The 285,509-nt window shown below is 46.1% G+C and overlaps 5 protein-coding genes and 1 long non-coding RNA gene across 20 annotated transcripts; 2 read left to right on the plus strand and 4 right to left on the minus strand.

Annotated features, from left to right (window-relative positions):
- The first annotated feature begins 1,461 nt into the window (after window positions 1-1,461).
- INSL3 (insulin like 3) lies at window positions 1,462-4,012 on the plus strand. Of its 2 annotated transcripts, XM_078154167.1 has the most exons (3): window positions 1,462-1,728; window positions 1,890-1,913; window positions 3,439-4,012. In XM_078154167.1, the coding sequence occupies exons 1-3, from the start codon at window positions 1,560-1,562 to the stop codon at window positions 3,660-3,662; spliced, it is 417 nt and encodes a 138-aa protein (XP_078010293.1). In that variant the 5' UTR covers window positions 1,462-1,559; the 3' UTR covers window positions 3,663-4,012. The 2 variants fall into 2 exon arrangements, with proteins under 2 accessions (XP_078010293.1, XP_020864755.1); XM_021009096.2 differs by lacking the exon at window positions 1,890-1,913 and having other exon boundaries at window positions 1,499-1,728.
- Window positions 2,730-38,896, minus strand: B3GNT3 (UDP-GlcNAc:betaGal beta-1,3-N-acetylglucosaminyltransferase 3). 4 transcript variants are annotated; one of them, XM_021009066.2, is made up of 6 exons: window positions 38,805-38,896; window positions 37,867-37,966; window positions 34,581-34,652; window positions 20,836-20,996; window positions 10,804-11,567; window positions 2,730-8,993 (listed from the first exon to the last, which is right to left on the minus strand). In XM_021009066.2, the coding sequence occupies exons 5-6, from the start codon at window positions 11,434-11,436 to the stop codon at window positions 8,433-8,435; spliced, it is 1,194 nt and encodes a 397-aa protein (XP_020864725.1). In that variant the 5' UTR covers window positions 11,437-11,567; window positions 20,836-20,996; window positions 34,581-34,652; window positions 37,867-37,966; window positions 38,805-38,896; the 3' UTR covers window positions 2,730-8,432. The 4 variants fall into 4 exon arrangements, with proteins under 4 accessions (XP_020864725.1, XP_078010291.1, XP_078010290.1 ...); XM_078154165.1 differs by lacking the exon at window positions 34,581-34,652 and having other exon boundaries at window positions 10,804-11,442; XM_078154164.1 differs by lacking the exon at window positions 34,581-34,652.
- A 3,129-nt stretch (window positions 38,897-42,025) lies between these two features.
- On the minus strand, window positions 42,026-97,293 carry FCHO1 (FCH and mu domain containing endocytic adaptor 1). Of its 11 annotated transcripts, none has more exons than XM_078154173.1 (29): window positions 90,079-90,167; window positions 89,578-89,680; window positions 88,924-89,075; window positions 87,947-88,370; window positions 81,479-81,570; window positions 81,210-81,284; window positions 80,636-80,777; window positions 79,769-79,921; window positions 67,148-67,252; window positions 65,934-66,032; window positions 65,591-65,687; window positions 54,465-54,509; window positions 54,092-54,176; window positions 53,677-53,701; window positions 52,783-52,840; window positions 51,104-51,288; window positions 50,951-50,975; window positions 50,633-50,684; window positions 50,337-50,428; window positions 49,965-50,177; window positions 49,000-49,112; window positions 48,628-48,715; window positions 47,670-47,781; window positions 46,118-46,273; window positions 45,762-45,894; window positions 45,087-45,286; window positions 43,981-44,036; window positions 42,721-42,885; window positions 42,026-42,391 (listed from the first exon to the last, which is right to left on the minus strand). In XM_078154173.1, the coding sequence occupies exons 4-29, from the start codon at window positions 87,971-87,973 to the stop codon at window positions 42,369-42,371; spliced, it is 2,616 nt and encodes an 871-aa protein (XP_078010299.1). In that variant the 5' UTR covers window positions 87,974-88,370; window positions 88,924-89,075; window positions 89,578-89,680; window positions 90,079-90,167; the 3' UTR covers window positions 42,026-42,368. The 11 variants fall into 11 exon arrangements, with proteins under 11 accessions (XP_078010299.1, XP_078010298.1, XP_078010294.1 ...); XM_078154172.1 differs by having other exon boundaries at window positions 49,000-49,091; window positions 49,965-50,234; XM_078154168.1 differs by having other exon boundaries at window positions 49,965-50,234.
- A 6,639-nt stretch (window positions 97,294-103,932) lies between these two features.
- Window positions 103,933-118,297, minus strand: MAP1S (microtubule associated protein 1S). Its single transcript, XM_021008924.1, is given in 8 exon segments — window positions 103,933-104,636; window positions 105,695-105,930; window positions 106,579-109,285; window positions 110,183-110,323; window positions 110,901-110,983; window positions 114,136-114,237; window positions 118,110-118,248; window positions 118,250-118,297. Coding segments are annotated over 8 exon segments (3,597 nt in total). The 5' UTR covers window positions 118,283-118,297; the 3' UTR covers window positions 103,933-104,480.
- A 15,129-nt stretch (window positions 118,298-133,426) lies between these two features.
- LOC110223489 (uncharacterized) lies at window positions 133,427-166,454 on the plus strand. The gene is made up of 3 exons (XR_002328715.2): window positions 133,427-133,595; window positions 156,945-157,117; window positions 166,032-166,454. It is a non-coding gene; the product is annotated as an uncharacterized LOC110223489 (long non-coding RNA).
- Window positions 159,182-238,632, minus strand: CELF5 (CUGBP Elav-like family member 5). Its single transcript, XM_021009050.2, has 13 exons — window positions 238,271-238,632; window positions 221,022-221,104; window positions 181,890-181,938; window positions 176,253-176,381; window positions 175,777-175,856; window positions 172,886-173,032; window positions 171,643-171,787; window positions 171,125-171,271; window positions 170,576-170,638; window positions 170,410-170,496; window positions 168,442-168,585; window positions 160,426-160,570; window positions 159,182-159,269 (listed from the first exon to the last, which is right to left on the minus strand). The coding sequence occupies exons 1-12, from the start codon at window positions 238,524-238,526 to the stop codon at window positions 160,443-160,445; spliced, it is 1,458 nt and encodes a 485-aa protein (XP_020864709.1). The 5' UTR covers window positions 238,527-238,632; the 3' UTR covers window positions 159,182-159,269; window positions 160,426-160,442.
- Between the last annotated feature and the right edge of the window lie 46,877 nt (window positions 238,633-285,509).

Below are 285,509 nucleotides of genomic sequence, written 5' to 3' on the forward strand. Positions count from 1 at the left end.
ATGGTGGCGACTGTGGTAGTGTTGGCCCGTATACCCTTCCTCAATTTTCCTTCCACTATAGTTATTTGTGGACATGATGTCTCCAGGGAGACAACCTAGGTATTTTCTTTGACTTTTCACCCCCTCTTATACTCCCCTCCACCAAATCAAAAGCCAAGTCATGTTGTTTCAACCTTTCTTTATCATCATTATATACATTCCTTTCTCTTCTCTGACCCCACCACCACCCAGAGCCCTCATCACCTCACACCTGGACTATAGCCATAGCCTGCTGGTCAGCCTCCCTGCCTGAAGTCTCTTTGCACTCCAATCCATCATCATTAACCTCATCTTCATCCTCATCCTCTTCATTATCATCACCATCATCATCATCATCATAGATAGCATTTATATCACACTTTCAGATTTGCAAAGTGGTTTACAAACATTTCATTTGATTCTTTTTTATGGATGTGAGGAAATTTTCTTTATTTTGTTTTTTCCCACTTATTAGTATTTTATTTTTTCCAATTACATGTAAAGATAGTTTTCAATATTCACTTTTATAAGATTTTGAGTTCCAAATTTTTTTCTCCCTCCCCCCTCCCCAAGATGGCATGCAATCTGATAGAGGCTATACATGTATAATCATATTAAACGTATTTCCACATTAGCCATGTTGTGAAAAGAGAATCAGAACAAAAGGGGAAAACCATGAGAAAGAAAAAACAAAAAAAATGAGAACACAGAGGTTGTTGTTCGTCCTTCATTGTCAAAGAGGACCAAGGACATCAGGAGGGCAGTGGATGTCTCGACTTGTGAGTGAATTGGATTTAAGTGAGGCAGAGCCGGGCAAAGTCACCAGCCTCACTCTCTCCTCCAGGGTCATCTGGGCTAGCGCTAAGACATAGATCAGGATGCCTGTCAATGGCCCTGGATGCAGTGGGAGACAGCTAGTAAATGTCTGAAGTCAGATTTGAACCCAGTTCTTCCAGACTCAGGCCCAGTGTTCTTATCCACTGTGTCAGCCAGCTGCCTCTAAAACATGTCTCCTGTGGGCAGGGATTGTCCTTCTTTTTGCTCATATTTGTATCCCCAAGGTATACTACAGGGCCCGGCAAACAGTAAGTGCTTAATAAATGCTTGTTGCAGGACAGATGGCAGTGCAGTCTGACTTGTTCTGCTTGATACCAGAGCTGGGGGGTGAGAATTACAAAGGTAGATTTAGGCTCGTCCTCAGCAAAAACACACCAGGGGATGTGTGTTTTTGTGTTCGATTCCCTTTGCTCCAGCCTAGCCCTCCCCGTGGGAATCTGGTCTCTCCTCCAGAATCTACCTGCCTTCTTCCCTAGCTCCCTTCTCTTGGGGCTCTCTAGCCCTACAGCCACACTGGCCTTGGCCCCTAAGGTGCCCTGTTCCTCCTTCCCAGGCATTGAGCCCAATCAGATCTCCCAGAACTGCCCCAGGGACTCTGCAGCTGGGGGATGAGGAGGGGGAAGCCTGGGGGAGGACTATAAGAGCAGGAGCTCTGGTTTGAGGAGGGATCCACCATCACCCTCTGCTGACCCTGCGCCCAGGCCATGTCCCACCTGCTGTCCCTGTTCCTGCTCGTGCTCCTGCCGGCCCGGGGATGCTCCAGGGAGGAACCCCAGAAACTCTGTGCCCACAACTTCATCCGGGCCCTTGTCTGGGTCTGTGGCGGCCCCCGCTGGGCCTCCCCTGAGGGAAGGCAGAGCACCAGTGGTGACCGTAAGTCCTCGGGACAGGGGGGAGGGTGGGAAACAGGACCCTAGTTTCCCTTAGCTTGTGTGTCTGGGTGTGTGCATCGCTAAGTCCATTGACGAGTGTACCTCCATTCTGTTTCCATTTGTGTCTGTTTCTCCATATGTCAATCTGCAATTCTTTACTAGGTCACCTGAACCGGAGGACAGGAGGTGAGTACTGTGGGATAAGGGAAAGAGGGTCTGATTTGGACTCCCACAATCGGGGTTCACTTCCCAACATCTAGTTCAGGGCTTCTTAACCACTTTCTGTGCCCCAGGCTCGTCTGACAGTCTGTCAAAGCCTAGGGACCTCTTCTCAGAATTGTGGTTAAATGTCAATTGGGGGGGAATGTCAAGTTTCAGTTACAGGTTAGTGAAAATAAAATTGCAATTTTTTCCCCCATCCAAGTTCATTAACTCTCCTGGAATCCAGCCAGGTCTGTGAACCCCAAATTAAGAATGCCTGATCTAGTCCAACGCCTTCATTTTAATGAGGAGTAATCTGAGCCCGGCCCCCCCTCCCCCACCGTCAAAGTGAATCAATTTGCCCAATATTACACAGGTTTTGGCAGGTCTGACATTGAAACCCAGGTCTTTGGATCGCAAATCCAGTACTCTTTCCAGGAGTCCCAGTGTTGTGCCTTCAAATCCCAACACTGTCCCTTACAATTGCTCCTGTTAACGCCTCCCTCCCACCCCTGAGAAAATGGAAAAGGGTAGTGTGTGCATGTGTGTGTGTATATGTGTGTGTCTGTGTGTGTGTGTGTGTGTGTGTGTGTGTGTGTGTGTGTGTGTGTGCGCGCGCGCACGCGCTGGGAAGAAGGGAGGAAGCCTTGCCATCCCAGTGCTACTAACAGTGATACTGAGTGGGGAGAGGCAGGACACCAGCAGGAGGGGGAGGTAAGGAGGGGAAGTCTGACGGTAACTGCTGGTTTAGGATTTTGAAGGGCTGCTTATCTGATCTGAAGCTCAGAGAAGCTCAGTAAATGAGATAGTAAACATTTTATTAGCCACTTAGGAGTCAGGAAGATCAGAGTTCAAAGGTGACCTCAGACACTTAATAGCTGTGTGACCCAAGGCAAGTCACTTAGCCTCTTTCTGTCTCAGCTTCCGCATCTGTAAAAATGGGGGATAATAGCAGTACCTACCTCCCAGGTTGTTGTGAGGACCAAATGAGATATTTATAATGTGCTTTATAAACCTTAAAGGGTTAAGTAAATGCTGACTATTGTCATTGGTAATAATTATCTGTATTGGTAACAATCTTATTTGCAAATAATTGATACTAAAATTTTACTGATAATAATTGATAATATAGTGTTTAGAAGGACCTTAGAGGTCATCCAGGCCAACTTCTTCATTTTATGGAAGAAACTGAGGCCCCAAAAGGTGACTGGCTTGCTCAAGCTCACACAGGTAGTGTCAAGGGCAGGATTTGAATCCAGAACCAATGTTCTTTCCTACTGTATTACGCGGTACTGTGTTTCATGCTGAATTTCAGAGAGGTTAAGCATTTTGCCTATGGTCGCAGTAGGTATCCAAAGTGTTCACGTGCTTCTGTGTCCAGAGTGATGAGCCTGAGATGGGGTGGGGAAGGATGCTGAATGGGGGGACTGGAGGAATGTGCAGCTGACACATTTTGCAGACTTCCCTGGGGTTGATCTTGTCTAGTGCCCTCTTCCCACCCCTCCCTCAGGAGAAATACTTCAGTTGCTGCAAAAGAGACCCTTCCGTGGAATGGCACCAGACACCAACACAGAAGAGAACCTGGACGTGGGACTGGTGTGGAGGCCTGGCCTGCTTGCAGATGCAGGGAGACTGGACAGAGCCCATCGCTGGAGAAGAGCCCCCAGCCCAGCCAAACACTGTTGTAACAATGGCTGCACCAAACAAGATCTGCTAACTTTCTGCCCCCATTAGTTTCCCCAGAAAGGGAAGCTGAGGCAGAGGTTCACTGACTTCTCCAAGTACTCCCAAGAAGATCAAAGGAACAGAGTCTGGGGTCTAGCCTGGGCTGTGTGGTGCCTTAGCTCTGAACTCAGTCTCCTAGGGTTTGGGTTCAAGCCTGTGGCCTTCAGTGGTTCCCAGATCTCTCTGGAGCAATTGGAGGCCTGACTAGAAAGTCTGTAGTTTTCTGGGGGAGCGAAAGAGAACGAGGCAAGGCTATTACCTCTGCTGACCCTGAGCTCCAACATTGTGACTTCAAATGTCCTCACTGTATTTGTCCCCAGGGGGGCAGGGAAAGAAACCCTAAGAAACTGGCAAAGGGTAATGTTTGTCTGTGGTGCATTGGGGGATGGGCTGGAGACCTTGGTTTAAGTCACTCCCAATGGGGAGCAGTGGGTGGTTGTTACCTTTGGGAGTCCAAGGAGAAGAAGAATTTTCAAAGTGGTTTTCTTCTAATCACCCTGGGATGGAGATTGTGGAAAAGACATTTCCCCCAACTTGCAGATAAGGCTACTGGAAAGAAGTGAAAAAAATCCAGATCACAAATGGTAGTCAGTAGAGACCATCTGGTGTTTTACAGATAAGGAAAGTGTGTCTCAGGAAGAAATCATAAACTAGTCTCGGCAGTCTGCTGACTCCAAACTGGCTTCTTTTTCCTATGTTCAGTCGTCTTTGTGGACTTTGGGCCTCTGTGCACGGCTAAGGCCTCCATGACCCAGAAATCTATTGCCTACCAGCTCTTAGGTGGCACACCGGGTACAGCTGTAGGGCTAGTCAGGAAGACCCAAGTCCAAATCCATATGTGACCCTGAGCAAGTCATGTTTTAATGGCTCTGTCTGCCTCAGTTTCTTCAACTGTAAAGTGGGGATAACAAAGGAGATATTTGGAAAGTGCATAGTAGGTGCTTAATAAATGTCGGCTTCCTTCTCATCTGTCTGCCTTCTCCACATCGCTGCACTCACTCCCCTTCCAGCATCGACTCCCAGTTCAGCTTAGATCAACGAAGGCGCAGAAAGGTGGGAAGGGAAACCCAGAAACCCAGAGGGGCAGGGAAGGTGGGAGTCCAGCTGGTAATCCATCTCAGCGCATCTCCAACAGCTTCCCTCGGAGGCTTCTTGGAAACGGGGCCAAGGTCACACTCAGAGACTGTGGATGGGGAGAGGTGCAGGTGCAGGGATTCAATAATTTTTTATTGGGGAAGGCGTGGAGTAAACCAGGCCTTGACATTGGTCCACCCAAGTCCCAAGAAGTTAGTGGGATTCAGTGGAAAGTGCCCCGGGCTTGAAGTCCCGGGGCTTTATTGTTGTTTGAGTCATTTCAGTCGAGTTGGACTCCCTGCAACTCCACTTGGGTTTTTCCTGGCAAAAATATTGGCGTGGTTTGCCATTTCCTTCTCCAGATCATTTTACAGATAAGGAAACTGAAGTAAGTAGGTTAAGTGACTTGCCCAGGGTCACACAGCTAGTTAAGTGTCTGAGGCCAGATCTGAACTCCTGACCCCCGGGGCCAGTGCTCTGTCTACCGGGCCACTTAGGGCCCCTGCTCCTTCCATAAAGCCCTGTTTTATCATCTCTAAAATGAGGAGGTGGTATTAAATTAGAATGTAAATTATTTGACAAGAGCAGGGGCTGTCTTTGGACTCTTTCTGCAGCCCCCGGGCTCAGCACAATACCTGGTGATTGGCAGGAGCTTAATAAATGTCTTTTGCCAGATTAGATAGGCATCTCAGATTACTACTGCCTCTGACAGCTGGAAACACCAAATCCCTCTGGGAAGTTACTGACACCTCCCCATTCCCTCGGGCTCGGCTCCAATCGCAGATGCATCCTGCCAGGACAATAAGGAAGTCGGTGCTAGGGCTTTACAGTGAAGAGATCGCTGATTTAGAGCCGGCAGGGAGGGACCACATAGGCCATCTGCTCAGACCCCCCTCATTTCACAAATGAGAATTTCCAGGCTGGGAAAGTTAAGTAATTTGCCCAAGGTCACACTGTAATAAGCCTCAGCGGTAGGATTTTAACCCGGCTCCTCCAGCTCTGGAGGTGTGCTTTCCCCACCGTCCTATGCTGCCTCCTACTTATTGGGCCATGCTGTGTGGATACAGAGCTTCCCTTGACCTCAGGCGGGTAGCTTGCCATCAGAGACTGTGTGCTTCCTTGGAAATGAGGACTCTTGGTTAGAAAGGGGCTCCTCCTCCCTTCTCGGGGGCAGGTTAGGGTTCTGCCTAATGCCTCGAGGAAGAGCTAGGGCACATGATGGACCCAGAGGGAAACCCAGAGGATCACAAGGTTTAGACCTAAAACTCTGAGAAGGGAGAGACTGCCTCGTGGTGGGATAGCAGAAGAACACTGGATTAAGAGTGAGAGGACCTGGGTTTGCTCCAGGCCCTGCTAATTTACTACCTGTATGATGAGTTCAGCCTGATTATTTGCTAGTTAGGCACTACAGTGGGTAGAGAGCTGGATCTGGAGTCAGGAAGACCTGAGTTTAAAGCTGGCCTCTAGACCCTTACTAGCTGTGTGACCCTGGGCAAGTCACTCAGTGTGACTCAGTTTCCCCATCTGTAAAATGGGGATAATAGTAGCACCAACTACTACCATGAGATAACATTTTAAAGAATTTTAAAAATTTTAAGTGGGGTTTAAAGGAACCTGACATATCTGAGACACTTAAAAAATTTTGATCTTTCCTTCATCTGACCTCCCACAATCCACATTCTCCAGGAAGGGGCTGGATTCAATGACTTCTGAGCTTTTTTCCACCTTTAGACCTACGATCCCTGTGACCTTGGGTAGATGATGCTCTCAGCCTTCCCACAAAACGAAGGCACTGAAACAGATAACGTCAAAGTCCCTGTTTTTAGATGAGTCATCGTACAACTGGTCCGAAGTCAGACCAAACAGTCACTGACCAAAACAGGCCTCGCAGTCGGGTCTTCTCACTCCAAATTTGCTATTCCAGTCTACCCCACATTCAGGGCCAGCAGCTAATCCATCTTGGCTTGAACACTCCAGGCCTAAATCAGAAGGTCTCCTCCCAACCCGGCCCTTTCCTAACACTTTACCCCTCTCCACTTATTCTACAGTCTTTTTCTTGAAAAAAACGACCCGCCATTTCCTATCTCCATGCATTTGCTGTGGCTGTGCCCCATGCCTGGAATGCCCTCCCCTCCTCACTTCTTAGTTCCCCTGGCTTATTTTAAGACTTAGCTCAAAACCTACCTTATGCAAGAGGCCTTTCTTAGTGTCCCCTGCCCGCCCCCAGCTGCTAGTGCTTTCCCTTCCAATCAGTCTGTATCTCTTGTGTACCTAGTGATTTATGTCTTATCCCCTATTAGACTGTGAGCTCCTTGAGAGCAGGGATGAGTTTTTTCTTTTTTCTTTTCTTTTCTTTTTAAGGCAATTGGGGTTAAGTGACTTGCCCAGGGTCACACAGCTAGTAAGTGTCAAGTGTTTGGTCTGAGGTCAGATTTGAACTCAGGTCCTCCTGACTCCAGGGCCTGTGCTCTAACCACTGAGCCACCTAGCTGCCCCAAGAGTTTTTTCTTTCTTTGTATCCCCAACACTTAGCACCATGTGTAGCACTAAGTGCTTAATGAAGGTTAGGTGACTGACCTGAAAGAGGACTGGGGGGAGTGGCGCTTGCAAGTCAGGGTTGGGGGCAGGGAATTGCAGCATTCTAAGGATGGAGTCAAAATTCCCTAGGGATTTAGGTCAGGGAAGAGAGAAGAAAGGTACCTCATATCTATCTCCCCTGCGGACCCCTCAGCAGACCCCACAGGAAAACACCCCCACCCCAAATTATGGGATTATGGTGGAAGATGATATAGGCCCTGCAGAGCTTGCCCTGTGTGCTCCCACTCCTTCCCCAGCCCCTCAGCCTTCAGAGGTACTGCAGGGGACTGGCCACAGAGACCACTCCTGATCCCACCCCTAGAGAAAGTCAGGCAGAAGCTACATGCAGCCTTTTGCAGAGAGTGAGGGGACACAGTGGTTAGAGAGCTGGACCTAGAGTCAGGAAGACCTGAGTTCAAATCTGGCCTCAGATACTCACTAGCTGTGTGATCCTGCCTCAGTTTCCTCAACTGTAAAATGGGGATAATAATAGCATTCACTTCCCAGGGTTGTTGTGAGGATCAAATGATATAATATTTGTAACTGGCTACTAGGTACTATGATGCCTGGCACAGAGCAGATAAATGTCCCTCCTTCCTTCCTCCCTTCCTTCCTTCATTTTAGGGGGCAGAGTATGGAGAAAACCCACTTCCCTTCTTCAAGCTAATAATCTTAGCCTCTGATGCTCTCCCTCAAACTGTGACTCTGTGCCCTGGTCCTAGCTGTCATCTGCTCTCATCCTCACCAGGCAGGGCAGGGACTCTTTTTCCCATTTTGCCAATTGAGGAAACTGAGGTGGGGTATAGGGGACTCAGCCAAGGTCATTCTAGTTGGGGGTACCACAGAGACTCGATGTTCCCTCTCTCCCCCAGTGAAAACCCACCTTTCTATAGCTTATAAAACATGTTCTTTGTAACAACCCTGTGAGGTAGGTAGTGTTGGGTGCCCTCCCCAGTTTTACAAAGGAAAAAGCTGAAGTTCTGATTAGGGGAAGTGACCTGGCTAAGGTCACACGGCTGGCTTTGAAGTTTCTTATCCTGGCTTCTGCTCTTCTGAGTGTCACGTGCTGGGTCAGTCTCTTCAGGGGCCTCTCACCCAGTCTGACCATCTGGTCCTCTGGAACAACCCTCAGTTACTTGGGGTGTATAATATTGACTTGCTACATTCCAGATCTGGATTCTTGATGGCGTCCCACATTAGTAGCATCTCATAGGGCAAGAAACGATGGACCAGCAGCAGGTCTTGGTAGAAGCATGGGTTAAAGGACCCTATGCGTGGTGACGGTGATTGGATACCTGTCACCCTCACTCCCATGTGCCTGGCTGGAGCCAGCCCTTCACGCTCCAGGCACATGCCCAGATAAACATCGTCGATCGGGAAGAGAGGTATCACATGGGAGGCGTGCCGGATGGCTCCTGTCGTGAATTTAGACATCAGGATCCCACCGCCTCCACAATAGGGGGGGTACTTATTTTCCTTCATCACCAGCTCTGGCACAAAGTACTTGCTCTGTGGCACACGGATGGGTCCCACGTTGCTGATGACATAGCCTACAAACAGGTGCTTGTCTGCTCTGTTACCCTGCAGATACACCACCATGTTGTCTGTGTGGGCGAAAATATCATCGTCGCCGTTGAAGATGAAGGAAACATCAGGGCACTGCACAGCCTGCCACTCCAGAAACAGTACCTGCCATAGGAAAGAGAGCGAGAGGTAGAATGGGGAGGCCTCCTGTGCCTGGCACTCACCTGCTCACAGTCTCTGAGGAGGCATCTTCCCATTCCTAACCTCACCGGTTCCTAATAGCAGTCCTCTGAGTGAGGGGAAGGAATTCCTTTCCATTTTACCAGCAGGGAAACTGGGGTCTGGAGAGGACTAACAGAAGACCGTCTGGGAATCTGAGGGTTTCGAAGCTCAGAGGGACTTTTGAGATCATCTAGCCTAGAATTTTCCAAACTCATTTGGTATTACCCTGATGGAACCACCCATGCTAAGCTAGAGAGCGAGAAGCTGGGAGCATGATACCTCTAATAAGGTGGTTGACGAATGCTGGAGAAATGCAGAAATTCAACTGAGCTTGATACTGAAAACTATAATAAGTATTTTTGAATCATTCCCCCTCTGGGTATTTCATTTTCTCATCAATAGTATAGTAGGATTGGGGGCAGCTAGGTGGCGCAGTGGATAGAGCACTAGGCCTGCAGTCAGGAAAACCTGAGTTCAAATCTGGCCTCAGACACTTACTATCTGTGTGACCTTGGGCAAGTCACCTAACCCCTATTGCCTCCAAAAAAAAATTTTTTTGTATAATTGACATTGGATCTGGAAATAGAAAACCTGGGCTCAGATCCCTCCCCAGATGCTGACCAGCTAGGGTAAGTCACTTAACTTCTCAGGGCCTCAGTTTTCTAGCCTATAAAAGGGGAATAAAAATCCTCACCCAGGTTTAAAGTATTATAGAATTATGAGTTTTTATGTTAAATAGTCTCTAATTGAACACAGAATGTCAGAGATGGATGGACAGTAGATCAAAAAATATTTTTCAAGCCCCTATTACTTGCCAGGTGCTATGGTTGGCACTGGAGACAAAAGTCAAAAGTGAGAGTCCCTGGGGCAGCTGGGTGGTGCAGTGGATAGAGCACTGGCCCTGAAGTCAGGAGGACCTGAGTTCAAATCTGGCCTCAGACACATAACACTTACTGGCTGTGTGACCCTGGGCAAGTCACTTAACCCCAATTGCCTAAAAACAAACAAACAAAAATAAAAGTGAGAGTCCCTACCCTCAAGGACCTTACATTCCACTGGGGAGGGGGATAAGGATGTTCACAGAGAAGTAAATATAGGATAAATGCAAAATAAATACAAAGTGATGGGGGGTGGGGATAAGGGAGCTCTTGAAGAAGGTGGCACTTGAAATGGAATTGTGATGTCCTGAGGTCCCTCCCAACTGATGTCCTGCACCCCCACCTCTGACATCTTACATGCTAAGGTTCCTCAAGCTCTTACACCCTGGGCTCAGGGGTCCCTATTGACTCTGATATCCTATGACTTCATGATTCTGGGAATTTGCTGTTCGACGTTTTAGAAAGGTCCCAAGACTAACCCAGCCCCTAGTCACTGGGGTTCGGTGACAGCTAATGTGAGAAGCACTGCCCCAATCCCACACTCTCATTTCAGAGGGGATATCAAAGACCAGAGGGACCGTGACTTGCCCAAGGTCACCCGGCAAGTTGGAGACAAGTGGATTCAAGACTGCAGCCCGGGGTTCTCCCCTGCCTTCACCACACTGCCAAGAAGAAGAGATTGCTATTATCCATAGAGAAGACCCATGCTAACTGGGGATGTCAGGGAGGAGTTGGAGAGAGAGACTGCAGGCCATGGGTTGGTCCAGGTTTCAGGGCTGCTTCCAACTAAAAGTAGAGCAAATCCAGGTGGTGGAGTCTGAGACTGGAGAGAAGCGAGGTACCTGTCATCTCCCACCTCTGGGTCTGCCACTCACCTGCTTCAGGGTCAGATTGAAGAAAGTGTCATGGAAATCCCACTGCAGAATATCACCGTGGGCCTGGGCCTCCATGGCCAGGAGCCAGTTTACTTTTTGAGCTTCCAGGAAACGAGGCTCAGTGCCTACCAAGAAAAGCCGGCGGATGGTGGCCCCGTTGACCTCTCGCTCCTGCCCCCATGTCCGACGAATGAGATCCCGCCTCTCGTAGTTCTTAGGTGAGGACTTGATGGCCAGCAAGAGGAAGACAGGGCCCACGCCCCCAGGGAACCCTGTACACTTATTTGCAGGGGCACTCTGAAGGATCGGGAAGTGTCGGCAATGTTTGTAAAGGAGGAAGTCCTGGATGTGCCTGGGCTGGGCTGAGAAGCCAGACACGTTGGCCACAGAGGCATTGGCAAAGCAGGGGACCAGAAGACGTTGAGGGAGGGCTGAGGTCTGGGGCTCTGGGACCCTTTGCTGTTGCTGGGGCTCCAGAACTATTTGGTGTTTGGGCTCAGACATCCCCAAGTCTTGCCAACGAGTCTTATAGGAGAGCTCCGAGAAATGGTCTTGGATGAGGAAAATTAGGACCCCAGCAGCTAAGGCCAGCAAGATCAATGCCTGGGTGCGTCTTTTCTTCAGCCGTAGCATTATTTCCTGGGATACAAGAGAGGAGGGCAGGCCCAGTAAGAGAAAACCTTAGGCTTGGGGGAAGAATGTGTGCCCTGAACTTATGTGTGGTCTTGGGCAAGTCACTTCTTTCTGGGCCTCAGTTTCCGCATCTGTAAAATGAGGAGGCTGGATAAATGATCTGTTAATTTCAAATCCAACATCCTGCATCCCAGTTCTGACATCCTGTGTTCTAAGGGCCCTCCCAGCTCTGACATCCTGTGTTCTAAGGGCCTTCCCAACTCTGACATTCTGCACTCTAAGGGTCCTCCCAGCTCTGAGATTCTAAAGGCACTCCTGAACCTGGCGTTCTGTGCCCTGAGGTGCTTCCCAGATCTCATATTCTATGGTCTAAGGTCTAAGGGTCCTCTCAAGCTCTATTAACTTGAAATTAGGGAGAAATTAATGTAAAAAGGTAGCAATAAAAATTTATTTAAAATAAAGCTAGAACTTGAAATTAGCTTCCCCATAACTTTCCCCCATTGCCTCTAGTTCTGTTCCTCTTGGGTCAAAAAGCACAAGTCAGCTGCCTCTGTCCTTTGATGGTCCTTTAGATATGTGGGATTTTTTTTTCCATTCATTTCATTTTCCAATCCAAATTCTGCCCCCCGCCACACATACCTTTCATACTCATTGAGAAGGCAAGAAAAACAAAACCCATCACAAAAATTTAGTCATGTAAGACAAATTCCCACATTAACCATTTCTAAAACGAAAGAAAGAGAAAGGAGAGGCGAGAGAGAGAGAAAGAAGGAAGAAAGGAAGAGAGAAAGAAAGAAAGGAGAGGGAGAAAGGGAGAAAGAGAGGGAGGAAAGAAAGAAAAAAGATTTCAGTCTGCTCTCCTGGGTCCATGTCAGCTCTCTATTTGGAGATGGGCTGCAGGCTTCAGCCTGAGTCCTTTGGAATCGTAGTGGGTCATTGTGTTGATTAGAGTTCCTAAGTCTTTCAAAGTTGATTATCTTCCTCTATAATTTTATAAATAATAATAATTGTTAATACTAATAATGCTATTACTTATGACATTGCTGTTATTCTTTAAACTGTTCTTCCCATTCCCTTCAGATATCTGAAAACACCTGGGTTCAGAGTCAGATGATCTCAGATGGAAGCTCAGTCACTTACTGTGTGACCCACCATGGGTAAGTCTCTACCTCTGTGGGCCTCAGCTTCTTCATCCATAAGAGTAAGAGTGCTGTGATCCTATGCACCGCCCCCAGCCCTCTCTTCTCCCAGGGTAAACATTCTCAGTTCCTTCCATGGAGCCTATTGCCACAAACCTGGTCTTCAGCCTTCTCATCATCTTGGCTGTCCTCTGACCCTTCTCACCTCTGTTGATGTCCCTCTGGAAATACAGCCCCTAAATCAGACGCTATTTTTCAGGTGTTTCTGCCTAGGGCAGAAACCAGCAGGATAGCTTTCTTTCCTCATTCCGGAAGCTCTATTTCTCCTAACTCAGCCTGAAGTTAACATTATCTTTATGGGAACAGGAGTGAGGTCCACCTATCAGCTCATGTAACATTGTGGCCAATACCCCACATGCTCTTTTATTATACAAATTTCTGGTTTCCTTAGGTAGCCCCCAGCTTGTACTTGTGTGCCTGGATTTCAGAACACAAGTACTCACTCTCAAAGGAAAAGCCGGTTCCCCCAGAGTCTCCTGGGGACACTTGTGTCCCATGCCACTGGAAGACCATGAGGGGAGGTTCAGGGAAGATCGCCATAGGGTGGATAATAAAAACACACCCTCTGGGGAGGAAGCAAGCACCCCCCTCCAATCAGATGTCAGCCCTATGCAGCAAAGGTCCATTCCTCCCCTGCTGGTTATAGCTCTGGTCACCCAGAACCCCCCCAAGGATTCCACTTCCCTGGCCCCCATGCACTTCCAATCTTTTGCACAACATTATCTCATTGCATTATAACACTGCTCACTGCTTCATGTACCTTCTTGGGGACACAAAGCAGATCTTTTCCCTATTCCATCTGCCCTACTTCTACCACACCCATCCAGTGCACAAAGAATGCTTAACTTGATTAAATGGTTCCAAGCCATTTCAAGTACGTGAGAACTCACTCCACCCACTGCATGAGGAGGGAAACCTTTCTATGGTCTTAAAGATTTGCAGGTATGCTGCCTGTGGTTCAGTCATTTTCACTGGGGTCACACAATGGGTGACCCAGTTTGGAGTCTTCTTGGTAAAGATACTAGAGTGGTTTATCATTTCCTTCTCCAGCTGATTTGACAGATGAATGTGGATCTTCCTAACTCCAGGCCCTGAACTCTATCGACCGGTACCACCTAGATGTCCAAGTTGATTTGATCAGCTAGTCAGTGCCAGAGGCAGGATCTGAATCTAGGTTTTGACTCCAAGTTGGACAGCTATCTCCATTCTGTTATGCTGCCTGTCTAGTATAGAAGAGAATGCCAGAGCCAGTAGAGCTCTGAGAGCTCACTAAACCCAATCTCAACCCCGAGGCATACCATGCAGCGTAGGTATCATGACTAAATGAACTTTGAGGTGCCTACCAGCTCTGATAGGGAAGGGCTGAAGTCCACCTTTGTTATTGTTCAGTTGTTTCAGCCCTGTCAACACTCGCATGACCCCATTTGGGGTTTTCTTCATAAAGATGCTGGAGTGATTTGCCATGTCCTACTCCAGCTCATTTTTTTTCTTCACAGATGAGGAAACTGAGGCAAACAGGGTTGAATGACTTGCCCAGGTCATACCACTAGCAAGTGCCTGAGGCTAGATTTGAACTCGGGTCTTCAGGACCTCAGGAACTTGGGTCTTCTGGACTTCTGGCCTGGTGCTCAATCCACTGCCCACCTAGCTGCCCTTGCTCAAGTGGACAGCAAGCTTTTACTTTTCTTTGATGTTTTCTACAACAAAGTTAAAGACCAATTCAATAAGCATTGATGATGCTCCTCCTCCTGCAGGCTCAGCTAAACCCTGGGACTACAAAGAGAGACAAAAGACAGTCCCTGCCCTCAAGAAGCACCTAGTCTAATGGAGGAAATAACTACAAACAAGCCAGAGACCTGATAAATTGGAGATAATCAGCCTTGGCTGGTGCGAAAGAATAAAAGTAGTAAAAGAAGCTAGATTACCTTCATTCCAGGACAATGACCTGTTGCCTCAAAAAACCAAACCCCTAATAGACGGAAGGAAGGAAGAATCTAAAAGGTACAAAAATGATCTGAAGGAAGTGACTGTAGAGAGGGGGAGTGGGAGAAGTTGTCCTCCAAGGCATAAAACATACTGACAAGTCTTGTTAGATGAGATTATCCAGTAAAGGTCAGAGGAAGAGTCAGGTAGGCTGGTGGCACCCTTTGATGAGTGACAGCACAAAAGAACAATCTGTCAACCCCCTGACAATAGCAGAGAGCTCTGTTTTCTTCCTGGAATGGGCACCCAAGCTGTGACAGAACCTCCCAAGGCTTGTGAAAATAACTACCACAAAAGGGAGTCCTCTGGACATAATTCCCCAGGATTAAAATCTTCCAGGGCAGGGGTGGGGAACCTCAAGCCTTGAGACCACATGTGGCCTTCTAGATCCTTAAATGCGGGCCTTTTGATGAGTCCGGTCAAAAGGCCCGCACATAAGGATCTAGAAGGCCACATGGGCGTCAACCCAAGAGAAGTAGGACACTGTCAGAATGGAAAACAGAAGACTCAAAAGGGGAAAAATTCCAGTAAAGAGGAAGAGCAGGAATTAGCTGGAGAGATTAATGTGGATGCAGGAGAAGCTCACTACCTGACTTTGATTTTTTTTTTTTTGGCTAGGCAATGGGGTTAAGTGACTTGCCCAGGGTCACATAGCTAGTTAAGTGTCAAGTGTCTGAAGCGGGTTTGAACTCAGGTCCTCCTGACTCCAGGGCTAGTGTTTTCTCCACTGTGCCACCTAGTTGCCCCTTGACTTGATTTTTAAAAGATATATAGAACATGGAAACAAGGTCAGCTTCTGCTTCCTCTCCTCTCACCCCTCCATCCTTTACAAACCAACTGTTGACTCATCTTCCTGAGTTCAAATCTGCCCTCAGACACTTAATAGCTGTGTGACCCTGGGCAAGTCACTTAACCCTGTTTGCCTCAGTTTCCTCAACTGTCAAATGAGCTGGAGAAGGAATGGCAAACCCCTCCATTACCTCTGCTAAGAAAACCCCAAATGGGGTTTGATGTTGTTGACCCCAAATATACCTAGACTGCTTCACAAACTTTTGATCACTATATAAATGCTAGCTATTACTATTATTGTTATTATGGTCTTATATACTCTTTCTAGGTTTTCATGACAATGCTCTGTTTTGGTTATCTACATATCCAAAGATTCTTTGCTGGAATACTATCCAAATCTTACTTCTCAATTGTGGGTGTGGTCTAAAACTGGTCTCCATTTTGCTGTAGGCTTTCTACTCTTTCCCTAGGTGATCTCCCTAGCACCAGTTTAATTATCTCTATGCAGATGGCTCCCAGATATTCCTATCCAGCCCCAGTCTCTCTTTTGCACTCCAATTCCCCACTTCATCTTGTTAAATAATTCCAACCAACTGTCCATAGACGACTTTACTCGAAGTATCCAAACATGGACTCATTATCTTTCTCCCTGTGGTAGGAGTGGCATCTTCTGTAGGTAGGCTGGACTGGTCCTGTAAGAGGGTACGGAGGTCATTTGGCTTCCTTGCCACTGGCCACATTGGAGTTGATGTGGAAGGTTTTACCAGCGTTCCTTCCAGACTGAGTGTGGTTAGTTGCCATGGAGAATGCAAAGACAGAAGGGAATAGCCCTCTTTATTTGAATTAATATCTTTTTAACCTTGGGAATTTTATCCTTTTACCTGTCACCAGTAAAGTTGTTTTTATTGCATTTTATGGTCCAGATGTGCTTTGTTATATTTTAAAACTAGTCCAGAATATTTGGCACAGTTGACAGGGCTGTTTGCAATGGCTTCATGTTAAATTCATATTTTTTTAATGGGATGGGGGGGGTGGAAAGGAGGAAGATGTGGAACAAATAGTCTCAGATAATTTGCTGACCAGATACAGCAGCGTGGCATCCTGTGACCACAGTGCTTTCTGAGGCATGTTGGGAACCTTCTCAGTGGGATAACGATAAGCTCCCATTCTTCTTGAAGGGTGTTTAAAGAATTTGAGAGGGAAAATGAAAACAGAAAAGTCAAGTATTCCATGATAGCTTTCAAAAAGCTGGATCACCAACCAAAGGAAAATGAAAATAAATTGTACTTCTATATCACGCAATTAGCGTCCAAGGCAAAACACCTTGCAATCTTTGCAAACTGTGCCTTGAAGGTGGGGATGGGTAGGGGTGGGGCTATTGGTACAGCTAATAGATCTGGGAATAATACCACTGGAAAGAGCAATGATAATTGGGATTACTGGACTAGAGGTGGAAGTATGAGCTCTGACCCAGAAGTTTTTCTGGAGGAGGTGTTAGAAAATCTGCAAGGTTAGGGCTAGGGGGAAAAAGAATAGGGTTGGAAGTGATCGATTTAGAGGTGTGAGCTAGGGATCACCTTTGGTCCCTTTTCAGGTGGAAAAATGATGAAATCTGCACACGGGGTCTCACAAAGATGAATTCTCTGAATAGCCAGTTCCCTGATGGAGGATTAGCAAGTTAGAAGGTGATATTTTTAAAAGAGAGGGATTTGGTGAATGCGCGCGCGTGCGCACACACGCACACACACACACACACACACACACACACACACACACACACACACACACTCCTACTTCAAGTACAATGCAATCCTGTCTTTCAGGGAGTTCCATCTAAATTATGTGGCCCATTCCCAATTGACCATGATCAGTTAGTGAAGTTTAAGCCAGAGAAGGCATAATGCCTACCACCATGTTAGTCCTCAGCTGAGGCTAGGGATACTCTTTCCCATTAGGAGATTTAGGTATACCTTTTGAATCTGATAATCATTTAAAATCAGTTGAGCCCCAATAAGGGCCAAAAACCTGAATTAATCTTTTCTGAGCGAACTAAAAACACCTCTTCCTGTGTCAACAACTACCGGACCAGATGGAACTGACCAGCATTCTTCCTGTTATCACTAAGGACAGGATACCTGGGACCAGACACTCTGGAACAGTGGGACTTTTCTTATTTTGGTATCCTGTGGACATAAGTTATGTAGGGGAAACACAGATATCCTGGATCTATAATTTCAAATGACACTTTGACATTCTCCTATTTTATTGTATTTACAATCTATTCAACTAAGAAACTTCCTTTCCCATGCTATATGTTAAAAAAAACACATGGAGGTTGTATTCTTTTTTTTAGTAACACACACATCCTGAGTCAGGGTTTAAATGTCCTCCTAAAATTTCTTGAGTCAATCAGAGTTAAAACTCTGATTCCATGTACATGCACTGCTAACTTGAAGGAATCAAACAATATGAATTCACTTATCACCTAGCTTGTTGTCTCTTTAACCAACTTTCAGGTCGACAAATCATGGGGTCGACAAGATGACTGATGCTAGTAACATCCTATCTGGATATCTGGGACAGATACAGTAAGGATTCTTCTACTCCAACAAAATATAGGAAAAGCTTCTGCTTTCCCATCTGGTCATTTCTCCACTCTCCTTAGTCATTCACCCTCACCCAAGTCTTTGCATCTAGATTTGAGAATCTATCAGAATGAGTCTCCCTAGGGTAAGGACCAAGATTTCCTCCAAGGCTCAGTTTATTCTGAAGTGAAGGACCATAGGGGACCATGTCTGAGTGGCTTGGGAAGGTGAAATGGGGAAATCACTAAATATAAAAGGGGCTGTTAGATCTCAGCAGCTGTGTTACTATTATACAAGGGGACTTTCAACATGTCCATAAGTTTATCCCAGTTTCCACTGGGGTTTGAGGGTCAAGGCCACAGAGGGAAAGAACATGCTTGTTCACATGGAGTTGGGTGGAAGACCTGTTGTTTGTGTCTCAGTTGGGATGGGTATGGCTAATCGGGGCAAGTATATTGTGAATATGGGTATTAAGACTTGTGCCTACATGGTCTACACCCTTCCCCAAACCATTTTTTTTAAATTTTTTGTTTTTTGGGGGTTTCTTTTTTGGCTAGCTAATGGGGTTTAGTGACTTGCCCAGGGTCACACAGGTAGTAAGTGTTATATGTCTGAGGCCAGATTTGAACTCAGGTCCTCTTGACTCCAGGGCTGGTGCTCTATCCACTGTGCCACCTAGCTGTCCCTCCCCCAAACCATTTTGAACCCCAACACTTGAGAAAAGCCTAAAACCTGGATTTGTGAGACATTTCGGCCCACTCTGGACTTAATCTACCATAATGCTTTGCATCCTCTGCTCTCTGAGCGATCTAAAAATGCTCCTTCTTGCATCAGCAACTACAGAACCAGATGAAGCTGACCAATATTCTTCTGTTTATGGCCACCAAGGACAGGATGCCTGGGAACAGACACTGTCTTGAACAGTGGTACTTTTCTTATCTTAGTGTTTTATGTATATATACTATGTTATGTCATGTTAATGGTAAAAGAAACACGGATATCCTGGATCTATAATTTCAATGGACACTTCGACATTCTCCCATCTTATTGTCTTTACAACCTATTCAACTTAAGAAATTCCTTTCTCATATCATGGTTAAACATTTGTAGAACATAATTTTGGCTAACATAGACATCCTGAACCAGGAAGGGAGGGAGGGGTGAGAGGGAGTTGCTCCAAATATATAAAAATCCTCTTTGTCTGTCCATCTGTGGGTTCGTTTACATGATGAGCTCCCATGCGTATTTCTGTATGCATGTTCTGCAAGCTTTGAGAGAAATAAACACTCATATTCATACTAATTTTGTTTGTCTTTCTAAGAAGGAAATCAGTAATGGTTGACAATGAGCATTTACAATAGTTTCTATGTCTGTTCTTACAGGTTGGGCTAAATGATGCCCGACTGTTGCCTAAACCAGACTGCATAGTTAAATATTAAATAATATTAAGCGAGGTGTGTATAAGTATGAAAGATAATTCCTCACCAGTAATGAAAATGAAGAAGGTTAGAGTACTCTGCTATCTACCTTCTCCATATAATAACCTCGTGTGGCCAATGAAGAAGGTAGACTGGAGATTGTTGAGAGTTAAATAAAGTTCTTTTGCCAAGTGTTTCAGCTCTTGTTGACCTTGTCAGGTTGATGGAGCAATAAGTCCTGGGCTTGGGTCAGTAGTAAAGGGTTAGTGATTTTTCCATTGCCTTTTCCATCCTCATGGCCAAATAAGAAAAATTTGCTTTTACCTGGTAATGAGCTCAGTATCCCATCACTACTCTTTCTTAAGGTTCTTTGAATTCACCTTCATACTTCCAGTTTGATTGGCAGAGACCTAAAGGAAGGCACCCTCTCTGAGGGTACTGGTGCCCACTTTTATACTGAAGATGTAATGTTAAAAAAAAAAACCAAATAAATAAAGACGTAATGTTCACTGGGCTAGCTGAGGCCACAGAGGCTGTCAAACACATTGCGGCTCTTACAAGGGACAAAGGTGGGAGATCAACCCAAAGAAAAATTCAGGGGGATAAACTAAATAAGGAGAATTCAGATGATTATAGATATAAACCCCTAAAAGCTTGTTAACACTCACAAACTTAGAAGGAAACTAAGAGCTTTATTGGACTCTTTGGGTGGTTTCTTGGATCCAATCTTCAGGAAGATTTATGTGACCAGGATGGACCTTAGGACATAATCCCAGCTAACCCTCTCTGGTCCTCTCTTATTCCACTCTCTGGGGAGTTTCCCGGGCTTTGGTTCCATACAATCTGGAGAAGCAATCCAGGCCCTTCTTCCTTCCCCTTGGGATGGTCTGAACTTCTTCTTAACAAAAGTCTGAGGTGGATGAAGGCATGGAATAATTAGGAAGTCCTTTGCTTTTTAATGCTATGGGGAAGGTAAAACTATATATCTATATCTATATATCTATATCTATATCTATCTCTATATATTTTATACCATGACAAATTAGAATCCACTTGAAAAAAAAGGGAATCCTTTAGCTGACTAGGTAATAATCTTGAGTTCCTAGATAGAGAGGTGAGAGGGAGTTTGTATCCAACACCCACAGAGAAGGGGTACCCTAGCAGCAAAGCCCTCTAAAAGGCCACACTAGCTAATAATAGCTAGTATTTATATAATGCTTTAAGATTTTCAAATGGCTTTACAAATGTTAATTCATTTGATCCTTAAAACAACCCTGTGAGGTTAAGTACTATTATTATCCCCATTTTACGAAGGAGGAAACAACACAGAAGAGTAAAATGATTTACCCAGGGTCACAGCTAGGAAGCATCTGTGGCAAGATTTAAATTCAGGTCTTCTTGACTTCTATCCACTGTATCACCTACCTGTTTGGTGGTGTCATCTGATCCCTGCTCGGCCTCCTAGGGAGGTGGAGCTTTTGTCTGGTGGGCCAGGGAGCAATGAGTAGGTGGCCGTCTCTGGGATAGGTTCTGTTCAAGAGATTAATGACCTCCTAGGTATATACTTTCATACAGATGAGCCAGATCTGTAATGGGGATGAGTGAAAGTTATGAATTATTTTATTTCTTTTTGAAATTTATTCCCTAGCCTAGGAAAAGTTTTGGTTATAAGCATATGGAAAGTAGAAACATTTCAAAAGAGACTGAGTTTCTAATACATTACTGCAAAGTGCATGGTGTCCGCCTACAGTACATCTAGCAAGCAAAAGAATAGACAGAGGAGGAAGAAGAAGAGGAATATAGTGAAAATTAAATTATCCCTTCTGCATCACGGGGGTTAAGGGTGTGACTGCAATCTGGAAAATATGCATAAAAATTTTTGGCCTTCCCTTCGTATGAGAGAAGAAGTCTGAATTTTTTTTCCTTTTTTTTTTAATGGGATATTTACAGTACCTTATTTTAAAATTTGGGTTAAGTATTTGGTCATAGGCTATATCATATAATACTATACATATATTTTATGCATATCTGAGTTGCTAAACTTGTTCCGTGTCATCTGCTGGCCTTCTCATGTCATCTATAGCTTCCATAAGTTCCCAAAAAATTCCATTTAATTTCTTATGCCGACCCATGATATAGAAAAATTGTGATGGGGAGAATCACGATATGGAAAATCATGATGTGGAAGGGATGACAGTACATCAGTACTGTACAGAAGCTGACATAATAATAACAGCTAATGATGTTTTATTTAGTGCTTTCGGCTTTGCAAAGTACCTTACATATATTATCTGATTTCATCCTTTTAAAAACCCGAGAAGGTAGTTGCTATGATTATCTCCACTTTACAGATGAAGAAACTGACGCTGAGAGGTAAGTGACTTACTTGCCCAGGGCACGTGTGGAATCAGGGAACAACAGGGGTTCTTAATTTGGGGCGGGGGCCCTGAAACCCTTTGGCAGTCTAATGAAGCCTATAAACCCCTTCTCAGAATCATTCATAAAATACATAGGATTACGAAGGAAACCAATTATATTGAAACAGTTAGCAAAATAATAACGATAAAACCAAAACCAAGTTCATGGACCCCAGATTAAGAACTAAAGCTGGGGCAGCTGGGTGGTTCAGTGGATAGTGCTGGGTCTGAAGTCAGGAAGACGCGTCTTCCCAAATTCAAGTCTAGCCTCAGACACGTAACCCTGTTTGCCTCAGTTTCCTCATATGTCAAATGAGTATGGCAAACCACTCCAGCATCTCTGCCAGAAAACCCTGCATTTTGGGGGGGGGAGTCACAAAGCATTGGACACAACTGAAAAACTCAACAACAGGAGAAGATATTATCTCAACAACAAAAACTTGGAAATCTAAAAAAAATCTATATATAGGGTGCCTATTAAAAATAACTGGGTCCTCACTTAGGTCATTTATTCTATCAAATTTACAAAATTCTGTCTTAAAGTTAGCATTGCATCATGATACAAAGTAAACAAATCACTCCTCTCTTTCTTCGTCTTCACTGTCTGCACTGATTAAGCAAAATATGTTGAATTTGCCCTCAGAATTTTGAATCACCTCAGAAATGGGATTTTTGTCAGTGTGGTGAACATAAGTGGGCTGAAACCACATGAGGCAGGTTTTTCTTGAACTTATTTTGGAACTAAAGATTGTTATCTGTGTCATCCATGCTGTGGACTTATTATTATTCACGCTACTCCAGGCGATCTTGGTTGTCTATACATCAGCTCCCTCTCTTGTACTTGTACTTTTAATGACGCTGTATCATTCTAAGGATAGTTCTTCCTCCAGTGCTATTCTAGGATTCCAGTGTCGATTCCAACGTCTTTCTAGGACTGTTTGTTTTGTTTTCTGAATGAACCATATTAGGATTGTTTTCAGATTATTTTAGTGGCAGAAAGTAACCTAGAAAATTTTGGGGACCTTGCCACCAATGGGTGGGATGAGGTAGGAATGGTACCTGTTTTATGTCGGTTGGGTTGGGCCTATAAAGAGGGTAGAGAGGCTGTTTGGGGAGTTGGCATAGAAAGTTTTACTAGAGTCTTCTAACAGCCTAAGAAGCATTGGCATGGGGTTTTAACACCACCTCTCCTGCCCTCCAGGGAATATCTTCCTAATCTAGCATGACTAGTTGCCACAGTAAATACAGAGGGTTAGGGGAGTAGCTGTTGTTATATGAATTAGTATCTTTAAAATGGAGTTATATCCTTTTAATCCTTTATCACTAGTAAAGATTTTAAAACTGTATTTTATGGTCCGTAAGTACCCTATTTCATTCTAACCATGAGCCTGAATCACTAGACTGGTTTGAATGAGGCCTAGCCCAGAATACCCTACCCACTCCTCTTCTGACCTGCCCTCTTTCTGTTGAGGGCACCATCCTCCTTCTAACTGGTCAAGTTCACAACCTCAGCATAATCTTTGACTCCATGCTCTTCCTCTCCACACATGTGCAGTCGCCAAATCTTGTAATTTTTCTCCCTATGGCTTCTCTCATATATATCCCCTTCTTTCCACTTCCTTGGCCACTACCCTGGTCCAGGCCCTTGGCATTTATTAACTGGACACCTGCAAGAGCCGACTCATCGTTGTCCCTGACACAAGTCTCTCACCACTCCAGTCCATCCCCTGCACACCTGCCATAATGATTTTCCTAAAGCACCTAGTATATGCTCGGCATGGTGCTAAGCTCTGGGGATACAAAGAAAGGCGAAAAAATAGTCCCTGCCCTCAAGGAACTTCCAGTCTAATGGGGGGAGATAATATACAATCAACCATGAACAAACACGATATATACACATATATGAAACATATTATATATAATATGTATATAGACACATACACATAAAGTATATATATGTATGTATAAACTGTATATGAGGCAAATATATGCTTCATACAGGATAAATACATACATGCTATATATGGCATATATACTATACTGACAAATATGTGCTATACATGACATACAAATATGTAAGCTATATATAACAAATATGTATGCACTGAAAAAAATCAAAGTTAATATTACCCCTCATTTCTCCTATATTGCTTCTATGTTGTAACTGATTTTATGCTGTGTTAATTTCATAATTGGGTCTGCATCCACCTGGTTACATCACTCAGTTGAGCCCAGGAATCCACATTCCCTCTGAGTTAGTTTAAAGTTATAATTAACAGGAAAAATGGTTAATACCTTCAGCTTCTGGGAAAATACCAAGACATCTGGTGTTATCTTTAAGTCTTGAAGCTAGTGCTAAGAAATAAACTGCCCCTGAACTGTCCTTGCAGCATTAAAGAAAGCCTTATCTCTCTAAGAAACCTTTCTAGGAACCAGGGAGTGCTTAACTCAGATCTGTTAACAGGGTCTGCAATATGCAGATAGGTCTCATAAATCAACCAAGCATTCCTCCATGACAGAAAGGGGTGGTTACTAGCCCCATTTCCTTGATGTAACCAATCTTATTGTCCCCACTTTCATGGTGCTCTCTACCCCATAACCAATTGCATTGTCTTCACCATCTACCCAATTCTTTACTCCCCAAAACTATGTGAAGGCTAGTGATCCCTATCTTGGGGTCTTTGGTCATTAAGAGAGGCCATTGACCTAATTTATTGGTTTCTGCTAGCCTAATTAATAAATTGATCATGATCAGACCATCGTCCCTCAGTTTACCTCAATTTTCAAATGTAGCACACTATATATGACACATAAACACACACACACATATATGTACACTATATATAACATACACATATATGTCTATATCATAGCTATAGGTATATATGACAAATTGGAGATAAAAACCAAATATCTAGCCATGTTATTTACTCCCCTTCTCAATAAACTCCAGTGGCTCCCTATTGCCTCTAGGATTTAATAGATCTCATAACCTGGCTGTGACCTACCTTTCCAATCTTATTATACATTATCTTGCTTATTCTAGAATTCTGTCAAACTGCCTTCCTTGCTTTTCCTCCTCTTTCATCTGTGTCTTTGCCCTGACCTAGAATGAATGTACTTTTCTCCCTCAATTTTGCCTCTTAAAAATTCCTTGTTTCTTTAAAAATTCAACTCAAGAGTGACCCTAGCTATAGCGCCCTCCCCATCTGAATTACCTTGTATGTATATAGTTCTAGCTGTATGTACTGTATCTGGTAATAGAATATATACTTCTTGAGGGAAAGGATTTCCATTTTTGTTTTTATATTCCCAGTTTCTCTCTCTCTCTCTCTCTCTCTCTCTCTCTCTCTCTCTCTCTCTCTCTCTCTCTCTCTCTCTCTCTCCTTTCTCTGTCCTCTCTCTCCCTCCCTCTCTCTTCTCTCTCTGTCTCCTCTTTCTCTGTCTCTCTTCTCTCCCTCTCTTCTCTCTTCTCCCCCTCCTCTCTTTCTTCTCTCTCTCCTCTCTTCTCTTTGTCTTCTCTCCCTCTCTCTTCTCTCTCTCCCTCTCTCTTCTCTTTCTCCTCTCTTCTCTTTGTCCTCTCTCCCTCTCTTCTCTCTCTCCCTCTCTCTTCTCTCCCTCTCTCCCTCTTCTCTCTCTCTCTCTGTCTCCTCTCTCTTCTCTCCCTCTCTTCTCTCTCTCTTTCTCTCCCTCTCTTCTCTCTCTCCCTCTCTCCTCTCTCTCTTTCTTTCCCTCTCTTCTCTCCTTCTCTCTCTTCTCTCCCTCTGTCTGTCTCCTCTCTCTCTCTCTCTCTCTCTCTCTCTCTCTCTCTCTCTCTCTCTCTCTCTCTCTCTCTCATAGAGTCACAGACTTAGAGCAGGAAGACACCTGAAATATCCCTCATTTTATGGATCAGGCCACACAGAGGGAAAACAGCAGTCAAACTTTCTCTTTCCATAACCCTTATCTCCTTGGCCTTTCTTGCCTAAAAGGAACTTTAGACACCCTGAAATTGTCCTGCTTCCTCCCTCTTTCCCACTCTCCCATCGTTACTCAGGCCATCGGCCTGAGATCCCCAGACTAGGGAGGGCCTGCAGTTAAGACTTCAGGTCCTGGGCTTCTCCTTCCCCCCTTGCCCCCAAACAAAGCTTCCCTCCTTGCCTCACACAGAACACTTTCTCCCAAAGAGGGCCCAGCCTGCACTGTCTCTACAATACAGGTAGAGCCTAACTACAGTACCGGCAGGCCCAATCCCCTGATTTTTGCTTACAGCTTGCATTTTCCGGTCTCTTGCGTCCAACCTAGGCCCTCTTTCCAGTTCAACCCCCTCTCAACCTCCCCACTGAGTCTTTTGTTGCCAGTCTCAGAAAGAATGAGCAAACAGTGTGAGCAAAGGTCTCAACCTTGTTCCCTGAGGGCTGAAACCCAGGCTTCTTGCTCAGTCTCCCCTCCCCCTCCCCTTTCTTCCCTGCAGCCTCAGATCTAGGCAGACTCTCCCACTTGCTGTCCTGCCCACGCACAGAATTCCTGCTGACCCCATCCCTGGACGACATTATCCGTATCTTTCAAGGCCCGATGTAGACATAATTTGCTCCAGCAAGCCTTTGGCATGGGATAGAGCTGGATTTGGAGTCAGGTTCAAATCCTTCCAGACACTTAATGGCTGTGTGTGCTAGTTACTTCCCTTCTCTGGGCCTCAGTTTCCTCATCTGTAAAACGAGGGGGCTGGACTCAGTGACCTCTAAGGTCCTTCCTAGCTGTAAATCTATGATCTTATGGTCTTTTCCTGAGCCTCTCCACTGGGTCCTCTGCACTCCCACATTCCTGTGTCCTGGGGGAGGGGGCATCCCCTTTTCTCTCAGATTATCCCTCTCCCATCTGTGTGCTAGACTGTGAACCCTATCAGGATCTGGGTTTTACCTATCCTTCCTCTTGCTCAACCTCACTCAGCCCAGGACTCTATTAACAGCAAAGGGTAGTTAAGGTTTTGAATTGAAGTGAATTTGCCTTAAATGGAAGATCTTTAAATCTCATAAACTGTTGAATACATAAATGGGGAGGATGGGAAGGGAAAATAGTTTCTTGTCTTAGGCGGTACAGTAGTTAGAGTGCTAGACTTGGAATAAGGAAAACCTGAGTTCAAATCCTGTCTCACATACTAGTTATGGGACTCTGGGTAATTCACTTTTACCTCTCAAGGCCTCAGTTTCCTATTCTGTAAAATGAGGAAGTTGAATCCATTGGCCTCTACCTTAGAGGACCTTCCCTTTCAGCTCTAAATCTGTGAGCCTCAGGTATAGCCCAAGGTTCTTATGCCGGTCTTGCTACTATCTCTATGTACCCTTGGGCAAACCTCCTCCCTCCTCTGAGACCCTCTGTTTCTTCCTTTACAACACAAAAGGACCAGAATGAGTAATATCCAAGATCCTTTTCAGTTCTGATCATTTTAAATGCCTCGTGGTAGAAAGAAATCAACCAGTATCCCAGGCATGGTACAGGGAGCCACGGACCCACCTGACTTGGGGGACATCACTCAACCCTCAGAACCACTGCGGACAATGCCATGGGACGTCCCTAGGTGTTGATTCCACAATCACTTTTTGAGGATTACTTGGGTCCAAAGACATAGCCAACACCACCACTCCCCTCAAGGACCTTGCATTCTATTGGAGGAAAACAAGATGTGCAGAGATAACTATTTACAGAATCTCTATAGAGTCATATGCATACCCACCACCACAACCCCTTGTCTGGCGGAGTAGAGCCACACCCTCCAGCAATAGGTCCCCAGAATCCAACAACATTCTCCCCACCCCTACCCCCAACAGTGGGGGGATGGAAAATCAATTGGAGAATGGCTGAACAAACTGTGGTATATTAATATAATGGAATACTACTATACTATAAGAAGTGACAAAGGGACAGTTTCAGAGAAACCTGGAAAGACCTGTATGAACTAATGCAGAGCAGAGTAGAACCAGGAGCACGATTAATACAATATCAGCAGCGCCAAAAAGACAAACAACTTGGAAAGACTTGAGAACTCTGATCCATGCAATGAGCAGAGGACCAATTATGAAGCATACTGCCTACCTTGGGACAGAGAGATGGGGGGCTTGGGGATTCTACATTTTTGGACATGGCCGATGTCAGAATTTGTTTTGCTTGACTATGCTTGTTTGTGATAAGAGTTTTTCTTTTCTTTTATTATTTTTTTTTAGTGGTGGGGGAAAGGTAGGAGGGAGAAAAAAGTTTTGTTAATTTATTTTAAAAAAAGCCAGGGGTGAATGTAGGGGAAGGGGAAGGTCAAGATCTCTATGGCTTTCTGGACTTAGGGGTCTGGTTCTCCAGATTGGCTCCTTCCCAGGGCCCCTTCTCCAGGAGGAAAGAAGACCAGGGGAGCCAAAGAGAGGGCAGAAAAGACAGACTGGCTATTTATTCTTTCTCTTCCCCCACACTGCCAATTCCTAAAGTGAAGAAAAAAAGAGAGAGGAGAACCACACCCCACCACGGGAGGTTGCCGGGAGATCTTCAACAACCAGGAGAAGACGGGTCAGTGAGAGATGAGGAAGAAGGGCTGGGAAGAGTAATAGGATCCTAGAAAAACCTGAGGGTTGGAGAGACCACTCTGCAGGAGGCAGATTCGAGCCACCTGAAGTCGGATGCCTACAAGACTGAATGAATCTGAAGACCTCCCAACCATCCCCCAATCTAGCCCCAAATAAGAATTTTGGCCAAATCATTGCTTGAAGACTTCCAGGGGAAACCACAGCCTTTGAGGCAGTCCCTTCCACTGTGGGACAGCCCTGGCTGGTAGGAAATTTCTTCCTGACCTCAAGCTTCAATTTGCCCCATTCCAATTTTTCATCCAACATTTTCTTTCTGTGAAAGGCACCTCCATCCTTCCAGATGTGCAGGTCTCCACCGTCTCTCACCCATCACATCCAAACAGTTGCTAAGTCTGGTTGACTCCCTCCTATACCTTGTATATATGTCACATCCATCCTCTTCTTTTTGTACACAATCACTGCCTTCATTCCCTTTCTCCTGGACTACAGCTTCCCAGTTAGCCTCCACGCCCTGATCCATCCAGCTGTTGAACTTAGAGTAGGAACAACAAAGCCCTATTTTTCCCCCAGAGCAATGAGACCCTATCCTTTCCCCAATATTCTTTTTTTTTTTAAAGCAATTGGGGTTAAGTGACTTGCCCAGGGTCACACAGCTAGTGAGTGTCAAGTATTTGGTCTGAGGCCAGATTTGAACTCAGGGCCTCCTGACTTCAGGGCCGTGTTCTATCCACTGCACCACCTAGCTGCCCCATTTTCCCTATATTCTTAGCCCTTTCCCCCATATGCTGAATAGGCAACCTCACCATTCTGTGGCCCACCCTATCACCAGTGACTTTGTGGTCAAGGGACTTTCCCAAGACCTTGTAAGCTCAATGAGACTCCTCACTGCCCCACAGTAATTTATGTGATGTCAAAGCCCCCATTGACATCTCATGAATGTGATAATGAAGGGACTCTGGAGAGTGAAAGCATAGCTATTTCAGGATAGCACTGGTAAGAACCAGTAAAGTTCAGGCAGCACAAGTCTTTTTTTGCCAGCATAGCACAAAGATTACGCCATAGCAAATTCCCACAAGTCACTCCCCCTTCAGCTCTGACACAAGCATGTTTCCATTCCCCTTCCACCCAACCAGTATCCCAAGTTGCTTGGTTCCATTTGCTTTTATGACAATGAAGCCCTGCTTGGAAGGACTCTGGCCTTGGTATTCCTACCTACTCCCAACCAGCTCTCCCTCTGAAAACTAATATTCCTTTTTTTTTTAATCTCCCTTTTGTTTTTATTACATTAATACATATTTATGTAATAAAACAAGCATTTTCGTAACACCGTACAATAAAAAAGATGATTGTATACAAAACTACAAATCTACTATGCACAATTTGCATATTACCATTCCTTTCAAACATACAACAAAATTATCATGTAAATTTCCTTTTTTTCCTCCTTTTTCTACCTTCCCCCTACCCCATCCCTAGAGATGACTACCATTAGACACAAATAGGGGTGTGTATATGTATTTTTATATATATATATATATGTGTGTGTGTGTGTATATATATCTATATACATATATATGTATATGTATATATGTGTATGTGTATATATATAAATACATAACATACACACACATACACAAGTACACACATATGTAAAATTATTCTATACATACTTCTGTTTGTCAGTTCTTTCTCTGGATGCAGATAGCATCTTTGTTCATATGTCCTTTATATTTACCTTTATAGTTTGTACCTTTATATATAGTACCCTTATAGCTAATTTGTGTATTTGTAATAGTCAAAATAATTTATTCATTCAAAGTCATTCTTAAAACACTTTTGCTGTGACTGTATCCAATGTTGTCTTGATTCTGTGAATTTATATTCCCAAATTACAGATGAAACAAACTATGTCACCCATCTGTTTAGTAAACTCCAGGTGACTCTCACTTGCCCCCAGGATAAAATACAAATCCCTTTCTTTGACTTTTAAATCCCATCACAATCTGGCTCTAAGTCCAGCTCTCAAGTCTTATTTTAATTAATTTTTTTTCCAAGTAACAAGTATTTTAAACAATTAATCTGTCCCTTCCATTGAGTAAATTTAAAAAAAAAAGTCCTCCGGATGCATTGTAACAAAACAAATTCCGAGGTTGGCCTTGTCTGAAAACATGTGTTTCTTTCTACCTTTTAAGTTCACCCCCTCCCTGGCCAGGTGTGAGTGGCCATGTTTCATTTTCATTCTTTTGGACCTCTGGTTGATCATTGCATTGATCAGAATTCTCAAGTCTTTGAAAGTTGTTTTTCTCTAATGTTACCATTGTGGAAGTTGTTGTTAAGTATTAACCAGCTAGTTTGGGGGGTGGGGGTGGGGACATACAGCAGACACAGTTTTAAGCCTAATCTGCATTCACATTTTCTCCATTACTTTCTTAAATCTAGATAATCAATAACATGCTAACCTGAGCCCTGATGGGTTTCTGAGGTATGAATACTTACACTGAAAACATCCCATATACTTACACAGATATATGTTGTCTCCAATAGAATGGTAGCTCCCTAAGACAAGGGTTATTTCACTCTTGTTTTTGTATCTCCAGAGCTCAATACAGTGCTTGGGCTTATGTAGGTGCTTAATAAATGCTCTTAGAATTGAAGTAAAATTACAGTTATCCCTTCCACATTGAGGGGGTTAGGGGTGCAGAGCCCCCACGATCTGGAAAATATTTGTATAATTTTTTGGCCTTCCCTTTGTACCAGAGAAGAAATCTGAATTATTATAGTGCTAAAAGATAAAATATGTTGATATTATATACTATACATATATTTTATGCATTTCTGAGTTTCTAAACTTTTTCTATGTTGTCAGCTGGCCTCTGTGTGTTGTCTACAGCTTCTGTAAAACTCCCCCAAAATTCCCATTTGATTTCTCATGCCGACCTGCAATATATTGAAACCAAGATGGGGAAAGTTGCAATCTGGAAGGGATTACTTCTGGCTCCGGGGTGGGGGTGGGGCGTCAGTCTGAACCAGTATAATCCCTTGTCTACTTGACAGTTTTTTAAATACTTGGAAAACAGTTATCTTGGTCCACCCTCCCCCTCCAACCCCAGTCTTCCCTTTTCCAGTCGAAGTTCCTTCAACCAATTCTCTGGACACCTTTCAGCTTATCAGGGTCCTTCTTGGCACCCCAAACTGAACATAGGACTACAGATGTGACCTGGCCAAAGCACAGTCCAGAGGGATCATCACCTTTCCTCCTTCTGGACACTCTGCCTCTTTAAGTGAAATCTAACAGTATTTTTTTTTTGGCTGCCAAATTACATTGTTGATTTATTTGCAGTCTACAAAATATAAAAACAAAACCAAAAAACCAACCCAGATCTTTTTCAGATAAATTGTTGCCTAGTCAAGCCTCTCCCATCTTATAATAAGGGCTCCCCCAAAATCGCCTATTAAATTTAATCTGATTGGATTCTGTTCAACACTCTAGACAGTTGATGTCTTTTCAAATCCTGACGCCGGTGTTCACTGTATAACCTAAACTCTGAGCTATGTGTCATCTGCCAGTTTAATCATCATGCCCAGTGCTTGTCACCCCAACATTTCACAAATGCTCGTTGAATGATTCATCTCTGCATTTACTCAAGGCTAATAAAGATGTCAAACAGCACGGAGCCAAGCGCAGATCCCTCGGTCACTCTCCTGAAGACCGCCTTCCATGCTGATCACAAAAACCATAGATTTGAAGCTGAAAGAGACCTAAGAGGTCACTTAGTCCAACCACCTCATTTTACAGAGAAGAAACTAAAAGTCCAGAGAAGATAAGTGACTTAGCCAAGACTGTCAACATGGAAAAACCAGAATTTTTTGAACTCAGATCCTAAGGTTAAATCCAGGTTTCTTTTCATTACATCATGCTACCTCCTTATCGAAAAAGGGACTTCCCTTTGGATCCATTGTTCCGCCACTTTCAAATTCACTATACTGTCCTCTGTAGGCATCTAGGTTAGCCAGTGGATGATCAAGTTCTGGGCTTGGAGTCAGGAAGACCTGAGTTCAAGTCCAGCCTCAGATACTTCCTAACTGTGTGACTTTGGGCAAGTCACTTAAACCTCTGTTTGCCTCAGTTTCCCCAATTGTAAAATGGGGATAATAATAACACTTACCTCCTAGGGTTGTTGTGAGGATCAAAAGAGATAATATTTGAAAAGTGCTTGGTACAGTGTCTGGCATGGAGTAGGCACTATATACATCTTAACTACCGTCATCATCGTCATCATCATCATCATTGCTGTTGTCCAGCCCACATCTCTCCATTTTCACCACTTTCAAACACTTTGCTGAAATTTTCATAAACTCTACCTGCAATATTTCCTGTATTTCTGTTTATTAAGCCAGTCCAAAAGGAAAATAAGGTAAGTCAGATGACTTGTTCTCGATGATTTCATTCATTTCATTTCCACGCTGTTTTGCTTTCCTCTCCGGAGGCTCACCAACCACCTCTTTAATGAATCTTTAGAATTTCCACAGGAATCCGAATTTAAGTCAACCCTGCTCGCTAATAGCATGCAAACTCCATTCTCTTCTCTTTGAAAATTGGGACAGTATGTGCTCTTTTGCCCTTTGGGCAGCAGGTTTTCTGCTCGTTATCATCTATTGACAATTGTTTAGCAAGTTGAGTCAAACCAACAAGCTCTTCCCATGGACTAGGCAGCATGCTAAGCACAAGGGATACAAAGAAAGCCAAAAACAGTGCCTGCCCTCAAGCAGCTTACAATCGCATGGGAGACCATGCAGTACTATCTACCAGTCCTTTCAGAACTCCAGGATGTAGTCTACCTGGGCATGTGCATTTTTGTCTCCCCATTAACTCTCTTCCTGAAACCTCATTTTAAGAAGGGAGCCCAAGTCAACCATCTCTTTATTTCCCATTTGGCTGTATTCTTTGGAACTCCTCCATTATGTTCCCCTACCATTAGAGCTCTAGCTTTCTATGTGCTCATTCTTTTCCCATAACTAAAATTTAAGTTTCTTAAGGTCAGGAGCTAAACCATCATTAATAGCAGCGTACTTAGCCCTTAGCACATGCCCTTGCACACAGCAGGCAATTAATGTGTTCATTGAATTAAGCCACCTTAGAAATCATCTATCCAGGAGGGTGAATCAAAGCTAGCTGTCTGAGCGACCTTGGGCAAAGCCCTTCCCCACTTGGGGCTGACTCAGTTCTATGCCCATAAAAACTGGCCTACGAGTCCCCTGTTTTGCCCTACTTCCATCTTCGGGCAGTAGAGAGAATCTGAGGAGAGGATGGGACTACAGCCTTTAAAGACTCTGAGGAACATAAGCTACCCATTTATTCTTCACCTCCAAAAGGACATTTTCCAATTCCAAGCCTCTCACTCCATCCTAGACCTGAGTGACCTGAGAAAATGTTGCCCTCCCAACTCTGACTTCTCATAGGGCACCTGGATGCATGTGACTAGATTCCCCCAGTGTTAGGGGAGGAAGAGGCTAGATGCCAACTGTACCAACAAGCCCAAAAGATTAACAACTCACTCTTATCCTGGAATACGTGGGTCATGGGCCCACCTTAGGCAAAGCCCACCAAAAACCCCAGATTCCAAACTTGGTTACACCCTAACCCACTTAAATATTGGTCACTCCACCCTATGTTTCAAAGGGCTTTTAAAACCTGGCACCCTGAGTAACCCCTTCCTGGTTCTGGGCTGGGTTTATAGCAAAGGAAATATTCAACTCTGAATACATGTGCAGGGAGACCTTGGCCCTGGGACAGGTTGGGTGTGGTCTTGGCCCCTGGCCAACCCTGGGTACACCCCCACCCAGGTGATGAATAGCTGTCAGTCCCTGTCCACATCTTCCTATGGCTCCTGACACCAGGCTGGCTACGTGCCCAGATCTCTGGAACCCAACTTCTTCCAACTTGTCAGTCCTGGTAAGTATGAGTGATGGTTCTTGAAAAGCGATGGCACCCAAAGCCCCAGGGCACAGCCTCAGTCCACAGGGTTGGCAGCCACTCTCTTCCCTTCTAAGTACAATTCAAAGGAAGAGTCCTGTGCTAACAGTCAAGACATCTCCTGGGGCTCTACTCCCACTGATGCCCTGGGCAGAAGGGTCTGGGGCCAAAACCTCAAAGTGTCCCAATATCTCAGGGGCCCTCCCAACTCTGACATCCCTTTGGTAGCACCTTTTTCCCTGCTTCCAGTACAAGATGCTTGTAGGAAAGCTCTTTTCCCTCTCTGGATCTCAATTTCGTCATCTGTAAAACAAGAGGATTGGAGTAGATTGGCAGTTCTTAATTTAGAATCTGTGGACTTATTTTTTTAAGTTAATCACTATTTCAATACAATTGGTTTCCTGTATAATCATTTATAATAAAAATGATAAGGTCCAGGACACAAAACAGGTTAACCCCTGGCCTAGATGATCCGTGAAATCTCTTCCAGCTCTGGAATGACATAGTTTATTATTAACCGTGGTAGTTTCCAACTTGTGGGCCATGGCCAAGCTATTACAAAGGGTCCAACTCATTATATGACCAAGCACCAAGCAACGTAAATAAACGCAGGTTCATAGACGCATAGATTTAAACCCAAGAGGGACCTCAGTGGCCACAGAATCCAACCTCCTCATTTAACAGTTGGGGAAACTGAGGCCCAGAGAATGAAGTGACTTGCCCAAAGTCATCATCAGAGGCAGGATTCGAACCCAGGTTTGCTGACTCAGTGCTTTCTGCTGTACTCCACACTGCCTCCTGTATAAACCCTCTGTATACTTAATACTGTCTCACACGCAGAACTATTTTTTAATAGATGTGAACTCTGCTGTAGCTCATTTAAATCATTTTAAAGTGTTGATAAATTCATAGTAGCATTTTCTCGATTAATGGACAATAGCACACGGCACATCAAGATTCGCAAAGCACTTTACAAATGTTTATCTCATTAGAACACCCTGTGAGGAAGGTGCTTTTATTATCCTCCCTTTACAGATGAGGGAACTGAGGCAGACAGGGTTTAAGTGACTTGCCCAGGGTCACATAGCTAATAAGTGCCTGGGGCTGCCTTTGAACTCAGGAAGAAGAGTCTTCCTGACACCAGGCCCCACACTCTATCCCAGGGGTGGGGAACCTGCAGCCTTGAGGCCATATGTGGCCTTCTAGGTCCTTGGGGGTGGCCTTTTGACTGAGTCCAAGTTTTGCAGAACAAATCCTTTTATTATTAGTTTATTAATTGGTGGATAGAGCCCATCCACTGCATCACCTAGCTACACCTGGTAATAAGATCATGCTAATACAGAGACAACTTTGTGAGGTCCAATGTCCAATGTGGGAGACAATATGCAAATGACTATGGACAAACAAGATAGAGACAGAGGAAATTGGAGATAATGAAGACAGGGAAGACACTAGCATTAGGGAGAATCAGGCAAGGATTCCTGTAGAAGGTGAGATTTTAGCAGCAACTTGAAGCAAGCCAGGAAGGGGAGATGAGGAGGGAGAGCGTTCTAGGCTTGGGGGAGTGCTAGAGTCTCTGGACTGCAGAGAAGATGGTGGGGAGTAAGGTGTGAAAAGACTGGAAAGGTAGGGGGGAGAGGGGCTAGGTTATAAAAGGAGGGCTTCACATTTGATCATAGAGGTGATAAGGAACCACCTGAATTTGTTGAATGGTCAAGGAGAGAGGGAAAAATAGGACAAGGTTAGATCTGCGTTTTAGGATGATTAATTTGACAGCTAAGGAGAAAATGGAGTGAAGTGGGGAGAAGCCAGAGACAGGGATACCAGTCAGCAGGTTAAAATAATCCAGGGGTGGGGAACTTACAGCCTCAAGGCCACATGTGGCCCTCTAGGTCCTCAAGTGCAGCCCTTTGACTGACTCAGCCCACACTTGAGGACCTAGAGGGCCACATGTGGCTGCAGGTTCCCCACCCCTGTACAATAGTTAGGCACATGGTGATGAGGGTCTGCCCCAGGGTAGTGGCATTGTTAGAGAAGAGAAGGGGGCATATATGAGAGATGTTATGAAGGGCAAACTGACAGTCCTTGGGGTCTGGGTGGGGGGTGAGGAGTCAAGGATAAAACCCAAATTTCAAGCCTGGCTAACGGAGAATGATGGTGCCCTCAACAGCAATGAGGAAGTTAGGAAGTACAAAGGATTTGAGGGGTTCCCACCTGTCAAAAGACTGGAAACCACTGACTTCCGCTCGCTTTTGAGTTTTACATTTTTCTCCCCCTCCCTCCCCTCCTCCCTTCTCAAGATGGCTCGCAATCTGATATAGGCTCTACATATACATTCTTATTAAACATCTTTTCATATACCACAACTTGTTCAGCCATTCCCCAATTGATGGGCATCCCCTCAATTTCCAATCCTTCAGCTCTAACATCTTGATTGTATCTTTTCAACTGCTTGTAGTCAACAATTCTTGGAAGATTAGTTGCAGGGGCCAGCTTATGCCCAAAGTACCTCTGTCCAGTGCCTTCTGGGTGACCTTCCCACAATCTCCCTTCCAGTCAAACCAGCCTACCATAAGCCCACTGAGGACCTGCCGTCTTCTAGTCTTCCAGTACCTGGAATGTACTCCGACCTCATCTCTTCTGAGAAAGAATCTCTAATTTTCTTCAAAACACTCCTGAGGTACCAGGTCTTCCAGGATGCCTCCTTTGTTATTGGCTCTGTCTCTGTCTCTGGACTTTATTTTATACTTTGTATAAACTTGGAATTTCCCATGTTTGTATCCTCATAATATCTCCCCAGCCAGTCAACAAACATGTATTAAGAGCCTACAATGTGGGATGCCCATCAATTGGGGAATGGCTGAACAAGTTGTGGTATATGAATGTAATGGAATACTGTTGTGCTATAAGGAATGAACAGGCTGACTTCAGCAAACCCTGGAAAGACTTGTATGGACTGATGCTGAGTGAAGTGAGCAGAACCAGGAGAACACTGTACACACTAACAGCCATGTTGTGTGATGACTAACGTTGATAGACTTAGCTCTTCTCAGCAATGCAAGGATCTAAGAAAATTCCAAAAGACTCATGATGGAAAATGCTATCCACATTCAGAGAAAGAACTATGGAGTCTGAATGCAGATCAAAGCATACTATTTTCACTTTTCCCCCCCTTTCTCGTGGGTTTTCCCTTTTGTTCTGATTCTTCTTTCACAATATGACTAATGTGAAAATATGTTTAATATGATTATACACGTATAACCTATATCAGATTATTTGCCATCTTGGGGGAGAAATCTAGAACTCAAAATCTTATAAAAGTGAATGTTGAAAACTATCTTTACATGTAATTAGAAAAAATAAAATACTATTAAATGGGGTGTGTGTGTGGAAGAGCCTACAGGGTGCTGGAGCTAGGGAGTCCTGGCTACCAAAAAGAGATTACATTCTATTGGGGGAAACAAAATGCAAACAAATCTATACATTGTAAATGGGAAGTAATTTCAGGTTCTGGTACCTGGGGAAACCAGGAAAGGCCTCTTCTTGCAGAAGGTGGGATCTGAGCTGAGCCTTGATAGGAAGTCACATTCAGAAGCAGAAGTGAGGAGGGAGTCCTCCTGAGAAGAGATTGTTTCATTGTTGTGTTCCCAACACCTACATGGTTTTTGCTACACACCTGATGAACACTTAGGGGGTTGATGTTAATCAACAATCCCAATATTCTCAGATCCCTTCCCATTCTCAGTGGTGTCTCGTTTCCAGAGCCCTCCTCACTCTGACATTCTGCTCTACTCACACATTCTATGCCCTCCAAAGCTGAAGCGTTTGGGGGGTGGGGGTGGGGGACTGGGCAGAAGTTTGTGTACTTTAAGAGAAAGCCCTTGGCACTCTCAAGTGAGGATTTTGAACCAAAACTGAATGCCCAGTTTTATCCCAGTCCCAGGCTCTCAGACCCAGGCCCCCTCCTGGATACGAAGTGATGGGGTTCAGGGTTCCTAGGCTGAGATGCAATGACTGAAGTCCTGGGACTGTCTCAGCTCTTAGTTCTCCCAGATTCTTGATTCCTAAGACTCTATTTCCCACCTTCAACATAAAGAAAGAAGAGAGGAGGGATTTTCTTTTAGAGAATTTGAAACAGATGACAAACCCAGAATCTGGGATTAGCCCTTCTGGTCCCTGCCCCAAGGATTGGGGGAAACTATAGCTAGCACAGAGAGAGCTCACATCCCCACAGAGCAAGCTCTTTGTCCCTCAAGCCACATTCAGCACCTCCTAGGACGCCAAATGAGACGGGGGAGGAGTGGGGCGGGGAGGAGGGCTAGAGCTTCTCCCAAGAGTCTCCTCCTCCCTTGGAAGTCCAGAAAATCAGTGCCCCCCGCCCTCACTGACCCTGGTGAGCCCCCTCCCCTGATAAGGGGGCTAGGTGATCTCAAGCCCCCTCTTCAAAGCACTCACCACTGGCCAACCCTGCCCCTGAAGCAGGCAGCTCTTTCCCTGGAAATTGGCTCCGACCTTCCAGCCACAGGTCCGACCAGCCAGTGTTTCTCTAGGCTGAGGAAGCTAGGTTTCACCTGATCTGATATTTGGCCGCCTCCTTCCCCCCCCACCCCGCCCAGCTCAGGCTCCTCCCCGCCAGCCAAGCCCAGGTTTGCTTGGCTAAGGCAGTGCTGAGGTCCAGGTCCTTCCTCTTTCCCCCACCTGTCTCATCTCTTTGTCTTTACAACTCAAAGTTTCTTCCCTTGTTTCCCAGTGTTCCAGCTGCAAAGAGCCCTGGGCTAGGAGGCAGAAGGTTGAGGTTCTAGTCCCTGCTATATCACAGGCTTTTCTTCAGCAAGTCGCTGCCTCTCTCTAAGCCTCAGTTTCCCCATCTGTCAAATGAAGGCTTCCCATCTCCACCCCCATTTTGATATTCCTCGCTCTGAGATCCCTCCTAGCTCTAACAGTCTGTATTCTAGGGGCCCTCCTGGCTCTGACATTCTATATTTCTAATATCTCTCCCATAGCTAGTAAGTGTCTACCTAGCCTTAATCACTGCATGGCTGTTGCCTCAGTCAAACTGAGACCTGGGAAAGACCTGGGCTTAAAAAGGCCAAGGTCTCCCACTGTCCCCAGGGCCATCTCCAGTCATCCTGATCCATATCTCACCACTGGACCCAGATGACTCCTGAGTAGAAAGTGAGGCTGGTCACTTTGCACAACCCTCCCTCACTGTAATCCAATTCACTTGCATGGCACAGCATGGCATTACCTCCCTGATGTCACGGTCCTCTTCAAGAAGGAAGGACAAATAACAATAAAACAACATCTCTCCCAGAGCTGACATTCTATGCTCTAACGTCCCTTCCTAACCGACAGCTCTGCCTTGTAGGCGTCTGCTTCCTCCCTCTCAGTAATCCTCCTAATATTACTCCTCCTCCAACACTTGGGGCCTCTCCTAGCTTTGGGAGGGAAAAAAAGGGAAGAGGCCCCTTCCCTTTGAGGTGCAGATTGGTCTTTGCTCTAAAAGACAATTAACACCTCAAGGCGACTTTTTCCCTTCACCTCTAGAGACTTACCAAAACTTCTTAATTATCCTCTCCCAGATTCCTCTAACTGCTGTGGGAAGGAAGGTGTTCCTTCCCACTAGAAAAATGAAAATCAAGAAACTGGACCTTAGAGAGGGAAAGGAATGACCACATAGAATCAATCAGCAACAAAGCCTAGATGAGGCTCCTACCTCCCAGCCCAGTTCTGTCCTGAAACGTCCCACTGGTCCCACTGTTTTTTGTACCCTGGACCCTTCTGGCAGTCTAGTGAAGCCTACACGCTCCTTAAGTAATTGACGGACATGCTCAACTTCAGTTAGAGGTCAGTGAAAATGAAGCTGTAAGGGGCAGCTAGGTGGTGCAGTGGATAGAGCTCTGGCCTTGGAGTCAGGAGGACCTAAATTCAAATCCAGCCTCAGGTACTTGACCCTGGGCAAGTCATTTAACCCCGACTGCCTCACCAAAAAATAAATAAAGCTGTAGTTTTTGGTTTTGGTTTTTTCCCATCCAGGTTCATGGACCTTCTCACATCTTTCTGTGGGTTCTGCGCACCCCCAGATCCAGAACGCCCAACCAAGAACATCCTGGGAAGCAATGCAGGTGCCCAAGAATCAAGAAAATGTAACTTGAGTCCAGGACCAGACACAGCACCCCAGGAACAGGAAAAGGTCGGTTAAATGACTCAGTGTAGATGGCTGAGGACGTTTCCAAGTGTGAGCAGAGCCTTCACCCCCAAGAGTGAAGACAAGGGATACCACCTCATAAATAAACATTATCTTACCTTGCACTTCCAGAAAATGACTTCTGTTGCTCACCATTAGGGTGTGCAAATGTTTTGAAATATGTATATAAAACCTCCCATGCTCTAGAATGATATGTGTACCTTGCAAACATAGACATATTTAACTTTATTAGATTATGTTCAAATATAGGATGGCGTAAATTAGAAACTAATGTAAAGAGGCTGGCTGTCCCAGCTGTGACTTCATGTCCCCATCCTTCCTGGTGCCCATTGACAGGAACCTTTGTGGTGAAGGAGTCTGCCGTTGGGAATTAATGACACAATTCACAGCCAGCCTCTTCCTGTATCAGGGAGATTAGGTGAGTAGGCTTGCCTTCCTCAATTAATTTTTTGCTACTGAAGGCCCTGCTCTTATCCACAGTGTATATTTTAGACTGGAGTCCAATAGAGCCTAGCATGCCTCTACCCTCCTCCGTCCTCTATGCCAGATCCATCTCTCCCTCTACAAGGGCAGTCCCAGGGCTTTTGGACCCTTAGTGGAGCCCTGTAAGGGAGGCCAGAAAAGACAGAGTTATATCTGAGGAGACAGAGAGAGATAGGAGCTTTAAGTAGGCCAGACACCAGGAACAGAGGCTATATTTCCAAGAATAACCCTTGTAAGGGTGTGGGTAGGACCAGGAACTCAAGAAAAGTCATGATTCTCACATACACCAAAGGTAATGTAAAAAACAAAACAAAACAAAACAAAACAAAAAACAAACAAAAAAACCACAAGGGAATTAGGGGAAAGGGCCCCACTAGAGGAGCCAGAAGAGCAGGGGACCCAAAGGACAGAACCTCAGGCCTGTGCCCAAGGACACGCTACCTATCTTCTAAACTCTCCAATTCATGCTTTCTATGTCATAGCATCATACGCTTAGACTTTGAGGGAGTTCCTAGAGGCAGCGTGGAGATAGGCCTAGACTTGGGGACACAAAGACTTGAGCAGGAGAGAAGCCCATCTCTGCCACCCACTGGCAAAGTAAGTGACCATCAGCCTTCTCTTCTGCAAAATGGGATAACTGTACCTCCCTGGCAAGGTATGTGGGAATCTGAAGAGATAATCTGTGTGGGAAACCAGGCAAACGTTAAAGCACCACATAAAGGCTGGCAGCTATCATGAGCCTCCGGCCAGCCTTGACATTTTCATGTTCTGCATTTTAAGGCCTCTCCCAGCTCTGACATTCCATGTTCTAAGGGCTCTCCCAGCCCTGACATTCTGGATTCTAACATTGCTGTTTGTTGGTCTTGTGAGCTTTTCCTTGCTGGTCTGACCTCCACATTGAAAGACTCACAGAGTAGCCAAGCTGATTTCCCGTCCTCTTATCTGGTCTCCCTTTCCCCAACTAAAAAGAGGCCCAGAGCCAGAATAGTTTTATTAGAAAATAGTGTGTTTATTCAAATGACATAAAAGCCCAGGGGCTGGCTGACCTTGGGCTGAGAAGGAGCAGTGTGGAAGGGAAGGGGAAGCCCAGGGGAAGGAAACCTGTGAGGATCAGCCCAGGATGGGGAACTTTGGGCCCCCACCCTCCAATTCCCAACCCTCCCAGTTCACGCTGCACCCTCCCAGCAGAGGGCTGGGGCCGCTCAGTGTCTGTTTAAAATCAACCTGGTCCAAAGCTGGGGGTGGGAGGGAGGAGGTGTGGGCCCCACCATGGAGTCAAAGTGCAAATCCAAGCCAGAGAGGGAGCAGCACAGGCTAGCAGGACCGACTCAGCAGCCAGCCAGATAGGTCCCTGGGGAACAAGAGGGGCTGCTTAGGCACAGGGAGATGGCTTGGACTTCTTTTCTTGATTCTGTGCTCTTGGTGGGTTTCTGGCTCCTCCCTTCCCCATTCTGTCCCCTGGCAGTCTCTGAGACCCTCCTGTATCTCTGAGCCCTGAGGTTCCCTCTCTTTCTCCTCCAGTCCCAGGCTTGAATCTATTCCCCACCCCACTCCCTACCCCTCCAGGTAGCAGCATTTCAGACCCTTTCTTGGGGACCCCAGGGGCTAGGGCCAGATAGGTGCTTTGATGATGAAGGAAGCCCTGGGGAAGGGGGAGAATGGCCCTCCCAGCTCTAGTACCTGTGGCAAACCTCCTCTTCACCAGAGACATGCGATACCCACTGCCCACAAGCTCGACATCCACCCCAGACAGGGTGCTGCCCTCACTGGTGAAGTGGGCAGCCACCGGGCCAGGTATGCTGGGCCCTGACAGAGGTTCCCAGCTGGCAGAGAGATGGCCTTGGCCTGGAGGGGGCAAAGGCAGCTAGATGCTGGTCTGGCCTAACCCCGGGAATCAGGCCATTCCCTATAATGCCCTTCTAGGCCTGAGGAGAGAGCCATACAGGGCCATCAGGCCCACAGACTCCCATCCCCCCATCTCCTTATCAGCCACGAACACGTGGCTGACTCCCCACCTCCCCACCCCCATCACCCTGGCATCCCAGAGTGGAGGCATCTGGCCGGCGGAGCACAGCCAATGTTTTGCTGTGTATTATGGGACAAAGTCTCCTTACCCTGATCCCTGGGATGGAGGTGAGGAGGGATTCTCTATATTCGCTCTGTCTACATCTCTGCCATATTGGAATCACTGTCCACTCTGCGTGTACCTTATATGTACCTACTTACTTAATGTCTCCCCCACTAGAATGTGAGCTCTCTGAGGGCAGAATACTGTGGCTCCCAAGCGCATAGCAGAGTGCCTGGCACACAGCAGGTGTTCAGCGAATGCTTGTTGACTGTATTCTAATTACACACGGACAAGCTGACCCAAGCTCACTTTCTATACCTGGGGGCAGGCATTGAGCCCTTCTTTTATCCAGGGTACTAAGAGTACTTAGCCCAGTGCCTTAAAGACAGTATGCATTTAATAAATGTGCTCTGGGTTCTAAGGCTCTGGCATTCTGGGTTCCAAGGGCCCTCCCAGCTCTGGCATTCTGGGTTCCAAGGGCCCTCCCTGCCCTGGCATACTGGCTTCCAAGGGCCCTCCCAGACCTGGCATTCTGGGTTCCAAGGGCCCTCCCAGGCCTGGCATTCTGGGTTCCAAGGGCCCCTCCAGGCCTGGCATTCTGGGTTCCAAGGGCCCCCCCAGGCCTGGCATTCTGGGTTCTAAGGGCCCTCCCAGCTCTGGCATTCTGGGTTCTAAGGGCCCTCCCAGCTCTGGCATTCTGGGTTCTAAGGGCCCTCCCAGCTCTGGCATTCGGAGTTCCAAGGGCCCTCCCAGCTCTCAGATTTATGTTTTAAGGTTCTGTAGGGGAGGATTTAGGACTGGGGGACAGAAGATGCCCAGGATGCTTAGAGGAAGCTCACCCCTCCTGCCCCCCTCCAAGGCTACAGGCTCACCCCCTTCCTCAGACACATCTGGAAGTCTCCACAAGAGCCTCTTCTCCTCCAGGTTCCTATGGGTAGAAAAGGGTAAAGGCCTCAGCTGAGCCTCCTTACCTGGGCCTGGCCCCTTCCTCATCGCATTCCTACCAGACCCCAGACTGGCCCTGTGTCCCTAGACCTTGACAGGGGCGCTTGGGCCTTGTCTTGCAAGCTTCAGAATGCTTCCCAGGCATTCCCAAACAATCCATGCTCACCATCTCCACCCCCCACCACCCTCACTCCAGCTCTTCTTTATGGGGGGGGGGGGTCTTCCTTTATTAGAGTGTAAGCTCCCTGAAGAAAGGGTCTGTCTTGCTTGCTTACATTTCTGTCCCCAGAACCTAGCACATAGTAAATGCTTAATAAAATGCTTTTGTATTCAAACATTTGGGCAGCTAAGTGGATAGAATGCTGGGTCTGGAGTCAGGAGGACCTGAGTACAAATCCAGCTTTAGACATTTACTAGCTGTGTGACCCTGGGCCAGTCACTTTACCCTGTTTGCCTCAGTTTCTTCATCTGTAAAATGAGCTGGAGAAGGAAATAGCAAACCACTCCCGTATCTTTGCCCAGAAAACCCCAACTAGGATCACAAAGAATCAGACGTGATTTATCAACAAAACAACATTCATTCATTCATTCATTTATTCATTCATTCATTCATTCATTCTTTCTTTCTTTCTTTCTTTCTTTCTTTCTTTCTTTCTTTCAACAGGCCCTCCTCTGGTCCCAGTTCTGGGATGGGGATTCCCTAGTTTCCCTCAAAACTTATATGCCCCCTATTGAGGTCTTTCCTGGTCTCCCCAGCTGCTATCATCCTCAATTACCTTATATTTGTTTTGAATATATCCGATACATGGCAGATTGTATATCTACTCACGTATGTATGTGTGGCTTCCCTGGATAGCAAGTAAGCTCCTCAAGGGCCAGGACTGTCTCGCCAGCACCTGGCACAGTGCCAGGGACATTGTAGGTACTTTAAACAGGCTTGTGGACTGATGGCCCCAGGGTCCCAAGAATGGAATAATGTGGCCTGTACTTACTACCTCAATGGAAAACCCAGGGAACACAGGGAGGGGCTCACCAGCTGGCAGCAGGCTGCAGACGGACATTCGTGACTGGCTCCTCAACAGGCAGCAGGATCTGGACGTTGCTGAGTCGGGTGGGCAGGGCCATGGCTCTTGGGCAGTAACTATACTCCACTGAGACCTGGGTTAGGGTACGGCCGCACTGCCAGTGGGCACTGAGCTGCAGAGGAGCTGAGTGGGCCCCAGGCCTGGAGAACTGGGCAGGGAAGAGGACGGCAGCTTTAGGACAGAGGAGTCACTGGTTTTATCTTCCAAGCTCCCCTCCCTCCCCCCATCATTTGTCCTGTGTGTTGGCTGAGAGCCTCCTATCCATGAGGGCCCCTTCCAGCTCTAAACCTGATCAACAGTGGCTTTGTATATGAGCAAAGAAGGCTCCCAATCCTGTCCCCTCGGGTGTCCATGGAGAGCCACCATGCTGATCAACACTGGCTCTGTATGTGAGCAACGAAGGCTCCCTATCCTGTCCCCTCGGGTGTCCATGGAGAGCCACCATGCCATCTCCCTGGATATCTGCTTAGAGCCTCCCTCCCCACTTCCATCCTCGGGTCCAGGACTTCTGAGACCACCCTCTTGAGAACTTTCTCTCTCTTGTCTATTCCAATCATGGCTGAGATCCCCTCTGGCGTACTCCCTGGCCCTCCCTCCTCCCGTATGCCCCTGTCAGGCCTCACCTTATACCTAAGCAGCACCACGTTGTAGTATGAAGCTGCTGGGCTCTGTTCCGCCTGGCGTTGTAGATGCCCCGTCAGAGCAGACATATTCAGCCAAAAGTCCTTGGTGGCTGGATCACTTTGGGAAGGATCACTGTGGAGCAGGGTTAGGGCTGGTTGGCCCTGGTTTCCCATAGCTATCCTGAAGCTCAAGGTCAAAGCCTGGCTCTTCTCTCCCCCTCCCTCACCTCCCAGGAGCCGCCTAGCTCTGGTCTTCCAGCCTGTATCTCATGAGCCAACCAGACCCTGCCCATGCACCCAGGGTACCCCCGGCATTCTGACTGCACCAGCTGCCCCAGCCCTAGCCTCCTCCGCACCTGAACAGCAGGTCAGCATTGGGCTGGAAGTGTTCAATGACAGCCGTTCGGACCAGACGGAAGCTGAGCACAGGCAGGGGCATCATCCCACTGAACACCCTCACGATCCCCGCAGGGAATGACATGGTCAGCTCCCCAGTCACCTTCACCATGCAGCTGTGGGGTACAGAGTTCAGAGGGGGCACCTGGGCCCTTCCCATATCCCCGCCACTAACTTCAGAAAAAAGAGCTTTCCTGGCTATGGTACAATGGATGGAATGCTGGACTTGGAGTCAGGAAGACCTGAGTTCAAATCCTGCCTCAGACACTCACTAGCTTTGTGACCCCGGGTATAGCCTCTCTTAGCCTCAGTTTCCCTGTTTATAAAATGGGGTTGTTGTGAAGACCAAAGCAGATAATATACAGAATACTTTGTACACTTTAAAAGGCATACAAGGTTATTAGCATCATTATTGTGTTTTATATGTTTTATTATCCTATTTCTTATTTATCTTATATTTGTTATATATAAATTCTATAATATAAATATATAATGTTCAAGGTTGTTATTGTTATTATTGCATTTTATATATTTTATTATTCTATTTATTATTTGTCTTATATTTATTACATAAATTCTATAATACAAATATATAAAATAGATTTGCACATATTTTACACATAAATAAATTTTAATAAATAATTATATGTTTAACATAAGTATCTCAGCATATAAATCTAAAAAATAAATCTAAATTATGATATATAACACAATATATGATATAACATATTACATATGATATGTTTTATATATTATAGTTATATATTATTTTATATTATGTAGACTATATAGAACATGTTAATATGTAGATATCTCTATATTTATTGTAATTTTATTACTTTAAACATATTTTATTATTATGTACTATACTAATATACAGTATATGTTTTAAATATTATATATTTTATATAACTTTCTTATGCTAAGACCTGTGATTTTATCACTGTGTGATAGGACCCTCCTCCCCAGACACAGCCCCATGCCTTATCTGGCGTTTCTATTCTCAGATATTTGCCAGGGCCACTGAGAGGTCACCCCACAACACGTCTTTGAGGCCAAATGTGAAATCAGACCTTCCCCCTTCCACCCACTTTGTCACGCTAGCTCTCTTAGTAATATCCTGGGCCTACTAATGCATTTGATATCACTCTATTGTCTACAAGGTACTTTCCCATCTATGGTCTCATTTGAGCCTGAGAACTCTGAGGAGAGGAAGGTTAGGAGGCCAGAAGCGAGGACTATAACTCTATGTTACAAAGAGGGAAACGGACTTGGATAGGTGAAGAGCCTCACCCACGGTAGCACACGGAGTTAGTTAGAGGACCTCCTTCTGGTTCTATCCCTAATCTCAAGCCCTGGCCTCTGTCCACCTGACCATCCAGTGGCCTGGGGGAATTTTTAAGGAGCAGGACTACTATGGCCTGAGGGGCAAGTAGAATGAGTGATGGAACTTTGGTCAGACTTGACCCCTCTTTTTCCCCTCAACCCCATCTACTCCAGTTTGTGGCCTACCTTGGGGCATCCTGGCCCCGGAAATAGGCATGGATATACTCTGTGAAGGCTGCGGCTACAGGTAGGGCATCCTGGGAGCCTAGCACCACGGGGCTCGGGCCCCTGGAGATCCCTGCAAGGGGGAAAAAGACAAGACAGGATCAGTTTTCAGCCCCAGGGGCTATCCCTGCCCCTCAAAGAGTTGTACCAGAGGATAAAATAACAGAGCCTGGGAGAATCCTTAGAGATAATTAAATCCAGTCTCATTTTACAGATGGGGAAACTGAGGCCCAGAGAGGGGAAAAACTCATGAAAGGCAAGTCTAGGGCAAAGCTGGGATTCAGAATTACAGGATGTCCTAGTTAGAAGGGAGGGACTGCAGACAGGAGTGCCCTTAGCAACAGGTGATCCAGGCTCTCCTTAGAGTCCTCCAGTGATGGGGAGCTCATTATCCACTTAAGGTAACCCATTCCACTTTTGAACAGCTTTCATCCCAAGTTTTTCCTGACTTGGAGCCAAAATCTGCCCCCTTGGGGCCTCTTCCCGTCCACCTCTCCAGTTCTGCCCTCAGGGGCCGCAACAAAGGAGGCTAATCCCTTTTCCACTCCAAGGCCTTTTAGGTACTTAGAGGATCATAGGATTTAGAGCTGGCAGGCCTCCCAGAGATCTCCTCCTCCCTTAATTTTCACAAATTAAGGCCAGGAGAGGTTAACTGCCCAAGGACACACAGCTAACGAGGCAGAGCTGGGGATCCTAACCCTAGTCATCTGATTTTAAATGTAACCAGTGTGGGGATACAAAGGCAAGCCCTGTGCTCAAGGAGGTTACGATCTAATCTGTGTGCTCTGTCTCAGGACCTGAAGGCCACTGTGTCTCCTGTTTCCCAGCCTAGAAGCCTCTCCTCTGTGCGACTTACACAGGTCAGCTCAGAGCCTCCCCTCCCCTACCCCACCCATTCTACAGGGACCCCAAGACATACCGAGGCCTGCCTGGGAAAAGCCGCTGCTCCTCTCCGGGAGGCTGCTAGGGACGGAGGAACTCAGTGGGGAGGGGCTCAAGGACCGAGACTGGAAATAAAGTTAAGTGGAGATCACTGGAATGGGTCAGAGGTCTAGTCTGACCCTATTCATTGGGAAAATAGAGGCCCAGCAATGAGGGAGCTGAGGTGTGGACTCAGCACTTCTGACTCTCTACCCCAGATTATGCAGGCAGAGGTAAGAGCGCCCCGTGGGCAGTGTCCACCTCCCCCCTTTGCTGTCCCCCTGATTCTAGCCACCCAGGGTCCCCACTTCCTGTGCAGCTGGCACAGCCCAGACCTATGAGCAGCCAGATGGGACCGTGCCACCCTTACCAGGTCTCCATTGCTACGGGTAAGGGTACCAGGTGTCCTCCTGGTATGGCCTCTTCTGGGCAGCACTGCCTGCCCCTCCCGGGACCCTACATCTGGCAGAGTGGACACCAGGTCTGGGCATCATGGGATGAGAGATGGGTAAGAATAATAACAATAATAGTAATAATAACATACAATATATATCATATGGCTTGCAAAGCACTACATATGCACATACATACATATGTGTGTATATATGTATATCATTATTTGATATGATTTGATGAGAAATACCATTATTTGATGCTTTCAGCAACCCTGCATGGTAGGTGCTACTGTCATCCTCATGAGGAAAACAGAATTGACAGGGGTTGAGTGACTTGCCCAGGGTCACACAACCTGAAGTATGTGGGGCAGGATTTGAATTCAGGTCTAACTGTACATACGCGTTAACAATGATTAGAATTTCTAATAACACTTCAAAGTCTACAAAGTGTTTTCCTCACAATAGTTCCCTGCAGGGTGTATAAAGATTATGCTTTCAATTTTTCAGATCAGGAAACTGAGGCTGAGCTGGGAAGGGACAGGCCCTAGGTTGTATACCAAGAGTCCCTGGCCAAGCAAGGACAGAGCCTTGTCCCTTAGTGTCCCAGGCTAGGCCCCTTTCCACTACATCCCATTGCCTCCCACATCTAACCCACCCCCATGCCCCCCCCCCCGAAGCTTGGAAAGGAAGGGGAAGGGAGAAGTCTCAGTCTCCCTGAGCAGTGGGTGGCAGTGAGAGGAGGGCAGATTTGCCTTCAGAGGCTTTATCAATGGAGTATCTGAGCAGAGGCTAGACCTCCTGGGAAGACTGAAGAAAGAGTCTAGACCCATCAGGGCTTCCTGGGGGCCCTCCCATCTCTGGGATTCTAAGATCCTCTGCACCTGGGAGACCTGGAAATCCTGGGAATGGGCGAGGGGAAGATGAGGGGGCTCAGACTCACCATCACTTGCCCAGGGGTCAGGGTTGGCCTCGGACCCTGGAGGCCCCCCTGGCACAGTCCAGGCAGGGCAGGTGTGGGGCCGGGCTGGCGGGGAGCTAGGCCTTCTGGCCCCGGGGGGACTCTGGGGGGTGGCCGGTCGGGGAACCCAGGAGTCTGGAGAGGGGCCAGGGGCTGGGTGCGATGGGGAGTCCAGACCTGAGTCCTCCACATTCTCTGGGGATGAGGAGGAGAAGGGAGAGGGGCTGGAGGTAAGGCCATAGCTGCCAGAGCCTGGAGAAGGGGAGGGGGAGAGGAAGAGAAGGGGATCAGAGAGGTGGGGGAGCCCAGGTCCACAGCCTGGCCTCCTCTAAGTGGCCTTCCCCCCACCATCACCTGGAAAGTCTTCTGGCTCCAAGGCTGACTCCAGGGGAGGGCCAAAGAGGGCCTTGGACAGCTGCACGTCTGATTGGGGCTTTTCTGCACATCTGGAGATGGGGGAGGGGTAGAGTTTACAGCTAGATCCCTGGCTCCAAAGGGTAGGGAGGGAAGGGATTAAACACAGGGGGAAGGGCACCATCCAGGGCGAGGGGAGAAGATACTGGAGCATGGGGCGGGGGTCCTGGGTGTGGGAGCACATAGATGGACCCTGACTTGTGGCAACCCCTCCCCTCCCCTGCACGCATACACACCGGATGGCTCTGGAGGCCGAGTGAGGCCTCAGTGGTTTCCCTGACATCTCCCCTGTAAAAGACCCCACATCTCAGTTTAAGCTTGCCACACTCCCCCACCCATTACCCACAGGTTCCGCCCACCTGGGGTCCCCAGAGGCCCTCCTTCCCACTCAGTCCAGCCGCTCAATCCTATGGAGTCCCCAGGGCAAGGACCCAGAGGGCTGGGAGTCCCTGGAAGAAGCTAGGGACTCCAGTAGGAGGCTGGGGCCGGGACCTGGTCTGAGCCCAGCTGCTCCCGCCGCCCCCAGCCTGGCAATGGTAAGAGGTGGCACTTACGAGAGGAATGGCGTTTCATGGTGCCCTGTGAACAGAACAGGGGTGTCAGGGGGCCCCCCCAATAGACATCCACCCAACTGTCCCACTGGGGCCTCTGCTCTCCTTGGGCCACAACAACCATGGCCTCTGACCTCCCACTGCCCAGCTCCTTACCCCAGGGCCTGGTGGCAGGATCAGGCTGCCCGCTGTGGCTTTGAGCTGGGCTGCGGCAGCCTCGGAGTCCCGGGACTGGCTGGGCGGTGGGGCCGGTTTGATCTGTACAAAGAACTTTCGGGGTTCCTCATCATCGTCATAGTCAGAGTCACTAGACGAGCAGAAGCGTGGGTTCTCCCGCTCTGGTGCTTAGTGGGTCAAGGAGGCAAGTAAAAGACTGAAACATTCCCTATCATGCCCAAGCCATGAGTGGATAGAGCCTCTAGTCCCACAGAAGGCCTCGTAATAATTTCTGTTTGGCAGTGGACCATGGAGAGAGAATCAGAGGACTGGGTTCTAATCTCGACTCTTGGGCCTCAGTTTCCTCATCTGTGAAATGAGGGATTTGGACCAATGACCTTTAAGGTCCCTGCTTGCTCCAAATCTATGATACCATCTATGTTTCTGAGGGACCCCTGACATCAAACGCCCCAAAGAAGCAGCTGGGTGGTATCATGGATAGAGCCAAGAAGACTTGAGTTCAAATATGGCTCCAGAAACTTACTAGCTGTGTGACCCTGGACAAGTCACTTCACTTGTCTGCCTCAGTTTCCTCACCCCCAAAATGGGGATAATGATAGCACCTGCCTTCCAGGGCTGTTGGGACTATCAAATGAGATAATTTTTTGTAAAGTGCTAAGCGCAGTTCTTGGCACATGGTAGGAATGTGATGAATACTTGTTTCTTTCCTTCCATGGACCAAGCACAGCGTGGGGAGCCTGTGGCCCTCGAGGTCCTCAAGTGTGGCCCTTTGCCTGAATCCAAACTGCCCAGAACAAATCCCCTTAAGAACAGGATGCGTTCTGTAAAACGTGGACTTGGTCAAAAGGCCGCCCCCAAGGACCTAGAAGGCCATGCTGGCCTCGAGGCCGCAGGCTCCCTACCCCTGGACCAGGGGTTCCCTTAAGAACGTGTCTCTCCCTACACGCCAGAGGCTTCCTCCAGGAAGCCCCACGTTTTTTTCTCCCCCGTGGGCCTCCCTGAAGGCAGACCTCATGTCATCGTCATCATGAATTATTACAAGGAATAGGGACTGTACCTGCGACCGCACTAATAGAAGTTCCCTCCCTCCACCGATTCAAGTTGGTCCCTGCCACTTACCTAGAGCCCCGAGAAATGAAGCGACTTGCCTAGGATCATATAGCAAGTCTGTGTCAGAAACAGCACTCAAACCCAGGTCTTCTTGATTCTATATCCACTATGCCACACTGCCTATTACTGTGGTTATTATGATTATCATCATTCCTGTTTTCTTTCAAAGCCAACTCTAGAATAAACTCCAAGTCTAGCAGTAGCAGAAAAGGTGCTACCTGTATCGGCGGAAGGAGTATCCTTACCCGGGAGTTATTTAGGCCAATTAAATCAAAGCCCAATCCTCTTCTTCTTCATTATTATTGTTATTTCATCCTCGCCTTGGGCCTGCTCCAGAGTCCAGCGCCGGCCAGAGCCTTGACTGCCATTCCTCACGCCGACCACAAGGTGGTGACCGTTCACCACTTTCCAGGCCTGAATTCTGAGCTCAGCCAGGCCCAGGGCCGAGGGCTCTGGGCAGGCTGGGAAGGGGGTGAGGGGGGCTGCGAGTCTCTGACTTGGGCCTGTTCCCCAGGCCCCACTTCCCTGGATTAGGGGTGGAAGGATATTGTTCTGATTGACATCTGGCCGGACGGTGAAGCCTTCCTCATCCACTGCAGGGCAGGTCTAGGGGAACAAGCATATCGGGGGCACTGGCAAAGGGGTAGCACCCCTCCACTCCATGTCCCCTCAGACAGAGCCCCCAACCCTCCCGGAAGAGCCCAGGCTCTCCCTTCCCCCTCCACACTGAGCTCTCTCCTCAATCTCCCCCCCCCCCATGTCCCACCTATGTGTTCGCACTGGCTGCTCCCCATACCTGGGAGGCTCTGCCTCCTCACCTCTGCTCCCCGGTGCCCTGCTTCCTTCAAGACCCAGCTCAAATCCAACCTTCTGCCAGAGGCCTTTTGGGCACCCCAACAGCTGAGAATGCCTTCATCTTCACGTAGCCTTCTCATACTCCACAGTATGGATCCTGCCTGGCCCTAGACATCTACACATCTTCCCCATTAGAATGTGTGCTTCTTGAGAGCAGAGTTGGAATTTGTTTGCTTGTTTGCCTTTCTTTCTATCCCTAGCTCTTGGCACAGTGCCTGACTCAGCTTAATAAATAAAAGCTTGCTGACCACCTGTCACGTACTGGCTCCAGGCTTTGCCACTGGCCCACTGTGTGATTTTGGGGAAGTCCCTTCCCCTCTCTGGGTCTCAGTTACCTGCACCTTCCAGCGCTAAGTCTATGAACTAAGGATAAGCAGATCTGGTTCTCCCTTCCTCCGCTCCCTGAGAAGAACGAGGATCTTTAAGATCAGTTACTTCACGCTGTGACACGCTGTGCTCTCTGCCTAGACTGGGAGTCCCTCTGCCTTCAGCCTCACTCAGTCCCCAGCCTGGGGCCCCATTCAGTAGGAGGACTGACAGATCTCAGGCTTGCTGAGGGGGGCAGAACTCTCATGGCCCCTACTCACCACTGATTCAGCCTCTGGGGAGTCCCTGGAGGAAGAAGATCCCAAACCATCAGAGGCCAGCTCCCCATCTCCCATCCCTCAGACCTTCAGCCCCCCCTGTGCTCAGTATCCTCCTCCCAACTCCCAATGAGGGCCAGTGCCTTCTTCTCTCAGGGCCTTGTCTCTCACCTCCTAATCCTCTACCCCAACCTAACTCTCCCCATCCCAAGGGTATCTCAGTCCCATCCCACTCCCTTTCCTCTACTCCCCACTCCTAGGACCAGAAACCCCAACTCCCTCAATCCTGACCCTTGGGCCCCTCATCATTCACTGTCCTCAGCCCACTCCAAGTCAGGATCACCCAGAGGAGGGAGGAAGGCCCAGTGCCCATCCCGGGGTGAGGCCAAGGCTTTCTGCAGGGCTAGGTAAGTCTTACGATGGTCGGTGTTCACGCTCCCTCCGGCTCAGCCCAGGGATTCGGAAGGGCCGGCTCCCACCACTGCCTCGGAGGCGTCTCCCACCTGCGTATTGGGAAGGGGGGGGAACAGGAAGGAAGGAGGGGATGGACAAGGCAATTGAGCCCCGAGGGAAGGGACAATGGAATCTGGCAGCTCCCTGAATTTGGATGCCAATGGGGGATAGCCAAGGAGAATGGAAGGACCCCCACCCATACCACCATGCCACATCCTCCTTCCCCTCTCTGTCCAACTCCAGGGGTTCTGGGGTCTGACCAGCCCCTAGGACAGGGGTAAGGGGATAGGGGGTGGGGGGCCCAGGCAGGGCCTCCAGGGACCCCCACACGTACTTGCCTTCCGGAAGGGCCATAGAGCTGTACTCCTCAAAGTCTACGACACCTGAAAAAGAAGAAATTTGGGAGACCCTGTAAGGTACTCTTTCTTCCGCTAGGTCCTACTGCCCTCTACTGCCATCTCTATCTGTTGAAATCCTACCTTTAAGGACCATCTCAAATGCCTTCTGCATCTCTCAGAATCAGATTTTCAGAGCTCATCAGGTTCAGAAATCATCGAATACAATGTCCCCCTTTTTCACAGATGAGGAAACTGAGGCCCAGAGAAAGGAAGTGACTTGGCCAAGGCCATACAATGGCAGAGGCAGGGAGAGAAACTAGATCTGCTAATTCTTAGTTCATAGATTCAGAGCTGGAAGGGACCTCTCCTTCATTTTACAGATAAAGAAACTGAGGCTCAGGAGGTTAAGTGACTGACCCAAAGTCACACCGATAGTAAATGAAAGAGCCAGGATTTGAACCCAGGTCCTCTGACTTCAAATCCAGCACTCTTTCCACTTGCCCTGCTATAGTACCTCACCATATCCTGTGACCTTCTAATTTCAGAGTAGATGGCTTCAACATGAGCTCTGAAAGAAAGCGAATACCGAGACGCAACTTTGCCTTCACATAACTCCCTTCTCGGCAAGCCTCCTTTGGCCTCTCATGGCGTAAAAGTGACCCATAAGGTCTGGCAGGGTCTACCAAGTTGGCAACACCCGGCCCTGATTCTGCCTGTCGTCTGAAGACCAGATTATCTGAGTAGTGGCCTACTTCCATCCCCAGGAGGTAGGCCATTAGATCAATCTTTGGTCATGGCATCCCATGAAATGAAGAAAAACACAAACGAGGCCTCTGTCTTGTGAAGGTCCCTTTCACTCCTTCGGAAACAGCCACAGAGTAAAGGGTGGAGTGGAGCAGAGGATGCAAAGAATCATAGCTTTGAGACCACTTACGAACCTTGATTTAGTGCCTGGCTCCCCAAACACGAAATCCTTGTCCGGTGACAGATAGGCTGGCCCACTATAGGCTAGAGGAAATGAACCCCAAGAACGCTGATATTCCCTATATAAATGGGCCCAGCATTGAAAAGAAGTTTCAGCTAAAGGAGAAGACAGCTTCTGGGTTCTGCTCAGAGGGGCTGGTACAAAGAAATTGGCAAAGATGCTTCAATGGGTGTCCACAGGCAACAAAAGAAACCTCATTTCATGGGACACTCAGTCATCTTCCTCGAAAAGAACTGTCACGTGAGTACACGCCAACATTTACTACAAAGGACGCAGGGAGAAATTCCACAAACAGCCTGAAATCCTCCAAGCCAAGTCAATGACCAGACCACCAAACATTAACCTTAACACGTGGTGACTTCGACATGACGGCGGGTATGAGAGATGGTGGTGAAAATGCTGGAAGAGATGGCCTAAGGATTAAGATGTGAAAGTGGGTATTGACTACTCAAAAGCCTCCCATCTGAATCACAGAATCAGAGTGTTGGAAGAAACCACAGCAGCCACGTGGACCAACCCATACACAAAGGAATCCCCACTATAACATATCTGACCTTTGGAGAGCTCTAATCTCCAAGAAGCTTTCCCAAGTCTTAACTGGCATCTTTCAACACCTACCCACTTCTCCTGGTTGTATCCTCTCCCACCAAATGGAACAAGTCAAATGTCAGCCCTTCAAATACTAGAACACAGCCGTCATGCCCCGCCTTCCAATGCCCCTGCCTCTTCTCCAGGCTAAACTTCCCTATGCCCTTCAACGGATCGTCATGTGCTTTGGGTCTCGAGGCCCTTCACCATCTTGGTTACTCTCTGGTCATTCTCCAGCTTGCCAAAGTTCCTCTTAAACAGTAGTCCCCAACCTAGGAAGGTGACTGTGACATTCCCACTATTCCAGCGCAGGCCTGGACTACTGCACTATCCTGCTGGTGGGTCTCCCTGCCCCAGCTCTCTCTACTCTATTCTAATCTATCCTTCACTCAGCTGCCAAAGTAATCTTCCCAAAATACACATCTGACCATGCCACCTATGACTCTCAAGAAACTTCAGTGGCTCCCTATCCCCTCCAGGATAAAATATAAAATCCTCTGGCATTCAAAGCCCTTCGTAACCTGTCCCTTCCCACTTTTCCGGTCTTATTAGACCTTAGACCCCTCCCCCATGTACTCTGGGGTCTGGTGTCAATGGCCTCCTGCTGTTCCTCACGTAAGATACTCCATGTCCTCCTCCAAGTGTTTGCACTGGCTGTCCCCCATGCCTGGAATATTCCTCCTCCTCCTGCCCTCTGGCTTCCCTGGCTTCCTTCAAGTAACACCTAAAATCCCACCTTCTACCAGACAGAGGCCTTTTATGATCCCTTTTAAAGTTGGTGCCTTCTCTTTATGTCTATATTTCTATATTATATATACATGTATATATAGTTCTATATTATTTCTAATTTATCTTGGCTCTATTTTGTTTGCACATAGTTACTTACACACTGGGCAGCTAGGTGGTGCAGTGAATAGAGTTCTGGGCCTGGAGTCAGGAAGACTCATCTCCTTAAGTTCAAATCTGGCCTCAGACACTTACCAGCTGTGTGACCCTGGGCAAGTCACTTAACCTCATTTGTCTCAGTTTCCTCCACTGTAAAATGAGCCAGAGAAGGAAATGGCAAATCACCCCAGTATCTCTGTTAAGAAAACTCCAAATAAGGTCATGGAGAGTCAGACACAACTGAACAAGGGGTAGGATATGTTTTCTGCCTTTCTTTATATTGTCATAACTTAGCACAGTACCTGGGACATAATAAGGGCTTAATAAATATCATTATTGACTGGCTGGGAAACTAGATAGCACTTTCACTGATTCCCAAAGAGCTCCTCAACACAAAAACCCCACTGAGAGTCCTCCGTGATGCTCGAAGGCTATGAGTCACGGTACATCACCATCTCTGCAGAATTACAACAGTAGGTAATTCAAAGCAATGGAAATATCCTAAGGACCTAGGATTATGGGTACAGAGTTGGAAGAGGCTCAGAGATGAGAAAACTGAGGTGCAGAAAACGAAAATGAGTTTCTCATCTTCTCATAGGTTGTATGTGGCAGGCCTGTAGATTCAAACCCAGATTCAAACACAGGTGGGCATGAAATGATCACAGTCTATCAACAGTAATGATTTGCACATGAGGGGTGGTGGAACTGATACCAGGGACACATAGGATCAGAAAAGGATGTGGGTCAGCCACATGGCAAGGGCAAAGGATAATAGACAGAGAGCTTTAATGTCCCATGGGTATTTGAGAAATATCAAAATAACCCAAAGATGTCTCCTATGCATTGAGTCATCCTCTCTGGAGGATTATTGGGGGGTGGGGAAATGAATAACAACATTAATAACAATTAATATAATAATAATAATAATAATCCCAAATGTGAGGCCATTGAAGGGTAAAGATTAGTATCAGTGGAAGGGGTGCAAAACTGACAGTATCATGCATCCACGGGAATAGTAGGGTGTGAAAATCAGAGCGATGAAATGGAAAACACCATCCTGCTCTGCCACTTTATAACTTTATGACTTTATGACTTCTCTGGGCCTCAGTTTCCTCATCTATAAAATAAAGGAGTTGGATTACATGTTCTCTGAGGTTCCTTCCAGCTTTACATCTCCGATCTTATGACTTCTCCGGGCCTCAGTTTCCTCATCTGTAAAATACAGGGCTCGGCTTGGAATGCCTCTGAGGTCCCTCCCAATTCTCAAGTTATGACCCCATGATCTCAGTAAAGAACTCTTAACGACTCATTCCCATCCTGAATCTTATTCACACACCTTAATTAGACTATTCCCTTGTAACTCGTCCCACTTCTCTTAATTGATAGTCAATGAAGCCTCCCTCTCTTACAGTCGGAAATCATCTTTCCCCTCCTTGACGCTCCCCCCGTGCTTCTCCATGCCCCTGTCATTTAGCATGCTAGTAATTTGGGTCCATGCTCTCGCCCCCACTAGGCAAGGAACTATGTGGGGGTGGGGGATGGGTGTCTTATTTATTCTTGGATCTCCCACGGGGCTCTGCCCTGAGTAGGCGCTTGATAAATGTTGGTTGTTTTTTGGGTCTTGTATCCCCAGTGTCTTGTAAATAACAGGCATTTAATAACTGTTTATAGAACCAAATGGTGGAATGGATAAATGAATTAATGGCAGTGGCAGCTCCCATTTTTAAAGGACTGGAAGAGCTGCAAAAGCATTTTCCTTACAGAAGACCTCAGGAGGAGTTAGGAAAAGTATTAATATTCCCAGAGAGGAGAATGATTATCCATAGCCCTGAAGAGGTGATGACACCATTGTCTTCTGCCTTGGTCAAAAGCCATATCTGAAGCAAGACGAACTTGAGATTCTAGGAGACCAAACTGACTTCATGGATATCACCAAGACTCAGTGGTATGAGAGGGATGGCTCTGGATGGATAAGGACTGGATGCATGATTTATTTGGTATGAGGGACTTCCTAAGTGAGAAAACACCTAACAATCCAAGCTGTTAGCCTTCTCAGAAACTTATCATCTGAGAGGTGTCTGGAGCTCTAAGAGGTTAAATGCAGTGTCCAAGGTCATGCAATCTATATGTGCCAAAGGTTAGACTTGAAACCGGGTCTTCCTGGCTCCAAGGCCAGCTCTGTATCCACTACGCCAAGCTGACTCGCTGGAGGGATATGCCTTATTCCAAAGAAAAAGGCTACAGAGAAAGGGAAATGGGATGACATGGCATATTAAGAAGACAGACTTATGGAAAGAAATATAGGAATCAGAAGGGAGAAAGAAACACGGAGAACAGGGCTTGGGCGAACGTCAATGGAGGGAAAAAAGGAAGACATTCTCAACAGAGTACACTACAGGCTATATGAACAGAGAGGGGAAATCTATGAGATCATAAGCTTGGCACAGTGGTAATCACAGAGACTTCAATTATCAAGAAAAGAATTAGCACTTGCTTTCTTTCTCTCTCTCTCTCTCTCTCTACCACAAGGGGAAGCTCTAATAAAATCTTGACTCGAGGCATCTAGGTTATCCAGTGGATACCTGAAGTCAAGAAGACCAGAGTTCAAATCTCGACTCAGATACTTACTAGTTGTGTGACTCTGGGCAAGTCACTTAACCTCTGCCTGCCTCAGTTTCCTCCACTGTAAGATGGAGATCATAACAGCACCTACCTCACAGTGTTGTGAGAATCAAATGAAATAACAGTTGTAAAGCTCTCACCATAGTGCTTGGCACACAGCAGGCACGTAATAAATGTTTGTTCCCTTACCTTGGTAATGCTAATTTCATACTTCAAAACTACAGGAAAAAAACAGGCAGATATCATATTTTGGATTTCATCCTTGCCAATAGAGAGAAAACAGTTCCTGGAGGCAAAATGATAAGAATTTCTGTATGTGTGTGTTGGGGAGCGGGGAGGTAGAGATCACTCTACTTTAGAATTTATGATAGAAAAGGAGAATTCAAACAGAATTTGAAAACGATTCTAGATGTTACCATTATATTATAAACTCCTTGAGGGCAAGGATTGGCTTTTGTCTCTTTCTGTATCCCCAAGTATGTAGCACAATGTCTGGTATACAGAAGGTGATTAATAAATGTTTATTAATTGATTGATTTTATTGATTTAAGGAGAACAGAATTCAAAAGTGTCCATGAAAAGCACAGGTAGGATCCCAGGAACTAAGATTTCATCAGGGAAGCCAGCATAAGAGAGAGGGGAAACGCTCAAGAATTATGAGAACAGGGAGAAAGTTTTAATGAAGAGGAAAAAAGAGTTTTTTAAAGAGACAGGTATGAATGCACAGAGATCCCTCTAACAAACGTGATTTTTAAAGAGACACAAAAGCTAGAAGAGAAGGCCAAAGAAGATTAATATAGTCCTGCAAAAATACTGTCTGGAATGTAAAGGTGCAGAATGGAGCTGAGGTGGGCAAGGAAGGCTAAGGACAACAAAAAAGGGATTTCTTAAAGATACATTGCAGGATAAGAAGGGAATCAGAGAAGGGACGGGATTACAGTTCAAGGATAATCAACGAGAGAGAGAAGGTAGAGCTTTTTGACTTCTATTTTGCTTCTGTTTTCTCTGCCAAGGAAATCTTTGGATGGGAGAGAACAGAAAAAATGGCTAACAGCAAGTTGGTATTGTCAAAGAAAAAAAAAACTACTAAACATATAGCATCCAAATTCTTAAAGAAAAAGTTAAATGTGTTAATGGGAGGAAACAGACAATAAAACTATACTAGTGGGGGACCTCAACATTCCCTTTTCAGAACTAGATAAATCTAACCAAAAAATAAACAAGAAAGACCTCAAGGAGATGAACAGAATTTTGGAAAAGTTAGATATGATAGACTTCTGGAGAAAACTGAATGGGAATAGAAAGGAATATACTTTTTTTCAGTAGTAACATGGCACCTAAAACTGACCGTGTATCAGGGCATAAAAATCTTACAACCAAAGGCAGAAAAGCAGAAATATTAAATGCATCCTTTTCAGATCACAATGCAATAATAAAAACATTTAATAAAAGGCCACGGAAACATAGATTGAAAGTTAATCGGAAACTAAATAATCTAATCCTAAAGAATGAGTGGGTCAAAGAACAAATCATAGAAACAATAAATAATTTCATTAAAGAGAATGACAACAATTAGACAACAGAACGACATTTATGGGATGCAACCAAAGCAGTACTTATTTTATATCTCTAAATAAATAGAGAAACAATAAATAATTTCATTAAAGAGAATGACAACAATTAGACAACATAACATTTATGGGATGCAACCAAAGCAGTACTTATTTTATATCTCTAAATAAATAGAGAAAGAACAGTATGGGCATGCAATGAAAAAAATCAGAAAGAGAACAAAATAAAAATCCCCAATTAAACACCAAGTTAGAAATCCTGAAAATCAAAAGAGAGATTAGTAAAATTGAAAGTAAGAAAACCAGTGAACTAATAAATAAAACTAGATGCTGGTTGGGTTTTTTTTGGGGGGGAACCCAAGAGGATAGATAAATCATTGGTTAATTTGATTTTTAAAAAAAAAGAAAGAAGAAAACCAAATTACCAGTATCAAAAATGAAAGAAGTAAACTCAACACCAAATGAAGAGGAAATTAAAGCAATTATTGGGAGCGATTTTGCCCAACTATATGCCAATAAATCTAACAATCTAAGTGAAATAGATAAATATTTACAAAAATATAAGTTACCCAGATTAACAGAAGAGGAGACTGAATACTTAAGTAACCCTTTCTTAGAAAAAGAAATCGAACAAGCCATCAATGAGCTCCCTAAGAAAAAAATCCCCAGTACCAGGTGGATTCACAAGTGATTTCTACCACACATTTAAAGAACAATTAATCCCAATATATATAAGCTATTTGGGATAATAGGCAAAGGAGGAGGGTTTTTTTGTGCCTTTTATGGCACAGATATGGTGCTGATACCTAAACCAGGAAGAGCAAAAGCAAGAAAGAAAACTACAAACCAATTTCCCTAGTGAACACTGATGCTAAAATTTTAAATAAAATGCTAGCAGGGAGATTACAGCAACATATCACCAGGATCATACACTATGACCAGGTGGGATTTACACCAGGAATACAGGGCTGGCTCAATATCAGGAAAACTATCAGCAGAATTGACCATCTCAATAACAAAACCAACTAAAAATCACGATTATTTCGATAAATGCAGAAAAAGCTGTTGACAAAATACAACACTCATTCCTATTAAAAACTCTACAAAGTATAGGAATAAATGGAGCTTTTCCTAAAATGACAAGTAGTATTTATCTAAAGCCAGAATCAAGTATTATTTGTATGGGGAAAAGCTAGAAGCCTTCATAATAAGATCGGGGTGAAGTAAGGATACCTATTATCACCCCTATTATTCAATACTGTACTAGAAATGCTAGCCATATCAATCAGAGGAAAAAAAGAAATTGAAGAAAGTAGAATAGGCACTGAGGAAACAAAACTATTACTCTTTGCAGAGAAATCAACTAAAAAACTACTTGAAACAATTAACAACTTTAGCAAAGTCTCAAGATATAAAATAAACCCACATAAATCATCAGCATTTCTATATATTACCAACAAAGTTCAGCAGCAAGAGATAGAAAGAGAAATTCCATTTAAATTAATTGTAGACAATATCAAATATTTGGAAGTCTATCTGCCAAGACAAACCCAAGAACCACACAAACACAATTACAAAAACACTTTTCATACAAATAAAGTCAGATTTATACAACTGGAAAACTATTAATTGTTAATGAGTAGGTCAGGATAATATAATAAAATTGAAAATTCTACCTAAATTAATTTACTTATTCAGTGCCATATCAATCAAACTACTAAAAATTATTTTATAGAGGTAGAAAAAGTAATAAGATTCATTTGGGAGAACAAAAGGTCAAGAATATTAAGGGAATCAATGAAAAAAAATGTGAGGGAAGGTGTTCTGGACGTACCAAATCTCAAATAGTATTACAAAGCAATCATCCATCAAAACAATCTGGTACTGGCTAAGAAATAGAATGGTGGATCAGTGGAATAGGTTAGGTATACAACACACATGACATACAGAAAAGACCATAATAATCTTTTGTTTGATAAATGCAAAGATCCAGACTTTTGAGATAAAAACTCACTATTTGGCAAAAACTGCTAGGAAAAGTGGAAAGCAGTTTGGCAGAAACTAAGTATAGATCAATACCTCATACCATATACCAAGATAAAGTCAAAACCAGTACATAATGTAGACATAAAGAGTGTTACCATGAGCAAATTAGGGGAGCATGGAATAGCTTACCTGTCAGATCTATGGAGAAGGGAAGAATTTATTACCAAACGAGAGACAGAGGGAATTACAGGAAGTAAAATGGATAATTTTGGTTATATTAAATTAAAAAGGGTTGTGCAAACAAAACCAATGCAGCCAACATTAGAAGGAAGGCAGAAAGCAAGTTTCACTAATAAAAATATCATCTCTCAAATATATAGAACCAAGCCAAATTTATAATACGTCATTCCCCAATTGATAAATGGTCAAAGGATATGAACAAGTGGTTTCCAGATGAAGAAATCACATAAAAATAGCTCTAAATCACTATTGATTAGAGAAATGAAAATCAAAACTACTCTGAAGTACCACCTCACACCTATCAGACTGGCTAATAATATGACAAAAAAGGAAAATGACAAAATGTTGGAGGGGATGTGGGAAAACTGGGACACTAATGCATTGTTGGTGGAGTTGTGAACTGATCCAACCATTCTGAAGAGCAATTTGGAACTATATCCAAAGGAAAGGAACATAAAACTGTGCATACCCAGCAATACCACTACTAGGTCTGTATCCCAAGAAGATTTTTTTTTAAAAAAGGAAAAGGATCTTTACATACAAAAATATTTATAGCAGCTTTTTGTGGTGGCAAAGAATTGGAAATTGAGGGGATGCCCATCAATTGGGAATAGCTGACCAAGGTGTGGTATATGGTTGTGATGGAATACTACTGTGCTATAAGAAATGATGAGCAGGATGGTTTCAGAAAAACCTAGGAAGACTTACATGAACTGATACAAAGTGAAGTGAGAGGAATCAAAAGAATATTATACACAGTAACAGCAATATTATACAATGATCAACTGTGAGTGACTTAGCTAGTCTTAGCAATACAAAGATCCAAGATAATTCCCTAGGACTTATGATGAAAAATGCTATCCACCTCCAGAAAAAGAACTGATGGAATCTGAATGCAGATCAAAGCATACTGTTATTTTACTTTCTTTATTTTTCTTTTTTACTTTGTTTTCTTTCACAACATGACTGATATAGAAATATATTTTGAATATAACTTTTATCAAATTGCTTGCCTTCTCAATGGGGAGGGGAGGAAGGGTGGGAGAGAATCTAGAACTCAAAACTGTAAAAAAAAAAAGTTAAATATTGTTTATATATGTAATTGGGAAAAATAAAATATTAAAATTAAAATCTTTTCAAAAATACTAACAAAACTAAGACTGTATTTTTTGGGTTTGGGTTCAGGTCTGCCAGAAACAATTTTTATTTAATTTAACATTAATCTATATCCAAGCTACTTCTACCTTGAAGAGAGAGTTATGCAAACTGGCATAGTCCCCCATGTCCTCTGACATGACTCTCTGCCCAAGATAATTTCAAGATGAATCCCAAACAAGGGAAAGACATCTTACAACATAATCTGGGTTAACATTCCAGAAATGAGAAACCAGATCTCTATCCCCTTCTTCCTGGACCACTTTCTTCAAAGAGATATAAATCAAGAATCTAAACTGATAGGAAGTGGTATGAGTTCCTCCCTTTGAATAGAAGCGGGATATTTGGAAATGTCTTTCATGCGATTATTGTAGAAAAGATGGAGAGATGTAAGATGATACAATTCAGTGGAGTGCACTGGGTGAGTGGCTGGAATCATTAATGTCTCAACATCAGCTTAGAAGGAAGGCTCTAGAGGAGCAGCCCAGGGATCTGTGGGGGACCATAATCTCACTAGTATTAGCAACCAAGAGTGATAAATGCTTATCAAATTTTCAGATGACACAAAGATGAGAAGAATATCTCACAACATGCTAGATGGCAAAAATCAGGGGCCAAAAAGATTCTGTCAGAGTAGACAATTAGGCTAAATTTATTAAGATGAATTTTATAGGGATTAATATAAAGTCACTTGAGTTTGTTTTTGTTTTTTTAAAGCATGTATGATATGGGGGAGGCATGGCTTGTTATCAACTCATCTGTAAAAGATGTGAGGATCTTAGTAGATTGGAAGCTCTGCTTTGTGGACCTCCCACTCTGACATCCTGGGTTCTAAGGGCCTTCCTAGCTCATTCTGGGTTCTAAGGGCCCTCCCAGCTCTGACATCCTATGTTGTTCTAAGGCCCTTTTCTGCTCTGATGTTCTAAGTGTCCTTCCAGCTTGATCTGAAGTCCTTTCTCCTCCAAGAAACTGTTCCAGGTCATTTAGCAAGCCCTCATCTTTTCACATTGTCTAATGGGTCCACTGCCACAACAGAACTGCAAATTTCAGGCTTGAACTAAACAGAGAACCACAAGCAGCAGGAAACCACTCACCTGGCTTTTCCCGGCCCGTTCCCTTATTCTCAGCAAACTTCCTCACCAGGGTTTCCACACTGACATTCTCCACATTCTGCTTGAACTCCTCATGAACCTGGGTATACCGCAGAGGATGGGAACAGAAGTGGTGGATTGTACCCCGGGTAGCCCAGATGTGGCAGCCCTTCCAGATGGGGTACCATCCAGCCTAGACCCCTTTCCCCAGGCTAAGACCACATTCTCTCCTCCTAACTGAGCCCCTCCTCATTTACTTCCTCTTTTGAGGACTGTCTGTACCCTAAGAGAGGTGGGATATTGGGGCTGGGTGCCACCTCCTCCTTCTTCCATGCCTTGGCCTCACCTGCCCAATCTGTACGTGTGTGTCTTCCACAGAGTGAGCATATGCTCCCAGGATGCCCTTCATGTGTCGAAGGTGGGTCTCCTCAATGGCCTGGAAACGCTGCCCAAACACAGGAAAAAGGTCACCTGCTTGGCCAAGACCAATCTACCCCTTTCCTCTTAGGAAACTTACCCCAGGCCCTGAGTCAGAGCCAAAAATAGTCCCCTGTGGACCACAGGGATCACACTCCTAACGGCCAGCTCTCACCGTGTCTCTGGCCTGCCCCAAATGCCTTCTGCGGCTCCCCAAAGCCCACAAGAAGAAGGCTTAGCATTCAAAGCCCTTCACAGGCTGGTCCCATCTCCAGCTCTGTCTCCCCACACTCCAGCTCCAGGTATTCTATACTCTAGCCAGGCTAGATGATTCAACATCCCCCTCCCCCATCACACACTTTCTAGGCAACACGATTTTGTTCAAACCATTCCCTAGGCCTAGAAATGCCTTTGCTCTCCATCTCTGCTCACTGAATCCTAACGGTCCTTCCAGACCCAGCTCAGTTTCCCTATCCTTTACGAAGCCTCCTTGATCTCTCCTCATCCCCACATCCCACAACGAATTCTCCCAATGGGATCACAGGCTGCCAGGCTGAGTCTGTTTGTAGTCACACTGTAAAAGGGAATGGATTTGGAGTCAGAAGCCCTGGGTTTGAATCCTGGCCCTGGTCCTTATTAGCTGTGTGACGTTGGACAAGTCTCTTCATTTCTCTGGGCCTATTTCCTCATCTATAAAGTAGATGGAGGAAACCATCCCTGCCAGTTCCAAATCCTAGGATCCCAAGGAAATGAAGTTGCCCTGAGGTCCCAGAGTATTCTGTTTACCCTTTTAGGATGGTCCCCTCTACTTGGGTCTTGGAGTCTGTCTACTTCCCCTCCTGTGAGGGCAGGATCAGAACCTTATCCATCCCTGGGGGTCCTCCTCAGCCCAACACAGCCAAGCCTGGACCCTGCCACTGAATATTTGCTGAATGGGTGGGGATAAAAGGGACCTGTGCCAGGTCACGTTGGAGCTAACTGGCAACCGTCACAAAGAAGTAACCCAGAGGATAGACATCTGAGGGAAATGCTGATGGGCCTTGAAGGGAACCCCACAGTCCCCAGCTATTTGTTGCCAGAGGTCACTCACTAGAGGGCACCTCCCCCACACCTGCCCAGCCTCCTTTCCCTGTGTTCTCATACCAGGGCTGACTCCAACATCTTCCGCTCAAAATCAGCCCGGGCTGCGTTGTACTTCTCCACACAGCGACGCAGGGTCTCAGCTGCCTTCTTTGTCTTTCCCTCTACCTAGGAGGAGTACAAGGGGGCTTTTTTCTAATAACAATAACCCTTTTTTTTTTAAAAAAAAATCCTTTTGCTTTTCAGTTATTTTTTTAAATGTAAATTTTTTGTTTGACTCTTGCCATTGTTAAATATTGCTACTGAGGATCTGCTACCCAAGATACATATAAGGAATTAACATAAATATATAAATCTCAGAGCCAAGAGGAAGCTAGGTGGTGCAGTGGATAGAGTGTTGAGAATCAGTGTCAAATGGAAACCTGAGTTCAAATCCAGCATCAGACACTCACGGGTCATGTGAGCCTGGGCAAATCACTTAACCTCTGGGGGTCTCAGTTTTTTCACCTGCAAAATAGGGATAATAATAGAACCTACCTCCCAGAGCTGTTGTGAGGATCAAATGAGATAATATTTGTAAAAGTGCTTAGCACAGTGCCCAGCACATAGTAAGTGCCATAGAATGCTCATTTCCTCCCCCGCTTCTCATACCCAGTTGATAAGTCGTCAAAAGGCATGCGCAAACAATCCCCTAATGAAGAAGTGCAAACAATTAACAGCAATATGAAAGCCTGCTCCAAATCACTAATAAGAAAAAAAACCCCATAAATCAGTATCACTCTGAGGTCCCACCTCACTCCCAACAAACTGGCAAAGATGATAAAAGACAACAAAGATGATTGACAACAGTCAATGCTAGAAGGACTATGGCATGATGGGTGCACTAATACTGCTGATGGAGCTGTGAGCCGGTTCATGCATTCTGTAAAACAATTTGGAATTATGTGCCGAACGTGACTAAAATGTCCAGACTCTTTGACCTAGAAGTCGTACTGCTAGGCATAAGCAAGGAGGTCAAAGACAGAACAAAAAGGCCTATCTACATCAACCCACCCATCAAGGCGTTTTTGTTTGGTGACGGAGACCTGGAAGTAAAGTCGATGCCTTTCTGTGGGGAAATGGCTAAACCAGTCGTGAATTACAGAGCTGAAGGGCTGGAAAGGACCTCAGTGGTCATCCCATCAAACCCACACACAAAAGAAACTCCCATTACGACATAATTGGCATGCGATCATGAAACCTCTGCTTGAAGAACTCTAAGGAAAGGAAACTAACTTAGCACCTTTTAAGGCAGCCCATTCTGCTCTTGGACAGCTTTAATTTTTAGGAAGTTTTTTTCTGCCACTAAGCCTAAATTTACCTCTTAAAGTTACCATCCACTGCTCCTATTTCTGTTCTCTGAGATCACATCCCTCCTTTCCATGACAGCCATTAAAAATACTTGAAGGGGGCAGCCAGGTGGCGCAGCGGATAGAGCACCGGCCCTGAAGTCAGGAGGACCTGAGTTCAAATCTAGCCTCAGACCAAACACTTGACACTTACTAGCTGTGTGACCCTGGGCAACTCACTTAACCCCAATTCCTAAAAACAACAACAAAAAAATTTTTTTTTTAAAATACGTGAAGATCACTACTACTTTCCCCTCAAGTATTCTCTTCTCCAGGCTGAACACACTCATATCACTACTAAAAATGAATCCCTGATCTATCAGATTAGCCTGGTTAGCCTGTAGAAGAGAATTCATTATCCTGATAACCCTTCTCTGGACACTCTCCAGTTCATCAACATCCTTCTTAAACTATGGCGCCTAAAACTAAACACAATATTCCACATGAGGTCTGATGAGGGTGGAGGAAAGTGGGTTTATCACCTCTTTTTATAGGAAGGTAGGCCCCTATTCACTTAGCCTAAGCCTGCTTTATCTTCTTTGAATGCCATATCACACTGCTGACTCATATTGGCTTACAGTCCACTAAAACCCCAAGATCTCTTTCAGAACAACTGCTGTCTAACCACGCCTCCCCCATCTTATACCTGTGGAGGTAATTTTTAGTTCCCGAGTGCAAAACTTCACATTCGTCTCTATGGAATTTCACGTTATTAAATTCAGTCTGATGTTCTAGCCTGTCAAGATGAATCCTGACTCTTTTATCTGTTGTGTTAACTATCCTTCTTAGTTTGAAGTCATCTGAAAATGTGATGAGATTTTATCCAAATAATTGGTAAAACAGCAGAAATCCAAGCATAACCCCCCGGGGTGATCCACTGGAGATTTCTTGCCGTGTTTGTACTAAATTATCAACTACTCTTTGAGTCCGGCCATCCAGCTCGGCCTGACTCTATCTGATTGTATCACCATCTCATCTGTGTCTCTCCATCTCCTCCACGAAAATTGTATGTAATGCTTGAATCGAAAGCTTTGCTAAAGTCTAGGTAAGCTATATCCCTAACTTTGTCCTCATCTGATAGTGTAGAAGTCCTGTCAGAAAAGGAAATAAGATTAGTCTGGCATAATCCGTTCTTGATGAAGCCAAACACATTAGCTCTTTGTAATCACTACTTCCCTTTCTAAACATTCGCCATCCATCTCTCTAAAAATCTTCTCTAGAATTTTCCGAAGAATTGAAGTTGGTAGACTCTGTTCTCTTTCCTTTTTTGAAAACTGGGATAACACTTGCCCTTCCCAAGTCTTGTCATGCCTCTCCTTTTGTCTATGATCTTTCAAATATCATTGCAGATGCCTCTGCCTTCATATCTGCTCATTTTTTCAGGACCCAAGAACGTAATTCATCCTTACAGTTGTGGTACATGGGTGTAACAGAATATCGCTTTGTTAGAAGAAACAGTGAATACCAGGAATTCAAAGATGCACTGGGATGGATACAAACTGATACAGGGTGAAGAAAGCAACACCAAGAAACAATTGACACAATGACAACAGCAGGGGTAACAAACCACAAAGAATCCAAAGTGAACACTGTAATTATGAGAAAATGTTCCTCACGCCCTTCTTTGCAGAGGGAGGGGACCGGGGGTGTGGATTATCACAGAGCCTGTCAGACCCAGATGATGGGTTAGTTGGCTTGGCTGAACTTTTTTTCCCTCTTTTTATAATTTTTTTTAATGATTAGTGACTCATTGGGGAGGTATGTATTCAGAAATGAAGGTGATGGGAAAATAAAAGAGTCTAATACATTTTTTAAAACACCATTAAACTTCAATACAACTGACATAAAGTACATGAAAGGAGGTAAAATGTAATAAGCCTAGAAAGAAAGAGTAGATGGGGGAGCAGGGATTTAACCAAAGGAGAAAGAGGAGGAAGAGGAGGAGAAATGAGCACGCACGAAAAACATAAAGAGCAGAAGGGCATACAGACATAAAGGACAGTGTTGGTATTATCATGTTAAAGGTGATGTATATTTAAAAAACTACATGGCAGACTCATGGTGATACCTAGCAAGTTCATCTTTTTTTTTTAAAAGGTTTTTGGGTTGTTGGGGTTTTTTTTTAAACTAGAACCAGACTATAGAAGGCCTTAAATGCCAGGCTAGAGACTCTGTGTTTTCTCTCAGGCAATCAATCAGTATTTATTAAGCTACGTGCCAGGAATTGTACAGTAGGGTGCCACTGAAGATTTTTGAGCAGAGGAATAACAAAATCAGACCTGTGCATTAGGAAAGTTAGTTCTGGAGCTGAATGAAGGAGAGATGTACACGAGAGGAAAGAATGGAGTCAGGGAAACCACTTAGGAGGCCATTACAATTGTCCAAGCAAAAAGTGATATGGAAGGAAGCTAAGGTTGTGGTGACCAGAGCGGGATAAGGGAGAGTAGAACTGGAGAAATGCTGTGGAGATAAATTTAATAGGACTCAGATGAGGGACACTAGGGAGAGGAAAGCCTCAAAGGTGACCAAGGTTTCCAGCCTCAGTAGCAAGGAAGATGATAGTGCCATCAAAAGGAATGAGGATATTTAGAGAAAGGGCAGCTAAAAAAGGAAAGAGGGTCCTGTTTTAGACCTGCTGAGTTTAGTTAAAGAGTCAAGAAATTGACTAGGAAAATGAGCAAACAACAGGGGAAAAAACCTCTGACAACTGAAAGTTAGTATGATGACAAGGAAGATCAAAACACACTCAGAAGAAGACAACAAAGTCAAAGCTCCTATATTCAAAGCTTCCAAGAAAAATATGAATTGGCCCAGGCCATGGAAGAGCTCAAAAAGGATTTTGAAAATCAAGTAAAAGAGGTAGAAGAAAAACTGAAAAGAGAAATGAGAGTGATGCAAGAAAGTCATGAAAAATGAGTCAGCAGCTTGGTAAAGGAGACACAAAAATACTGAAGAAAATAACACCTTAAAAAACAGACTAGGCCAAACAGTAAAAGAGGTCTAAAAAGCCAATGAATAGAAGAATGCCTTAAAAAGCAGACTGGCCAAACGGAAAACGAGGTCCAAAAGCTCAGTGAAGAAAATAATTCCTTAAAAATTAGAATGGAGCAAATGGAAGCTAATGACTTTTTGAGAAATCAAAAAACAGTAAGACAAAACCAAAATAATGAAAAAATAGAAGCCAATGTGAAATAGGTCATTGGAAAAACACCTGACCTGGAAAATAGATCCAGGAAAGATAATTTTAAAATTATTGGACTTCCTGAAAGCCATAATTTTAAAAAAGAGCCTAAATATCATCTTTCAAGAAATTATCAAGGAAAACTATCCAGATATTCTAGAACCAGAGGGTAAAATAGAAATTGAAAGAATACGCCAGTCACCTCCTGAAAGAGATCCCAAAAGGAAAACTACCAGGAACGTTATAGACAAATTCCTGAGTTCCCAGGTGAAGGAGAAAATATTGCAAGCACCCAGAAAGAAACAATTCAAGTATTGTGGAACCACAACCAGGATAACCCAAGATTTAGCAGCTTCTACATTAAAGGATCAGAGGGTTTGGAATATGATACTCTGGTAGGCAAAGGAGATAGGATTACAACCCAGAATCATCTACCTAGCAAAACTGAGTATAATCCTTCAGGGGGAAAAATGGATATTCAATGAGATAGAGGAAAGCATTCTTGATGAAAAGACCAGAGCTAAATAGAGAATTTACTTTCAAATACAAGACTCAGAAGAAGCATTAAAAAGGTACTGCGGAGGAATTTCATTAGGACCAGAAGAAAGATCCTGTCTGGGAGAAATCTTGCATTCTAGCCTTTTTGCTCAGGAAATAGTTTAAGAAGAAATGCTTGAACGTCCTCATTGAACAAGGCCTCCGTGGTCCTGAAACAATTATGCCATTGAGATGGCATGGTAGTTTTAGGGGCATAAACATGTTTCTTCAAGCTGATAAATCTTCCTGCTTTATTAAAATTCATTGATCTGAGTGAAAGAAAAAAAAACTAACCAAGATAATGACTATTGGTTGGTTCCTGTCCTTTGTTCTTGAAGACCAAAATGACATCACTGTATTGGAGTCAATGTACACTGCATCTGACTGTGTCTGATCAAACCAATATGGGCTCACAAGGCCCTACCACAGGCCGGGCACAAACAGTCCACATGAACGTCAGGAGTCTCTAAATTTGAGCATCTTACATTTCTTTTGAGCCATGGCAATTCTACTTCACTCATAGAACACAGTGCCTTCTTTGATGAGGGTGTACCATGCTGGGCAGTCATTTGCCAGCATTTCCCATGTCACGCAATTGATTCCAAAGTTCTTCAGGGAGACCTTGAGAGTGTCCTCATCTCACTTCTTCTGACCACCATGTGAATGCCTTCCTTGCATGAGTTCTCTGTAAAATGGTCTTTTGGGCAAATGTACATTTGGCATTCAAACAACATGGTCAGCCTACTCTAGTGCCATGCCAGGAAACTGAATCAATTCCATTTGCATTATCTTAAGAAGATTCTGAAGATCACCTGGCAAGATAAACCAGACTGAGGTCCTTTCTGGAGCTAAACTGCCAAGCATTCAAACTCTATTGCAGAGAATTTGAAAGCCACCAAAGGAAAGAGGGCTCAGGAGGAGAGGGAGGTGGTTAACAGTGTCAAAACCTGCAGATGGGTCAAGGAGAATGAAGACTAAGAAAAGTCCAATGACCAAAGCAATTAATTAGTCATTGGTGACCTCTGAAAAAAACAGCTTCAATAGAGTGAAGGGGGTGGGAAGCCATAATGCCCAGGGTGGAGGAGTAAATGAGTGGTGATGAAGTAGAGGCAGAAAGTATAAAATGTTCTTTCCAGAAGCCTAGCAATCAAAGGAAGAGACACAGGATGATAACTAGAAGGAACAGTAAGGCCAAGATAAGAATTTAAAGATAAGAGAAATGCTATGCCTAAGGGCAGGAGAGAGAGAGAGAGAGAGAGAGAGAGAGAGAGAAGAGAGAGAGAGAGAGAGAGAGAGAGAGAGAGAGAGAGAAATTGAAGACAAGAAAGCCAGGGAATGATCCTCGAATGACTGGAGATAGAATCACGGGCACAAATGGCAAGGTTAGCCTTGAAAAGGAGAAGGGTCACATAATCTTCTAAGAAAGGGAGATATTTCAGGTATGGAAGATGGGAGCTCAGGAAGCTTATTGTGGATAGCGTCAACTTCAGCAAGAGAAACAACAAAATCTCCTGGGAAATGAAAGTTGGGGGCTTCAAGTGGATCATAGAATCATAACAGGTGGAAGATGCCTCAGATACCACACAAGGACAAGAATGTTCTCTACAATGTACCCAACAAGTTATCATCTAGCCATTTTTTGAAGACCTCTATTGAAGATGACCCATCCCTACCCCAACCATGGCACCCCATTCCACTTTTGATCAGCTCTAATTGGGTCCTGACTGCAAGCCTAAACTCGCCTCTCTTTGGGGCCAAATAATAAGTCTAATCTCTCTTCCATATGACATCACTTCAAATACTCAAAGGTGGCTACCATGTCAATCCTCCCTAAGTCTTCTCTTTTTCTAGAATAAACTTTTCTTTTTTGTACTAAATATGGTAACTTTATGGATGGTATATGATAAAGGACTCTATGCTTCTCCCCGCTACTACAGGGGTGCTTTGGGGCAAGGATGTGGAGTCCGCAGTGATGGAAATCCTTTCTTGCCTTCAACTAATGCTAATAAGGCATGAATTCATCAGCCTTCACCACTGTGGCCACTCTTCTTTGGACACTCGTCGGCCCATCAATTCCAAAGTATTTCACATCACCTGACCAGCTCAGACGCTAGTAGGACTATCACATCTCTTAGCCTGTAGTCTCTGCCTCTCTGCCTGACAACACTGATTTTGGGGGTGGCTATATTGCACTGCAGACTCATATTGAATTGTTGTTGTTATTATTCAGTCATTTCAGTCACGTCTGACTCTTCATAACCCCAGTTGGAGTTTTCTTGGCAGAGATACTGGAGTGGTTTGCTATTTCCTTCTCCAGCTTGTTTTGCAGATGAGGAAACTAAGGCAAACAGGGTGAAGTGATTTGTCCAGGGTGACACAGCTAGTAAGTGTCTGAGACCAGATTTGAACTCATGAAAACGAGTCTTCCTGACTTCAGGCTCTTATCCACTGCACCACCTAACTGCCCCATATTGAACTCAGAGTCCACTAAAACCCCCAGCTCTTTTGTAAGTGACCTGCTGTCTAGTCAGGCCTTCTTAGTTTTGTGCTTGTAAATTTGATTTTGTTTAAACTTAGACATAAAACTTTACATTTATCTCTATTAAATTTCATCTTACGTTGCAATCCTTTCAGATCACTTATCTGATGTTTTAGTACTGCATCATTTGTAAACTTGCTTTTATCCCAGACTGTGGTGAAGGACAAATCCCTGGGGCCCTCCACTAAAGACTATTTTCCAAGTTGACATCAAACTACTAATGACAACTATTTATGCCAGGCCACTCAACTAGTTCTGAACCCTCCCATACTATGGTGGTATTTTGTTCACAAGAACAGACTGTGAGATTCAAATGCTTGGCTAAAACTGAGATAAACTGCATCATTGGCATTCCATTTAATAACCTAGTCAAAACAGAAAATGAGATAAGTCTGACAAGGCCTGCTCTTGATAAAACCACGCTCCTACTTGGGGACATAGCTTCATTTACTAGATGTTCACTAAACTCCTCATTTATGATGCATTCTAGAATTTTGCCCCAAATCAAAGAGAAGCTCACTGGCAGACAGTCTGCAAATGTTGCTCTTTTCTCTTTTTTGAAAATGGAAACATCTGTCTTTCTCTAGTCCAGCAGCACCTTTTTCATTCTCCAGGCTCAGCAATCACATCAGTCAGTTTTTTCAGTTCTGAGGGAGAGAGTGCCTCTGGGCCTGGTGACCTCATAAGGTAGTAGAAAGAGTTCTGAGTTAGAAGGCCCAAGACTGGACACCAGCTTAACTGCTTACTTCCAGTGTGACCTTGGGCAAGTTCCTGCAACTCCATTTTCTCACTTTTAAGATGAGGGGGTTGGGCTAGATGGTTTCTTGGGTCATAGATGTCTTCTCAGGTCACATCTCAATCCCTTGACTCCCTGGCCGGAAGGATCCCTGGATCCCTAAATCTCTTGATCCTATAAATCTCTATCTCAGAATCTTCCTGACTCTAAGGGTCCCCAGATCCTATGATCCCTTATCCTCAATCTCCTGATCCTATAAATCCCTACCCCTGCATCTTCCTGACCCTTAAACCAAGAGTTTAAGAGCTAGATGATCTTTTACAATCTTTCCATTTATCTTGAGCACCCACCCCCTCATTAGCCATCATTGGTGTATCCTTTTGAATCCAAAAGATCATTCTCCCTGGCTGAGAAAACAGAGGTAAATCGAAGTTGATCAGCTCTAGTTTTTCTCCACTCTCTGTTATTAGCATCCTATACATTTCAAGAAGCAGCCCTAACTCTCCTCTGAACCTTCTCCTCTACCCCCCCCACATACAGCCTTGAAAAACTTGTTTGACTTTTTTTCCCTAGCTTTCCTATTCTCCCACTATTCTTATCAGACCACGCCTCGCTGTTGTATTCATCCCTCAGTCATCTGACCTTGCTCTCATCTTCTGTATGTGTCTTTTATAAAAATCTAAATCGGTTGGCAAGTCTCCCTTGTGTCTCCCTTGGTCTCTTTAAACAAATGCTTTTTTTCTTCGTTAGAATTGTTTCTCTTTTTGTTTCTAGAATTTCGCTCGTGAGAACTTCCTATTCTTCCTGCACTATCTTATGGGCTTTCAGTCTTATCCTTTCAATGAAAAGGATTTTTTGTGCATCTCATGGACTCCTTGGGCAATCTGGTGACACATGCGGAACATAAGAGCAAGGTCATACTACCATGGTTTGTGGCTTACATTGATAATTGACGGAAATGCTCAATTTCAGAGAGATGTTAACAAAAAGTAAAGATGTAATTTTTTCCCCATCCAAATTCAAGGAGCCCCTGAAATACATCCACAGACCCCAGTTTAAGATGTCTGTTCTAAATCCTTGGAAATCAAAGTGTTTAAAGAGATTCCATTCTCTCTCTCAACCCTTTGAAATCTGTTCTCCCCAAATCTGGGGTACAAGTCAGATTATACTTAACTCCCCTTCTTATTATAGATCCTAAACCGGAACACTCACTTTTCCCCAGGGTTCCAATTATAATTATATTAAATTATTATTAAAAATTATTAGCTGTTCTGCTTTGGAATGAGAAAGCTACAGCTCAGGGTTGGGGAGCCTGTGGCCTTGAGACCACATGTAGCCTTCTAGGTCCTCAAGTGTGGCCCTTTGACTGAATCCAAACTTCACAGAACAAATCCCCTTAATAAAAGAACTTGTTCTATAAAACTTGGAGTTGGTCAAAAGGCTGCACCCCAGGACTTAGAAGGCCACATGTGACCTCGAGGCCACAGGCTCCCCAACCCTGTGAGTCCAGGTAATGTTCAGATAACTGAAGTCTCCAACTCTGCTATAACATATCTCTGTATCCTAGCTTATCAATGGTTTACTTAATCTTTTGTCTATTTCCTCTTTCTCCCTAGTTGGCTTGTGGTCTACTTTGATTGCAATATCCTTTCCATTTCTACCTCTGTTGATCTTCACCCAAATGCTCTCCACCATACTTTATCTCATTCTGGTCCCTGGATTCTCTTATGGAAGTACATTTTCTTAATATATTAGGCTACTCTGCTTCCACAGGCTTTTTACTGATCCTGTTGTTTTGTTGTTTGTTTGTTTTTTTGGCGGGGGAGGGGGGAGCTAAGCAATGGGGTTAAGTGACTTGCCCAAGGTCACACAGCTAGTAAGTATCAAGCGTCTGAGGCCAGATTTGAACTCAGGTCCTCCTGTCCCCAGAGCTGGTGCTCTATCCACTGCGCCACCTAGCTGCCCCTAAATCCTGTCTCTTTTGAAAAGAAACTTTTCAAGTCATCTTCCAGACAAGGGTCTCAGTCTTTCTTCTAAGCTTCAGTTAATACCCGAGGAAGCCAAATCTGCCTCTTAGTGTCTGGATCTCGTGAATTTGTCTTTAGAGATCTGGGATCACAGATCTTACTTCATGCTTCTTCCTGGAATTTTTTCTCCTGTGAATTTCTGTGTGTCTCGACCACTATTCTCACTCCTCTACTCTCACCACTCTTTATAGGATGGAGCTTGGCAAGCAGAACTAGATAGTCTTCTCCCTTCTCCTTAGTTACCTGGATTAGATTTGTTAGACTCCAGGAAAATACATGCTTGCCACCACTGGCATTCAATCCCTGGCTTGGAGGCCATCATTCCTATATTTTAAGCTGTGGTCCAGAAACCCAAATCCTACTTTTCCACACTATCTTCTTAAGCTTTTGTGTGTCCGGGTGTATGTCAGGGGTGGGAAACTTGCCACATGTGGCTTTGAGGCTGCAGGTTCCCCACCCCTGTTGTATGTCATGGCCCCCATTCATGGTCTGGTGAAGCCTAGGAACCCTTTTTCAGAAAAAAGTTTTCAAAGGCATTAAATAGCATTACAAAGGAAACCAAAGATTTTATCAACATATTTTTTCAAAACAAGTGTACGGGCTCCAGGCTAGGAACCCTTGTTTTCAGCAATTCATTTACTTTCCAAATCTGCCTTTCTCTCCTAAAGTCCTTGCCTTCCATTGGCAGCAGCAAAGAAAACCCCACCCGTGCCCCTAAGTGTCTTCAGTTACTCCCGTGAGACTTCAGAACCTTTGGCAAAGCTTTCTAGATTCCTTCTGGAGTTATCATCTGTGCCTACATGAATCACCAGAAAAGTCATTATCACCAGTTGGTGAAGTCTTGGAAGATTCTCCTTCATATCCTGGGCTTACACCCCAGAAGCTGACTGTGATAGGTAGTAAATCTGACATAGAAGACAGATTGTCTAGCAAGGGTGCACAATTAGTCAGCTGACTTTGAGTGAGCCTGGGCCACGTGAATTTGGGACTTCCTAGAGCATCTCAGGAGCAGTCAGAGAAGAGGGTGGGCATGACCAGCCTCAAGCTGCAGGGATTCCAAGGGAGAAGACAAAGCCTTTTTAAAATGATTAACTTTCAGGCCAAAAGAATGAAAGGAAGAAAATAAGGTCAAGAAGGATGGATGGGGAGGGGGATGTTGTTCAATTGTTTTCAGTTTCCCTGACCCCATTTTGGGTTTTCTTGGCAAAGATATTGGAGTGGTTTGCCATTTCCTTCTCCAGCTCATTTTACTGATGAGGAGACTGAGGCAAATGGGGTTAGGTGACTTATCCAGGGTCACACAGCTAGTAAGTGTCTGAGGCTGGATTTGAACACATGAAGAGGAATCTTCTTCATTCCAAGCTCGGGGCTCTACCCCCTACACTACCTAGCTGTCCTAGAAGTGAGAACAGGGAGGGTCTAAGGAATTGGAGATTGCAATGAAGACAAAGACTGCACTTAATGGTGAAGCAGGACCACAGGTGATCAGAGAGTCTCGTGAACTCACCAAGCATTTAAGTACTCACTATATACTAGGCACTGTTGCTGCTAAGCTCTGCAATAAGAGAGGACCATGAGGATTTCGATGGGAAGGAACCTTGTACAAAACAAGACGCCCAGTCCAAACCCTTCTTTTTTTTTTTGGCTAGGCAATGGGGTAAGCGACTTGCCCAGGGTCACACAGCTAGTAAGTGCTATGTGTCTGAGGCCGGATTTGAACTTAGGTCCTCCTCAATCCAGGGCTGGTGCTCTATCCACTGTGCCACCTAGCTGCCCCTCAAACCCTCCTTTTTTACAAATGAGGAAAATGAGACCCAGAGAGTGGAAAGGACTTGCCCAAGGTCACAAAGACAGTAAGTAATGGAGTTAGGACTTGAATCCAGGTCCTCTGACTTCAAGTCAGGACATAAGCACTCTGAAGGGCTATCTGGGTAGAGAGATTAGGCTTGTTTTGTTCAGCTCCAGAAGATATCAACCCCTTTCAAGACATCTCATGGTTCATAGAGCCCTTTTCAGTTTAAAAAGCACTTTCACATCCATCCTCTCATTTGACCTTCATAATCACCCAAGTGATGGAGGAGTACTGTCACCCATTTCGCAGGTGAGAAAACTGAGGTGAAACCAATTACCCAAGGTCACACAGCAAATTAGTAGACTCTCCTGACTTACTTTTCTGACCCTTCCTTTAGATGTCACTGGACATGGCAAGGTGCCTTAGGTCAGGCAGAGCCTCCAGTGCCAATCAGGTTCTGCCCAGGCACTCATGCCTACCTTACCTTATCAATCTCCTTCTGATTGGTGCCTTCCTTCCTCAGCCGCTCAAGTTCCAGGCATCTGCTAACGTAGCTCTCCCTGGACTTGGGCAAGAGCTGGGAGACCCCATGTAGTGCCTGCACAGCTTCCAGGGTCCCCACAGCTTCCTCCTTGCACTGTGGGAAGAGTGTGTAGGGAAGAGAATTAGGGAGGACCCTCTCCTTCCCAAGAAATTCTTTTCAATAGCTCCTGGGTATCCTCCTCCCAGGCCCCTCCCCTGGGCTACATCTACTCTGGGGACAAGGCAGAGAGAGGCCAGAGAAGAGTGAAGGGCACCAGGGACATCATGCTCTTGGAAAAAGATGGGGGGCAGGGGATGATCACTTGGAAGGGCTACCAGAAGACACAGATGAGGCTCGTTCTGCTTGGTGCTGAGGCTTTCAGCTTAATACAGGAATCTTTCATTTCATCGTAGATTTAAAATTGAAAGGGAACTTAGAGGTTATTACCCAAAGCCCTCATTGGACAGATGAGGGAACTAAGGCCCAGAAAAGTTAAGGAACTTGCCCAGAACCACCCAGCAAATAAACATCTTAGACAGGATTAGAACCCAGGGAAAAGACCCTAATCATCAGAAGCATCCCAGTATGGAGCAGGCTTCCTCAGGAGCAGGTCACTAGAGGTCCAGTGACAGAGGCCAGATGACCACTTGTAACCTTGGCCCTCAGTACACACCAGACTGGATAAGCCGGCCTTAGAGGATTCCCACCAGTCTGGGGCACCTAGGAGTCTGGCTGAGAATGTGCCAGTTCATCTCAGACAACTGTCTGGGGCCTGGGGGAGCTGGGAGCAGGAATGCCCAGGAAGGACATGGATGCCCTCGCGGGCACCTTCTTGTGGGCTTTGCTCTGTTCCTCCCCGTAGCGGACCACGTCCTTGATGAGGTCATTCAGCTTCTTGGTCAGCTCCATGTGGCACAGCGCCAGCTTGTCCGAGGACACCCGGAACACCTCCCAAAGTGGGGCAAACGTCCTGTGGGCACCAACCAGTAGTCACATGGCCTTGGGCACACTCACAGGGGGTTCCTCTCCTCGTCTCTCTCTCTCTCTCTCTCTCTCTCTCTCTCTCTCTCTCTCTCTCTCTCTCTCTCTCTCACACACACACCCCCCCATATCAGTCCCCTTCTAGATAAAGAGGATATGCCCATGAGCTCTGAGTCTCACATGACAAGCAAGGCCAATTAGAAACATCTGCTCAAACTGGTAGGTTTTATTACCAACTGGGCAGATGTTATCATGTGATGAGACTGTTTTCAGGGATAAAGGATGCTTCTGGTGCAAATGCCTTCATTCCCTTTTCCCCAAGGGGCCTGTGCCAAACCACCCATGGAGTAGTCAGTTTTCCTCACTTCTTTCCCAGCTCCCCGACGAGGCCCCCCTCACCCTTCCCCTGAGCCCAGCTCACCCCATCGGGGTCCCATTGCCAGCCATTTTAGCAAGCTTCGCCATGGCCTTGGAATAGGTCTCTTCCACAGTGGCCCTAGAGCGACAGAAAAGGTCAAGGATTTGGTGGCTGGAAAGGCCAGTGGGGGCAACAAGGTTAGAGGGTTAGGGGCAACAGTGACCCTTTTTCTCTTTCTCTGCTTAGGGGTTGGGGTGGGCAACAGTGTGGGAAATGGAAAGGATGGCTCTGGAAGTGGAGTGGGGGGGGGCTGAGGGTGGGAAGAGAGTTACCTTTCTCGGATGAAATCAGCCAGTTCCTTGGTAGAGACCTGCCCCTGCTTCATGCTGTGGTAGAGGACATCAAAACCATGATTCTTCTCCCCCTGGAGAATGGGAGTGAATGGTCTGTCTGTGAATCAGCCCAGGCGCCTGCCATCTTGGATACCTCTGTTGTCTGCTCTGAGAGCCCTCCAACGTCAGGCATTCCATGTTCTAAGAGACCTTCTAGTTTGAACATTCTGTGTTCTAGGGGTCTTCCCAGCTTGGACATTCTCTGTTCTGTGTTCTAAGGTCCAAATCTGCCCTTCTGGGAGTTGATGTTTCCGTAAGAGCTCTCAGAAGGAGAAACTGAGGCCCAGTACTAGGCTAGGCATTCAGTGACTTTCACTGACAGAGTGGTGAATTAGAACATTAGAGCTGGGAGGGCCTTCAGAACATGGAATGTCAGAGCTGGGAGGGCCCTTAGAACAGTATCAGAGCTAGGAGGGCCCTTAGAACACAGGTTGTCAGAGCTGGGAGGACCCTTAGAACCCAGGGTATCAGAGCTGGGTGGGGCTTTAGAACATGGAATGTCAGAGCTGGGAGGGCCCTTAGAACCCAGGGTATCAGAGCTGGGAGGGGCTTTAGAACACAGGACACCAGAACTAAAAGGTCCCTAGAACACAGCTTGTCAGAGCTGGGAAGGTCCTTAAAAATCGACTAAAACACTTCATTTTATAGACAGACCCAAAACAGGAAATGGATTTGCCCAAAGTCACAGAGAGTTAGGAACAGAGTAGAAATCCGAACCTAGGCACTAAGTTCACCTTCCCCTAGATAACACAGTCTTAGCTGTCAGCAAGGAAACTCACACCTTCCCCGGCCTATGCTGTGATGATAATAACATCTATCGTTACTATGATGACAGTTGGTATTTCTACAGTACTTCAAGGTTTGCAAAGTGTTTTCCCCATATGCTCTCATTTGATCCTGACAATAACCTGTTGAAACAGGTGTAGTTATTATCGCCATTCGCAGATGAGGAAATCAAGGCACAAGCAGGGTTACATAGCTAGTAAAGCCCGAGGCAGGATCTGGGTTAAGATGGACTATGAGACGATCTCTCGGGTCCTTTTCCAGGCCTTGCTCCCATGACTTCATGAACTTTGTCAGATTAGGATTGGGGTCCCTGGCAGAGGAGGCAGAACGAGGAGGGCCTTCGCAGGCCTGGGAGCAGGGGATGGAAGCAGCTCCCAGGGCTGGGGTGTGGTGGGGCTGGGGGTGGGGGTGGACAGATGGCCCAGAGTCTAGAGGGGGAAACAGGGAGCGCCCGGGATGGAAGCAGACTGGGGTGGGGTGGGGGTGGCGGGCTGCCTGTCAGGCACCTGCTAGAACAGAGCCCGTTCACATCAATCCCTGTGACTCCAGCTCTCAGCGTTCTGCCTGGCATGTCACACAAAACAGCTTTTCTTTCTGCTGCTTAGCTTCAGCCAAGTCCCCCAGGCTTGGCCTGTGCCAGGCAGGCATGCAAAGGCCCTAGGGGGTCTGCCCAGTGGTCTTTCTGAGTCCCCCCAAATTCAGAAGCCCAGAATCCCAGGACGTCAGAGTCAGAAGAGACCGGCACAGCCATCCGGTCCAAACCATGCCCTGACAGGTGACCAGTCAGCTTCTGCTTGGAGACCTCTGAGGAGATACCACTAGGTCCAGTAGGAAGATTCTCTGCAGGTCCAGCCTACACTGGCTTCTTTGCTTCTGGCCGGGCCCTTTGAGGCCATGGCACGCCTAACACATCGACAACACAGAAGATGGCCACCACGCCAGCCCTGAGCCTTCTCCTTCTCCGGGCCAAATGGCTCCAGCTCCTTTAACTGCTCTGCTTATGACCTGAGCTGAAAGCCCTTCCCCACCCCTGCTGATCAATCAACACGCATCCCTTAATCGCCAGCTACGGACTGGGCTCCTTTCTGGCTTCTCCATGGCCCCCCTAAAGCGGGGCACCCAGAAGTGACAGGAGACCCCAGCTGCGGTCTGACTGGGGTCGAGGACAGAGAGACCACAACCTTCCCGTCTGTGCGGGTCGTGATTCTCTGAGATGCCATCGCCTCTCCTGGAGACCTTTGTCACGCTGCTGACACCTTCTGACATCGCAGCTCAATTCATTCATTCACTAAGCTCTTATTAACCAATTGAGCAATCTATAAGCATTTATTAGACACCCACTAGACACAGGCATCGTGCCAGGCACGATCCATCAGAATTTTCCACCATTTTTTTTGGGAAAAATTGCTGTATGAGTCCAAGGCTGGCTCGGGCCTGGGGAAGACACAAAGAAATGCTAACTGCCATATCCACTCTCTTGGGTTCCATGGGAATGGACACAACTGGTGAAACCCTCTGCTGCTGCAGACTTATCATGTTCCCCCACAATCCGTCCCTCCTACTGGCATCCCCCCTGCCAGGGCCCCCCCCCCCATCTACCCCATCACCAAGGCTAAAAACCACCTCTTCACTCAATTAAGCCCCCAATCCTGATCTTTCTCCAGAATATTTCTCCTTTTCATCTTCTCTCCATCCCACAGTCTCATCCCCTCACATCTGGACAATTGCAGCAACCTCTTTTCTTATGTCCAGTCTCTGTCCCTCCACAGGCCTCTAGATTCATCTCCCTAAAGTCCACATCTGATCAAATCTCTCCCAAGTCCAAACATTTTCCATGGCTCACCACAGCCCACAGAAGAAAGTTCAACCCCTTAAGCCTCACATTCAGTGCCCTTCATGAGTTACCCCCAATCCCCATCTCCCGAGTCTCATTCCCCCTTCACACACTCTAAGCTCCAATCGGTCTTTCCTCACTCCGTAAGCATGCTTATCTAAGCTTCTCAGTGATGGGAGGTCCTCTGTGACAAGGCTTTCCTAGTCCTTCTCACCCCAGAAGACCCCCCTTTGCCCTGTCAGCCCGGGTCCTCTGATCGGACAGTTCCTCCCTGAACGTCTGTTTCCAAGGAAGTCAACAAGCCAGCCACCTTCACTTTTTTCCTTTTCTCTGGCTCTGATCTGAACTTCTCCACCAGGCCCTGGAAAGAGGGTCCTCCAGCCCCCTCCTCCCCTTCTTTCAGATCCTTTTTCTGAGCTGTCTTCCCCCACTAGAATGTGAACTCCTGAAAGGCAGGGACTGCGGTTGGTTTTTACATTTTTTTCCCCTTTTATTTGTATTTTCCGTAATTAGCAAGGTACCTGGCACAAAGTAAATGATGAACAAATAATGAGTTCAAAGCCCAGCTCAGGGCACTTCTCTGGGAAGCTTCCTCTGCCCTCTCCAGTCAACAGTAACCTCTCCTTTCTCTGAGCCCCCACAGAATTCATTGTTTATTCAGTCCATGGGGTACTTAGCACATCATGTCTCATACTATTAGTCATCTTTCCATATGTGAGAGTCCATCTTTCTTGTGAGTCTGTAAAGAGGGGAGGAGAGTAGAGGGGAGGAGAAGGGAGGGAAGGGGCAGGGATGGGAGGGAAGGGGAAGGGAGCAGAGAGGAAGAAAGAGGAAAAAGGGAGGGAAGGAGAGCAGAAAAGGGGAAGGGAGGCTGCAATAGGTAACAGAATGATTTCTTGGCTAGGAGTCAGAAGACTTAGGACCTAGTACTGCCTTAGACACTAACTGGCTGTGAGACTTTGGGTAAGTCCCTTTCTCTGGGCTTAAAACTAGGGCAGTAGAAGGAGTGGTTTCCAAGGACCCTCCCAGCTCTGACATTCTGTGTTGTAAGGGCCCTTCCAGCTCTGACACTGCATGTTTTAAGGGCCCTCCCAACTGTAACATGCCATGTTCCCAGGGCCCTCCCAAATGTGACATGCCATGTTCTAAGGGCCCTCCCAGCTCTGACATGCCATGTTCTATGGGCCCTCCCAACTGTGACATGCCATGTTCTAAGAGCCCTGCCAGCTGTGACATGCCATGTTTTAAGGGCCCTCCTAGCTCTGACATGCCATGTTCTCAGGGCCCTCCCAGCTCTGACATGCCATGTTCTCAGAGACCTCCCAGCTCTGACATGCCATGTTCTCAGAGACCTCCCAGCTCTGACATGCCATGTTCTAAGAGCCCTCTCAGCTGTGACATGCCATGTTTTAAGGGCCCTCCCAGCTCTGACATGCCATGTTCTCAGGGCCCTCCCAACTGTGACATGCCATGTTTTAAGGGCCCTCCCAGCTCTGACATGCCATGTTCTCAGGACCCTCCCCACTCTGACATTCTCTAGCTCTACTCAGGTCTTTCTTTCCCATGGAACCTTGTAAAGCACTCTGGCCACAACAGGACTTAGTAAGCTGTGTCTTGGAAGCACGTTGCCTGCTAGACTTTCTTCTTAGTCAGGCATTCCTTTCTTACCTTGCCTAGAAGGCCCCCACTACAAAATGCTAACCAGGTAGTGGGCACCCTGAGCAACAGGGCTGCAGGAGCCAGGCAGTGATAGGCACCTGCTGTCAGTGGCCAGACCGGGACCCAGAAAGGTCCCCTGACATGAGCTCTGCCTGTCATCTGTCCCTTGCTCTGAAGCCCAGCCTCGGTGGGCAGCAATGGTAACAGCCACAAACTGGGCACTGGACTCCTTCTAGGCTTGGGGTTCCAAAGGGTACTGGGACTGAGAACAGGCCTCAGGGACAGGAGAGAAGACCCTTTGTTTGAAGTGACCTATGGAACATCACAGGAGGAAGGCAAGCCTAAAAGACTAAAAAGTCCTACCCTCTCATTATAGATGAGGGAGAGAGGGAGGGACTTAGTCAAGGTCACACAGTCAGTGGCCGACCCTGGACCAGAACCCAAGTCTCCCGACTCCTGATCCTGCCTTCTACCAGCCTGACTCTTAAGATTCTCTCAAAGCCTTGTCTCTTCCAGGAGGCCCCGGGCTGCTGAGGAGTGGTACCCCAAGTTAAAGTTAGAGAAAGCATTACGGTTTGTCAAGAGCCCTGGGGAGCTAGCAGAGCTGAATTTCTCTATGACCTTCGGGACAACCTTTCCTCTCAATGAGCCTCAGCTGTGCTCACTGATGGCAGGATCTCAAAGCCTCCTCTCATTTCTTTTTCTTTTCTTTCTTTCTTTTTTTTTTTCTGGTGAAGCAACTGGGGTTAAGTGACTTGCCCAGAGTCACACTGCTAGGGAATGTTATGTGATTTGAACTCAGATCCTCCTGACTCCAGGGCTGGTGCTGTATATCCACTGCACCACCTAGCAGCCCCACTCCATCTCATGTCTAAGGAAGAAAGAGAAGAGACCTACTTCCTCTGGGCAAGGGGGCCCATGGATGATTTCTCCTCCATCTCCAGTGAGGCTGCTTTCCAAACCCTGTGGCGGGGCAGGGCACGGGGGAGAGGGAGTATGGCCCCTTTAAGGAAGGGGACCCTGGCCCCATGCTGCAAGTAGAGGTTGAGAAGCTGAGCCGCCTTTTCCTAGCTCTGTTGCCAGGGGCAACCAGTTACTCAGCAACCTGGGTCTCCCTCTGGCAGAGCTAGTGAGCTTGCAGAAAAGACTAAGAGAGGAGGGCTGAAGCCCACCCCCCAATCTACATTTTCCTGTTTCTTCTCATCTCCCCCAAGGGATAGCCCCCATCTTCCCTATGGGAAATCAGCTTTAAGGAATCCTGTGGCCTCAAAGGTTCATGGGAAGAGGGGGAGTCAGTTGGAGGAAGGTGGAGAGAGATGGGAAGAGAAGGAAAAATCCCCAATCATTTCTGGGTCAGGGATGGTCTGGAAATTCCCTCAGCCCAGAACAATTCCTGACATGGCAGAAGAGCAGCCAAGGTGTGGGGGCAACCAGGGGGCAGAGACCTCATCTAGATCTAGCCCTGGGAACTTCAGGGCCCTGGGACCGGCTCAGAGAGTCCTCTGCCTTGCTGGCATTCCAGTGTAGGAGATTCAGTAGGAAGATGTGGAGGGATCTGTTGCCAGGGGCCCTCCTATAAGGAACCCTCCTCCAGGAAGTCTTCCTTGATTAAACCTGCCCACCATTTTGGATTTCATCTTCCACCCAACCTTATCTTTGTCACCCCAAGTCCAGGGCTATTCCTGCTCTTCCAACTGGGTTAAGGGTAAGGGCCTTATGTCTTCCTCATCCTCTCTCCCTGGGGATTGAGAACTAGAAGGAACCTTGTAGATCATTTAGTACAAACTCTCCACTTTACAGAAATTCAGAGAAGGCTGCCCAAAGATTGGTGGGCAGGAAATATCAGACCTGGGATTTGAACCCAGCTCTAAAATCTCTTTCCAGGGAAGCCCCCTATTCCCTCAGACTGGGGCTTTCCAAGCACAGCATCTGAGGGTGCTCTTCTCTTTTGCTAATTCAGAGTTTTCTCCCCCTGGTGGGGAGTGCTGACTCAGGAAACAGTAGACAGACTAGCCCTGGGCAGCACTTTCCATCCCACTGATACCCATTTGCACCAACCCCCAACCAGAATCAAAGCTCAGCCTCAGTGAGTACACCTCTCCCCTAGCAACACAAGAGGCTTTACTTACCCAAAAGTACTCCCCAAAATAAGACATTGTGGCTGCTGGCCGGTCTCCCGAAGACCCTTCCTGTGGTCACTCACTCTAGAGGAAACCGACTCAAGTCAATCCCTGCCACAGCCCTGGCTTCAGCCCCTGGAGGAGGGGGGAGAATTCCAGTCTGTGTTTCTTTCCTCATCCCTAAGGGCAGAAGAGAAGAGGGGGACCCAATGAGGAATTGAAAGTTGGGAGGAGAAAGGGCTTAGTGAATGCAGTTCCTTCCCACACCCCCTCCCCAGTTCCTGGAAGCTGGCTGGAGGAGAGAAGTGGTGCCTGGCCAGGTTGGGAGGTAGAGAGAGAAGAGGAAGGCCTTTGGGGACAGGGCCTGGCTCAGATATCTGGGTTATCTTGGTCTGAGGTCCCATCAGTCTCAGCCAGAGTAGTGATTGGTGTCCTGAAAAGAAGACAGCAAGGTTATGGTCAGCAGAGCGTCCCAAGGCTTAGAACGTTCCCTGTACCCCAGGGAAGGTAACATACTGCTGCCTCTTCTAGGGAAAGATCTCTCCCCTCCTTGACTGTTCAGTCGAGCAAGCCACAATTATTTATTAAGCATGACATGACATTTCTTACACGGCAGGCAAAGGGCCAAGTGCGAGGTTGAGAAGGGTACTTCCCAACTCTATCACTAACTCACAGTTTGACACTGGGGAAGCTCCATTGCCTTTCTGGGCCTCAGTTTCTCCATTTGTAAAATAGCAAAGGGGTATTGGATTGCCTAGTCTCTAGGGGCCCTTCTGGGCCTAATAATCAGTGTTCTACACGCTAAGGGCCCTTCTGGGGTGGGGGTGGGGGCAGTATTGGTGTTCTTGGCAAACCTGCCCCCAGCCAGGCCCTGGTGGCTGTCATAGGAGCTGGGGAGTGATTCATAATGCATGAGGTGGCGGAGGCTGGGTGCCTGCAGCAGCTGGGGAACGCCGGGTCGTTTTCTGGAGAGACACTCTAATTACCAAAATACAGACAAGGACCCTGAAAGCTGGCAGGATGGCTGGATGGCAGAGGGCAGGGTAGAAGCTGGAAGTCGGGGGAGATGGAGGACCAGAACAGGTCCTGGCTGTATGACTTCAAGCAGGTCACTGCCCCATCTGGGCCTCAGTCTCATCTGTAAAATGCAGGATTTAAACTGGGGTATGGAGGGGGAAAGGAAGGGAAAAAGCATTTTTATAACTTCTACTATGTGTCAGGCACTCCATTAGGCACTTGACAAATATAATCTAATTTTATACTCACAACTCAGAGAGGTAGGTGCTGTTACCTCCATTTTACAGATAAAGAAACTGAGACAGACGGCGGTGAAGTGATTTGCCCAGGGTCACACAGCTAGTATCTAAGGCCAAATTTGAACTCAGGTCCTTCTGACTGCAGGCACAGTGCTTTATCCACTGTGATACTAGTTGCCTCTAAGCAGATGATTTGTAAGGGCCCTTCCAGGTCTGACAGTCCTGGTTCAAGTTCTAAGGATCATAATAGCTCTAACAGTCTGTATTCTATGTCCTAAGGACCCTCCCAGCTCTGACATTCTGTGTCCTAAGGGCCCTCCCAGCTCCAACATTCTGGGCTCTAAGGTCCCTCCCAGTTCTGACAACCTATGTTCTAGCTCTGACCTTCTTTGTTGCGTGAATTTTCAAGTCTGGACTGGGCAGTGTGCAAACAGTAGAGAGGGGGTCCCAATCAAATCACTGGCAATATTCAGACATAGTGTGGAAACTAGGAGAAGGGAGTCGGGGGGAGAGGTGAAAGGCATGTTGCTTTAGAGTCAGGCAGAAACACCAGCTCCTCTTGGCCAGCGGAGAGAGGATACAGAGTCTGAGACGTCAGAGAAAGTCAACCAGAGCCCCTATGATGTGGGGGCTATCAACAGCCGCACTCCCACCCCTCGGTTAGGTGTCTGCTCGTGGCCTCCTTTTGCTTTCCTCAACCTCTAAGGTTAGCTTGCTTGCCCTTGGTACCTACCCACCCCCCAAACCAGGAAGAGATGCCATTTCCCTTTTCAGACTCCAGGATCAGGGAGTGCCCAGGGGACACCCTCATTCCATGTGGCTGCCCAAGACACTGACAGAAGGAGGGAGGCCCAAGGGGGCAACGCTGTGGCTGCCAGGACTCACCCGGGGCTGCTGGATCAGGTGCCCTTTAGCCTTCTCCGTCCTCAGACTCCCGGAGCAGGGGACACCAAGGAGAAGGGGCAGGAGCTTGGTGGATGCTCCCACAGGAGATGTAGAAACTGAGAGAGGCGCAGTGAGGCCTCAGCCCAGCTCACTTCCGCCCGCACAAGAGATTGTTGTGTGGGGCCTGACACCTGGGTGCTGGGCTGGGGCCCTGGCAGGAAGGAGGCCAGACTGGGGAGAGAAGGTTCCTGCCCCACCTCCCTCTCTGCACACCCACAGCTGCTCCTGGGTATGTGTGTGTGGGGGGATTATACCAACCACTGCAAAGAGGAACAGCTGGGGCAGGTTAGGAAGAGTCCTGGGTTCTAAGTCTAGCTTTTGCCACTAACTACCTGGGTGATCTTGGCTAAGTCCTTCCCCTCTCTGGACTCGGTTTCCTCATCTGTAAAATTAGGAGATTGCACTATCCTATGAACCAGTAAAGCACCCAATGGTCCAGATCCCCAAGTATCCAAGATTGGAGTGAGGGGGGTTAAAGGACCGCCCTGGGGATGTGCGCAGATAAAACACTTTCAGAGGGAGAAAACATTGTCCAAGGCAATTTTATTTTGTTTATGACGATAATTCCTATTTCTATAGGACATCAAGGTTCACAAAGTTCTGTCCCCATAACATCTATGGTAAGCGGAACAGTGCAACTATTATTGCGCCCATTGTAGAGATGAAGAAACTAAGTCTTGGGGAAGTGAAGGAACTTATCCAGGATTGGCCAATCACTAAACACTGGAATCAGGATTTGAACCCGTCTCCCTGGTTCCACGCCCGGTGCTCTTCCCCTGACACTTCTAAAAAAACCAGGGTCTCTCTTCCCACCCCAACGCTAGGGGTGCCCCCTTAGATGCCACCAGCATCTCTCTAGCTAGTGGGATGACCCTAAGGTAACAGTGAGTCTTGTAACTGGGCAGGCTTACCCTTCAACTACAGAGAAGTCCACCAGCCTGGAGTGGTGGGACACAGGGATCCAGGCTCTAGTAACAAGATCCCACATCTCAAGCTGTGAGGGAACACTTACTAAGCTCCCACAACACACTGGGTAATATGCTTAGCACACAACTGTTATCTCCTTTGATCTACACAACGACCCTGCGAGGTCATTTTACAGATGAGGAAACTGAGGCAGATAGAGATGAAGTGACTTGTTTAAGTTCCCACAGTTAGTGTTCAAGGCCGGATTTGAACTCAGGTCTTCCTGTCTCCAGGCCCAGTGCTCTATCCACTGGGCCACTTCCCTGCCTCAGAGGCCATCTAGGCCTCACTTTCCAGAGGAGGACACTGTGGCCTCGAGGTGAAGCGACCTACCCACAGTCACACAGAGCCTGAGACTCCAAGGTCAGGCCTCTCTCCATTGGCCCAGTGGTGGAGTCTCTATCCTGGCTCTGTCTCTGACTGTGTCACCTTGGATGACCTCCCCACCTTCCTTCATCTGTAAAATGGGGTAATGACCCCTGCCTGGCCTCTCTCCCAGGGCAGCTTTGAGTTTCAAATGACAGGCTGGATGACAGAAAGTGCTTTGTAATCCTAGGACACAACATCAGTGGGGACTGTTATTATTAAGTTCTTCTTATGCCTCTAAGACTCTGGAGAAGTCAGACTCCAAAGCCAGCTTCCAGACTCAAGTCCATAATCCATAATGTTCCTTGTAGGATCATGGGCTTCAGAGAAGAGTGGAAAGAGAATGCAGTCCAGCATGTGTCTGACCTGAATCCCTCACACCTCAGATGCAGCCTGGGTCTTCTCTCCAGGGACATAACTTCCCCGGGGTCCCCAGAAAGGGAAGGCCCATATTCCACATCCTCTCTTTCCCAAGCCTGGGGTGGAGGGAAGCAAAGGCCTCTGAGAAAGTCCCAGAGAGGGTGCTGCCATGGAGGGGACCCAGCTCAGCAGAACTGAGCAGAACTCAGCAAGTGGGGATGCTCTGGCTTGGACTCTGGGCCAGGGAGTTCATGAAAGTACAGGAGGCCATGGGCAGAGGTCGGGGGCCTGGCAGGGCCTGGGAAAGGTGGCTGGAGGGCCTACTCTGCCCTTCCCTCCTGGGGACAACACTTCAGGATGAGGGAGGATTTACACTGAACCTGTCTGCCACAGACACAGCTATTTCCACAGTGTCCCTCCCATTAGAGTGTGAGTTCCCTGAAGGCAGGGCCCATGTTTTTGTCCTTTGTATCCCTAGGGCTTAGCACATAGTAAGTCCTTAATAAGTGCTTGTTAACAGGTACAGGAAAGAGCTGGGCAGTGTTCACAGAATCACAGAATGCAGAGTATCAGAACTGAGTGAGCCTTGGGAACACAGAACATAAAATGTCAGGGCTGGAAAGGACTCTAGAATATAGAACACAGAAGGTCAGAACCAGGACCTTGAGACATAGAACATCCAAGCTGCAGGGTTGCCAAAAACAGACTCCAAGGATAACTCACAGGGGCAAAAAGGGGCTCACAGGCCACAGGTCATGCACAGGCCTATCACTTTTAAACTGTGTCACTTCACCTGCTCAGTTTCCTTATCCGTAAAATGGGAATAATCATATTTGTGTAGTGAAAGTGAAGTAAGACAATAAGACAAACATGGAAATATGCTCATTCCTTAACAACATACATAACCTATATCAAGTTGCTTACTGTCGTAGGCAGGGGGTGGTAAGGGAGGAAGGAGACAATCTGGGACTCAAACTTTTAAAAAAACTAATGTTAAAAATTGTCTTTACATGTAACCAGAAAAAAATAAAGTACTATTAAAAAAAAAAAAGAAAGTAAAGTAAGAAGAAACTGTAGACAGTCAAGTTTCTACATGCACTAAGACTTTTGGGATGCCCTGTACATAATGTTCACAACAAGGACTGCAGTGATGCAAGATCAGAGGTTTAGGGTTGTAAGGGACCTCTGAAGCCTTCTAGGCCAAGCCTGAATGGTACAGGTGAAGCTGAGCCCTAGGGAAGTTAAGTGACTTGCCCAGGGTCACACAGTTATTAGCAAACGTCCAAGGAGGGATTTGAACCCAGGTCCTCCGATTCCTGAGCCGGTGCCCCTTCCACTGTTAAAGGACAATAATGACAATCAGAACAGACCCTTGTGTAATGATAATGAGCAAGCTTGAACCCAAAGAAGAACTAGAAGAATATGCCTCTCTTTCTCCATTGTAGAACTGGGGGATTATGAGTGTAGAAAGCTGCATATCCTGTTGGACTCAGCCAGTGCCCTGGTTAGTTTTGCTGACTTTTGGTTTGGGGGCAGGTTTTTTTTTTGGGGGGGGAGTATAGTAGATAGAGAGCCAGCTTCAAAGCCAGGAAGATCCAGGTTCAAATCCTGCATCTGACCTATACTGGCTAAGTATTTAACTGCTCAGTGCTATAGGCAACTCTCTAGGACCGATTTGTAGGAAAAAACCTTTTTTTTAATGTGCTGACCTGCAATGATAGAGGGAGTCTTCTCCTACGGGAGTTCCCTATACCAATCAAATCACTAGTTCAGAGCCTATCTCTCTGCTTTTGTTATAAGGGATGGCTCACTGGGTGGGGAAGGGAGGAGGGACATATTGGGAAATGAAATTATGTAAAAACAAGAGATAGAGATTCAAATTTTAAAAGAAAAACAATTGTTGCCCTGCCTCTTGGACTGTGTGGTGATAAGGAAACTCCTTTGTAAAGCTTCAAAGCTACACAAGGCCAGGTAAGGGTTATTGTATTCCCCAGGATCTCTCCAGCTCCCCCCACCCCACCTGGGGTCAGGAACTTCAGGAGAGGGTAAAGCTAGGGAGGGGAGGGGCCAGCAGAGGAGCTTCAGGCAGGGGACCCCCAAGGGCAGAAGCCTCTGCCTGCCAAGCGGAGGGCGATTGTGACCAGCACTAAGGAATGTTTAATGTCTGTCCTTCCTGCACCTGCCCCGAGTTCTGAGCCGGGCTCTGCAGGAGTTCACTCCAATGGGGTATTATCAAGAAAAAGGGGAAAAGTTCATGTTATCAGCTGTTTTGGGTTCCAACGGACAGCAGACTATTGTACCTCCCTTCCCCTAGAAGAGGCTATGCCCCTTCCTGAGGCAGTCACAGGGGGAGATGGGTCCGAAAAGACCTCCAAGATTCTGGAAAAGTCACAACTGCCCAGTATTTCCCTCGCTAGCCACTCCCACTTAGAGAGTCTATGTTTGCAAGGCTGAGGTCTCCACAACCGAACCAGAAATGAGACAAACTTCCACTGCCCTAAGCAACGACCCAGAGCCAGCTAGTCTGGGACTTGTCTGGCCGTACCATTCCCAGAGAGAGCGATGCTCGCTGTCAGGTGGGAGGGAGGCAGGAGCTATCCAGCAAGCTGGATCGGGAAAACAGCCACATGAGGGGGGAGGTGCATGCCAACCACACCCAGAGGCCAAACCTGCTCCCAGGCGTGGGTGCATGGGCTCCTCAAGGCACAGGCCTGGTATGTGGGTCAGGAAACACCCTATGGGGGTGAGGATGCAGGCCAGCAAGTTCCTCCTCCCACAGCCCAGGTGGGGTTAGGTGAGGGTTGGAATCTCTCTTGCCTCATCTGCCAGACATAGAACATGAGGGCCCTTAGAATGTCACAATTGGACTAGGATCTTAGAACATGGAATATCAGAGTTGGAACCGGAATGTCAGAGTTGGGAGGGCCCATAGAACACAGAATGTCAGAGCTGGGAGGGCCCTTAGAATACAGAATGTCACATGTGGGAGGCTCCTTAAAACCCAGGATGTCAGAGCTGGAAGGGCCCTCTTCTACCCAACCCCCCTTCATTTTACAAAGACTGACATCACATTTTTTGTGTGTTTTAAGGTTTATAAAATATTGTTCTCAAAACAACTCTAAAGTGTCAGTAGCTGAAATACACACACACACACACACACACACACACACACACACACGCTTATTAGAGTCAGAAAGGATCTCAGAGGGGCAGCTATGTGGTGCAGTGGATAGAGCACTGGCCCTGAAGTCAGGAGGACCTGAGTTCAAACCCGGCCTCAGACCAAACACTTGACACTTACTAGCTGTGTGACCCTGGGCAAGTCTCTTAATCCCAATTGCCTAAAAAAAAAAAGAAAAGAAAAGACAAAAAAGAAAGGATCTCAGAGATCATTTGTCCAACACACTCATTTTAGAAAAGGAAACAGACCCAAAGAGATAACTTGTCTCTGGCAGTGAATGAGATGATCACCTCCATTTGACAGATGGATGGTCAAGCTCAGGCCCATCTTCCTGAGTTCAAATCTAGCCTCAGACAGTTACTAGCTGTATGACCCTCTATGGCTGTATGGCAAGTCACGTTACCCTGCTTGCCTCAGTTTCCCCATCTGTACAATGAACTGGAGAAGGAAATGGCCAACCACTCCAGCATCTCTGCCAAGAAAACCCCATAATGGTGTCACAGAGAGTCGGACACGACTGAACATGCTCAGGCCCAGAGAGGGGAAGCATTTGCTCAAGGTCACACAGCTATTAGTACATGTCAATGCCAGGCTTCAAGTCTAGCAAGTCTTTAATAGACAATGCTTTTTAAAAATATTGACCTCATAGCAATTTATTATTAGTGCATGTATTATGAGCCCCATTTTACAGATGAATAAACTAAGGCTCAGACAGGCAAAGTTACACATCTAGGCAGGAGAGGACTTGGGACTAGAAAATCCATGTCTCCGGAGCTCGTGGCCCAGAGCTTAGAGGTGAAGGAGGCCATGGAGGAGAAGAAATACTATGGCTGTTGAAACCGGGGCTGGGACCCCAGGTGCCCTCCATCACCTCCCAACTCAGAAAAAGACTGGGTGATTCTCAAAAGGCAGAGGTCTATCCCAAGGGTGCTAAATGGGGGTGTTGTATAGCACACTACAAATCTGAAACCCTAATCAGCCATGCTATTCCCCCCGCTTCCCCCCCCACTCCCCCACCCCACCTTGGGCTCAAGCCAGATGCTCACTGCCAGGTCCACCCTGGGAGAAAGGCAGGTTCTTGGGAGAAGGATTTGCTGCACACAACACACACATCAGGGCACCCTCCTCCTCCTCCTCCTCCTCTCCCCTAGAGCTGCTGGGTAGAGCTGCCAAGTCAGTGAACAGAATAAGATCTGATTTTTATTTTAATCCCTGGAGCAGATGTTCTGCTGAAGCTGCCACACAGCGGACATGGACCCCGTGCCAGCCTGCCAACCCCTCAGCCCCAGCAAGGATGCCCCCAGCCCCAAGGGCAGGGAGCGGCCCAGCCAATAACACCACAGCTCAGGTGGACAGCAGTCCCCAGGCCTGGAAAGGTGGATCCTCACACACATAGTCCGAAGACAGGGGTGCACCAAAGCCAGCCAACCTTGGGCCTCCGCACTGTCCCAGGTTCGGTTCCATAATACACTCCACCCCCATGCCCGCCCTGGGGGTCTACAAGGTGCCCAGGCCCCATTGTCTCCTTGAGCAGAAGGGCAGATTGGTGATCAACCCATCGGTTGATGCCCATCGGTCTGGCATCTTCACGAGCGGGGACCTGGGGTGGGAGTGAAGAGGATGGATACAGGAGGGGTGGGGTTGGCCCTCTTTTATAGAGAAGGGTTGGTGATGGCTGCTTCCAGGAAGGGAATGAGAAGCTATTGTTGGGGGGGGGTGGAAGGAGAAGGGGCTTCAGGAAGAGAGGAATGGAGAAATGGGGCGATGTTCCTGGTAGCGGGGATGGGGACACGACTGGTGGGAGGGGGTGCGAGCACAACGGCGGGGACGGGAATGGAGAGGTCACGGCTGGGGAGGAAGGGGCTTGCTCAGGGGAGAAAGCGCTTCCGAAGGGGGCTGCCGTGGAGAGGAGGGAAGAGAGGAAGGGGGTGCTGCGCCAGGAGGGGAGGGGGGCACTGCTGCAGGAGGAAGAGCCTCTTCTCCCAAGGATGAGGACGCGGAGGGGTCCGGAACCGTCTCCCAGTTTCTGGGGGAACAGAGGGCACCAGAGGCAGCGGGGATACGAGGACCAGAGGGACGCAGGATGGATAGTCCTCCGCACCAGTAGTCCTGGGAGCTGAGGTCGCAGCGACAGAAGGCGCCCGAACGCCCTCCAGACCCGTGGGGTCAGCGCGGCCACTCACCTCCCTGCGGCCCTCGCAGCGTCCTTCTCCAGCCGGCGCAGCCACCTGCGGCTCCGGGCCCGCCGACGCCGACACTGACACCCGAGCGCGCTGGGCACCGGAGCCCCGCCCCTCCCTGGCTCCGCCCACTAGCGGGCGGGGCCCACGCAGCCTCTCCCCCCACACACACACCCCGCCCTACCCCTCCACATTGACGTGCGGAGCAAACGACCCAGCTCCAGAGGGGGCGGAGCTGCCCGACACTCTCTCGCGATTGGTACGTTTTGAGCTGAGGCTCTCACAGCCTCGTCTTCTGATTGGCTAAGCTCAGGAAGGCGGTCTGTCTCCCTCAGAGACACTGGAAACGATTTGCATACCTTAAAGACATCGCTCCAAAATGTCCTCCTGCCAGCCCCTTCCCACAAATTTGAGATTGTGAGAATTACGTCTAAGGCTAGGAGAGGGAATGACCATCTCTCCCGCTCCACACAGGTCCAGAGAGATTCTCCATCTCCCCAACCATTTCCCCCAAAAGAAAAACCTTTTCCCTCCCTACCTCCACAAGAAAAAGAATCGGAATTTCCCAACAAGCAGCTCTTCCACAATGGAACAGCTGCCTCCTACGGCAGTGAGCAGCCCCTCCCCGATGGTATAAAAATGCAGGCTGGATGACCTCATCAAGGACGCTGAGAGTTGAGGGAACTTGGGGGTGGGAAGGGGATAGGGTGGTCTGAGCTAGATGCCTCTGAGAGTCTAGGAACCATCATCTATCCCCAGGGAAGACATCGTGACCCAGTAGAAAGGCCCTTGGAGTCTGCTTTGGACTTGCTGTATGCCCTTGTGCAAGTCCCATACCTTCTCTGGGCCTCAGTTTCCCCATTTTCAAAAAGTCTGGTCTCTAACCCTTCAAAATCTGTCATGTCAGGTTAGGTTTTGTTTTAAGGGCCTATTTTCAAAGGCAGTGAGTTTACATGCAAGTTCCCAAACTTGTTATGGGTAAGATCACCTTTTCAACCTCAAAGGATGCCAGCTAGGTGGCACAATGCTAGACCGGGAGTCAAGAAGATCTGAGTTCAAATCCAGCCTCCGACCCATACTAGGTGGGGGACCCTGGGCAAATCACTAACCTGTTTGTTTAAATGTCCTCATCTCTGTAAAATGGGAATGCTACATAATCTCAGCATTGTGAGGAGAGAACATCAGAAAGCACTTTGCAAACCTTAAAGGGTTATGAGTTGAAATTGTTTCTTGTTATGGTCCCCCTCCCCCGACCACCCACCTAGTTAGCACAGCGAGTGTAAGGTAACAATAGCAACATTGCAAAGGGGAAACTAGAAGTCACTTAACAAATTGTCCCATAAATTAAGGGAGCTTAAACTGCTTGCAAACTGTCTCATAAATTAGGGATGCATGGGAGCCGCTGGTAACTGCCTCATAAATTAACTAAGGCGACATCCTGAGAATGTGCGTTAACTTGGGGGAAGCCAGCCATGCCTGAATGTAGTGCCCCCTCCGGCCTGCTAACTGCTCCTATCTGTAAGCTTCAGATAAGCTTCAGACAAGCACCAGCAAAACACTTTGCTAACGAATTAAACTGAAGGTGCTGCTGATTACTTTGAGACAATGTGGATGTTAATGAACTAAGCCTAAATTGCATAGACATAAGTTAATCCACCACCACCCCCAACCCTAGAAAATGGGACCCCAAACTCCTGCCCCCTAGCACTCCTACCTGTTAAAGGTCCATCCTGAGTACCTGAAAGCTGTCTACTCCCATCCAAGGCTACATAAGCAACTCTGTGCCCCTCTCCCTCCCCATGGCTCTTTCCCACCAGTCTACCCACCTCCACCACCCCATTCTTTATCCCTACATCATTTGCCTCCCTACTCACCATGCCTTGCAGTATTATTCCCCATGTGGTCCCATCATGGCCCTTCCTGGCCAGTATCCAAAAAACTGGTCCCCCCACCTTTCCAAACGGACCCCCCCCGGCAATCCCCATTCCTTTAGTCATATATTGGAGGTACCAAGACTAAGCCTATACACTACTTAGAGGCACACCTAGCATCTACCATGAACCAGCATGGCGAGGTGAATGCATTGGTAGAAAGCAAGGGTGGGCCCCTGACTCTTGTGCCCCTCTTAGGTTCTCCCCCTTATCTGGGTCATAAGAAGCCAATTAATAATCCCATAAATTAATGAGCAATTTACACTATATAAACACTAACATTATTTTTCAAACATCTAGATATAATTAAACTATTAGCAACTGTTGATTGAGAAAACGCATGACTAGACACAGACCTGACTTGGAATGCTTGCCAAGGTCCAAATACTGGGAAACACTTCTGAGCTCTCTCTCAGCTCTGATTCTGTGTTCTAAGCACCCTCCCAGGTCTGACATTCTGGGTTCTAAGGACCTTCCCAGATCTGATGCTTTTTAATGTGTGTGTGTGTGTGTGTGACTTTGACCCTGACTCTTGTGGCCAAAGGTTTGAGAAGGCAGGGAGAGCCTGGCAGGGGGATTCGTGAACCATCTCTTCCAGTCCATACCTGAACCAGATCACTTGCTCCAGCGTTCTTGAGAAGTCGTCCTGCAGCCTTTGCAGAAGGCCAGTCTTAGTTTGCCTCATCTATAGCTTCCCATCCCTAGGTCCTGGTTTGGCCCCTGGAGTCAAGCTACCCATCATGGCAGCCTTTCCACCACTAAAAAGTAATTAACTCCCTCCCTAACGTCTTTTCTGGACTAAACCTTCCCGCTCCCTCGGGCTGACCCTGGCATGGTGCCATCTCAAGCTCCTTCACCCTCCTGGGCACCCTTCTCGACTCTTTCCAGTTTATTAATGCCTGCTCTAAAATATGGTGGCTACATCTTGCTGCAGATGTGGCTGGACCAGGGCAGGATTTCCAACTCTGAGATTCTATGATTCAATTTTTCTATGAGCTTATCGTTTCTTTCATTTTGCAGACAAGCACACTGAGGCCCAGAGAGCTGAACAGATTTACTCACATGACAGACCTAGGATTTGACACAGGGCCTCTTACTCCCACCAAATTCAGCACGCCCTCTTTTCTCTGTACCTTTCCTTCCTCGCCTCTGGGCCTCTGCCTGAAGGCCTGCCTCCAGGACTGCCGAGGGCATCAGAACAGATAAAACTTCAAACTCCAGTCCCTTCTCCATGTCCTGCCGTACCTCCCGGGCTCCTGGGCCCAGCCCATCCTAGTTTATTTTTAGCTCTGAGCTCTAGATATGATGGTGACCAGGCAGCTGTCAGGATTCCGAGCAGTCCAGAACATCCTCTCCCCCTGCTTTCCCCAGGGCCTGGAAGAGGCCAACCTAGGGTCCCAGAGCTACTGAAACAAAGCAACATAGACAGAGGCACAGAAATACAGAGAAAGGAGGCCGAGGGACGGGGGAGAGGGACCAAGTCATCAGGGCCAACCAATACCTTCAAGGGAGCAGGCATTTTTGGTGAGGTCCCAGATGGCAGAATTAGAGCCAATGGAGAGGAGTTATAGGGAGTCAATTAGGTTAGAGCTTTTTAGAGATGGGGAAACTGAGGGGCAAAACATGCCAAACGTCACGATCAGCTGGCAGCCCAGCCAGCCTGGAACATGCATCTCCTGGCTCCCAGTCTTTGCACTACACCAAGATGGAGCCAAGCGACCAGGTCCTATGCCCGGCCTGGCCCTTCTCCCTTCTAGTGACTTTGGCCAAGTGTCTTCTCTCTATGCCTCGGTTTTCTCATCTGTGAAATGGGGACACTACTCTACTCCAAAGACCCATTCTCTGCTCTGGGAACATACAGATGGTGGCAGCATGCTTAGTTTTTTGCCGGGTTGTCATAGCAACCTCTCCAATCCTCCTCCATCACCAACCTGGCATTTGGGGGTCCCCTGTGGGTTCCCACCCCCCTCCTCCATCCCCCATACAACCTGAGGCAGAGAGTGCCCTGGAAGGAAGCTCCCAGACTTAGCCCAAGACCCTAACCAGGGTGCTAGATTCTAGCCTAGCACACAGTTGGCCCCTTCCTCAAAGAAACCGCCTTCCGATGAGGGAAGACGGGAAGTCTGGTGGACAGAAGCCTGGCCTTGGGTCAGAGGAGCTGGGTTCCTCCTTCTCTGGGCCTCAGGTTCTCATAAATGAGGATAGCACCACCACTTCTCACACAGGGCTGCTAGGGGGCTCTAAGGACATGAAGTTGATAAAGCATTTTGTAAACCTTGGGAAAAAAAGCCTTACATAAATGTAGCTATTAGTAGTAGTAGTAATAATGATGATCTTATCAATGATAGTAATAATAATCACCACCACCTCTCTGGGTCTCAGTTCCCTCATCCAGAAAGGGGGAGGGGGGGCTGGCCGAGATGGCATCTGAGGCGACTTCCTCCTGGAAGCCTAGAAGCCTGTGATTAAATAGCAGCTCTGCCATGCCTATCTGTGTGACCTTGGGTAAGTCACAACCTCTGCAGAGTGAAGTAACTTAACTTCTGTCTTCTCTTCTTGAAAACAAGGAGGCTGGGCTGCCCCACTTCAATGTCCCTCCCAGCTCTAAATCCTATGATCTTGAGGCCAGGGGGGAAGGAGAGGGTGTGTGGGTTTGCTGAGGGGTGAGAGGGAGAGGAAGGCAGAGGAGAACGGAGGATGGCGAAGGTAGGGGAGGGGAGGAACTCACATGAAAAAAGCCACCTGGAAGTGGATCTGGGGAAGAGCTAGACCTGCCCTTGCCTGCTCCATTCCACCCACAGGCAGACACCCACCTCCTTACCCACTGGGCCCAAGGGCAAAACCTGCCACTCACTCCCCTGGTTTCTATGGCACCCCGCCCCCCATGAAAAGGACCCCTGCACAAAGACTTAGCTTCAGCCCTGACCTTTACTCCTGGGCTCTAGGTCTGCATCTTCATGGCCCCTTCCAACTCTAAGGCAGCTAGGGGGCACAAAAATAAAGCAACAGGCCTGGAGCCAGGAAAACCTGAGTTCAAATCCAACCTCGGACACTTCCCTAGTTGTGTGACCCTGAGCAAGTCACTTTACTTCTGTTTGCCTCCATTTCCTCATCTGTAAAATGGGAAGAGTAAGAGCCCTACCTTGCAGTGTTGTTGTGAGGCTCAAATGGGATAATAATTGGGAAGTGTTTTTTCAAACCTAAAAGTACCAGATAAATGCCTAGTAGCCGCCATCAGCATCATTATCAATGTTGTTATTACCTGAAATCAAAGAACCCAGAATGGGCTTTCAAAACCAGTCTCACTAGTTCTGGTTCTGGAGGTCAGATGAAGAAGCCGAGGGCCCAAGCAGCCCAGGGACTTGTCCTCACACAGGTGCTAGCCTCCAAAGCCAGCCCCCTCCCTCCAGGTCTGTTGTCTTTTTCACTATGTCCCTCGCAGCTCCTTTGTCCCTACTCTGCTGCTGCTTCTGCCTGCACTGTGGCCCTTCCCCAAATTCCCCGGGGCCTGCCAGCCCTCTCACTGTCCCCTCTCTGCCCCTTCCATACAATTCCCAGGCCCTCATCACTTTCCCTCACGCACATCTGTAAGACCTGTCCCCCTCCCCTCTTCTCCCACGGCCCCAACTCTGGTGCAGACACACCAGGCACCCTGAGCCCTCCTGGCTCCAAACAACCCTCCTGCTTCCCTTCTCTCCGTGCCCCCGGGAATCCACCTCCCCAGCAGCTGGCTGGTTGAGCTACCCCACCCCCCCACAACATTCATCGGCTTCCTGATACAGCACTCTATGCTTTACCCAAACCAGACTACCAGCAGTCAATCAACAAACATTTACTAAAGAGCCAGCTACGTGGCAGCTACATGTCCACCTCGATGGACCCTGAACTCCCCTGCCTTTGCGCCTCTGCTTACAATGGCGATTCCTACACCTGGAATGTCCTCCCTTACCCCCTTCACTGATTTAATTTCCCCCTCTCTTTTATAGGCCAATTTCAATGCCACTTCCACCAGGAAGGCTCCTCTGATTTCCTGGTCACAGAAACCCCAAACATGAGAGTCAGAAGGGTCCTCAGGGGACACCTAAGCTAACTCAGCTCCACAAGGTGCGTTCACTACAAGACCCCCAAGCAGGTGAGTGAAGAGCTCCAGGGAGGGAAGGAGGCCTCATGGGTGCCGCTCACGTAGGGTCCTCCCTCCCTCCCTGGAGGCCTTCCCGAAGCAGGTGGCTAGGATTGTTAGGGGGCTCGTCCTCATCTCAAACCCACATGAGCCTCCTTGCAGTGGCCAGCTCCTGGTTCCCTCAGTCCTGGCTCTGTCCTACAGGGCCGAGGCCATTCCATTCCAGAATCTCCCCCTTTAGACCTCACATACCGCCCCAGCCTTGTGCAGCCATCTCCTGAATTATTTTACACACTGATGACTGACGTCTGTGTGGGAGACCCCTGGAATCTGGGACCTTGGTCTATTTCTGTCTTGTATTTCTCTAGTGCCTAGCACAGCATAGACTGCTGCATTATATCGAACGGTTTTTCCCAGCTCAGAGTCTATGTTCTACATTGCAAGGTCTCTTCTAGGTATTCTATCTTACGTTCTAAGGGCCCTCCTAGCCCTGACATCCTGTGTTCTAAGGGCCCTCCCAGCCCTGACATCCTGTGATCTAAGGGCCTCCCAGCTCTGACATTCCACATTTTCATGTTCCTCCTGGCTCTGACCTAGGTCTCTCCTTCCCCCAGCACCTATTCCCCAGACTGGCCTTTACCCCTCATGGCCCCACCTCTCTACAATCCCCAGAAAGGAGCCAGGCCAGGCTGAGGGTGGACCAGGAAGTGACGCTCCTTTTAATGCTGTATCAGTGAAGTTGGGCAGACAGACAATCTGGATATGTGAGGGAGCAGGGTTGGAGGAGGGAGGAGTGGGTGAGGGCTGGGGGCCTCTCTAGAGCCCCTCCTAACCCTGGGACCTAGGCTCCACTTCCATTTGCCCACCACCAGGGAGGTGAAGTTGGGCTATGCCTCTGGCTGGAGGCTCAGTGGTGCCCTGATGTGTGTGTGTGTGTGTGTGTGTGTGTGTGTGTGCATGCGTGTGTGCCTGTGGTGTGGGCACACTCAGGTGTGTTTGTGTGTGTGCCCATGTGTGTGTGTACACACGTGTGTGCTGGTATGTGTACCCAAATGGGCATTTCCATGTGTATATGCACGCACTTGTGCCTGTGGTATGTGTGCACTCAGGTGTGTATGCGTGTGTGCCCCTGTGTGTATGCACACGCCCCTATGCCTGTGGGTAGCTGTGTGTGTGTGCACCCACATGCATGCTTGCACGCACAAGGCCGGGGAGGGTCACAGGAGGCCAGCGAAGCGCTAGAACTCCACCTTGCAAGCAGGGAAGGTCTCATCCTGCATAGCGACGGTGCTGTTGCTGCCAAGCACGGTGATGCCAAGGTCCTGCTGTCTCCCGTGGGTCTCCTGGTACCACTCGTGCATGGCCAGGGAGTCAAACGTAGGAATGAGGGTCACCTGGAGACAGAGAGAGGGACTGAGGGGCACACCCTGGGCCGGGCTGCCCTTTACAGGATGCAACTGAGTGCTGGGGAGCTCCCCAACACAGGCCCTGGGACCCAAAGAAGAGCCAGAGGAAAGAGTATGGACACTCCTCATGGCCAGAAAGCAGTACAGACACACCCCACTGCTAGGTCAGGGAAGGGAAGTCACAACATCCTCATGCTGCATCACATATTACTGGGTCAGGCCTAAGTGCAGGCTGGGCCCAGGCTTTCTTCTTGGCTTGGTCATTTCTTTCCCTACCCAATTCTCTCCCGTCTACTTTTCCTGGCATTCAAGGCTTCCAAATAAATCCCAAACTTCTCTCACCACTTTTCCATCTAGGCTTGGGCTCAAACCCTAGGGCAGATGGTCTCACAGGCCCCAAGCTTCTTCCGGCCTCCATGTGTCCTTGTTGGTTCTGTCCTGCCAAGAGGGCTGTCAACCTGAACCCAAACTTCATTCACCCTTCAAAGCCCTCCTCCTGGAGCCTCCTCACCTGCCCCTCGCCTCTAACTACCCAATGCAGTCAGTGTGTTCGGCAGAACTGCCCACACCCAATCTCTCTCTAGTTATTTTTGCCAACACAGATCTCATGGGCACAGGAAAAGAGAGCCCAGGCCTGGAATTCTCCGCTGTAGATTTTGAGCTGGAAGAGACTGGAGAATCATCAAGGCCCAAAGTTTCGGGCCTTTTGTGCACCCGTCCTTGTATCTGCCACAAGCAACTATGGCATAAAGTAAAATACATAAAACTTCAAAGGAAACAGATATAGACATATACGTGCATACCCAGACATGCAGACACACAACACACATGTATGTGTGTACACACAGGCATGCATATTGCATGTACATATGCACACGTGTGTATGTAGGCATACACACACAGTTCGTGGTTCCCAGGTAAAGAACTCCTACCGTGGGTTTTGAAATAAATGTGAGTTATCACTGTCATCGCCACCACCGGCCCAGCAGCACCCTGAAGACAGTGCCTAGGCCGAGGCTAGGCCCAAAAAGCCGCCCCATGCTCACCTGCAGGTCTGCTTCCCAGCACTCTTTCCCAGCCAGCAGAGCATCCAAGATGCCCCTCATGGCCTCCTCCTTGCCCTGGTCATGGCCGCTGATGACGTAGCAGAGGGCTCGAACTCTCCGGAAAAACTCCTCATCTACAAAGCGGGCGCTGGCCCCACCCGGCAGGTAAGCTAAGTCCAGGTAGATGGGGGGCCCCGGAGGAATGGTACAGCTGCCTGCTCGGCCCAGAGTGGATCCTACAGCGAGAGAACTGTCCATCATGAGCCCGACTCATTTGTCGCTCCCTGCTCCCTCCCATCCAGGGGCACCAACCTTCCCCGGGGGAGAAGGTAGAGACCGAGCAGGGGTGGGAGCCTTGTGGGCAGTGGGGGCCTCACTATCACCAGAAGAGCCCAGGTTCCAGGGTCCCCCAGCCCATCTCAACCCCAAGCTGACTGAACCCAGGCCCCGGATCAGAGCGCAGGGTCAGGGGGCCAGGTCTCTGCTGTTGGAAGGTCCCTCATTTCTTCCCCCCTGGCTCTCTTTGGGCAATCCTGAGGCTCCTGCCACAAGCTTGAGCCCCTCTGCCCTCTCAGAATAGTAGAGGTCGCTGGCAGGACCACCTCCGGGAACTTTTCCTCTCACAGCTTTAGGGTCTAGCTGCCCCTTGACAGCCAACACTCTCCCTGCCACTCACAGCTCCCAGGCTAAACCCAGCCATGACACATGGCTCCTAGTGTGACTCAGTTAGCGACCTAGGCCCATCCACAGCTTGTCGCAGCCCTGATCCCCCAGGAGCTCCAGAAACAAGTGCCCCCTGTTCTCTAAGGGGGATTCTTATCTGGGGGAAGCGGGCCCTCTTTCTCATGCTAGCCTCTTCCCCAGCTCAAAGAGAAGGTACTCACCTGATGCACCTCGGGGACCCGGCTTGGCCCCACTGCTGCCTACACCACGCCCAGCCGAGCTCCCCTTGGCATCAGCACCCAGTCGGGGACCCCTGTCTGTGGGTTCACTTCTGGTACTGCTAAGGGTGTGGCTAAGAGGCCCCCTGGCCTTGGGGCCCGACCCAGGGACAGCCTTGGCAGACCCAGGGCTAGGACCCGTCCGGGAGGGAGCCTTGCGAGAGGAGGCGCGGCTGGCGGTTTCACGTCGTTTGAGGTGGTCAGGGGGGAGTGTCTCAGGATCTACCATGCAGATGCCTGGCTGGGCAGGCAGGGGGGGTGGGTCTTTCATTGGGGCAGGCAGGGGATCTTGGGCAGGGCCATAGTTCTCTGTGTCCTCCTCATCTGAGTCGGGTGCCAGTGAGGGACCATCTTCCGCCATGGGTGGGGGGTCTGAGTCCGAGAGGGTGGGCAGTGACTCACTCACTGAGGTGGGTGGGGTCTCCTCAGGGTGCCCTCCACTCCCCCGGTGCCCACGGGTCAGCTCTTGGGAGCGAGCGCTGCTGTCATTGGAGACATCCCGGGGACTGGGTAGGCCACCCGGGGACAGGGCTGACTTGGGGTGCTCAAACTCACAGGGAGACACCAGGCACAGATCCACATCGTGGGGCGAGGCTGAGCGTGGTGCCCGCATGGCCGGCGCCCTCAGTGGGAGACTCAGCCCCACCTTGCCTGGCTCTACCTCACCAGCTGCCACTGGGGGGGGCACCACCTGCTCGAAGGAGACAGACAAGGACTCGTCCACCTCCGTGGAGTGTGGAGAGCCCACCTCTGCTGGCAGCGAGGGCGTAGTGACCGTGGGCGAGATGTCCGGGCCTGCCTCACGGAAGGGGCTCAGCGCCAGCCTCTCCGCACCCTCAGGGGGCCTCCAGGAGCTGGCAGGGGAGGGAGTGGGGGCCACCGAGCTGGCAGGAGACATCAGCTCCAGGGTCTTCTCCTCCGAGCTGCCGCCGCCTCCTCCATCCTCACCGGCTTCCCCAATGTGGTTCATCAGACCCTCCAAAGGTGGGGTCGACCCTAGGGCCAGCTCCAGGCTCTGTTCCCCAGGGGGTGTCTTGGCCAGGGGCGATGGGGAGCCTGGGGCTGATGAGGGACAGCTCTCATGACAGCGGAAGACAGATGGGCTCTCCCCTTCCCCGGCACAGTCACCTCCTGGGCCGGGGGTCCTGGATGTTTCCCTGCTTTTGGAGCTGCCCAACTTGGAGGCTCCAGGATCCTTCAGGGTTGCCCGGGCATGGCTCTTGTCAGGACCCTTGGGGGTGGGCTGGACATTACTCCTCCGTATGCTCCCAGGTCGGGAGGGCAAAGGCTGCTCGGCCGCTGTGGAAGTCGTCCGGCGGCTGGGAATCCTGGCGGCCCCCACCTTCTTGTCTTCTGCTCTGGGGTCCTTCTTGAGGGAGTCAGCCTTGACTTTCCCTTCTGCCCTGGGCTCTCTCTTGGGGGCCCCGTCCTCTTTCCGGCCAATCTTCTTCTCTTCCTTGCGTGCTGGGACCTCCCCCCGAACCCCCTCCTTCTTAGCTGGGAAGCTCCGCTCCTTGCCCAGCTTAGGAAGTTCATCCGCAGGGCCCCGGGGCCATTCTCTGGCAGTCGCTGGCTTGGCCTCCTTCCTGTCTGCCCTTGCTGGTCGGGCTCCGTCAGCCAGGCTGCTCCTGGAGGCCGAGCGCAGGCTCTCCTTGCTTTCTGCCCGCCCCGGCCCCGCTCCTGGGGCCTCCAGGTCCTGGGGGGTCACCACAGGCTGTTGGAGAAAAGCCAGGTGCTGCAACTTGGCCAGCCCCTCCAAGAGCCGGCTCTGCGGGGTACAGCCGGGGAAAAGAACACGCACGATCTTCTCTGTGGGGCTGGCGGGGTGCCAGACGAGCAGGGCGCAGGCTGACACAGCCAGGCTTGGCAGGGCTGACTCCCGGCCAGCACCAGTCCGTGGCGGATGGAGCACATACATGTCTAGCCGGCCCACTCCCATCTTCAGGAACAACACCATGGGCTCGGAGGGCACCACGCCGCGGCACAGGGGCATGGGCATGATGCCCAGCCGCTCCAGGTAGCCCAGGGCCAAGCCAGCCTCATCATCCCCCCACACAGGGCGCCGCTCCCCGGTGTTGAGGAAGACCACGCCCAGGTCAGGGGAAATGAGGTGGCGGAGCCAGTCTTCACTCCCTCGCCCACCCCCCGCAGCCACCCCTGCAGCCTCCTCGTCCCGCTCCGCCAGCTTCCTCCGTAGCAGGCTGTTGATGCCTGGCAGGCTGTCGGCCCGGGTCGCCAGCACCGCATCCACACGGTCCAGGTGCCTCACCAGCTTCCAAAAGCTAGACCGGGCACTCGAGCCGCCATTCACCAGCACGGTAAAGCCATTGACGGCAAAGAAGGCGGCGTCACCCAGGCCGCCAGGGAAGACGTAGCAGCAGGGCCGAGAGATCTTCAGGAATCCTGCCGTCGCCGGGGGCTCCAGGAGGTCGAAGGGGGAGGGCGGCTCCAGGGACTCGGCCACATACTCCAGGAACTCACGAAGCCCTTCCGACTCTGGCCGGCGCCCAGGGGGGTTCAGCTGCAGCTGAACAAAGTCCTGAAGGCCAGAGCCATCCAGCCCAGGGTATGCCCACTCCCCAAAGTCAGGGCAGGTGATGGTGAGTCTTGGGAGGGCCGAAGAGGGTGCAGAGCTCCGAAGGTCCTCAATCTGGGGGAAGAGGCAAGTATGAGGCTGAGCTCAGGCATTCAGCATCTAGAGGAGGAGCTGAGACCCTCTGCCAGGGCCTTGCTGCATCTGGAGCAAGGTGGGAACCCTGGATTCGAATCCTGACTCTGCCTCTCTTTCACTGAAGGACCTCAGGCAGGTCACCCCAAAACCACAGCCCTCATCGCCAGACCACTTTGGGGCTAACCAAACCCTGATGGGACAAGGGTCACTGCCCACGTTTTAGGGAGGTCACTGAGGTGAGAGAGGGAAGTGAGTAGCCCAAGACCACCCAGCAGTAAGTGGCCAACAGGACCCAGCTGACCTTACTCCAAGCCTCGTACTCTCTATCTATCTACTATTCACCCATATGCTGGGGGATAAGCCCTCAAGCTCCCTACCTAACCGAGGGCCAGAAGAGGCCAGGGCATATTCTGACTAAGGAATTCAGGTACACAGGAACTGGACATTAAGGAAGGGCCCTGCTGGCCTGTGGTCCCCACTCCCATGAGATCCTGCCTCTTTTCCCTCGCTCCTTGTTCCTGAACCTGCCATCCACCAATCCTCAACTAGGAGGTTCTGTCTGACTGTCTAATTATCTCATCCCTCAGCCCCAGCCCTTCTATCCAAGGCCTTATTCCTCCCTTTTCCCCAGGCAGTGAGACCAAGGGCCCCCCTGGCTCTCAGGAGGATCCAGGAACCTAGAGCTGTGGAAAGGTATCAATACCACCGGGGGGAGAAACATGGCCCCCTCTGGTCTTTCTCGCACAGCAGTCCCTTGGCAGTGACCCTCTGGTCAGAACTAAAGGGGAGGATGGGAAGGAGAAGAGAAGGAAGAGCAGAGAGCTGGGAAGCCTCCTCCTCCCTCCCCAACCCCACTCAGGGTCAAGGCTAGCTCACCTCTTTATCAGTCAGGATCTGGAAGAAGTGCCGGGGGGAGAAGCCACCAGTCTGCAGCAGGAGTTCCCCTGTCTCTTCCACATACGGGCCAGCCAGCACCAGCAGCTTATGGTATGAAGGCTCCAGAAGCAGGTTCCGTAGCTGGGGCAGGGCCGGGAGGGAAATCGAGTCAGCACATGCACAGTAGCCCCCCGCCCCATCTCTCTATCCCTAGCCCATGATCCCTCCACATTCTGAGGGCTCTCCCACCTCCGAAACTCCCCGACTCTGCCCTCTCTGCCATTCAGTGCTTTACAGATGGAGGTGATCAGACCTACGATCCAGGGAAGGGAACGGTGTCAAAGGGCCTGAGCTGGGAGGGAACCTGGCACACGGGAGGTTCCTCCCCTCCGCGATTCCTGTCCATTTACGCCATCTAGATCTGGCATGTACAATTTGTTTTTCTTGCACACTGTCTCTCCTATTAGATTGGGAGCCTGCGGAGGGCAGGGTCTCCTCTTTCTTTGTATCCCTAGTGCTTAGCATGGAGTCAGGCACAAAGAGAATACTTGCAAATCCTTCCCTGACTGCTGACTGATGGAAGGACCAGGAGGCTTAGGAATGGGGGTGGGGAGAGAAGGCTGGAGGGACAAACAGGCACAGACATCTCCTTCCACTCCTTCCACATCCTCCCAGGGCCAGCCCCCCTCACACTGACAGTAACTCATAGAGGACCCACCTCATCAACTAGGGACTTGTCCGAGGGGTTCAGCAGCACCAGAGTTTCTAGCTCCTCTCCCCGGTGGTGGAGGCTCCTTTGACCTGGAATCACAGAACAGAGAATGTCAGAGCTGGAAGGGCCCTTAGAACCTAGATAGCCAGAGCTCGGAGGGCCCTTAAAACACAGAATATCAGGAGTGGGAGGGCCCTTAGAACACAGAATATCAGAGCTTGGAGGGCTCCTAGAACACAGTGTCAAAGACGAGGAGGGACCTCAGGACACAGAATGTCTGTGACTTATGTCTAGCTCGTTGGAGGGTGAGACTCAAACCCTTGGAGGGAGAGGGAGGGGTGGAAGACAGGTCCATTATTTCTGTCCCCTCCCCCAACATCACCTCAAACTGAAGCTGGCTTCATCCCCCAGCCAGCTGGCCGGCAGATTCAGGACAGGAAGCTGGACTCCAACAAGACAATGCTAGCAACACCACTTCCTTCCCAGTGGCTAGGAAGGGCAGAGCATGCCTGTTTCTCTAGGCTTCTACCTGGCCATAGGATCGAGGCCTGGGGGCCGTCCTCATTGGGCACGGGCAGTGGTATGGGCTGGGGGGAATGTCTACATTAATGACTCATGTGGTCGATCTCAAGGTCCAGCCTGCTGTCTGGTCACTGGGGCAAACAGCCAGCTTCCCCTGCCCCTCCCATGGCCAGGTCCATGCCAGACACCCACTCAGCAAACACTCTCAGGGCTCTCAGCAACTACTCTGCCCCCTCCTTTACCACCCACTCCAGATAGGGAGGGAAGGGAGCTAAGAGCCAGCCCACAGAGCACACAAGTCCCAGGGATCTGGCACTCTACCTTCTCTGCAATCAGAGCAGGGACTGATACCTGGGGCCTGGAAAGCTCAATTACATCACCATCATTCACGCCAGCTCAATGCCCCTCAGGGCCAGGTCCCAGGGTACCCACCCCACCTCAGGGCCCTCTGAGGGGCACCAATTCTGATGAGACAGGCTGTCCTGAGGGAAAATTGAAGGCACAGGTGTCCCAGCCCCCGGGGTGCTAGTGGGGAAGTCAGAAGAGAGAGAGGAAAAGAGATGTGACATCAGCTCCATCTCTGGTCCCTTGAGACCTTGCCTCTCAGGCTCCCTCCCTTCTTCCTCCCTCTCTGTGCATCTCTCTGGTGGCTCCCAGCAGGGGCCCAGAGACAGGATCATAGCTGAAAGGGACCTCTGGGTCCTCTAATCCAATCCCCGTCATGTTACCCACAAGGAAAAGGAGGCGTGGAGAAGCCCACTGACTGCCCCAAGGTCACACAGGGATAAATCAATGAGTCACCAACCAGTGATTCGGTGCCTAGGATGTACCAGGCTCTGAGAAGGCAAAAAACACAGAAATCCTCCTCTCCTCAAGTAGTTTACATTCTAACCAGGGCACAATCATGCACACGTGGGTATATTAAAAAAAGAAAACAACAAACAGGGAGAACGTAACCTTGGGGGAAAAGGCACTGGCATCTGGGGCGAGGCGTCCTGTAGAAGGAGGTGACTGAACAGAGTCTGCCAGGAAGCCAGGGATTTGGAGAGGCAGACGGGAGGAGGGAGAGCACTGCAATCCAACGATAAATATTTATGAAGCACCTACTACGTACCAGGTTCTGTGCTAAGCACTAGGGATACAAAAAGAGGTACAAGACCGCCCCTGCCCTCAAGGAGCTGACAATCTAATGGGGGAGGCAACAAGCAAATAAATGTGAACAAGGCAAGCTATGCACAGGAGAAATAGGAGATGCTAAGCAGAGGGAAGGCCTGGAATGAAGAGGGGTTGGGAAAGGCTTCCTATAGTTGGGGCTTACAGGAAGCCAGGGAGGTCAGTGGTCAGAGCAGAGGATGGAGAGGGTTCCAGGCGTGGGGGATGGCCAGAGAGCAGAACTGTGGCCTCACTGCACACCCAGCTGCTCTTTGCATTGTCCCACCTCAGGTGTTGCTGCCACGGGCGGTGAGGGGCTCAGTTAGGCCACGGGCCCTCAGAGGTTTCAGGCTCCATTAACTCTCCCTTTTCAATTCTATGACCTACCACAACATTGTCAACACTTACATTTTTAATATTTAAATATCCACATTATTATATTTGTAACCACCCCACTTCTTCCCTCTAGTCACTCCCCCTCATACATTTTTCTAAACGTGGAGGTTTGCCCGTGTTCATAGCTATATGTGAAGTCAGGAGCCCTGGGCTTGGAGTTCAAATCCTGCTTCTGACACTTCCTAGCTCTATGACCCTCGGCTTCTTGGAGTCTCACCCAGAAAACAGGAAAGTAATAAACCCCAGAGCACCTAAGTCATAGCAGGATCACTGCCCTCTAAGGAGAAGCTGTGTGCAAAGCACTTCGTAAATGTTAAAATACCATGCAAAGGTCAGTCAGTATTCCCAATTTACAGATGAGAAAACTGAGGCCCAAGGAAGGTGACTTGCTCAAAGTGGCACAATGAGCAAGTAGAACTGGGTTCAAACTCTGGTCCTCTGATTGCGGTGGCGGTGGTAGTGGTGGTGATTCCATGGCCCCCCCACGGAAGACTCCTGTCCAAATGTTTTTCATTCCCAGAAAAATTGTCATGTGGGTCCCCACCTGCCTGGCCCCAGGCACACTCCTCTGACGTCGTCCTGACCCAAGAGGTCCCTCTCATGGCCTAAAATGATTTGCAGGGACTTTGTTCTCCCAGCTCAGGGACTTCCTGCCTGAGTGACCTTGCCAAATGCCTTACCCTCTCTGGTCCTGTTTCTTCCTACATCAGCTCCTCCTAAACAGATCATCTAATTCTTCCTTCGAAAGACAGACTTTGAAACACCGTAAGACAGCCATCACATACCACAGAGCCTGCCCTTCGGCCCCCTGGGCTAAACACTCCCAGTTCATTTAGCCAATTCTCAGATAGCCTGTGAGACTGAAAGCCCTCAACCAGCCTGGCTGTCCTCTCCAGCATCTCCTCCAAATTATTCATCTCCTTCCTAAAACGTGGTGTTCAGAACTGACTGTGTTAGATGGATTCCCCTCTCCATCAAAGCCCAGAGTCAACACTAAAGTATTCACAGCCCAGCATGGAAGAGGACAGGGCAAGAAACATGAACAGAAGGGAAGTTGGGGCTTGTGGCCCCCAACTCACACACAGACAGACAGACAGACTCACACACACACACACACACACACACACACACACACACACACAGAGACGGAATCATCCCAGAGCCCCTTTACCTTTTACGATGCTGGAGAATGTAGCTGAGTGACGGGAGACAAATATTTTTAGCTGCTCATCGAGGTTACAAATGCCTGGGTCAACATCCCAAGATCGGATCCCTATTGTAGAAGGGAGACAGAATGTTACTACGGCCCCTCTTCATAGAATGTCCTATTTAGCATCTCTAAGAGGCCAGTTTGGAGGAGTCTCAGGAATAAGTCTCACAGAAAGATAAATTCCCAGTTGCCTCCTATCCTAATACATCTTTTTCCTTTTTCCTCATAAGAAAACCTCAAATCCTCTTCTTGGCCAGGTAGCTGAGGAAGTCCTTAAAGCTGGAACATCAGAGCTGGAGATGGGGAAGTAGATGCCTTTGGACAAAGACTATCAGAGCTGGAAGAGCCCGTTAAATAACAGAATGGCAGAGCCAGTGATGCAAAGACCAGCATATTCACGACTGCTGGTGGAGACATGAATTGGCCAGACCATTGTGGAAACAATCTGTAATTATTCAAAGAAAGCCAAGGTAAGAAAGTGGCCCTACCCTTTGACCCAGACATTCCACTATTAGGCATGTACTCCGAGGACGTCAATGTATTCAAAGAAAGGTCCCAGACACAACAAAGTATTTACAGGAGCCCTTTTTTTTTTCCTGTAGGAGCAGAGAAATAAAGCAGACGCTCATCACTTGGGGAGCAGTTATATAAATTCCTGTATATGAAAGCGATGGAATATTACTGTGCTGTAAGAAACGATGCAGGTGAATACAGAGCACGGAAGCAACCAGAGCCAGGAAAATGGAATATGCAACAACTACAACGGAAATGGAAAGAACAAAACTTCTGAAAATGAATGCTGAGAGATGATAATGCCCAAGCTTGGCCCCAAAGGAAAGATAATCAGACAAGGCACCTCCCTTTTTTGCAGAGGTGGACTTGGGGCATGGAATACTGCAGATAATGCCTGACTTTCTCTATCAGTTTAGTTGGTTAGTTTTGCTAAACTGTGGTTAACCCCTCCATCCCCCAGGCCCCTTTACAAAGACATGACTGGGTGGGGAATAAGGGGGGAGGGGGAGTAAGGAATACACTGGGAAAGTTAAGAGATAGAAAACCAAATGATAGCAATAAAAACCTAATTTAATGACAGAGCTGGGAGTAATCCAGCTGATTCAATCTCATTTTACAGGAAGAGAAACTGAGGCCCAGAAAGGAGGGCCTTGCTCAGAGTTACATTATCACACCATCAGGTGCAGAGACAAAAATCGATAGCTACCCTGCGTTGATAATTCTGTAGAAGGGGTAGCACAAGGGCATCTGAGACCTTCCTCCCCACAATCCTTGGAACATCCCTACTCTGATCTCTGATGAAGGCCTATCTTAATAGCCTACATCCCCACGCTTCTGGCTTTGTATACATCCATGTTCTGTCTTCTCCTGATACAGCAGGAAGAAGCCCTGCTGATCCTGAGCGGGGAACACACGTGATTGCTGCATTTCCTTCCCTACCAAACATGTGGAGATAGGGTGGTTGATGCTGGGTTCTCTTACCCAGAAAAGTATAGACTGAAGACTGCTGATCTGGGATCCCACCCACTGGACACAGAGAGGATGGCAAAGGGCTCAGTTCCTAATCAAAATGGAGACACTCCATATGCTAATGCCCTTCCCAAAACTGACAATCTGGGTTCTAAGGGCCATCCCAGATCTGACATTCTAGGTTCTAAGGGCCATCCCAACTCTGATATTCTGGGTTCTAAGGGCCCTCCCAGCACTGACATTCTGGGTTCTAAGACTTCCTACTCTGACATTCTTTCAGAAGCATACGAACACCTTCAGCTACTCTGTCTATAGCTTTTATGAAAATATACTTGTGTTACTTATTAGAGCGTATGCTCCTTGAGAGCAGGGACTTTCTCTGCACATCCAGTACCAAGCTCAGCAGGGTGCCCAGCATATGGTAAGCACAAAGTAAATGCTTACAGATCTAGGACTCATCCAGCCCAGACAATTTAATTCACTGAACATTTCTAAAGACCCTACTACGTCCAAGGAACTGGGCAGGCCACTGGATATATACAAAAATGAAAAAGTGTTGCCCAGGCCCTCAAAGATCAGGGCATAATGAGGTAGATTCGGGCAGTGGCAAACATATGGCCAAGGCCCTCTTAGCACAAACTATGTTTGTTCTAAGGCCCCTTCCAGGTCTGCTGTTCTGCATCCCGCAAGCGGCATCTACAGCTGCCTTCCACCTTGCAGCTGTGACTCACTGAGGGAGTCAGTGCCAACCCCCCCATAGGGCAAGGCAGGGCCAGGCCTCCTCCAGCTCCACCCCAGCAATTAGTGCTGTGGGGAGCCTCAGGGAATGGATTCTCAGGTGTGGTTTCCCCAGTGCCAGCCGAAGCTTCCCTCCCACCCTACAGAAGCACTGACCCCAGGTCTCCCTGAGGTTGACAGGGTTTTTGTTTTTTTCTTTCTCTACAATTGGTTAGTTAGTTTTGTCATCAGAAGGGGGAAAAGCATTTACTAAGCATCTTCTGTGTGCCAGACACTGTGCTGAAAACTTTCCAGATATTATCTCATTTGTGGAGGGTCAGGGCCAGAGGACTCTTCCCCCACCAATCAGGGGAGGGCATAAATATCTCCTTCCATAAAACAATATTCCTATGGTGCTCTCCAGCTGATGAAGCACCTTCTCATTCACTCTTTCATCTGCTACTCATATGGGCTCCAGGAGCGAGTCCAAGCTGGGACTATTCTCCCCATCTGATAGCTGACACAGGTCCAGAGACCAAAGCTGCTAGTCTGGGGCAGATCCATGCCCATTTTACGGATGGGGAAGCTCTGACTCAGAGTTGTTGAGTGATTTGCCCTCAGTCACAAGGCTATTAAGTGCCCAATGATGGGGGTCCACCTCTGCAAAATGAGGGAGGTTCACTCAATGCCCTTTAAGCTCTGTCCCAGCTCCAAACCTAGGATCCGAATCCCAAAAATTGAATCCCTGCCTAACTACGAAGCCTCCATGAGAACAAAGACTGGTGTTTTTTTGTTCTGTTTGGTTTTTTAAACACAGTGCCTGGCACATAGGAGTCGCTAGGTGCAGCATTCTATCCACGAACAACAAACTTTTAAGCACCTACAACGTGCCATGCATTGTGCTAAGCACTGAGAACACAGTGACAAGAAACTGCCTCTGCTCTCAAGGAATGCCATGTTGCTTCCCTATAGAGAACGTCAGACGTAAGAAGGGGAAACTGAGGCCCACCGAGGGGAAGTTAAGTTTTGAGACCCAGCTTTCCCAATTCCTCCATCCCAAGGCAAGTCCCTCCCACTCTCCTCCCAAATAACGGAACTACGGGCTCCTTCCTCCCCCCAGCTGCCTAGGCGGGCTGCTGGAGTCGGGAAAAGCCCGGCCAGGCCCAGCCCAGCCCAGCCGACTCCTCCTTCGCTCCTTAGGGGCCCCGGGGGGCCAGGAAGGGGAGGTGGGTGGAGTGCCCCCGGGTGATCTCCAAGAGCACGGGGCACCCCGCCCCCATCCCCGGATCTCCAAGCGTGCCCACGAGGATCTCCAAGCGAGACCTCCAGGAGGAGGATTTCCAAACGCATTTCTCGAGGAGGGTCTCAGCAAACCTCCAGGAGGATTTCCAAGTGTGCCTAAGAAGACCTCCAAGTGCACCCCACCCCCAAGAGGAGGATCTCCAAGCGCAACCCCACAAGAGGAGAATCTCCAGGCGCACCCCGCCCAGGAAGGGGGTCTCCAAGCGCAACCCCCCAGGAGGAGGGGGTCTCCAAGCGCATCCCCCTCCTAGGAGGAGGATCTTCAAGGGCATCCCCCTCCCAAGAAGATCTCCCAGCGCATCCTCGCCCCAGGAGAAGGATCTCCAAGCGCACCCCCCTAAGAGGAAGGTCTCCAAGCGCACTCCCCCCTCCCCCAGGAGGAGGATCTCCAAGCACCCAACAGACGCAGCCTGGCCGAGCTGGGCCGGGCTCACCTCTCTCCAGCTGGGCCAGCACCGGGCGGAGCAGGCCAGGCCGGGCGCATTCGCCGCCCACGATGACCAGCAGCGAGCAGCGGCTTCCGCCCGCCGGGGCTGGGGGCTGGGGCTCGGGCTGGGGCTGCAGCCGCCCCGGGGATAGCCGGCCCCGCCACCGCCGCCGCCGCCATCTTCAGCCCCGGGGCCGTGACGTCCGGAGCAGACTATCTCTCCGTCCGCCCTCCCCCTCCCGCCGGTCCGAGCCCGCCCTAAGCGCTCCCCCGGCCTCCTCGCCGCCCCGCCCAGTGATGTCATCGGTAGCCAACCAGCGGAGCATCGGGGTGGGGAAAGATTTAGGCCCCGCCCCTTCCTTAAAGGGGCCTCTAGATGGGTGATGGAGGGGCTTGGGTGGATTTAGCTAGATGGATTGGCGGGGTCCAGAGGGGACCTGGGAAAGGGAGGAGCAAGGCCCTTCCTCTTGGCAAGTTAGGCTGGGCCTTGTCTGCCGGTCACCCCTCCTTGCATCCCCTCCCCCCAGTGCCTTTGTCTCATAATAATTATAGCTGTACTGCTGTTATGTATATGTAGATATGTACAAATATATTACATCACATTATGTTGCAGTATATTATATTGTTATATCATATATTAAATGAGATAATACTTGTAAGGTGCTTTGCAAACGTGAAAGAACTAAATAAATGCTAGCTATTATTGGCAGATCTATTACATTACGTTGTTATTTATAATATATTATAACATTATTAGATAATAATATATAACATATTATTATATGTTATATTACATTATATTGCATCTTATAGTATATTTTATATTATGTATGTTAAATATTATATTTATTATGTTTTATATTATATTATATGCCTTTCTTTGTATCCCCAGTACCTGGCTCAGAGTGGGTGCTTAATAAATGCGTATTGTTAGTGGAGAGAATGCTGGACCTGGGGTCATGATTAAATCAAGACTTATGTTATATTATGTTATATTTAACCAGACCTATGATATCGCTGGTAAGGAAACTCTCTCTTGCAATTCCAGTAGGCTACTGCTCTACAAGTTATAGTCTCAGTTACCTGGGTTCCCTGAGAGGTTCAATGACTTACCCAAGGTCGCACAGCCAATATGTATCAAAGACAAACCTTGACTCTAGCTTTTCCTAACTCTGAAACTGGCTCTCTAGCTCCTAACCCATGCTGCCTCCCTATTTATGCTCTATGTATAATATGTGTGTATATGATAAATATTATATTTATACTTACCCCCATTCTGACAATGCCTTAATCTATGAGATCGTAAGGCCTTTGAGGGCAGAGACTGGAATCCTTTGCTTCTTTTTGCATCTCCAGCGTTTGGCACGGTGCTTGACACACAACACAGTAGGTGCTAAATAAATGTTTATTGATTGATTATTGATTATGAAACACCTCCCCCACAACATTTTTTTTAGGGAAACTGAGGACTGGAGAGGTAAAATAACCTAGGATTTAGAACCAGAAAGGAGTTTGGGAATAGTAGAATATTAGAAAGTAAGTTGAATTTGAAGTCACAAAAGTTCTGGGTTCAAATCCTTTGCATGATCCTGATCCTGGGTAAGCCTCAATTTTCCTGAGGTAACCAGGTGACAACAGTAGATAAAATGCCAGGTCTGGAGCCAAGAAGACCTGAGTTCAAATTCAGCCTCAGACACTTACTAGTTGTATGTCCCTAGATATCACTTTAACTTCTGTTTTCCTCAGTTTCCTCATCTGTAAAATGGGCATAATAATAACACCTACCACCCTGGGTATTTGAGAGAATACTTGTGAAGTGCCATCTTTAATAAATGCTTCTTTCTGTCTCTGATAAGGGCCTCTTTTCTAAACTATATAGAGAATTAAGTCAAATGTATAAGAATACAAGTCATTCCCCAATTGATAAATGGTCAAAGGATATGAACAGGCAGTTCTCAGATGAAAAAATTAAAGCCATCTCTAATCATATGAAAAAATGCTCTAAATCACTATTGATTAGAGAAATGCAAATCAAAATGACTCTGAGGTACCACATCACACGTATCAGATTGGCCAACATGACAAAACAGGGAAATGATAAATGTTGGAGAAGATGTGGGAAAATTGGAACACTACTGCATTGTTGGTGGAGTTGTGAAATGATCCAACCATTTTGGAGAGCAATTTGGAACTATGCCCAAAGGGCTATAAAAATGTGCATACCCTTTGACCCAGCAATAGCACTTCTAGGGCTGTATCCCAAAGAGGTCATACAAGTGGGAAAAATACCCACATGTACAAAAATACTTACAGCAGTTCTTTCTGTGGTGGCAAAGAATTGGAAATTGAGAGGATCCCCATCAATTGGGGAATGGCTGAGCAAGTTGGGATATATGAATGTAATGGAATACTGTCGTGCTACAAGAAATGATGAGCAGGAAGACTTCAGAAAAACCTGGAAAGACTTGTATGGTCTGATGCTGAGTGAAGTGAGCAGAACCAGGAGAATGTTGTACACAGTAACAGCCATGTTGTGCGATGACTAATGTTGATAGACTTAACCCTTCTCGGCCATGCAAGGATCTAAGACATCTCCAAAGGCCTCATGATAGAAAATGCTATCCACATCCAAAGAAAGAACTATGGAGTCTGAATGCAGATCGAAGCACACTATTTGCTATTTTTTTCTTCTGTTGTGTTTTGTTTCCTCTTTCTACTGCTTCCTCCTATTGATTCTAATTCTTCTACACAACATCACTAATGTGAAAATATGCTTAATAGCAATGTATATGTAGAGCCTATATCAGATTGTGCGCCATCTTGGGGAGGGAGGTGGGGAGGAAGGGGGAGAAAAATTTAAAACTCAAAAGCATATGGAAGTGATTGTTGATAAATCAAAATAAATTAATAAAAAGAAAAGAAATGCTTCTTTCCTTCCTTCCTCTGAGGTGGGGGTGGTGAGGTGGGGGCAGGGGAGAGGGAGGATACAAAATGAAGCTTCAATCCTAATAGAGGGATACAACACATTTAGGGAATTGGTGGCCAAAGAAGGAATCACAGAACAAGAGCTGAAATCATGAGAGGCAAACAGTGAGGCAGGGCAAGATGCCAGCTCTGGGGAGGCCCTGATTTCCTGGTGGATGACTGGATGGGATGAGGTAATGTGTGTCAAGCCCTTTGCAAACTTTACGAGCCTATATAAATGTCAGTTGTTAGAGCCATAGAGTGAAAGAACCTATAGACTTGGAATCAGAAGAATGCCATTGGAATGAGGCCCCAACAATTACCAGCCACGCAAGGCATACCTCAGGCAACGGGGAACTCGATTTGAAGAGGGATCTGGGTTCAGATCCCAGTCCTCTTGTTACCAGCATCAGGATCTTGGGCAGAGCTAACCACTCACTGGGGAAAGTTTCCTTGTCTCTAAAAGGGAAGGATTGTTAATTACTACCATTGCTGCCCTAAGTAATCCCTCACCATTTTTCTGTAAGCTCCCACATATTCCCTTCCTGTGTAAAATCTCACAACATCCTTGTTTTATTTTGGGGAATGTTAACTATCGTTACTGGTGTTTGCTTTGAAGTACATTATGAATAGGTCATATGTAATAGGAATGAAAGGGTGTGCTGTTGTTTACCCTGGGGGTGAACTGGATTGAAGTGAGACAGAGCTGTACACGACCATCAGCCTCACTCTCTCTTCCTGACTCATCAAAGTCCAGTGGCAGGACAAAAGTCGAGAGGACTGGTGATGGCCCAGGATGCAGTGAATGACCTTAGCGGCTTCAGTGTAAGCATCTGCTTCAGCCCCTTCATGGCCATTGGAACAAATTGTTCTCATCTGCCCATCCCTCCAGGAGAAGTCTTCACATGCTTGGGTAGACATTCCCCTAACTCACTGACAGGTTTGAGGCCTGTGGGCTCCCCTCAACGTTGTTTAGCCTGTCTGCCAAGACAGTTTTACTGAGGTGCAGCCACTGTGCATGCTACAGCTTCTCGGAGCCATAGGTGAGAGTTGGGTGATAGGTGGACCCCCAAATGGGCTTGGCAAGCCCTCACACCAAAGGTGCTGATCCTCCCTGAACACCCTATATACCCCAAGGTTGTGCTAGTGGCAACACAGAGAAAGGAGATAAAAATTTTTTTAAACCTGTGAACCAAGTGAATACAAAAGATGTGTCCAATGTTATACCACTATAACTTCTTTTATAGCAATAAAATCATTCCAAAATCTTGTATTATTGATAGTAAAAGGCAGCAACAACTATACCCCACTCTAAACTCTAAGCAGTGAAATTTATTGTGTGAGTAGCAACCCTGTGGACCATAATTTTAATTTGATCTCCAACTGAATCCAAGTGAAAGCATTTATATTGCTGAATCAATAATCTAAAATCCCAACATCTGCCAACAAGAAATTATGCTATCGTTAATCCCAGGTGGATATAGATTTTGGTAAAGGTGGAAGGGATGACCTCATGAAGGTAATGACAGCATCCTCTTGACTCAGTTTTCCCATTATGCTTTATTTTCCTATTTGTGGAGCATTCACACAGTCTTCAAGGCTTCCCCCCCAAAAAAAAAATCAGTTACTGATTGTTGTGGACATTTTACTGTGTAGGTAAGCCCGACACTAGACCTTGGGCCCCTAATTGCCTCTTCCTGTATGTCTTTCCTTGAGCACAGGTGTCTAGACAGCAATTAGGAGAGATGGATTTGGGGGAGTGGCTTCCTCAGGACTTTGGGAGTGCCTGGGTTTCTCAGTTGAAGCTGACTGGCAGCAGGCAGAGTCTTTCACTAATATACCCTTCTTGGACAAGATGAACATGAACAGAAGGAGTGCAAGGTATTCCCTAGCTTGCAAAGAGATAGGGTCCTTGAGGAAGTTGTTGGGACAGAGCAGAGCAGAAAGAGAAAATGGCTATTCAGCAGTCCCGCTAAGTATTTTAACCTGTTTTAAAACAGTAAGTGTTTTAATTTTCCAGGGATAATAGGAGTTAAGGGCTATTGTGTCACGTGTAAAGTCTGTAAGTTTATGCCTATACATCTTTTGTGTTTTCAACAAATCTTTTGTGGTGAAGGAAATAAATAGCTGTCCTATACCCAATTTACACAGAAATCTTTTGTTCTCTTTTGTGGAAACCCTAAACGTAAGTGTTAAGCAATTTTCTCCAGGCCTTTAGTGTGGGGACATAAAGAGCCTGAAATAAGAAGAAAGACCCTGACCCCTCTCTTTAGAAGTCAGGCTCTTAATCCAGTATATGTGAGCCTAGAGCATTCCCCAGACCTCCTGAGCTCAGTAATCATGTTACTTATAGGAAGTAACACAATAATATTAGGAGACTTCAATGTCCCTCTGTCGTGTGCCAGGACATTAGTGGAACTGGGATGGTTTGAGATAACCTCCCTATTTCCACACCAAGACACCTGGGGCAGTTCGAGTTAACCTAGTCGCTGGGTAGATTGATTTGGGATTTAACTGTGGTCTCTTCCTGAAAGAATTAATATAACAAAAAAAATTTTTAACTTTGAGAACTCCTGAGACCCCCAAGAACTTCTTTAAGGGTGACTTTTAATCCCTGCCGGTAGATTTTATCTCTCTCACTGTCTCACTCTCTCTCTCTCTCTCTCTCTCTCTCTCTCTCTCTCTCTCTCTCTCTCTCTCTCTCTCTTTTAACCTTCCTGTGAGCTGTTTTTTTACTGCCTCGGGATCTAATTTTACAAGAGGATTTCTGAATATGTTTTTAATTAAAGGAATTATTCTCAGGCCCCCAAAGTAGAACCACAAGTGGGACACTCTTTCTCAGAGATGGACCCTCACGAAGAATGCTTTTGATTCACGGATAGATACTGATCATAAAGACTCTGTGCAGATGGGGTAGTGGGTATATAGGTCATTGGCTGTGGTTTTAGTCACCTTTTTTTGGTATTGATAGGGCCTGAGATTTTTCCTTTGCCCATGATCTTTCCTCTTTCTTTAGATACCATGTTTATTGGTCCCTTAACATCCTCCAAAATTGTCACCCCAGCTCCCATGAATCTGCCCTATGTATATTTGATGTCATCTAGCTGCATTCCTCTGTATTGCCAAATCTATCTCCTCCAGGAGCATATTGAGGGAACTGAGATTTTAGTGGCCAAGAGCAGGGGTTCCACCATTCTTGATGGAAAAAAAACCAATTTGTTATAATGAGTTTTGCAAATCTTCTGCATTATTCTTCTGGTTGTAACTCTCCTTCAATTTTCATTCTTGAATACCTTTGGGATGACACATAGTAGGTGCTTGGTATATAGTAGATAATTAATGAATGTTTTTCTGTATCTTTAAAAGGAGGGAAGGAGATTGATTATTTAATCTTTAATAATTTAAGCTCCTGTTTCTATGGTGACTTATAAATTTCTTCACAACAATCACCACAGATAGGTCATTCAAGCCCCATCATTCCCATTTTACAGATGAGATCAGAGGGAATATGGCTTGCCTGAAGTCACACAGCTAGTACCCAGGTCTTCCTGACTCCAAGTCTCTACTGTACCACAGCAGGAAGGCACCTTAGGAGAGAAAACATCACAGCTGGAAGGGACACTAAGAGGCTACCTCATGTAACCCCATCTCCTTTCATTCCTAGCCACTACAGGGGTGGGAAACCTGTGGCCTCAAGTTCATATGTGGCCCTCTAGGCCGCACTTGAGGACCTAAAGGGTCACATGTGACCTTGAGGCCACAGGTACCCATCCTTGCAACCCAAACCAATGCTTAACACAGTAAGAGGCACTTAATAATTGCTTGGTGGGTGGATTTTACAGAGGAGAAAAGTAAGTCCTAACGAAGGGAAGGGACTGGTCCAATGTCACACAGCAAGTCATTTGCAGAGCTAGCCAGTAAAAAACAAAAAATCAAACAAACAAAAAACAAACAAACAAACAAACCAACCAGGGGAAAGGGCAGCTAGGTGGCGCAGTGGCTAGAGTACCGGCCCTGAAGTCAGGAGGACCTGAGTTCAAATGCAGCCTCAGACCAAACACTTGACACTTACTAGCTGTGTGACCCTGGGCAAGTTACTTAACCCCAATTGCCTAAAAAAACAAACAAACAAAAAAACCAGGGGAGTTAGAAGCTTCTTGCCTGTTCTTGAAGAAGTAGTCTATAGTTTTCCCATCTTCCAAGTCCCACATCAAATACTATTTCCTCCAGGAAGCCCTCCTTGATTGCTGCTCCCTCATTACCACTCTTTTTTTTCTCTGCACCTCCATTCCCGAGACCGTTATTATTGTTCTAGCCTCCGTTTCACCATCTCTCCTCAAAAGAGTAGGAAGTGGGGAACGGAAGGGGGTGGGCAGTCAAACCTTCAAGGATGATCACGGCAGCCGGGTGCATTCCCAGCATATAAGGAACTGAATAAACAGAGGGAACAAATTAAGAAAGCTCCTAGTTTTTTTGGGGATGCCGAGTATCTCCAGTGCCAGGGGAGCTCTCAGGACCCTGGTATTTGTGGGACAAGGACTTTCAGCACCCATAGAGGAGGGATTGGTCAGGGGAGAAACTGGGAGCCCAGCGGTCGTTAACGGCTGGAAGAAAGCCAGACCAGAGCCCTTCCAGCCCGGCCCCCACTTCCCTCTGGCCAGTAACAGTCACAAGTCTCTCGCCTTGCCCTTCTGGCCACTTCTGCATTTTGCAAACAAATGGAAACAACTCAGGGCCTCAGAGTGCAGGAGACATGAGTGTGGCACCATCAAGGTCCTGGTACAGTTGAATCCTACCTCTTTAGGGACTCTGTTACGACCTGCCCCCACAATTCATCAGTCTAGGCTTGGAACTTTGGCCCTGCCCTCAGGAGCCTTCTGGTCTTAAGGCTAGAGAGACAGCCCTTATCTTTGGGAGATCTGGGAAGACTTTCCTCTGACCCTAACTCCCGCCCCTAGTCTACTGTCCATCACAGCTATGCCAATATGGCTCAGACTTGGGGATGTCTACTTGCCTGTATCTGAAGGTCTAAGGATTGATCTAGCCTGATTTGGAGAGAAATGCTGGCACAGCAGCCTCCATAGGGGTGAAAGTGTATATCTGGCCATTGATATTATCCTAGAATAGATCCTACTCAGTCCCTACAGCCTCAGTCCCACACCAAACTCTGGGACAATCCTGACCTTTGCAAGAGAAGATATAAGAAAGACTCAGTCCCTTGCTAGCTAAGCATCAAAGCAGGAAGGGATGACCCTTAGAACATAGATCACAGAATGCCAGAGCTGGGGGCAGGGAGGGAGTCTTGGGACCCCAAACACAGACGGATCTGGAAGGGACCTTTAAACATAAACAGTAATGACTTGAAAGGCTCTTGAAGAACAGAGAACATGGTAATCAGAGCTGGAAAGCAACCTGAGATTACAAAACATATCTCTGAGCATCAGTCTCATTGTCCATGCGGGCTCGGTCTCTGTTTCTGTCTCTGTCTCTCTCTCCCCGCCCCTCCCCCTGCCCCTTTCTCTCTCTGACAATCCAGTCTCTGGGTTTTAAGTGTCCTTCTCGTAAAAATTATCACTGTGAGACTCTGGGCAAGTCACTTAACCCAAATTGTCTCACAATACATACTTACATACATACATATATATGTGTGTGTGTGTGTGTGTGTGTGTGTGTGTGTGTGTGTGTGTGTGTGTGTGTGTGTGTGTATATATATATGTATATGTATACATATTTCTGGTACATTAATGGTTCCAGGTAATTCCTCCCAACCTTCCCCTGTTCCTGGTCCCCATCTAGCACCATCTGGGTTGGAAACTACTGGGGCATTCCAAGAAGGAGACAAATCTGCCTAAGCAGGTGTTGCACAGAAACTGGTGTAGGGAAATAGTGCTGGATTTGAAGTTAGAGTATTTGGGTTCAAAACGTGACTGTGCTACTTTCTCCCTGAGTGATCCTGGGAAAGTCACTTTACCTCTTGGGCCTCAGTTTCCTCATCTGTAAAATGAGGGACTTGGATCAGATGACCTCTGAGGTCCCTTCTAATGCTAAATCTATAATCCTGTGACATCTCTGGGCCTCAGTTTCCTCATCTGCGAAATGAAGGAATGTGAATCCTTCAATTTCATGTCATACCCCTTAAAATAGTAAAAAATAATAATTTTTAAAAAACAGCAACAGTGCTTAAGGGGCTATGGGAGTTAGGGCATATTGATAAACTGTTGGCAGAGCTGTGAATCAGTCCAATCATTGTGGAAAACAATTTGGAATTATGTGAGAAAAGTGAACAATCTGTTCATACCCTTTTACCTAAAATTCCCACGACTACACATGTGTCCCACAGAAATCAAAGATAGAAAAGTCTAATGCACAAAGTATCCCAGTAGTCCTAGCGAAGTGTTAGGCTATTAGAGCTGAGAAGCTATTCAAGCCAGAGCTTATGTTATTAAGGCTTAAAACTGCATTGAGACTTTTGGGACACCTCATACACCAACATATTCAGAGCGACACTTTTTGCGGTGGCCAAAACCTGAAAACAAAGGTGGGGGGGCCCGTTGATTAGGGGGTGGCTGAACAAATTGTGGTATGTGAAGAGAATAGAATATTATTATGTACTATAATAAACTTGGAATCGATATGTGGAGTGAATATTAAAGGTCATACCCTAAAAAATTAGAAGAGGATCAGATCAGATACTTTTCACAACAATGGTCCGATAAGAGGTAAAGGCTAGCAGAAAAAAATCTTTTACATGAACAAAATTAATGAAGCTAGAGTAAGAAGAAAAGTAGTTGATTGGGAAAACAAAATCTTTGTATCACATATTATAGCTGATATGCAAGATATATAGGCAACTAATAGCAATCAGTAAGACCAAATGACATTCTATTCTAACAGAGGAAATAACAAATACATAAATAAAGGTGTTGCAGTCATTAGAATATAAGCTCCTTGGATTTGGGATTGTTTCTTTCTTCTTTATATTTGTATTGCTGGTGCCTGGCACAGGTCTAGGAAATCACGGAGGTGGTGAGTGGAACCATGGGAGGAAGGGCAGAAAATGACAAAATGGCAAAAAAAAAAATCCAGGAAATACAAAGCTGAGTGGCTTAGCCTCTGCAGGAAATGGTCTCTGGCTGTCTCTCTGGCTTCAGAAGGAAAAAGACTGGGGCAGGTGGTTCTTAACCTGGGTTCCATGGATCTGTGGATTTCAATGGGATAATGTTCCAGAATTTTTTAAAAAAATATTTTGATAACACATGTAATTGGGGAAAAATAAAATATTATTTAAAAAAGAGAAGTATTAGAAAAAATATTATGATAACTGTTTTTCAATAACACTGGTTTCCATTATGATCCTGTGTGTTTTATTTTGTGCATTGAAAATATGATTCTGAGGAGTCCATAGACCTCCCCAGAGAGCCAAAGGAGACCATAGGCTTCACCAGAATGCCAAAAGTTTCCAGAACATAAAAAATTGTTAAGAATTCTCCTGGTCTGTGGCAAATTATTAATTAATTAGTCATAGTAAAAATTCTCTTCAGCTCCACTAACAAGCCAGCCTGAGCTGGGAAAATAATCTTCTCTCTTTGTTGGGTTGGACTTCCTCCTTCTTTCAATTCTACTCAGTACTTTCATAGTCTGACAAATATATTAAATAATATGTAGGTTTTCCTTTAAAAAAATAGCTTCAAATAACCTAGAAAGAGAATTAAAAGCTAAAGGAGGAGCAGCTAGGTGGCACAGTGGATACAGCACTGTCCCTGGAGTCAGGAGGACCTGAGTTCAAATCTGGCCTCAGACACATAACACTCACTAGCTGTGTGACTCTGGGCAGGTCACTTAACCCCAAGTGCCTCACAAAAAATAAATAAATAAAGGACTAACACTTATAAATGCTACTTATTTTGGCTGTAGTTAAAAGAGGACAATAGCTACTTCCCTTCCACACCTCAGCTTGCCCCAGGTTGGTGGAGAACTGGGATGTGAGTAGAGGCCTGTTAAAGTGGAAAGCGACTTCCCTTTTCTAGCGACAAGGGAGGTCTTGTGGACTGGAGTTGTGAAGTCTGCTGACCCCATCCTCTCTCCTATCTCCCCTCGGTCCCTTCCTCTGGTCCAGTCTATCTTCATTTCACCATCGTCTGGATAACTCCTCTGCTGTAGAGTTGTTCTCCTCTTGTCTTCCAGGGGCACCTTTGTGAAGTCTGCTGACCCCATCCTCTCTCCTATCTCCCCTCAGTCCCTTCCTCTGGTCCAGTCTATCTTCATTTCACCATCGTCTGGATAACTCCTCTGCTGTAGAGTTGTTCTCCTCTTGTCTTCCAGGGGCACCTTTGTGAAGTCTGCTGACCCCATCCTCTCTCCTATCTCCCCTCAGTCCCTTCCTCTGGTCCAGTCTATCTTCATTTCACCATCGTCTGGATAACTCCTCTGCTGTAGAGTTGTTCTCCTCTTGTCTTCCAGGGGCACCTAAGTGGTACTAGCTCTGGAGTCTGGAAGATCAGATTTCAAATCCAGCCTCAGATACATACCAGCTGTGTGATCTTGGGCAAATCATTTTACATCCACCTGCCTCGGTTTCCCCATCTGTAAAATGGAGATAATGATAGCACCTACCTCCCAGGGTCGTTGTGAGGATCAAATGAGATAATACTTGTAAAGTACTTAGCATAGTACAGAGCACATAGTAGGCACTATATAAATGTTAGCTAATATTATTATTATTCCAATCTCATGGCCTTGAGCCATTCTTCAGCTCCATGCTTAAACAGTCCAGAGGGCAGTCCCAAAAGACACTCCATCCAGACTCTGTCAGTCAGCCCCCATTGCTTCTCCCTGGGGTCACCACTTCTCTGTGGAAGTTTCTTCAGCCAAAAAGCCACATGACCTTTGGGGATTCTGGGTAATGTTTACTCACTTGCTGATGGTCACTAAGTCTCCGAGGCAATAATCGGGGCAAAGGGGGGAGCTGTAGAACCTCTGCCAAAACAAGGCCTGCGGCAGTTAGAACCTATCGACCTGAGGAATTCAGAGAAGCTTGGGAAGATTTGTATGAAGTGATGTAAAGTGAAAAAAGCCAGAACAATCATCACAATGACCGCAATCACACACATGAAAAGAGCAGTGAAAGGAAGCCCTAGTAATTATAACGTAAAATGTTGGTCCCAGAACATAGATAATAGAATAGACTAATAATAATAGCACTTTACACACACACACACACAAAACACACACACACACACACACACACACACACACACACTCTCTCTCTCTCTCTCTCTCTCTCTCTCTCTCTCTCTCTCTCATTGGATCCTCTTATCCACCCTGGAAGGTAGGTACTATTACTATCCCCATTTTACAGATGAGGAAATTGAGGCTGAGGTAAGTTCAGTGACTTGCCCTAGCTACTGAAGCAGATTTTGACTTCAGGTCTCCTTAACTCTTAAGTCCATTTACCCACTCTCCCAGCTAATTGCTTCCTACCTCTTGAAAAAAGAGGCAGAAGACAGGGATAGGAGGTAGTCTACACCATCTTGATCACAAGGGAGGGTTTGATTTGGGAGTGAGCTGCATATTCCAAGAAATGACTGCTTTGCAAACAAAAAGCATCAATAAAACTTGCTTGTTAAAAAAAAAAGTTTGTTTATTTTCTGGTTTGGAGGGAGAGAACAGGAAGGGTGGAGAGACCACATACTCCCTTCTGACAGGGCTCTTCTCCCCCCTCCGCTTGCTGGGTACCTGACTTCTAGAGCCAGACGATGCAGCTTTGGGGTCGTTTGCTCCTGAGAACCTGGACAAAAATGGAGGGTTTGTAAATGTGAATCTGACCTTAGGCACCTGCTTCTTCCTTCTTCCCCAAGTCTGGGGGCAGCGAGGCACTTGCTGGTTTCTGCATCTGTGTTCTCCAAATATCAGCTCTTTGGCAAAGTTTTATTTGCCAGAAAAACCCACACTATCAAATAAACCTTGAGATGCTATCCTCCCTCCTTGCAGCCCGCATCCTCCCAGAACAACATAGAAAGAATAATTAGTTAAAACAAGAAGTTCCAGCCCGCTGCTGTACCCCCTGTCTTCTGTAATGGTGGGCTTTACAAGGCCTCTGTCCCTGCACATGGAGGGCATTCCTCTGGCTCCTCGCCCCAGGCTCAGTTGGTGGTACTTGTCTGAGGCACACCAATCCTTCCTTCGAGGTGCTGATTCCAGCTCTCCCTTTGACTTTGTAAATTAGGGACAGTCTAAAATGCAAAGGCAGAAGAGGCCTTAGAGGTCATTTGGACCACCATAGAAATTCAGTCCACTAAACCATACATAAAGATCCCTGCAGGCCGTATATAGACGTAGAAAACCATTTTTTTTTGTTTTTTTGTTTTTGTTTTTTAGGCAATTGGGGTTAACTGACTTGCCCAGGGTCACACAGCTAGTAAGTGTCAAGTGTTTGGTCTGAGGCTGCATTTGAACTCAGGTACTCCTGACTTCAGGGCTGGTGCTCTGTCCTCTGCACCACCTAGCTGGCCCTAGAAAACCATTTTTCAAACAATACATCAGTGATATACCAACACATTAAAATAAGATAGGAACTACATTTCAATCTGGTTCAGGCTGTACTCAGGACTTTGGAGTGCTCCATGAGCCCCGGGGGTGTTTGTCACCTCTGACTCAGACCACCCACAATTCACACTTGAGGAAACTGGGGCTCAGAGAGATTTTTAAGTGAATTCCCCGAGGTCGAAGAGGTTACATGTAGCAGATCCAGGCTCTGGTCTCTTGTTCTGTGTTCATTCTCTTTCCTTACTAGAAGCTTCTAGAGGTTAGGAAACTGAGGCCCTCAGAGGTGGTGTCTTGCCTAGAGTCATACGGCTAGTAAGTGACAGAACTGAGCTTGTTCTGTAGTTTAAAAGGAAAACTTCTTTAACAAAATGAACTGCTCTGTTTGGGAAATAGTTGTTTGTCTATAAATAACAGTTAGATGTATTCACTTGGGTTTCATCATCACATCTGATTTTCATATTTAGAGCCACGTGGAAGAAATAAAACTGTTATCTAGAGACCATTTTTATATACCAGTGTGTGCTGGAATTGGAGTCAGAGCATGGGGGAGAGTTAGTGTGACCTTGGGTAAGTCATTTCTTCTCGACTGACCTCAGTTTTCTCAGCCTTTATACTCTAGACCGGGAGTGGGGTTTTGAACTCCGGTTTTGACTCCAGGGCTGATGCTCTATACACTGCACCACCTACCTGCCCCAGTCCTAGATATTTTAAATGCTTCATTGGGAGAAGGAAATTGGGTCCCAAGAAGAGGATTTGAACAAGGTTCTGAAGTTCCTGGGGTGTGTGTGTGTGTGTGTTGGTGCTAGTGGTGGTGGGGAAAAGAATGTGGGAGTCTGTCCCATGGGATCCCAAGATGATTTTAAGGAGAGCTTGAAGCTACATAATGATAATAATAATAATACGAATCCACCCTCATTTATTAGATGCTTCTCCATTCTTTCCATGGACGCTCTCAATACAATTGCAGTGGGAAAGAGTCCAGGATGGGTCATCCCCATTTTCTAGAGGGTCCCCAAAAAGAGGCAGGGCAGGGCAGGGATTTGCCCACTGTCACCCAGGCTCAGCCTGGGCTAGGACCCAGGACTAGTGCCCTACACGATCCACCACGAGGCTTCTTTTTCCCCAAGGGGTAGATACGTCCACGGTACCTACTCAGGTCCCAATTCATATACTTCGAGGAGTTGGGCCTCCATCGCATTACCTTGTCAGTAGGAGAAGGCAGAGTCTGAGCCGCAAGAAGTTACCCAGCCCAATGCCCTAATTTTACAAATGAGTAAACTGAGGCTCAATGATTGGCCCAAGGTCACACGGAAGTACTTGGCAGAACCAGGATTTGAGCACAAGTCCTCGGATTACAAGTTCAGTGTTCTCTTCACTTTGGGGGTGTTCCCAGTCCACCCGCAGTCCACCCTACAGTGGAGCCACCATCCATCTACAGGGGCAGTCCTGACTAGCCCTGCAGAGTCAGGAGATGGGCGGAGGAATATGCAGCCCCAATGCTGGGGATACATCGATCAGGGCACAAGTAGCTCACAAGTGTCAGGAATGAGTCACAGATGAAACTTCTCTGACTTCTGCCTGTCACTTGGGGACTTTTTGCTGGAACAGCTTGCTCCACTAGGACCTGGCGGTGCTGATGCTGGGGCTGGGGTTGAAAACTAAAGATGCTCAGCTTAGGGAGCAGAGGCGGCGGGCCACAAAATCTCAGGCTCCTGATTGGCTGGGATTTATGAATATGCAAATTTGAACAACCCCAGCCATCCACCTTCTTTCTTCCAATCCATTCCTCCGGGGGTTGGAAGGAGGAAAGATCCCAGGTCACTGATTGGTGGGACTCTCATGAATATGAAAACATATGTCCCCTCTTCCCCTCTCTCCACCTTCGTTCCTCCAGACGCACCCCAATCAGCCCATCTTGGATTGTCTCTGGGAGAATTGTGGAGCGCAAGAAACCCGGCAGGTTTCCGACTCACTGACGGGCTGAGTTGAGTGCTCATTAATTTTACCTTCTATCTCCTCCACCTTCCGTGTATTGGTTTTCGGGTCGCAGAGCGAATGCAAGCGTTGTAAGCGGTGGTCCAATGTTGTAACATCTCTATTGCATTAGAGACCACTCAGGGTACCCCTAGACACTGAGGGGAACATGTGGCCTAGCCTTGTCTGTGAGTGGCAGTGGGGGGGGGTTGTCTCAATTTATAAAAGCTACACCATTAACCCATTAACGGTAGGCACCTGTTGTGGGGATTGGCTAGGAACTCAATAACCTGCATATTTGCAGCAAGGCAAGATGAATACGCAAAAGACTTAGATAGGGTGGGAACTCATGAATATGCAAATATTTCCCCCCCTTCCTCCTCTCTCCACCCTCCAGGCTAGTGGGAAAGGGGGGGCGGGGAAGAAGGGGAACTGGTGAGAGGGAGGAGCAAATGCGCCCGCGCTGAGAGTGGTCCTTGATTGGGTAGCTCATGAATATGCAATGACAGAACGGCGCGGGAGGGTGATTGGTGTTGGGAGTGGGTGCGGGCGTGGCTGTTACGGGATGGGGGAAGGGAGGCGAGGCTGCTCGCGATTTCTTTTACAGAGGGCTTCCTGCTCTCTGTCCACAGCAGCCCCCCCCCCGGATTCTCTTAGAGGGACGAGGGAAGGGAGTAGCCACGATCCCCTGGGCGCTCTATCCTTTTTAGCAATGCAAATCTTCTCTTCACTCCCCGTGTCTTAGTTTACCGCCTTTGTCAAATGAGGGGTTCAGATGGGATGCGCTCCTAAGGACCCCTCCCAGCCCTTAGGTTCCAAGAGGAAGGGGGAGGTTGTGTCGCGACTAAAGCTGCCAAATCTCTTCCTGCCCTGGAGGTTTAAACTGGGGTGAAGGGTCCTCTTACCCGGCAGCTTCGGCCGGCTGGGAAAAACGGAGGTGCCGCTGAGGGTTCGAGCACCACAAAGCCGGGGCGGTCAAATCACCCCTGTGCTCTTTGGGTGGTGAGACCCCTCATGCCTCCCTTTTCCTAGCAGTCCCTGAAATTGTAGCCAAAGCCCCTCCCCCAATACACATGTGCACAAGCTGTGTTGGAAGGCCACAAAAATTTATTAATTTGTTGATTTATTAACGCCTACTGTGTGGCAGGCATTGCCCTAAGCGCTAGGGATACAAAGGCAAAAGACAGTCCCTGCCCTCAGGGAGCTCACAGTCCAACGTGGGAGACCACGTTTAGGCAGAATGTAGACAGGCTAAATTGGAGGCGATCCGGGGAACCCGAGGACACTGCAGGTGCCTCTCCAGCATCTACCGTGCACCCAGCACCCAATGTGTGCACAAGCCGAGCTCAAGACCAAGTGTAGTAAAGGATAATATCGGTAAAGTGCTCAGCACCATGGCTGGCACACAGTAGGCACTTAATAAATGCTCGTTCCCATCCCTTTTCTTCTTGTGGACTGTAGCAGCAGCAGCAGCAGCAGAAGAAGAAGAAATAGTGGTGGGGATGATAGCAGTAGTAGTGGTGGAGGTGGTGGTGGTGGTAGTATTAGTAATAGTAGCTAGTATTTATTTAGAACATAATATGTGCCAGGTGGGGTAGCTAGACGGCTTGCGGATAGAATGCTGGACCTGTAGTCCGGAAGACTCATCTTCCTAAATTCAAATCTAGCCTCAGAGACCTACTAGCTGTGTGGTCCTAGGCAAGTCACTTAACCCTGTTTGCCTAAGTTTCCTCAACAGTAAAATGAACCGGAGAAAGAAATGGCAAATCACTCATTTCTTTGCCAAGAAAATCCCAAATGGGGTCACAGATAGTGAAAAAGGACTGAAACTACTGAACAACAACAAAAATGTTCCAGGTACTATGTTAAGCGTTTTACGATTATATCATTTGATCCTCAAAACAACCCTTTGAGGTAGATGCTATTATCATCCACATTTTACAGATAAGAAAACTGAGGCAAACAAGAGTTAAGTGGCTTGCCCAGGGTCACATAGCTAGCCAGTGTCTGAATTCCGTTTTGAAAGCCAGGTCTCTCCTGACTAAATCTAGCATGCCCCAACAGACTGTTTCTTCTTAAAGAGGTTTCCTGGTCTGTCTTACCTTCCTGATCTCAGCTGACTGCTAGGTGACTCTCCAAGGGGGCTGCCTTAGGGAGAAAGGAGCTTGCCTTTCCTCTCTAGGAACTGAAATTCTCCTTTCAGTCATGGATTATAGGAAGCTGTGGGGTATGGTGGAAAGAGCGTTGAATATGAAGATGGAAGCTCCCTGTTTCCAATCATTTTGCTACTTGTGTGATCTTGAATAATCTTTCTGGTTTTTTTCTTTTTCTTTTTTTAAAATTTATTTTATTAATTTATTTTGATTTATCAACAATCACTTCCATATGCTTTTGAGTTTAAAATTTTTCTCCCCCTTCCTCCCTACCACCCTCCCCAAGATGGCGCACAATCTCATATAGGCTATACATTTGCATTCCTATTAAACATATTTTCACATTAGTGAAGTTGTAAGTAAAAATTAAAACCAATAAGAGGAACCATCAGAAAGAGGAAACAAAACTCAACAGAAGAGAAAAAAAATGATAGCAATTCAACTTCCATAGTTCTTTCTTTGCATGTGGATAGCATTTTTCATCACGAGGCTTCTGGAGATGTCTTAGATCCTTGTATTGCTGAGAAGGGTTAAGTTTATCAATAGGATTATGGTTTTTAATTCATTCTGCTATCCGCTTCCATTTTATGGGAGAGTTCATCCCATTCACATTCACAGTTATGATTACTATCTGTGTCTTTTTCTCCATCCTTTTCCCCCCCGTTTATGCTTTTCTTTCTCCTTTCTCCTTCCCCCACTAGTGTTTTGCTTTTGACCACTGCCTCCTTCAGTTTCTCCTCCCTTCTATTATCCCTTTCCCTTTTCTTCCCCTTTACCCTTACTGCTTCTTCCTTCCCTTCCACCCTCCCTCCCTTTTCTTTCCCCTTTTCCCTTCTACTGCCTATAGGGCAAGTTAAATTTCTATACCTAACTGATTATGTTATTCCCTTCTTGAGCCAAATCTGATGAGAGTAAGGTTCAAACAATGCTCACCCCCCTCCCTTCTTTCCCTCTGCTGTAATGGGATTTTCTGTCTTTTCCTGTAATGTAATTTACCCTTGTCTGCCTCCTCCTTTTTCAGTACATTTTCTAAGATCAAACTAATCCACTTACTTGGATCCATTTAACCCACTTGATTAGATTTTTTTTATCATTACATCAAAGTCAACTAATATCCACCCTCTTTATGTATACTCCTTTAACATGGTGTAATAACAATACAGTTCTCAAGAGTTGCAAGTGTCATCTTCCCTTGTAAGGGATGTAAACAGCCTGCCCTTATTAACAACATTTTGTATCTTTCTGTCCCATTTACCTTTTTATGTCTTTCTTGCATCTTGTACTTACTTGAAGATCAAATTTTTTGTTGAGCTCTGGTTTTTTTATCAGGAAGGTTTGGAAGTCCCCTATTTCATTGAATGTCCATCTCCTCCCTTGAAAAATCATGCTCATTTTTGCAGGGTAGTTGATCCTTGGCTGCAATCCAAGCTCCTTTGCCTTATGGAATATCATGTTCCACGCCCTATGGTCTTTTTTTTTTTGGCTAGGCAATGGGGTTAAATGACTTGCCCAGGGTCACACAGCTAGTAAGTGTTATGTGTCTGAGGCCAGATTTGAACTCAGGTCCTCCTGAATCCAGGGCCAGTGCTCTATCCACTGCACCACCTAGCTACCACTCTGCGGTCTTTTAATGTAGAAGCTGCAAGGTCCTGTGTAATCCTAACTGTGGTTCCATGATATTTAAATTGTTTCTTTCTGACTGCTTGCAGCACCTTCTCTTTCATCTGGTAATTTTGCTATTATATTCCTTGGTGTTGTCAATTTGGGATCTCTTTCAGGTGGTGAGCAGTGTATTCTTTCTATGGTTATTTTACCTTCTGGTTCTAGGACTTCTGGGCAGTTTTCCTTTATGATTTCCTGAAAGATACTGTCCAGGCTCTTTTTTCATCATGATTTTCAGGTAGTCCAATAATTTTTAAATTGTCTCTCCTGGATCGATTTTCCAGGGCAGTTGTTTTACCCATGAGGTATTTTATGTTTTCATCTATTTTTCATTTTTTGTTTCTGTTTGACTGATTCTTGCTCTCTCATAGAGTCATTAGTTTCCATTTGTCCAATTCTAGTTTTTAACAGATTGTTTTCTTCTGTTAGTTTTTGTACTTCCTTCTCCAATTGGCCAATTGTATTTTTAAGGGATTTGTTTTCTTCAGTGTACTTTTTTTTCCAGTTTGCCAATTGTGTTTTTTAGGGACTTGTTTTCTTCAGTGTACTTTTTTTCCAATTGGCCAATTGTATTTTTAAGGACTCTTCTACCTCTCTCATTAGACTTTTAAAATCCTTCTTGAGCTCTTCTAAGAAGGCTTTTTGGGCTTCAGACCAGTTCATATTCCCTTTTGATGTTGCAGATGTGGGTTTGTTGACAATGTTGTCCTCTTCAGAATTTCTGTCTTGATCTTCACTCTTCTCATGATATGAATCTATGGAACGTTTCTTTTTACTCATGGTGTTTCTTTATTCCCTGGCCTTTAAAGAGATTGAGCTCTCCTGCTGGGGAACAGAGGGCACTGACCCAAGCTTCTTGTGTTGGGAGCCTAGGTCTTGGTCACTGGCTTTGTGTGCTGGGGCCTCTTATGTTGGCAATTGGAGGCTGTAGGGTTTTGGCAGCTTACCTGTGTTGGGCTGGAATCAGCAAGGCTGGAACTTTCAGGCAATTCTAGGTTGCCTGCTTTTCCTTTCCTTTAGCTTTCTTCAGCTCCTTTTAGATGGGTGCTGCAGGGTGTTTATCTGCCTGGGGCCCCTTGCAGTGCTGCCTCCCTCCTTTCTGCTAATGCACTGGGAGATTCCTTTGTGGTAGAGTGCCGAGGCACCGGGTGGTTTTCTGAGCTGGTTTCCACGGTTCCCCGCACTGAGGCACTTGGAGATCCAGGTGTTGGTGTTTGCCTGCTCTACCACCTGGGCTTCAGGATCTCCTCCTGGTTGACAGTTGGGGGCTGTAGGGTTCTGACAACTTAGCTGGTGTTGGGTTGGAATCAGCAAGGCTGGGACTTTAGGAAGACTTTAGGTTGCTTTCTTCAGCTCCTTTCAGATGAATGCTGCAGGGTGCTTATCCATCTGGGGCCCTTTGTAGTGCTGCTTCCCTTATTTTTGTTGAGGCACTGGGAGACCCGTTTGCTGGGCTGCTGCACTGCTGCTCCCTGTCTTTCTTCTAGTTCAGCTGTTCTAGGGTTTGGTTTGTTTTTTTTTTCTGGGGTGATATTTTCTGGGTGTTCAGAGGTTGATAGGGGAGGGTGAGAGCAACTACCTTTCCACTCTGCCATCTTGGATCCTGGAAGCAGAACTCCCTAGAATAATCTTTCTGAGTCTTAGTTTCGTCATGTGTCAGATTCAGGGCCAGGAGCCTCATAGTTCTACCTCACGTCATCTGTTTTGGAGTTCAGCCGTGGAGCACAGATCACAGAATGTCAGAACTAGAAAGGTTATCTAGTCCAACTCCGCCATCTGACCAAGCAGGGAAACTCCTTTCACCATTTCCCCTGAATTATACTTAATTGTGTGTCTGTTGTATCTTACTAGTATGATGGAAGCTCCCTGAACGTAGGGGATGCTCCATTTTTTTTCTTTGTAATTGCACAAGGTTCCCTTGCTTATTAATGGCTGACACCCTGACACTCAGTTAAGGGTTTCTTCCTTTCAGTTTCTACACAAGTAATGGGCCTTGGGTTGTGAAATCTTCTGATCGAAAGATCAAGATGCTTTCTCATGCTGAAATAAATAACCCTAGTGGTTTTTAAAAGCACAGTTCCTATTCTGGGAAGGGATTATGAAGAATATTCAACTGGTACAGAGTGTCTGGAAAATTCCCAGAATTTTACATGGTTCACCTATGAGAACTTTGTTTTAGTTCTCACAGGTTGAATGTGATACTCTGTAAAAAAAAAAAAACCAAACCAAAACAAAAAGAAACAAACAAGCAAAAAACCGGGTTTGATTTTCTTCTGTAACGTTAGACAGACTCAAAATGATCTTTAAGCCTATGACCCTTTGAACCTGTCCCTGGCCAGGATCTTTTGTCTTAAATGAATGAAAAGGAATTTATTAAATACCTGGTATGTGCCCAGCACTGTGCTAAGCACTGATGATGCAAATATAAACAAAGCTAGAGAGTCCCTTGCCTAAAGCAGCTTACATTCTAACAGAGTCAGACAACTGCTATGTAGAGGAGGAGTAGTTTTCCTTTTTGGGAAGGAGTTGTTTTGGTTAAGTGAAATCATAAGGATGGGAAGTGGAGTCATGTTGCAAATGATGGAAGAATCCTTTCTAGGAATGTCTGTGTTGACTCCTGTGCCCTGGAGCTAGAGTTGGAAAGGAGAGAAGAGGGAAGAAGGAAGAGGGAGGAACATGGGACATTCTCATGGTGACATGGAATATAGATGGCTGGTGGAGCATCAGAGTGGGTCTGGGTTGAGAAAAACAAATTTCCACATCGACCACATCAAAAAATATGTTTCTCATTCTATATTTTGAGTATGTCACTACTATGTCAGGAGATGGGTATGAGGCACTATCGATGGTCTTCTGGGATTGGTCAGTGTTCTTAAGTCTTTCAAATTTGTTTTACTTTAAAATGTTGTTTTATAAATTGTCCTGATTCTTCTCACAGAAACCAAGTTTCTCTGAAATCACCCTCTTTCATCATTTCTTATAGCATGATAATATTCTATTACATGCATATGCCACAGTTTGCTTAATTCTCCAATTGATGGGCAGCCCCTCACTTTCCAATTCTTTATTGTCTGTTGTTCAGTTGTGTCCAACTCTTTGTGACCCCATTTGGAGTTTTCTTGGCAAATAAACTGGACTGGTTTTCCATTTCCTTCTCCAGCTCATTTTACAGATGAGGAAACTGAGGCAAACAGGGTAAAGTGACTGGCCTAAGGTCACACAGCTAATAAGTTTCTGAGGCCAGATTTGAACTCAGGATGGTGAATCTTCCTGACTCTAGGCATGGCACTCTATTCGCTGTGCCACCTAGCTTCCCTAATTCTTTGCCACCACAAAAGGAGCTGTTTACAAACATTTTTGTACAAATGGGTCCTTTTCCTCTTTCTTTGGTCTCTTTGGGGTACAGGCCTAGTAGTGGTATCACTGTGTCAAAGGGTGTGCACAGTTTAGTGACCATAGTTTTTGTCCATAGTTCCAATTTGCTTTCCAGAATGGCCAGAGCAATTCATAGCTCTATCAACAGTACATTAATATGTCTGTTTTGCAGAATATGGGGTGTTCAGGGAGGACTGGCAGCTCCGGTGTGAGGGCTTATCAGGCCCTTATCAGGGCTGCTTATTCACCTTTGGTGTCCTTCTCTCACCCAGCTCTCTTCCTTGGTTCCAAGAAGCTGTAGCATGCACCGTGGCCAACACCCTTGTAAAATGGTCTTGGCCGATGGGCTTCCCCGGGCTGATGGTAAGCTAGAGGTCTCCAACCCATTGGTGAGTTAGGAGGATATCTACCACAAGCATGTGAAGACTTTTCCTGGTGGAATGGGCAAATGAAAACAATTTGTTCAAATGGCCATGAAGGCAGCTGAAGCCGGCACTGTGGAGCCTGAGAGCTTGGTTAGATATCAAGATGCCAAGGTCATCCACTACATCCCAAGCCATCTCTAGTCATCCTGACTGCACTCTTGCCACTGGACTCCAATGACTTTGGAAGAGAGAGTAAGGCTAATGACTTAGTGTAACTCTGACTCACTTAAATCCAATCATAAGCAAGTCATGACATCATACCATGATGTCATTGATCCTCTTTGAAAACAAAGCACAAACAACAATAGGTCTATTTTCTTGCAGAACCTCCAACATTTGTCATTTCCCTTTTTTGTTGTTTTTTGCCAATCTGATGAGCATGAGCTAGAACCTCAGAATTGCCTTAATGTATCATTCTCTACTTATTAGAGATTTGGAGCATTTTTTAATATGACTGTTGATTGCTTGGGTTTCCTCCTCTGAAAATTGCCTGTTCCTACCCTTTGACCTTTTATCAATAGAAGAATGGGTCTTGCTTTTATAAATTTGAGTCAGCTTTTTATGTATCTTGGAAATGAGACCTTTATCAGAGAAACTTCCTGCAAGGATTTTTTTCCCCCTTCACTTAAATCTTTCCTTTACAGTTTCAACAGTGTTACTTTTGTCTGTACAAAAGCTTTTCATTTCTCCTTTTTAATGTTAAGGGTCCTCTATAGCATCCTGTAAGCTGACATTACCTCTTCTTAGACTCTATCTGCTAGAAGAAAAGTAAGAGATGCTAATTCCCTGGTATTGGCATTCAATAGTGTTTTAAAGTGTGGTCCAATTCACTCATTTCATAGATGGGTAAACAGAGGCTATAGATGTGAATACTTGAACTTGTCAGAGGTGTTGTGGAGTGGATTGGGGATGAGAATGGAAGACCACATGGTTCCCTTGCAATCTGAGATTCTGTGATTCTAAGTGTCTCGCCTAGAGGCCAGGACTGAAAACTGGATCTCCGACCTGTAGGTCTAGTGACTGTATCCCTATCATCTTGAAATGAAAATGAAACCCTGGTATTGGTTGTTTTGTTCAATATTTCTTTGGACCTTTCTGTTTAAAGGGAATTAGAAGCCTTCCCAGGGTAAGGGTTGTAGCTCTAGACTCTTCCTGACACCACAGGGTAGACAGCTGTTGGGTCAGGGAACACATCTGGGCTTTGGCTAGGACAGATTTTGTAGTGTTCTTAGCATGGGCTGCCCCTTGGGGCTGTTGGCAGTTAGCAATCATGTAAACCTTTCCTGACTTGCTGTGAATATGAGTTTACCTTTTGGAAATCATGTTCTCAGGACTTTGGAAAAACTCTCTGACATGACATCTTATAAGGACCCATAGTAAATGACTTCTGCCTAGAGGGACTTAATATGAAGGGGACAAACTTACAATGCAATATGATGATATTTAAACAGTGGGGAAACGGAGTGATGCAGTGGTTAGAGTGCTGAGCCTGGAGTCAGGAAGACTCATCTTCCTGAGTTTAAACTGGCCTAAGACACTTGCTAGCTGTGTGACCCTGGGCAAGTCACTTAACCCTGTTTGCCTCAGTTTCCTCCTCTGTAAAATGATCCGGAGAAGGAAATGTCAAGTCCAGTATCTTCACCAAGAAAACCCCAAATGGGGTCACAAAGAGCCGAACATGACCGAAAACAACTGAAAAAAAGATACATCAAGAAAACTTGACAAGCAGAAACTTCTTAAAGTGTTACTGTGTTTTTTCCCAAGCTACCCCTTTGGGGAGAGGGAGGGGGGAAAGAGAGAGACAGAGACATAGAGGCTCAACTTTTCTGTGACCTTCTGGGCTTCATCTCATTCCTGATGTCTGAACTTTCTCCTTTTCCATTATCTCTCCACCTCTATTTAAATGGAACCTGGGAATTAATGTGTGTATATACCACGTGTTCTGTGTATTGTTTCCCTAACTTGTTCAGTCTGGGTTGAAAGCATGATAGTTTCAAGTTTGTGAAGAGGTATCAGGTAGTTTCAGGTGCTCCTAAAAATACATGAGGGCACTCCTCCTTGTCCTGGCACACTTCAAGTCTTGAATACTGAAGGTATTGGAGAGCATTGGACTGTGTGTCAGAAGATCTGGGTTTTAGCTCTCTCTCTCTCCTCATAACCAGGTGTTTGGCCTTGGGCCTTCCACTAATAACTTCCTCTCATGCTTCATCATGGCTGCCCTGAGTTATTGTCTGTTGTGGAGGATGTATTTATTCCAGGGAGATCACAGATCCTTGAAATTTTGAATTAGGCCACCTCACATAAGTCACTTCCTCCTGAGTCTCTACAGCTTGTACCATGAGAGGGTTGGATTGGATGACCTCTAAGGACCTTTCAAGCACTGACATTCTGTGATTCAGATATATTATTACTTTTATGGCACAGGTCTTACAACAGAGTTACATGACTCTATTCTCTCTTCTTGTCCCATCAATGGTTTTGCCAGCAATGCCTCATCCAGAATGGTGGCACTGATTCCCTAGCTGCCCCATTTCCCAGCCACAGTTTACCTGAGAAGCTATTGGACAGGGATTACTGCATCATTTATGAGCCAACACAACATGTGTCAGAAGGTGACCAGATACTATTTAGATGATCTGGGGCAGGGGTGTCAAAAATGCTGTCTCAGGCCACATTATAGCCAACAGCACTTGGGAATGCAGCCCAAACCAGATTACAGTATAATTGGGAGATATTTAACAAAATAAATAAAAACACAATAAAACATAGCTGATGTTAATTTGAGGTTTTCTAAGATAATGTGAGATCAGCAGAGATTTTTAAGCATGATTTGGCAGCCCTTATTTCTTTCGAGTTTGACACCCCAACCTATGGTATCACTCATCCATTTTCTAGATATAAAAGAACTCCACACAGTATGACTGCTCTAGGGATGGGCTCATCTTCTTGGACACTTTGAACTTTCTCATGTCTAAGCACCACAAGTATTGGAAACATTTCTGAAACAAGCTTTCACACTTTGGATTGTTTAGAACCATGGAGAATGAATTTCAGACTCGGGGTGAGGGAGCCCAGCCCCTCAAACAATTAATATTTGTTAGTCTCAGTCACCAACATCCCGGTGGTTCTGGGAGTTAGTGTCACAGCTACTAGCATAGTGATAAAGGAGTGCTTGTACTGTTCAGATGACTAGTAAAAATGTTTGTAGAATCAAGTTGTGAAATAGTGAGTTGTGAGGCATTGGACAGAGACTGATTGCTCTACTCTCAGGGATGCTCCAGAGACAATTCCTGCGTGGGAGTGGGGATTGGGTCAGATGTCATAAGGTCTCTGCCCTGGAATCGTTGAATTTCAGAGCTGATGGCACCTTAGACTATGAGATCATAGAATTTCAGAGTTCAAAGAGATCCTTAGAGATGATCCAGGCCAACTCCTTCCTTTTATAGAGGAAAAAAAGGCCTAGAGAAGGCAGACTTACCCAAGGTCACATAGCACTTTAGTGACAGAGTGTACTGTGAAAGGCTGTAAATCTTTAACTATCTAGAAGGTTGGGTTTGAAAGTATAATGATGGTGGAAGTCTCTAAAGTTCCGCTGCTCTCTGGGGTCAGGGTCTTGCCAGTTTGGGGAAGAATCACAGACACTAGAGCTGAAAAGGGACCTTAGAGATCATCTGATCCAACTCTTCCATAAAATCTAGAGGCCTAGAGAGGTGAATCTTCCTCATGATTGCATTAACAGCAAGAAACAGAAAAAGGATTTGAGTTCAGATACTCTGACTCCAAATCCAGAATTATTTATTTTATGCCTTCCTTCCCCTCAATCTACACTATCTATTTATTATTGACATACAAGAAAGCTAAGTGGTCCAGTGGATAGATCTCTGGGCCTGGAGTCAGGAAGATCTAAGTTCTAATCTAATCTCATACACTTACTGCTGTGTGATTAATGAGAAAGTGTATTTGTTTTTCACTGTCCATATTTAAAAAATCAAATAAAAAAAAGGCCAAATGGCAAAAAAAGGGCAAGTCACTTTAACTGCTGTCTGCCTCAGTTTCCTAATCTGTAAAATGGGGATGATAATAAAAGTAGCATCTGCCCACCTGGTTTGCTGTAAGGGTAAAATGAAATAATAATTATAAAGTGCTTTGCTAAACCTTGAAGTACTGTATGAATGCTGGTTATTATTATTATTAGCTTCCTAGTCTAATCATGGCCAATTGCCTGATGGGGAGAATTTGGCTCACCTTGAACTTAATAGCTTGTGTTTTCCAGCTGGGAGGGCATAGGAAGGGGAAACCTTGTGAACTTTTTACCTTTTGAATCTCACTTTCTAGTCACAGAGCATCCCTCCTCCTCCTCCTCCGTCCTCCTCCGCCTCCCTCCTCCTCCTCCCTCCTCTTCCTCCTCCTCCTCCTTCTCTCTCTCCAGTGTTATGACATTCCATTCTATTCTGCCGCAACCACCAAAATGGCTGTTTAACCTTGGACAAATCTTTCCCTTTCCCTGCCTTAGTTTTTCCCATCTGTGAAATGAGGGGGCTGGACTTCAAGTTTCCTGAACTCCCTTCCAGCTCTGCTGTGTTGGGTTCTATGTTTTGTTCCAGCCCTGATTTTCTCTGTTCCAAAGTGCTTTTCTACTGTATTATTCTAAGGTTCTCCTGGTTTTAGTGTTCTCTAGTCTGAGATCCTTCCAGCCCTAATATTCTGTGTCCTTTTATTTATTTATTTAGAGAATTAAAGGAATTTTTATTATAAGTACATCAAGGTAGCATCACATTGACAGGCTGATCACTGAAGATCAGCCCGAGTCCTCTTCAGTTTGCTTCCAGGCCTTACTTTCTATGAGATTTTATTACTAGATCTTTATCTCTTGATTGGGGACTTCTGATGTAATCAATCACCAAGCAGTTTCAGCTCTGATTGTTGTTGGTGAGTGGTTTCAGTTGTGTCTGACTCTTCCTGACCCCATTTGGAGTTTTCTTGGTAAGGATCCTAGAGTGGTTTTTGCCATTTCCTTCTCCAGCTCATTTTACAGATGAGGAAACTAAGGCAGACAGGGTTAAGTGACTTGCTCAAGGTCACACAGCTAGGAAGTGCCTGAGGCTGGATTTGAACTCATGAAGATGAATCTTCCTGATTCCAAGCCACCTAGCTTTGTTCTTCTGCTGTGATTGGAGAACCAGAAAAGAAAGGGAGAAGGGGAAATGGGAGAGGGTGGGAGCAGGGGAGGGCATGCCAAAGACCAACCCAAGTCATGCTTGTTGAAAGGGGTCCCTTTGCAAAATATTTTAGGTTTCCAAAATTTAAATAGGATCCTGCCCAGTATTCTCTAAGAGAAGGCACACACACATATACATATGTATATGTATATGTATATGTATATGTATATGTATATGTATATGTATATGTATATGTATATGTATATGTATATGTATATGTATATGTATATGTATATGTATATGTATATGTATATGTATATGTATATGTATATGTATATGTTTATGTATGTATAAACCCATCCCATTGATGGGTTTTTCTCAGGTTTTGTTTGTTTCTGGATCTTTGGCATCCCCCAGTGGCAGTAACTGGGAACTACCTTTAAACATTTTGCAATTAAATCGCAAGGGGAAAATTTTTATTAAAATCATTGATTTTAGGTCTGCAAAGAATCTTAGAAATTATCTAGGCCAATCATCCAATATTAAAGTTTGTAAGGATCCTTCACACAGAGAATGTCAGAGCTAGAAAAGATCTTAGAGCTGATTTAATCCAACCCCCTCATTCTTCAGAAAACAAAACAGTGTCCCAGAGTGGGAAAATAATTTGTTTCCTCGTCTTTGAAATTGAGATGATAATATCTGTATTACCCAACTCACAGGGTTGTTTGTGAGTTTCAAGATGGACAATGTAAGTAAAGGCTTTGTAATATCAAAAAAAAAGTCAGTATTATTATTGACATTGTTAGTGGATTATAACGACCTCTTGACTTACTTGCCCTGGTGCCATCAGAGAAGCTTCTAACACGGATGCCCCAGTTATTGTCAATCCTTTTCTAAATTTTTCAACATTACCCATTTGAATATGTTTTGTCTTTATATCACAATTTCCCACCTTCCCTCTACCTTCCTGTGGCAACGAAAAACAATATAACAAAAACATTGATACCTAATCCATTTTGGTCTAGTGGGCCCCACCTCTCTATCATGGAGGAGGAGAGATGTGTTTATTACTTCTTCTCCAGGGCCTTCATTCTTTTCTTTTTTTTTATTCTTTTCTTTTTTTCCATCCCACTACTGAGTTCAATTTCCTTTTGATGATTTCCTCATTTATGCTGTTGTCATTGAAATTGTGTGTATTTTTTTGGTACTGCTTACTTTGCTCTGCATCAGTTCTTAGAAATCACATCTTTTCTTCTTCTTCTTCTCCTTCTTCTTCTTCTTCTTCTTCTTCTTCTTCTTCTTCTTCTTCTTCTTCTTCTTCTTCTTCTTCTTCTTCTCTCTCTCTCTCTCTCTCTCTCTCTCTCTCTCTCTCTCTCTCTCTCTCTCTCTCTCCTGTGTTATGACATTCCATTCTATTCATATAGCATGCTTTTTTTCAGCCATTTCCCTGTTAATGGGCACCCACCCCATTTCTGGTTCTATGGTGCCACAAAGATTACCGCTATGAATATTTTGATATATATTGGACTTCTGTTTCTGGCTTCCTTGGTGTTATGTGCCCTATAGTGGGATTGCTTGGACAAAGAGTATGGACACTTTAGTCCCTTTTCTTGCATAATTCCAAATTAAAATCCAGACAGTTGAACCACTGACCCAGACACACTGAGAGTCCACTAGCATGCCTCTTTTTCCACAGTCCCTCCAGCATTTGCTAGTGTCATCCTTTTGCCAATCTGCATAGAGTGAGAAGCTTTGGAGCTAATTAATTAAATTTGGAGCAATTTTTCATATGGTCATTTACAATTCACAAAACTTTTGAAAATGGTTTATATCCTTTGACCACTTATCTGTTGAAGATGATGTAAATTCTTAACTAATTGTTGATTAGCAGTAGAAAGAATGTTAGAGTCAGAAGACCTGGGTTCCTATCTTAGCTCTGACATATAACTTGATTTGTGATATTAGAGAAAATTACTTAAACTTTTAAAAGTGCAGTTTCCTCACCTACAATATGGGGATAATAATCCCTTCCCAGCTTCTCTCACTTGGAAGTTGCGAAAAATTTCATGGGAAGGAAACAAGAATTCATTAAGCATCTACTATGTGCCAGGCACCATGCTAAGTCTTTACAAATATAATAATAATAATAGCTAATATTTATATAGCATCTACTATGTGTTGTTAGATCCTGGAGAAGACCAGCATCAACCAGGTGGACCCAATATAACAATGAAGCTGTCATCATTTGCCAGGTGGAGCTTGGCTTCCACCTCTTCTTCTGGGGCTGCCCTAATGGTGGAATGACCTGGGGGCACACAGCAGTGTGTTAGTAAATGTTTAATGATCAACTCATAGGAAGGGTGATGGGGGGAAGGTACCCATGACACACTTTTGAGTTTGATCAATATTATTAACCTTTCCTTCGTCATTTTCTCAAGCCTTGACAATCAAAAAGACAATAAATCAAACCCTGATCTGTAGCATTGGCTGACTTCTGAGTTGTAAACTTTGAAAATTTAACAATCAGCTCTCCCAAGCCAGTTTGAGCTGGCTCCAGCAGAACCCTGCTCCACACAGACTAAGCTTTGGGAAACTCAGTCCTCTGTGGCTTGGGTCCTGCAGTGCCTTTTTGGGGCAGTGCCTCAGAGCAGGGACACTGAATCCTGGAGGCAAAAGATAGATCCTTTCAGACTCATCTTTCATATTCCCCTTCTGTAGGCAATACTAACCTCTCCATTATTCCCTATGGGACCTTGAAGACCTTATAATTGGATATCCCAGCAAGCTCTGCTTCACCTCAATGGTAACCCTGGCGGGGAAGTAAGGTCTGGGTCAGCTCTGATGGGTTTCCTTGCCTCCTCTACCTTGGTCCTACTCACTTCTGTTGCCTGTAGCCATGGGCCTTTCTTTCTGGAGTCAGGGCATTTTGATGAGCTGGAGAAATCAGGATTTTGAAAGGATTGGACTGGACTTAGACTGAACCTGTCTGCCACAGACACAGCTATTTCCACAGTGTTCCTCCCATCAGAGTGTGAATTCCCTGAAGGCAGGGCCTATGTTTTTGTCCTTTGTATCCCCAGTGCTTAGCACATAGTATGTCCTTAATAAATGCTTGTTAACAGGTACAGGAAAGAGCTGGGTGGTGTTCACAGAATCACAGAACAGAATATCAGAACTGAGTGGGCCTTGGGAACACAGAACATATAATGTCAGGGCTGGAAAGGACTCTAGGATGTAGAACAGAAGGTCAGAACCAGGACCTTGAGATATAGAACATCCAAGCTGCAGGGTTCCCAAAACCAGACTCTAAGGATAACTTAGGGCAGCCAGGTGGTGCTGTGGATAGAGCATGGGCCCTGGAATTAGGAGGACCTGAGTTCAAATCTGGCCTCAGACACTTACTAGCTGTATGATCCTAGGCAAGTCACTTAACCCTGATTGCCCCCAAAAAGAAGAACTCACATTTCAAGTTTGCAAAGTGCTTTTCCTTTCTGAGTTGAGTAGGAAAGTATTATTGTCCCCATTTTACAGAGGAGAAAACTGGGGCACAGCCCAGATTTCAACCAAGGTTCTCTCGATTTCAAATAAGTATCCTTCCTACTGCCTCACACTGGGAACTTCTCTAGCCACATTTATTAGCTTGATTTTTCTTATCCCAACACCCTTAATTAGCTCTGTCAGTGAACCAAGAACCCAGAATAATGAGCATTGTCTCCTTTGATGTGGAAGTTTACAAAATACTTCCTACTAGGAGTCCTAGGAGGAAAACCCAAGAGGCAGCTGAGGTCCAGCCACAGGAAGTGACTAGCCAGGGAGGGGCAGAGTCCAGGGTGCGGTAACATGTACAGGGGCGTCTGTGTCTGCCCTGGGCTTTCATATGGAAGGACCTGAAATGCCACTTGGTCCTCCAAAGGACTCGGCATGAGATGGATCTCGGCATAGCCCGAGCTTCTCTTGGATTCCATCCAGTGGGGCTTAGTTACTAGCAAGATCTGTCCTAACAATCCTCAGGACAAGGTTCCACCACCTCCCAGACAGTGTGAAAGCCAAACTCTACTGAATCACGCTTCCTTTCTTCAGTCCTATTCTCACCCCACCCCACACCCAGCCCTGCCTTCTTCAAGCTGGCCTGAAATGCAGATTGATTGGTGTGAATGTTCTTTTCCAAGAGCCATACAGAATTAGGGGGTCATTTTTCTTATTGTTAGCTAGTCTCTACTTTCCAGGAGAATCTGTGGTTAGTTCCCTGCATGGCTCCTCTCTGGCCAAACTTATCACTTCTTTGGCTCCATCCCCCTTTCCTGGACTGGACTGCCCAATCTTAAGCTTGTAACACGTGTTTGCTGGGATTTTGACACCCTTTCCTTACTGTGCCTGCAGATGTGAGGCTGACCCCATGGTCTCTGTGTTAGGGGATCTAAGACATTATGAATGATTTTCTTTGGCTTTTGACTATATCTGGGTGACTCCTTTCAAGTTTTATGACTACCCAACCACGGCCCAGCCAACACTTCCTAAGGCACATCTTCCATCTCCAAAAACAAGCCCCCACTAGTGTATCTGTAGCCAGGGACTCCCAGCCTTTCATATTATCTCCTTTAGTGGTCATGTAAAGCAACCTTAGCTCACATTAGCTTGACCCAGAACTGCTTCCTTCCCTCTGGCTTCAGAAATGAGGAACGGTAACAGCTAATCAGAGCAGTCTCCTGTTCTGGGGAGGAAGGCTATTTGGACCTCTCATCCCGTTCATCCTCTTCTGGGAAACCTCACCTTCATCTTAATGTTCACACTGTGGCTCAGGACACTTTCTCATTGTTGGTGAGGAAACTTGGCATCACAGATATAGTGCTAGGCCGGGCACCGGAAGCCTGACCTCTTTTCTGGCCCAGCCTAACCTTCTCTGGGACTCACTGTTTTGTCTGTTAAATGAGAGAGTCAGCCTGGATGGTCTCTAAGGCCCCTTCCAGCACGGCCATCCTCTCTTCTAAGGGTCCTTGGGACCCTACACCTCTCCCAGTCGGTATGTTTGTTTCATTTGTTCAGCTCTTTTATTCTAGGATTTTAAGAAATCCTTTCAAGGAGGTACAGTGCTGGTCCCTTTCTCCTAATAGGTCTGTTTGCTCCTGATTCAGTCTTTTCCCCTACCCTGATCTGTTTCTGTAAATGCATCTGCTGATGATTTTTCTATGTTTGTATTTTGCCATCCCCCCTCCAAGCAGCTCCCCATATAGAGACAGGCATTTTTATCATTCCGTATCATTATTTATAAGTGATTGGGCTGGGTGTTTCTGAACATGGTACCTTGTGATTCTGGGTTTCTGTGCCATGGCCATAAGGAGGGGCTAGATCTGTGATTTTATTGGTATAGGGGACTCCTGGTTAAGGAAAATCCCTCTGCAAATGCAGGTGATTAGCACCTTCTCTAAAACTTAGAGCCTTGTCTAGTATAGCTGGTTAAGTAACCAGTCTACTCAGTCAATAAGCATTTATTAGTTGCCCACTGTGTGCCAGGCACTGTGCTAAGCACTGAGGATACAAAGAAAGGCAAAAGACAGTTTCTGCTCTCAAGGGGCTGACAGGTCTAATGGGTAGGTGGGAGGAGAAATATGCAAACAAACATGTAAAAACAGAACATATACAGGGTAACTTAGAGGCAGCTAGGTGGCCCCATGGAGCACTGAGCGCTGGACCTGGAGTCAGGAAGACCTGAGTTCAAATGTGACCTCACACTTTCTGTGTGACCCTGGGCAAGTCTCTTTAATTCTGTCTGCCTTGGTTTCCTCATCTGTAAAATGAGGATAATAATAGCACCTATCTCCCAGAGTTATGAACTTAAAATGAGATAATATTTATAAAACATTTTGCAAACCCAAGTACTATATAAATATAAAGCACTATTGTTAGCTCTTATAATCAACAGAGGAAAGCAGTAGCATTAAGGGGGAATCAGAAAAGGCTTTTTTTAGAAGGTGAGATTTTAGCTGGGACTTGGAGAAAGCCAGGGAAGCCGGGAGGCAGAGATGAGGAGGGAGAGAATTCTAGGCACAGGGAATAGTCTGTGAAAATGGCTGGGAGTGTCTTTGGAGGTGGGGTGTCTTGTCTGAGAAACAGTCAGGAAGTCAGTATCACTGGACGGCAGGTATAGGGATGGGGTTGGGAGGAGGGAGATAAGGCATCAAAAGACCAGAAAGGTAGGAGGAGGGCCAGGTTATAAAGGGTTTCAAATGCTAAACAGAAGACTCTATATTTGATTTTGGAGGTGATAGGGAGCTGCTGGAGTGAGTGGGTATGTGTGTGCATGTGCACGTGTGACATGCTCAGACTGCACGTTAAGGAAGATCAGTTTGATAATGGAGTGGAGGATGGATTAGAGAGAGACTTAAGGCAGAGATACCACCCAGCAAGTAGGACAATAGTCCAGGCGCAAGGCGATAAGGGCCTAAATTGGGGTGGTAGCAGGGTCAGAGGAAAGCGGGGGCAGCAGAGGGCTATAAAACAGCTATTGACCCAGCAATGGCACTTCTAGGGCTGTATCCCAAAGAGATCAAAGACAAAAGAAAAGGACCCACATGTACAAAAATATTTATAGCAGCTCTGTTTGTGGTGGCAAAGAATTGGAAATCAATGCCCATCAACTGGGAAATGGCTGAACAAGTTGTGGTATATGATTGTGATGGAATACTATTGTGCTATGAGAAATGATGAGCAGGATGGTTTCAGAAAAAACTTGGAAGGGGCAGCTAGGTGGCACAGTAGATAGTGCCCTGGGGTCAGGAGGACCTGAGTTCAAATCTGGCCTCAGACACTTGACAAGACCCTGGGCAAGTCACTTAACCCTGATTGCCTCACCAAAACAAAAAACCTGGAAAGACTTATATGAATTGATGAAAAGTGAAGTGAGAAGAACCGGGAGGTTGTTGTATATAGTAATAGTAATATTGTATGATGATCGGCTGTGAAAGACTTGGCTACTCTGATCAAGACAATTTCAAAGGACTCATGCAATTAAATGCTAGCTGATGAACTCTGAGTACAAATTGAAATATAATTTTCTCATTTTCTTTATGTTTTTCAAATATGGCTAATATGGAAAATGTTTTGCATGCTTTCACATGTGTAATTGACATGTTGTTTGCCTTCTCAGTGGGTGGGGGAGAAGGTTGGGAGGAAGGAAGAGAATTTGGAATTCAAAATTTAAAAATAAAAGAATGTTAAAAAACAAATAATAAAATGTAAAAAAAAGAAGGGGGCACACACAAGAGATGTTACAAAATTAAATCTATAGGATGTGGCAATGAGTTTGTTATGGGGGAGGGGTGAGAGAGAGACTGAAAAATCAAGGCTACCACTTAGGTGGTGGGCTTGGGTGACTGGGAGTATGATGGTGACCTCAGGAATAACAGGAGAGTTGGGAAGAGGGAAGAGTTGGAGGAGAAAGATAAGTTGGTTTTGAACATGTTGAGTTTATGATATCTACTGGACATCTAGCTTGAGATGTCTGGAAGGTGTTTGTGAGACTGGAGGTCAGCAGAGAGATTGGGGCAGGAGAAGTAAATTTGAGAATCCTCAGCATGGGAGGTGCTGAGATCCCCAAGTAAAGAAGGCTAGAGGGAGAAGAGAAGAGAGTGAATTGTATTGACTCTCTAGACCAGCCCCCGCCTCCTACAAGCCCTTGGTTAAATCCCAGTAGTCTTGGCTAGAATGGGGGAGAAGAGAGAGATTTCACCTTGAGTTATGTCAAGTTCCTGCTCAGACTTGGGAAGGAAGCAGAGAACAATGCCCTAACACTTCTTCAAAGGTTGACCATTGAAGGTCATTCTGATTGGGGAAGCAGAAACCTCAGACCATTTCTGAAAATGGTGATAACCCCTGTGACCCTGGGCAACCATTCCCTACTACACTCACTGTCATTGTTTCTTATCTACTGGATAAGTAGATCTAAGAATCTGAGGCCAGGAGGCAGAGATGGGGAGGGAGAGCATTTTGGGCATGGGAGACAGCCAGAGAAAATGGCTGGAGTTGGGAGATGGAAAGTCACTTTTTTACTCACAACCATTCTAGGAGGGAGGTGCTGTTATTATCCCCATTTTACAGTTGAGGAAACTGAGGCAGGCAAGGTGACGTGACTTGCTCAGGGTCACATAGCTAATAAGTTTCTGAGGCTGAATTTGAACTCATGTCTTCCTGACTCCAGACCCAGAGTGCATTCTGTACTTTACAAGGAAAAGGTTTTGTAAACCATTTAGAACTATAGAGGACAGTAGGGGAGGAATCGTGTAGTTGAGATATTACAAAGGTAAAAGGTGGTGGGACTGGTAGCTATTGTCATCATCATCATCATCATCATCGTCATCATCATCATCATCATCATCAAAGATCCCTTATAGCTGTGACAAGCTGTGTTTCATGAACTCTGTCCTATTCTTGTCCTTTATAGCTCACATACATGCTTCAAGAATGCCTGAGCATTCAGGCCTTTTCTCCCCCCGTTCTTGAAGGACTTGGAAACTCCTGTGTTCTTCACTCGTCAGTAAGTCAGCTGCCTATTGGTCACAGGCCAGCCAAGCATCATGGAGGGAGCAGATTATCCAGCCCCTCTGTCTCGACCCAATAGCCCCCATTAGCCCGGTCAGGGTGCGAGGGCAAGGGGCAAAGAGAGCTGATGGGAGCATTAGGAACCCCAGGAATCCAGGGGGCAAATAAGATAATAGTTATAAGTGCTTAGCAGAGTGCCTGGTGTATTGTAAGAGCCACATAAATGCTTATTCTATTCTGTTCCTGTCCCCCCACCCCAGGGTGGGTGGGTGGGGGGCATTCTGACTTTCGTGTAATTGACTGTGCCAGAGATTTTGGCTATGTTAACCTTGACTCTGAATGGAAGCCCCAGACGGATTTTAGGCCTGGCTGTTAACATTTAGTAACAATCACAAATGAGGGAGAGAGAGAGAGAGAGAGAGAGAGAGAGAGAGAGAGAGAGAGAGAGAGAGAGAGAGAGAGAGAGAGAGAGAGAGAGAGAGAGAGAGAGAGAGAGAGAGAGAGAGAGAGAGACAATGAATTCTGTTGCATAGAGGCCCTGGGGTGGCTGACTTGGTAACTGCAAGGGCTGGCCGGGCTGTCTTCCATTTCTTCAGAGACTGAGGGGCAGACTCACAAAGCACTGGACTTGACATCAGAAGGCCTGGGTCTGGGTCCTAGTTCTGAAAATTTCTAGTTGTAGGACCAAGACTCAGTTTCCCTTTCTGTAAAATAGAGGTCACAGTCTCTTCCCTGCCTCCTTCTCAGAGTGATTGTAATGTACGAGCTAGAGAACAGGTGGGAAGTGCTTTACATGTAAGTATAAATGTAGCCTCCCGGTTTTGGTTCTGGCTGGGCTCTTCTGGACTTACAGAGCCACTTGGACTGTGTCCAAGGGGTCCCCAGCTGAGGCCCAACCAAGACTCTTAGTCGTACCTGGGACATGGGAGACCCGGGAGCCCGGGGTTCTTGCCTTTGCGGTTTTTTCTGGTTAGGAATGAGTGATGGTTCCGTCTTCAACTTTGGGTCGTCTGCCACGGCATGTTTGTTCCACTTAAAGGGGGAGCCCCCAGGGAAAGAAACCATTTCCTCAGGAGCCCAGCCAGGTTAAGGGAATTGCCCAAGCTTATTAACTTGCCATAGGGACACAGGATTGGTTCCCAGGAGAGCCTGGACATTGTCTTCCCTACATCTCCCATCCCCTTCTTTTATATTTAGGAGATAATCCATGCTCTGCCATTAACTCCTCCTGACCCAAATTTGGCAACTATAGGTTTTTAGTGTCCTCATTCGTAAAATGGGATGGTGCCTTAAAGCCCTGTTTAGTTCTGACATTCTGTAGTCTAAGGTCCATTTTGGTCTGGAGTCTTAGTGTCTGACTAAGCTACTCTATTAAGGATAGGGTGGTAAATGTTTGACAACCCATTATTTAACAACTACAGTTAGGCAGTACAATGGATAGAGCGTTGGGCCTGGAGTTGGGAAGACCTGAGTTCAAATCCAGCCGCAGACACTTACTAGCTGTGTGACCCTGGGCAAGTCACTCAACCTTGTTTGCCCTGTAAAATGAGCTGGAGAAGGAACCAGACTGCCAGTATCTTTGCCAAGAAAACCCCAAAAGGGGTCACAAACTGAATAATAACAACAAAATAGAAAGTATGAATGATACACTTTTAAGTTAAGTCTAGTCCAGAGCTGGGAAATCTGCGGCCTGAATCCAAACTTCACAGAACGAATCCATTTAATAAAAGGATTTGTTTGGTAAAACTTGGACTCAGTCAAAAGGCTGCACCCAAGGACGTAGAAGTCTTTAACCATGAAGTATGGGGTTCCTGGTTTGTGAAAGGCAGTGGAAGGGTACAGCAGGGAAGGAGACTTAGGCTGGGTGAGAAGGCCTGGGGTTTCAGGCCTGGATTCCACCTTGAACTTGCTAACTGTAGATTCTACCTCCTAGAAGGTCTTCAAGCAGAGACTTGCGTGTTTGAATGGGGATTCCCTTAGTGTCTGGGTTAGATGAGACGGCACCTCCCACCTGTCACATTCTCTGATGCTGTGATTCTGTTGTGTCTAGGACCCTGATCCTGTAACCTCTGTCTTTGACCTATAAAATGGGTGCAAGACCTGCCTCTTGGAGCTGGTGCAGGATTCAAAGGAGATCACGAATGGGAGATACATCTGAGCTCTCCTCATGCTGCCCTTAATCGAGGTAGGGAAGAGAAGAGGCGGAAGAAACTTGAGAGGAAGGTAAGACTAGCTCCTTTAGCAAGTAAAACTTTTATTAAATAAATTTAGGTTCTTTAGACCAGAGAGAGGAGTTTTGGACATTAAGACGATGTTTGCTCTTACCTGTAACATTTGACAGTCACATAGTTCACTCTGGTAGAAGAAACTTGATCTTTGACACAGAATTCAAATCAGATTAACCGAAAATTTCCCAAAGTCTTTTTTTGTTTGTTTGTTTGTTTAAAATTAGATAAGTTCAAACTTCATGAAATTACTTGTAGCAGAAATAAGGTACAAATCACGTACATAATAGATGTCAGGTATAAAAATGGTATTTACAACCAGTAAACATGGACTATAGAAACACGCGACTTCCACTCCTGCAGCCTCATGCGCACGCTCACTCACGCAGGCCATGCGGCCAGTGGCCGGGGAGCCACACCGCCACACCGCCACACTCTTCTGAAAGGGGGGGGGTCTGAGGAGCATGGAGGAGGCGGCCTGAGGAGGGCAGAGCATGATGCGGCACCGTGAGGTCCAAGAGAAGCCAGGCAGCAGCCCCTGCCTTCCCCCTTGAAGAAGCAACTTCTCCCTCCCTCATTTGCTCTTTTTCTCCCGCCGATGCACTACCTACGAAGGCTTGCACGTTCAGGCACGCACACGCACACACACAGACACACACAGACACGCGCACACCAATAGGAATGTTCTTGGTACATTATCAAACTCTGGAATCTTGAAACAAGCTCTTTAGAAGATGGTTGGGGATTTTTTTTTCTTTTTTTTCATCTTTTAGGGTATTTTGGGAGAAATGAACGGGGCTGTTTTCAGGTGGTCCAATTGTTATGTATCCTAGCCGGGTCATGCCCTGGTGTGGGAATGAGACTAACCAAGCTTTGACCTCGGTTCTGTGCTTAACTTATGGGATTCTATATGGAGATAGAGACATATCTGGATAGATACATGTGGGCTGCCTTCTGTGTCCTGGGGAAAATCTGGTCTGCTCGGTTCTTCCTGGCACTAGCTCAGAGAAGGACCAAATTGGTGTCAAAAGACAGTCTCCCTTCCCGCAAAACCTCCTTGGAGAAAACGTCGTCCCAAGGGTGTATTTGGTCAATAAGAGGCTGGACCAGCTGAATACCAGTGAGTCTAGTTCTCTTCAATCTTGACCCCCTAAGTAAGGCAGGGGGCTGGTATATTCAGGGGCAGGAGGCAGCTGCCAGGGGGCTGGGAGGTGGGTGAGATGGGGTCCCGTAATTCCCTCCCCCCAGCACCCCACAGAAGAAAGATGGAACCCAAAGGCTGAACGGATAAGGCTATGAAGATGAAGATGGTGGGGGAGACAAGGGTGTGAGCCGGGAAGGGGAGGGAGAGTTGAAGGTAATTTTTGTGCCTAAACCCAGGTGCAAGGGGATTCCTATGGGGATGGGATCGAGCCAGAGTCTCAAATCCACGGGCCTGCTGGCCCTGCAAGGACTCAAGCTTGCCTAACCAAGCTGGCCTGAAGGCCATCCAAAGATTCTTCAGTGGTTCATCCAGTTGCCGCCATGGTAACAAGATCCTGGAGGTATATAGTGTTGGAGCACTTTCCATCCTTGCTTCCTCAAAAGCCCGAACCTAATACTGAGCAGAGAGAGCGAGCGAGAGGGTGCCTGATTCTTGCCACCCTTCCGTTTCTCCCTCTGATAATGTTCAGGGCTCGTTAAGTTCCTGTTGAGATGACATAATCCTTTTCCCACAGGCAGAAGTCTCTGCAAAGTTTGGTCCTGTGATTTACTTAAAAAAAAATATATACTGTATATATATATATGTATATATATGAAAGGGTGAGTCTCAAAGTTCTGAGAGTTGTCATGGTGACCTAGAGACACAACAATGAACATTCTGGTCCACAATGCTTCACTCTTTCCCTGTGTCCTCTCAGGGTGGAGAATCCTTGGTCCCCAAGGGGCCATGTTTGGTCCCCAGGACATTGTTGGAGCCCCCCGTGGGAAGGATCTCCTTGCCGTCGCCTTCCAAAGCTGCGTTCCTCTCCAATGTTTCACATTTTTTGGGGGGTGGGGTGTTGCAGGGGATAGGAAGGGGAGGGCTGGTGTCAAAAACAGTTTGTAATTTACTGGAATCTCCTGGATCTATTTGAAGCTGCAAACCGTCCTCTGGATTTGCCCCTCACCTGATGGAGAAGGAAGGTAAATTATGAGGGAAGTCAGCCTCTGTTGAGTGTGCCTACCCGAGGGGACCTGTAAGAGCTTCCAAATCTGGAACAGAATCAGATGTCCTTTTACTCTCCTGTTCTTGCCTCCTTCCCACCCCGGGCTTCCCTTGCTTGTGGCTCTCAAAGTGTTTCAGGACAGCAGAGGCAGCCAGAAGCCCATAGCGTCTTGGACCAAGGGCCATGAGGATGGAAATTCCTGATGGGTATCACCATGAGTCAACTCTGTCTAGGCTGTTATGCCAAGGTTAACAACCCAGTCAAAGGCAAGCCAGATCTCCTGAAAGGCAACCAACCAGAAAGAGAAGACTTGCCCTCTATGATGTCAGCCTTTGCCCTTAGTAACCCTCACTTCTTTTTTTTTTTAGGCAATTGGGGTTAAGTGACTTGCCCAAGGTCACACAGCTAGTAAGTGTCAAGTGTTTGGTCTGAGGCGGGATTTGAGCTCAGGTCCTCCTGACTTCAGGGCCGGTGCTCTATCCACTGTGCCACCTAGCTGCCCCAGTAACCCTCACTTTTGAAGAACTAGGACTTCTATTTTCAAGGGAGAGCAGTATTAATTATTATTTGTGATATTATTTAATGTTATAATATATTATATTATTATATTATAACCATATAATATAATAATATAATATTATTTAAGCTAGGACAAGGATGGCCCTACTTCAAGTGTTGGTAGCAACTTTTTTGAAGTCTTTTTTTTTTTTTGGCTAGGCAATGGGGTTAAGTGACTTGCCCACACAGCTAGTAAGTGTTATGTGCCTGAGGCTGGATTTGAACTCAGGTCGTCCTGAATCCAGGGCCGGTGCTCTATCCACTGTGCTACCTAGCTGCCCCTACTTTTTTGAGATCTTAAGGAAGGTGCTGAGATTACTGGAGGGAACTGGGTATAATCATTGGGCTGAGCCTGAAGCCCTTCCCCCTCCTCCTTGCCCTCCTTGCCAGAGATGGGCATCTGAAATTAATCAAAACCTATAGGAGTCCCCACCACCACCACTCTGCCACCATCTTGCCTTTATAGTAGCCAGGACCAGGACTCACTGTTGCCTTCTGGGCCTGAAACAAGAACCCACAATCGCCCCATGTGGCCGGAAAAGGGAGGTAGCCTTCTTACCTGTGCTGCAAGGTCTGTCAGTAAGGGTGGCTGGCATCTTTGGGCCTCTTCAACTGGACCTTCAATCTCTTCATGCCAATCTGGAAGCCATTCATGGCCTGGATGGCCGTCTGGGCACTGGATGGGTTGTCAAAGCTCACAAAACCTGGAGGCCAGAGCAGAGGGGGAAGGGATGCTAAGTGGGAGGCGGTGTCCAGAGAGGGGGAGCTCTTCCTTTGGCTGTCTGACTCTTAGCAGTAGCGCTTAGTGAGACCAATGACCCTTACCTGCCTTTATTATCTAGCCTTTAGACAAAATGATCCTAGAAGTTTTGGTCTTCCTTGAGAAAAAGAAATGGTGGACAACTCTTTCTTTGCACACATGAGGACAACGAGGCCTAGAAAGGTATAGAAGTGTCAGACCTGAGGCCAATGGTGGACAGTGTGCGGCCTACAACCTCTCAAGTATGCTCTGAACCAGACGAAAATGAAATTGGGAAATACTTGACAAAAGAAATAAAAATACAATAAACGTAGATAACAGTCACATTCTAAAGCCAAGTTAATACAAGGCCTGCAGACATCCTTATGTATCTCTTACTGGTCTCCAATTTTATTGGAGTTTGATACCACTGGTATAGAGAGACCTAGACTTGGAAGTAGAACACCCACGTTCCCATTCCAGCTTTGCCCTTACCCTCTCTGTGCCTCGGTTTCCCTATGGAGAGAACACTTTGTATACCGACCTTACAGGGCAACTGAAGGATTAAAGCAATTTGTAAACTACAAAATGTTACCGAAATATAAGCTTTTACTATTGGGTATCTTGCCTAAGGTCAGTGATTGGTAAGCTAAGGTTAGATTTAACTGTAGACCTAACAGTTAACTTGAAGCCCTCTGATTTTGAGCCCAGCGTGGGATGTCCCAGCATCCCTGAAAGAATTGCTAAGTCCAGTCTATCTTGTTTCCCTAACGGGCCTTACCCTAAAGATGAAAAAAGCCATGAAGTTTGGCCCATACCAATCAATTCCTCTCCTGCCCCCAATGATCACTGATTTCCTGCCCCAGCTCCTCTGTTATGCCCAGTTAACTCCTTTTTAAAAAAATTATTTCATTCAATATTTCCCAGTTGCATGTAACATTTTTTTAACAATCATTTTTTAAAGTTTTGAGTTCCAAATTCTCTCCCTCTCTCCTGCCCCTCCCTGCTCCTTGAGAAGGCAGGCAATTTGATTTTGATTATCTGTTCAGTTAACTCTGTATTTCGTTGTGATGCACAGGTTTTCTATCTTTGCCACCTAGCATCTAGAAAAATTCATAAAACCGAACGAGTAGAAATGATTTTAGGGCTCTTCATGCCTATTCTGGGCCATTAGCAGGACCTATTAACCCTCAAAAAGTCTGCCTTGAAGGGAGTTTCCTGTCACTGGGGGTGTCTGAGAAGGGGTCAGACGTTAGGCTCATGCACTGAGTGAGAGGGTAGGCTACCTGACCTTTGAAATCTCAATTCTCATATGGCCAGGAGAAGGCTAAGAAACAGGAAACCTCTTTCATCTGCTGTCCCCTCTTTCTTATTCCTCCCTTCTCATTCCTGACCCAGAAGCTGACCAGCTCACCTGTCCCCCCTACCCACAATCCCTTGCCCCCCTCATCTAAACACTGCCCCTGGCTCACCAAATCTCAACCCTGGACTATGCCTCCCTTTCCTGTCTTAGTCTTATACTTCCTATGAATATACTGCTGGACAAAGGAGGCTTTCATTTCCCAAAACCATGCTATCATATCATACCTCAGCTGGGTCCTTACCGCTGCACTGAGTGATTACACCCTGCACTGTGGCTATTCCAAACCTTTTCAGTTCTCAGGCCCCCTCCCTCTGCCACCCCTTCTGCCTTCTCTAGCAGAGGCCCTTGCATTCCTCTCTTACTAAGAGAATAAAGATGGGCCACCATGAGCTCTGCTCCCCTCCGCCATACCTCAGTGCCGTTCCCCGTTCTCTCCATGGCTCTGGTCTCTTACAAAGAATGATACCTCTCACTAAGGCCGACCTTGTGTGCCAGGATCGTTCCCTCTGAGTTTGCTAACTCAGATGTTTCCTGTCTTTTATCTTAAAGCTCTCCTTCTCTACAGACTCCTTCTCTGTTACCTAAACAAATGTTCAAGTCTCCCCATCCTTTAAAAACACCTATTTTCTTTTCTTTTTTTTTTTTAGGCAATGGGGGTTAAATGACTTGCTCAGGGTCACACAGCTAGTAAGTGTCAAGTGTTTGATCTGAGGCTGAATCTGAACTCAAGTCTTCCTGACTTCAGGGCCTGTGCTCTATCCGCTGCGTCACCTAGCTGCCCCAAAACACCTATTTTCAAGGGGCAGCTGGGTGGTGCAGTGGATAGAGGTCAGGAGGACCTGAGTTCAAATCCAGCCTCTTGACACCTACTAGCTGTGTGACCCTGGGCAAGTCACTTCACCTTTTTCTGCCTCAATTTCCTCATCTGCAAAATGGGGATAATATCAGCACTCGCCTCCCACGGTTATTCTGAGGATTGAATGAGATGTTTGTAAAGTGTTTTATAAACCTTAAAGCACTATAATAAATGCTAGTTTATCCTTATTTCACTGTTAAAATCCTAGAAAGACTGCACTAGCTGCTTCTTCCTCACCTCTCCTCCTTACTCCTTACATTCCACCTTCCAACCCCTGCTACACAGCTAAAACTGTTATCTCAGGGTGCCAGTGATCTCTTAACTGTTAGATCTGACAGTCCTTCCCCACTCATCCTCCTTGACCCTTCTTAAGCTTCGGTTGTGGTCAATAACCCTCCCCTCGTGGCCCAATTCGTGCTCACTTTCTGCTCACTCTTCAGGACCCTTTGCTTAATTCAATTAAACAAACATCTCCTAAGTCACTACCATGTGTCCCTAGGAAGTAGTGATACAGACAAAAAAGAAATAGTCCCTGCCCTCAAGGAGCTTACATGCTACTGGGGGATATAACATATACTCAAGTAAATGCAAATGTATACATGTAGAGACACACACATGGTCATTTGATCGATTATCTTTGCTACACACATCATACAGAAAAAAAAATGGAAATATATGAAAGGATGGATATTGATGATAACTATGACCCATAGGATTCCCAAGGATACCTAACAGATGTGAATCAGTTACCACAATAAGATGACCCCCAAAGTCTAGAACACTCATCTCCTAACCAAGTACACACACATATATACACATATATACACACATATACACATATACATGTATATACACAAAGCGATCTGCATATATACCTATGTGTGTGTGTGTGTGTGTGTGTGTGTATATACACATACACACATACATATATATAAAGTGATAGTAATTTCAAAGGTACTAATGACTAGGGGAATCAGAAAAGGCTTCTTGTAGGTGATGGCCCCAAAGCTCTGCTTTGAAGAAAGGTAGGGATTATATGAGGTGGAGGTGAGAAACAAATACATTCCAGATGTGGGAGAGCACCTGTGCGTTGGAATGGAGGTAGAAGACGGAGCAATGTCAGGTACAGGACACAGCTAGCAGGCCAATCTGACTGGAGTGGAGCATGCAGAGGGAGTGACGGGAAATAATACTGGCAAATAAGTGGCCACCATATTGTGGAGAGCTTTCAGTGCCAGGCAGAGGAGTTTGTATTTTATCCTAAAGGAAATAGGAAGCCAGTGAAACTTTGTGAAGGAGGGGGAGGGGAGTTCCTTGGTTGGAATGGTATTTTAGGAACGGCAGTTTGGCAGCTGTCGTGGAGGCCGAATGGAAGAGGAGAGAGATGGAAAGCAGGGGGACCGGTTAGGAGACTTTTATAATAATCCAGGCCAGAGATGACAAGGGCTCAAACTAGGTTAAGGGACATATGAGTAAAGAGAAGGATACGGATGCAGGAGATATTGGAGAGATAGGCTTCAAAGGACTTGGCAGGTGATTGGATATGAATGTTGAGGGACAGGGGAGCATGGATCCAAAATCCAAAGACCTGGGTTCAAATCTCACCTCTGATGCTTCCTACCCATGGGACCTTAGACAAATGACTTAACCTCCCTGGGTCTTAGTTTTCTCATCTTCAAGGTGAAGGAGTTGATCTAATCCAACAGCTGACCTAGATGGCTTCAAAGGTCCCTTCCACTGCTGTAATCTTATGACTCTAAAGATGTAAATCTGGGTCCTCAAAGAACAGAAAAATAGGGAGAATGGGCAGTAGCAGATTTGGGGGCTAGGTAACTAGTTCTGTTCTGGACTCGAGTTTGAGATGTCAGTGGGGCATCCAGTAGGTGGTTAGTTCAGGAGAGAGGTCAGGGCTGGATATATAGATTTGGGACTCGTCTACATAGAAGTGATAGCTGAATTAATGGAAGTTGAGATCACCAAAGGAAAGAATAGGGAAAGAGAGAAGTAAGCCAAGGCCTTAAGCTTTGGAGACATCCACACATGGCAGGCAGGATAATAATCCAGTAAAGGAGACAGAGAAGGAGAAGAACCAAGAGACAGCAGGAGAAGAGCGTATCCAGGAAGATGGGGTTGTCAACAGTGTCAAAACCTGCATCCAGGGAAGCGAGGTGGTGCAGCGGATAGAGCACTAACCCTGGATTCAGGAGGACTTGAGTTCGAATCCGGCCTCAGACACATAACACTTACTAGCTGTGTGAACCTGGGCAAGTCACTTAACCCCATTGCCTAACCCCCCAAAAAACAAAAAACAAAAACCCTTCATCTAAGTTAGATGGAATCATCATCCGTTTCCCACCCACTAAGCGCGTGTGAGAAATAAGGCTCCACCCTGGTCTTGCTTTTCTCTCTACACTCTCTTGATCATTTGATCAGTTATCTTTGTTACTCAGCGGCTCCCAAATATAGAGAAAAATGGAACTATGTAAAAGGATGGATATTGATGATAACTATCACCATTTCCCAAGGATACTTAACAGATGTAAATCAAGTGCCATAACAAAATGCTGCCCAAAGTCTAGAACGCTTGATCTCCTAGCCAAGCACACACACACACACACACACACACACACACACACACACTATATGTATACACACATACATATGTATATGTATATATACAAATGTATATGTATATATTCACATATGTATACAGACTGTGTGTATCTTTATATACATATGTGTATCTACACATGTACATATACTTATGTATATGTGCATGCACGTATATATATGTATATATGTACATACACACATGTATATGTACATTTTTATATATACAGAGAGAGTGTGTGTATGTGTGTATACACACATGCCATCACCAGAAGACTATATATGGTATGTATATACCATATAAAGTGTGGGTATGTATATATGTATGTGACTGTGTGTGTATACAGATGTGTGTATATTCCATGACTAGAGAAAGATCGCTGTTAAAAAGATGGGTGTTTATACACATATATACGTACACAAATATGTATATGTCTTATCTGAGTGTCACTTTAAGGAGAAGTTTGGGTTCCTTAGTCTGCACAATTTCATATGTATACATACATACACACACACACCCCATTACCAGAAGAAGACTGATCACATGTGTGTGTGTGTATGATAAACACACATATACGTATGTATCTATGCACACAGATCAGTCCGACAAGCAGTTGTATGACTGAGCTGAGAATCATGGGATACGACATTTTTGAAGACTCAGAACGCTGCGTCACCCAGACAGACGTGGACTTGCAGGTGCGAGTGGGTGACTGCATCACCCAGGGGAAGCAGTGAAAGGTTTCACCAGCCGTGCATTACCGGGAAAGGTAGGCTGGTTACGAAGCTATGAAGTTGGAGGTGGCTCACAGTGTCGGGAGAGCTCTGGGAAGGCCTCCCAGCATGTTGGTGGAAGATTTGTAGGACAGTATGGGCAAGATCCTTCAAAATGGTGAAGATGCCACAGGTCTGATCACGTTCCTCCTCTGCTCAAACACCTCCAAGGATTCCCTGTCGCCTAAGATAAGACGCAGAGCCCTCTGCCTGGCCTGGAATAAAACCTCCACTGTTTTGGCTCCACTCATCTCTCCAGACTGATTTCATCTTATTTGCCCGCACACACCCTTCCATCCTCTAGCCACACTGGCCTATGAACTGCTTCTCAAAGTCTAGTTCTGGTCTCTGTGCCTCTGTCTCTCCGTGCCTGGAGTGGGATCTCTCTTTGTTCTTCTTAGAATCCCTAGCTTCCTTCAAGCCTCCGCTCAGGCACTGCCTCCTACAAGGAGCCTTCCTTGATCTGCCCTCTTGGCCCCATAATTGTCTGTGTTCTTTCCCTCCTTGAATTATTTTGTACTTATTTATTTATGTACGCCCTCATTGAAAAAGTGGTCATCCTTCTTCTCTACTTGATAAGGATGCCCTCTCGCCCCATTTAACAGTAGGTAACCATGTTCAGGTCCCCTCTGGGCTAGTTCATTTAACTGTCTCCTCTAACTCTTCTAGCCCATCTCTCTCCATCTTAGTTGAAATCTTGGGTGAATGTTCCCAGGTTCTGTGACTCATAATAACATAGGATCATATATTTGGGGCTAGAATGAATTCATAGGGTCCAAAGCTGCCAAGCCCTCAGGGAGCATCCATTCCACCCCCACTGCCCCCATTTTAGCTTATTGCTTTCCTACTCTCATGTGATTTTTTTTACCCTTTCTCTTAAGTGCTAACAAAAGACTTTTTAAAAAACTCTCCCTTTGGAGCTCAAAGGCATATAAGAAAAACACACGCTGGTACAAGAGACTAGAGCAGAAAGAGGTCTGGCGTCCCAGCAGTTTAGGATGTCAGCTACCGAGAGACAGGCCAGTGGAACAAAACACAGAAGACCCAAGCCCCTCCGGGAATCCCAGGAGTGGATTCCTTTCCTGTCCCTATCCTGGTTGTCCATCACTGCAGGCCCACACCTGGGTAATGGTCATTTCCGCCTCACCATCCCCCAGGGTGTGCGTGCCCTTTCTTCAAATGGAAAAGACTTCCCTGGGAAACTCAAGTAGGAAGGTGGATATGAGTTTCACAATTGGCTGGAATTAGAAATGTTGACCCTCTGGAAGGAAGGCTTGGGAGAGAGCTGTGGGGTCCTAGAAGGGCAGCGCTGGGAGGGGCCTCAGAAGGCAGCTAGTCCAATGCTTTCCTCTCATACGCACCCTAGGAGAAGGAGGATATGCTCTACAATGAGACTGTGACCACAGTTTTGGAAAGACAGCAACAATGAGGGCGTCATCCCTTGAAGGAACTAGAGCTCATCCCAAAGATAGAGGAGTTCGAAACCACGTAATATACAGATCAGTTTAGGAACTGGCAATGTTTAACCTGAAGCAGACTGGGGGGCATGGTGGGGAGAGGGAGGATGATGCCAGCTTCCATTATCTGAAAGGCCATCACGGGACAGAATGAGCAGCTGTGGGGTGGGGTCCTAGAGGGCACAATGGGGAGCTGCAGGTGCTCATATTTACCTTATCACCTGGAATGCCTCTCCATCCCCGTCCTCACCTCCCCCTTTTCTTGTCCAGCTCCTCCCTATCCCTCAAGGCCCAACAGGCACCATATTCTCCATCACTTTCCCTGGTTTCCCAGCCACATATGATCTCCTAACACCTTGTTTTACTTCTGTTTACATCAAGTCCCCCAACACTTTCAGCATTCAGCCAATGAACTCTTTAAGAACTGGGCCTCGGGGGCACTAGGTGGCACAGTGGACAGAGCACTGCCCTTGGATTCAGGAGGACCTGAGTTCAAATCCAGCCTCAGACACATAACACTAGCTGTGTGACCCTGGGCAAGTCACTTAACCCCAATTGCCTGGAAAAAAAAACCCAACCAAACAAAAAAGAACTGGGCCTCAATCTCCTTCAGTGATGAGCCCAGGGCTTTGCTTGCTGGCGGGTGGCTGAGGGAACGGAGGTTGGAGCCACGGCAGGATTGGTGCCATGGTCAGTCGCTAACGCCCTGCCGTGGCACAGGGCTCCACAGTCTGCGTGCTGGGCTGCGGGGGGGGGGGGTTGGGACGGTCACTCACCGAAGCACTTGCTCTGGTTAGTGGCTCTGTCCATGAACACCTTGGAGGAGATGATATTGCCGAAGGGCAGGAACATTTGCATCAGCTCGCTGTCTCCAAACTCCTGGGGGAGGTGGTAGATAAACAGGTTACAGCCTTCGGGACCTGCAGGTAGGGGGAGAGAAAGACATAAAGCCCCCAAGGAGAGGAGATGGGAGCCCGCTAGGATCCTGAGCACCCGGCCATGCAGAGGACAGCGTATCCACTCAAAGACAAGACCAAGCGATCTTCAGAAGGACCAGGGCTGCTGTCTGGGGGAGCCAAGCCCCTAGAAGATCCTGAGCTACTCCCATCCTGCTAGTGGAAGGCACTGGGGCAGCTTTGCGGTCTGGATTTTAGGTCTGGCTAAAGACTAAGGCAAAAATGCCTGAAGGTAACCCGGTCACTCACTAATGTGCAAAGTGCCTTGCATGTGAATAGCATGTCCCACACACCTCCCACCTTTAATTTGGGAATGCTTTAGGGCTTCTCATCCATTCCCCTCCTCACCGGAACCCAAGGAGGGAGAGGAGGCAGGGGTTACCATCTCCATTTTAGAGAAGATGCTGAGTCCCACCCAGGATAGAAGCCAATGGCGAAACCCAGGCTGATGACTTCCCTACACTCTTCTGCCATCCCAAACCTATATGGATTGCCAGTAGCCGAGCATGAGGGAGCTTGGGAATTGGGTATACGAAAAGGGGTGGCTTTCTGTGTGGGCTCCAGGCAAGTGCCCTGAACTGCATCCCTTGAGACAATATCAATTTTGGTGTCATGGAAAGAACCCTGAAGTCAGAAGACCTGGGTTCAAATCTCCATACTACCTGTATGACCTTGGGTAAGTACTTCTACCTGAGCCTCGATTTCCTTATCCATAAAATGAAAGGGTTGGACTAAATGATCGCTAAGATGCTTGGTGGTTCTAAATCTCAGGATTCTCTGATGCAGTTTGGGACCATTCAGGTTGCTGTAGTCCTCCACTAAACAGATATGTGACTCACAGGCATTGCTATGTGTTTGCTAGTAGGTTGAGAGGCATTCCATTGATATAAAGGAGTCAGGATGCCCAAATCTGGTTCCTGGGTTACAAGTTGGATAAGCCTAGACAAGCTGCCCAGCCTCTCTGAGTTTCAGTTCCATCATCTGTAAAATGGAGATAATACCCCACCCCCATTCATAGGCCCCTTCCGAGATGATGTGATAGCTAACATCGGGGGCATCCTTAAATTAGAAGGCTCATGTGTCCAAAGAACTCTCAGCAAGGAATCTCTGTTAGCCACAAGCACATAAAATGGCCCCAGCTACATAAACTGAAGGTTGCAATGAAATTAGGCATGGCTAATTCAGGATGTGGGCCCAGGAACATATGTACAAAAAGGTGCATATTTCCCAAGGAACCCTAGGAAAAATTGACCCATCATAGGTAGGAAAGGGCTAGAAGTTGCTCGGCAGGCCAGGTGGTTCTGGCTTGTGGTTTATTTAAGGGCCATTATGCCTACCCTTCTTGGGGGTGCGATTATTCAGGGTCTTTAGGGGGGATGTGGCAGAGGACGCCTGTCCCTTCCCCTGTTGAATTCTGTTATGGCAGCTTCTACCTCACTCTCCCTGCCTTTGACCTGAAGTGATCTCTCCTTCCTTTGTACCCCATAGGTCTTATCACAGCCTGACCATTACTTTTTTTTTTTTGTATCCTTCTCAGCCCCCTTCCAGACTGTGAGCTCTCCAGGGGCAGGGGATCTGTCTCTCTATCTGTCTAGTAGCCCAGCCCAGGGCAAGTGAATTGAATCTTTGCTCTCCTTTTATCCTTGGGGATTATTAATTTCATTTTGCAGGGGAGGAAACTGAGCCTCATTAGAGGGAAAGAAGTTGTCTTGGGCCCCCAGGATGGGATGAGAGTGTAAACCAGTGCCTTCTTGTGGGCAGAATGGGGAGGGACCAGGACAGTCTCACCTTCTCGCTGCTGCTGCTGCTGGATAATGGGCGGAGGCTGTGGGACACTGTGGGCAATGGGCGTGATGGCCGCGGTTGGATACATCGCTGGGGAGAGGGAAACAGAGGGTGAGGCGTGGAATGAACTGGGGCAAGAGGCTGCAGGGCAACAGGGACGTATGCCTACCTGTGTACTGCTGGACTCCTGAGAAAGCTGGGTGGAGGGTCTCAGCCATTGAGGGACTCTGAGCTGGAGAAGATACCAGGGGTGAGGATAACCTTGAAGAAGGGGAGGCACCCTCACCATTCTGTGCCCCCTTCCCTCCACTCATCCCTACCCCTACCACCACTTGCCACTCTGGGGACTGGGGGGCTAGGTGAGAAATGAACAGCTGGGTTGGGTGATTTGGGAGGGAATCTTGACCCAAGGCATAGCAGAGGTCGTCATAGGGTCACAGAAACAAAAGCTAAAAAGGGACCTTAGAGATCAATGAATCTAAATTCATTTTAAAGCCCAGAGAATGGAAGGGATTTGCCTGATGCCACCTTGAGAGCTTCTTGTCTCCCATCCCCCCCGTCTTCCCCATCCCCCTTTCTTGTCCACCTATCCCCGTCCCTCACTGTTCTCCTTTGCTGTCCCTATCCCCGGGCTTCCTTTTGAGGTCTCCCAGTCCAAGGCAGCTGGGATATTTGAAACTATCCTCAGCAGAGACCCTTCATCCCACCCCTGTGTTACCTGGGTAGGGCACAAGGCCATTGGCGTATACAGTTTCTAAGGCTGGATGCCCACCAGGGAAAGGCACCACACCTGCGAAGCCATTGGTGATGGGGGTGACAAGACCCGGCACAGCTGCTGTTCCTAGGAGTGGTGGAGAATGTAGCCCTAGGAGAGGAACAGAGCCAAGGTTTTCAGTCATCAGAAACATGGAGGACCCACCTACTCATCCCTCAATCCTGTGGGCCTTTCCACTTGGAAATCCCTAGGCTGGGCATTAGTTTTAGTATAGTGCTCACTCAGGGTCCTGAAAGAGGGTTATTCTAGGTCACATCCTTCAGAATCAGAGGGGCCTTGAGATTTCACCTAGTCTACTAGACTTCTCCCATTTCATAGAGTTGAAAACTAAGGCCCAGAGATGGGAAAAGCCTTAGACCAAACAGCTAGTGAGTGAGAAATGAGATCTCTTGGCTTTAGAACTTCTAATCACTGCAAACTTCCTAGAGCCTGGCTATCTGGGGTCTGTGCCAGCCACTCACCAGATGCCGGGGCGATGGGTGTAGCAGGAATCCCATTGAGGCTTACAGCGCCAATCTGCTGGATGTGGCAGGGGGAGAAGGCCACACCTGGGCTCAGGTAGCTGCCGTGGGAAGTGGACAGCACCGTGGTTTGCTGCTGCATAAGCTGGGGTCAGACAGGACAAGCTGATGTGACAGTGGCCAAAAGATCTCCTCCCCCTCCTCCTTCTCCTCCTCTATCTCTTCTTTCTCCCCCCTCCTCTTCCCCTGGGACCAGGGCGTACAAGACTGAGGGTTCTCAAGGGGATGGGGACTGTCACTTTGAAGGGCTTGGGTGGGTCCAACCCTGGTCCCCAATCCAGCTGCTGCTCTGTCTGACCACAAGAGGGCATCAGACTCCACTGAGAGTAGGTCTGGCGGGGCCGCAGGATACAGAGATACACAACCCAATGGCTGGGCACTGCCGCCGCCACACACATCCTCCATCTACCCAGCAGCTGGTCCCAGGTCCTCTCTTAGCGCCCTCCTCTAGTGGCATCTCCCCTGAGATACACATTCTTGTTGGCTAGGGAGTGGCTCAGGGGTCAGGCTGTGGCTGACCTCTACCTCCTTAGCCCTGGGCACTAAGCCCCAACCCAGTAGCCTCCTTGTCTTTCCCACCTGTGTCTTCTGACCTGGTTCCAGGGGCATGCTTCAGGATGAGGTGTCAGGATGGAGAGGAGGGCTGACCCCACATTGGGCAAGGCTCAGTGTAGTGGAGAGGGATCCCAACTCCCCTGTCCCCAGGGAGCAACCCTCTACTATTTCTACTTTCCTCTTTTCCTTTTCCTCCCATCCTCCAAAGAACAAAAAGAGATAGAGGGAGAGAAACAGACGACAGAAAAGAGAAAGAGACAGAAACAGAGAGACCTAATCAGAGAAAGGCAGATAGATATGTCACAGAGAGAACTGGATAGAGAAACAGAGAGAGAGGAAAAGAGAGAGACATGAGTAGAGAGGAGCTGAGTCAGAGAGAAGATTGGGTGGACAGAAGCACAGAGGTGGGAGGAGAGAAACAGAGGCTGAGTGAAAGCAAGATGGGCCCAGAGAAATAGATGCTGGCAGAGATGACGGAAAGAGGCAAGCAGGTAGATCGACAGACAAAGCCAAGGCCAGAAGGGTCAGGGTCAAGCCGAGGAGGAGGAAGGGAAGGGGGAGAAAGAGAGACAAAGACGCAGGAAGGCAGACAGACCTCACTGCTGAGAGATGGGGATAGGCTACTCACGGCCTGCGCGTAGGCACTGTAGGGGCCAAAGGGCAGTGTCAGGGATGGCGTGAAGATGCCCAGCTGGCCTACCATCTGCTGCATTCTCCGAAGGGTCCGCTCCTTGTCAGTATCCGCGAACTTCACCACCAGGCTGGAGGAGGCGCCCTGGGCAAGGGGCAAGGGCCGGGGAGAGAGAGGGGCGGCAAGAAGCCGGGGCCCAGGAGAGGTCCGCCCCTCTCCCCCACTTCCCGCACAGCTGGCCCACGATAACAATACACACACACACACACACACACACACACAAAGTGTCCCGCGTCCATCTAGGGCCGAGCCAGCAACCTGAGCTACCAACGCCCAAGGCTCAGGGGTGGTCCCGGGCCAACAGAGCGACTCCCACACAGACCAACTGAAATGCACCTATAGAAATGGCAGGTGACTGAACATTCACATAGGCAGACATGGACATGACCACGAGACAGATGGGCGACAAAGTGATGGAGAGTCATGCAGGCAGAGTAATCACACATCTTCCCCAGCAGGAGACCGGTAGAGAGGAGGAGGGAGAGGGGGGCACGACCCCAGGTTCCCTTATACACACATGCATACATCTTTCATAGAACGTCAGAGCCGGAAAGGGCCTTAGAGACCATCTAGGCTGACCCTGTTTTATAGAGGGGGAAACTGAGGTTCAGATTTAAGGGAAAGGACTTGTCCAAGATCACACAGTGAGGTAAAGAAGAACTGGGAACAGAAGAGCCAGGTCTTCTGGCTCCTAGCCCACTATGCTAGGCTGCCTCATCTCTTATGACAGTCATACTCCCTAGTTACACACACACACACACCCCAATACACTCAACCACATCCCTAGGTATCCTGACCCTGGGGCCTGAAGCAGCAGATCCCAGAGGTGTCCTTGGCAAGAGAGTGACCATCATCCCATGATCATTGAACACTGCCCAATACAAACATTGCCAATGCCCATTTACAGTTTCTGAATGAGTGTCTGCCTTCACTTCATACTCATTACCCCCCCACACACACCAGGTGCCCCTTCTGGTTTCCCTGTCTTAAGTAGCCTCTCAGAGTCTACGGAATCCTCACTCCCTCTCTGTGTAGGAATGCCCTCTACTCAGAATACCTTCTATGGGTGTGCTGAAGCCAGCTTCAACCGGCCTGAGAAAGCTGATTGTTAAATTTCCAGTGGGAGCATTTATACCTCAAAAATCAGCAAAGCTACAAATCAGGGCTTGATGTATTGTTTTGCTAATGGTCTGGGGAAATGTTAATAATATGGAGTAAGCTTTTAAAAAAAGTGTTGGGCATATATTCTTTCTTTCTTTCTTTTTTTTTTTTGGAGACCTGGTTGTTAAACATTTATGAGCGCACCACATCGCTAATTGGGTTCCGTAGACTCTCAGAGTTGAATGTACCCTCCTCAGTGGCATCTAGTCCAATCTATACCTGAAAAATAATCCTCCAGTGCCGCATGCCCCACAGGGGGTCACTTAGCTTTCATTTGAAGGAGCAGGAGAAAGCTTCTTCCTGCTAGGCAGCCCGGTCTACTAAACGAATCGTTCAGAAGTTTTTCCCTACATCAAAACCTAAATTTGCGTCTTCCCCACTTCCACTCATTACTCCCAGTGCTTCTCTGTGGGGCCAACAAGAATGTCTAGCTTTTCTTCTGCGTGAAGGCCCTTGCAATACTTCAGGACAGCTGGGTTATTCCCCATTGAGTCTTTCCTTCTCCAGGCCAAGTTTCTCCTATAGCACGGATCCCAGGCCCTTCCTCACGGCTGCTCGCCATCTTTGTCAGCAGCTGCCTTAGAATGTGGCTCCGGTGTGGTCAGACCAGAGCGTCCAGCCCCTGCCTGCTCAACTCCAGTGACAGACCTTGCCCGATACCCATTCCCATTCCATTGTGGGACAGCGTGGATGGTCAAGAAGTTATTCTTTATTTGGACCTGAAATGGGCCTTCCTATGACTCTTGTTTCCTACTGCCCCTAGTTCTGCTCTATGCTGGGGCCGAAGAGAACAAGTCTACTCTGTAAAGGCCCTTCAGTTCTTGGACGGCCATGACCTTTGTGCTTGTGAAGGCTTCTGCTCTTCAGAATGGACATTTCCTCCTTCAGGCTCTCACCAGGACTTTTGAATGAGGCTCCTAAACCAGTCTGCTTGCCACCACTTTTTCCTTTCACGATCTTTTTAGCACAAACAACCAGAATCATCTTTCTACAACCCGGCTCTAGTCTTGTCTCTACCCTGTTCATATACCATTACTGGATCTGCCGCGGCCCATGGGCAGGAAGCCCAGACTCTTTAGTCTGACATTCGAGGCCCTCTCTGATCTTCCTCCAGTCTCCCTCTCGAGCCTTGTTGTATCTCCCTGCCAGGTACCATCAGCTTTAGTAAGCATGGCCTACTTGATAGTTCTTGAAGACATCATACCCTTTCCCACCTGCAGATCTTTGCTCACATTGCCTGCTCTGCTCTTCCCTACTCTTCACCTGTCAAGATCCTCCCCATCTTTTAAGGCTCAATTCAAATATCCCCTCCTCTGGGCAGCATCCCCTGAGAGCCTAGACTGGTAGTAACCTCTTCCTCCTCTGAGTCCCAAGCGCGTATCCTAGTTACCCCCTCTTATTCCTCTGCTGGACTGTGAGCTCCCTGAGGTCAGGGGCTGGGACTGGACCCTGTTCTCTCCCATTGTGTAGTGGGTGTCCACTGACTCGTCTCCTGCATAGACCACTGAGTCTGGAAGATGCCTCTGCTGGATTAAAGCCAGGATTAAAGGCCGTGTTTTCTGGCTCTGGGACGTGCCCAGCCTGGGTGCACCGGGGGGGGGCTGGGCAACCTGTAGTCCTGGTGTCCCCCTTCCCCTCCTTCCATCCCCCCGGCACCTCATACTCACTGGCATTGTCTGGCTGCCATGGAGGGCATGGATGGCAGCCTGGGCTTCCGTGTGGGACGAGAACTTCACAAAAGCACAGCCTGTGTGGGGTAGAGAGGGAGGGATGGAGAGGAAGGTGAGACAGACTTACTTTTTTCCTCTCCTTGCCTTCTCAAGCCTTAGTGACTAGTGGGAGGGGGAGGGCAAGCTTCCAACATTGCACAGACGGGCATGACAGACGGACACAACTGTATGGTGAGACAGGCAGTCAGATGACCAGAGCTGGGCAGCCCGACGGAGACAGAGGACATCAGACAGTTACATGCAGTCAGCCAGGCGGACTCAGGCAGCCGGGTCTGACAGAGACCAGTAGATACGATCAGACGGAGGAGAGCCAGGCACAGTTGGATGGACAGGCAGACAGGCAGACGAGCAGCATGCCCTCGAGGACCATGAGAGGCTCCCTCCCTCCCTCCTCTCTAGGGCACAGGGAGCACCTTTACTATTCCCATCAGGGCCCCGGAGCACGGTGCACTCGTCGATCACCCCAAAGGGCTGGAAAAGCCGAAGAACGTCCTCCTCAGATTGCTGCTTGTTCAGCATGCCCACGAAAAGCTTCCGGTCCCCTGGGGGGGTGGAGGAGATGGCGACGTCAGCCTCAACAGGACCAGATAGCCCGGCCCCGGGCAGGAGAGCTAGAGCAGGGGATGGCCCCAGCGGAGATCCTGCTGGGCCTTTAATCACCCTCTTTGTTAGACCTCACCCCTGGGCCTGTGTCCCAAGAGAGAAGAGGAGGGGATGGCAGTTGACTGAGGTGGGGAGGACAATGAGGGCAGCAAGGGGCAGGATTCTGATTCTTTCTCTGAAGGGAGGAAATGTCATAGGATCCTAGCATCCCAGAGGTCACCATCATCTCATTAGACTTCCTGCCTGGGTGCTTCCAGTGATGGGGAGCTCACTCCCTCCTGCTCAGCCCATTTCATTATGGGAGATCCCTAATTTTTCACAGTAGGAATCTTGGTTTTTGGAGGCATTAATTGGAGTTACAGCTAGCAAGTATCTGAAGTCAGATTTGAACTCAGGTCCTCCCGACTCCACACAGAAGGAATCTTAAAGATTTTTAGTCCAGTTTCCTCCTTTTACAAGTGAAGAAACTGAGGCCTCAAAAAGTGAATCGACTTGCCCCAGGCCACACGAGGAGTATGGAGCAGAGCTGAGATTTCAACCCAACTAGGATTCCAACTCCAATATTTTCCCACTTTATCTCATAGAACATTCTTCTTTATATTGAACTGAAATCTGCCTCTCTAGAAATCCCCTCCATTGCTCCCGCTTCTGGGACCAAGCCAAACAACACTGCTCCTTCTCCACTAAGGAGACTAACATTAGCTGCCTGGAAAACTTTGCTCAGGGTCTAGGCTGGCAGGCGTAGGCCCAGTAAGGTGGCCTCCAACCCCCTCTCTTCTTCCTTGCAGGGCGTCCCCCCAAGTGGCTCTTCCCATCTCTGGATTTCTCTCCTCTCTGGTCCCTATCTCTAGATCACAGAGTCTCAGGGTTGGAAGGCAACACAAGACCACTTGGTCCAACCTGCATGGGGACAAGAATCCCCCATCCACATCATTCTTGGCAAGTGGCCCACCAGCCTTGTTTGAAGACCTCCGGAAATACAGAAGGGTTCTGCTAGCTCCTGAGGCAGCCCCTTCCACTTTGGGACCCTTCTCATCCTCAGGAAATGTTTTTCCTGACATCAAATCTCTTTTTTTTTTTTTTTTTGCTTTTTGGTGATTCGATCGGGGTTAAGTGACTTGCCCAGGGTCACACAGCTAGTAAGAGTTAAGTGTCTGAGGCTGGATTTGAACTCAGGTCCTCCTGATTCCAAGGTCAGAGCTCTATTCACTGCACCACCTAGCTGCCCCTCTGACATCAGATCTCAACTGGCTTCCTTGCAATTTCCACTCCCAGTTTCTGGCTCTGCCTTCTAGGGTCTCTCCAAGGTAGTCTTCCAAAGATTGGAAGGATTCCTTTCTTCTAGGTGGAAGCTGGTGGTGCATTGGATAGGCTGCTTGGCTTAGACTCAGCTTCAAATCTGGCCTTCCTAGCTGTGTGACCCTGGGCAAGTCATTTAACTTCTGACTGCCTCAACTTCTTCAGCTGTAAAATGAGGGTAATAATAGCATCTACTTTACAGGGTTGTTGGTGAAGATCAAATGAGTTAACATTTGTAAAGCTTTTGTAAGGCACAGTGCCTAACATATAATAGGCACTATATAAATCCCCTTCCTCCCTCCCTTCTCCAGGCTAAATGTTCCTCTTTCCTGACTCTCACATGGAGTGATTTCAAGGTCCTTCAATATCCTGGTTGTCTTCCTCTCTTCCTTCTCCAGCTTATCAGCCTCTTTCCTAAAATAAAATACCCGGAATTGCACAGAATATTCCAAATAAGGCACGGGCAGGGCATAATGAGACCACTGCTTCCTTATTCCCGGACACTATGCCTCTTTTAAGGTAGATATTTGATTTTTTTGACCTCGACATCACACTGCTAATTCATTGTGAGGGTCCATTAAGACCCTCATAGCTTTTTCAGTTAAATTTCTTGTCTAGCCACACCTCCCCTTTCTTGTCTCTGAGCTTCTGTCTACCACAGAATCACAGAAGTATAGAACATCAAAGTAGGAAGTGACCTTAGAATTTAGAATGTAGGCTATTGGCCTTAGAAATGATCTTAGAAAATGTAAGAGAATTTTAGAGCTGGAAGGGCCCTTAGAACATAGAATGGCAAGACTGGGAGGCCCCTTAGAACAAGGAATGTCAGAGCTGGGAAAAGCCTTAGAACACAGGATGTCAGAGCTGGGAGGACCATTAAAACACAGGATGTCAGAGCTAGGAGGGCCCTTAGAACAAAGAATGTCGGGGCTGGGAGGGAGCTAACAACATGGAATGTCAGAGCTGGGAGGACCTTTAGAACACAGAATGTCAAGACTGGGAGGGCCCTTAGAACAAGGAATGTCAGAGCTAGGAGAGGTCTTAGAGCACAGAATGTCAGAGCTGGGAGGACCTTTAGAACACAGAATGTCAAGACTGGGAGGGCCCTTAGAACAAGGAATGTCAGAGCTAGGAGAGGTCTTAGAGCACAGGATGTCAGAGCTAGGAGGGCCCTTAGAACAAGGAATGTCAGGGCTGGAAGGACCCTTAGAACATAGAATGTCAAGACTGAGAGGGCCTTTAAAACAAGGAATGTCAGAGCTGAAAGGGCCCTTAGAATAAGAAATGTCAGGCTTAGAACAGAGAGTGTCAAAGCTAAGAGGTAGTTTACAGACCATTTAGTCCAGTTATTATTTTACAGAGTGGGGAAAAAAAGGTTCCAAGAGCAGAAGGGACTTGCCCCAGGTCAGAGAGAGCCAGGAATAGAATCTGGGCTTCCCAATTCTCAGGCTTGACTCCAGGGACAGAGACCCTAGCAGGAGCCTCGGCTCTAGGGTGCCTGGAGAGAGCATATCCCCACATCCCCATCCCTTGTCCAGGCATCCTCCTCTGCCTGCTCCCCCATCTAAACCAGCTTTTCACTATGGAGTCAACAGGTTGGCCTGTCTGCTGCCAGGCAGGGGGAGGGCAGCGGGTCTAAACCCAGGGGAGGGAGTGGGCATGGGTGCCCTCTCCTATTGGTTCTAAGAGTCACCTGACCATCTCCCCCCTCAGTTTTTTTTCTTTCCTTGGCGTGGCAATTTCCTGCGCTGTCCAGCAATCAGGAACATTTTATCTTCTCCTCCCTCAATGTTGAGTTGCATTGCCATGGAAACCTATTCTTGTCAGTCATTGGTGGGATTGGTTGGGGTGGGGGGGAGGAAGTGGAGGGCATCGAGGAGAGAAGAGCATCTTGTCTGATGGAGCCCTGACAGAGAATATTAGAGGGTGAAGGTCTGAACCATGGGAGGCAAAGATGAAAAAGAAGAGCTGGAATAGGGAGGCAAACACTGAGAGCCGCTCGGAGTGTCCGGCTCCCTTCCACCCTCTCTCAGTGCAGACCAGTGTGCTGAGCAGGCAGCCAGAGGTGGGGGAGGGGGCTCCACTGCCCCCAGAAGTCCCTGGTGCAACCTTTCCCCCTTATCCATCTATCCTGGTATATACCTCTCTCCGCTACATCCAGGGAGACACCCAAGGCAAACCTGCTCTCTCTCCTTGGAGATGGTGAATCTCTGATTCTTTAGGCAAGCTCTCACTGTCTTCCTCCCTCCCCATGGATGATGAAAGGGTCCTGGATGGCTTAGTGTCTCTTTGGGGTTTTGTCCCTTTCCCAGCAATACCTTGGAGGGTGACAGGGGCCCCGGGCAGTTGGAGAAACAGCTTGGGCTGGGGCTTTCTTGCATTTCTTCAAGGCAAGGGGTAGGTGTAGATACCCACCTCCATGCCTAGCTAGGTTTTACATTCCTTTGCCCTTTAAGTTGGGATGGCTAACCCCTCTAAAGAGGTCTGATTAGAAGAGAGAACAGTCCCCCTTCTCCTATTGTCTGGGGATGAGATGCCCGAAAAGCAAGACATTCCTCAGTGTTTCCCCATCATTCCTGAACAGCTGCTTCCTCAAGGATGGAGAAGGCTTCAGAGGCAGAGTCGGGGAGGCAGGAGGGGACAACAATAATAATGATTATAATAGCTTCCATTCTATAATAACATACAGTTTACAAAATGCTTTTCTTACAGAAATTCCTCTGGGGTGGGCAAGAATGTTACCTCTATTTTCTGTGCCAAGACGCTGAGAGGTTATGTCATTTGCCCACTCACCCCACTGATGAGTGGCTCAGAAAAGAACCTTGGTGTCCTGCCCACCCAGGTGAGGGCTCTTAGCACTTACTGCCTGAGAGCTGAGAAGGGAGAGGCACCTGGGATGCGGTGAACATTAGGTACTCCCTAGAAGGGAGGTGGGCTTAACTTTGGCCCCCTGGAGGCCAGCGGGGAGAGACTGGCCTGTGTGTGAAGAAGGAGCTAAAGAATTCAGGCCAAGGCACACCGGCCACATAGCTTCACCAGCCAGTATGGCCCTGGCCACGCAGACCCTAGGCTGTTTCTGCTTCCCTGCCCTCGACTGTGCTCCCTCCCCCAATCTTTTCTGCCCTATGAATTGTCCCTCCTCCCTTTAGCTGTGCTTGACCCTAAGAAGGGCCTCCCTCCCTGCCTAGAAAGGAGGGGTGGCCCAAAAGGCATGATGGGAGTTGGAGTGGTGTGGGGGCTGCTCCTGCCATGCTTTTCTGTATGAGGTATGTGGAAGGAGCCCATATTTTTCTTGTTTCCTTTTTTCTTTCTTTTTGACTTTTAATTTAGTATTTTATTCCCCACCCAGTTACATGGGACCCATATTTTTCAAACCAAACTATCTAGATCCTGTCTGACAAATTCTGCAAAGCCTCGTTCAAAGTAACATTTCTTTCATAGGATCTCAGACTTCCAACTTGGAAGGGACCTCCAAGACCACTTTGTCCAACCCTCTCATTTTACAGTGAAAGACACTGATGGCTTGGGAGGACTTTCCCAAATTCACACAGGTCGTCAGCGGCAGGGCCAGGATTTGAACCCACGCCTCCTGGCTCCAAATGCAAGGTAATTCTATAAAACATACAGAATGTCTCTTTTTCACAGAACCCAGGTAGCCTTGGTAAATCCTGGAGGAATGGTCCATGAAGACGTAGGGTACACTTGGGAGAGAGGGAAAGGGGACCGAAGGGCTGAGGGGCTGAGAGATCAAGGGTCTGAGGGGCTGAAAGGACCATAGAGGCAGGGGCTGAAGAATTAAGAAAACTGCTGGGGATTGGAGCAGTGAGGGAAGGGGTCTGCACGGACTGGGGGAACTGAGGTGTTTGAGGTGCAAAGAGGGGCCAAGGGACTCAAGTGGTTCAGGAGCTGAAGAGACAAATGTAATTCACAACAGCCAGGCCTGAGTGGACCCTCTGACCGAGGATGGAGGAAACAGGGACCAAGTGCCGTTATCCAAACGGAAGTCTGGAGAAGGGCCAGAGAGCTGGGTATGTGTACATTGTAGGTGACCCACAGCGTATCAAGACTAAGCCTTGCCCTGGGGGTTGGAGTCCCAAGTTTATCCAGGGGATTAAGGGGCTGGGGGAACAAAGAAGCTTAACAATTACCTCCACGGCTCTCACTGTCCGCAGGCTTCACCTGGATTGGTCGTGCCATCTGCAGAGAGAAAAAGAGATGGTGGGAAGTTAGAAGGGCTCTGGTCCTTATGGTGGGAAAACCCTTGGGGTCAGGTGGGCTGGCTGATTCATTTTCCTGGCGAGGCGGGGTTTGGCTTTCCTTTGGCAAAAGGTCGTCCTTTTTTTCCTTGGGCCCAATAAGACAGGTTCCTCTCACCTAGTTCCATGAAGGATGAGGGGTATAGAATAGGGTTGAACTTGGCCGCAGTGGTCCCATGCACCTGCCACAGAGGTAGGCAGAAGATGCTATAGGATTCAGGGTGGAGACAACACTATCCAGGTTGCCTGGCTTTTAGCTAGTTGCCTTCAATGGAAGGGAGAGACAGCATTAGAGACTTCCCCCCCCCCCAATCCACACATATGGGGACAGAAGGGATATGCTGAATTCCTCCAAGTCTTAGAAGCCTTGATATTCCTTTCGGAGAGAAATCCTTGGCTCATAGATCTAAGGCAAATTATTGAGATGAATCAGAAATGTTTGGGCCCCACACCCAAACTAGGATCAAAGAATGTTGGAATGAGAGTACCCATAAAACAGACTGTCAGAGCTGGAAGGGACCACTGACCGCTGGAAGAACACTAGGGATCTAGCCAATAGTTTGGGATCCCTTTCTGAGGCAGAGTGGGCATTGTGATTCCAGTCATGTCCTCAGACTGCTTTTCTCTCTGCCTGACCACCTACTGGGGCCAAGGACCTCGTGCTTCCCAGTCCCAATCAACAGACATTTCTGCCCACTGACAGACCTAAAATCCCTAGACTCCCCCGTACTACCAGGCCTTCATCTTTGAAGCTTCATCTGAAGGCCTCTCTGCTCATTAGCTATGGGGTCCCAATGGGTGATTGCATGACCCGTTACATTACGGAAAGGACTAGAGTCTTTGGAACACACATCTGCGTATACCTTTGAAATTTCCTCCATCCCTCTGAGTGGCGTTCAGGAGCAGAATCGGTACCGATAAGCAGATCAGGGGTCAAGTGGCTTCGGAGTGGGTTTGAGTGGTGGGGAATTTTGTTGGGGAAGTGGTGAGTGTCTCTATGTCCTCACAAACTCCCAGAATCTCATAGCTGGAAGGGACCACAGGAGCCTTCTACTCCAATCCAGACTCTCCCTGAGCAAGAATCTGCTTTCCTCAGTATCTGCTTGACCGATGGCCATACAGCCTTCTCATGAGGATCCCTAGTGAGGGAGAACTCACTGCCTTTCCAGCTAGCTCATTCCATCTTGGAACAGCTCAAATTATTAGGAAGTTTTTCCTTATAGCAAGCCTGAATCTGCCTCTTTACAACTTCCAGTCAGTCCATAAACATTTATTAAGTGCCTTCTATGTGCTAGGTACTGTCTTAAATTCAGAGGATACAAAAAGAGGCAAAAGACAGTCCCTGCCCTCAAGGAACTCGCAGTCTAATGGGGAGAGAACAGGCAAACAAACACATATAAACCAGCTACAGAAGGAAGGGTAAATAGGAAATAATAAAAAGGGGGAAGTTGCTAGAATTAGGAGGGACTGGAAAAGTTTTCCTATGAAAGATGAGATTTTAGTTAGGACTTAAGCTGTGGGGGGGGGCGCAGCTAGGTGGTGCAGTGGATAGAGCACTGGTCCTGAAGTCAGGAGGACCTGAGTTCAAATCCAGCCTCAAACCAAACACTTAACACCCTGGGCAAGTCACTTAACCCCAGTTGCCTAAAAATTAAAAAAATATATTTAAAAAGCCAGTAGGTGGAGATGAGGAGGGAGAATGTTCTAGGCTTGGGGGGCAGCCAAAGAAAATACCTGGAACTGGGAGAGGGGTGGGTCTTATTTGTGGAACAGCCAGGAGATCAGTATTACTGTATCAAAGAATACGTGGTGGGAAGTAAAGTGTAAGAAGACTGGAAAGGTAGGAAAGAGCCAGGTAATGAAGGGCTCTGAATGCCAAACAGAACATTTTGTATTTAATACTGGGGGTAATAGGGAGCCACTGCAGTTTATTGAGTAGATGAGTGACATAGCCGGAACATACTTTAGGAGACTCACTTTGGCAGCTGAATGGAGGGTGGATTGGAGTAGGGAGAGACTTGAAGCGGGAAGCCCACCAGAAAAGTTGTTGTTGTTCAGTCATTTCAGTTGTGTCTGATTCTTCATGACTCCATTTGGGGTTTTCCTGGCAAAGATACTAGAGTGGTTTGCCATTTCCTTCTCCAGCTCATTTGACAGATGAGGAAACTGAGGCAAACAGGGTGAAGTGACTTGCCCAGGGTCACACAGCTAATGTCTGAGGCCAGATTTGAACTCACAAAGATGAATCTTCCTGACTCCAGGCCCAGTACGCTATTCACTGTGCCACCTAACTGCCCCCAGATCCATCAGAAGGCTATTGCAATAGTCCAAAGCGTGAGATCAAGACAGCCTGCACCACATTGTGTGATGACCAGCTCGAATAGACTTAGCCCTTCTCAGCAATACAGTGATCTAAGACAATTCCAAAAGACTCATGATGGAAAATGCTATCCAGAGAAAGAACTATGAGGTCTGAATGCAGATTGAAGCATACTGTTTTTTTTCTTTTTTTTCTTTCTCATGGTTTTTCCCTTTTGTTCTGATTCTTCTTTCACAACATGACTAATGTGGAAATATGCTTAATATGATTGTACATGTATAGCCTATATCAGATTGTATACCATCTTGGGGAGGGGGGAGGAAGAAAAAAATTTGGAACTCAAAATCTTATGAAAATGAATGTTGAAAACTAAAAATAAAGAGAGAGAGAGAGAGAGAGAGAGAGACAGAGAGAGACAGAGAGAGAGAGAGGAGAGAGAGAGAGAGAGAGAGAGAGAGAGAGACAGAGACAGAGAGACAGAGACAGAGAGACAGAGACAGAGAGAGAGAGAGAGAGAGAGAGAGACAGAGAGAGAGAGACAGAGAGAGAGAGACAGAGAGAGAGACAGAGAGAGAGAGAAACAGAGAGAGAGACAGACAGAGAGAGAGACAGAGAGAGACAGACAGAGAGAAGAGAGAGAGAGAGAGAGAGAGAGAGAGAGAGAGAGAGAGAGAGACTGACTGCACCAGAAGGGTGGCAGTGTTGAAGGAGAGAAGGGGGCATATTTAAGATATGCTGCAAAGGTGAAATCAACAGTCTTTGGTAACAATGTGGATATCGGGAGTGAGGAGTCCAGGATGATAACTAGTTTGTGAGCCTGGGGGACTGGGAAGATGATGTTCTCTTTGACAGTAACAGAGAAGTTAGGAGGGGAAGGGGGTTTAGGGAGAAAGATAATGAATTCAATTGTGGACATGTTGAGTTTCAGATGTCAACTGGATATCCAGTTCAAGATGTCTGAAAGGCAGCTGGAGGTGCAAGACTGGAGGTCAGCAGAGGGGTTCGAGCAGGAAAGGTAGATTTGAGGATCATCAGATAGAGATGGTAATTAAATCCACGGGAGCTGATGAGATCAGCAAATGAAGCAGTAAAGACAGAGAAGAGAAAAAGGCCCAGGACAGAGCCTTGAGGGACACCTGTGATTGGAGGGCATGGTCTGGAGAAGCATCCAAGAAAGGAGACGGAGAAGGAGAGGTCAGATAGGAGGAGAACCAGGAGAAAATGGTGTCCTGAAAACCTAGAGAGAAGAGAGTATCAGGGAAGAGAGGGTGACGAACAGTGTCAAAGGCTCAGAGAGGTTGAGGAGAATGAGGATTGGGAAAAAGCCAATGGATTTGATAACTAAGAGAACACTGTTAATTTTGGAGAGAGCTTTGGTGGAAGGATGAGGTCAGAAGACATTATAAGGTGTTAAGGAGACAGTGAGAGGAGAGCAAGTGGAGGCACCTATTGTAGATGGCCTTTTTGAGAAACTTAGCCACAAAGGGAAGAAGAGATTGTAGGATGACAGTTAGCAGGAGCTGGGGGAATCATATGAGGGTTTTTTTCAGGACGGAGGAGACGTGGATGTGTTTGTAGGCAGTAGCAGATGATCCAGTAGACAGTGAAAGAAGGCAGATGATAAGTGATAACCGTTCCTAGTTCTCTGCTTTGGAGCTTTCCCATATGAAATCCCTTAAAATATTGGAGACAATGTTTGTGTCTCTCCAAGTCTTCTTTTCTACTGGCCGAGCAGTCCCTTCATCCTTTGCCTCATTCTCATGTGGTCTAATCTTGAGGCCATGCCCCACCCCAGTTGCCTTGGCCTCCTTTGGACACTCTCCAGTTTATCAATGTCTTTCCTAAACACTTTAGACATGGCCTAGCTAGGGAAGAGGACAGAGCGACTAGCACCTCATTCATCCTGGATATTACACGTATCTTAATGTGACTTCAGATGGAGTCATATTTTTAGGGCTGCCGTATCATAGCATCAACTCATCTTGAATTTGTAGTCCAGATTTTTTTTTTCAGGACATCTAATCAGGGTTCCCCCATCTTGTACTTGGAAAGTTGAGTTTTTTGAATTCAAGTGTGGGATTTTATACGTATCCCTATTAGATACTATCTCAGTAGATTTGGCCCAACATTCTACTCTGTTGAGATCTTTTTTGGATCCTAATTCTGTCATACAGTATATTGGCTATCCCTCCTGGATCTGTGTCAACTGTAGATCTGATAAGTATGTCTATGTTGTCGTTGAGTCATTTCAGTCCTGTGCTACTCTTTGTGATCCCATTTGAGGTTTTCTTGGCAGAGACGCTGGAGTGGTTTGCCATCTCCTTCTCCAGCTCATTTTACAGATGAGGAAACTGAGGCAAACTGGGTTAGGTGACTTGCCCAGGGTCACACAGTTTTCTTGGCAGAGATACTGGAGTGGTTTGCCATCTCCTTCTCCAGCTCATTTTACAGATGAGGAAACTAAGGCAAACAGGGTGAAGTGATTTTCCCTTTTGTTCTGATTCTTCTTTCACAACATGACTAATGTGGATATATGTTTAATATGATTATACATGTATAGCCTAGATCAGATTGCATGCCATCTTGGGGAGGGGGAAGGGGAGGGAGGGAGAAAAACATTTGGAATTCAAAATCTTATAAAAGTGAATATTGAAAACTCAAAATAAATAAATAAAGTGAGAGAGAGAGATAGTAAGTGTTTGAGGTCAGATTTGAACTCAGGTCTTCCTTACTCTAGGCCTGGCAGTCTACCCACCGCATCACAACTGACCATGTTCTAGTTATTGATTTAAGTTAAATAGTGACATTTATTTATCTACCTATTTATTTCTTTATTATTATTATTCATTTATTACAGAGTCAATCACAGATACCTGTGGCTCTCCAATAAGGAGCCTTTCAAGTTAACACTGAGATACCAAAGACCGCTTTTTGGAAGGATTCTCTCAACCTGTTCCAAATACACCTTCCTATTATTGTCTAGCCCACCTCTACCTTTTGTGTGTTTTTTTAAAAAAATTTTTATTTTATTTTATTTTTTTAATTTTTTTTTTCATATGCTTTTGAGTTGAAATTTTTTTCTCCCCCTTCCTCCCCCCCCCCCACCCTCCCCAAGACGGCGCACAATCTGACATAGGCTTTACATTTACATACCCATTAAACATATTTTCACATTAGTGAAGTTGTAAGTAAAAATTAAAACCAATAGGAGGAACCATCAGAAAGATGAAACAAACTTCAACTTAAGGTAAAATTAAGTAAGAGCGATTCGATTTCCATAGTTCTTTCTTTGGATGTGGGCAGCATTTTCCATCCCGAGGCCTGTGGAGATGTCTTGGATCCTCATAATGCTGAGAAAGGTTCAGTTTGACATTCTTAGTCATCGCATAACGTGGCTGTTATTGTATACAAAGTCCTCTGGGTTCTGCTCACTTCACTCAGCATCAGACCGTATAAGTCTTCCCACCACCTCTACATTTTGTTTATCACATTGTGCGTCTCCATTGTGTGCTCATCACATTTGCAGATAGCACAAAGCTGGGAAAGTGAACTAGCACAATGCGTAAGAGTCAGGATGCAAAGAATTCTTCATATGCTAGAACAGAGTCCATCATCTCTGTGTCAGGAGGTGGGTAACGTGCTTCATCATGAGTCCTTTGGAACTGTGGCTGGTCATTGCATTGCTGGGCATTCGTAAGTCTTCAAAGTTGTTTGCCTTTGTGATGTTGTTGTTGTTGTTGTTGTATAAAGTGTGCTCCTGGTTCTGCTCACTTCACTTTGCATCAGTTCACGCAAGTCTTCTCAGGTTTCTCTAAAACCATCCCCTTCATTTCTTAAAACACAATAGTACTCCATTATGTTAACATACTATAATTTGTTCAGCCATTCTGATTTGACCAACTGGTGAGCACCCCCTAAGTTTCCAGTTCTTTGCCACCATGAAAAGATCTGCTCTAAATATTTTTGTACATATAGACCTAGTAATAGTATTTCTGGGTCAAAGAATATGCACAGTTTAGTAACTTTTGGGGCACAGTTTCAAATTGCTTCCCAGAATGGCTGGACCAATTCATAGCTCTACTCATATTTGGGGCAACTAATTGTCCTAAAAATTATAATAGAAAAGCCTATTATCTTCCCAGGACATGTATCCTGAAGATGACAGAGAACTTTCTAAAACTTTTCAAACTGGGTAACTATTAACCAGTCCAGGTGATTCATGTAGGCACAAATTACACTGCCCGGAAGAATGTAGGGAGCGTTACCCAAGGCTATGATGTCTATGGCTCAATGGCACAGGTTATATTTTCATCACTCTTGTTGATGGAAGCCAAACGATGCAGAAGAGGATGAAGATTTTGGAATGACTCCTTAAGAAGGTGATGTCTAAGAGTGGAAGTTGGATTTTTAGACCGTGATTTAATGGAATAGCGGGATCCTAGCCTGAGATGGAGTACCCCTAACAAGGACTGGTAAGAATTTACTTGCTTGGAGGCTTGAAAAGACTAGGTTGCTATTCATTATAGTGGAAACAGATGTAAATTGTAGTGTTTTTCCATAAGATTTTTCTATATATGGATCACATGCTTCAAATACAGATTCATTCAGTACGACAAGGTAGCTCATGACCAGAGTCAATCAGTTTGGAATGATTAGTCTTTGAGGCTTCAGAAAATGACAAAACTTAGAATCTTCCTATAAGAATTCCTATAAGGCCTTTAGGACTCATGCCCTCAGATAGCCTTACAGGTAAAAAGAAAAAGCCTCATACTGATAACCACTTGAAATTCCAAGAAACAGGATTCTGTTAGCCAGCATAGGAAACAGATTTGTATTACATGGGCTAGTTTCCTTTGTCAACAGATTGTTTGAATTAGACCATGTTTTCCCATAAAATTTATGTTACAACTGATTATCAAGTCTCCAGGTAAGCTCCCAAAAGCTTAATTAATCATTAACTATGATTATAACAATCATATGATATTATGATAATGATTAATTAATTATAATATTGCACGGTTCATAATGTTGCCCCAACTAACACTGTTTCACAGCAGCATTGCCAATGCAATATCACTGAACACCAATACAACAACATAAGATGACATTGTTTCATGATCATGCCTAGGACAAGGGCCAGATGTGCCCTTCCACTTAGGGGAAGAGTCAAAGACAATGCGTGTCTGAGGGTGTACCAATACCTTCCAGCCTATGTACTGTTTATGGACCATTATAACTGTGTATCATGTTGTTTTGTTTAATGTCTTACTTTCTCAGAACCAATTAATGACTTCAGGTAAACTTAACAATGATTTCTAACATTCATTAGAGGAAAACTTGCTCTGAATTGGGGGACCTCAGAGACCGTCTTGCTCAGTTGACACCCAAAAGTCATCCCCACCATAACATAGCCAACAAGTGGTTATCTAGCCTCTGACTAAAGACCTCCAAGAGGAGGGAGCCCTGGGGCAGCCCATTACACTCCTGAGTAGCTCAAACGATAAGATATTTCTCCTGACATCAAACCTAAAATGCCTCTTTGCAATTTCCACCCATCATCCCTGGTTCTCCCACACAGAACAAATTTAATCCCTGAAATACTTGAAAACAGCCATCATGGCCCCCAAGTCTTCCCTTTTCCAGACTAAACATTCCTAGTTCCTTCTTTAACTGATACTCATATGATATGGACTCAAGGCCCTTCACCATTCCTGGTTGTCCTACTCTGGACATTCCCCAGATTACCTTTCTATGTATCGAGATATCCCCAGTGCTTGGCACAGTGCCTTGCACATAGTAGGGTCTTAATAAATGCTTATTGATTAACTTATCAATGTCCCCCCTAAATCATGACACTGAGAACTGAACCCAATTTTTCAGATATAATCAGACCGAGGCAGATGATTAAGGGGCTATAAGATCCTTATTGCTGGAAGTTGTGCTTTTTTTTTTTTTTGGCTAGGCAATGGGGTTAAGCGTCTTGCCCAGGGTCACACAGCTATTAAGTGTTATGTGTCTGAGGCTGGATTTGAACTCAGGTCCTCCTGAATCCAGGGCCAGTGCTCTATCCATTGTGCCACCTAGCTGCACCTGTTGTGCTTTTCTTAATGCAGCTCAAAGCCCTGTTAGCTTTTGGGCTATCACATAAAAACCTCTACATCAGACCAAAAACTCAACATCTTTTTTTTTTAGACAAACTGCTGTTTACCCATCCTGCCCCGATATTGAAATTGTGAAGTTGATCTTTTTAATACAATCGTAAGACTTTACACTTATCCTATGGAATTCCATCTCACTAAGTTCAACCCAGTGTTCCAGAACAGTCAAACTTAAAAAGAAATGAAGAATACTAATCCATACATAAGGATCCCTGCAGGCTGCATATTGACTTAGTCTTACAATATAGTATTTTTTGTTGTTGAATTGTTTCAGTGACCCTATTTGGGGTTTTCTGGGCAAAAATACTGGAACGGTTCATCATTTCCTTCTCCAGTTCATTTTACAGATGAGGAAACTGAGGCAAACAAGATTAAGTGACTTGTCCAGGGTCACACAGCTACTAAGTGTCTGAGGCCAGATTTGAACTCAGGTCTTCCTGACTCCAGGCCAAGGATTCTATCATACACTGAGCTACATAGCTGCCAACATAAGTTGGAATTTATAATTTTCCTAGGGGGAATGTGTTTCTCAGAGAGTCATTCGACACTATGATTTCCTGTTTAAAAGATGCTGGCCTGAGTGTGGTGCCCAAGTCAAATCAGTAAGCATTTATGAAGTACCTAGTGTATACCAGGCACTGTGCTAAGCACTGGGGATGCAAAAAAAGGCAAAAGACAATCCTTCATCTCAAGGAGCTCTTGGCCCAATGGGAGAGACAGCATAAAAACAACTTTGCACAAATAAAATATATGCAGGCTGAATAACAGACCATCTCAGAGGGAAGGCACTAGAATTAAAGGGGATCTGGAAAGGCTTCCTGTAGAAAGTGAGATTTTAGCTGAGACTTGAAAGAAGCCAGAGAAGGCTGGAGGTAGAGATGAGGAGAAAGAATATTCCAGGCATAGTGGACGGACAGGATTGTGTGGCATCACTGGTTCTTGACAGTGGTGTGTTGCAAGCTGTTCATACAGTGTCCTGAGAGCCACTTGTTAAATTTTCAGGGTGAGCATTTATGCCTCTGAAATCATCAAACTCTAACAATCAAGGCTTAATTTGTTGTTTTATTGATTGTTGAGACTTAAGAAAGTGATGGAGAAAAATGTTAATAATGGAGATTTAAACGTTTTTTGGGGGAGGGGAGGCAATCCGGGTTAAGTGACTTGCCCAGGGTCACACAGCTAGTAAGTATCTGAGGCTGGATTTGAACTTAGGTCCTCCTGTGGATTTTAAACTTAAAAGTATTTCCTGCCCTTTTTTTTTGGTCAGTTATTCAAACATTTACCAGCACTCCTGGATCAAACTACGGTGGCTTGTTATAATCCCTGCTTTTCTTTTCCTTCTTAAATCCAGATGTTCTTTAACCATCTCTTTAATAGTCTGTTCCAGAGTATTGGTAGGAATCAAAGTCAAGGTCAGTGGCCCATGATTTTCAGACTTCATCCTCTTCCCTTTTTGGAAAATCGGGACATTTGCTCTCCTCCAGTCTCTAATGCTAGTTATTATCACTAAAAAACTAGTTCCTCCCTGTTAGTGAGAATAAGATAGAGAATAGAATTTCCCCCTTGGTTCCTCCACCACTGGAAAGATGAAATTGTCGTTAAGGCAAGTCAAGAAATGATGAGTTGCTCCCCTTTGGGCCAGTCCCTCCTCACTACTCCACCAATCCTTCTCTAGGCAGCTACCCTGCGGCAATGGCGGTGGGGGTAAGGGGAGCTCTTGCAGCCAAGCCACAGGGAGAGAGTCAGTGGGTCCTTGAAAGCACTGGTTGTTCTTAAATAAGGACAGTTCATAATTTGCCAGCACAATGACTTCTGCTCCTGCAATAATGAAAATGAAAAGGATGCTGAAGGACGTTGACCTCAGAGTAATTGTCATGGTGAGACTTGGTTCCAGAGAATATTCTGTACCATGAAATGTAACTCCCTTCATCAGAGAGAGGTAGGGAACCATAGGCATGGAATGTGGTGCTTTTTGTCAGATGGGTCCAACTGTTTTGCTTAACTGGAGGGTTCATTGAGAGTGAAGGGGTAGGTGATATATCTGGAAATGACTGCAATATATTTTTAACAGCATCAATAAAATCTGTTTTTAAAAAATGAGTTATTCTTTGTCAACACAGTCAATCCTTATGTCTGCCCTCTTTAAATATTCCTTTTTAGGAATTGTATGATACAGTGTGGGAAATTAAAACAAAAAAAACAACCACCAAGATTTGACCTCAAAGGACCTAGGTTCTAATCTTAACTCTGCCTTGGGCAAATCACTTCTTCTTTCTGGGACTCAGTTTCCTCATTTGTTTCCTCATTTTCCTTTCCTTTCCTTCATTATCATCTGAAGATGATAGAGAAGGGGACCTGGAGTCAGGAAGATCTCAGTACAAATCCATCCTCAGACACTTCCTAGCTGGGTGACCCTGGCCAAGTCCCTTAACCCTGTTTGCCTCAGTTTTCTCAACTGTACAATAACAGCAGCTACCTTACATGGAGGTTGTGAGGATCAGATGAGATAGCATTTGTAAAAAGATGTTAGCACGGTTCCTGGCACACAGTAGGCACTCTATAATCACTTATTCTCTGCCCTTCCCCCCTCTGTAAAATGGGGGGGCTTGACTAAATGACCCCTCAGGTCACTTCCAGTTCTAAGTTAATGATAAAATAAAATCTACTCAAAAGGTCTTTCAACTGAAAAGGAAGAGGGAAGGTAAAAATTGCCAACATTTATTTACCAAACCAGATACATCAGAGCAGCTACAATGTAAGGAAATATGCCAAAATTAATGGGAGAAAAATATATAATATGTGTGTGTGTGTGTGTGTGTGTATATATATATATATATATGTGTGTGTGTGTGTGTGTGTGTGTGTTTATGTGTGTATATAAGTGTACACATACATGTATATATATACATGTGTGTATACAAATATATGGAAGGAGTCAGTAATTATACCACAGACTCATATTTTAGTCGTGTCTGACTCTTCATCACCCCATTTGGGAGTTTTCTTGGCAGAGATATTGGAGTGGTTTGCCATTTCCTTCTTCAGCTCATTTTTACAGATGAGGAAATTGAAGTGAACAGGGTTAAGTGACTTGCCCAGGGTCACATAGCCAGTAAGTGTCTGAGTCCACATTTGAACACATTTGGCCCAGCACTCTATCCACTGGACTACCTAACTGCCCATGGCCTCACATATCTATACCCAAAAGCACAAAGTATGGGTAACAGTTAAGGAGAAGCAGAGATTTTAATGTAAGAAGGCAAGTTGGGCATCATAACATCCTAGAATTTCAGCTGGAAAGGACCTTACAGACTGTCTAGTGCCCTCAGTCTAGCTAAAAGTTGGTGGGATGAGACTAATGAGTGGGATGTAGCTCTGGAAGAGTCTACCTTCTTAAAAAGGTATAGGATAGGTGAAAAGGGGGCATAGGTGTTGAGTGAAGATCAATTGTGGCAAGAAGACAGGTGACAGCATCATTGAGGCACGCTACAGACCGCTGGGACAGGAAGAGGAAAGAGATGTAGAATTTCGGGACACATCAGAAGTTTGGCACAGAGGCTTGATGGGGGATGAGGGAATTTCATTACCCAGACATCTGCTAAAGCATTTTTTCTCTGCCAAAAGCAGAATAGCTAATAAATTAATTGCCTTAATGATAATTTCAACCTTCAAGAGATGGAAGAACCTTTGCGCTGATTCTCACTGACAAGGAGAAACAGGTTGCTCGGGGGTGGAAATGATGGGAGTCTGGAGAGGAGGGCACTGATGATTCTGAGAATCTATGATAGAGAAGGGGAAAGCCTGATGACATGCACTTTTAGGAAGAAGATATTTCTAAGGGTTCAGAAAAGGCATAGGAAGGATTTCATAGTCTCAAATTCTACAGGACAAGTCAACCCAGCTGGAATGGAAAGCTCTCAAAAATGGAATTCTGAAGACACAAAGAGAAACAAATCAGATGAGGAGGGGTCTGTATTGATGCACAGGCAACTCATCTATCAATTTAGGGTTTTTTTTTTAAAGAGAAATAAAGTAGATAGAATCAAGGGAGTAACAGAGAATGAAAACAGATACGTGGCATGGTCTTTTAAAAATAACGTGATTACTAATACTTGGAATGAGCCGAGGCAAAAGCTAAGAATAACAAAAGGGCATTGTTTTTAAGGCATATTGAGAGAAAAGAGGTGGATCAATGGAGGCATAGGTTAGGTGATGGAGGATAATGGTAAAGGACGATGGAGAGGAAGCATTGCTGCTCAACCCTGTTTTGCAGAATGAAGCAGATAGAGAGGTGGCGTTAAATGGAGGAAGTCCCATCTCTTGACAAGTACTGTCTTTTTTCTCCTGTTTATTTTAGCACATTTCTTTTCTTTCTTTTATAATATTGCTAGTCTACAGGCAAATCTCTTAGCCTGTTAGTCTCAAGGTTTCAAGCTTTCTAGGACTATAAGTTGTGGAGAAGGTGCCAACCTGCCTTGACAAACAGAGTTTCCTCACCTGGGAATTCCCTATATTAACTGAACCATATATCTAGTTCCTGTCCCTTTTTCCATCAAGGGGAATACTTGGACTGGAAAAAACAATAAAAAATGGCTAAGAGGAAATGGATATCCGAGATAAATGGAGGTTGTACTAAGAGATCGCCAGCTGCCCTGCATGAGTTCTAGTCACCAAGCCATGGTAGACAATATCTTAGGGAACTGAAAGGATTGGTAGATGTGACTGATGGCTGATCCATCGTTAGTGATTTTTGAAAGATAGTGGAGAGTATGAGAGGTGCCATGGGGCTAGAGAAGGGCAAACATTGTTCTCACTTTCCAAAAAGGGAAAAGAATGGAATCTGTAAACTATATGCCAGGGAGTCTGGCTTCAATTACTGGCAAAGTTTTAGAGAGTACTATTAAAGGGATTATTTGTGAATATTTCAGAAAGGAAACAGTGATCACAAAGAGCCAGCAAGGGTTCATTAAGGACAGGTCATGCTGGGTTAATCCCATTTCTGGTAGACATGTTGTAGATATGATTCACCTAGATTTTAGGAAATAATTTAAAATATTCTCATGCTATTATTGTGAAAAGTTGGAAAGATATGGGCTGGGTGATACTACAGTAAGGTGGCTTCAGAACTATTTGAATGACTAGGCCCTGAGAGTAGTCATTAGTGAAGCAGATTAGGTCATTTGAAACAGTGCCCAATTTGGAGTCTGAAGACTGGGTTCAAACCCTACTTCTCTCACGACCTGAATGACCTTGGACAAGTCACTTCCATGAGCTTCAGTTCCCTCATCTGTAAAATTAAGGGGTTGAACTAGATCACCTCCAAGGTCCCTTCTATCTCTTAACTTATGATCTTTTGATTTTGATAACAGATGTAGAGTTAGAAGAGACAAGGGGAATAAGCATTTATGAAATATCTGTGTTGTGCCAGGTACTATACCAAATGCTTTACAAATATTATCTTATTTGGTCCTCACAACAACCCTAGGAAGTAGGTGCTATTATAATCCTCATTTTACAGTTGAGGAAACTAAGGCAGGCAGAGGTTAAGTGACTTGCCCAGGGTCACACAGCTAGTAAGGGTCTCAGGCTGGATTTGAACTCAGGTTGTCCCCACTCCAGGTCAGGCATTCCATTCACTGTGCCACCTAGCTACCTCAAAGGCCATCTAGTCCAACCTGTTCATTTCACAGCTGAGGAAATTGAGGCCAATGAGATTAAGTGATTAATCAATACCACACAGATAGCAGATGACACAGATAGTAAGATATGAACCCAGGTCCTCTGACTGCAAAGCCATGTTCTTTCCCTTATGCCATGTGTTTGGTCCTATAGTATTCAGTACCTTTATCAATGGCCAGCTAGGTGGCAGCACAGTGCATACTGCACCAGGCCTGGAGTCAGGAAGACCTGAGTTCAAATCTAGCCTCAGACACTTAGTAGCTGTGTGACCCTGGGCAAGTCACTTCACCCTGTTTGCTTCAATTTCCTCATCTGTAAAATGAGCTGGAGAAGGAAATGGCAGACCATTCCAGTATTTTTGCCCAGAAAACCCCCAATGAGTTTCACAGAGAGTCAGATATGACTGAACAACGACAACAAAACTTTGATCAGTGACTTGAAGGCATAGGTGGTATGATTATCAAATCTGCAGATGTCACAGAACGGCTGGCAGAAGTCACGTGCCTAGAGGATATTTTAACAGGCTAGAATTGGGCCCAATCTAATGTTAAAATTAATGGGAATAAATGTTAATTTGTAATCTCAAGTTTAAAAGATCTATTTCACAAGTTCAGAATGGTGGAGACACAGCTAAGCGTGCCATGCTTTTAATCTGAAAAAAAAAAGATATAGGGTATATCTATATCTATATCTATATCTATATATGTCACTCTTCCACCCTATTCAATAAACTCCAGTGGCTCCCTACTGCCTTCAGGGGCAAATACAAAATGCTTTTTTTGGCATTCAAAGCCCTTCATAACCCAGCCGCCTTCTACTATTACTCTTTGAACCAGTGGCACTGGCCTCCACAAACAAGACCCTCCATCTCTTGGCTCTGGGCATTCTCTTTGGCTGTCCCCCATACCTGGAAGGCTCTCCCTCCAGGCTTTTCTGGTTTCCTTCAAGTCCCAGCTAAAACCCCACCTTCTACTGGAAGCCTGCCCCAATGCCTCATAATTCTAGCACTTTCCCTAGATTGTTTGCTTTCTCCTCCGTTAAATTGTAAACTCCTTGAAGTCAGGGACTGTCTTGTGCCTCTTTTTGTATCCTCAGTGCTTAGCATAGTACCTGGCGCACATAGTAAGTGCTTAATAAATATTTGCTTGATACATCAACCAAAAATGCTAATGCAATCTCAGGCAGCGTTAGAGGAGGCAAAGACGCTAGGACCAGGGATAGTAATCATAATGTTAGTGATGAATCCCAGGGTACTATGCCCTGGTCCATACCTGGACAGTGGCGGTACTGTGTTCAATTATGGGAGTCACGTTTATGAAGGGCATTGATAACCTGGGTACCATCCAGAGGAGGGGTCCTGAGTTCACATCCTAAGATCGATGGAAGGAAACGGGATGTTCAGCCCAGAAAAGAGAATACATGGAGAGGAGGAAACATGGTTTTCTAGAAGCATTTGAAAGGCTCTTATAGAAAAGAGGGATTAGGGGCAGCAAGGTGGCACAGTAGATAGCGCACCGGCCCTGAAATCAGGAGGACCTGAGTTCAAATGTGGCCTCAGACACTTACTAGCTGTGTGACCCTGGGCAAGTCACTTAACCCCAATTGCATAAAAAAAAAAAGAGGAATTAGGCTTTCTCTGTTTGGTCCCTGAAGGCAGAACTCAGATCAACTGTTAAAAGTTGCAAAGAGGAAAGTTTAGGTGCAATGTTAGAAAACAAACAAACAATTTCCTAACTATTAGAGATATGCCACGGAGGAATGGGCTGCCTCAGGAAAGAGTGGGCTCCTCTGCCTTAGAGGTCCCCTAGCAAAGACCAGAGGGTATATTGGGTCTGTTGCAGAAGGGTTAGGGGAAGGGAATGAGTGCTTATTCAAGCACCTAGTACATGCCGGGCACTGTGCTGTACAAATACCATCTTGTTCCGGATTCTTATTTAGGTGTGGATGGGAGTGGATGTCCGCAGAAGTCCCTCCCGGTTCCAATATTATGTGATTCTGACTCTGCTGCCATCCCCTCACTGATTCCCCATTGACTGACTGCTCCCGGGACCCTGCATCCACTTGTTAAAACTCCTTCCCATCCAGCGAGCTTTAATCCCCTTCACAGAGTGCCCATACCACACACCAGTGTAGCTCCAATTCTTCTCACTAATTTCCTCATATTTAGCCTGGAAAAGACTCTAGGGTGGGGTGGGGATGACATCATAGCCAGGATTTATTTAAAGGGCTGACGCCTGGAAGAGCCACTAGAATGTTCTGCTCGTTTCCAGAGAGCACAGCCAGGATCAGTGGGTAGAAACTGCAGAGGCGTACTTAGGCTGGCTGTCCGGAAAAGCTTCCTAATCTCTAGAGTTATCCCAAAGTGCAGTGGGCTGCCTTGGTTTCCCCTCTTTGGAGTTTTCACAAAGAAGCTTCGGTAACTACTTGTTGGGTGTGTGATTGATGGGTAATAAGAACAGTATATAATAATATAAACTAGGGCCTTTAGGTGGTGCTACGGTGTGCACAGAGCTCCAGGCCTGGAGTCCTGAAGACTCATCTTCATGAGTTCAAATCCAGCCTGGGACACGTACTAGCAGGGTGACTCTGGGCAAGTCACTTAACTGCATTTGCCTCAGTTTCCTCATCTGCAAAATGAGCCGGAGAAGGAAATGGCAAACCACTCCAGTATCTTTGCTAAGAAAACCCTAAATGGGGTTCCGCTGGACATGACTGAAAAGTGACTCAATGAATAATATAAAGGGACCCTTTGGGGGTATGGGTTAGACTCGATGGTCACTGAGGTCTCTTCCAGTTCTCAAATTCTATGATTCTTTGATTCTCTTGGCCTTTATCCCCTTCACTGAGCCCAATATCCACTCCACTGACACTTACATTCAGAGGTGTGCTGGTAAATGTTTAACAATCAGCTGGGGAAGGGGAGGGAGTCCCCATGATAACACTTTTTAACTTTAATCATTAACATTTCTCTGACACTTTAAGTCTAGACAATCAACAAACAATAAATCAGGCCCTGATTGATGCATCTGCCCATTTTGGGGATGTGAATGCTCACAGTGAAAATTTAACAATCAGCTCTCAAGAGCCCCGGTTTGCTTCCAAAACGCCTCTCTCCACATTCATTCGCTGGACTTCTCTCCCCTCACTCCAAATCTAAGACAATGTAACGCTCATTTATTTATTAAATGCTTACTACATTGGAGGCACTACGCTAGGTGCAGATGAAAGTGAAAAATAATTCCTACCCTCAAGGGCACAGTTGAACGTGGGAACACAGCATACAAGCATAAGACTGTACAGGATATTTTGAGAATCTGCAGAATGTTTAACCCTCTCATTACATTTCAGGCCCCTTCAGGGTGTTCCTATCTCCACAATGAGCCCTATTTCCTCACTGATGCCTCTGTCCCATTCTCTGAGACTCCTCAAATCCCTTAATCCTGATTCACAGGTCCCATCATGTCTTCACTGAGTCCCCACCAGTTCTCTGATCCCCAAACCTATCACTAAGCCCCCATTTCCCTCATTGTCCTCTATCTGACTCCTTTAGTCCCAGAACCACCGTCTTCCTCAGTGAGCCCATTCCCCTGATTGAGCCTCCATCCCATTCGCTGAGCTGATATCCTACTCGCTGAGTCTCTCTTCTCCTTCACTGAGCCCTCATCTTCTTCAGTGATCCCCCATTCCTTCTTCCATGTCCTCATCCCATCCTTGAGGTCTTATTCCTCTTCAATGAGTTCCCATATCTTGAAAGAGGCCCCCTGTTCACTGAGTCACCTCATTGAGTCTCCACTCTTCCCAAGCATTTTAGGATTGGGACAATTTTTAAATGGTTTCACATCCCTTTCAATGCCACATCTCACCCTGACCTCCTCCCCCAAAATCCCCCAACCCAGAGAATTCTCCTTCTTGTTCAGTTTTTGCCCTATGACAAACTCTGGCAAATTCTGTGTCTGGCCCTGACCTGGATGCCAGGCCCTGGGAGACTCAAAAGATCAGAGACTCTCTTTGAGTTAGAGAGCTTTCCTAGACCTGGGCTCTGGTCTCCCTGGTCCCTAGAGGTTTACACTCCCTAACCCTGCAGGGTCCTGGGAACTATGAGACCACAGAGCCCAGCCAGTGGACCGGTCTGGTACCCCCTGAATGAGGGAGAGAACGAGGATTAAAACAAACAGATGGCACTGGATGGGGGGTGGAGGGGAGGGTGATGGACCTCAGGGACGGTGGAAGGCAAACCAGGAGCGGATAGGAGGGTGAGGGGAGAAGGGCCCCCAGGAAAGCCCTGAGGGCTTTCGTGGGGATCTAGATACCTGAAATGCAGCACCTGACCCACCCCAGCCTCCCCTCCTCCCCCCTCCCTCAGGGGCAAGGCTGGCCTGTCACTCCCCTCCCCTTCCCTCCCCTCTCTCCCAGCACCTTGGGTAGAGGAGGAGTCGCCATGGCAACCGTTATTCAGCACATGGAAGCTGACATTTGTTGTTGCCGTGGTAACTGGCTCTTAGGGGCATTCCCAGATCCTGCTTTGCACAAAAGAGATATTTAAATATAATCTTCGGGAGATGGATAACCAGGAGGAGGGGAGGGGGTGGGAGAGGGGGAGAAGTCCCACCCCTATCCCTGGGGGCCGGGTCCCTACCCTTCCAATTCAACCTGCAAGTCCTGAGCACTCTGGGCTGAGGTGGGGAGGGGGGGCCCAAAGAGGAAGATGCTCTATGCTCAGGGTGTGTGGTGCTGGGCAAGAGAGGAGGGGAATGAATTAGGACCCTGTCTCACCCCCGCCTCCCACATACCCACATATCTGCTCTTTTGAACGTTTTGCTGCCTTCTAAGCCCAGCAGCCTTAGCTGTAAGGGTTAGTGAGTAGACCCTGGCCCATATCAACAGCAAGACCAGGAAGGGACCTGTTGAGGCCAGGGCCTGTGCCCGGTGGTTGGGGGCCACGGCATGCCTGCTTTCATCTGTCCCTTTCCTTCAAAGCCCATGCAGGTGCTCTAGGGCAGTGCCCTAAAGGGCCACACGAGTAGTAGCATCCCCCAAGTTCTGAACCCACAGAGCACTGGGTCGCTTGTAGGGCTGAGGGTGACTATTCCCCCTGACATGCAGAGCTGCCAGCCACTCAGACTTCACATGGACTAGGTCCTGGGGTGAGGCCACTCCATCTCTCACCATACTCACAGGGCTCAAGCGGTTTGTTCTCCCACCCCAGGAAGCTGGGTCTATGTCTGAGGCCATGGGCCACAAGCCACCACACACACACACACACACACACACACACACACACACACACACGCACGCACATGCGCACGCACGTGCGCGCGCGCACACACACACACACACACCCCTCTGGGGACCTTCAGCCATGAGCGGCCACAGCAAGCAGGTGCCCCAGGGTACATGCATCCCTGCACACTTACCCACTCATGCGCGCACGCTGTCTCTGGGCAGCTGGAGAGATGTGCACCCTCCCAGCCAGCCCCACACTCGACAGGGGAGGGGGACACGCTCACGCTCCCTCTCCAGCACACAGGCATAGGCAGACACGCACCCTCCGCTCCAGCACACATGCACACACACACTCACATGCTCCATCCCCAGAATAGGCACACATGCACACACATGCACACACACAAGTACATGTACATTCAATGCATGCAGTTCTTTGAACTTGGGCTGCTGATTGAGGGATGAAGTAGAGCTGGCCTCTGAGATAAAGCTGGATTTCTCCTTTCTCCCCTCATTCAGTTATTTAGATGAGCAGTGAAAATTAACCTATTTGCTCCTTCCTGATGACAGTCTTTCCCTGGCCAGTAAGCAGGCTGCTGACCCCAGGTGCTGGCCCTGTACCACCTTTCTCCCCTTGTGGGCACCCCTTCTTTGCCTAATGTTTAAGGCTTAATCCCCAGGGCAGGAGCCAGGCAGCAGTGAGCCCAGGCAAGTAGCACCCCCTTTCATAAATCTCTCTCTCTCTCTCTCCTCTCTCCCTCTCTTCTCTCTTCTTTCCCTCTCTTCTCTCTCTTCTCTCTCTCCCTCTCTTCTCTCCTTCTCTCTCTCTCTCTCTCTCTCTCTCTCTCTCTCTCTCTCTCTTCTCTCTCTCTCTTCTCTCCCTCTCTTCTCTCTCTTCTCTCTCTCCCTATCTTCTCTCCTTCTCTCTCTCTCTCTCTCTTTCTCTCTCTCTGTCTTTGTCTCAGTCTCTCTCTCCCCACCATCTGCCTGTCTGTTTGTCTCTGTCCTCCCTTGTTCAGACACGCATCTCTTCCTTTCTTCTCTTGTTCTCCCCATCTGTCTCTATCTGTCCTTTCCCATCACTTCCTGCATGTGTCTGCCTCTCTCCCTCCCTCCCATCTCATCTCCACCCCCTTCTCCTCTTGCTCTTTCCATCTTACTCCTGGTCCCTGAAAATGCCACCTGGATCCCTGCCAGGGCTTGGACCAACCTGTGCCAGGGGCAAGTCAGTCTAATGGGGAGAGTGGAGCCTAGACTTGGTCCATGGGCTTCTCTGTCCCTTCCAGTTACCCACATTCAGGTAGGGCAGAGCAGGGCCAGTCTCTGGAATAGGGGGGAGGGCGTGGTGAGAACAGACCTGGTCTGAAGTGACTGCTCACTCCTTCAGCCCATGACAGTGCTCACGAAGGGCCCCCAAGTGATGACACAAGGCTTCAGAGTCACTCTGGCTCCTGTGATAGTGGCTCCTTTCTAACGGAAATTGCCCTGCCTAGGAGTCAGGAGACCTGAGGGTGAGTCCTAGCTCAGCCACTGACTAGCTGGGGGGCCCTAGGTAAGTCCTTACCCCAATTTGGACCTCAGTTTTCCCATCTGTGAAATGAGAACTGAGAGAATGGCTACAAGGGCTTTGTAACTAGAGGCTAGAAATGTGAGTTATTGTTGTCATGAGCATAGAGAGGCAATATAGTCTAGTGGGGAGAGGAGGAGAGAGAGACAGAGAAACAGAGACAGAAAGAGAGGCAGAGAGGAGAGAAACAGACAGAGAGGAGGGGGAGGGAGAGGGAGAGGGGGAGGGAGAGGGGGAAGGAGGAGGGAGAGGGGGAAGGAGGAGGAGAGGGAAGGAGGGAGGGAGAGGGAGAGGGGGAAGGAGAGAGGGAGAGGGAAGGAGGGAGGGAGAGGGAGAGGGAGAGAGAGAGGAGGGAGAGGGAGAGGAGAGGGGGGAGAGGGAGAGAGAGATTTGAAGTCAGGAGAAGCCTGGCTTTGGCTCTGACACTAGCTGTGGGATGCTCATTTCACCACTATAGCCTCAGTTACTGCATCTGTAAAATGAGGTTAATGAGATTCATGCTGCCTCCTTCAGAGTATGGTGAGAAAAGCCCTTTGGAAACTTTAAATGGAGAGAATTACTGGCAGCTGATGCCCACAGAGCCCCTTTCCCTACCCAGGGGTGGGGAACCTGTGGCTTGGAGGCCACATGTGGCCCTCTGGGTCCTCAAGTGTGGCCCTTTGACTTCAGACCATAGCATAACAAGACTGAGTTTCCACCTGTCCATCCAGATCATGGGGCAAGAAGAAAGAGTGGCTGAGGATGCCCATGGGACGGAAAGCCCTTTCAACCTCGAGCTTAGGTCTCTGGCTTGCTATTAATAAAGTATGAGTGATGGAATGGTGGTGAGTGGCCTCCAAGGGCCCTTGATGAGTGGCCTGGGGGTGGGGTAGGATCTGGGAGCGAGGGTAGGGCTTCCATTGCTCGGAGATGAGGTGCTGGAGGAAAAGACTCAGCCTTGGAGAGGGATGGTGAGGGCTGTGGCATCAAGAGCCAGGCTCCTGCTGAGGACAGTTGAAGACAGGCACCTGGGCAGGACCAATGGATGACAGGCCAGGGTAGATGGGTTGACAGGGGCGACCAGTGGGAGAAAAGATGACTGACTTGGTAGGGGGTTGTGAGATGGTATAGACAGGAAGATAAGGGCAATGCTGTAAGTCAGAGCTAAAAGGGGTCTAAGTGCCCATATAGTTAACCCTACTTGATTCAATTCAATAAGCATTTACTTTGACAGATGAGGAAACTGAGGCCGAGACAGAGAAAGTAATTGATTATTCCTGCTTTTTTCCCTTGCCCACCCCCTCCCACCCCAGCCCTTGTCTGGCTGGTTGCCTTGGTTTCAGATCCTTCATTCATCTCTCAGCCAGAATGGGCTCCTGAAGAGGTCATCATGTCTGTCCCCCAGCCTCTGGGTGGGTCAGCATTCCAAGACTTCCAGAAAGAATGCCATCAGTGTTTCCCTCTCACGCTGGTCAGACTAAGCTGGTCCAGGAGGAGGAGCTGGAGAAGGACATCTAACCAAGGCTTCTGGGTACTGTCCAGAGCCAAAAGGAAGCAGAAGGGACTCCACCAACGGGGTGGGGAGCTGAGGGGCCCTTTCTCAGGCTTCCTTAGGTCTCCCCCAGAATGAGTGACCTGTCAACTAAGCCATCAGCAAGAAGACCCCCCCCTCCCCTCCTCTCTCCCTCCCTCCAAGGCCGGGATTCAGTAGCACCTGTTACCAGGCCCTGCCCCCTCCCCCATGGAGACTTAATTATAATGATTTAGTGGAGATGGGTCTCGGCTAATTTAATGTTCTCTTGTTGTTGAGAAACAGGAGGCCGGTGCATCGAGCTTCCCAAGTAGGAAGTGGTGGAGACCTCTCCACCCAGGCCTCTGTGTATAGGCCTTAATTAACTCCCAGTTCCCATGGCAACCTCTGGCTGTGCAGCATTTCCTGACAGCCGGGCTGGTGTGGATGGCTCCCCTTTTGTGATCACCGAGTGGGTATCTTATACATGCCATGTAATAGAAGGCAGAGAGCTTGGTGGGCCCCCAGGGGGCATGTGCAGCGTGCTCCTCCTTAGCTACGACAGTCTGTGGAACCCCAAGGCCATGCCATGTGGCCCCCCCCCCCACAAAGCATCAGAATGCCAGGAAACAGACAAGGGTCAGGATTGATCTCTGAGGATTCAGAAGGCACTGCCTGACCATTCAGGTTCTCAGGGCCACCAGAACACCAGGGATCAGTGTATAGGACTGAGACCAGATCCTGCTCATTCTAAATCCAAGGGGATTGAGGGAGAGGGACTGGATTTGTGATTTCATGGCTATTGGAAATTCACCAGTTAGAAAGACCTCTACCAATGCAGGCCAACATGGTCTCTTCGAAACTGCCAAGGGCGCTGATAGTTTAAGTCGCCTGCCATGGATCACCCAGAGGGTGAGGGGAATTAGTCAATTCTCTAGCCTGTAAACGTGCATGAATACGTGGGTGTTTCTCCATCTTTTCATAAATCTTTCCCCCTCCCTCTCTTCTCCCTTTTTTCTTCCCTCCTTCTTTCTCTGTCTTTCCTCTTATCTCTCTTTTTCCTTCTATCTTTCCCTCTCCCTCTCCCTCCCTCTCTCCTTTCTTTCTCCGTTTCTCCTTTTCCCTCATTCTCTCTCTTAATTTCTCTCTCTCTTCTCTTAATCAACCAAGCAACAAACATTTGGTTAGCAGCCACTCTGTGCTAGGCCCCAAATTGGGTTCTAGGCATGCAGAACCGAAAGTGGCAAACAGTCTTTGCCTGAAAGCAGCTGCCCCCTTCCTCTTCTCCCTTTTCCTTCTTCCCTCTTCCTCTATCTTGCCTTTCTTCTCTTCCTCCTTTTCTCTGTATCCCCAGTGCTTGCCTGGCACCTAATAAACACTTAATACATCCTTGTTGACTGACTGACTAACTGCGTCTGAGTCATCCATGCCTGGGACATAGCATGGCTGGAACACAATACGGATGTAGGGCAGGAAGGACCAGAGAGGGACATTGGAGCCAGACTGTGGAAATCCTTCAGTGCCAGACTGAGGTGTACGGCCCTTAACAGTGTGGCGCCATGGAAGGAATCTGAGCTGGACGGGACACAGAGCTGGACTTTGGGAAGATGATTGGTCAGCCTGTGCAGGAGGATGGGGAGAGGCCGGAGGCTGGGAGGGAGGCTGTTTTAATAGTCCAGGCAAGAGGGGGTGAGGCCTGATGAGTATTGGTTCTGGAAATATTGAGGAGGAGGCATGCAGGAGAGACATTGGGGAGGTCCAATAAGCAGGACTTGGTGACTGATTGGATGTGGGAGATGAGGAGGAGGGAGGAGTCAGAGACAGCTGAGGTTTCTAGCCTGGACGACTGGAAGGTTGCTGGTGCCATCCACAGAAATAGGAAAGTGATGAGGAGGGGCAGGTTTGGAGGGGGAGGGGACAGGAAAGAGAATGTATTTTCTTATTATTTCCCCAAGCTCCGTCCCAGCTTGTCTCTAAAATGGAATGAACGAGGGATTGTGCATTGCTAGGACAAGCCCTTTTCTCTGTCTCCCTCCGCGACAAATGTCTCCATTTCTGTTTCCTCCTCCCTGAGTCTTTGTCTCTATCTCTCTGATCCCTTCTCTGTCTCTACCTCTGTTTCCGCCGCACATCTCCATCCCTCTTACTCCCTTTCCACCCCCTCTCCTTCTGCCTCTCCCTCTTCTTTTCCCTCCCCCTCTTCCTCCTTCTCTTGCTCTCTGTCCCTTCCCCTCTTCCTGTCTTTATCCTCATTTTCCTCCTGGAATAATTTTGTATCTTTTGCAACTGTCTTGTTCCAAATGAAACCAGACACAAGACAATGCCTGAAGAATGGAGGGGAAAGGTGCCGCCTTTCATAGCTGCTCTCTGAGTGGGCTGCAACCTCTGACAGGACCTGGCTTGAGGGTCTGCTGTGTCCATACAATACTTTCAGGGGTGCCTGATCCTAAATATTTCCTTCTGCTGGTCTGCGGAGACACCACTCTCCACTCCTGGTCCCCTCCCATTAAACACCAGCTATAAGAGAGTAACCTCTTTTGAACTGGACAATGAATGGGTTGATAAGATTTCTAGAAGGTCCTTGGTCAAGAGTACTTGGATTAGAAATCAGGGACCTCAGATCCTAGTCTCCTTCATACCTTCCTAGGTGACATTGGGATACCATGACCTCTCCATACCTCAATGAAGCCGTTACCCTAGTGATCTGACATTCCATGCTCTATGACAAACCATGAAGGCAGAAGCAGCAGGGCCGGTGGAAAGAGTCCAGATTTGGGGGAGTCAGGAGATCTAGGCCCTAATCCTAGTTGTCTCGGTGACTTGCTGGGTGACCTTAGACAAATCCTCTTCTTCCTCAGAGCACCAGATTCCCTGCCTGCAAAATCAGGGGGTTAGGCTGGATGGTCTCACGGACCCCCTTTCTTCCTTTGAAATGCTCTGTGAGTAATAATAGCGGCATCACGTCCTTTGAGGTTAATTAAGCATTTCACATGCATTATTTCATTTGACCCTCACCAGAAGCTGGTGAAGCAAGTGCCACAGATATTGTTTTTTCCAAATGAGGAAACCCAGGGTCTGAGGGGCTAAGCAGTTTGTGCATGGCCTCACAACTTGGAAGTATTTGAGGCTGGATCCAAGCTCAGATCTCCCTTGACTCCAAGTCCAAAGCTCTTTCATAGGATTTATTTGATAGTCAGAAGGGATCTCAGACGCTATCTGGCCCATTCCATACATGAAAGGAAGCCCCACTCCAACCTTCCCTCCAATGAGTCCCCCAGTCTCTGCCCAAAGACCTCTATCGGGGTGCAACCCTCTATTGAGGCAGCCAATTCCACACCAGGATTGCTCTGATTGCTGAGAAGTTTTTCCTGATATCAAGTCTCAGTTTGCATCTTTGCATCTGTGGCTGACTATTGGTTCTGTGCCCTGGGGCCAAACAGAACATTCTAACCTCTCTTTAATGTCAGCCCTTCAAATATTCAGTCATACCCTCCCTCCTTCTCTTTTGTCTCCATCATACCATAATATTTCTATGTTCAAAGGTCTTTTCTAGCTCTGACATTCTGTGTTTTAAGGTCCCCTCCAGTTCTGATGTTCTAATGTCTCTAAGGTCCTTTCTGTATTTAAAAACTTAGGGACAGCTAGGTGGCAAAGTGGATAAAGCCCTGGTCCTGGAGTCAGGAAGACCTGAGTCAAATGTGGCCTCACTTACTAGCTGTGTGACCTTAGGCAAGTCACTTAACCTCAAATGCCTCAGCCCTTTGGAAGGAAGGAGCTAGAGAAACCTACAAGGCGGACTCGGTTTCTCGACTAGTAAATGAGGGCTTCTGTGAGAACCCAGATAAGACAGAGCTTGCTGAAGTTGACTAACAAAAATCGTAGGGCATTGGAAAGGCCCTCTGGATGCCACTGGGGCTCCTCGATTACTGTCTGGTTTTCTAAGACGGGAAGACTAGACAGCTGCCCACCAAGGGGGAGAGAGCAAGAGGTAGTGAGCTTCGGGGAGAAAGAGCTTTTGTCAAGAGCAGTCATTCGGGGAATGGCATGGGAGGCTGTGTAGTCCATCCCTGGAGACCTTCAGGAATAGAACAGACAGCCATCTGTTCTGGGTGGGTTAGACCTTCACCTGCCCGAAGGCAGGGGTTTGGACCAGCCCTGTTCAGCTCTGACTCCTCCTCAGAATTCTCTGCTTCCACTAAAGACTGCATTCCAGAATTCCATGATTCTATTTAAGATTCAATTCTCAAAATTCTATGATTCTTTTTGAGACTGAATTCCAGAATTCTGTAGATCCCAGAATCTGATTTAGGATACTATTCTAGAATTCTCTCTAGGATTTAATTTCCAGAGTTATATTCTTCTTTTTAGGATTCTCTCCCAGAATTTCATTTCAGATCCTGTTTGAAAATTTAATAGTTCTTTTAAATCATGTACCCTATTGATAGCATTTCTCTGTCATACTAGTGGGGCAAGTTTATGGAGCCATGACCTTTGTTCCCAGGTATCAGGTTTAAGAAAAGACTTCTATGTTGACTCTCCATCCTTGGATTTCCCACTCAGTCATATTTCTGCAGGGCTTGGCACTCCTATCTGGGTCTGGTGGAGACCAGGCTTGATTTGGTTTTTGAGTGTAGCTTGACTGCTGGTGTGAGTCGTGCGGGTGTGTGTGTGTGTGTGTGTGTGTGTGTGTGTGTGTGTGTGTGTGTGTGTGTGTGTGTATGTGTAGGGGTTGAGGGAGGAGGAATGTTTTTTTCCGGGCACAAATCAGACCTTATGCCATAGTGCGGAATCAGCTTCTGGCTGGAAATTATTGTGGGGAGGGAGAAAGAGGAAAGAGAAAGAGAGGGGCGGGTGATAAATATTAAGGATCTGCCCAGGAGTAGCGGTGTCCAGACCTTTGACCAGAAGGCTGCCTCTGGGGTCACATGTGGTTCTTCCAGGCTCAGGCCTGAGTGTTCCTAACAATGCAGGGACCACTCGTCCATTCTCACCCTGCCCCCGCCCTGTAAGGGTTAGCGATAAATGGAAATGAACAGTTTAGTTTAGAAGCCCCGAATGTGAGCCTCCTGGCTACTGAGGGGAGGGGAGAGGGAGCCTCCAGACCGCAGCAGCCAGTCAACAAGCATTTATTAAGTGCCTACTATATGCCAGGCACTGTCTGGGTAGACAAAGAAAGACAGAAGACAGGCCCTGCCCTCAGGGAGCTCATCGTCTAAGAGTAACCCATTAACAGAGACCACCAGGTAGGCCTTCAGGGGGCGTTCTTTTGTACTGGAGGAGTGGAAGGGGCAGTCAGCTATGTCTACGTGGTCCAAGTGCTGGGCATAGTGCCAGGCAGATGGAGCCAGGCAGGGAGCCTGGTTTTCTCTTGAAGCCTGCAGCTTTGGGGCTGGAGGCTGTCTAAGGATGGCTCCCCCTTCCCTGGGATTGGAAGCAGATATTCTTAGCTGGTGTGCCTCCCCCAAGGGACAATCACAGAATCCCAGACCATCAGAGATGGGAGGGATCATCCAGTTCTTCATCCAAGTCATTGACAAAAATGTTAAACAGCTCAGGGCCAAGTACAAAGCGTCGGGGCATTCCATGGAGGCCTCCCGCCGTCATCGGGCTGACATGGATCCATTAATAAATGCTCTTTCAGTCTGGGCATCTGACCAGTTCAAAAGGCACCTACTGAACTACCAGCCAGCCCACATCTCATCATCTTTTCTACAAGAATAACATGATAGACTTTGTCAAATGCTGCTGGAGTTCAGGTAGACATACTTTCGTTGCTGTTTAGTCTTGTCCAACTCTTTGTGACCCTATTTAGGGTTTTCTCAGCAAAGATACTAGAGTAGTTTGCCGTTTCCTTCTCCAGCTCATTTTACAGATGAGGAAACTGAGGCAAACAGGGTGAAGTGATTTGCCCAGGGTCACTCAGCTAGTAAGTGTCTGAGGCCAGATATGAACTCACAAAGATGAGTCTTCATGACTCCAGGCCCTGCATTCTATCCACCATGCTACCTAGCTGCCCTAGATATACTCTATATCTATGGTATTTATCTTCTCTATAAGACATGCCTTATTTACCCTGTCCAAGAAAGGAAACAAGGTCATTCTAGCATGACTTGTTTGTGATGAAGCCATACTGCCTCGTCATGATCACTGTTTCCTTTTCTAGACGACCACAAGCCATCCCTTTAATAATATATTCTAGAATCTTGTCAGAAATTGAAGCTTGTTGGCCAGCTCCACAAGAAGATAGCCAGTGATAGGGAATACATATCTGCTTCCTCCATTTAGCTATCAATCTATCAACAAAGCATTTATTAAGCATGTGCTATATGCCAGGCACCATGCTCGGCACTTGGGGATACAAAAACAAAAGTAGTCTGCCCCAACGTCCTTGCCCTCAAGAAGCTTGCGTGTTATTGGAAAAAAGAACATGTAATATATAATGTATATACAAAATAAACGCAAGATATTTTTGGAAGGTGAGCAGGTGGCTGGGGTGATCAGGAAAGGCCTCATGTAGGAAGGAGCCTCTGAGTTGAGGCTCCAAGGAGGGGTGGGGCAGCTAGGTGGCATAGTGGGTAGAGCACCTGCCCTGGAGTCAGGAGGACCCGAGTTCAAATCCCGCCTCAGACCAGACACTTGACACTTAGTAGTTGTGTGACCTTGGGCAAGTCACTTAACCCCAATTGCCACACACACACACACACACACACACACACACACACACACACACACACACACACACTCACCCAGGGCAAAAGCATGAAGGTAGGAGATGACTGTCATTTATGAGGAAGAGCAAGTAAGTCAGTTTGGTTGGGTTATAGGATGCATGAAAAGAAGTAATTTGTAAAAGTCTGCAAAGGAAGGTTAGAACTAGGCTGTGGAAAGATTTCAGTGCCAAAGAAAGGAGTTTGTATTTGATTCTAGAGGAGATAGGGAACCAAGAAAGTCTTCTTGAGCAGCAAATGGACATGGTGAAGACTGTTGTGTGGAGGATGGGCTGCAGAGGATTGACACTGGAGGCAAGGGAGAAACTGCCAGAGTCCAGGTAAAAGTCCAGTTCATGGAGGGTGGCTGCTGATAAGGAAAGAAAGGCCTCCTAGGTGAAGGATATGTCATAGACTGGATGGAAAGTGTAGCCTACATGAGGGAAACTGAAATTTGTATAGTTAGACTGAAGCAAAAAGTCAGTTTTGAAGGAGTTTACAGCTGGAAAGATAAAGTGGGATCTGAATTGTAAGAGACCTTGAATGCCAAGGCTTAGGGGTTGAGGCTTTCTTCCTGGAGCTACTGAAGTTAGGGAATGGTCAGGAGGCTGTTACAACCATCTAAGCAAGAGGCAATGAGGCCTCGACTAAGGTGAGCTCTGTGGGGATGAAGAGGATGGGATGGGAGAGAAATTGAGAAGGAGGCACCCACGGGACTTGACCAGTGGCTGGCTGTGGGCAGTGAGGCCTTAGGAGAATCAGAGGCTGCAGAGGTTTGGAAGCTGAAGGATGGTGGAGTATGATGGTGCTTTGGCAGAAAATGGGGAAACTGAGAAGTGGAACAGGTTTGAGGGGAAGCTCCGAGATTCTTGGAGCTAGTACTGGGTGCACCTAGGAGGTCATCTAGTCCAACGCTCTTATTATATAGATGAGGAAACTGAGGCCAGGGCAGGTTTAGTGATTTACCCGAGGTCCCAAAGAGAATCAGTGGCAGAGGCAGAGTTTAAAACCAGTGTTTTACTTCAGAGCCAACGTACCCCCGGCCTTTAACTGTGAGGGGGCTGATGCTCATGCAGGTGAGGATGTCCAGTTGGAAAATGTAGCCTGAAACTTGGGTGAGAGAGGCCAGGGCAAGAGATATAGACATGAGAATCACCTGAATCAATGGGAAAGTATGTTGGGGGCGGGAGGCTTGGGGCACTGGGATATATATCTCTATGAGGAAGACAGTATAGAGAAGGGTTTTTAATCTGGGGCCCCCAGATGGGGGGTGGGGCATCTATGAGCTTGAATGAGAAAATAATGACATGCTTTATTTTCACTACCTCTGACTGAAATTTAGCATTTCCTTCAATTATTTGCAAATATTATTCTGAGAAGTCCATGGGCTTTACCAATTGTTGTTCTGTTGTTTTGGTCATATCTGACTCTTTTCAACCCCATTTGGTTTTTTTGGGCAAAGATACTGGAGTAGTTTGCCATTTCCTTCTCCAGCTCATTTTACAAATGAGGAAACTGAGGCACAGAGGGTTCAGTGACTTGCCCAGGGTCACACAGCTAGACTGTAGCACAAAAAAAAAGGTTAAGACCTCTGGGGTAGAGAGAAGAGGAGGCAGCTTGGTGCAGAGCCTTGCCACATTCCCATGTGGGGGGCTTGGTTGAACCCACAAAGACTCCCATCCAAGAATCCTCCTCATGCAAGATCTGTTCATCATTTTTAGTGGACACCAACCTGGGAAAGATCTGCTTCACGTGGTAAGTGAAATACTCCGATCCCTGGATGCTGAGAAATGGACTTCAGGGCTCTGGGACTGGGGCATATGGCCAGAGCCAGCAAGTACCCCATTACACAGGCCTCCCACCTCCTGACTGACTACCTCAAGCCAATGGCTCCCCGATCTCAAAGCATCTTCCATGCATTAGCTTACTCATCCCACAGAGCTCACCCTAGTCCAGGCCTAATCACCTCTCACTTAGATGATTATGACAGCCTCCTGACCATCTTCTCCACCTGAACTAGTTCTCCATGGCCTGCAGAAGAAAGTCCATCCCCTTAGCCTGGCGTTCAAGGGCTTCTACGATTTGGCCACAGCTTCCCATGTTTGAGTAAAGACCTGCTAGCTTTGGAGCCAGAACAACTTGGTTCCAATCTTACCGTAGCCACTTACCAGTTGTATGACCCTAGACAACTTCCTTAGTCTCTCTGTGCCTCAATTTCTTATAGATAAAATGAAGTGGGGGGCGGGGTGGATGTGTTGGACTAGATATCTTTAAGACCCTTCCCAGCTCTTAATCTAGATGCTGTTTTTCCGTCTTCCTCCTTTTCCTTTAAAGCACACTTTATTCAAGGCTGATACTATAAGCAAACTGGGAGAACAAGGAATAGTTTACCTATCAGATCTATGGAGAACAGAATTCTTGAGCAAACAGGAGATAGAGAACATTACGAAAAGCAAAATAGATAATTTTGATTACACTAAATTGAAAAGTTTTTGCACAAACAAAGCCAATGCAACTAAGATTAGAAGGAAGGTAGAAAATTGGGAAAGAATTTTTACAAGCAGTCTCTCTGATAAAGGCCTCATTTCTAAAATATATAGAGAATCAAGACAAATTTATAAGATGACAAGCCATTCCTCAATTGATAAATGTTCAAAGGATATGAACAGACAGTTCTCAGATGAAGAAATTAAAGCCATCTATAGTCATATGAAAAAATGCTCTAAATCGTTATTGATTAGAGAAATGCAAATCAAAACAACTCTGAGGTACCACATCACACCTATCAGATTGGCCAACATGACAAAACAGGAAAATGATAAATGTTGGAGAAAATGTGGGAAAATTGAAACACTTAATACATTGTTGGTGGAGTTGTGAAATCATCCAACCATTTTGGAGAACAATTTGGAACTATGCCCAAAGCGCTTATAAAAATGTGCATACCCTTTGACCCAGCAATAGCACTTCTAGGGCTATATCCCAAAGAGATCATACAAATGGGAAAAGGACCCACATGTACAAAAATATTCATAGCAGCTCTTTTTGTGGTGGCAAAGAATTGGAAATTGAGAGGATACCTACCAATTGGGGAATGGCTGAGCAAGTTGTGGTATATGAATGTAATGGAATAGTATTGTGCTATAAGAAATGATGAACAGGCTGACTTTAGAAAAACTTGGAAAGACTTGTATGGTCTGATGCTGAGTGAAGTGAGCAGAACCAAGAGGACTTTGTACACAATAACAGCCACGTTATGCAATGACTAAGATTGTTAAACTGAACCCTTCTCAGCATTACGAGGATCTAAGACATCTCCAGAGGCCTCGGGATGCAAAATGCTGTCCACATCTAAAGAAAGAACTATGGAAGTTGTATCGCTATCACTTATTTTTACCTTCTGTTGAGTTTTGTTTCATCTTTCTGATGGTTCCTCCTATTGGTTTTAATTTTTACTTACAACTTCACTAATGTGAAAATATGTTTAATGGGTATGCAAATGTAAAGCCTATATCAGATTGTGTGCCATCTTGGGGAGGGTGGGGGGAGGAAGGGGGAGAAAAATTTTCAACTCAAAAGCATATGGAAATGATTGTTGATAAATCAAAATAAATTAATAAAAAAATTTAAAAAAAAAAGAAATGATGAACAGGCTGACTTCAGAAGAACCTGGAAAGACTTGTATGGCCTGATGCTGAGTGAAGTGAGCAGAACCAAGAGAACGTTGCACACAATAACAGCACGCTATGCGAAGACTAATATTGATAAACTTAACCCTTCCCAGCAATGTAAGGATCTAAGACATCTTCAAAGGCCTCGGGATGGAAAATGCTATCCACATCCAAAGAAAGAACTATGGAAGTTGAATCGCTATCATTTTTTTTCTCTTCTGTTGAGTTTTGTTTCCTCTTTCTGATGGTTCCTCCTTTTGGTTTTAATTTTTACTTACAACTGCACTAATGTGAAAATGTTTAATAGGAATGTAAATGTATAGCCTATATGAGATTGTGTGCCGTCTTGGGGAGGAAGGGGGAGAAAAATTTTAAACTCAAAAGCATATGGAAGTGATTGTTGATAAATCAAAATAAATTAATAAAATTTAAAAAAAAAACAAAAAAACACACTTTATTCTCCAATCTGAACAGACAACTCAAAGTTTTCCAACACATTTTACATTTTCCCATCTCTACGTGAAATTCTCCTTACCCAGAATGCCCCTCTAGGACTCATCTTCATACACCAATTTTCCTTTGTCTCTCTTGTGAGCACCTCAACTCCCTTCCCACCCCCCACCCTGCTCCAGACTCTGAGCTCTCACCCAGATTCCTGGAAAAGAGACATGCCTCCCAGAATCCCCTAATTCTGGAGCCATACAGGTAAAGCATACAGGTTATATACAGCCTGTGTCCTGGCCCTGGCAGTACCAGTACCAACTGCTCACAGAATCAGAACCTCCAAGCTGGAAGGAAGCTCCGACATCACAAGTCATCATCTCCTCCAGCCCTCTTCCCTCCCAACAAGTGGGAGGCTGTCAGTTAAACGCGTGTCTCACCATTTCATTCCCCTACTCAATAAACTCTGTTACCTCTAGGATTAAATACACAGCCCTCTGTTTGGCAATTAAAGTCTTTCCCAGTCTCCTCCAGGTGACCTCTCCAGCCTGTCTTACACATAACTACCTCGCATAGACTTCATGGTTCTGCCACCTTGGCCTCACTGCTGTTGCTCACACGTTCCATTTCCCCTCGCTTTGTACGGTCTCGCCCTCCTGCCTGCCGGGTACTCCCTCCTCCCCTCCACCTCTTTAAATTCGTAATTTCTTTCAAAGCCCAGCTCAAATACCACTTCTTCCCTGAAGCCTTTCCTGATTCCCCTAGAACCCAGTGCTTCCTCCATACCAAATCACCTTCTATTGATTTTGTATATACTTGTATGTGTATACATTTTCTTCCCTCATAGAACGTAACCTTCTTGAGGGCAGGTACTGTTTTACTTCTGTCATTATATCCTCAGTGCCTAGTACAGTGCCTAGCACATAATGGCCAATTAATAAGTGCTTATTGATTGTTTAAGCTATAAAATGGGAAAAATAATACTTTGGTCAATCTGCCCAGATTTATTAAGCACCTAACATGTACAGGCCCTGTGCCAGGTGACAAAGGGGAAACACTTCCTACTCTCCAAGAGCTTACAGTCTAGCTAGTAGACACAAGTACAGTGATAGGTACATACCAAATAGACCAAAGGTGATTTGTCAGGAAGGAAGGAAGGGAAGAGAAGGAGGAGGAGGAAAGAAATGAAGGAAAGAAGAAAGGGAAGGTGGGAGGAAAAAAGGAAGGGAGAACAAAGGAAAGAAAGAGGGAAGGAAGGAGTGAAAGAGGGAGGGGTGAGAAGAAATTAGAGAAAGAAGAAAGTGATGGAGGGAGGAAGAAAGGAAGGGACGATGGGAGGGAGAGAGAAAGGGAGGAAAGAGAGAAAGAAGGAAGGGGAAAAGTGAAGGAGGAAGGAAGAAAGGAAGAGGGAGAAAGGGAAGAAAGAAGGGGGAGAGAGAGAGGGAGGAAGGAACAAAGGATGGAAAGAAGGAAGGAAGGAAAGAAGGAAGGAAGGAAAGGAGGGGGGAGAAAGGTAGGGAGAAAGGAAGGAAGGGAAGGAAGGACAGCGGGAGAGAAGGAGAAAAGTACTCCCTACCTTACAGAGTCATTTGGGGCAAAATATTTCTAAAACCTTACAGACCTTACAAGAGAGTCTGGGGGAGGGGGGCTGTGGATCTAGTAAAAACAGCAGGGGAGGGTAGTAAGCTGGGAAGGAGATGGAAGAAGGGAAACTATTTAGCTCTCTACAATGTGTTAATTATGCTGAAGCTCTGAGCTCCCTCTGTCCCTCTGGGAGCCTTCTGCCCTGAACACATGGGCTCTTTCCCCCAGGAGAGACAGAAAGCAGGACAGGTCCTTTTGATGGGCCAGCTTGTCACAGATTCAGAAGGACTGACCCTTGGAAGGAGTGACCTCATGGGGCCTCCTGATTCTTGACATCACCTAGAAAAAATATTTCCTCTTTTTCCTCCAGGTCATGGCTAATCTCAGACAACAAGATGGGAAGGGATGGAATCATAGCATCTTAGATTCTTAGAATCACAGAATTTAAAATTTCTAATCAGCATTAGAAAGGTCCATAAACTGGATGTTGTGAAATTATAATGGTCAAGCTTGACCCCAAAGAAGAAACATGACAGGAACTGCCCCCTGTCCCTTTGTCGAGGTGGGGTCCATGGGTATGGAATATTGAATATAATATTAGATTTTTCCCATGTGTTGATTGTTTTTTGCTGGTTTTTCTCTCTTCCTTTTTATTTTTTAATTTTGTCAATAAGGGATAGCCCTCTGGGAGGGGGAGGGGAAGGCATATATGGGGAAATGGAGGCAATATGAAAACAAAAGATAATGAAAATAAATTTTTTAAAAAACAAAATATATTAATGGAAATCAGCATTTAAAATTTGAGTGATTTTTTGTTTGTTTTTTTTTACATACATTTCCTCCTATAGGAAAAAAAAAACTTTTTTAAAAGACAAAAGAAAAAAAAAAGCCCAAAGCCATCCCTTACCCCAGTCCCTACACGATACATGAATCTCCCATGGTATCCCCAACAAGTCTCTGCTCCTTGGGGTGCCCTGTCTTCTGAGAGAGGCCATTACACTGTGGGGCATCTCTGATTGCACTGAAATGAGATCTGCCTCCCTATAACTTCTTCCCATTCATCTTAAGGCTGCCTTCTGGGTTCATCCAGAGAGATCTACTCCCTGTGTCCCACAATGTCTCTTCAGAGATGTGAAAGCAAAGGTTATTTCCCCACCCCCCAAGTCTTCTCCTCGAGATGGCTAGAGAGCCTTAGGGAAATGTCTCTTTAGGTTCCATACCCAGATGGTGATCAGGGCACTGGGGGAATTAAAAGAATAATGCCAGCCTGTATTCATTTCGAACCTTACTACAAAGAATGTATAAAGGAACCATATCATTTGATCACTCCAATAAAACATTATTATCCTGATTTTACCAAGGAGGAAACTGAGGTACCGAAAGGGGGAAAAGTGATTTGCCCAAGGCACAAAACTGAAATAAGATTGCATTCCTGGTCTCCAGGTTCTACTGGGCAGCTTCTTACCCTCCAGCCCTCCTTCCCTAGTCCAACATGCTTCCTCCTGACTCTTGCATGCTACTAAGCCCATGGGACCTCGTTGTCCAATGCCCTACATGCTCCAAATGCACACATTCCAACCCCAGCTCTCATTCACCTCAGGCACCAGCAGCATAGGCACCTACCTAGGTCACAGCTGGGGACGCCAAGAAACATTCCACAAAGGAGCAGGCCCTCTGTCTCCACCTGCTCCCTGCTCCCAAGACCCCCATTTGTCCTAGGAACCATGAAGACTCTATAGCGTGTTATAGAGGAAGGGGCTTTTACAATGTAGAATAAAGAATATTTAAAAAAAAAAAAAAAAATATATATATATATATATATATATATATATATATCATAGCTGGGAGTAGGTAGAGCTTAGAATATAGCCATGGAGTGTCAGAACAAAAAGGGCATTTATAACATAGATCATAGACTCTGAGCTGGAAGAAACCTGGGAGTCAATGAGTACCGTCCCTCATTTTACAAATGAGGAAACTGAGGCACCGGCGGTCAAATGACTTGCCCAAGGCCATATAGCTAGCGTATGGCAAAGAGGAGATTTGAACCCATGTCACTGAATTCTAAATCTGGCATTTTTCACCATACCACGCTAATGTCAGAGATGGAAGAGAACAGAGAATGTCAACCTGGGTAGGAGGGTGGGAAAATGGGCAGGGGGACACTTAGAATGTCAGGAGGAACCTTAGAATATGGAATATCAGAGCTGGGAGGGCCCTTAGAACATGAAATGTCAGAACTGGGAGGGTCCTTAGGACCTAGGATGTCAGAATTGGGAGACCCTTAGAATACCGAAGGTCAGAGCTGAGAAGGCGCTCAGACACCATCCAATCATAGCACTGAAATTGTGGCCACATCCTCCCTGCCCCCAGTACTAGTTAGTTCTAAGGAGAAAGGAGCTCATAGCATTTACAGTTAGAAAGGATTAGGGATAATTTAGTCACTCATTGTGCTGATGCAGAAACCAAGATGCAGGAGAGGTTAAGTAACATGCCCAAGATGGCCCAGGCAAGTCTTACCAGTGGAAGGTTTTGGCTGAAGGCCACAAGATGAGCTGGAGACAGAATAAGAATTAGACCCAAGACATCCTGGTTCCCAATCTAGGTCTTTCTCCATTGCCCTCACTCCCCCCAGTCCTCCCTATCTCCACACTTCTCCCACCCCTAACAAATTAAATCCAGCCACCAGCCCTGCCGCTTCCTCTAGTCTCCCACAATAAGGTGAGCAGGGAAGTTCTGTAATTAGCAGGTGTTACCTCCCTACAAATTAATCCACAAATTTAAATGCCTGGAGATTGTTCTGCTGAGAGCCTGATGCAAGCAAGAGGCCCCCATCGGTGCCAGGGGAGAGCTGGATCAGCAGGCAAAACCCTTTGGTGGCTCTTCAGGGAATACCCCACTCCTGCTCCCATCTTGGCCTTCTGGGAGACAGATTAGGGAAGAGGTTTGGAAGCCAGCCCCACTGTCAGAGGCCAGATACTTTATTGGGGCTTTAGGATTTTATAGCTGGACAGGACCTTAGCGATCATCTCTAATTCATCTCCCTCATTTTACAAATGGGGAAACTGAGACCCAGAGAGAGAAAAGGACTTGTTAAGGGCATGCAGTGAATGCATGGCACAATCTGGTCTGCAACCCAGGTCTCCTGACCCATGGACCTTCTCTTTCTATATTGCCTTTTGCTGAGGTCATAGCTATATTGGAGCTGTCCAGCATCAGCCTTATTTTTCCTGAAGTTCAGGCTGCCTTATTCCTTTCGCTCTCTGGCCTTATACTACATCACAAATGACCGCTAGTAAGTCCCTGCCCCAAGGGGTGCCAGAAAGGTACTACTCTCTGAAAGTAAAAGGACCCCAAGAGATCAACTGTGTCAGTCCCAGAACTGAGGCTAGATGTCTCTGTGCCTAATCTCAGTTTTGTCAGATTCCCCAAGACTATTTCCAGAACTTCAGAAAAGCTTTCTCAAGCTCCTACACTGACCCAGGATACCCACTTCAGCTAAATTCTCTGAGCTTACAGGCAGTCCCCACATCTTGGAATATAATAAATAAACAATATAACTATATTGTAATAATGTAATAAATCCACAACAATTTACTAAAGCGTTCACTATGTGCTGAGCACTGAAAACACACAAAACCAAAAATGAAACAAGATTCTGCCCTCACAGAGCTAATATTCAGTCAGAAGATGGCTAATTTTTCTCTGTTTTGTTCTGTGTTTGAGTCTTTTCAGGATTCTGGTCAGCCTGGTGAAGTGGAGAGAGGTGACAGAGAGCAAGGAAAACTCACCAGGAACACAGTTGGCATACACTGGCAGAACTACCACCCAAGCGCCCCGGCCCAACTCAGGTCTGTTTCATTCGTAATTGACAAAGGAAGAAGAGTCAATCCTTACCAGAGAATATAAGGATGACATTCTAAGGCTCCTACACTGATCTGCAGTACTCATTTTTCTTTTTGCTAAATCTTCTAGATTTCCTTTCCCCACCCCACCCCCAATTTTTACATCTCTGCAATTGCTGTATGTAATTACGGGTTAGAAAGGGAGGAGAGAGGTCTTCATCTAGACCAAGCTTGTTGTCTACCACCACAACTCCCTCCCTAAACCCTAGATACCCTTCTGGGGGTGTCTCCATTCCTCCCACCCTGGTTTTCTCCTCCCCCAGCCCCAACTAAGACTCACCCCAGGCAGAGTCTTTTGTTCGTGCAGAGCGGTCTGGGCCTTGATGGCGGAATCCCGGGCGCAGTAGGTGAGGAAAGCACACCCTGAGGAGGGGAGAAAGAAATGGAAATCAGGTGTTAGAGATTCGTGATTTTTTTTTTCTTTCAGGTGTGCTGGAGCTACCTTCAATAGTTCACAAAGATGGGTGAATTTTCAGCGTGAGCATTTATTCCTTGGAAATCGGCAAACCCTACAACAGAGGTTTGGTCCAACCTCTTGTGGATTGTCTAAACTTAAGAAAACAATGGCAGACATGTTAATGAAGAGGATTGAATTTAAAAGTATGTCTAGTGTATATTTTTCCTGGAGAGCCAGTTGTTAAACATCGACCAGCCCAGTACTGCTTTTTTCCACATTCTCTGTTGACCACTCCTGAGCCCCACTCTTGGGACATGTATTTTCTTGTTTGCCTTCATCAGGCTCAGCTCTTCTGCCCTAGGCAGGGAAAGATGTCCATTCTCCACCCCATCCCATCTTTTAGTTGTTTGTTAATTATCTGGAATGGAGGGAAGGGCTTGGGATGAGATTTGCTCTGGCTGGAGAGGAAGGAGAAGAGGAGGCAGGAGGCAGGGGGAGTCATTAGGAGAACAGTCATGGATAAAAGCCCACAGAGAAGGTCATGTCAAAATGGGGGTGGGTGGGGGATTGTGGGTGGGAGTGGGGAGTGGAAGGAGGGCAGAGGAAGTAATTACTATAGTATAATTTGGGGAGGATGAGTCCTAAAGCACCCAGCTTCAAGGAGACTATTTGCAAATGTGTGGAGGGATCTTAAAGGGACCCTAGGGAGCTTAGATTTAGAGCTGAAAGGGATCTTGGCACTCATCTGCCTCTCATTTGACAGAAGGAAACTGAGGCCCAGAGAGATGAAATAATTTGTCCAAGGTCACAAAGCCAGTACAGGGAGGAGCCATAATTTGAACCCGGCTTCTCTAATTCATCTTTATCTCACTGCCTCATTTAAGCACAGAAAATGTCAGGGCTGGAAGGAACCCTAGAGACTAATCCCACCCCCAAGTTTATATGACCCTAAGGGTGGGCATCTCCAGGGTCTCTACTCCTTTGATCATCTCATTCACCCTACAATTCCAAATATTATGCTTCTGGACATGACTCTCAAATCTGTATCTAATGTCCCTCCTGAGCTCCAGTCCCAGATCTCCAAATGCCCTTGAGATACCTCTACCTAAGTGGGCAGTCAATGCCCTAAGCCCAATTCTTCAGACTGGACTCATCCTCTACCTATCTTTCTATTTCTTTTGATGGCCTCATGGTAAGACTTCTCCCTAAACCCTTCCACCCAAATACAAACCAGTTTCCAAGTCCTATTAATCCTAATTCCAAAGTTATTTCTCAAAATGGTACTCTCCTTTCCACTCTTACTGCAACAAAGTAAACTGCCCAATGCACCAATCTGATCAGGTCACTACCCTAGTTAATAACCTTCATTGGGTCCCCAGTGCCTCCCAGATAAAATACAAGTGCCTCAGGCTGGCATCTAAAGTCTTCATTTATCTGGCTTTGACTTCTCTTTCGGGCTTTCTTTCTCCCTCTCTGCCTTCATGTACTTTGAACTTGCAATGCAAACTGGGCCACTCAAAATTCCCCAATATAATGATGTCATTTTTTAACCTTTCCTATGATTTTATTATATTCTAACTTATTGGGATTTGTATTTCTCAACCTTCTACAGATTGTAAGCACCTTGAGGGCAGGGATGACATTGTTTTTCATCTTTGTATCCTCAACACCAAGCATAATACCCTATACATAGAAATGTTTAATAAAAAATTGTTGAATTACATTAAAGTCAGAAGGCCCTTAGAACATAAAATAGAACCTCTGAGCTGGAAGAGCCATTAAAACATGGAACATATTGGGTGAAATCTAGGGTTAAATGTAAAGTCATACACTTGGGTTCAAAAAGTCAACTTACAAGTACAAGATGGCAGAAGTATGGTTACATGGAGGTTTACCTGGAAAAAAAGATCTGGGTATGTGCATGGACTGCAAATTCAATATGAGTCAACCCTGTGACATGTATGGCAACCAAAAAAGCTAATTTGATTTTAGGCCACATTAAGAGGGACAGAATATCCAGGACTAGGCAGGGGATAGCCCTGTCATACTAGGTTCTCATCAGAACAGAATGCTGTTCATAGTTCTATGTCCCACATTGATAAGCTGGAGAGCATCCAGAGGAAGATAATCAGAATGGTGAAGGGTCTCAGGATTATTCCACATGAAGATTGATGCAAAAAAAAAAAACAATGGGGATGCTTAGCCTAGAGAAGAAAAGAAGATGATGGGCATAAGAGCTATGCTCAAGTATTTTAAGGGCTGGTATATGGAAGATGAATTAGGCTCATTTTGGTTGGCCCTGAGAGTTAGACTAATCTATGGCAGTAGTGAATTCAGGCCTTACAAGCATTATTATAGAGGTGTAGATTTCAACTTGATAACCGGAAGAAATTTAATCATGGAGGTAGCCCCGTAGATAGAATGAATGGCAGGCCTGGAGTCAGGAAGACCTAAGTTTGAATCCAACCTCAGATACTTACTAGATATGGGACCTTGGACAAGTCACAGCCTTTGTCTGCCTTAGTTTCCTCAACTGTAATAACACTTACCTCTCAGAGTTGTGAGGATAAAATGAGATAATAATTGGTGCTTAGCACAGTACCTGGCACACAGCAGGTGCTATATGAATGTTAGCTTTCATTATAAAGAACTCCCAAACAACGACAGGTGTCCTGAAGGAGAACAGCAGACCTTCTATTGGGACCTGCCCTTGCCCATCAGACCTTAGAGAGGTCATCTAATCCAGCTCCCTCCCTGGACAGATGTTCAAATTTAGGGTGGGGTAAATTCACCACCTCACATTTTCATCCTCTACGTCATTTCCCAGTGTCCTACTCTGATCAGACTAATTCTCTACAAAACAAACAAAAACAAAACCTTCTACGATTCCCCATTGCTCTCCCAGTTAAAAAAAAAGTCTCCCTGCCCCCACCCCTTCTGCACTCCAGCATTCAAGGTCTTCCAAAATCTTGATCCAACCTGTGTGTATAATCGTATCTCCTACCCTTCACATAATCTATGTTTCAACTACACCGGACAACTCCCTAACTTCCCCACCTTGTCCTCTGTAATCTGGATGCCTATGCCCCAGACTGATCCCCTCCCTGTTCCCATATGGAGGTATTACTCTACCACTACAGCCTGAACCCTGACACCCTCTATGTGAAATATGCTGCTGGTCACAAAGAAGAAGGTGAGAAAAATAGAGATAATTCAGAGCAGCCTATTCCCATTGCTGGAGACAGCAGGCAGGCGAAGCTCCCTTTCCAGAGGGGGTGATTCAGGGGTATCATCTTTGTACACAAAAGATAACACATGCATTTGTAATAATAATGACAATAGCTGACATTTCTATTATACCGTGCGGTTACAACAGACTCTTCCATCCATTATTTCATCGGATTCATCCTCTATATGGTTGCCAAAGTGATTTTCCTAACGGGTCCATCTGACTGTAACACCCCACTACTCTATAATCTCTGGCCACTCCATATACACAGACACAGACAGATACATATATCATGTGTGTGCATATATGATGTATATGTGTATGTATACACACATATCTACACATGTGTACACACACACATATATAATCAAATAAAAACGCTGTTGTTTGGCTGGAAAATTCCCCCCCCACCTGGCCCCATCCTACCTTTCCAGATTTGATTACACATTTCTCTCCTTCACACACTCTGTGGTCCAGGCAAACTGGCCTTTTTGCCGCTCAACTCATGCTCTCTCTTCTCACCTCCATCCCTTAGAATTCCCAGTTCCCTTTGATATTTAAGCTCAAGTGCTACCTTCTACATGAGGCCCCTCCTGGTGCCCCCAGCTGTCAGTCCCTTCCCCTATGAGGTCACCCTTTCTATGTATTTTGTATATTCCTATATATATGTTTTATCTATCCCTAGATATGTATATATTGTCTCCCTCTTTAGAATATAAGCTCTTTGAGGGCAGAATGATGTCAATCTGTCTTGGTCCCTCAGCACCATACCTGGCCCATATTAGGCACTTATAAGCATTCGGTTGGTTGCTTGGATTGATCTTTCCAACACCTCCACAAGGGAGGCAGGGCAGGGCTTATCTTCCTCATTTTACAGATGAGGAAACTGAGACTCTGAGAAACTGAGTGACTTTTCCAAGGTCAAACTGTTAATAAGCAAAGAGACTGTGGTGCAAACCCAAGAGTCTCTGAGGCTCATCACTGCCCTGACTTTCGTTGCAGAGTCCAAGCCTTTTCACCCATTTGCAGGATCTCCAAACTTTGTATTCCCCAGTGATATTGTTCCAGCCAGAAGGGCTTCCGGAGTTGAGCCAGGTGTGTGGAAAAACAGATTGACCTTTGTTGTTAGTCATGTCAGGGCTCCATGTGGGAGGCTGGAGGGCCTGGGACTCTCCAGTGCTTTCAGACCAAGGGGACTTTAATATCAACAATGAATAGATCGTCTTAAGCCATTTACAATCCAATCTTGCCTCTGATAATTTGATTTGTAGGAAGAGGAGAGGAGTAGAAGCTATGCACAGCAGCCCTTTGATAATTTAACAGGCTCCAAAAATATGGAAATCCCTGGCTGGCAGAGGATGGAGGCTGCCTGCCAAGGGCTAGCAGGGGCCAACTCCATCCAGGGGCCAATTCTCTTCAGTAAATGTTGCTCCTCTCCCCCGCCTGCCATCCCAGCCCAACCCCCCCCCGCCCATGCCAATATCAGCCTCCAGTACTAGCTATGCTGAAGATCAGTGGGGAAAGGAAGAGGGAGAAAGAAAGTAAAGGACTAGCGACTCAAGTCCGGAATCTGTCCAGTGGGCTGGCCTCAAGAGCAAGCTCAGCTAGCTTGGCAGAAATTACAGCTGGCTTTAGATATTCATTTTGGGTCCAGATTTCTCTTAGAATCAGAGTTGGAAGGGACCCAAGAGATAATCTGAACCTTGATTTCCCCATCTGTAAAATGAGAGGGTTGAATAAGAAAATCTCTACACTTTCCTCCACTTCCAAATCCTGTGATTCTATGTTCTATGTTCCAAAATCCTTTCTAGCTCTGACATTCTGTGTTCCATGTTCTCAAGTCCCTACTGGCAGGGTCACAAATCAGAATCTTCTTCATTAGAGGGTGGTCAGGGGATAAAGGGAATCTAAATGACTCTCCAAGCTTTTTAGAAGTAACTCTAACTCAACAAGATTTCTTATTTGAATTGTCTAAAAGAAATAGACTAAATTTGGTCTTTCTCTTTATTATTTTTCCTTTGAGCATAAAGTCATGCCCTGCTCAGTCATTTGGCCCTGGGGCACCAAAATGAAACTAAAGTATGCTAAGAGACAGGCTGTCTCCACAGGAGAAAGTATGGCATAATGGAAAAGGACCTGACCTGGCCTTGGAAGAGACCTGGATTTGAGTCTTTGGGTCTACCCCCTCATTTTAAGTCCATGTGAACTTGAGCAAAATATGTCCCCTCACTGGGTCTCAGCTGCCTCATCTTTGGAATGAGGGGACTGGACTACATACAAAACCAGGGTTTGTGTTTCCTTTCAGTTCTGATATTCTGTGTTCTCAGGGCCCTCCCAGTTCTGACATCCTTTGTTCTAAGAGCTGTCCCAGTCCTGACATCCTATGTTCTAAGGGCCCTCCCAGCCCTGACATCTTGTGTTCTCAGGACCCTCCCAGTTCTGACATCCTTTGTTCTAAGAGCTGTCCCAGTCCTGACATCCTGTGCTTTAAGGGCCCTTCCAGCCCTGACATCTGGTGTTCTAAGGGCCCTCCCAGTTCTGATTTTCTGCATTCTTTGTTCTAAGGTTCCCTTCAGCTCCCACAGTCTAGTGGAATTGCATGGTCCCAAAACCTAAACCCAGCCTCAACCCAGTCCTTGAACTTGGTCCTGCTCCAGACTGAACATTGAACCCAGGCAATCTCAACCCTGATCGCAGTCCCAGCCTTAGCCCTAATGCCCATCAGACATGTCATATACATGTCCTCTTGCTCACAAGAGGAAGCCAGGCAAGAGAGTGTGGATGAAGACACAGCTCAAAGCATGATGGTTTCTGACTGTAATCAGGATGCTTCCTCTATGTGTCTGAAGAACACCATTTGGACAGACCGCCCACTTAACAGATGGTAACAACTCTTTTGCTGCTCCCATGCCTGTCCCACTTGGCTGACTCCCACCAGCTAAGCAGGGTCAGACTAGTCTTGACTCTAAATAGGAAGTCTTCTCTCCCTTGTCTTTCAACCCTTCCCCCCTACTACCTCTTCCCCAGTTAGAGGTGAGGATCAGAGATAGTAGATGGTAAGAAAAGCCAAGTCCAGGAGAAGAAACCATGATAACATTTCAACCTAAAAATGATGAGGAAAAGGCAATGCTGCCTCTGGTGACACATGCAAATGTCCCTCAATCATATGCAAATCTATACATGGTCTTGTCCTCTGTACTCACTTCCTATACTTTAAATGAGGTCCTTGGAGAAACCCTCATGGATGTTCCAGTCCTTAGCAGAGGGGGAGGATGGGCCAAGGATGGGGAGGCATGTGCTTGTCCTCCATCTTAAAAGACCTTCTCTTCAGGGTCCCCCAAAGTACTGCTTTCAAACTGAATCTCTGGGCAGATCCATCCTCTTCTGGGGATCCCAGAAAGGCAACCTCTTTGGGATGTCTAGGGGCCTCTTGGCCACCCTCTATGCCTGGAGACCTCAACAAATCTCTGCAGCCTGAAACTAATAGGGCATTTCTGGTGCCTCCTTGATGACCTCACCACAGCCAACCAGTGTCCAAGTCCCTTTCATCCTAGCTGTGACAGTCCCTACTTGCCACTCTGATGGCCACCACCCTCACTCAGACTTTATCACCTCTTGCCTGGACTAATACAAAGCCTCCCCAGATAAGCTCTCTGCTTCCGGTATCTTCCTCTCTATTCCAGTAGGTAGAGTGATACAATGGAAAGAATGATTGATTTTGGAGGCAGAAGACCCTAGGTTCAGTCCCAGCCCTTCTGCTTCCTACCTATGTGGACCAATTACTTAACCGGTAAATGCTTCAGTTTCCTTATATGGAAAATGAGGAGGGGATGCCCTTCAGGCTCTAAATCAATGATCCCATGAACCCTCCTTCAGAGACCATCAGAACCACCTTCCTAAATCCCAGCTCCAATTACGGCCCTCCCCTAGTCTGATACCTTTTATGGCTCCCCAGTACCCATAGGAGAGGGGGGTAGAATCTTCAGCCTAGCATTCAAGGTCCCCAACAGTCTAACTAGTTTGCCTTCACAGACTTATCTCCCCTCCCCATATGATACGTTGTAAACAAGCTGCTGTCCTTAAATGTGTCCTGTATTTTGCTCCCTACTAGAATGTAGGTCCACCATCTTTTCCTTAGAAATTCTCCCTGATTTACACGTCTCAGCTTAGTGTCTCTTACTCTGTGAAAACTTTCCTGATCTCGCCAGCAGGAAGCTTATTGAGCTTTGTATGTCTTTGTGGACCTCAGCACATCCTGCTTTGTTATTTTTGTGGAAGTCTCCACCTCCCTAGTAGACAGTGAGCTCCATGAGGGCATCTCTTACTCATCTCTCTCCTGCTACAGGAAGTCCATCACAGGAGCCTGCAAAATGGCAATAAGTACTTAATAAATTCTCACTCAACAAAATTAATATCTATTAAGTGCTTGTATAGCACTATAGTAGGCACTTGAACTGTTGAATGAGTGAATGAAGAAAAGAATGAATGAAGAAAAAGAAGACACAACCACCTACCCAGAGCTGGGAGGGGCCCTTAGAACACAGAATGTTAGAGCTGGGAGGGTCCTTAGAATGCAAAAGTTCAGATCTAGAAGGAATCTTAGAATCTAGCCTATCGAGACTGGAAGAGCCCTTTAAAACACTGAATGTAAGAGCTGGGAGGGCCTTCAGGACACAATGTCAGAGTTTGGAGGGTCCTTAGAACACGAAGTAACAGAGCTGGGAAAGGCCCTTAGAATGCAGGATGTCAGAGCTGGGAGGGCTCTTGGAACACAGAATGTCAGAGCTGGAAAGACTCTAAGAACACAGAATGTCAGAGCTGGAAAGACTCTTAGAACACAGGATGTCAGAGCTGGAAAGACTCTTAGAACACAGGATGCCAGAGGTGGGATGGCCCATGAAGGAAATAGGACCAAAGGTACAGAGAAAACCAAAGCTCAGGGAGACGGAATCTCCTGCTCCCAACCAAGAAGGCAGAGTTGCCCAAGGTTCACAAAGTGAGGTCACCCAGACACACAATTCCCAGGCTAGAGGCCAGTCAGGGAGCTCCAGTGGGACAAAAGCCTAGGTCCCTGACTCTCCACTCATCCCTCTATGCCTATGGAGCTGCATTGACTTTTAAAATTTTTTTTTTTTGGCAAGTCAATTGGGGTTAAGTGATTTGCCTAGAGTCACACAGCTAGTAAGTGTTATGTGTCTGAGGCCAGATTTGAATTCAGGTCTTCCTGACTCCAGGGCCAGTGCTCTATCCACTGTGCCACCTAGCTGTCCTTACATTAACTTTAAAGAGTAAATTAAAAGACCTCTAAATATGTGAGTATGTATTCGCTGCAGTGAGGGGCTGTGGGAGAGAGGAGGCACTCCCAGCACCAGCCCAACAGGGATAGTTGCCCAGGATCAAGAATTCAATAGAATTCAATTCAACCCAACATATACTGAATGCCCTCTCCATTCAAGGCTCTTAGAGTAGAAAGACTTGGGTTCCAGTCCTCTCAGCCTGAGTTTCTTCTTCTCTAAAGGAAGGGGGTTGGACCAGATGCACTAGAAAGTCCTTCCTAGCTCCAAATCCTAGAATTATCCTATAAACTGTAAAATGGGGATAGTAACATTGCTCAACCTCCTCAAAAGATTGCTATTGAAGATCAAGGTGGTTTGTAGCTGTAAAGTACAATCCATAAGCTGAATCACTATGTAAATTTCAAGTACTAAGTAAATGCTATTGTTATTCAACCAAGCGAACGATCATCAAGTATTTAAGTGCCTACTATGAGCCAGGCACTGAGGATTTGACAAAAATCATAGAGAGACAACATGAACACAGAGGGATACCCCAGAATGGATATAAGATAATTTGGGTCAAATTGGGAAGGGGAGGGGAGGAAGGAACAAGTATTTTTTAAAATGCCTACTATTGGGGCAGCTAGGTGGTGCAGTGGATAGAGCACCGACCCTGGAGTCAGGAGGACCTGAGTTCAAATCCAGCCCCAGACCAAACACTTGACACTTACTAGCTGTGTGACCCTGGGCAAGTCACTTAACCCCAATCACCTAAAAAATAAAACAAAAAATAAAATAAATGCCTACTATGAGCCAGGCACCATGATCACTGGTTGGTGAGGAAAGGTCTTATTGTAAAAGGTAACCTTTGAGCTCAGCCTTGGGAGGGATTCTTCAAAAGGGAAGAGAGGAGGGAAAGCATCCTAAATATGGGAGACAGCTTGTGTAAAAGCAGGAGAAGAGGAGTGATGAAGTGTCATGTGACAGGGTCAGGAAAAAGGCCAGTTTGGCTGAACCGTCATGTACGTATGAAGGAGAGTAATGTGTACAAGGAGGCAGCTATATGGCGAAGTGGATAGAGCACTGGCTCTAGAGCCAGGAAAACCTGGGTTCAAATCCAGCCTCAGACACTTACTATCTAGGTAACCTTGGGCAAGGCATTTCACCCTGTTTGCCTCAGTTTCCTCACCTGTCAAATGAGCTGGAGAAGGAAATGGCAAACCACTCCAGTATCTCCACCAAGAAAACTCCAAATGGAGTTACGGAGAGTAAGACATGACTGAACTGAACTGAGAGTATGAAATGACTGAACGAAATGTGTGATAAGACTGCCAAGGTAAGATGGGGCCAGGTTGTGAAGGGCTTTAAATGCCAAACAATGGAGCTTATATTTGGTCTTGCAGGTAACAGAGATCCACTAGCATTTATTATCATTTTTATTAATCATGCCCAGTCACTCCAGGTAATTCCAGGGACTTAAGTCAGCTGGGATGCAATGAGATCTTCATCCAGGACCTCCTGGGGGTCAGAAGATAGTCTGAGCCAGTCAGATAGAGCCTGGTTTTTTCATACCTCCTCTCCTCCCAACAGCTCCTCAATTAAGGATGAACAAGACCTGGAGGGCCCCTGTTCCAACCATCTGCCAATGCCGTGGTCCTTTCTACATCATTCCTGGCAGAGGGTCACCCAGCTTTGTGATTCAAAATCTCTAGGGACAGGGAACTCTGTCCCCTCCAGACTCTGGCTGTTGTGACAGTCATTTTTGTATCAAATTCAACCTGACTTCTCATAATTTCCTCTATTCCCACCCATCCACCTTAGAGTAGATTCCTGTAGCAGGGTCTCTGACCTGCCTCCCCAATAGGCTCTCCTGTCTCAAGTATTTGTATGTTCACAAGCAGGTGGGGAAGTATGGATGGTTTCATGCAGACCCTCCCTGTAACCAGAGGAACTACTTATTCCATACTCCCACCCACACCTGCACACACATACACACACCCATAGACATCTACAGATATACACACCCCACCCACCTGTACATGCTAACCCACTCACTCCCCCACCCACACACATGCACACACACACACACACACACACACACACACACACACACACACCCCAGCTAGTCACAGAGGCACTGAGGCTGTACATTTTATCTTCCTGGTGATCCTTGGCTCTCTGGGGACTTATTCCTCCCATTCCCCTTTCAAACACCACCTCCTCTAAGACTTTCTGATCATCTGAGCTGAAAGTGAGATTTCCATCTTGTCTGAGCATCTTGTCTGAAACTGTCTTATTAAGCTGTTTTCTTGATCACTGTTAACAGGTACATCTGTCTTTTCTCTCCTACTGAGCTAGAAATCGGAGAGGGGGAGCTAGCATTTATTAAGTACCTACTATGCACCAGGAGCTTTTTAGAAATACTCATTTGTTCCTCACAACAACCCTTGGAAGTAGGTGCCATTATTTCCCAATTTTATAGACAGAGAAACTTAAGCATCGGTTAAGTGACTTGCCCAGGATGACACAGCTAGTAAGTGTCTGAGGCTGAATTTGAAATCAACTTTTCTTAACTCCAGGCCCACTGCTCTATCCATTGAACCACGTAGTTGCTACAACCTTCATGAAGGCCAGGTCTAGCGACACAGTCAGCTAGAAATTACCTTAGAACACAGAATTTCAGAGCTGGACAAGACCTAAGAATATAAAATGTCGGAGCTGGGAGGAACTTTAGAATGTAGCACTCAATTTAGTTCAGCAAGCCCATTTAGGCATCTCCTTTGAGCGGGGCACTGTCCTAGGTGCTGGGGATAGAAAGACAAAATGAGACAGTACCTGCCTTCAGTCAGCTTACAGACTACTGGAGAAGTGCACAGATAAGTAAATACAAGATGAAAAATAAATACAGAGTAACTTCCGGAGATGGGACACTACCAACTCTGGAGAATTGAAAAAGGGCTCATATTAGAATTGGGAGGATCCTTAAAATACAGAGTGTCAGATCTGGGAGACATCTCTTAGGACAGAACATAGAAAGGGCTGGAAGTTCACTTACAGCCCCTATTTTACAGGGCAAGTCACTTCTGCTGAGTCTGTTTTCCCACCTGTAAAAGGGGGGTGATAATTCCTGCCCTGTCTGCCTTACAGAGGGCATTGTAAAAATCAAATGAAGATCCAAATGAAAAAGGGCTTTGTGAAATGCACGTGAAAAATGACCACAGGAGGTGCTCAGTCAAATGAGATGATTGACCGATATCAAGCCCGAAGCTCCTCGGGCCTCAGACCACTGCTGCTCCCTTCTCCCCGGGGAAAGAACGAACAGACCAGGCTCCTTGGGGACCCCACCCTTGTGATGCCTGTCTCTAATCCAACAATCCTGCCCTGAAGTAACAGGAATTGGTCTTTCCTGTCCTTGCTTGGTCTGACTGTGTTCCCCAGCCCGGGGTTTAAGCTGATCAGCTTTCACCTGGCATAATACCCTATAAGTCTCATTCCCCTCTCCATCCCCTTGCTTCGCCTCTCCCACCTCCCTCCCCCCTTTCCTGTCTCCAGACTTCCCTCCTTCCTCTCTCTCCGGATTCCACGTCAGGCTCTCTCTAAATCTCATGCTTCAGAGCTTCCTCTTTTTACCTCCCATCCCTCCTAAAACCCACTAGGGAGGACACCCAGTCCAGACCCTGCGAGGTGCCACCATCCCTCCAAATCCTGGGGTGCCGGCCGGTGGTCTATCTCTCCCCCATCTCTGATAAGACACATCCTTGCTTCCCGCCCTCAAAATAGCCCTTTTAAGACAAATATTACCATTAATATGCAAATGTATATATGATTAACATAAATAGAAAAAAAACGGCATTGTGAATAAATACCAGGGGAACTGGAGTAACACGAGCCACTACAGAGGGTGTTGGAGCATTAATATTCATCTGCTAATATGAATGTATAAGCCACTTCATAATAATATTGACATTAAAGCATTAACATTCATAGAAAAATTAACGATGCCCACCAGATGCGCCAAATTTGCCAGGCCCTGGGCCCATGAGGGAGATAAGAATAGGGTGCTGGGTCCTGGGAAGCAGGATGAGGGAGGGGAAAGAAAATTTCCCAAATATCACTGGATGGCCCCAGGGGCTAGAGGCCAGAGGGTCAGAAGAATCAGGAATGATTGGAAATAAATGGGATGGGGGAATCAGGGAGTGAAATCCCCCCCTTCCCAAATTCTATACTTGCACTCATAAGCATCCTTCCCTGGAAAGAAAATTGACAACCCAAAACAGCAGCCCCACATGCCTCCTCTCTGTCTCACTGCCTTTCTCTGTCTCTCTTTGTCTCTTTCTGTCTCTCTGTCTCTGTCTCTCTCCACAAATACGTATCTATAGGCACATGCACACACACACACACACACACACCAAGAAAACAAAAACAAAAACCGAAAAACAACTCAGAGCAGAGGTTAGGGGAGAGGTTTTTTTTTTTTTTTTGCTATAGAATCCTGTGTTTCTGAATGAGTTTTGTTATAAGGAGCCCACCCAGGTAATGCCAGCACTGGCCTTCTCATCTCCATACAGGGTAGTGACAGATTTCTGCCTCTGTCTGGAGCTTGACCTCAACCTACAAACGCAGACTATATTTAACAGGCTGTTTGTAATGAAATGAGTGTTTTATTCACGGGTACCCCTCCCCCTCCCATGCCCTCCTGGCTCCCAGCCCCCACCACGCCACACCGATCTATTTTCGAGGCCCAGCATTGTCAGATGGTAACAGGTTTGTTCTGAGAGTGGCGGCACACACACACACACACACACACACACACACACACACAGAGCAGTTTTATTCCGAGTGCCCAGCTCAGGGAGCGATTGTATCTATCAACAACACCAGTTTTTGTGGGAATGATACTTATTCCCTCGCCCTCTCCAAGGGGGCTCTGGAGAGATCTGGTCCCACCCTCCAACCACATACACATACACACCCTAATCTCCCCAGCTTTCAGCACCCAGCCCTGTCCAGACATTTCCACCCAAATCTAAACAGCTGCAGGTGTGACAAAAAGTCAGGGGTGGAAAGTACTGAGTTCCAGGTCTACCTGTGCCACTGAGTCACTGAGTGACCTCCATCAAGACCCTTTTCCTCTATAGGACTCAGTTTCCCCAGCTACAAAATGAGGGAAATAATCCCTGTTTTTACTGGCCTCACAGGGTGATTCTGAGACCCAAATAAGATACTGGGCTTGCAAGGTAGTCTTCTTCTGATTGTCCCAATCAAATGTCCATTACTCCCCTCTTTGACCAGCAACTAAAAAGCACCATTCTCTCCTTGCCTTCAACTCAGCCTCACTTAAACACACACAGCTCTCCATTAATTCGCTGCCTCCTTTCCTAGAATCACATAATGTAGAATGTCAGATTGGGGAGGGACCTAGAACGTAGAATGTTAGAACTGGAAGGGCCCTTAGAACAGAGAATGTCATAGTTGAGGAGGACCCTTAGAACATAGGATTTTGGAATTGGAATGGACATTAGGGGTCATGTAATCCAAATCCTCATTTTTCAGATGGGGAAATTGAGGTCCCAAATGCAAAGTGACTCACCCAAGGTTACAAATTCATCAGTGTCTGAATTGAGGCTAGAAGCCAGTTCTTCTGACTCTTGGCCCAAGGTTCTCTCTATCAGGAAGCCCACATTTTCTACTCCCCTCCCTTCCCTCTCCTGGATGCCTTCAACCAGACCTATACTTAAGCACAGAGCACATTACCCCAGGACCTGAAATGGTGTGTAGGTGACACCTTGCCAATTGGCCCCTCTCACCACTTCCTCCAGCACTGGGGCAAGCCACGGTAACTCAAACCCACTCCTCAGGGAAATTCTGAAACAAAGGTGTAAGGCCAAGATACAGAGAGGGGCTTAAAAGGGGGAAACCTGCCTGTGAACTTTGCTTTGATGGAAATAAACTTCTTCAGGGCTCCAGCAGTTAGTCATATGTTGGCGCTCTACTTTCTTCCCTTATGTTACCATTGAGGCATGGCACTTGTCCAAATAGGGGTACTTAGATTGGCCACCCCAGAGATTCTATGAGTCAGAACAGCCTATAAGCAGAGGGGAAAGTGGGTGATACCCCTTGCATTTGGGGCATACTGAATACTTTCTTAATCCCATCTCCCTGGGTCCAGGAAGTCATTATTCATGGTAGACAAGTCCATGATTCTGCCTCCCCCAGTGTTTTGACTCTCCTCTCCCTGCCATGATGATGAAGACTGATCTCAACAGCAGAGTAACATAGAATTAGGAAGTGTGTATGTGTGTATGTGTGTGTGTGTGTGTGTGTGTGTGTGTGTGTGTGTGTGTGTGATGGAGGGGAGAGGAGGAAGGGAAGGTTAATTAACAAGGAAACAAATTGCTTCAAGTCTCCCATCACCAAGACAACAACCCTCCCTCCTCCAGTTTCTTGGATCACATCTCAGGAGCCCAGGACACCAAGAGAACCTTGTAAAAAGAGCCCTGGTCTCTTGCAAAGTGTGCTAGCAGCCATGTGTGACAACCTCCAGCCCCACCCAGGGTGGGAATCTTTCTAGATAGTGATGATTCATGTTTCACACATGTTGGAAGAAGGGAGGGAGTAGAAGAGGGAAGGCTGAGGAATTTGGGCTTCATTAGGGCCCCAGAGAAGTCCAATCTACTCATTCAGTTTCCAGTTCTTGAATCTTTTATCAAATCTAGCCATCTCCATCACATGGCTAAGCTGAGGGGAATGAGCAGAAGATTTTACTGGTCCAATTTAGGGTTTTACTGGGCTGTTCTGAGAAGGTTCCTCCATTAAGTGAGTGTGAGGACATCAGCCTTCCCTTTGAGGGACCTGGCAAGAGCTTTGGAATGAATCAGCCCCCGTAGATTTGGTCTGGACATCTGTCCAACATTCTCTTTACATGCCTGCCCCATTGGGAAGGCATTCTGGGGGGAAAGGGCCCCCTGGTTCATGTTTAAGACCCCTAGAAGATGGCATCTAGAGAGGCACACTGAAGGTTGTGTAGACTGGGGCCTCCAGCCAGGGGTAGAAGATCTGGGGCACCAAGGGTTCTCTGGGACTCCAGTACCTGCCCAGCAACTGGCACAAAGATCTTCTATGCATGTTTTCATCTCCCTAAATATTCTTGGTTGCTCACAAGAGAATTGGAAACAGGGATGCCAACAACATAAGCCTCTATATTTACCATGTCAACTCTGTCCATAATTCCTATGCACGGGCATACCCTCACAGAACAATTGATTTAACAAGAGCAATCTGAACCCAAGATATAAGTTGAACCATAAACAATTTTCTTCTCCTGTTATCATTGGATTCTTCTGTATTTTAATGAGATTCTATTCTACAGAGGCAGGTCATCTGGTTGCAGGAAGCCCACCTCCTTCTGGTCTGGGCAATTTCCTATTTCTCTGTCTATCAAAACTAGCCAAATGATTCTCATTTCCACACCAGGATTCTGCCCAGCTCTGCCTTTGAAGGACTCATTGTCTCCAGATACAGGAAACCCTTCACCCCGTTCCCCCAACCTGCCTCATCCAGGATTAATTTAGGCATGAGGAAATGGCAGAGAGATGGAGGGAAGGATGGAATGTTGGATGGAGGAAGGAGGGGGATAGATGCTTTCCAAAATGGGCAATAGGTGGGTGAATGCAGGAGGAAGGGAGAGACAGACTCTTTCCCCCAAACCTTGGGGGAAGATTGCATTTTCACAAATAGGAATGCTCTTCCCATATATCCTCTCTCCCCACACATACCCATCCCCTTTTTCTTTGTAGTTACCAACTAGCTGGCCTCCTTGGCATCTGTTTGCACACTGGACAGTTGGACCTTTAGTGTTTCTGATCTCCCCAGTCTCTCGCACAGGCGCGTCCCCTTTGTGAAAATTACCAATGGGATTCTGTCCGGAGGTTAAAACTTCCTGGGTTGCTCCTGTCAAAAGCTTGGATGAATGGAAAAGTAGGGAGGGGGACAGCCCTAATCTGCCCACACCACCCCTAGAAACCCAGGGGGAGTGGGAGGAGGAAAAGAGGGAGGGCTGATGGGGGAAGTGAAGAAGATGAGACAGAGGGGTCTTGGGGGGGGAAGGAAAGGTATGAGAGATGGGGGGATGGGATGGAGAGGGAAGGAGGGGGAGACAGGGAGTGAGAAAGAGAGAGAGAGAGAGAGAGAGAGAGAGAGAGAGAGAGAGAGAGAGAGAGATGATGCTGAGAAGGAAGCAAAGGATGGAGGGGGAGGATGGAAGGCAGTAGGAGGACAGGAGTGAAAAGAAAAGAAGGGAGGCTGATGGAGGATAGGGGAAAGAGGAAGGAGAAAGGGATAAGGAAAAGGAAAAGAAAGAGATGATGATGGTGGTGATGATGATGATGATGAGATGATGATGATGATGATGATGATAATGATGATGATGATGATGATAATGATGCCAGAAAGTGGAGTGGGGAGGGAGAGGGATGCGCGAGAGCAGGAGAGCGCTAGGATGCTAGAAGAGGGGTAGCACCAAGGAGCAGAGGAGGGGGCAAGCGGCGGCTAGGCAGCGGGCAGGCGGCGGGCGGGCTGGCCCCAGGGCGGGGTGGAGAGCAGAGGGGAGGGGCGGGGCGGGGGCGCACCTTTGTGCATGCCGGTATAGCGGTCTTTGAGCACCGTCAGCTCGTAGATCTTGCCGAATTGCTCGAAAAGGGGCTTGAGGTCCTTCTCCTCCAGGTTGCGGGGGATCTGGCCAACGAAGAGCTTGATGGCATCCAGGTCCTTCATGCTGTCCTGCTGGACGGGGGGCTCGGGGCCGCTGCTCATGGGGGAGGCTCTGGACTGCAGGAGCTGCTGCTGCTGCTGCCGCCTCGCCTCGCTCTCCGTCAATCTGGCCATGCCCGAGACCGACACAGGTTGGATAAGAGCAAATGAACGGAGGAGAAAAGCTCTCAGCTGGAGAGGAAGCTCTCTCGCTCTCAGGCCAGCGGCAGCATCAGGACCACAAAAGAAGCGCTCCGTAGCGACACCTGCTGGCCCGAGACCGGCTCTGCAGCCTCGGGCGCCCAGTGCCCCCGCCTGGGGAGGAGGAAGGGAGGGAAGGAGGGGAGGGAGGGAAAGAGCATGAGGGAGGATGGAGGGACTCAACACAGGGGAGGTCAGGGAGGCTACAGCGATGGCGCTGAGAACCTCCCGCCCCCCATCAAGGACAGAGAGATGTTTCCCTCCCCATCTAGCCGGGCATCAGGCCACCTCCAATGCCCCGCCCCAGCCTCACACACCTAACCTTCCAACCTCCTCACCACTCAGAGCTACGTGTTAGGAGGCAGCAGAAGGGATAGGCCCATGAACATCATATTTGAGGGAATCTGGGGTGGGGGTGAAGGAGGAATAGCATAGTCTGGTTTCTTTCCAACACTCTTTGCTCTTGTTCTCTCCAAATGCGGCAGCCCAGAGTGATGGGAAGGGTGCTGGTCTGGAATTGGAGAGACCCCAAATTCTAATCTTAGACTCCTAGTATGACCTCAGACAAGTCACTTCCCCTCCCTGGATCTTGGTTTCCTCATTTCTAAAATGAAGGGATTGGACTAGATGGGCTCTGAGGTCCCTCCAGCTGGATCCTCCGGCTCAGATATTTTTGTTTCTAATGTCCCTTCCAGCCCCAGCATTCAACTTTTCTAAGGCAGCTATACTTAATCCAACAGGGGCAAGCATTGATGGGGAAGGTTCACTTCTTGAGGGCTAGAGGAAGTGGAAATACCTCTCCACCAAAGAAACATCTTCACAGGTCCAGGGAGCTGGGAAGGGTACCCCTCCAAGCCAGGGCACAAATATAGGAATTTGTAGAGGAAACTATAAAGAGGGGCACACTATGCCCACATGTCTGAGGCCTTCTGGTCTAGAACCAGTTGGGGGGGGCCTTGGCATAAGAAGTTCCAAACCTAGAACCATTTGACATTACATTCTAGAATTTCTCTGGCCTGGGAACCAGGCATCACCTTTATGGAATGCAATGGAACATTCCAGGCATCTGATCCAGGCAGAAAAGAGGCAGAGGAAGGGAAAGGAGAACATAAAAGGCAGGAAGATGCAAAAGGAGGTGAGGAATTCAAGTCAGTATCATGCACAACCTACAATCCAGATCCAGAGAAAAGATGCTTGCAACACGTAGATAGGATGGGGCTAAGAAGTGGATTGGTGGTAAGGGAGTGTCTGGAGATCTCCCTGTTCTCTGGCCACAGGAGCTCTCCCTGTGCCAGGTGGCAGACCACCAGACCTGGGAATGCAAAGAACTAGGCTTGAAACCTGCCATAGAAGGAAAAGATTCCTCCCTGCCTTGGAATTAACCAGGGATAGAAGGGGAGAGCCCCCTGCTAGGAAGAATGCAACATCCTTTCCCAATCCCCCCCTTCCCATTTCCTCCCATCTCATGGTGGACAAGCAAGAATTGGGTCCCAGGGAGACAGAAAGGAAAAAGAAGATAAGGAGGAAAAAAATTGTTTTTCTCTATCTCCTGCCTGAAATCTCTCTGCTCCTTGGTTGTGGAATTAATGCTAAGCATTGCTCCAAGCCTGGCCCCTCTCTCTCAGAGCAGCCCTTCCTCCAATAGTGATTGCTTTTATAGCACCATCATCTGGAGGTGGAGGAGCTGCTGATTTGAGAACATTTATCAAAGCATTACCCGGGCCAGGGAGTAGGTGGAAACACAGGGAAAGACAGCTTTTCATCGCCATGGCAGAAGCCCAGGGAGGGAAGGCGACAGAGGCAGATGGTCCTGCCTGCCACCTCACCACCCCCATGCTGAAGCATCATGGAGCAAGAAGGAGCAGGCACTGGGGTCTCTGCTGGGGGATGGAGAGGGGGATGGGAAGTCCCTGGGGCTACTAGAGAAATACCTCAATCCCTAACTCAAATCCTTTTGGATGCTCTTGGAGAGAACTTGGGAAGCTCATGTCTGGTAGAGGGCCTCCCATTATGGGAGGGACAATGGTGAACTTGGGCTGCTGAAGGCAGCTAGGGAAGGATGCCTAGGATATGGGGAAACTGGAGGGGGTGGTATTCATTCTGGAGAAGACTTGGGAGGCAGCATAATCATTGTCTTCGGTAGGAAGGAAGTGGTAGACTTGTTTCCTGTGCCTCCTGAGTTGGGATCAGAATCCTAGATTCTTAGAACCAGAAAAATTTCAAAAGGTTCTTAGTCCAACCCCCACTGCCACATTCTTGATATTGACAAGTGATTCCCCCCTGGGAACTATGCATAGGCTGCTCGGGCACTATTTGTATGTCAAAGCCCAGAAATTCAGATCTAGACCTACTGACCTGGGGCCTTGCCTGTTTTCAGCTCCATAGAACAAGATGACCTTTCCAGGATATGTTCATCGCATCTGACCTCATCACCCAGAAGGCCACTCCAGCCTTGAATGACACCACTTCTCTCACCTTCCTCTCTGATTGGAGGGCTGGAGGGTGGAGTGCCAAATTCCTCCCAATGTCTTCCTTTACTTTGTTGTTAATTATTATTATTTTTTAAAATCCCATGTCTGATTCTCCGTGACCCCATTTGGGTTTTTCTTGGCAAAGATATTGGAGTGGTTTGCCATTTCCATCTCCAGCTAATTTTACAGATGAGGAAACTGGGGCAAACAGGGTTAAGTGACTTACCCAGGGTCACAGCTAGTGTCTGAAGCCACATTTGAACTCATGAAGATGAGTCTTCCTGACTCCAGGCCCAGCACTCTATCCACTGCACCACCTAGCTGCTGGTCTTCCTTTATACAGAGCAGAAACTGGGTTCTCAGATCACTTTACTCTGCCTCTGCTGCTTGGTCTGGTTTCAACTCCACAAATAAGAACCCCTGGGGCTCATTCCCCCCACCCTCTTTCCTGCCGCTTTTTGTGTGTCTACTTTTAGACTGTATGCTCATTAAGAGCAGGCGCTATCCTTTCATCAGTTGTATTCCCAGCATTTAGCACAATGCCTAGCATGCAGTAGGCACTTAATAAATGTTTGTTGGATTGGATTGGACTAGGTAGCAATAGGCCAGGTGCAAGTCCCATTAATGTTGAGGGTACCATCAGCCTCCCAGTCACCCAGACTTGTAACCCCAGTCAGCCTTACATCCTCACTCTCACTTGCAGAATATGTTGCCAAGTCTTGTTGTTTTTACCTTCATGCCATCTTTGATATACAACCTCTTCTCTTCACTCACACAGCCACCACCTTAGTTCAGACCCTTATCTCCTTTTGCCTGGATTGTTGCAGTAGCTTTCTAATTGGTCTCTCCCCTGAAGCCACTCCATACTACTCCTCTCCCCACACATACTAGAGTGATTTTCCAAAAGCACAGGTCTAACCATGTCACACTCCTACTCACCAACCATTGCTGGCTTCCTATTAACTAACCTCCAGGATCAAATGCATAGTCTTTGATATTTAAAGCCCTTTATTACTGACCCCTTTCTTGCAGGCTCATAGTAGGTGCTATAGAAATGCTTATCCCTTCCCTCCTCCCATCTTTCTAGTCTTTTTATGCTTTTCTACTGTTCATCTTCCAGCTCTGTGCTTTGTCACTGGCTGACTCTCATGCCTTCTAATCTCTCCCTTCTGATCTCTTTCTCCTGGTTTCTCTGGCTTCCTTCAGGACTCAGCTAAAATCCCATCTTCTGCAGTCCCCTTTAATGCTGGTACATTGTAGCTAGGTGGCTAAGTGATAGAGTTAGGAAGACTTGGGTTCAAATCAGATACTTATTAGCTGTGTGATCTTGGGCAAGTCACTTAACCACTGTTGTCCTCAGTTTCCTCATCTGTAAAATAAGGATTATAATAGCATCTATTTCCCAGGGTTGTTGTGAAGAGTGAATGAAATAATATTTGTAAAGCGCTTAGCACAGTGCCTGGCACATAGTAGGTGCTATGTAAGTGCTGGCTATTATTATTAGTGCTTTCCCTTTGAGATTATCTCTAATTTATCCTGCATATAATTTTTGTTTGTACCCCATTAGACTCTGAGCTCCTTGAGAGCAGGGATTGTTTCATGCTTTTCTTTGTGTCTCTAGTGCTTAGCACAGTGCCTGGCATGTAGTAGGCACTTTATAAAAATGCTCATTGTTGTTGACTCTACACATTCTATGATTCAGTGATGCTGGCCTGTTTGCTGTTCCTCATGCACAACCCTCCATCTTCCTCTCTGTGGCTTTGCGTTTCCTGCCCCTACCCCTTCCTGTGCCAGAAGGCTCTCTGTCCCTCCTTAGCCCTACCTCTGGACTTCAGCTTTCCATTGGCTTCCTTTAAGAATCCCATCTTCTACAGGCAGCCTTTACGGTTCCCCTCCAGCTACTAGTTCCTTCCCTTCTGAGATCACCTTCCATCTAGTCTGTATTATCTCACATGTATCTAATAATTTAGATGTTATCTCCCCCATGAAAATATATTCTCCTCTGGTGTAGGGACTGTTTTTGTCTTTCTTTGACTCCCTGAGGATCGGCCCAATGCTTGGCACACAGTAAACACTTAATAAATGCATCTTGACTTGACTTTCTAGTTATATGACCTTAGCCAAAGCCGTTTCTCAGTTTCAGTTTCTTTATATATAAAATGGGGATAATAATCATTTCTCCAACACCTCATGGGTGGGGTGGTGTATTGTTATTAAAAGAGTGGGGAAATGGTCTGTAAACCACAAAGCATCCAGTAACTCAGAACTCTCCAGCTATAAGGGATGAGTCCTTTCCAGCTGTCCTTTGGGTGGGGCAGATACCCTCTGGAAGGAACCTCCTTCCTCTTTCTAATGAGACATACCTGGTGCCCCAGGGAGGGAGGAACCTTTGAACCCAGGAAGGCACGGCATTTACCAAGCCTTGTGGTTGATCCTGAAGCACAGCCCATCACACCCCATTGTCAAATAAAACACAGTTTATTATACAGACTACCCGAAGACGTTTCTTCCTCTGCTTTCTAGGAAACAAGGAAGACTAGGAAGCCTGGTCTAAACCTTGCTCCTCTTGGTTTGGGGGCTGGGTCTCTCCTGCAATTACATCCCTACTGTAGCACGACAATTTTACTGGTACACTGGATCCCTCTAGAAGTCACTGGTATCTCTAGTTCTAGAAGTAATCCTGTAAGTGACTACTGCTGACACTTTAGATCACGAGCCCCAACTAGTGTGTTTTCCATGAATAATCAACCACCAAACTCAATTAGCTCTTAGAAAAGACATTTAATCAAACATCAAGGTAAGAACAGAAGTTACAAAATATTCCCTCAAAAACAGTGGGACGTACTATCCCATAAATACACACAGAATCTAGTGGTAGAAGGGAGAGGGGGCACAAATAAAGAAAAGTGGTAGTGAGGCATACATCTAGGGAATATGTGTAACCAAGGCAGCTCACAATTCCAAAACCACAGGATCGCCGTGTCATTTCTATGGATGTTCATGAAGTTCAGGGATCTTAGGTATAGAAAGGGCTTAGCTTTGTCCTCCTTTAGACATTCAACTTTGCTAATGTCTAAAAGCACTATACCCTTCTTTTTCACTTGCCATGTCACCTAGAGCAAGCTGATATGGTACAGTAGAAAGAGCACCAGATTAGAAGTCAGAGGACCAGGGGTCAAATCTTGTCTATGTCAGTAATACCAAATGTGACCTTGATAAGACCTTTTTTGGGCTTCAGTTTCTTCTTCTGTGAAAAGATACAGTTAGCCTGGTCAACCTTGGAAGGCCCTTGAAGATCAAAATGGATTATTCTAACCCATGTTCCATATCTAGAGCTGTAAAATGGAACCTTCAATGTCCCTGATGTAGTATAAAGGAGGCAGGTGGAGCAGGAAAGAGATGGCATACTGTGTGATCTTGGATAACTTGACTTTTTTGCTCCAGGAGTGAGTCAGTTTCCCTATATATAAAACAAGAACAATAAAAAAGAACTAGATCTGTATTTTCTAAATTAATTTCAATTGGATTCAATTCAGTAAATACTTATTAAGCACCTATTATTTGCAAGACACTGTGCTAAGCATTAGGGTTAAAAAGACAAAGAATGAAACGGTCCCTGCCCTTAAGGGGCTTTCATTTTACAGTACAGCTGTATCAAATAAGTATTTGATATATAAATAGGTATATATCTGATCTTCCAGTTGTTAGCATTACAACTGGGAGATCAGGGAAAGCCTTTCGGGAATCTGAGAGGAAGGAAGAAAAAAAAAAGCATTTATTAAGCACCTACTATGTTCCAGACACTGTATTAAGTGCTTTACAGCTATTACATCATTTGATCCTCACAACAGCCCTGGGAGGTAGATATTATTATGATCCTCATTCTACAGCTTCAGAAACTGAGGCAGGCAGAGATTAAGTGACTTGTCCAGGGTAAAACGGCTAGTAAATATCTGAGGTCAATTTGAACTCAGGTCTTCTTCACTACAGCCCCTTTACTCCATCCACTGCACCACCTAGGTGGTTCTAAGAGGTAGAAACGAGGAAGGGAGGATATTTTAAGTGGGAGACATCCTATTCAGATTGAAGAGATGAAATATTGAGTTTGGGGACCACCGTGCAGTACAGTTGGGCTGAAGTGTGGAGTGATGTGAAATAAGGCTGTAAAAATAGTGCAGAACAAGATTATAGAGGGCCTTGCATGCCAGGCAGAAAACTTTGTATTTTGTCCTGAAGGGAAGAAGCGTCATAGAATCACAAGTGGCAAGGAATTGGCAGCTGTCTCAGTGGTGCAGTAGGGAGAATATTGGACCTGGCGCCAGGAAGACCTGAGTTCAAATCCAGCCTCAGACACTTACTGGCTGTGTGACCCCAGGCAAGTCACTTAACCTCTGCCTGCCTCAGTTTCCTGTAAAATGGGAAAAATAATAGCATTTCTCTCAATGGGTTAATGTGAAGATCAGGAGATAACACGTATAAAGCCCTTTGCAAACCCGTAGTATCATATAAATGCATGCATAACCAGGGGCTCAAAGACCATCTGCATTAGAGTCATCTCATTGGTGGAGACTGATTGCTCCATACTTATGCTTGATTGAGGGTCGGAGTTGGTAAGAGTTTGGGAGAGGAGAAATCTTGGCCTTCTGGCTTTCAGCTTGGAGAGAGAAGACATGTTAGCTTCTTCTTGAAGTCTTTCTCTCCCTTCAGGGACCTCTTCTTGAAGAGAATATAGAACCATGATCTTCTCTCTTGATGGTAACATTATTGCCCAGTTCAACTGTAAACACTTTCCACCTGATATTCTGGTTTCAACTCCCCGAACAAGATGGCCCTCCCAAGAAAAGCTCATCACTTCTAATCTCACTATCATGCTGCTAACCCAAGCCTTAATGGACTCCAGTTCCCTCAGCCTCCTCTCCCCTCCGACTGGAAGGCTGGAGAACAGAATACCAAACTCTTCCCAACGCCTTCCTTTATAGAGAGGGGAAACTGGATCCTTGAATCACTCTACTTTATCTGCTGCCCTACACAGAACAAGATGCCCCTGCAGCCAGCACCCACTAGTGTCCCATCCCCCCACCCACTTCTTGCATCCTGCGTGTTGTCTCTCCCTTTAGATTATAAACTTCTTGAGGGCAGGAACTGTCCTTTTATTAATTGTATCCTCAGCATTTAGCACAATGCTGGGCACACACTAGGTGCTTATTGGATTGGATTGGATTCAGGCGGCCACCTACTTTGGATGTATAATTTGTGTATCTAGTTATTTACATGATGTTTCCCCCATTAGAATGTGAGCTCTTTGCCTTTCTTTGTATTCCAAGTGCTTAGCACAGTGATGGACACATAGTAAATGTTAATAAATGTTTCTTAAGTGACTGAGTCACTGGAGGCTTTTGAGCAGCAGTGGCAAGCCGGATCAATACCTTTAAAAAGTTGGGCAGAGGACGAATGGTGGAGGGGAGAGAGTAGAGGCAGGAAGGCTATCCTAATAGTCCAAACAGAAAATGATACGAGGCATAACTGGGGTGGAGGCTGGGTGAATGAAAAGACACATGAGATGTTATGAAGGTAGAATACCCCAGACTGGCAACCGATTGTATGTTTGAATGAGGGAGAGGGAAAGGTTGAGGACCGTAGAATCTCAGAATTAAGGGGTGCACAAAAATCTCTTCTTCTGTCACACCTGACCAGCTAATTCTGCGGCTGGGATCCCGGGTGACTGGACAAGTGGTGGTGCCTTCAGCAAAAGCAGGGACATGTGGAAATGGCAAGGGTTTGGGAGAAGGTTATACATTCCATTTTGGATGTACTGAGGTTATCTATGAGCCATCCAAGTCACATTGAACGAAATAGACATGTAGAGAGACAAAGGGAGAGAAAAACGGAGACAGAGATAGATAAAGAGAAAAAAACATATATATATATACATATATATATATATATATAGAGAGAGAGAGAGAGAGAGAGAGAGAGAAAGAGAGAGAGAGAGAGAGACAGAGAGAGAGACAGAGAGAGAGAGAGAGAGGGAGAGAGAGAGAGAGAGAGAGAGAGCGAGAGAGAGAGAGAGAGAGAGAGAGAGAGAGAGAGAGAGAGAGAAAGTCCCTAATTGCTTCTTCCCCAAACCAAGTGCTCTCCAGAATTCACAGAGGACCTAAGCTACCCATGGCTGTCAATCCTGTGCATTCTACAAACACTAAATGGGCCCCCACTCATGATGTTACACGTTTTGACAGAGTAATAGCGTTGCTTACTGCATTCCTTGTTTAAATTGCCTTTTATTCTCTAAAAATGCACATGGTCCAGCCCAGCCATGACCAGCATAGCACAAATGCACTCGGACTGGCTACCCACTGTTACAGTTCTCACCCAGAACCTGTATTTGGCTCCTTCCTCTCAGTTTCTAAATAGGCTTAAATGAACCCTAAAAAAAAAAAAGGAATTTCTCGTGACCATGATACTACTGAAACCCCTTGAGTTTCTCTGTCTCTGTCCCTCTCTCTGTTTCTCTCTCTCTCTCTGTCTCTCTGTCTGTCTCTGTCTGTCTCTGTCTCTCTGTCTCTCTCTCTGTCTCTCTCTCTCTTTCTGTCTGTCTGTCTCTCTCTCTCTCTCTCTCTCTCTCTCTCTCTCTCTCTTTCTCTTTCCCTCCCCAACATTTCCAGTCTTCTGGAAAGAGGCATCTACAGTGGCTTCCTTGACTTCTTTACTATCCACTCATACCTTCATGTAAGGTAATTAAACTTCAGATTCCTCCAATGGAGAAAAGCTTCCAGTAGAAGATGTAATTTTATCTGGGATTTGAAGGAAGCCGGGAGGCGAAATGAGGAGGGGTAAAAATCTAGGGATGGGGAGGGGGGCAGCTGGTGACAATACCAAGAACCAGGAAATGTCATGTCAGATCAGGGCCAGAAAGGATCTTAGAGGTTATCTGCTTCAGCCCCATCCTTTGAGAGATGAGGAAAGTGAAGCCCCAGCTCTTTCCTCTGTTCCAACATGCCATTGTAAGAGGTAAGAAGGTCAAGGGGTACAATGTCATAGAAACTCTGGGAAGCGAGTGATGGAGAGAGGCAGATGCTACAAAGAAGTCCGAGAGGATAGAGTCAGAAAAAAAAATGATCATCCATCTTGAGCTGGAAGGGAACTTAGTGGCTAGCTAGGCCAACTTTCTTATTTTAGAGATAAGGAAATGGGCTCAGGGAAGGCAGATGACTTGTCTAAGATTGCCAGCTAGGTAGTACACGGGGATACAGTGTTGGATCTGGAGTCAGGAAGACCCGAGTTCTAATCTGGCTTCAGATACTTCCTAGATGAGTGGGCAAGGCACTTAACCTTTGCCCTCCTCAGTTTCCTCATCTGTAAAATGAAAGTGATGATTGCACCTAGTTCACAAGGTTGTTGTGAGGATCAAATGAGTTAACACATGAAAAAGACTTTGTAAACCTTAAAGTGCTGCAAAAATGCTAGCTGATATCATTATTAATAATAACAACAATAATGAGAATGAGCACAGTTAAAGACTGGGCTGGGACTGGAACCCAGCTCTCCTGACTCCTAGCCCAGGCAGCACTCTTTTCTTGACAAAAATACTAAGCTGGGTGGTAGGAGTCTGGGAGTGAAGATCAGATTGCCAAGGTATTATTTCATTTTTCATTTCTGTCTCCTCCTGACCCCTTTCCTTCAGCTAACAAGGGAAGATAGGGTTGACCAAGGGAAGGCAAGCTCTGGCCACGTGGCCCCACCAAGACGGCATCTTTGGGCCATCTACGGAGGTCTGAAGCAGAGTGTCTTCTTAGAATCTCTTCTTCCCAGTGCTCAGCACCCAGCCGTTGGCACGTAGTAGGTGCTTAATAGATGTTAGTTGACTGACTCAGTTGCCAAAAAAGCTGTTTCATTTTTTTGAAGTGATAATGTCTCTCTCTACCTGCCTCCAAGGTTGGAGAAGATACAACAGGGCTGGGAGAAGACCACCAGTCTCCTGCTCTTCTGCCTTGAAACATCACTTACAGGCCAGGGCTGGAGGGAGAGTTTGCTGTTTTGCTGTCTTTGTTTCCCCTGAATTTTCCTTTTCCTTCTGACAAAAGTAGCTTTTAATGTAATGGAAAGAACACAGGGGCCCAAAGTCCTAAGGTTCCAGATCTGTAACACACACTCTGACCTCGTACAAGTCTGACATCTCCTGGGTACTTCTTCAACAGTTCCCAATCTCGTTCAGAGCCCAGAACCCCAAGACTCTGTCTTTCCTAAGGGGCCCAACTCTGACACTGGAAGGGACCTCAGAGGCCATGCAAACACTTTATTGTATAGATGAGGGAGTGGAGACCCAAAGAGGTTAAATACTTTGCCCCAGGCCACACAGGTATTAAGTGGTAGGAGGGATTGAACCATGGTCCTTGGACTCCGGGGTCAGTCAAGGTTCTTTCTCTTTCCTGACAGGCATCATAATTTCTTTCTTTCTTTCTTTCTTTCTTTCTTTCTTTCTTTCTTTCTTTCTTTCTTTCTTTCTTTCTTTCTTTCTTTCTTTCTTTCTTTCTTTCTTTCTTCCTTCCTTCCTTCCTTCCTGTCTGTCTTTCTGTCTTTCTTTCATTCTCTGGGTTAAGTGACTTGCCCAGGGTCACACAGCTAGTAAGTGTCTGAGGTCAAATTTGAACTCAGCTCCTCCTGACTCCAGGGCAGGTGCTCTATCCAGTGCAACACCCTCAGGCATCATTTTCAAACATTTCCTTCTTTCCTCCAGTCAGCAGTCAGACCTCTGCCTCCAGCCTCTGCTTGCCCTCCCCCCACTTGCTGCAGGTGAGTCATTCTCTTACTTCATTGAGAAGATCGGGGTCATCTGCCAGGTCTTCTCCAGGCTCTATTCCTCAGACTTTCTCAGCATCACCACTCTTCCTTCCTTCCCTCCCCTCCGATCACAGAAAAGGCATTTTTGCTGCTAAGACCAAACCCCTGGATCCCATTCCCTCCTGCTCCCATAAGACTTTGTCCTAGCAGGCACCCCCTCTATACCTTCACTCTAAACAATTCTCTCTCTGGCCATTAGCTTCCTCCCATCTGGCTAAAAAAAATATGCAGATCTCCCCCACACTCGGAAAACCTTTCCTTGACCTTTCTATTCCAACCAGCCACTATTCTATCTCTCTCCTTTTTTCCCTTTCGTGGCTAAACTTGGTAAAAAAAAAAAACACAAAACAACACAACTTATCTACACCTGATGCCTCTTTTCCCTCCCTACTCACTCTCTCCTGAACCCCTTACAGTCAGGCCTTCACCTCCCACTCTACTAAAACCAGTGTCTCTAAGGCCATTGATAATTACCTAATCACTAAAACCAACCTACTTTCCCCCAATCCTCTTTCTCTTTGAGGTCTCTGCATGCATCCCTATGTACCAGTTCGTGTACACACTGTCTCTCCCATTAGAATGTGACTTCCTTGGGGACAGGGACACTGTTTTTGTCTTTCTTTGTATCCCCAAGGCTTAATACAGTGCCTGGCACACAGCAGACACTTGAGTGCTTGCTAATTGATTGACTGACTTGATTTTTCCCTCTGCCTTACCTGTCATAGTCAATCAATGACCAGGCCCTGTCTATTGCATCTCCATAATATCTCTAATCTGATATCGGTTCGGCCATGGCCTCCGTGCAGACAGGACCTCACTGCTACCCAACAGAGCCATTGCCATATTCTCATAGACCTCTCCACTCCACTCCCTTCCCCCTTCCAGTGTAACTTTCACACCGCTCCTAGGACAAGCTTCCTTAAGTTTAGATCTGATCACTTCACTCCACTGCCACCAAACTTCAGGAGCTCCTGGTTGAATCCTGAGTAACATGCAGCCTTCTGTGCTTGGTATTCAAGCCGTTTCACACCTTGGCTTCCCAGCATATTATCTTTCTCCTCCACTCAATTCATTTCAGAAAGGTTTCAGAGTTGGAAGGATCCTTACAGCCACAGTATAACGTAGGCCTCCAAAGAATCACACTATAATACACCTGACAGGTGGACACCTATCATCTGCTTGGAGACAGCCAACGAGAGGGAGCCCACCCAGCTAAAGACAGCTCGTTCCACTTTTGAGCATGGTTAGGAACTTTTTCCTGACATCAAGGATAAATTTGCATCTTTGTAACTTTCACATATGGCTCATGGGTCTGGCCTATGACAGCTAGGTGGTACAGCCAATAGAGCCTTGGACTAAGAGTCAAGAAGATATGAATTCAAGTCTGGCCTTGGACACTTACTGGCTGTATGACCCTGGGCAAGTCATTTGACCTTTGTTTGCCTCAGACAGCTCATCTGTAAACTGGTGCTAATAACATCACCTCCTTCCCAGGGTTGTTGTGAGGATCAAATGAGATAAAATTTGTACAGTGCTTAGCATGGTGCCTGGCATATACTAGGCACTTAATAAGTGTTTGTTAAATCTAAATCTAATGCCTAGGGGCCAAATGAAACATGCCCATGACCACCTTTCAAATACTTAAACGTCAATATCGTGACCCCCAATCTTTTCTTTCCAAGGGTATGTATATATGTTCATTTCCTTCACCAATATGACATGGACCTGGCCACCTCCCACCATCTTACCATCTACCCTGCTGATGCACCCTCCAATACCTAGGAGAATAATAGGCTAGTACCTAGGAGATTAATTCACTTGTGAGTCCAACTGTGAGAACTAGCCATCTGGGTTGGGGAATGAGTGCATACTCACATAGGCCCCCTATATCCAGCTGGCCCCAGAACAGTTTTGCATGCTTCTAGCCATCAGCCCTGCTATCATTTATATCCCCACCCTCAACCTCATGTTTTGAGAACTGTAACTAAATCTAGAACGGGAGTTTTGAGCAAGCCCAGATCACTTTCTGAAAGAAGACATTCCATGGTCCCCTACCACACAGGTGGAAGTAGCCTCTTCCCATTGGTTGTGTAGACAGAACAGGCTGCCTTTAAAAACTGCCAGACGAGAACATCCTCTCTCTTTCTCTCAGTGTCTGGAGAGAATCAGGATCAAAGTTCACCCGCAGCATGGGCAAAGCCATGGACTGAGCTGGCGAGAGAACAAAAGCCAGCTTCCCTCATTCCCCACTTTTGCCCTATGGCCCCAAGAAATGGGCTCAGGCTTTTTTTGTGGTGGTGGTGGTGGTGGTGGGTGTGGTTTTGTTTTATTTTTGTCTGCTTCATTTGTCCTTTTCAGTTCTTGGCCCAGGTGATAAGATCCTCACTGGACTTGCTCTGAGCTGTGGTGACCTTGGAGCCAAGATACCAGGCCAGATGTTTCAGCCAGCCCATGGGGAAGCCTTAAGAACCCAGCGTTGGAAACTCAAATCCCGGGGAAATTTTGGACTTAGAACTTAAGACTGACTGTATAGAAACTGTGAACCTAATCCCTTTCCCCTGCCCAGAGAATGAGTAAAGCAGGGAAGATTATGCCTCCAAGTATTAGGGGGATGTTCATCTGTTTATTATTGCTGTACCTTTGAAGTACATATTCCTTTCTCAAAGCTAATCTGACTGTTAAGTGGTTAAACAGAAGGAAGGCACAGGGCACCCCCTACAATTAGGGGATCATGGGGGCTGGAGCTATTGGCAAAGAGCTTGGATACCCCAAGCCCCTTTAAGAGTAGTAGAGGGGCGGCTAGGTGGCACAGTGGATAGAGCCCTGGAGTAAAGAGGACCTGAGTTCAAATCTAACCTCAGACACTTGACATTTACTAGCTGTGTGACCCTGGGCAAGTCACTTAATCCCATTGTAGTAGAGATCCGTTGGGGAAGGGTGAAATGTAACATACCTGGCCTTGAGACAGTGGGGGCCTGAAAAGTAAGCCATTGTTACAAGTCAGCATTACCATTGCTTCTGGAAAGGAAAGGGGGAAGGAAAGAAACATTGATGAAGTACCTACTATGTGCTAAGGGCTTTGCAAGTATTATCTGTTTCAGTAGAATTAAAGGGAGTATCACTTCCCTGTGGCTTTACTCAGGGTCTTTGTGACTTCCCAGACCAAAACACCCCTTCCTGGCCATCACACCCTGATATGTGTTTTCACTCTTATTAAAATGTAAATTTTTAGGTGACGACAACTATAGCCATATCTTATTTTATGTGCATTGCTTTATTGAGCTTTCAAGATACTGTGTTTTTTACAAATTAAGAGTTTGTGGGAACCCTACATCGAGGAAGACTATGGGTGCCATTTTTCCAACAGCATGTACTCACAACGTGTCTTGGTGGTATGTTTTGGTGATTCTCACAATATTTCAAACTTTTTCAATATTATTATTACATAGGTTATGGTGATCTGGGATCAGTGATCTTTGATGTTCCCATTGTAATTGTTTTGGGGCGCCATGAACCTCGCCCATATAAGACTTCAATAAATGTTGTGTGTGTTCTGACTGGGGCAGACTGGGGACAGAAGGCTGGCCCGGGGGAAGCGCTGATCTCCAGTACACAGACTACCAAGAGAATTCATTTTTAACAGCAATCCCGGGGCATAGTGTATGGTAAGTACTTAATAAATACATTTTAGTCATTCATCGGCATCTACTCGAGGCTATGTCTTGGCTAAGTTTTGTTCTTTCTTCAGCGATTACCATGGTGCCCTGCATACAATAGGTGTTTAATCGATGTTTGTTGCATGATTTGGCTGCTGATTTACGTCAAGCTTGCTGTTCACATAAACCCTCAGATCATTCCCAGACAAACTGATGTCTGATGGCACCTCCTCCATCCTATACTTGTGAAGTTGATTTTTTTTTTAACATGAATGTAAGACTTTACATTTCTCCCTATTGGATTTCATCCTATTAGATTCAGATATAAGGTGATAAGACCTGGCAACAGAGTGGTAGCAATGTCAGAGGGGAGAAGGGTGCCTATGCAAGAGATGCTACAAAGCTAAAAACTGACAGACTTGGCAAAATATTGGATGTAGAGGTTGAGAGAGAAGGAAGATTTGAGGAGGGTGCTTAGGTCACAAGCCTAGGTGACTGTGAGGATGGTAGGAATAAGGATGTTAGGAAGAAGGGAAGGTTTAGAGGGAAAGACAAAGAACTCTGTTTTGGATGTGGTTAAGATAGTAGTCAATAAACATTTATTAAGCGTTCACTATGTTCAGACACTGTGCCAAGGACTGCGATTATAATTAATAAAAAGAAAGACAATCCCTGCCTTCAAGGAGCTTATTATCTAATGGTAACAACAAACAAGCTATATAGAGGATAAATAGGAAATAATTAAAAGAGTGAAGGCACCAAAATTGAGAGGGATTGGGAAAGGCTCTTGTAGAAGAGAGGATTTTGGTCGGGACTTAAAGGAAGTCAAGGAAGGAAGCGGGTGGAGATGAGGAAGTAGAAAATGGTACAGGTGACATCCAGAGAAAATGCCCAGGGCCAAGAGATGGAGTGTCTTGTTCCCAGGAGGCCAGGGTGGTGGGGAGTAAGGTATAAGAAGACAGGAAAGGTAGGAGGGAGCGAGGTTATAAAGGGCTTTGAATGCAAAACGGAACTTTGCATTTTATTCCAGAGGCATTTGGGAGCCCCTAGTTGAGTTGGGTGGGGGGGTAACATGGTTGGACCTGTGCTTTAGAAAAATCACTTTGGTGGCTGAATGGACCATAAACTGGAGGAAAGGGAGACTTGAGGCAGGGAGATCCACCAGCAGTCTATTGCAAATAGGCCAGGTGTAAGGTGATGAGGGCTTGCACCAGAATGGCAGAAGTGTTAGAAGAGAGAAGGGGGTGTACTGGAGAGGTGAAATTGACAAGCCTTGGCAATAGATTGGATGCATGTGGGGGGGAAGAGATAGTGAAGAGTGCAGAATAATTCCTAGGTTGTGAGTCTAGGGGAGCAGGAGGATGATATTGTCCCTAATGGTAATGGAGAAGTTTGGAGGGGGAGAAGGTTTAGGGGGGGAAATGGACATGCTGAGTTTAAGATGTCTACTGGACATCCAGTTTGAGATGTCTGAAGAATAGTTGAAGATGGGAGACTGGAGGTCAGCTAAGAAATTAAGGCAGGAAAGATAGATTTGAGAATAATCAGCCTAGAGATAGTAATTAAATCTATAGGAGCCAAGTAGTATAGAGGAAGAAGAGAAGAGGGTCAAGGATGGAACCCTGTGGGATACCTATGATTAGAGGGCATGGTCTGGAGGAGCACCAGCAAAAGAGATAGACAAGGAGAGGTCAGAGAGGTAGGAGGAGAACCAGAAGAGATCAGTATCTGGAAAAGCTTGGGAGAAGAGAATATCAAGGAAGAGAGAATGATCAACAGTGTCAAAGGCCGCAGAGAGGTCAAGGGGAATGAGGATTGGGAAAAGGCCAGTGGGTTGGCAACTAAGAGATCACTGGTGACTTTGGAAAGAGTAGTTTTGGTGGAATGATGAGGTTGGAAGCTGGATTATAAAAGGTTAAGAAGAGAATGGGAGGAGAGAAAGTGGGGGCATCTATTGTAGGCAGCCTTTTTGAGGAGTTTAGTCACAAAGGGCAGAAGAAAAATAGGATGGTAGTTAGCAGGGATGGATCAAGTGAGAGGTTTTTTTTCAAGATTGGGGAGATATGGGCATGTTTGCAGACAGTAGGAAAGGAGACAACAAACAAAGGGAAAGTGAAAATAAGTGAGCATGGAGATTGTAATCTGCTGGAGGAGAAGGGATGGAATCAGTATGTAAAGGGATTTGCCTTGGCAAGAGGAAAGGCCTTCTCATCATGTAAAATAGTGATGAAGGTGGAAGTAGTGTCATATGGCGTCTAATAGCTTGAAAGGACCAGAAGACAAAACTGTTGTCCTTTGAAAGTCCCATTTTAACTATGGTTCACTGAGGCAACAGGGAGAGACAGGCCCTGGGCTTGTAGGGTCAAAAAGAAGTACAAAAAAAGGTAGCTATGGATCATGGTTTGCTGACCCGTGCCCCAGAGAAGTAGTGAGGAGAAAGAAAAGAAATCAACCAGTATTTCTTGAAATTGGAGCACTGTGGACAAAGGTCATTCAAAAAAAGATGTAGGGATCGGGAGAGAGGGGATCTCATGAACCAAATTCATCTGGGTTGGATAAGGAAAGTATAAAAAAAGATTATAACAATATTAATAGGTTACAGAGAGCTATAAATTGGGTGGGATGGTCAGGGATGCAGTGTCTTCTTTGAGAACCATATTTCTATTAGCAGAAAAGGATGGAAAGAGTGTAAAATTAAGAAATCCAAGATAAAAAGTAGTTTATTCATAATTTACAGTGGTGGGAGTATTTCCAGATGAAACAGTGAAACAGGGCTGAGGGAGATGGGGATTTGGGAGAGATAGGACTGAGGAGGACAGGGATGAGAGTACAGAGAGAGAGGAAGGGAGAGAGTGTTTGTTTCAGCCGCACACTGAATGAATTACAGGGAGAAAGGGAATTAGGAATTTACTTGCTGTAACATGGAGAATGCCTAATGGACAGGCCCCACTCACTCTCTGTGGTCCTTTAATGACTGAGCACAAAAGCAGTAGGGTGATTCATGTAGCAGAGGTATTCATTATTCTTTAAATTCTGATAGAACTCACTCATAAATCCATCTGGATCAGGGATGTGTTTTTTTTTCTTTTGTTCAGTTTTATTTATTGTGATTGGGTTGTTGAATATCTCTGTTGCATTGTTACTGTTATTTGGGGTGTTTTATGTTTGTTTTTTTTTTTTTGCAGGCAAGCTTTCCTTATTTTTAAATTGTTCTTTTTCATCAGCACATAATTGTCTATGGTAGAATCTTATTCTTTTTATTTCTTCAGTTTGTTATGATTTCACCTTATTCTTTTTTTTATTTTGATCATTTGATTTTCCATTCTCTTCTTTTTGATCAAGTCTTATCAGCTTTAATAAGGCCTTTGTTAGTCTTTTCAAAGAACCAGCTTTTAGTTCTAATACTGATATACTCTTTTTATTTTTGAATTTACCGATTTCTCCTCTAATTTTCAAGATTTTCTCTTTTGTGCTTATTTTGTGTTTTTTTTATATTTGTTGATTTGCTAGTTTATAAAATGCATACTCAGGGGAATTTGTTTTGCTTGATTATACATATTTGTAACAGGAGTTTTATTTTTCTTGCTCTATCCATGGGGGCGGGAGGGAAGGGGAGAGTGTGGATCTGAAAACAGAATAAAATCTTATTGTTGTTTCTCCTTCGTTCTCGAAGAGGACCATGACATCAGGAAGATGATGCCATGCCATCTAAGTGAATTGGATTTAAGTGAGGGAGGGCTGTGCAAGGTCACCAGCCTCACTTTCTCCTCTCCAGAGCCATCTGGGTCCAGTGGCAAAATGTAGGTCAGGATGACTGGAGATGGCCCCCAGAATAAAATCTAATTTTAAAAATGCAGACTCAGTTCATTAATATTTTCTTTTTTTATTTTGTTGGGGTTTTTTTTCAGGGATATAATATTGGCTCTGAAGAATGGTTTGACTATATTCCTAAAATGTTGATATGGTATATCATTATCACCCATTGTGATAAGTATTATTTGTTTCTATCAACCAATCAGGCAACAAGCCAGGCACTGTATTACGCACTGAAGACAGACAGATGAGACAGTACCTGCCTTCAAGGAGTTTACATTTTAACAGGGGAGAGAGCATGTAGATACACACATATGTAAAGAATGGATACACAGGCTTGGAAGGGAAGGCGGTAGCAGTTTCAGGGATCAAGTGGGGTTTTGGGGTGAAAGGGGTGCTTGGGCTGGGTCTTGAAGGAAACCAGAAATTCTATCTTTTTTTTTCCTTTGGCTAGGCAATGGGGTTAAGTGACTTGCCCAGAGTCACACAGCTAGTAAGTGTCAGGTGTCTGAGGCCGGATTTAAACTGAAGTCCTCCTGATTCCAGGGCCAGTGCTCTATCCACTGTGCCACCTAGCTCCCCCCCCCCGAAATTTTAAAAATTGGAAGTGACTTATTCTTTGATCAATTCATTATCAGGATATCATTAGGGATGAAGAAATTTAAGTCTTTTATCTTTTGCTGACATTCCTGTATTAGATACTGTTTTTGTACCTAGTGTGTATATAGTGTGTAAACAATGTTTAGTATTTCTGCATGTTCACAATTATTAATATCTCTGTGCCCTAGAACAGGATATGTTTCTGTAAGGGTACAATAAAGTGCTGAGAAATATGTACATTCTATAAGTTCTCCATTCAAAACACATAATATAGTTCCTTCCTTTTGGGGGCGATGTATTTATAAATTCTTTAATTCACTGGCTGTCATGATTTCTGGAAGTTGTGGATTAGGTAGGTGGAGTTCCTCAAGGGCAATTAGCCTTTCAAAATATACAGTTTTTAAATTGTAACAACATATGGTTTTCTAATTTGTTCATGCCATTCAATTGTGGCAATGATTACCTAAAGAAACCTGTTAGGGCCTTAAGTCAATAGGTTTTGGCCCTGGCCTGTTGGGGCAGTAGTGGGATAGCACCAGATCTCATAGGTCATTGCCCAGGAAGACATGGCAGATGGTGCTCCTTTAGAGACGCAGCAGAAAACAAGACCAGCTCAACTATCTTTCCCACCTTTGAAGTCCAGGCAAACCTTGAAGGAGACTTAAAGCCAGTTCAATCTTAAGCATCCAGTCAGAGCCTTTCAGGGCCACATCAAGGGGTCGAACCCATTCCTGGTTGGAGATTGTTCAAAAAAAAGGAGACAGAGAAAGGCTGAGGCCGGCACCTGCATTAGGACATCAGGAGAGGAAGTAGAAGCCAAGAAGTATGGCAGTGGATGGAGACCAGTTGTAGCCTGCTAATCCAGATCTGTTTTAATTTTATTTATTTTTCTAATTCTGAATCCAACCTACATCAAGTAAATATTTCCAATATACAAAGTAGAATGTAAAAAGAGGCTGTGAAACTGTGAGTCTCTTATTTATTGTTTACTTTTCTTTTTAATTATAAAATAAATTTGTCATACAACTTTTTAAGATATAAATCTTTCAGAGCTAACTTCTTCAGCAGTTTCTTCTATTCTACAATTTTCTTTTACTTTATCATCCAATTAGATTTATCCAGCTTTGAGAGAGGAATATTAAAGTCACCCACAGTTATTGTAGTACTATCTATGTCTTTTTGCAATTCAGTTAATTTTTCCTTTATGAATTTAGGTTAAGTCATTTTTTTTTGGTTAAGTTATTTTAAATGACCAACTAAATTAATTGACCATTGATGCCTCACAAAAGACAAACCAAATTATTAAAGTAAAAAAAAATGAAGATAGAGAATTTATAACAAATGAAGATGAAATTAAATTATTAGAAATTATTATATACAATTCTATGCAAACAAAACTGGAAATGTATAAAATGGATGAATATTTCTAAAAGTCTAAAATGCCTAAATTAATAAAGCAGGAAGTAGAAGCCAAACAACCCAGCTTTTGAAAGAGAAAATGAACAGTCCATTAATTAAATCCCAAAGAACAACATTACTGCATGCCCTTTGACCTAGCAATTCCACTGCTAGGAATGTGCCGCAAGAAGGTCAGTGACAAAAAAGCAGGTCCCATGTACACCAAAATACCTAGTGCAGCCCTTTCTGTAGTAGCAAAGAACTGGAATCCAAGAAAAGTCCAATTAATTGGGGGGATGGTTAAACAAATTTTATGCATGAATGTAATGGAATATTACTATGCTGTAAAAATGATGGATGAGATAAAAAAAAAGAAGCATAGGAAGACATGAACTAATGCAAAGTGAAGTAAGTAGAACCAGGAAAATAATATACATAATGACTAAAACAATGTAAATAGAACAAAAACAATAAAATAATCAAAACTTAATTATTCAAATTATAATGACCAAGTTTGATCCCAAAGAAGAGATATGAGAAGCATCTCCCTTTATATCTTTCTGAGGTGGGAACTGTTCTGAGTGTAGAACAATAGCATTAGAATTTTTGGCTATTGTTTCTAAGCTGTTTTTTTCCCTTCTTTTTATTCTTTAATATAAATGGTAGGTTTCTTTAGGGGAGGGCTACATTGGGAAATGTAAGGAATGTAAAACCAAAGGATATAAATTTTAAAAAGTATTTTTTAAAAAAGAAAACACACCCAATCCAGATGCATTAGCAAGGTAATTCTAGCAAACATTTAAAGATTAAATAATTCTAGTGCAATATGAGGTATTTGCAAAAATTGAGCATAAGACACTTTATCAAATACCTCCTATGGTCCTCCTACCCAAGTTGAAGAGACATAAAGCAGAGAAAGAAATTATAGATCAATATCAGTACTATTTGAATATTCATATAAATATTATATAAGATATTAACGAAGGGGTAACAGCATTTTTTTTTGGTGAGGCAATCAGGGTTAAGTGACTTGCCCAGGGTCACACAGCTAGTAAGTTTCAAGTGTCTGAGGTCAGATTTGAACTCAGGTCCTCCTAACTCCAAAGCTCTATCTACTATGCCACCTACCTGCCCCCGAAACAGCCTTTTTTTTTTTTTTTAGAAATTCACTAACAACAGGTTGGATTTATGCCAGAAATATTGGGGTGATTATACATTAGGAAAACTGTTAACATTTAATCATTTTAATGAAAAATCATGTTTCTATCAATATACATAGAAATAGCCTCTAACAAAATAAAGCATTTATTTATACTTAAGGAATAAAAGCATTTTTATACATTCAAAGCTATGCATCTAAAACCAAAACTGGCATTTTCATGAAGAAGAAGCCATCCCTAATAAGACCAAGAGGTGAAGCAAAGTTCCCTACTGTTTCCACTATTTCATAGGGTGCTAGAAATTCAATCTCTAGCAATAAGAAGGAGAAATTAAGGCAATAAGCATAGGTAAAGAGGCAAAATTGTCTCTAACAGATGAAGTTACTTAGAGAACCCTGAAGATTCAACAAAAAATTAAGAGAACAAAAAAGAACCTGAAACAAAGATGGTGCCCATTGACTGGGAATGGCTGGACAGATGCTGGTAGAGAAATAGAAAGGAATATTATGGGCCTCTAAGAAATGGCAAAAGGGCCAGAGTCAGAGAAACCTTGGGAAGATTTATAGGAATTGATGCCTAGGGAGCAGAACCAAACAATTGATGCTATGACTACAATTTTGTTGTCCAGTCGCTTCAATCATGCCCAACTCTTTATGATCCCATTTGGGGTTTTCTTGGCAAAGATGAGAGAGTGGTTTGCCATTTCCTTCTTCGCCTCATTTTACAGATGAGGAAACTGGGCAAACAAGGTTAAGTGAATTACCCAAGGTCACACAGTTAGGAACTGTCTGAGTTCAGAGCTTAACTTGGGTCTTTCTGACTCCAGGCCCAGTGATCTATCCACAAAACCCCAGGTGCCACAATGACTACAATATTGGAAAAAAAACAATTTTTGAACAATGAAGAACACCAATCAATGCAATAATGAACAATCACAACTCCAGAAGAATGAAGCTCGCTTCCCACAGCTTTAAAAAGAGGTGGCAGACTAAAGGACTGATTTAGATCATAGTTTCAATAAAATAGCAGGAAAAAAAAACCCCACAAAATCGTTAGCTTTTCCTAATACATCTAACAAAATCTAAGGGAAAGAGACATTTCAGGTGACATAAAAACAGCAGGAATTAAATAAAATTACAAAACAATTTTACTGAAATAAAAGGTGGCAAAGAAAGTAGATTTTTTTGTTAATTGAAAAAAATTAATTAAATTAAAAAATAAATAAAATGATGCAAAGGGTAGAAATCAGAGCCAAAAGAATAGCACATGCAACAATATCAATGTAAATAAACTCAACATTTCAACACAACAAAACTACAATGATTTCAGTATAGCTAGCATATCTATCTATATTATATATATGTATATATATGTATATATATATATATATATATATATATATATCTTTGAGGTTTACAAAGTACTTTACAAACATCTCATTTTATCCTCATGATAACTCTAGGAGGTAGGTAATAGTTTTATCCCCATTTTACAGAAGAGGAAACTGAGGCAGATAGAAGTTAAATGACTTTTCCAAGGTCCCACAGCTAGTATCTGAGGTCACATTTGAACTCGGGTCTTCCAGATTTAAAGTCCAGCTCTTTATGCACTGTTCCATTTAGCTGCCTCATGATTGCCACTTTTGGTCACAATCATAATATTGGGCAGTGCTTTCGAAAGAGAAAAAAGAGAAAGAGGGGCTAATCTGGATGTTTGTTGGGAAATGTCTTTCATGCTAAGCAAAACATATTGGTATATTTGAAAATATGCAAAATAAAACTATAATTGCCTAAAATATGCAAGTAACTAAAATGAGCAGGTTGACCTTGACATTCCTTTCTGCCCAAGACTGTTGGCCTAGGGGTTTTGTCCTCGCAGTGTACCTCACACCCATCAGATCTGCAAAGATGACAAGACAAAAATAGTAAACACCGAAGGGAGTATAGGAAGGCAGGCACACGAATGTGCTGCTGGTGAAATTATGAATTCATCTAACCACTCTGGAGGTAATTTGGAATCAAACCAAAAGTCACTAAATACCACTAAATAAGCATTTGACCCCAAAGGAGATCAGAGATAGAGGGAAAGGTCCAATATATACAAAAATATGTACAGTATTATTTTTTGTTGTACCAAAGAACTGGAAGGAAACCAGGTGCCCGTGAATGGGGGAATATCTGAATAAATTAGTGGATAAGAGTGTAGTGGAATATCATGGTGCTGTAAGACACAAGTGAGAAGAATTCAGAGAAACTTGGGAAGACAATTTGCACAGATGCAGAGCCAAATAAGCAGAACCAGAGCCACTTAGACAATAATCACGGTCATGCAAAGGGAAAATTTTCAAAAGACTTTAGAGGTTGGATTGATGCTGTGCATGACCAATTGTAACTTTAGAAGTTTGAGGATGAAGTCTGCCTCCTCCTTCTCAACAGAGAAGGTGATGGGCTAGTGGTGCAGAATAAGGCATACATTTTCAGAGATGATCAATGTATTGAAGTGTTTGGTTTGATTGTGCTTATATGTTAAAAGGGAAGGGTCTACAAGTTTGGGGAGAGGACAGGGGAGTCAATAAGAAATAATAGTGATGTTCAAAAAAAAAAGGAAAAAGCAACAGCAAAGTATTTTTTAAAGTATTCCCTAAAATTTAAAGCAATAGAGTTACAGAGGATGTGATTGTTATAAATACAGGTGGATTTCAAAACTGCTAAATATTCCTCCTTAATATAAACTTTCTTGACCCCAGACAAGAGTTGAGAAAATGTACTTCCCAATCTTCTTTGCAGAGGTGGAAGACTGTAGGTATGAAATATTACATGTACTGTCAGAGTGGGTAGAGTCTGGTTGGTTTTGCCAAATTGCCTTTTTTATCTTTCTTTTTTTATTCTTTGTTCCAAGGGTTTGCTAGGTAGGAGAAGGGGAGAGGAAGGAAGGAAATAAACATTTATTAAGTATTTACTATGTACCAAACACGTGCTAAGCGCTTTACAAATGTCACCTCATCTGATCCTCACAACAACCCTGGGAGGGAGGAGCTATTATTCTCCTTGTTTTACAGATGGGGAAACTGAGGCAAGCAGAGGCTATGTGACTTGCCCAGGATCAACAGCTAGGAAGTGTCTGAGGTGAGATTTGAACTCAAGCCCTCTTGTTTCCAGGTCAGGAATCAGCTACACCACCTTACCACTTCTAGATGTTTTCTGAGGTTATTTCTAGGTGTGAATCCATGATTCTGAGTACACAATAGGATGTGAATTCCTTGATGGCAAGGGATGGTCTGTCTTCACATTTCCAGTTCCCTACCTGAAACACAGCAGGCATTTAACAAGTGAGTGCTGAATGATCAATTGATTGATAATACCTTACCTCATCCCAAGGAGAGTAGACATGGACAAAAGTTCCATAAAATCAAAGTCCGCAACGACAGACGCTGGGTCTTGTTTGTCTTTGTAAACCTAGCTATGGGAACAGGAGGGGAAACATGCCCGTGGTCAGACACAGTAGATGTAGTAAGAAAAGGGACCATCGGTCGTTTCAACAGAAGCTAATGCACAACGGGCTTTCCATTAGGTTGTCCTTTTCTCTTGCGGAAACATACATACCCTGCCTCCCCGCTCCTTCCTCAAAAACAAAAAACAAAACCAAACAAAAAAAATAGGACAGAGGGACCAAGTTTCAGCATCTTTGATGTTGAAGTTCTCAGAGCTGTCTGGGAAAAACAGAAAGGAACTTTCAAGGGATTCAAACAATAGTCTTCCAGTGTCTCAGTCCCGTTTCCCCACCCCTCCCGGAGCCAAAATAAAAGGAAGGAGGGAAAGGTTGAAAGCTCAGCAGATGTTGCAGGTGGAAGACAGGCCAACAGGGGCTCGATATCCATGTAAAATACAAATTTGTTCCAGCAGACGGCATTTATTTGGAGGCAGGGGGAATGGAACCAGATGATGCTTCCTCGCCAGGGAAAACAGGTCTATTTTTCTGTTTTTCAAAGGCAAAGTAAGCCCTGTATGAGTCTCGGGATGTCACCAGGCTGCTGTTTGCACAGTCCTGGGCAATTCTGCTGAGCCTCCAGATAGGATGGAGAGTGGAGTACTATGAGAACCATAGAACACAGACTGTCAGTACAGGGAGGGCCCTCAGAACTGGGATGGTCCTTAGAACAGAGAATGTCAGAGCTGGGAGGGAGCTCAGAATATAGAATGTAACAGCTGGGACAGTTCTTAGAACACAAGATGTCAGTACAGGGAAGACCCTCAGAACAGAGAATGTCAGAATTGGGAGGGCCCATAGAACAGCTGGTCAGTCAATATACATTTATTTTTGTTGTTTAGTTGTTTTAGTCATGTCTGACTCTTTGTGACTCCATTTGGGATTTTCTTGGCACAGATATCGGAGTGGTTTGCCATTTCTTTCTCCAGCTCGTGTACATATGAGGAAACTGAGGCAAACAGGGTTAAGTGACTTGCCTGGCATCACCCAGACAGTAAATGTCTAAGACCAGATTTGAGTCTTCCTGACTCCAGGCCCAGCGCTCTACCCACTTCACCACCTACCTACCAAAGCACTTATTAAGCACCTACTATGTGCCAGGCATTCTTGCTCAGCATTGAAGGTACAAAAAAAGACAAAAGACAATCTCACCCTTGAGCTCACAATCACAGAATGTCAGGGTTTGGAGGGATCATAGACCACAGAAAATCAGAGCTGGGAGGGTCCTTAGGACACAGAATGTTAGAGCTGGGAGGGCCCTTAGAACAGTCAAGTAGTCAATAAACATTTATTGAGCACCTACTATGTGTCAGGCACTCTTGCAAAGTGCTGAAGGTATGAAAAAAAAGTCCAAAGACAATCTCCTTGAGCTCACAGTCACAGAACATCAGGGCTTGGAGAGATCTTAGAACACAAGTGTCAGAGCTGGGAGGGCCCTTAGATCACAGAAGCTAGCACAATGTGGTTGGAAAGGATCTTAGAAAACCCTCTGACCTGAAATCATCTCACACAACCCCTACTCCACACGAAGCCCCTCGACGCCACCCCCAACGAGTGATTGCCCCAGTCTCTGCTTGAGTACCTCCCATGCCAAGCAACTCATTACTTCCTGAAGCACCATTTTCCACTTGGTAACTTGAAGTCCAAGAACTAAAAGGAAACATTATTGTTATTACTAATAACAACAGTAATTGTGATAATAATACATCATTATTCATAATAATAATTACCCCTATTATTACAGGGCTCACATCACTCCTGTGGCAATTAGGACTTGAAGTCACCTGTAAGCTACTCCAATTTACAACCAGCTGGAGTAAAAGCTCTCCCCAGTTGCTAATCCATTGGGTGGCCTGGTCTGAGGGTCAATAGCTATGTACCTCAGGAGACCTGATTCAAATGAGACCACTATAGTCAGCAGGGCATTAATGGGATCAGTGCAGCCATCAGGACTGGGAAAAGCAAGAGGGGAAACGAGAAGGGCTTCCATCACTGCAGCTCTTCCGGGTTGTTCCAGACCCCCTCCAGCATTTTTATTTAAATCTTGGGCCTTTTAAATGGTGCTGATCAAGACCTTTGGCCAAGTGCACGACCCTAATCTGAATGTGCAGTCCTCCCCGGCATGGTTTCATTGAAGCAGAATAGGGAAGCAAAGGAATTCTGGTAGAAAAAACTCATCTTGGTTATGTTTGTTCATTGTCTTTTTTCAAGATGCCGCTTAGAATCATGCAGTTCCAGCATCCGCCCCTGGGGCCCGCCCCCTCATAGGGCTGACAAGGCCACGCTGGGAATGAGAGGAGGATTCAGGGGCCCCTGTGTCCCTCCTCCCTGGAACCTTTGCAGCCGAGCAGCCCAGGCAGAGGGCAGAGGCGAGTTGGATTCAGCATCTTCCAGCAGAGGAAAATTTGGCAGTCTTGGCAAACAGCTGTCCTCTTGGCCTCAGTTTACGTGCACATTACACACTCTGGCGTCATTGGAGTTGGGGGGGGTTGGGGAGAGGGAAGGGAGGGCAGAATATGAGCTCGTCCCCATACCCTGCTGCTGCTCAGAATCTCAGGGCTAGGGTTCAGAGTCCTGAGCAGCCCGTGAGCTCCCAGACAACCTCCCCGGTAGGCAGAGAGAGGACCAGCATGAAGGCTGATGTCATCTGTAATGAGGACACAGGTGTGTGTGTGTGTGGTCCCATTTGAGGAGGGAGAGCTGGGCCTAGTCCTTGGTACAAAGATGGCAAGAGCCTTCCCAGCAGAAGGGGAGTGGAGGGTGGGGAGTAATCCTGGGGAGCTCATCCGATGTCATCCCAAAGCTGTCAGCTCTTTCCTTTTCAGTTTCTTTGATGAAGGCATCCATCCCTTAATCACTAATCTCAGGGGAAGTGGCCGGGTGGGGGGGTGGGGCTGGGAAGAAGGAGAAAGAGAGGGCTGAGGGCTCCGACCCCGGGGAACCAAAGGGAAGCACTTTTCTCTGGGGCCATCTTGGTTTTCCATTTTGAATCATGGGGAGGGTTTAAAACTAAGCTACCCTTTGCTTGTCTTGGGTGGGGAAAAACCCCCAGAACCCTAGAGTTTGAAGGGACCTCAGGGGCTATTTAGTACCACCCCAAACCTGACCAGAAACCTCCTCCACAGTTATGACCAACAAATGAATATCCAGACTTTTCTTGAAAACCTCTAGTGGCAGAGGACTCACTCTTCCTAGAGGCAGTCCATTCCGCTTTTGGACAGCTCTGATTTTGAGGTAGTTTATTCCTTGTCTCAAACTGAAATCTGCGTCTCTGTTTAGGACTGGAGTGGTAGAATTGGAAGAAGCCCTGGAGACCACCTGGTCCAGAGATGCCGAACCTCTTTTATATGTTCTGGACCAGAAGCCCTGGAGACCACCTGGTCCAGAGATGCCGAACCTCTTTTACACGTTCTGGACCAGAAGCCCTGGAGATCACCTGGTCCAGAGATGCCGAACCTCTTTTGTATGTTCTGGACCAGAAGCTCTGGAGACCACCTGGTCCAGAGATGCCGAACCTCTTTTACACGTTCTGGACCAGAAGCCCTGGAGACCACCTGGTCCAGAGATGCCGAACCTCTTTTACACGTTCTGGACCAGAAGCCCTGGAGACCACCTGGTCCAGAGATGCCGAACCTCTTTTACACGTTCTGGACCAGAAGCCCTGGAGACCACCTGGTCCAGAGATGCCGAACCTCTTTTACACGTTCTGGACCAGAAGCCCTGGAGACCACCTGGTCCAGAGATGCTGAACCTCTTTTACACGTTCTGGACCCCTTTGGTTAGAAGTCAGGAAGCCCTGAGTTCAGATCCACCCTCAGACAGTAGCTATGTGGTCTTGAGCAAATCACTTAATCTCTGCTTGCCTCAGTTTCCTCAACTATAAAATGGGGATAACAAGAACTCCTGCCTCCCAGGATTGCTGTGTGGACCAAACAAGATCACATTTGTCAAAAAGCACTTAGCCCAGTGCCTGGTGCATCTTGTTCAGTCACCTTAGCCGTGTTCGACTCTTTGCAGCCCATGTGGGGTTTTCCTTCTCTAGCTCATTTTACCAATGAGGAAACTAAGACAAACAGGGTGAAGTGACTTGTCCAGGGTCATATAGCTAGTAAGTGTCTGAGGCTGGATTTGAACTCAGGTCTTTCTGACTCCATGCTCAGTGCTCTATTCACTGAACCACCTAGCCGCCCATTTGGTACACACTTGGCACTATATAAATGTTTATTCCCTTTCTCCCTTCTGTCTTTGGCAATTGGCTTGCTTATGAACTCCTTCTTAGAAGCACATTTTTAAATGCATAAAGTAAAATACCTAGGATTATAATAGAAGCCATTCTAGTGATGTACAGTTATCAAAATTATTTTTAAGTTCATGGACCTCAGGTTAAGAGCCCCAGATTTAATCCAACTGCTGCATTTTATGGATGAAAGAAACCGAAGCTAAGGAGGGGAAGAAACTTACCCACAGTCACATAGGTAGTTAGCATCAAGGTAGGATTTGAACCCAGATCCCATTTCCAAAGACAGTGTTCTTTTTCACCATATCATGAGACTTCTCTCCCATTTCTGCCTTCTACCCAGACTGCCTCATCCCTCTTCCGCGTAGCATGTCCCTGGCATGTCTTCTCCACTCCAGATTTTTTGGAATGCCACTGTACCAAAGCCCCCATCCCAGAAGGGGAAAGGGTTTGTTTTGGGAGTCAATGTCCAAGGCCCAGTTCCAATCCTGATTCCATCCCTTCCAATCAGGGGGCATCAGTGGAGAGACAAATGGGGCCTTGGCATCAGCATGGATGGAGCCTAGAGAAAAGCACCAGCTGGGCTCCCTCAGCCATCCCCTGCCAGCCTGTGGCATCTAGATCCCGATCTCTGCCAGACCAATTCCCTCAGGGATCCGGGGAGGGCTTGACAGGCCTGGGTTAGTGAGCTATCCAAAGAGCCGCCGCAGGGTACCTGCTGTGCTTGGCAAACTGCCTCCCTCCTCCGGGCTGCTCCAGGCCCTCTCACCTGAACTGTTCCTCCAGTATCTCCCCCTTCCCTTGCTCTGACTTCTCCAGATCCTCGTCACCCTTTCCCAATGACTCATCCAATCATTCTGGCCTCACTTTGGCTTCTCCAATGCCTCTTTCCAGGCTGTCCCTCTTGCCAGGTTCTGCTCTGTGCAAGACTCCTGGTTCTGACCGTGACTTTGACCTCTATTCCTTGAGTGTGTCATACCTCCCTGGTATAGTTTGTTGACAGGCAGTAATACTACTAATTCCTGTGCCTCGTGCCCTCCCGGGTCTGGTAGCCATTCACCCTCAGCTTGCCACTCTTAGTAATGAGTTACCATATTTGTGAGGCAGAGGGGCTGAGTGTTGAAATGCTTCTGCTGTGTGTGTGTGTGTCTGTATGTGTGTATTTTGGAGTAAAGTGTCCTTTCTTGAGGCTGAGGTCTGTTTTTCCTTGTGAATTTCTATCTCCAGGGCCTTCCCCATAGTAAGTGCTTAATTGTTGGAGGAGAATCAGAATCAATCAATCAATTAGCACTTATTAAGAAGCCATTATGCCACAGAGAGGTGAGAAAGTGTATTGGTCTTAAGTCTAGGAAGACCTAGGTTCAAAGTCACACCTCTGGGTGTGACCATGGGCAAATCAAGTGGGGGAAGTCCTCCCAGAAACTTTCCAAGACTATAAATGGATGAGAAGGTGCCTACCTGCATTGGTAAAGGTGGTGGGGGCAGGGGGACGCAAGAGAGGGCAGACAGACAGAAAGGCACACCCGCCAAAGAGGGCCAAGCAAAAGCCCAAGCAGGGCTGTGAAAGCCAGCTCCCAGGGGCAAGGAGGGAAAGGCAGATTTGACCCCCTGGGGTATCTCTTGAGGTCTGGGCTGGGCAGATTACATCCCAGGGTGCTAGAAGGAGTTGACGCCTTTGTCCTATTGGCCATGGATCACAGGAAGCCCCTACTACTCTTCCAACAAAGAACAAACATCTCCTTCCACTTACTGGCATATAATAACAACTATGCCCAGGAAAATTAATTTCTGGAGGGTAGGCAGCATTCTGAGTTGGCGGGACAAACCGAGCCAAGGGGAATCCATCTGCACAGACACAAAATCAATTCCGAGAACTGAAAGGTTCCTGAGAAATTCCGAGTTAACTGAACCTCTTGGCTTGAAGCTCCCATCACTTGGGGCAGGGAATGATGACTTACAGGCAAGGTTTAAAGAACTCAGAGCCAAGGAAGCAAATTGCCAAGACCCAGAGCAGAGGCACGACTCAGGTGGCCATGGAAATCTGAATCAGAAGGTTGGGGGCAGAGTCCAGCGTGAGCGAAGCCTCTTTCCCCGACTGCCTCTGAGCTCCTTTCCTTCCTGTTGAGGTCCCCTAACTTCTAGGCCGAGACTTTCCATTAGACCTCTCCTGCCAAAGGCACCAGGAATCAGTGTGGGCTGAATTCACCATGGAAGTCTTGAGCTAGATTGTAAAGTTTGAGTAAGGTTTGAGCAAAGGGACGAAAAGGGGGAGGGCATTCTAGAAGGAAGAAACAAAAAGAGCAAAGGCCAGAAATAGGCCTGACATCTGTGGAGAACAGGGTAGATTCTGAGCTAGAAGGTCAACATGACTGGACCAGAGAGCGCAAGAGAAGGACTGATAGATAAAACTAGAAAAATGAGCTGGCTGCAGGGTGTGAAAGACCTTACATGGCAACAGAGGAGTCTACATTTGATCCTAGAGGTAATAGGGAGCCATGGGGGCTTATTGAGCAGGGGAGTAATGTGGTCATACCTGTGTGGTTTGAGGGGGGTGGAGGCCATATTGGAGAAGGGAGACCAGACGAATCATTTACATTAGGCCATGATTAAGTACATCAAACATGGCAGAACAGCCTAAGAGAGTACAGGAGGAAAGGATCACTTCTGCGGGGCAGATGATGGATCAAATCCTGAAGGAGGTGACACTCCTTCAGCAGGCAGAAATAGCTATTAGGGATGAGCCAATGGGGGGAAGTAAGCCTCAGGGATCCAGAGGCAGAACTACTACTACTACTACTACTACTACTACTACTACTACTACTGCTACTGCTGCTGCTGCTGCTGCTGCTGCTGCTGCTGCTGCTGCTGCTGCTGCTACTGCTCCTGATAATAATAATAACTTGCATTTAGATAGAGATTTAAGATTTGTAAGTGTCTATTATCTTCATCTTGTCCTCACAAAAACCACCACGGGGAGGGGGGTAGCTGAAATTATTGTTGGGATTTTTTTTACAGATGAGGAAACTGAGACTGAGAGACATTGCCAAAGGTCACACGGTTAGTGTGTACTTGAGGTTCAATTTGAACTCTGGCTTTCCTGACTCCAGGTCCTGAACACTCTCCACTGAGACACTTGGAGTAATGATAATAATGAGATGCTATGATTAATGCCCATTCCCACGGGGATCCCAGCCATCAGAAATCCCAAGTCTCAGGGAGCTAGAAGGCTGGAGGACAGAGATGCTGGAGCGGTTTGCCATTTCCTTCTCCAGCGCATTTTACAGATGGGGAAACTGAGGCAAACAAGGCTAAGTAACTTGCTCAGAGTCACACAGCTAGTAAGTGTCTGAGGCTGGCTTTGAACTCATGAACTCATGAGGATGAGTCTTCCTGTCCACTGCCCTGCTTTCTTCATCTACAAAATGAAGGAAATTAGACTAGATGGTCCCTAAGGTCCCTTCCTTCCTCCCTTCTCCCTTCCTCTCTTTTTCTACTCCTCTTTATGCTCTCATCCCAACAGACCTTAGCCCTACCCCTCCCTCCACAGTCTATATCTTCTTTGTCTCTCCCCTGGAATCCCTACCTTATTGTTAATAAATTATTATTGTTAATAAGTTCCTGGGAAGCTTTGATCTCATCGCCTCATACCTTCCATCTTATGGCCATCTCTGCCTGGAGAAGATATTACCTCTCTGTCCATCCTCTTCAGAGCTGGGTACTCCTCCTCTCAGCCTCCCTCCCTCCCCTTACCCCTACGCTGAGCCACGAGGAAGAAGAGGCATTTTGTATGCACCTTCTGTCCCCTCCTTCCATACTGCCCTTCTGTCCCCATCACTCTTATCCTTTGCAGCTCATTCTGTCCAAATCAGACTCCTCATGGATCTAGTCAGAGTTCTTGTGGCTATGATCTACCAGCCTCCTCATCGCTCTTCATCCTTTCTCAAGGATCAGAAATCAGATCAGTCTTATCATAGTCTTCCTCTCAACTCCAGTCCAGCCTTCATGCTCAGAGACTTCAAGGTAGACATCATTGAGCCCTCAAACACCCTGCCCTTCCAGGTCGCCATCTTCCTGAAATCTCATGACCTCCATCTTTCATCCCATTTTGGCCTCATGCAGGAATGGCCATCCTAGATCTCTCTCTCATTCATTACTCTGCTTCCTCCATGACCTTAAACTCTGAAATTCTCTCTGATCCTAACCTCTCAGCCTTTCATCTCTCCCCCAGCCTCACTCCTCTTAAACCTATTCTTTGTCCTCCCCACGAGCTCGAGGCCCACCAGCCTTCCCTGTTTTCCCAGTCCATCATGTCGGCTTTGATTTCACTTTCCTCCCCTCACTCCCTTTGACCTTATTGTTGACCAGTTCATCCAGCTATCATCCTCTGCCCTTGAATCCTATTGTCCCCTAGTTCAGTGTTCAATCGAGTCTTGCTGACCCCCAACCCTGGGGTTACTTCTACTATCTGCCTTCTCTGTTCCTAACTCATATGCTGTTGAATATTGCTGAAGAAAATGATGCTAGCTGGATCTGCTATGCATTTATGTTATTTAATCTCAACTGGACCCTCACTGCTGCTATGTGACAAACTTTTCATCAATTAACAAACCATTTATTAAGCATTTAACATTTGCTAAGCACTGTGCTCAATATTGGGCATACAAAGAAAAAACAAAAACAGTCCCACCCTTCTGGAGCTTATATCCTTCCCTGATTGAATTTCTATCACTCTATCAGCAACAAATGTACCAAATTTTCTTTTTTCTCCTCAAACTCTTCAGACTACTCCTTCATCCCTACATCTCAGCAGATGACCATAGCTCCTACTTTAGATGACTAGGAAAATAGATGTGGAATGGGGCTTTGAGCATGCCTAGATTACCTAAGATGGAAGCAGCCATGTGGGAGATACCAGAGACCAGTTTCTGGGAGAAGACATGCCTTTACCATGTGGGTAGGAGCTGCATCATCAGAACAGGCGGGGGCTTTAAAATACCAGACCGACATAGTCTTTCTTTCTCTCCCAGGTCCAGGGGGTCAAGGTCCTGTTCTCCCACAGACTAGGTGCCATGCACTGAGCTGGGTATTAGGGAAGGGCTACATCCCCTTCCCCTTTGGGGTCCTGTGGCCCCAAGAATCAGAATTGGGGTCCCGGTCTATTCATTTGTCCTTTTCAGTTAGAGGCACAGGCAGTAGATTACCCGGACCCAGGAACTCCAGCTGTGGTGAACTTGGAGTCAGGATTCCAGGCCAGGTGTTGTTGCCAGCCCAGCAGAGAAGGCCGAAGAAACCAGAATTCCAGGACAAAGGCCCGAGGGGGCTTTGGACTTGGAACTTAGTGGGATTGTGATATATAGGAACTGACTTAAGCTGTGAACCAAATCCCCAACCTCTTCCCAGAGCTTAAGGTGATGTAAGGGGAGGTTACACCCCACAGATATTGGGGGAAGGGGATGTTTATATGTTTGTTCTCGCTAAACCTTTGAAGTAAATATTCCTTTGTAAAAGCTGTGCTGCCTGTTAAGTGGCTAAATGGAACTAGAGTGAAGTTGAGTCCCTAAATGTAGGGGAACACAATAAATGGGGGTTTGAGCCAATGGCAGAAAGACTAGTTACTTTCTTAAAGGTACTGGGAAAATTTGGAATAGGGGTCAAACATAGCATACCCGACCTGGGCAGTAAGGGTCAGGGAAGTCACTGTTACAGATAGACATGTAGAGATAGAGATTAGATAGAGGTGATAGATAGATGGATGGATGGACGGACAGGTAGGTGGATGGATGGACAGGTAGACAGACAGACAGATAGATGAGAGAGAGACAGATGGATGGACGGACAGGTAGATAGATAGATAGCTAGATGGAAATATAGATACTGAATAGATAGATGGACAGATAACAGATAAATAGAGCACTTATTAAGCACTTTCTGTATGACAGGCACTATGCTAAGCACTGTGGATACAACCATAGGCAAAAAAGACAGTCCCTAAGAAGGTGGTTGGTTCCAACATTTCCCTGGTCCTTACCCTCAAGGAGCTTACACTATCCAAAAAGACAATACATTAAAAAAAAAAACAAACCACTAAAAGTGGGAGGGGAAGTCCAGAGTCAGTAGTAGAGCCAGAACTTCATGAAAGGGTGGGTCCAAGCAGGAACTCACCAATCAGAGAAAATCACCTTTTCTGATTGACTAGAAAGGAGGTAGAAAAGTCTGTCCAGTCAGGGGCAGAGCTGGGAGAGGAGTGAGAAAATAGAGTGATCACCAATTTCCCTAAAGAATATAGATGCAAACATTTTAAAGAAAATGTTAGCAAAAATATTACAGCAAGTTATCACGAGAATAATACACTATGACCAGGTAAGGTTTATACCAGGATACGGGTTCAATATTAGGAAAACTATCAGCATAATTGATCATATCAACAACAAAACTGACAGAAATCACACGATTATCTCAATAGATAGAGAAAAAGCTTTTGACAAAATACAACACCCATTCCTATTAAAAACACTAGAGAACATAGGAATAAATGGAGTCTTCCTTAAAATGATAAATAGCATCTACCTAAAACCTTTAGCAATCATTATATAAAATGGGGATAAGCTAGAAGCATTTCCAATAAAATCAGGAGTGAAACAAGGATGTCCATTATCACCACTGTTGTTCAACATGGTACTAGAAACATTAGCTCTAGCAATAAGAAAAGAAAAAGAAGTTGAAGGTATTAGAATAGGCAAAGAAGAAACAAAGCTATCACTGTTTGCAGATGATATGATGATATACTTAGAGAATCCTAGAGAATCAAGTAAAAAACTACTTGAAATAATAAACAGCTTTAGCAAAGTTGCAGGATGTAAAATAAACCCACATAAATCATTGACATTCTATATATTACCAACAAAGCCCAACAGCAAGAGATAGAAAGAGAAATTCCATTTAAAGTTACTTGTAGACATTATAAAATATTTAGGAGTCTACCTGCCAAAACACAAACCCAGGAACTATTTAAACACAATTACAAAACATTTTCACACAAATAAAGTCAGATCTAAATAATTGGAAAAAACACCAGTTGCTCATGGGCTGAGCTAATATAATAAAAATGACAATTCTACCTAAATTAATTTACTTATTCAGTGCCACCAATCAAACTACCAAAAAATTATGTTGTACAGCTAGAAAAAACAATACCAAGATTCATCTGAAAAAACAAGAGGTACACAATATCAAGGGGAACTAATGAAAAGAAATGCCAGGGAAGGTGGCCTAGTCACACCAGATCTTAAATTGTATAATAAAGCAGCAATCATCAAAACTGCTTGGTACTGGCTAAGAAATAGAGATCAGTGAAATAGGCTAGATACACAAGATACAGTAGTCAATGACCATAGTAATCTACTGTTTGATAAACCCAAAGACCCTAGCTTCTGGGATAAGAACTCACTATTTGACAAAAACTGCTGGGAAAACTGGAAAAGAGCATGGCAGAAATTAGGCACGGATCACCATCTTAAACCATATACCTAAATAAAGTCAAAATGAGTGCATGATTTAGATATAAAGGCTGATACTATAAGCAAACCAGGAGAGCAAGGAATAGTTTACTTGTCAGATCTATGGAGAACAGAAGAATTTATGACCTAACAAGAGATGGAGAACATTACAAAAGGCAAAATGGATAATTTTTATTACATTAAATTGACAAGTTTTTGCACAAACAAAGCCAGTGCAACCAAGATTTAGGAGGGAAGCAGAAAACTGGGAAAGAATTCTTACAACCAGTGTCTCTGATAAGGGCCTCATTTCTAAAATATATAGAGAACTAAGTCAAATTTATAAGAATACAAGTCATTCCCCAATTGATAAATGGTCAAAGGATATGGTTTCAGATGAAGAAATTAAAACAATCTATAGTCATATGAAAAAAAATGCTCTAAATCACTATTGATTAGAGAAATGCAAAGCAAAACAACTCTGAGGTACCACATCACACCTATCAGATTGGCTAACATGACAAAATAGGAAAACGATAAATGTTGGAGAAGATGTGGGAAAATTGGAATATCAATGCATTGTTGGTGGAGTTGTGTCCAACCATTTTGGAGAGTCAGGTTCTTGGGTTGTATCACCCCTGTAGAATGGAAGGCCTTTGAGGGACTACCAAGTTTTTGTCTTTGTGTCCCCAGGACCCAGCACATAGTAAGTGCTTATTAAATTGAATTCCACTTCAGTATTGGGGGATGGCATGAGCAACTGGTCGGAGTTTGGAGAGAGATAATAAAACCAAGGAAACAGTCAGCAAGCCAGTTTGCCTGAAGTTATGGAAGGGAATTTTGTGAAATAAGTCTGGAAAGATAGGCTGTAGGAAGGCTGAAGAGGGCCTTTAATGCCAGACTAAGGAAGTTGAATTAAGCAATGGGAATATAATGAAAACATTTGAGCAAGGGAGTGACATGATTAAACCTGCACATCAGGAAGACCACCATTGCAGGAACGTGAAGTATTCTTCCTACAGTGCCTGGCACATAGCAGCTACATGTTTGTTTTGTTATTGGTGGTGGTGGTTTGGTTTTTTGGTTATTTTTTGGTTTGTTTTTTTAATTGGATTGGAACAGACCAGATTGGATTGGATTGGACTTGTTTAGATCGGATTGGAAGGGGAATGACTGAATGGATGGAGATAGGGAGCCCTTGCAACAGTTGAGGTGAGGTAATGAGGACCTAAACAAAACCAACAATAAGTAACTGCATGTATGCATATGTTCATGAAAGGGTTTTACATCTATTGTGTCATTTGATAATAGTGGGCGTAGGAAGGGGAAGATGGGAGAGATATCTCGGAGGTAGAAATGAAGAGGTAGACTTGAATGATTGGCCAGATGTCAGGGATGAGAGAATGTGCTATATAAATACTAGCTATTATTATTTCATTCACACCCTTAATGGGATCATGAGCAAATGGGTCATGATGCCTTACTGCCACCTAGTGGATGAGAGCACATCTTTCCTCTTGGTTCTCCAATACGGTTTGTGGTTCCCAAGATTCTCCCTTTTAAACCAGAACATGCAGCTGTAGCTTACCCTTACAACTGCCCCTGAGACATAGCTCCCAGCTGATTTGGGCAGGTCCATCCAGTCTGCCAGATTCTCGGTCTTCTTTGAAGGAATGTTCTAAAGCACATGTCATGTCACCTCAAGTGTAGGAGGTGGGGAGAGGAGTGTTGGGAGGAGAGGGGAATCAGCAGATCTGGATCCTAGTCGTGGCATGAACTGGGGCAAACTACTTCTCTCCCCTCTGGACTTTAGCTCCCTCATCTGTAAAATTAGGAACCTGGACAAATCAGTCCCAACATCTCCTCAAAGGAGAAGTTGACAAGCCATGTTCTATGTTCTGCAGTCCCTCTTAGCTCCATTTTATTTCAGGGCTTCAAGAAGGCATCCAGTCTCAACAATATGGGTATTGCCTCCATCAATGAAGACCACAACCCATGAATGCCACTTCATTCTGTGCTATTGGCATCGATGTTTTCCAATGGGTTCTCAGTAAAGGACCTACCCTGGGTGCTGGAGGTCTTCCTCTGGGTCAGGGGCTTCTTAACTTCTTTTGTGTCCTGGACCCCTTTGGCTTGGTGAGGCCTATGGATGGACTCCTTCTCAGAATAATGTTTTTAAATGCACACAATAACATATATAGAATTGCAAAGAAAATCCATATATTGAAGTGGAGATGTAAAAAAAAATTAAGTTCATGGACACTCCACCCTCCTGGTTAAGAATCTCTGCTCTAAGTTAAGAAAGAAAAGGCTCATTATCATTATACTGACCGCTGTATAGTGAATTCCTTCTCAGTGGCAAGTCATGTACAGTGTGTGCTTGTGGACCTAGGTAGTGTCTCCCAAAAGACAAAACCCTGGAAAGTAGAAGATGTTGAAGCTGAGAGTTTCTACACCCCTCTAGTCTCATCACTTTCTTAATTCTTGCTGACTTTTCTCTCATAAGAGGCTGTCTGCATCCAAAAGGGCCTATTACACATGAAAGAAAGGGAGTAGGGAGGAAAAGGACAGGGTTTTTTTAAATTTTGAGTTCCAAATTTTCTTTCCCTTCCTCCCTTCCTCTCCACCCCACTCCTTAAGAAGGCAAGCAGTTCGATGTTATATGTGTGCAATCATGCAAAACATATTTTCATATTAGTCACATTGTGAAAGAAAACACAGACAGAAAACACAGACGAAAAAACACAATAAAAGCAAAGAAAGTTTAAAAAAAAGTTTGCTTTAATCTGAATTCAGACTCCATCAGTTCTTTTTCTGGAAGCAGATAGCATTTTTCATCATAAATGTTTCAGAATTGTCTTGGATTATTGTATTGCTGAGAATAGCTAAGTCATTCATAGTTGATCATCACACAATGTTGCTGTTACTGTGTGGAACATTTTCCTGGTTCTGCTCACTTCACTTTGCCTCAGTTCACATAAGTCATCCCAAGTTTTTCTGAAAGTTTCCTATTCATCATTTCTTATATCACAATAGTATTCTATCACAATCATATACCACAACTTGTTCAGCCATTCCCCAATTGATGGGCATCCCCTCAATTTCCAATTCTTTGCCACCACAAAGAGAGCTGCTATAAATATTTTTGTATAGGTCCTTTTCCTTGTTTTTTTTTTAATCTCTTTGGAATACAGACCTAGTAGTGATATTGCAGAGTCAAAGGGTATGCACAATTTTATAGCCCTTTGGTCATAGTTCCAAATTGTTCTCCAGAATGGTTGGATCAGTTCCCAACTCCACCAACAGTGCATTAGTGTCCCAATTTTCCCACATTCCCTCCGACATTTGTCATTTTCCTTTTCTGTTGTACCAGCCAATCTCATAGGTATTAGGTAGTACCTTAGAGTTGTATTAATTTGCATTTCTCTAATCAATAGTGATTTAGAGCATTTTTTCATATGACTATAGACAGCTTTGATTTCCTCATCTGAAAACTGCCTATTCATATCCTTTGACCATTTATTAATTGGGGAATGACTCATATTCTTATAAATTTGACTCATTTTTCTGTATATTTGAGAAATGAGGCCTTTATCAGAGAAACCTGCTGTAAATTATTTTCATAGTTATGATTACTGTGTAATTCCCTCTATCTTATCCCCCCCTTTTATTTTCTCTCTCTCCTTTAACTTCATCCCTCTTCAAAAGTGTTTTGCTTCTGACTACCACCCCAACCTGCCCTCCCTTCTAACAGCCCCTCTCCCTTCTCTTATCCCCTTCCCCTCCTAGTTTCCTGCAGGGTAAGACAGATATCTATACCCAACTGAGTGTATGTTATTTCCTCTTTGAACCAATTCCAATGAGAGTAAAGTTTAAGTGTTGTCTGCCACCTTCCCCATCTTCCCCTCCACTGTAGAAGCTCTTTTGTGCCTCTTTTATGTGAGATAATTTACCCCATTCTACCTCTCCCTTCCTTCTTCTCCTAGTGCATCTCTCTTTCTCACCCTTTAATTTTATTTTTTGAAATAATCTCATCATAATCAACTCACAACCATGCCCTCTGTCTATGCATACTCCTTCTAACTGCCCTAATAATGAAAAAGTTCTTAGCAGTTACAAGTATCATCTTCCTATGTATGAATGTAAACAGTTTAACCTTATTGAATCTCTTATGATTTCTCTTTCCTGTTTACCTTTTTACGCTTCTCTTGAATCTTGTATTTGAAAGTCAAATTGCCTATTCAGCTCTAGTCTTTTTATTAAGAATGCTTGAAAGTCTTCTATTTCATTAAATATCCATTCCTCTCCCCGCCCCCTGCCTTTCCCTCTATTTTTCTGAACATCCTAGGGTTCTGTTTTTCTGAGTGTTTCTTGATTGTAATTCTAGGTCCTTTGCCCTCCAGAATATAATATTCAAGCCATCCTATCCTTTAATATAAAAACTGCTAAATCTCGTGTGATCTTGACTGTGGTACCACAATATTTGAATTGTTTCTTTCTGGCTGTTTGCACTATTTTCTCCTTGAGCTCAGAGCTCTAGAATTTGGCTAGGCTATAATATTCCTGGGAGTTTTCCTTTTGGGATCTCTTTCAGAAAGTAACTAGTGTATTCTTTCAATTTCTATTTTATCCTCTAGTTCTAGAATATCAAGGCAGTTTTCCCTGATAACAACTTTTTTTTTATTTTTTGGCTTTTTCGTGAGGTGATTGGGGTTAAGTGACTTGCCCAGGGTCTCACAGCTAGTAAGTGTTGAGTGTCTGAGACTGGATTTGAACTCAGGTCCTCCTGACTCCAAGGCCAGAGCTCTATTAACTGCGCCACCTAGCTGCCCCCGATAACTTCTTGAAAGATGATGTCTAGGCTCTTTTTTTTTTGATCATGGCATTCAGGTTGCCCAATATTTCTTAAATTATCTCCTTTTGTTCTATTTTCCAGGTCAGTTGTTTTTCCAATGAGATTTCACACTTTCTTTTATTTTTTTTTGTTCTTTGATTTTGTTTTATTGTTTCTTGATATCTCATGAAGTCAATAGCTTCCACTTGTCCATTTCAAATTTTTAAGGAATTATTTTCCTAAGTGAGCTTTTGTGCCTCTTTTTCCATTTGGCCAATTTTACTTTTTAAGTTCTTCTTTTTGGTGGATTTTTGTACATTTTTTTTTCCAATTTGGACAATACTGTTTTTTAAGGTGTTATGTTCTTCAGCATTTTTTCATGTCTCCTTTACCAAGCTGTTGACTTTCTTCATAATTTTTTTGCGTTACTCTCATTTCTCCTCCCAATTTTTCCTGCACCTCTCTTATTTGATTTTTAAAATCTTTTTTGAGCTCTACCAGTAATTTTTTTGGAGGTGGGGGGGCACTAAGACCAATTTACATTTTTCTTTGAGGCTTTGGATGTAGCAGTTTTGACTTTGTCATCTTCTTCTGGGTTTGTGTTTTGATCTTCTCTGTTACCGTGGTAAACTTTCTATAGCCAGGTTCTTTTTTATTGTTGTTGTTTGCTCATTTTCCCACCTATTTCCTGGTTTTATTTTATTTTAAAATTGGGGGCTGCTCCAGGAATGAAAGGGGCACTGTCCCATGCTTCAGGCTTTTCATGCTGCTATTTTCGGAGCTATTTCTGGGGGTCCATAAATTTTTAGTTCTTCCAAGGTAGTATGATCTAAGGAGAGGTGCATTTATTGCTCTCCTGGCCTGTGCTCTGGTCTGTGAATGAGAACAAGCACTCTTTTTCTGCCGTGGGGCTGTGCCCAGGGCCCCTGCTGCATACATACACTAGTGTGCTAGTGGAGGGAAATTTGGAAGATCTCAGGCGAGCCCCTGCCTTTACATCTAGGCTCCACTCCTTGTGAATTTCTTCTTATGCTGTTGCTCCAAACCCCGATTCTTGTGTGTTCCCCCAATAACAATTACCCAACAATATCATTTGCCAGTGACATTTAGTATCTCCCCAATATCAGCCAACCAGTTAATAGCTCTCAATATCACTGATAAGTAATTAACATCAATTAGATTTTACAAAGGGATACTAACTGAGAAGAAATAGTAGGGAGTACAAACATCATCCCAAACTGGGGCATACTCTGCCCTCTACCTCCTTGTTCCCTGGAGTAGGTTCAAGCTTAAAGTGGCTGCAGCAAACATTCCTCCCACCAAGTCACTTCCAAATGCAGTATAGCCAGTGGACAAATGTCTTGGCCACTGGGTTGATTCACTGTTGGCTAGCTAGGTCAAACAGATTGCTCCCTGGGTCCGCCCTAGCACCTCAGTTGAGGCTATGGAAATCTCTGCTATGGACTCCTGTCACTGGACTTTCAGAGGCTCATTCAGCCTTTTGAAATTCACCAGGCCCTTCTATCTCCAGTACTCATGCATTCCAGAAGGAGGCTCCCTAAGCACCCACATGACTTGGTCATAGGCAGAGCAGAGAATGGGACAGAATAAAGGAAAGTCATATCCTTGAAGGGGAAGTGAGTTGCTGGAGAAGCCCTGCCCGCCCAAGGGTACTGAGTTTCCTAGTTATGTTCAATCAGGAACCCCCACCAAGGGGAAACTGGTAGCTTGGTCTGTCTTGCTTGCCAGCAACACCATATTGCGATGGGTTGGGTGGCATTGTCCTGAAGCAAATACAATCCACAAACACTCACGAAGCATCTGCAGCTTATCAGACATGTATAACTATGTAAATTTGAGCACAAATTCTTATTAAATATCAATTAAACTGGATACCTCCAGAAAAGTGGAGATGACGCTGGGTTCACAAAGACTATGCCAGTGAGATTGAAGCTCTTCTATTCCAAGATTCCAGGCTACAATGGCCTTAAAGATGGTTGTAGTGATAGCCTGTGTCTGATTTCTGAGAAGCAGCCTACTTAAACACTGAAAGACTCAACATCACCAGTAGACCTACTGCTAAGTGATAAATCTTTTGGTTGTCCATGGCAACCCATGAAACAAAGAGAAAACATTAAATCATCCTCAACCACTTCATTTCTGCAGCGAAGATGACAGAATGTTGGGAAAGGGGACAGAGGATGCTAAGAATCACACAGATCTTAGCTAATTTATGGACATTAACTTAATTCTTGGCTCAAATTTAAAATCTTCTATTTGGCATTAAAAATTTGATGCAAGGATGGAGTGCCAGGCCTGGAGTCAGGAAGACTCATCTTCCTGAGTTCAAATCCAGAATCAGACACTTGTTAGCTGTATAACCCTGGGCAAGTCACTTAACCCGGTTTGCCTCAGTTTCCTCATCTGTAAAATGAGTTGGAGAAGGAAGTGGCAAACCGCTCTAGTATCTCCAATATCCAGTTGACCCCAAATGGGGTCATGAAGAGTTGGACACAACTGAAAAGTGACTGAACAACAAATTTGGCATTCAAGTCCCTTTACAACCTGTCCCCCTCCTCCCTTTCTAGTCTTCTTCCGCTTTACTTATCCCTACGTACTATGAGAGCAATGGCACTGGCCTCCTTACTGTCCCTCTCACATGCTAGTATCATCTCCTGACTCGACATTTTCACTGGCCATCCCCAAGCTTGGCATTCTCTCCCTACCTGTCTCCATCACCTGGCTTCTTTCAAGTTCCAGCTCAAATCTTATTTTCTGCAAGAAGCCTTTCCTCAACCCCCCTTAATGCTAGTGTTTTTCCTCTGTTAATTATCTCCAGTTATTCTGTATATATCTTGTTGTATATAGCTGCTTGCATATCATCTACCTAATTAGATTGTGAGCTCCTTAAAGCAGGGACTGTATTTTCCTTTTTTGGGGAGGCGGGGGTAGACGGATATCATAGCACAGTGCTTAGCACATAGTAGGTGCTTCATAAATGTTTACTGACTGACTGGCACTCTAAATATAAGATCTTTGTCTAGTAGCCATCAGATTTACCAGCTACTGCAAGGACTAAATAAAGAGGACAGTAGGCAAAGAACTGTAAACTACACAAAAACCTTACGAACGTTTAATGAATACTTTATTCAAGTAGGAAAAAAGACATCAAGAGCCATGGCAAGTGTGTACACTCACACACACACACACACACACACATACACACACTCACACACAAATGAAAATGCCTGTATCCTAACAGATAGCAGACAAGGGGTTACTATTGTGAGAGTCATTTCCGAATCAAACACCTATGTATAGTTAGACCATTGGCTTGTTAAAGGAAGGACGAAAAAAATACCAAATTAGAAGAATCAAAATGAGAAGAATACGGAATAATTGATTGATCTTAATCCCAGAGAACTGACAGGCTATCACTACAACCATCTTTAAGGCCATTGTAGCCTGGAATCTTGGAAGAGAAGAGCTTCAATCTCACTGGCATAGTCTTTGTGAACCCAGCATCATCTCCACTTTTCTGGAGGTATCCGGTTTAATTGACATTTAGTAAGAATTTGTGCTCAAATTTACATAGTTAACTCTGGATAGAGGGTTAACAGAAAGAGTCAGCAAACTATACCTGGGAGTCTTTTTGCTTGGCCATGAACTAAGAATGGCTTTTACATCTTTAAATAAAGCTTATTTATAATAATTTTGTATTTTGTTTACATGAAACTTTAATAGCCATTCTTAGCTCAAGGGCCCTACAAAAACAGGTGGCAGACCAGATTTGGCCACAAAGTTTGACGTCCCCTAGACTCAAGGTATGGAAAGAAGCATAAGTTGTCAGCCATGATCAATGTATTAATTTATTTTGCTTACCTGCACTTTTTCTTTTTTTTCACAAGAGAGAATTCTATTAGGAGAGTAGCACTGGAAAATGACAACATTGTTAAAAGTATCAATAATATTTTTAAAGAAAAATAAAGGAAATATAACATGCAAACAAAACTGCTTCAACCTAACCTATTTAAAACACAAATTAAAACAGAAAACAGATAAAAGAACAGAAATCAGCGTGGACTCCTACCACTTCCTATGGAAGAAAGGAGTTCACATTTATTAATGTAAAGCAATTCCTACTACAACAACGTCAAAAGAGCCTACTAACCCTCTCAGCCTGGGCAGCTAGGTGGCATAGTGCTTAGAGTGCTGGGCCTGAAGTCAGGAAGCCTGAAACCTGAGTTAAAATCTGGCTTCAGACACTTACTAACTGTGTGACCCTGGGCAAGTCACTTAACTCTGTTTGCCTCAGTTTCCTCATCTGTAAAAGGAACTGGAGAAGGAAATGGCAAACCACTCCAATATCTCCGCCAAGAAAACCCCAAATGGGGTCACCAGAGTCGGACACCACGGAAATGACTGAACAACGTCCACCCTCTCAACCCCTGACCTTGTTGGCAAGCAGAGTGACATGACGATCAAGGGCAACACTGGTTTCAAATATAAAGTCAATGATAAGATCTTTTTTTTTTTTTGGTGAGGCAATCAGGATTAAGTGACTTGCCCAGGGTCACACAGCTAGGAAGTGTCTAAGGCCAGATTTGATGTTTTCCTGGCAAAGATAACTGAGCAGTTTGGCATTTCCTCCTCCAGCTCATTTTACAGATAAGGAAACTGAGGCAAGCAGGATTAAGTGACTTGCCCAGAGTCAGACAGCTACTAAGTATCTGAGGCTGAATTTGAACTCAGGTCTTCCTGACTCCAGGCCCAGCACTCCATCCACTGAACCAACTATGGTATATATAGCCAGTGTATGCAGAATGGAGATTTCCTGCCCACACAACTGTAGGCTGCAGAGAACATTGTATGCCACTCTAAGACAGAGCTCTCTGAATTCTGTCTCATTCCTGGTCCAACCTTCACCC

Source organism: Phascolarctos cinereus, unplaced genomic scaffold (assembly GCF_003287225.1).
Source record: "Phascolarctos cinereus isolate Bilbo 61053 unplaced genomic scaffold, phaCin_HiC Scaffold_4;HRSCAF=312, whole genome shotgun sequence".
In the NCBI taxonomy this organism is placed as follows: domain Eukaryota; kingdom Metazoa; phylum Chordata; class Mammalia; order Diprotodontia; family Phascolarctidae; genus Phascolarctos; species Phascolarctos cinereus.

What these genes read in the sequence shown, in the direction of transcription:
- INSL3 (XM_078154167.1), top strand. Translation starts at nt 1,560, where the DNA reads ATGTCCCACCTGCTGTCCCTGTTCCTGCTCGTGCTCCTGCCGGCCCGG. An exon ending in GCAGAGCACCAGTGGTGACC is followed by an intron (nt 1,729 to 1,889) that starts GTAAGTCCTCGG and finishes ATTCTTTACTAG; the next exon opens with GTCACCTGAACCGGAGGACA. An exon ending in CCTGAACCGGAGGACAGGAG is followed by an intron (nt 1,914 to 3,438) that starts GTGAGTACTGTG and finishes CCCCTCCCTCAG; the next exon opens with GAGAAATACTTCAGTTGCTG.
- B3GNT3 (XM_078154166.1), bottom strand. Translation starts at nt 11,436, where the DNA reads ATGCTACGGCTGAAGAAAAGACGCACCCAGGCATTGATCTTGCTGGCC. An exon ending in TCAATCTGACCCTGAAGCAG is followed by an intron (nt 8,994 to 10,803) that starts GTGAGTGGCAGA and finishes TTCCTATGGCAG; the next exon opens with GTACTGTTTCTGGAGTGGCA.
- FCHO1 (XM_021008935.2), bottom strand. Translation starts at nt 87,973, where the DNA reads ATGTCTTATTTTGGGGAGTACTTTTGG. An exon ending in GGCAATGGGACCCCGATGGG is followed by an intron (nt 80,778 to 81,209) that starts GTGAGCTGGGCT and finishes TGGTGCCCACAG; the next exon opens with GACGTTTGCCCCACTTTGGG. An exon ending in CCCCAGAGGCTGAATCAGTG is followed by an intron (nt 52,841 to 53,676) that starts GTGAGTAGGGGC and finishes TTGTTCCCCTAG; the next exon opens with ACCTGCCCTGCAGTGGATGA.
- CELF5 (XM_021009050.2), bottom strand. Translation starts at nt 238,526, where the DNA reads ATGGCCAGATTGACGGAGAGCGAGGCGAGGCGGCAGCAGCAGCAGCAG. An exon ending in AACAAAAGACTCTGCCTGGG is followed by an intron (nt 181,939 to 221,021) that starts GTGAGTCTTAGT and finishes TTCTCTCTGCAG; the next exon opens with ATGGCACGACCAATCCAGGT. An exon ending in CCCTGATGGGAATAGTAAAG is followed by an intron (nt 175,857 to 176,252) that starts GTGCTCCCTGTG and finishes TACCCCACACAG; the next exon opens with GCTGTGCTTTTGTGAAGTTC.